Source organism: Plectropomus leopardus, chromosome 16 (assembly GCF_026936395.1).
Source record: "Plectropomus leopardus strain MGB_pleo_1.0 chromosome 16, ASM2693639v1, whole genome shotgun sequence".
NCBI classification, from domain to species: domain Eukaryota; kingdom Metazoa; phylum Chordata; class Actinopteri; order Perciformes; family Serranidae; genus Plectropomus; species Plectropomus leopardus.
Window position 1 is genome coordinate 32,158,084 of NC_142191.1, and position 202,626 is coordinate 32,360,709.

The following is a 202,626-nucleotide window of genomic DNA, read 5'->3' on the forward strand; positions in this document are numbered from 1 at the left end:
TGGTTATTTTCTGCCTTTTTGCCTGTTTTTGGGCTCCATATTTATCACCTGTACGTGTCAGTGTCTCAGTCAACAGAGTCTGAGGTAAAACTGACAAAAGGCTTTTTGGGCCTTCATAAAATGATACCCACTACATTTTGGGGACCGAACAGCATTTCCAGCATGCCAGCACTGCTAAAAATCCCCAAAAATATAAACAAGTGCATAATACCAGTGTACCAGGCAGATGTGAATGCTGCACTGCGCTCAGATTAATGGACTGTCCACAGTGTATAAGCAGCAGGAGCCTGCAGACGGGCTGTAATGTTCTCAGCAGCTGGCTCATAAAGGCTGGGAGGATGCAGGCGGCCGGGGCCAGCAGGACGGAAGCTTTCCTCTGCCCAGTAGCTTCCTGTTTTCAAATGACAGGAAACCTGTTGACCCCAGATTCACTCTGGTCGCACAGTCCAGCAGAGCCACGTGCTCACAGGGACCATGTCATTTACAGCTGCTGTCACATGAAATAATGTCATCTAAAGGAGTCCTCATTGAAGTCTCAATGTGGTTTAACAGAGTTTCACTGATCAGTCAAGACTGGCATGAGGGTTCCTACAGACAGCTAACGCTCACCATCTAGTGGTGAGAATAAAAACCTTTCATGCATTTCAGACACTTGAACAGTCACCCATGCCATTTTCCCCTTTATTTTGCTTATATTTCTGTGTTTAAAAAAATAAAAATAATAATGATAATTAAAGGATTGCACTTGTAAACATGGAACAACTGTATGTGATGTGTAAAATTATTAAAGCTGAGGTTTAAGTTGGCTGAACCATATCCAAAATGTCATACTATAGCATGTCGTCAAAAATAAGACCAAAAGTCATAGTGTGTGGTCCAAACAATGAACCACATTGTTCATATAGTATAGCCATACTATAGTATGTTGTCAACAATATGGCCAAAAAGTCATACTATAGGTCCAAATATGACCAAAAGGTCATACTATAGTATGTCATCAAAATATGACTAAAAAGTCATAATATGGTATGTTGACCAAAATATGACCACAAAGTCATACAATAGTATGTCATCCAAAATATGACTAAAAAGTCGTACTATAGTATGCACTGAAAATACACACAAAAAGTCATAGTACAGTATGTCGTCCAAATTATAACTAAAAAGTGGACCAAAAATCACCAAAGAGTTATACGTACAAAACATAAAAACATGAAAAACAACATAGTATAGTATGTCGACCAAAAATCAGTATATCTTCTAAAAATAATATCAAGTTGTTGTAGTACAGCATTTCATCCAAAAACATAAAAAAATATTTAGTATTAAATATCATCTGAAAATAATGAAAAATGACAAAGTATAGTATTTTGTCCTCATAGAACTCATAGAATAGTATGTACTCCAAAAGACAAAATATTAACAAAATGTCATAATATACTATGTCGTCGAAAATATGACCATAAAGTCATATGATCGTATATCGTCTAAAATATGACTGAAAAGTCAAAGTACAGTATTTCTTCCAAAATATGACCAAAAAAGTAATATTTTAGTATGTGGTCCAAAATATGACCAAAAAGTCATCAAAAATATGATGGAAAAGTCATACTATAGTATGATGTCAAAAATATGACCAAATTTCATGCTATAGTATGTCAGCCAAAATATGACCAAAAGCTCTTATTATAGTATGTCATCCAAAATATGACTAAAAAGTCATACTATAGTTTGTGGTGAAAATATAAATAAAAAGTCATAGTATAGCATGTTGTCCCAATAACAAAAAAGTCATACTATAGTACGTGGTCCAAAATATAACCACGTATATGTTTTATATAAAACATAAAGAACAGCCTAGTTTAATATGTCTACTACTACTCTACAAACTTTTGTCCAAAAACCATAAAAAATAGTATGTCACCCGAAAATAATGAAAAATTACATCGTATAGTATATTGTTCAAAAATCATGAAAAAACTCATAATATGGTATGTCTTCCAAAAATCGCATCAAATTGTCAAAGTATAGCATGTTATCTAAAAATCATGAAAAATATAACTGAAACTTAAAAATCACCATTGTATTGCCTGTTATCAAAAATCCTTAAAAATGGGTCATATTATAGTATGTCTTCCAAAAATCATATAACATTTTAATAGTATAGCATATCATCCAAAAATGATAAAACATGACTTGGTATAGTGTGTTGTCCAAAAAACATCACAGTATAGTAGGTCATCTTAAAAAACCTTAAAAAACAACATAGTTTAGTATGTCCTTTAAAACTCAATACAGATTTCATAGTATAATATGTCCTACAAAAATTATAAAGTATAGTATGTTGTTGAAAAATCATTAAAAACGTCATCCTATAGTATGTCATCCAAAAATTAATGAAAAACATCATTGTATAATATTATAAAAAAGACATATTATGTCATCCGAAAATAATAAAAAACAACATATTATAGTATGTTGTCACAAAATCATAAAAAGCGTACTAATAAAGCATGTCATATAAAAATCTTAAAAAACATCATAGCATAGAATATTGTCAAAAAATTATAAAATAAACCTTCATGGTATAGTATGTTGTCCATGTGTCACCAAAAAAAGACAAACTTATAGTATGTGCTCCAAAAATCATACAAAACATGAAAAAATGACATTATATACTTTATTGTCCAAAAATCTACTGTATATATGTATGTATCTATAATCTATATCTATCTATCTATCTATCTATCTATCTATTACCTATATATATATAAATGTCTACATATATATATATGTAACAAAGTGAAGTAAGCCCCTCCCCCCTACCAAAACGGACTTTACAGGTTCACGAATCCAAGCACAGTTTTATTTATCACAATTGATTCACAAAGTAATCAAATGCATACAAACAATCGCGGAAACAGTGACACAAGTTTTCCCTCCACACCGTTCCGCCACAATAACCCCAACAACAACCACAATACAACAAATCGAACATCAGTATCAACTCAGACTACTCTAAATACAACGCATATTTACATATTTCATACATAAACAAAACCATGTAACGACTGAGCTGCAACACAGAGCAACTTGTCACCCCAAATCTCTCAACCTGCTTCACCCCGGCACCGCCTATTTACACCTAAAACAAAATGAATCCACATAGCCTTCATCCCACCCAATACATCCACATTTAAAAGTACGCTCCTACCCGAGTAGAGCTATACTCGCAACATTTAAAGCTGACTATCCAATACTTGTGAGTACACTTGATTAAAGAGACACATTTCACTCAGTCAGTGCTGTTAATGTTAATAAAAATATATAGACAAATAACATATTAATTCCTTTAATCTGTACATGTCATTATGCCATGGAGTGCAGTAATTGCTGACAATGACAAAAGAAAAAAAAAACATTTTGATTTAATACTGTGCCACAGATTCCCTAAATATATGAACAGTGAAAAGCAGAGCTGAAGACTGGGCAGGTTCATAGTCTGATTCTATAGGACTTTATTGTGAAGTCTTTGCCTTCACTTCCTCTGAGGGTTGGTTATACCCATGGCCATTTTCAGAAAGGTCATATTAGAGAAGAACATCTTCCTCATCCTCTAAGAGGACTGAGTGCTGACTCACTGGTGACATGTGGGATGGATGTTGGTATCAGCAGGTTAACTTTGACACAGAGTTCACATGGCGGTTGTTCTGATGTGCTCAATTTGGATGCTGTCCTCCCTCTGAGGTTGGCTGTCCGGCTGTGCAGGCTCAGATTTGGTCTGCTTCGAGTCTTTGAGTATCTTTGAGATGAGCCGCTCATAAAACCAGTCCAGGTCCTGAGGGTCCTCCGGCCAAACCAGGTACTCTCTCCTCTGGACGAACGCTCTGACTGTGCTGTTCTTCATCAGCTGGAAGTGAGCCATCTTGAGTTGGATTGCATTAGGATGGAGATGTAGGTCAGAGGCAATTTTCTTAACAACTTTTTTTTTCCTGCCCACTAACAACCTTTTTCCAGCAACATAAAACCTGTTCTGTTCCAGTTCCTAAACCTAATTTTGAACTGTTCAGAACATTTCATCTAAAAATATACTGGCTCAGTCTGAAAAATTGGTTCTCACCTGAAACCAAAATAATATTTTCGGCTGCAAGTTTTCTTTTAGTTCCCAGAATGTTCTTCTTAAAGTTAGGGTAACAGTTCTTTAAAAACTCAGCTGACTGTGTGGCCTACCACAGTTCAATCCGAAGGACACGCTTTGCTCTGTTTATGTGAGGTTTAGGGAATGGGATAGAATACACACCATTCTCTGGCCTCTCAGGATACCTTGCATCAATGTTGCATTTACCCCATACCCCATACCTTTGACCATTTTCTAGGTTATAACATGGGTTTAAATAAAGCCGCAGGAAAATCAAAATTTATTTTGCTTTTCTATGGAAGTCTACAAGTAGGATGTCCCAGTGCATTGTATAGCTGCACGAAATGTGATTGGCTTGTGGTATTCAAGGGCGGGGCTTAGTGATTGGTCATTTGTTCTGTTCAAAGCTGGTGGAAACGTGGGCTAATTTGCTGAGTAGTACCAAGGTTCCAAAAATCCTGAACAGAACCAGTTCAAGAACCAGATCTTATTTGGTGGGTATAAGGCAGTGTTTTAAATTTAATTTTAATCTGTACGTAGCCTGTCATCTACCTGCGAAAAGTATGTACTCAATTGCCTGCTATCCCTTGATCTTTGCTATTACTTGATCTCTAAAAGAGTCACTCAGCTGGCACCAAAAACGAACCAATAGGATGAAAAATCTGGTAACTATTTTTGCCAGTTGTCCCATTTAAAACAAAATCAAGTTTGGGGTTTGACCAGAGCCAAACTAAAAGGAAAGTGAATATATATAGGAGAGTTCACACCAATGGAGTGTATTTAAATGGAAGAACTTGGTGCGCTTGGTATGAAACACCTAAAATCCAAAGTAAAGCATCTCTTACACACAAGCCCTGTTGGAGACTTTGTGGCTGCTTAGGTGCACACTACACACCCATTTTTTGGACTTGTGAAAAGTGAAACAATTCTGGGAAGATGTACATTCAATCTTTATAGATGTGTTTGGGTATAAGATTCCATTATCATGTACTGTCTTGTACTTGGGTCATATTTCCCCAGTAACATCAAAGAAAGGCTGATACTTAGTTAAGATACTTTGTACCGCAGCTAGGAAAGCCATAACAATAAGTTGGTATAAACCTGAACCTCCTAAGAAGAATCAGTGGCTTGATATCATACAGGAAATAGGGACTATGGAACGATTGACTTTTGTGCTAAGTATGAGGAAAAATTTTTTTGTAAAGAGATGGCAGAGAAACTATAAGGACAATGGCCCAAATCTTGTGTTAACATTGTACGTCTAAGAAAGAAACTGGAAATGTGCTTCCTTTTTAAAAAATATTATTAACACTATACCCACAGGCTTTTGTTTTGTTTGTTTGTTTGTTTTTTGTTTGTTTTTCTTTCTCTCCTTTTCTCCTTTTTCTTTTTTCAAATTCAACATTTGTAACTTGCATGTTACTGTGTATTCTTGTTTAACAAATAAAAACTATTGATAAAAAAAAAAAAAATCCATCACACGGCCAGATAAGAACTCTCCAAATAAATGCCAATATTTCTCTGTATTTCCTTATTGAGTATCAGCAACTTTTTGCTAACTACTAGTTTTCTGTAGTTTCAGCCTTTTCTCATTTTGAACTTGTCAAATAGCGCTGCGCTGTCAATGCTTTTGGTGTACAAATGTGACACCAAAAGCCACCTTCTGCATCAACGTGCAACGAGCATGGACGCCGTCAGATGAGAATATGGTCAGACAGAACCAATGGCATGTTAACGTACACTGGCAGGGGTCCGGGTGAGTCGGACATGGCAGTTTGAAACCAGTGGCATTGTTATCATTCGCTGGCGAAGAACTGGATGGCAGTGGACCCGTCCACAGACAACATGCACAGGCAGTGTCACTTGACAACGGAGCTGGACGAAACTGGTCACATGCGCCTGAAATGCTGGGGGACAGCATCAGCTAATAATGTTGCTAGTAACCACGCAATATACGCACTGCAAAAAAGCCAACTTGTGTTTTTTGGCCTAAAACAGTAATTTATGTTGGTAAAACTTAAAAATAGAAATTATTGATATTTAAGACAATAATCTAAGTTAGCACAACAAAGCAAGACAGTTGTATGCTCCAAAATAATTTGGTGAGTTGCTAATACTTAAATCTTTACGTTGTGGTTCAATACAAGAGACAACAGTTCTGCCAACTCTTTTTTCTTTGTTGTGAAATGCGGGAAAGCCAACTTTCCGAGTTGGCATTTTTCACTTCAAGTCTCGTGGCTGTGTGCTGCTGCAAGGAGCTGGAGTGCTGCTGCCTTGGGCTGAAGTCTGCACAGGTAAGTTTTAAACAACCTTTAATTTAATTTATTTTAACGTTAAATCATACAGGAATTTTATTTTGAGTTGTGTCATAATGGAGAAAGTGACCTTCACATTTTCAACATTTAAACACAAGGCTTTTCAGTCATTAGCAGTTAGCTGCTAACTGATGCTAGCAGGGCTGCAGCAGTTAAGCCAGTAACATTAGCTTGTCTGGGCAAATCCTATTCAATAAACAATTTGTTCAATTTAATAATGTGGAGATAATTTAGAGTTGGAGCTTATTCTGATTCACAGTATTTTGATGACTAATGCCTTGCAATCCATGTGTTGGTCTTTTCCTGTCTGTTAACACCAGGACACTGACCCAGAAGTGGAGCAGACGAAGGGCCTCACTGTGGGTATCCTCACTGTGCTGGAGGATGATGACAGCAGAGCGCCTCAAAGTGTCGTGAGTGTTGCTGTTGTTGTGGAAGAAGAGATTGTTCTTCAAGATCTCCCTGACCTGCCAACTGCTTTTGCTTACCTCTTTGGACTGATCTATGCTTTAAACCTCAAGTACCCAAAGGATCTCAGGTACACATTTGAAACTGTTCAGAAGGTTTTCATGGAGCTTGGTACAGACCTCTCTGCAAGGGTCAGATCTCTCAAAAACAAACTCCTTCAGTGAATCCACAAGTTCTGGATCTGGAGTTGTTGACCTCTAAAAGTTCCCTGCTGTCCAGCCAACACCATGTTTTATGCTTTAGATTCATAGTTGTGTATCATACAGGTTCTGTATGGTCTTGTATACGTGACACCACATGTCACCACACTATGTGTATATGTTGACATCACCGTAACAGCACCCCAGAGTGTAAACAGCTGACACAGAGGGATACCTCAAACGTCACAGGTAGACAAGGACGTTTCTGACAGAGTGGCACCATATGACAAGTTCTGAGTGAGAACATGTTGGAGGAAAGCAACTCAGCAGCCTTATACTCACCTTCCCTACCACCAACATAATCAGGACGTTTCTCAGCTCTTCCAGCATCCGGCCCTGGGCCAAAGTGAACGCCTCCAAGCACCAACCATCTACAAAGAGGAGCAACCCAGTTGGTTTCTTTAACCTTTTATTTATTTAATTTGGTAAGTCATTTTATGATTCACAACACAGTGAAAGCAAAGATGTGAGAGACTATCACCATGGTGCTAGTTAGCATGCTAGCTTTGGTAAACTCAGGAATGCACTAAGTGGCTTGTTCAAAGGAATAGCTTGATAGTTTGGAAAATTCATGTATTCATTTTCTTGCTGAGAGTTAGATGACATGCAATATCACTCCCATATCTGTTAATTAAATATTGCTACTGCCAGTGGACAGTTAGCTTAGCCTTAATGTTGGAAACAGTGGACACCAGCAAGCCTTGCTATGTTAAAAAAAGGTTAAAAAAGAAGCCAGCAGCATTAATGCTCAATAAAGTTGTGGTTTTACTAAAGGTTGTGTGTCCGATTATTTTTCGGCTAGGAAAAGTGTCTGCTGGTTGCCTGGCAATGTCACATAGATTGTTGGACTCATAAGTTACTGTCCCTGGCCAAGTGGGCTAGTAGAATTCCCCAGGGTTGACATTTTCCTGAATGCCAACCCAGAGGCTAACATTGCCTGGTTCCTTCGTCAAAATGCCTATAGGAATTTTTCACTGGATTTTGGATCTTTGCAAAAAATAAGCACTATGGTAAACAAACATTTCTGATACTTATACATTTTGTTCAGCAAGATAATCTCCACAAATAATCACCACTTTTAGGATTTTCAATGCCTAAATGCCAGAAGTGAAAAGTAAATGCTTGGCTGAAATTAACTACACTGCCGTCATGTCGCCACCGCTGCAAGTGTAAAGCCGTGTTCAGTGCAGTTCAGCTTGATGATCTTAGCAACCTTCTTTTTTAAGACACATAAAAGCTTCAGAATTTACAATGGTGTATTTACTGATGTATTTTATATTGTAGAGCAAAACTTGAAAGTCTCTTCACCTTGTGTTAACCACAGACCTTATTTCAGGCTTCTATCCAAAAACCCAATCAAAAATCCCATAGACTTTGAGACAAGGAAACCAGAGGTGCTAAAATGCTAACTCATTTCCACATTTTAAGGCTCATTCCTCTGAATTCCACAACTCATCTTTACAGTCTACAGTATCGATCTTCTCATCTAACTCTCAGAAAGAAAAGGGAATTAGAGTGTCTCTAACAATGTTTAAGTACTCCTTGAAGAAAAGGAAAAAAAATCAAAGCCATATCTTCAGCAGATCAGTGTAAGCTTTCAACTGTTCATCACAGTCAGAAAAACTGTACCTTTAAGGAATTCTTTGGAGACAATGCACACAGTCTTCCTGCTGCCCCAGATGGCATCTCTGATGTTGGAAAGGTGATCTGCACCTGGCAGGAAGTCTCTGGCTTCGAAGCAGCAGCGGAAGTTATTCTCCTCTGAAAACTGGTGATCCAGCTTCATAAGCAAAGCAGACTCAACCCACCCGTAGTCATTGTTGCTAAAGCAGAGGAAGGCATCATACTGCACTTGGTCCACAGAAGTTGCTGGTTTTGGGCCCTCAACAACCCTACCAATGATCTTTTTATAGATGATGAATATGTGCCCTCGGAAATGGGCGTACATAATCCCACTGAGGACAACCGTGATAATGAGGAAAGCAGAGAAGATGAAGAGAGCACACCTGAGATCTTGGACTGACTTTTCGTCATCTTCCTCACATGGTTCACTGACTGTGAAGTAATCCTGCAGAGGAAGGTTGTAGAGTGATGCTGGAAACTCACATCTGTACTCTTCACTTGAACCCAGGACGGTTACATTGGTCACGTTCAGCCACTTCAGGAAGCTGTCCAGATTACAATCACAGTGAAACCGATTTTCAGCCAGGCTAAGGAAGCTGAGGGACCTCAACACTACAGGGTCCGGGTGGGCTACAAAGTTATTTGAGAGGTCAAGATATTTCAGGCTGACCGGGAACACATCTGCCTGCAGAAAAGTTAAGGCATTAGATGAGAGGTCGATTTCTCTGATTGAGCTTAGACCATTGAAAATTCCTTGTGGGAGATTCGCAAGTGAGTTGAAGCTCAAATTTAGACCCAGCAGATTCTCTAGATGATCAAACATGTCAAGGCACTTCCCCTGAGCCCAAATGATATACAAGGAACATGCATGAAGATCCAGCACATATAAACTGTTATTATAAGGCACTGTAACTTTCGGCCTTGGTGTGCACCATTGGACGTAGTTGCCACCATAAAAGAATTTTTGAAGGTGACGGAAATTACTTAAAATGACATAAACATCCTCCAAGTTTGTAAGTCTGTTGTCTGAAACATCCACATAAACACTGTTGTTACCCAATTCCTCGATATTGTACAGAGATGTCAACCTATTGTTACCCAAGTAAAGATATTCTAAATTTGGTAACGTTGAAGGAGAACTCAGGTCTCGCAGTGAATTTCCTGTCAAAAACAAAGCTCGTAATTTTGGAAGACCACTGAATGCTTTGTCTCCTAAGGCACCAATGTGGTTGTAAGACAAATCTAACACCCGAAGCTCTGTCAGCTTGGTGAATGTGTGAGAATAGATTTCTCCTAGGAGGTTGAAGGACAGATTGAGCAATTTTAGATGTCCTTCAAGACCGTCAAAGGCATTTCTGTTTATCTGATTGATTTTGTTTAAGGAAATATCAATAATTATGGCATCCTTTAGAGGACTTAAAAAAGCTTTCTGCAAAGCAAATATACGGTTTTTAGACAGATCAAAAGTGTAGACTGAACTGTTGATGAGGCCTTCAAATGTGCTTTCATCTGGATCAGGAAGGTTGTCATATGAAAAGCCTTTGCCCAGGTGTCCCGAGAATATAAGATGCGCAATTGAAGTACCTTCTATTGCTTTGAAAAACTGTCTGGACGTGGTCTCGCTGAATCCATTGGTGGATAAGTCAAGGACATCAAAGGCTATCCCCTTGAAAGGGTTCCCACATCTTTCCCAGTCAAAATCTTTACTATACCTCAAGCGATTTGATTCCAAGTTCAGGTGTGTGAAGTATTTCCCCCTGAAACCAACAAGATCTTCTTCACATAAACTTTCAATACGATTCAATTTAAGGTTAAGTTTTGTGAATTTCGTAAGTGTTGAAAAAAACTGTCCTGGTCGGAGTCTCACTATTTCATTACCAAAGAGATCAAGTGTTTCTAAGGATAAAAGCGGGTTCAGATAGCTATCTGCCAGTATGGAGTCTGCCAAATTGCAATTATCCAAAAACAGATGTTGTAACTTGAACAGTCCAGCAAAAGCCCTTGGCTCCAACTGAAGGCCTTTATTGAAGCCGAGGACCAACTTTGTCAGTTTTCTCTGCCTGAAAAACGAGTTGTTCCTTATGGTGAGCTGCACATTCTGCTTCCCAAGATCTATTTGTTGCAGCTGGTCATAGCCTCTGAGCGCGCTGCTGTTGATCTCACTGATGTAGTTAAACTCCAGGTAGAGGTGGGTGATGTTGGGAGGCAGAGCAGGAACCCAGTGGAGGTGCCGTGAGGCGCAATTAGCCACAAGACCAGCCAAAGTGCATAATGGGTAGCATGCAGGTACCTGCAGGTTGAAAGGTTAAATTATTCTTGTAAACTAAAAAAAAAATGACTGAACTCTTATTCTTAAAGAAATCATTCAGCATTTTAGGAATATATAATTTGCTTTTGAGTAGAGAGTTAAATGTGAGGATTAACACCACTCTCATGCCTGTATGGCAAATCAGCCCATTCTTGTTCCAAACTTGTAAAATATTGCCACTTTGTCAGTGCTTTTGGCATGAGTTCACAACGCTAAAGGGCACATTTGGGGAGTGCATGAAGGACAGAATTGGTTGCTTTGTTATTATACGCTGGTGGACAGCTGGATGGCACCTGCCGTGTCTGCATGCTATGCGGCAGGATGGCATCAGGTTTAAACACTGCCAGTAATATAAGGAGCATGAGGGTGCCTATTGGGTGGGTGGTAGTGGTTGGAAATGGATCCAACAAACCCTGGACTTTCATGCGGTAGTCTGTTGTTCACTTCCCATCAGAACGTGATGTTTTTTTCTATACCTTATCATGTACGTGCTTCCCCTAATCCTAACCATCAATGCTAACGTGGTGTTCCAGTGTTGATTGCCAAGTGCTTGTGTTGTCTAAACATAACCCTGTGTAGCTTCATCATGGTAGCGGCATCCTGAGCAGATGCAGAAGTCTAATAAGAAATATGTAAACATGGAAGTCCCCTGCAAAACGACAACATGTGACGATTTGGTATGACAATGTGATGGGCAATCATGGAGCCGGAACCAGCCACATTGACATAGCTTAACATAAAGACTTGAAACGGGGGAAACAGCATAAAGTTAGTGTTTGTTAAATCCATACAAAGCATGTTAATGAGTGAGCTTTAGAAGTGCAGGAATGTCGCCACTGAAGGAGCCAGGCTAGCTGTGGTTTGTACAGATGACGTCTTTATGCTGAGCTAAGCTGGACGTCCTCTGGCTACAGTTCCAAATTTACCAGATGTGAGAGTAGTACCAATCTTCTCATCTTATTCTTGGCAACAACATGACTGAGCCTATTTTCCTAAATATTAACATTTTCTTCATTTATAGCAAGGCAGGGCATTGAGTCAGATTAGCTTTGGATGTTTTAATTAATTTCTGGTTATGGTCTTTTAACTGTTCAGTTTGCGAAAAACAAAACACAACTGTTATCTTTTTTCGCTCAGTGCCATTCACTTACCTGTAGATATAAAGCAATGAAAATAGTCTGAAGAGCCGATGTCCACATACTGGCTTCTCCCTGTCGAGATGTCCAAAGGGAAAGTAAATATTTAGCAAAACTTAAAGGATGCAGTGTTGTTGTCTTGGCTCAGCAGTGCAAATATAACTGAGGTCAGATAAGTCATAGTATAGTATGACATAAAAAAAAAATCATTCAAAAAAGTTCTACAATTGTATGTTGAATAAAATTCATAAAAATTCCAAAGTATACTATGGTGCTCACAGCAACATAGAAACTTATTAGTATACTATGTTCTAACAAATATCATAGAAACATCATAGTATAGTAAGTCTCCCAAAACAGAAAAATGTCATAGTGTGTCATCCAGAAAAATCCTCAAAATTTCATAGAATAATATGGTACTCAAAAGTAAAAAGCATGTCCCTCAAACTAGTAGTGAATGAGACTTAATTCAGTAAACAATTCAAAAACACATTAACAATGTGGGCTTTCTAACAGTGTAGTATGTCCTATAAAATGGTATAAAAAAAGTATTCTTCCCCTGTGGGGTTTTACGGGCAGGTAGCATCTTTGACCTTGCATTACTGCCTCTATAAAAAAAAAAGTCACCATAAAGTATATCCTCCAAAATGGCAAAAGACAATCTGACAAGACTGAACTGGAATTGAACCCAAATGCACGACATCGGTATCAAAAGTCAAAAACACTTTATTTTTAAAGGCAGCAATATAGTCTTTAACAAAAGCAGAAGCAAAACTCAAAATCACTCCGAAGAGGAAAAGTAACAACAGAAAATCTCTCAGAAGAGGTAACAAAGTATCAACAAAAAATCACACGAATGAGGTGTATGAAAAAAAGTGGAGTTCACAAAGTATCAAATGAAAATAGGTTTAAAACCTGAACAAAGCAATTGAGCAAGGAACAACAAAAACTTGACTTGGGCATAAACAAGGTGCTGGTTCTCTGGCAGACGAGACAAGACGAACTGGCACAGGACAAAGGAAGACGCAGACTATATATACACAAGGTAAGGGGGAACAGGCGGAGACAATCAGGGCGGGGCCGACAATCACAACTGCGGGAAAACACACAAAGGGAGGAAGTAAGTGACCTGAAACGAGAGGAGAGTTAGGATTAAAACAGGATATCACAAGACAACATAGACACAAGACAAAAAAACAACAACATAATTTCCTAGACATGACACCATCATAGTTTAGTATGACATCCAAAATGGACATAGAGAGTCATGGTGTACTATGTCATCTAAAAAAGGCATGAATAACATCAAAGTATAGTATATTGTGTAAAATGGCCTACAAAACTCATAGTATATTATGTTATCCAACATCCTATAAAAAAAATCATAGTATAGTATGTCTTCTGAATTGGCACAAAGATGTCATTGTATAATTTGCCATCCAAAATGGCATAAAAGCGTCATAGTATATCATGTTGTCCAAAACTGCATAAAAGCATAGTATAGTATGTCATCCAAAATGGCATTAAAAAGTCATAGTACATTGGGGCAGCCTCTAGCTCACCAGGTGAGCTCCATATGCCTGAGGCTCTCCTCTCAAGGAATCTGGCCGAGTTTATTAGAGGCCCAAAGCCATGACAATCCAGAGTTGGGACCAGGGTGCAGAGTCACAGTCTTACACGCTTCTCTGAGCTTCTAGCACAGTCACACACCCATAATGTAAATGTTATAAAAATGGTGTCTGTCCCCCGACCACTTCATTTGTTTAAAGCTAAATTAAACAAAAGAAACAAGAAAATCTCACGAAAATTAACTCATCTCCTGTCAAACAGCATCATAACAGGAGAATTAATGCGGACTCTTGAACGTTAGATCCTTATCAACCAAGGCTCATTTAGTCACTGATTTAATATTGGATAACCATATTGATTTATTATGCCTCACTGAGACCTGGCTTTATCTTGGTGAGTATGTTAGCCTGAATGAATCCACTCCTCCTGGTCATATAAATAGTCACATTGCACGGGACACTGGCCGAGGAGGGGGAGTCGCTGCAATTTTTGATTCAAGCTTAGCAATCCACACGAAGGCCAAGCTAAACTATAGTTCATTTGAAAGCCTTTTTCTTAGTCTTTCTCACCCATCCTGGAAAACTCTACAGCCAATTCTATTTGTTATAGCGTACTGCGCCTCTGGCCTTTACTCTGAATTTCTATCTGAATTCTCTGAGCTTATATCATGTTTAGTGCTTAAATATGAAAAAATTATTATCGTAGGGGATTTTAACATTCACATGGATGTTAATAGTGATAGCCTTAGTTCTGCTTTCTCCACGCTTTTGGATTCAAATGGCTTCAGTCAGTGTGCACATAAACCCACCCACCGCTAATATCACACACTTGATCTTGTCCTTGCATAGGGCATCGATATTGAAAATTTAACAGTTTTTCCTGAGATTCCTGCTCTGTCAGACCATTATTTAATAACTTTTAATTTTTTATTACTTGACTACAAGCCTCTCAGTAAGAGTTACTATTCTAGATGTCTATCTGATTCAGCAGTGGCTCAGGAAGTTTTGCCCTTCTTAGACAACTCTTTATTAGATATAATCAATACATTTTTTCAACATGCATTATTATGGTGTTATTGGCTGTTTTTGCACCAATTTATGTTATGGCGCGTCTCTGCAAACTATTTTATGCTGTTTTGAGGTGTTTACAGCTGTTTTTCGGAGTTGTCATATTTTGACATTTTTCTATACTATAGCCTTGCCTTTTCGGTCAATTTTTCAACATGCATTATAATGGCGTTTTTGGCAGTTTTTGCACAATTTTCTGCTATGGTGTGTCTTAGCACACTATTTTATGCTGTTTTGAGGTGGTTTGAGTTGTTTTTGGGACATGTCATATTTTGACATTTTTTCCTTACTATATCCTTGCTTTTTCTGGCATTTTTTTCGACATGCTATATTATGGTGTTTTTGACTATTGTTGCACATTTAAGTGCTATGGAGTGTCTCAGGACGCTGTTTTATGCTGTTTTGAGGTGGTTTGAGCTGTTTTTGGGACATGTCATATTTTGACATTTTTGCCTTACTATAGCCTTGCTTTTTTCGTCATTTTTTCGACATGCTGTTTTATGGTGTTTTTGGACATACTGATACGTTTTTATGCTATGGCATGTCTTAGCAGGCTATTTTACGCTGTTTTGAGGTGGTTTGAGCTGTTTTTGGGACATGTCAAATTTTGACATTTTTGCCTTACTATAGCCTTGCTTTTTTCGTCATTTTTTCGAAATGCCGTTTTATGGTGTTTTTGGGCATACTTTTACGTTTTTATGTTATGGCGTGTCTTAGCAGGTCATTTTATGCTGTCTTGGTATGATTTGAGCTGTTTTTGGGACATGTCATATTTTGATATTTTTGCCTTACTATAGCCTTGCTTTTTTCGTCATTTTTTCGACATGCTATATTATGGTGTTTTCGACTATTTTTGCACATTTAAATGCTATGGCGTGTCTCAGCACGCTATTTTATGCTGTTTTGGTGTGATTTGAGCTGTTTTTGGGACATGTCATATTTTGACATTTTTGCCTTACTATAGCCTTGATTTTTAGTCATTTTTTTGACATGCCGTTTTATGGTGTTTTTGGACATATTTATACATTTTTATGTCATGGCATGTCTTAGCAGGCTATTTTATGCTGTTTTGAGGTGGTTTGAGCTGTTTTTGGGACATGTCATATTTTGACATTTTTGCCTTACTATAGCCTTGCTTTTTTCGTCATTTTTTCGACATGCTATATTATGGTGTTTTTGACTATTTTTGCATGTTTAAATGCTATGGTGTGTCTCCGCACGCTATTTTATGCTGTTTTGAGGTGGTTTGAGCTGTTTTTGGGACATGTCATATTTTGACATTTTTGCCTTACGCCTTGCTTTTTTTGTCATTTTTTCGACATGCCGTTTTATGGTGTTTTTGGACATACTTATACGTTTTTATGTTATGGCATGTCTTAGCAGGCTATTTTACGCTGTTTTGAGGTGGTTTGAGCTGTTTTTGGGACATGTCATATTTTGACATTTTTGCCTTACTATAGCCTTGCTTTTTTCGTCATTTTTTCGACATGCTGTTTTATTGTGTTTTTGGAAATAGTTATATGTTTTTATGTTATGGCATGTCTTAGCAGGCTATTTTACGCTGTTTTGAGGTGGTTTGAGCTGTTTTTGGGACATGTCATATTTTGACATTTTTGCCTCACTATAGCCTTGCTTTTTTTGTCATTTTTCGACATGCTATATTATGGTGTTTTTGACTATTTTTGCACATTTAAATGCTATGGCGTGTCTTAGCACGCTATTTAATGCTGTTTTGAGGTGGTTTGAGCTGTTTTTGGGACATGTCATATTTTGACATTTTTGCCTTACTATAGCCTTGCTTTTCTCGTCATTTTTTCGACATGCTATATTATGGTGTTTTTAACTATTTTTGCATATTTAAGTGCTATGGCGTGTCTCAGCACACTATTTTATGCTGTTTTGAGGTGGTTTGAGCTGTTTTTGGGACATGTCATATTTTGACATTTTTGCCTCACTATAGCCTTGCTTTTTTCGTCATTTTTTCGACATGCTGTTTTATGGAGTTTTTGGACATAGTTATACGTTTTTATGTTATGGCATGTCTTAGCAGGCTATTTTACGCTGTTTTGAGATTGTTTGAGCTTTTTTTGGGACATGTCATATTTTGACATTTTTGCCTTACTATAGCCTTGCTTTTTTCGTCATTTTTTTGAAATGTTGTATTATGGTGTTTTTGGACATATTTATACGTTTTTATGTTATGGCATGTCTTAGCAGGCTATTTTACGGTGTTTTGAGGTGGTTTGAGCTGTTTTTGGGACATGTCATATTTTGACATTTTTGCCTTACTATAGCCTTGCTCTTTTCGTCATTTTTTCGACATGCTATATTATGGTGTTTTTAACTATTTTTGCATATTTAAGTGCTATGGCGTGTCTCAGCACGCTATTTTATGCTGTTTTGAGGTGGTTTGAGCTGTTTTTGGGACATGTCATATTTTGACATTTTTGCCTCACTATAGCCTTGCTTTTTTCGTCATTTTTTCGACATGCTGTTTTATGGAGTTTTTGGACATAGTTATACGTTTTTGTGTTATGGCATGTCTTAGCAGGCTATTTTACGCTGTTTTGAGGTGGTTTGAGCTGTTTTTGGGATATGTCATATTTTGACATTTTTGCCTTACTATAGCCTTGCTTTTTTCGTCATTTTTTCGACATGCTATATTATGGTGTTTTTGACTATTTTTGCACGTTTAAATGCTATGGCATGTCTCAGCAAGCTATTTTATGCTGTTTTGAGGTGCTTTGAGCTGTTTTTGGGACATGTCAAATTTTGACATTTTTGCCTTACTATAGCCTTGCTTTTTTCGTCATTTTTTTGACATGCTATATTATGGTGTTTTTGACTATTTTTGCACATTTAAGTGCTATGGCGTGTCTCAGCACGCTATTTTATGCTGTTTTGGTGTGAATTGAGCTGTTTTTGGGACATGTCATATTTTGAAATTTTTGCCTTACTATAGCCTTGCTTTTCTCGTCATTTTTTCGACATGCTATATTATGGTGTTTTTAACTATTTTTGCACATTTAAGTGCTATGGAGTGTCTCAGCACGCTATTTTATGCTGTTTTGAGGTGGTTTGAGCTGTTTTTGGGACATGTCATATTTTGACATTTTTGCCTTACTATAGCCTTGCTTTTTTCGTCATTTTTTCGACATGCTGTTTTATGGTGTTTTTGGACATACTTATACGTTTTTATGTTATGGCATGTCTTAGCAGGCTATTTTACGCTGTTTTGAGGTGGTTTGAGCTGTTTTTGGGACATGTCAAATTTTGACATTTTTGCCTTACTATAGCCTTGCTTTTTTCGTCATTTTTTCGAAATGCCGTTTTATGGTGTTTTTGGGCATACTTTTACGTTTTTATGTTATGGCGTGTCTTAGCAGGTCATTTTATGCTGTCTTGGTATGATTTGAGCTGTTTTTGGGACATGTCATATTTTGACATTTTTGCCTTACTATAGCCTTGCTTTTTTCGTCATTTTTTCGACATGCTATATTATGGTGTTTTTGACTATATTTGCACATTTAAATGCTATGGCGTGTCTCAGCAAGCTATTTTATGCTGTTTTGGTGTGAATTGAGCTGTTTTTGGGACATGTCAAATTTTGACATTTTTGCCTTACTATAGCCTTGCTTTTTTCGTCATTTTTTCGACATGCTATATTATGGTGTTTTTGACTATATTTGCACATTTAAATGCTATGGCGTGTCTCAGCAAGCTATTTTATGCTGTTTTGAGGTGGTTTGAGCTGTTTTTGGGACATGTCACATTTTGACATTTTTGCCTTACTATAGCCTTGCTTTTTTCGTCATTTTTTCGACATGCTATATTATGGTGTTTTCGACTATTTTTGCACATTTAAATGCTATGGCGTGTCTCAGCACGCTATTTTATGCTGTTTTGGTGTGATTTGAGCTGTTTTTGGGACATGTCATATTTTGACATTTTTGCCTTACTATAGCCTTGATTTTTAGTCATTTTTTTGACATGCCGTTTTATGGTGTTTTTGGACATATTTATACATTTTTATGTCATGGCATGTCTTAGCAGGCTATTTTATGCTGTTTTGAGGTGGTTTGAGCTGTTTTTGGGACATGTCATATTTTGACATTTTTGCCTTACTATAGCCTTGCTTTTTTCGTCATTTTTTCGACATGCTATATTATGGTGTTTTTGACTATTTTTGCATGTTTAAATGCTATGGTGTGTCTCCGCACGCTATTTTATGCTGTTTTGAGGTGGTTTGAGCTGTTTTTGGGACATGTCATATTTTGACATTTTTGCCTTACTATAGCCTTGCTTTTTTCGTCATTTTTTCGACATGCTGTTTTATAGTGTTTTTGACTAATTTTGCACATTTAAGTGCTATGGCGTGTCTCAGCACGCTATTTTATGCTGTTTTTGTGTGATTTGAGCTGTTTTTGGGACATGTCATATTTTGACATTTTTGCCTCACTATAGCCTTGCTTTTTTCGTCATTTTTTCGACATGCTGTTTTATTGTGTTTTTGGACATAGTTATATGTTTTTATGTTATGGCATGTCTTAGCAGGCTATTTTACGCTGTTTTGAGGTGGTTTGAGCTGTTTTTGGGACATGTCATATTTTGACATTTTTGCCTCACTATAGCCTTGCTTTTTTTGTCATTTTTCGACATGCTATATTATGGTGTTTTTGACTATTTTTGCACATTTAAATGCTATGGCGTGTCTTAGCACGCTATTTAATGCTGTTTTGAGGTGGTTTGAGCTGTTTTTGGGACATGTCATATTTTGACATTTTTGCCTTACTATAGCCTTGCTTTTCTCGTCATTTTTTCGACATGCTATATTATGGTGTTTTTGACTATTTTTGCATATTTAAGTGCTATGGCGTGTCTCAGCACACTATTTTATGCTGTTTTGAGGTGGTTTGAGCTGTTTTTGGGACATGTCATATTTTGACATTTTTGCCTCACTATAGCCTTGCTTTTTTCGTCATTTTTTCGACATGCTGTTTTATGGAGTTTTTGGACATAGTTATACGTTTTTATGTTATGGCATGTCTTAGCAGGCTATTTTACGCTGTTTTGAGATTGTTTGAGCTTTTTTTGGGACATGTCATATTTTGACATTTTTGCCTTACTATAGCCTTGCTTTTTTCGTCATTTTTTCGACATGCTATATTATGGTGTTTTTGACTATTTTTGCATGTTTAAATGCTATGGTGTGTCTCCGCACGCTATTTTATGCTGTTTTGAGGTGGTTTGAGCTGTTTTTGGGACATGTCATATTTTGACATTTTTGCCTTACTATAGCCTTGCTTTTTTTGTCATTTTTTCGACATGCCGTTTTATGGTGTTTTTGGACATATTTATACGTTTTTATGCTACGGCGTGTCTTAGCACGCTATTTAATGCTGTTTTGAGGTGGTTTGAGCTGTTTTTGGGACATGTCATATTTTGACATTTTTGCCTTACTATAGCCTTGCTTTTTTTGTCATTTTTTTCGACATGCCGTTTTATGGTGTTTTTGGACATACTTATACGTTTTTATGTTATGGCATGTCTTAGCAGGCTATTTTACGCTGTTTTGAGGTGGTTTGAGCTGTTTTTGGGACATGTCATATTTTGACATTTTTGCCTTACTATAGCCTTGCTTTTTTCGTCATTTTTTCGACATGCTGTTTTATAGTGTTTTTGACTAATTTTGCACATTTAAGTGCTATGGCGTGTCTCAGCACGCTATTTTATGCTGTTTTTGTGTGATTTGAGCTGTTTTTGGGACATGTCATATTTTGACATTTTTGCCTCACTATAGCCTTGCTTTTTTCGTCATTTTTTCGACATGCTGTTTTATTGTGTTTTTGGACATAGTTATATGTTTTTATGTTATGGCATGTCTTAGCAGGCTATTTTACGCTGTTTTGAGGTGGTTTGAGCTGTTTTTGGGACATGTCATATTTTGACATTTTTGCCTTACTATAGCCTTGCTTTTTTTGTCATTTTTCGACATGCTATATTATGGTGTTTTTGACTATTTTTGCACATTTAAATGCTATGGCGTGTCTTAGCACGCTATTTAATGCTGTTTTGAGGTGGTTTGAGCTGTTTTTGGGACATGTCATATTTTGACATTTTTGCCTTACTATAGCCTTGCTTTTCTCGTCATTTTTTCGACATGCTATATTATGGTGTTTTTGACTATTTTTGCACATTTAAATGCTATGGCATGTCTCAGCAAGCTATTTTATGCTGTTTTGAGGTGGTTTGAGCTGTTTTTGGGACATGTCATATTTTGACATTTTTGCCTCACTATAGCCTTGCTTTTTCGTCATTTTTTTCGACATGCTGTTTTATGGAGTTTTTGGACATAGTTATACGTTTTGTGTTATGGCATGTCTTAGCAGGCTATTTTACGCTGTTTTGAGGTGGTTTGAGCTGTTTTTGGGACATGTCATATTTTGACATTTTTGCCTTACTATAGCCTTGCTTTTTTTGTCATTTTTTCGACATGCTATATTATGGTGTTTTTAACTATTTTTGCACATTTAAGTGCTATGGCGTGTCTCAGCACGCTATTTTATGCTGTTTTGGTGTGAATTGAGCTGTTTTTGGGACATGTCATATTTTGAAATTTTTGCCTTACTATAGCCTTGCTTTTCTCGTCATTTTTCGACATTCTATATTATGGTGTTTTTAACTATTTTTGCACATTTAAGTGTTATGGAGTGTCTCAGCACGCTATTTTATGCTGTTTTGAGGTGGTTTGAGCTGTTTTTGGGACATGTCATATTTTGACATTTTTGCCTTACTATAGCCTTGCTTTTGTTGTCAGTGTTTGGACATGCTGTAGTATGGTGTTTTTGACTATTTTTGCACATTTAAATGCTATGGCATGTCTCAGCAAGCTATTTTATGCTGTTTTGAGGTGGTTTGAGCTGTTTTTGGGACATGTCATATTTTGACATTTTGCCTTACTATAGCCTTGCTTTTTTTGTCATTTTTTTCGACATTCTGTTTTATGGTGTTTTTGGACATTTTTATACGTTTTTATGTTATGGCATGTCTTAGCAGGCTATTTTACGCTGTTTTGAGGTGGTTTGAGCTGTTTTTGGGACATGTCATATTTTGACATTTTTGCCTTACTATAGCCTTGCTTTTTTTGTCATTTTTTCGACATGCTATATTATGGTGTTTTTAACTATTTTTGCACATTTAAGTGCTATGGCGTGTCTCAGCACGCTATTTTATGCTGTTTTGGTGTGAATTGAGCTGTTTTTGGGACATGTCATATTTTGAAATTTTTGCCTTACTATAGCCTTGCTTTTCTCGTCATTTTTTCGACATGCTATATTATGGTGTTTTTAACTATTTTTGCACATTTAAGTGTCATGGAGTGTCTCAGCACGCTATTTTATGCTGTTTTGAGGTGGTTTGAGCTGTTTTTGGGACATGTCATATTTTGACATTTTTGCCTTACTATAGCCTTGCTTTTTTTGTCATTTTTTAGACATGCTGTTTTATGGTGTTTTTGGACATACTTATACGTTTTTATGTTATGGCATGTCTTAGCAGGCTATTTTATGCTGTTTTGAGGTGGTTTGAGCTGTTTTTGGGACATGTCATATTTTGACATTTTTGCCTTACTATAGCCTTGCTTTTTTCGTCATTTTTTCGAAATGTTGTATTATGGTGTTTTTGGACATATTTATACGTTTTTATGCTATGGCGTGTCTTAGCACGCTATTTAATGCTGTTTTGAGGTGGTTTGAGCTGTTTTTGGGACATGTCATATTTTGACATTTTTGCCTTACTATAGCCTTGCTTTTTTCGTCATTTTTTCGACATGCTGTTTTATGGTGTTTTTGGACATACTTATCTTTTATGTTATGGCATGTCTTAGCAGGCTATTTTACGCTGTTTTGAGGTGGTTTGAGCTGTTTTTGGGACATGTCATATTTTGACATTTTTGCCTTACTATAGCCTTGCTTTTTTCGTCATTTTTTCGACATGCTGTTTTATAGTGTTTTTGACTAATTTTGCACATTTAAGTGCTATGGCGTGTCTCAGCACGCTATTTTATGCTGTTTTTGTGTGATTTGAGCTGTTTTTGGGACATGTCATATTTTGACATTTTTGCCTCACTATAGCCTTGCTTTTTTCGTCATTTTTTCGACATGCTGTTTTATTGTGTTTTTGGACATAGTTATATGTTTTTATGTTATGGCATGTCTTAGCAGGCTATTTTACGCTGTTTTGAGGTGGTTTGAGCTGTTTTTGGGACATGTCATATTTTGACATTTTTGCCTTACTATAGCCTTGCTTTTTTTGTCATTTTTCGACATGCTATATTATGGTGTTTTTGACTATTTTTGCACATTTAAATGCTATGGCGTGTCTTAGCACGCTATTTAATGCTGTTTTGAGGTGGTTTGAGCTGTTTTTGGGACATGTCATATTTTGACATTTTTGCCTTACTATAGCCTTGCTTTTCTCGTCGTTTTTTCGACATGCTATATTATGGTGTTTTTGACTATTTTTGCACATTTAAATGCTATGGCGTGTCTCAGCAAGCTATTTTATGCTGTTTTGAGGTGGTTTGAGCTGTTTTTGGGACATGTCACATTTTGACATTTTTGCCTTACTATAGCCTTGCTTTTTTCGTCATTTTTTCGACATGCTATATTATGGTGTTTTCGACTATTTTTGCACATTTAAATGCTATGGCGTGTCTCAGCACGCTATTTTATGCTGTTTTGGTGTGATTTGAGCTGTTTTTGGGACATGTCATATTTTGACATTTTTGCCTTACTATAGCCTTGATTTTTAGTCATTTTTTTGACATGCCGTTTTATGGTGTTTTTGGACATATTTATACATTTTTATGTCATGGCATGTCTTAGCAGGCTATTTTATGCTGTTTTGAGGTGGTTTGAGCTGTTTTTGGGACATGTCATATTTTGACATTTTTGCCTTACTATAGCCTTGCTTTTTTCGTCATTTTTTCGACATGCTATATTATGGTGTTTTTGACTATTTTTGCATGTTTAAATGCTATGGTGTGTCTCCGCACGCTATTTTATGCTGTTTTGAGGTGGTTTGAGCTGTTTTTGGGACATGTCATATTTTGACATTTTTGCCTTACTATAGCCTTGCTTTTTTCGTCATTTTTTCGACATGCTGTTTTATAGTGTTTTTGACTAATTTTGCACATTTAAGTGCTATGGCGTGTCTCAGCACGCTATTTTATGCTGTTTTTGTGTGATTTGAGCTGTTTTTGGGACATGTCACATTTTGACATTTTTGCCTTACTATAGCCTTGCTTTTTTCGTCATTTTTTCGACATGCTGTTTTATTGTGTTTTTGGACATAGTTATATGTTTTTATGTTATGGCATGTCTTAGCAGGCTATTTTACGCTGTTTTGAGGTGGTTTGAGCTGTTTTTGGGACATGTCATATTTTGACATTTTTGCCTTACTATAGCCTTGCTTTTTTCGTCATTTTTTCGACATGCTATATTATGGTGTTTTTGACTATTTTTGCACATTTAAATGCTATGGCGTGTCTGAGTACGTTATTTTATGCTGTTTTGAGGTGGTTTGAGCTGTTTTTGGGACATGTCATATTTTGACATTTTTGCCTTACTATAGCCTTGCTTTTCTCGTCATTTTTTCGACATGCTATTATATGGTGTTTTTAACTATTTTTGCATATTTAAGTGCTATGGCGTGTCTCAGCACACTATTTTATGCTGTTTTGAGGTGGTTTGAGCTGTTTTTGGGACATGTCATATTTTGACATTTTTGCCTCACTATAGCCTTGCTTTTTTCGTCATTTTTTCGACATGCTGTTTTATGGTGTTTTTGGACATACTTATACGTTTTTATGTTATGGCATGTCTTAGCAGGCTATTTTACGCTGTTTTGAGATTGTTTGAGCTGTTTTTGGGACATGTCATATTTTGACATTTTTGCCTTACTATAGCCTTGCTCTTTTCGTCATTTTTTCGACATGCTATATTATGGTGTTTTTGACTATTTTTGCACATTTAAATGCTATGGTGTGTCTCAGCACGCTATTTTATGCTGTTTTGAGGTGGTTTGAGCTGTTTTTGGGACATGTCATATTTTGACATTTTTGCCTTACTATAGCCTTGCTTTTTTTGTCATTTTTTCGACATGCTATATTATGGTGTTTTTGGACATATTTATCACATTTTATGCTATGGCGTGTCTTAGCACGCTATTTAATGCTGTTTTGAGGTGGTTTGAGCTGTTTTTGGGACATGTCATATTTTGACATTTTTGCCTTACTATAGCCTTGCTTTTTTTGTCATTTTTTCGACATGCCGTTTTATGGTGTTTTTGGACATACTTATACGTTTTTATGTTATGGCATGTCTTAGCAGGCTATTTTACGCTGTTTTGAGGTGGTTTGAGCTGTTTTTGGGACATGTCATATTTTGACATTTTTGCCTTACTATAGCCTTGCTTTTTTCGTCATTTTTTCGACATGCTGTTTTATAGTGTTTTTGACTAATTTTGCACATTTAAGTGCTATGGCGTGTCTCAGCACGCTATTTTATGCTGTTTTTGTGTGATTTGAGCTGTTTTTGGGACATGTCATATTTTGACATTTTTGCCTCACTATAGCCTTGCTTTTTTCGTCATTTTTTCGACATGCTGTTTTATTGTGTTTTTGGACATAGTTATATGTTTTTATGTTATGGCATGTCTTAGCAGGCTATTTTACGCTGTTTTGAGGTGGTTTGAGCTGTTTTTGGGACATGTCATATTTTGACATTTTTGCCTTACTATAGCCTTGCTTTTTTTGTCATTTTTCGACATGCTATATTATGGTGTTTTTGACTATTTTTGCACATTTAAATGCTATGGCGTGTCTTAGCACGCTATTTAATGCTGTTTTGAGGTGGTTTGAGCTGTTTTTGGGACATGTCATATTTTGACATTTTTGCCTTACTATAGCCTTGCTTTTCTCGTCATTTTTTCGACATGCTATATTATGGTGTTTTTGACTATTTTTGCACATTTAAATGCTATGGCATGTCTCAGCAAGCTATTTTATGCTGTTTTGAGGTGGTTTGAGCTGTTTTTGGGACATGTCATATTTTGACATTTTTGCCTCACTATAGCCTTGCTTTTTCGTCATTTTTTCGACATGCTGTTTTATGGAGTTTTTGGACATAGTTATATCGTTTTTGTGTTATGGCATGTCTTAGCAGGCTATTTTACGCTGTTTTGAGGTGGTTTGAGCTGTTTTTGGGACATGTCATATTTTGACATTTTGCCTTACTATAGCCTTGCTTTTTTTGTCATTTTTTCGACATGCTATATTATGGTGTTTTTAACTATTTTTGCACATTTAAGTGCTATGGCGTGTCTCAGCACGCTATTTTATGCTGTTTTGGTGTGAATTGAGCTGTTTTTGGGACATGTCATATTTTGAAATTTTTGCCTTACTATAGCCTTGCTTTTCTCGTCATTTTTTCGACATTCTATATTATGGTGTTTTTAACTATTTTTGCACATTTAAGTGTTATGGAGTGTCTCAGCACGCTATTTTATGCTGTTTTGAGGTGGTTTGAGCTGTTTTTGGGACATGTCATATTTTGACATTTTTGCCTTACTATAGCCTTGCTTTTTTTGTCATTTTTTCGACATGCTATATTATGGTGTTTTTGACTATTTTTGCACATTTAAATGCTATGGCATGTCTCAGCAAGCTATTTTATGCTGTTTTGAGGTGGTTTGAGCTGTTTTTGGGACATGTCATATTTTGACATTTTTGCCTTACTATAGCCTTGCTTTTTTTGTCATTTTTTCGACATTCTGTTTTATGGTGTTTTTGGACATACTTATACGTTTGATGTTATGGCATGTCTTAGCAGGCTATTTTACGCTGTTTTGAGGTGGTTTGAGCTGTTTTTGGGACATGTCATATTTTGACATTTTTGCCTTACTATAGCCTTGCTTTTTTTGTCATTTTTTCGACATGCTATATTATGGTGTTTTTAACTATTTTTGCACATTTAAGTGCTATGGCGTGTCTCAGCACGCTATTTTATGCTGTTTTGGTGTGAATTGAGCTGTTTTTGGGACATGTCACATTTTGACATTTTTGCCTTACTATAGCCTTGCTTTTCTCGTCATTTTTTCGACATGCTATATTATGGTGTTTTTAACTATTTTTGCACATTTAAGTGTCATGGAGTGTCTCAGCACGCTATTTTATGCTGTTTTGAGGTGGTTTGAGCTGTTTTTGGGACATGTCATATTTTGACATTTTTGCCTTACTATAGCCTTGCTTTTTTTGTCATTTTTTAGACATGCTGTTTTATGGTGTTTTTGGACATACTTATACGTTTTTATGTTATGGCATGTCTTAGCAGGCTATTTTATGCTGTTTTGAGGTGCTTTGAGCTGTTTTTGGGACATGTCATATTTTGACATTTTTGCCTTACTATAGCCTTGCTTTTTTCGTCATTTTTTGACATGTTGTATTATGGTGTTTTGGACATATTTATACATTTTTATGCTACGGCGTGTCTTAGCACGCTATTTAATGCTGTTTTGAGGTGGTTTGAGCTGTTTTTGGGACATGTCATATTTTGACATTTTTGCCTTACTATAGCCTTGCTTTTTTCGTCATTTTTTCGACATGCTGTTTTATGGTGTTTTTGGACATACTTATACGTTTTTATGTTATGGCATGTCTTAGCAGGCTATTTTACGCTGTTTTGAGGTGGTTTGAGCTGTTTTTGGGACATGTCATATTTTGACATTTTTGCCTCACTATAGCCTTGCTTTTTTTGTCATTTTTCGACATGCTGTTTTATAGTGTTTTTGACTAATTTTGCACATTTAAGTGCTATGGCGTGTCTCAGCACGCTATTTTATGCTGTTTTTGTGTGATTTGAGCTGTTTTTGGGACATGTCATATTTTGACATTTTTGCCTCACTATAGCCTTGCTTTTTTCGTCATTTTTTCGACATGCTGTTTTATTGTGTTTTTGGACATAGTTATATGTTTTTATGTTATGGCATGTCTTAGCAGGCTATTTTACGCTGTTTTGAGGTGGTTTGAGCTGTTTTTGGGACATGTCATATTTTGACATTTTTGCCTTACTATAGCCTTGCTGTTTTTGTCATTTTTCGACATGCTATATTATGGTGTTTTTGACTATTTTTGCACATTTAAATGCTATGGCGTGTCTTAGCACGCTATTTAATGCTGTTTTGAGGTGGTTTGAGCTGTTTTTGGGACATGTCATATTTTGACATTTTTGCCTTACTATAGCCTTGCTTTTCTCGTCGTTTTTTCGACATGCTATATTATGGTGTTTTTGACTATTTTTGCACATTTAAATGCTATGGCATGTCTCAGCAAGCTATTTTATGCTGTTTTGAGGTGGTTTGAGCTGTTTTTGGGACATGTCATATTTTGACATTTTTGCCTCACTATAGCCTTGCTTTTTTCGTCATTTTTTCGACATGCTGTTTTATGGAGTTTTTGGACATAGTTATACGTTTTTGTGTTATGGCATGTCTTAGCAGGCTATTTTACGCTGTTTTGAGGTGGTTTGAGCTGTTTTTGGGACATGTCATATTTTGACATTTTTGCCTTACTATAGCCTTGCTTTTTTTGTCATTTTTCGACATGCTATATTATGGTGTTTTTGACTATTTTTGCACATTTAAATGCTATGGCGTGTCTTAGCACGCTATTTTATGCTGTTTTGGTGTGAATTGAGCTGTTTTTTGGGACATGTCATATTTTGAAATTTTTGCCTTACTATAGCCTTGCTTTTCTCGTCATTTTTTCGACATTCTATATTATGGTGTTTTTAACTATTTTTGCACATTTAAGTGTTATGGAGTGTCTCAGCACGCTATTTTATGCTGTTTTGAGGTGGTTTGAGCTGTTTTTGGGACATGTCATATTTTGACATTTTTGCCTTACTATAGCCTTGCTTTTTTTGTCATTTTTTCGACATGCTATATTATGGTGTTTTTGACTATTTTTGCACATTTAAATGCTATGGCATGTCTCAGCAAGCTATTTTATGCTGTTTTGAGGTGGTTTGAGCTGTTTTTGGGACATGTCATATTTTGACATTTTTGCCTTACTATAGCCTTGCTTTTTTTGTCATTTTTTCGACATGCCGTTTTATGGTGTTTTTGGACATACTTATACGTTTTTATGTTATGGCATGTCTTAGCAGGCTATTTTACGCTGTTTTGAGGTGGTTTGAGCTGTTTTTGGGACATGTCATATTTTGACATTTTGCCTTACTATAGCCTTGCTTTTTTGTCATTTTTTCGACATGCTATATTATGGTGTTTTTTAACTATTTTGCACATTTAAGTGCTATGGCGTGTCTCAGCACGCTATTTTATGCTGTTTTGAGGTGAATTGAGCTGTTTTTGGGACATGTCATATTTTGACATTTTTGCCTTACTATAGCCTTGCTTTTTTCGTCATTTTTTCGACATGCTATATTATGGTGTTTTTGACTATTTTTGCACGTTTAAATGCTATGGCATGTCTCAGCAAGCTATTTTATGCTGTTTTGAGGTGGTTTGAGCTGTTTTTGGGACATGTCATATTTTGACATTTTTGCCTCACTATAGCCTTGCTTTTTTCGTCATTTTTTCGACATGCTGTTTTATGGAGTTTTTGGGCATAGTTATATCGTTTTTTATGTTATGGCATGTCTTAGCAGGCTATTTTACGCTGTTTTGAGGTGGTTTGAGCTGTTTTTGGGACATGTCATATTTTGACATTTTTGCCTTACTATAGCCTTGCTTTTTTCGTCATTTTTTCGACATGCTATATTATGGTGTTTTTAACTATTTTTGCACATTTAAGTGCTATGGCGTGTCTCAGCACGCTATTTTATGCTGTTTTGAGGTGAATTGAGCTGTTTTTGGGACATGTCATATTTTGACATTTCTTTCTTACTATAGCCTTGCTTTTTCGTCATTTTTTCAACATGCTATATTATGGTGTTTTTAACTATTTTTGCACATTTAAGTGTTATGGAGTGTCTCAGCACGCTATTTTATGCTGTTTTGAGGTGGTTTGAGCTGTTTTTGGGACATGTCATATTTTGACATTTTGCCTTACTATAGCCTTGCTTTTTTGTCATTTTTTCGACATGCTATATTATGGTGTTTTTGACTATTTTTGCACATTTAAATGCTATGGCATGTCTCAGCAAGCTATTTTATGCTGTTTTGAGGTGGTTTGAGCTGTTTTTGGGACATGTCATATTTTGACATTTTTGCCTTACTATTGCCTTGCTTTTTTTGTTATTTTTTTCGACATGCCGTTTTATGGTGTTTTTGGACATACTTATACGTTTTTATGTTATGGCATGTCTTAGCAGGCTATTTTACGCTGTTTTGAGGTGGTTTGAGCTGTTTTTGGGACATGTCATATTTTGACATTTTTGCCTTACTATAGCCTTGATTTTTCGTCATTTTTCGACATGCTATATTATGGTGTTTTTAACTATTTTTGCACATTTAAGTGCTATGGCATGTCTCAGCACGCTATTTTATGCTGTTTTGAGGTGAATTGAGCTGTTTTTGGGACATGTCATATTTTGACATTTTGCCTTACTATAGCCTTGCTTTTTTTGTCATTTTTTCGACATGCTATATTATGGTGTTTTTGACTATTTTTGCACATTTAAATGCTATGGCATGTCTCAGCAAGCTATTTTATGCTGTTTTGAGGTGGTTTGAGCTGTTTTTGGGACATGTCATATTTTGACATTTTTGCCTTACTATAGCCTTGCTTTTTTTGTCATTTTTTCGACATGCCGTTTTATGGTGTTTTTGAACATACTTATACGTTTTTATGTTATGGCATGTCTTAGCAGGCTATTTTACGCTGTTTTGAGGTGGTTTGAGCTGTTTTTGGGACATGTCATATTTTGACATTTTTGCCTTACTATAGCCTTGCTTTTTTTGTCATTTTTTCGACATGCTATATTATGGTGTTTTTGACTATTTTTGCACATTTAAATGCTATTGCGTGTCTCAGCAAGCTATTTAATGCTGTTTTGAGGTGGTTTGAGCTGTTTTTGGGACATGTCATATTTTGACATTTTTGCCTTACTATAGCCTTGCTTTTCTCGTCATTTTTTCGACATGCTATATTATGGTGTTTTTAACTATTTTTGCACATTTAAGTGTCATGGAGTGTCTCAGCACGCTATTTTATGCTGTTTTGAGGTGGTTTGAGCTGTTTTTGGGACATGTCATATTTTGACATTTTTGCCTTACTATAGCCTTGCTTTTTTTGTCATTTTTTCGACATGCTGTTTTATGGTGTTTTTGGACATACTTATACGTTTTTATGTTATGGCATGTCTTAGCAGGCTATTTTACGCTGTTTTGAGGTGGTTTGAGCTGTTTTTGGGACATGTCATATTTTGACATTTTTGCCTTACTATAGCCTTGCTTTTTTCGTCATTTTTTCGAAATGTTGTATTATGGTGTTTTTGGACATATTTATACGTTTTTATGCTACGGCGTGTCTCAGCACGCTATTTAATGCTGTTTTGAGGTGGTTTGAGCTGTTTTTGGGACATGTCATATTTTGACATTTTTGCCTTACTATAGCCTTGCTTTTTTCGTCATTTTTTCGACATGCTGTTTTATGGTGTTTTTGGACATACTTATACGTTTTTATGTTATGGCATGTCTTAGCAGGCTATTTTACGCTGTTTTGAGGTGGTTTGAGCTGTTTTTGGGACATGTCATATTTTGACATTTTTGCCTTACTATAGCCTTGCTTTTTTCGTCATTTTTTCGACATGCTATATTATTGTGTTTTTGACTTTTTTTGCACATTTAAATGCTATGGCGTGTCTCAGAACGCTATTTTACGCTGTTTTGGTATGATTTGAGCTGTTTTTGGGACATGTCATATTTTGACATTTTTGCCTTACTATAGCCTTGCTTTTCTCGTCATTTTTTCGACATGCTATATTATGGTGTTTTTGACTATTTTTGCACGTTTAAATGCTATGGCGTGTCTCAGCACGCTATTTTATGCTGTTTTGAGGTGGTTTGAGCTGTTTTTGGGACATGTCATATTTTGACATTTTTGCCTCACTATAGCCTTGCTTTTTTCGTCATTTTTTCGACATGCTGTTTTATGGAGTTTTTGGGCATAGTTATACGTTTTTGTGTTATGGCATGTCTTAGCAGGCTATTTTACGCTGTTTTGAGGTGGTTTGAGCTGTTTTTGGGACATGTCATATTTTGACATTTTTGCCTTACTATAGCCTTGCTTTTTTCGTCATTTTTTCGACATGCTATATTATGGTGTTTTTAACTATTTTTGCACATTTAAGTGCTATGGCGTGTCTCAGCACGCTATTTTATGCTGTTTTGGTGTGAATTGAGCTGTTTTTGGGACATGTCATATTTTGAAATTTTTGCCTTACTATAGCCTTGCTTTTCTCGTCATTTTTTCGACATTCTATATTATGGTGTTTTTAACTATTTTTGCACATTTAAGTGTTATGGAGTGTCTCAGCACGCTATTTTATGCTGTTTTGAGGTGGTTTGAGCTGTTTTTGGGACATGTCATATTTTGACATTTTTGCCTTACTATAGCCTTGCTTTTTTCGTCATTTTTTCGACATGCTATATTATTGTGTTTTTGACTATTTTTGCACATTTAAATGCTATGGCATGTCTCAGCAAGCTATTTTATGCTGTTTTGAGGTGGTTTGAGCTGTTTTTGGGACATGTCATATTTTGACATTTTTGCCTTACTATAGCCTTGCTTTTTTTGTCATTTTTTCGACATTCTGTTTTATGGTGTTTTTGGACATACTTATACGTTTTTATGTTATGGCATGTCTTAGCAGGCTATTTTACGCTGTTTTGAGGTGGTTTGAGCTGTTTTTGGGACATGTCATATTTTGACATTTTTGCCTTACTATAGCCTTGCTTTTTTTGTCATTTTTTCGACATGCTATATTATGGTGTTTTTAACTATTTTTGCACATTTAAGTGCTATGGCGTGTCTCAGCACGCTATTTTATGCTGTTTTGGTGTGAATTGAGCTGTTTTTGGGACATGTCATATTTTGAAATTTTTGCCTTACTATAGCCTTGCTTTTCTCGTCATTTTTTCGACATGCTATATTATGGTGTTTTTAACTATTTTTGCACATTTAAGTGTCATGGAGTGTCTCAGCACGCTATTTTATGCTGTTTTGAGGTGGTTTGAGCTGTTTTGGGACATGTCATATTTTGACATTTTTGCCTTACTATAGCCTTGCTTTTTTTGTCATTTTTTAGACATGCTGTTTTATGGTGTTTTTGGACATACTTATACGTTTTTATGTTATGGCATGTCTTAGCAGGCTATTTTATGCTGTTTTGAGGTGCTTTGAGCTGTTTTTGGGACATGTCATATTTTGACATTTTTGCCTTACTATAGCCTTGCTTTTTTCGTCATTTTTTCGAAATGTTGTATTATGGTGTTTTTGGACATATTTATCGCATTTATGCTATGGCGTGTCTCAGCACGCTATTTTATGCTGTTTTGAGGTGGTTTGAGCTGTTTTTGGGACATGTCATATTTTGACATTTTTGCCTTACTATAGCCTTGCTTTTTTCGTCATTTTTTCGACATGCTGTTTTATGGTGTTTTTGGACATACTTATACGTTTTTATGTTATGGCATGTCTTAGCAGGCTATTTTACGCTGTTTTGAGGTGGTTTGAGCTGTTTTTGGGACATGTCATATTTTGACATTTTTGCCTTACTATAGCCTTGCTTTTTTCGTCATTTTTTCGACATGCTATATTATTGTGTTTTTGACTTTTTTTGCACATTTAAATGCTATGGCGTGTCTCAGAACGCTATTTTACGCTGTTTTGGTATGATTTGAGCTGTTTTTGGGACATGTCATATTTTGACATTTTTGCCTTACTATAGCCTTGCTTTTCTCGTCATTTTTTCGACATGCTATATTATGGTGTTTTTGACTATTTTTGCACGTTTAAATGCTATGGCATGTCTCAGCAAGCCATTTTATGCTGTTTTGAGGTGGTTTGAGCTGTTTTCGGGACATGTCACATTTTGACATTTTTGCCTTACTATAGCCTTGCTTTTTTCGTCATTTTTTCGACATGCTGTTTTATGGTGTTTTTGACTATTTTTGCACATTTAAGTGCTATGGCATGTCTCAGCACGCTATTTTATGCTGTTTTGGTGTGAATTGAGCTGTTTTTGGGACATGTCATGTTTTGACATTTTTGCCTTACTATAGCCTTGATTTTTCGTCATTTTTTTGACATGCCGTTTTATGGTGTTTTTGGACATATTTATACATTTTTATGTCATGGCATGTCTTAGCAGGCTATTTTATGCTGTTTTGAGGTGCTTTGAGCTGTTTTTGGGACATGTCATATTTTGACATTTTTGCCTTACTATAGCCTTGCTTTTTTCGTCATTTTTTCGACATGCTATATTATGGTGTTTTTGACTATTTTTGCATGTTTAAATGCTATGGTGTGTCTCAGCACGCTATTTTATGCTGTTTTGAGGTGGTTTGAGCTGTTTTTGGGACATGTCATATTTTGACATTTTTGCCTTACTATAGCCTTGCTTTTTTCGTCATTTTTTCGAAATGTTGTATTATGGTGTTTTTGGACATATTTATACGTTTTTATGCTACGGCGTGTCTTAGCACGCTATTTAATGCTGTTTTGAGGTGGTTTGAGCTGTTTTTGGGACATGTCATATTTTGACATTTTTGCCTTACTATAGCCTTGCTTTTTTCGTCATTTTTTCGACATGCTGTTTTATGGTGTTTTTGGACATACTTATACGTTTTTATGTTATGGCATGTCTTAGCAGGCTATTTTACGCTGTTTTGAGGTGGTTTGAGCTGTTTTTGGGACATGTCATATTTTGACATTTTTGCCTTACTATAGCCTTGCTTTTTTCGTCATTTTTTCGACATGCTGTTTTATGGTGTTTTTGACTATTTTTGCACATTTAAGTGCTATGGCATGTCTCAGCACGCTATTTTATGCTGTTTTGGTGTGAATTGAGCTGTTTTTGGGACATGTCATATTTTGACATTTTTGCCTTGCTTTTTTCGTCATTTTTTCGAAATGTTGTATTATGGTGTTTTTGGACATATTTATACGTTTTTATGCTACGGCGTGTCTTAGCACGCTATTTAATGCTGTTTTGAGGTGGTTTGAGCTGTTTTTGGGACATGTCATATTTTGACATTTTTGCCTTACTATAGCCTTGCTTTTTTCGTCATTTTTTCGACATGCTATATTATGGTGTTTTTGACTATTTTTGCACATTTAAGTGCTATGGCGTGTCTCAGCACGCTATTTTACGCTGTTTTGGTATGATTTGAGCTGTTTTTGGGACATGTCATGTTTTGACATTTTTGCCTTACTATAGCCTTGCTTTTCTCGTCATTTTTTTGACATGCTATATTATGGTGTTTTTGACTATTTTTGCACATTTAAGTGCTATGGCGTGTCTCAGCACGCTATTTTATGCTGTTTTGAGGTGGTTTGAGCTGTTTTTGGGACATGTCATATTTTGACATTTTTGCCTTACTATAGCCTTGCTTTTTTCGTCATTTTTTCGACATGCTATATTATGGTGTTTTTAACTATTTTTGCACATTTAAGTGCTATGGCGTGTCTCAGCACGCTATTTTATGCTGTTTTGAGGTGGTTTGAGCTGTTTTTGGGACATGTCATATTTTGACATTTTTGCCTTACTATAGCCTTGCTTTTTTCGTCATTTTTTCGACATGCTGTTTTATGGTGTTTTTCGACATACTTATACGTTTTTATGCTATGGCATGTCTTAGCAGGCTATTTTACGGTGTTTTGAGGTGGTTTGAGCTGTTTTTGGGACATGTCACATTTTGACATTTTTGCCTTGCTATAGCCTTGCTTTTTTCGTCATTTTTTCGACATGCTATATTATGGTGTTTTTGACTATTTTTGCACATTTAAGTGCTATGGCGTGTCTCAGCACGCTATTTTACGCTGTTTTGGTATGATTTGAGCTGTTTTTGGGACATGTCATATTTTGACATTTTTGCCTTACTATAGCCTTGCTTTTCTCGTCATTTTTTCGACATGCTATATTATGGTGTTTTTAACTATTTTTGCACATTTAAGTGCTATGGCGTGTCTCAGCACGCTATTTTATGCTGTTTTGAGGTGGTTTGAGCTGTTTTTGGGACATGTCATATTTTGACATTTTTGCCTTACTATAGCCTTGCTTTTTTCGTCATTTTTTCGACATGCTGTTTTATGGTGTTTTTGGACATACTTATACGTTTTTATGTTATGGCATGTCTTAGCAGGCTATTTTACGCTGTTTTGAGGTGGTTTGAGCTGTTTTTGGGACATGTCATATTTTGACATTTTTGCCTTACTATAGCCTTGCTTTTTTCGTCATCTTTTTGACATGCTATATTATTGTGTTTTTGACTTTTTTTGCACATTTAAATGCTATGGCGTGTCTCAGAACACTATTTTACGCTGTTTTGGTATGATTTGAGCTGTTTTTGGGACATGTCATATTTTGACATTTTTGCCTTACTATAGCCTTGCTTTTCTCGTCATTTTTTCGACATGCTATATTATGGTGTTTTTGACTATTTTTGCACGTTTAAATGCTATGGCATGTCTCAGCAAGCCATTTTATGCTGTTTTGAGGTGGTTTGAGCTGTTTTTGGGACATGTCATGTTTTGACATTTTTGCCTTACTATAGCCTTGATTTTTCGTCATTTTTTTGACATGCTGTTTTATGGTGTTTTTGGACATATTTATACATTTTTATGTCATGGCATGTCTTAGCAGGCTATTTTATGCTGTTTTGAGGTGCTTTGAGCTGTTTTTGGGACATGTCATATTTTGACATTTTTGCCTTACTATAGCCTTGCTTTTTTCGTCATTTTTTCGACATGCTATATTATGGTGTTTTTGACTATTTTTGCATGTTTAAATGCTATGGTGTGTCTCAGCACGCTATTTTATGCTGTTTTGAGGTGGTTTGAGCTGTTTTTGGGACATGTCATATTTTGACATGTTTGCCTTACTATAGCCTTGCTTTTTTCGTCATTTTTTCGAAATGTTGTATTATGGTGTTTTTGGACATATTTATTGCACATTTAAATGCTATGGCATGTCTCAGCACGCTATTTTATGCTGTTTTGAGGTGGTTTGAGCTGTTTTTGGGACATGTCATATTTTGACATTTTGCCTTACTATAGCCTTGCTTTTTTCGTCATTTTTTCGACATGCTATTTATGGTGTTTTTGACTATTTTTGCACATTTATGTTATGGCATGTCTTAGCACGCTATTTTATGCTGTTTTGAGGTGGTTTGAGCTGTTTTTGGGACATGTCATATTTTGACATTTTGCCTTACTATAGCCTTGCTTTTTGTCATTTTTCGACATGCTATATTATGGTGTTTTTGAACATATTTATACGTTTTTATGTTATGGCATGTCTTAGCAGGCTATTTTATGCTGTTTTGAGGTGGTTTGAGCTGTTTTTGGGACATGTCATATTTTGACATTTTTGCCTTACTATAGCCTTGCTTTTTTTGTCATTTTTTCGACATGCTGTTTTATGGTGTTTTTGGACATACTTTTACGTTTTATGCTATGGCATGTCTTAGCACGCTATTTAATGCTGTTTTGAGGTGGTTTGAGCTGTTTTTGGGACATGTCATATTTTGACATTTTGCCTTACTATAGCCTTGCTTTTTTGTCATTTTTTCGACATGCTATATTATGGTGTTTTTGACATATTTTGCACATTTATGTTATGGCATGTCTTAGCACGCTATTTTATGCTGTTTTGAGGTGGTTTGAGCTGTTTTTGGGACATGTCATATTTTGACATTTTTGCCTTACTATAGCCTTGCTTTTTCGTCATTTTTTCGACATGCTATATTATGGTGTTTTTGACATATTTTGCACATTTATGCTATGGAGTGTCTTAGCACGCTATTTTATGCTGTTTTGGTGTGATTTGAGCTGTTTTTGGGACATGTCATATTTTGACATTTTTGCCTTACTATAGCCTTGCTTTTTTCGTCATTTTTTCGACATGCTATATTATGGTGTTTTTGACTATTTTTGCACATTTAAATGCTATGGCGTGTCTCAGCAAGCTATTTTATGCTGTTTTGAGGTGGTTTGAGCTGTTTTTGGGACATGTCATATTTTGACATTTTTGCCTTACTATAGCCTTGCTTTTCTCGTCAATTTTTTGACATGCTATATCATGGTGTTTTTGACTATTTTTGCACATTTAAGTGCTATGGCGTGTCTTAGCACGCTATTTTATGCTGTTTTGAGGTGGTTTGAGCTGTTTTTGGGACATGTCATATTTTGACATTTTTGCCTTACTATAGCCTTGCTTTTTTCGTCATTTTTTCGACATGCTATATTATGGTGTTTTTGACTATTTTTGCACATTTAAATGCTATGGCGTGTCTCAGCACGCTATTTTATGCTGTCTTGAGGTGGTTAGAGCAGTATTTGTGCCTTGTCATATTTTGACATTTTGCCTTACTATAGCCTTGCTTTTTTGTCATTTTTTTCGACATGCTATATTATGGTGTTTTGAACTATTTTGCACATTTTTATGCTATGGCATGTCTTAGCAGGCTATTTTACGCTGTTTTGAGGTGGTTTGAGCTGTTTTTGGGACATGTCATATTTTGACATTTTTGCCTTACTATAGCCTTGATTTTTCGTCATTTTTTTGACATGCCGTTTTATGGTGTTTTTGGACATATTTATACATTTTTATGTTATGGCATGTCTTAGCAGGCTATTTCATGCTGTTTTGAGGTGGTTTGAGCTGTTTTTGGGACATGTCATATTTTGACATTTTTGCCTTACTATAGCTTTGCTTTTTTCGTCATTTTTCTCGACATGCTATATTATGGTGTTTTTGACTATTTTTGCATGTTTAAATGCTATGGTGTGTCTCAGCACGCTATTTTATGCTGTTTTGAGGTGGTTTGAGCTGTTTTTGGGACATGTCATATTTTGACATTTTTGCCTTACTATAGCCTTGCTTTTTTCGTCATTTTTTCGACATGCTGTTTTATGGTGTTTTTGGACATATTTATACGTTTTTATGTTATGGCATGTCTTAGCAGGCTATTTTATGCTGTTTTGAGGTGGTTTGAGCTGTTTTTGGGACATGTCATATTTTGAAATTTTTGCCTTACTATAGCCTTGCTTTTTTCGTCATTTTTCGACATGTTGTATTATGGTGTTTTTGGACATATTTATGCGTATTTATGCTATGGCGTGTCTTAGCACGCTATTTAATGCTGTTTTGAGGTGGTTTGAGCTGTTTTTGGGACATGTCATATTTTGACATTTTTGCCTTACTATAGCCTTGCTTTTTTCGTCATTTTTTCGACATGCTATATTATGGTGTTATTGGCAATATTTGCACATTTAAATGCTATGGCGTGTCTCAGCACGCTATTTCATGCTGTTTTGAGGTGGTTTCAGCTGTTTTTGGGACATGTCATATTTTGACATTTTTGCCTTACTATAGCCTTGCTTTTTTCGTCATTTTTCGACATGCTATATTATGGTGTTTTTGGACATATTTATACATTTTTATGCTATGGCGTGTCTTAGCACGCTATTTTATGCTGTTTTGAGGTGGTTTGAGCTGTTTTTGGGACATGTCATATTTTGACATTTTTGCCTTACTATAGCCTTGCTTTTTTCGTCATTTTTTCGACATGCTATATTATGGTGTTTTTGACTATTTTTGCACATTTTTATGTTATGGCATGTCTTAGCAGGCTATTTCATGCTGTTTTGAGGTGGTTTGAGCTGTTTTTGGGACATGTCATATTTTGACATTTTTGCCTTACTATAGCCTTGCTTTTTTCGTCATTTTTTCGACATGCTATATTATGGTGTTTTTGACTATTTTTGCACATTTAAATGCTATGGCGTGTCTCAGCACGCTATTTTATGCTGTTTTGAGGTGGTTTGAGCTGTTTTTGGGACATGTCATATTTTGACATTTTTGCCTTACTATAGCCTTGCTTTTTTCGTCATTTTTTCGAAATGTTGTATTATGGTGTTTTTGGACATTTTTATACGAATTTATGCTATGGCGTGTCTTAGCACGCTATTTTATGCTGTTTTGAGGTGGTTTGAGCTGTTTTTGGGACATGTCATATTTTGACATTTTGCCTTACTATAGCCTTGCTTTTTGTCATTTTTCGACATGCTGTTTTATGGTGTATTTGGACATTCTTGCACGTTTTTATGCTATGGCGTGTCTTAGCACGCTATTTTATGCTGTTTTGAGGTGGTTTGAGCTGTTTTTGGGACATGTCATATTTTGACATTTTTGCCTTACTATAGCCTTGCTTTTTTCGTCATTTTTCGACATGCTGTATTATGGTGTTTTTGGACATATTTATACGTTTTTATGCTATGGCATGTCTTAGCACGCTATTTAATGCTGTTTTGAGGTGGTTTGAGCTGTTTTTGGGACATGTCATATTTTGACATTTTTGCCTTGCTATAGCCTTGCTTTTTTCGTCATTTTTTCGACATGCTGTATTATGGTGTTTTTGGACATATTTATACGTTTTTATGCTATGGCGTGTCTTAGCACGCTATTTAATGCTGTTTTGAGGTGGTTTGAGCTGTTTTTGGGACATGTCATATTTTGACATTTTTGCCTTACTATAGCCTTGCTTTTTCCGTCATTTTTTCGACATGCTATATTATGGTGTTTTTGACTATTTTTGCACGTTTAAATGCTATGGCGTGTCTCAGCACGCTATTTTATGCTGTTTTGAGGTGGTTTGAGCTGTTTTTGGGACATGTCATATTTTGACATTTTTGCCTTACTATAGCCTTGCTTTTTTTGTCATTTTTTCGACATGCCGTTTTATGGTGTTTTTGGACATATTTGCACATTTATGCGATGGCGTGTCTTAGCACGCTATTTTATGCTGTTTTGAGGTGGTTTGAGCTGTTTTTGGGACATGTCATATTTTGACATTTTTGCCTTACTATAGCCTTGCTTTTTTCGTCATTTTTTCGACATGCTATATTATGGTGTTTTTGACTATTTTTGCACATTTAAATGCTATTGCGTGTCTCAGCAAGCTATTTAATGCTGTTTTGAGGTGGTTTGAGTTGTTTTTGGGACATGTCATATTTTGACATTTTTGCCTTACTATAACATTGCTGTTTTCGTCATTTTTTCGACATGCTGTTTTATAGTGTTTTTAACTTTTTTTGCACATCTAAATGCTATGGCGTGTCTCAGCACGCCATTTTATGCTGTTTTGAGGTGGTTTGAGCTGTTTTTGGGACATGTCATATTTTGACATTTTTGCCTTACTATAGCCTTGCTTTTTTCGTCATTTTTTGACATGTTGTATTATGGTGTTTTTGGACATATTTATGCGTATTTATGCTATGGCGTGTCTTAGCACGCTATTTTATGCTGTTTTGAGGTGGTTTGAGCTGTTTTTGGGACATGTCATATTTTGACATTTTTGCCTTACTATAGCCTTGCTTTTTCCGTCATTTTTTCGACATGCTATATTATGGTGTTTTTGACTATTTTTGCACATTTAAGTGCTATGGCATGTCTCAGCACGCTATTTTATGCTGTTTTGAGGTGGTTTGAGCTGTTTTTGGGACATGTCATATTTTGACATTTTTGCCTTACTATAGCCTTGCTTTTTTCGTCATTTTTTCGACATGCTGTATTATGGTGTTTTTGGATATATTTATACGTTTTTATGCTATGGCGTGTCTTAGCACGCTATTTTATGCTGTTTTGAGGTGGTTTGAGCTGTTTTTGGGACATGTCATATTTTGACATTTTTGCCTTACTATAGCCTTGCTTTTTTCGTCATTTTTTCGACATGCTATATTATGGTGTTTTTGACTATTTTTGCACGTTTAAATGCTATGGCGTGTCTCAGCACGCTATTTTATGCTGTTTTGAGGTGGTTTGAGCTGTTTTTGGGACATGTCATATTTTGACATTTTTGCCTTACTATAGCCTTGCTTTTTTCGTCATTTTTTCGACATGCTGTTTTATGGTGTTTTTGGACATACTTATACGTTTTTATGTTATGGCATGTCTTAGTAGGCTATTTTACGCTGTTTTGAGGTGGTTTGAGCTGTTTTTGGGACATGTCATATTTTGACATTTTTGCCTTACTATAGCCTTGCTTTTTTTGTCATTTTTCGACATGCTATATTATGGTGTCTTTGGACATATTTATACGTTTTTATGCTATGGCGTGTCTTAGCACGCTATTTTATGCTGTTTTGAGGTGGTTTGAGCTGTTTTTGGGACATGTCATATTTTGACATTTTTGCCTTACTATAGCCTTGCTTTTTTCGTCATTTTTTCGACATGCTATATTATGGTGTTTTTGACTATTTTTGCACATTTAAGTGCTATGGAGTGTCTCAGCACGCTATTTTATGCTGTTTTGGTGTGATTTGAGCTGTTTTTGGGACATGTCATATTTTGAAATTTTTGCCTTACTATAGCCTTGCTTTTTTCGTCATTTTTTGACATGTTGTATTATGGTGTTTTTGGACATACTTATACGTTTTTATGTTATGGCATGTCTTAGCACGCTATTTTATGCTGTTTTGAGGTGGTTTGAGCTGTTTTTGGGACATGTCATATTTTGACATTTTTGCCTTACTATAGCCTTGCTTTTTTCGTCATTTTTTCGACATGCTATATTATGGTGTTTTTGACTATTTTTGCACATTTAAATGCTATGGCGTGTCTCAGTACGTTATTTTATGCTGTTTTGAGGTGGTTTGAGCTGGTTTTGGAACATGTCATATTTTGACATTTTTGCCTTACTATAGCCTTGCTTTTTTCGTCATTTTTTCGACATGCTGTTTTATGGTGTATTTGGACATACTTATACGTTTTTATGTTATGGCATGTCTTAGCAGGCTATTTTATGCTGTTTTGAGGTGGTTTGAGCTGTTTTTGGGACATGTCATATTTTGACATTTTTGCCTTACTATAGCCTTGCTTTTTTCGTCATTTTTTCGACATGCTGTATTATGGTGTTTTTGGACATATTTATACGTTTTTATGCTATGGCGTGTCTTAGCACGCTATTTAATGCTGTTTTGAGGTGGTTTGAGCTGTTTTTGGGACATGTCATATTTTGACATTTTTGCCTTACTATAGCCTTGCTTTTTTCGTCATTTTTTCGACATGCTGTTTTATGGTGTATTTGGACATACTGATACGTTTTTATGCTATGGCGTGTCTTAGCAGGCTATTTTATGCTGTTTTGAGGTGGTTTGAGCTGTTTTTGGGACATGTCATATTTTGACATTTTTGCCTTACTATAGCCTTGCTTTTTTCGTCATTTTTCGACATGCTGTATAATGGTGTCTTTGGACATATTTATACGTTTTTATGCTATGGCGTGTCTTAGCACGCTATTTTATGGTGTTTTGAGGTGGTTTGAGCTGTTTTTGGGACATGTCATATTTTGACATTTTTGCCTTACTATAGCCTTGCTTTTTTCGTCATTTTTTCGACATGCTATATTATGGTGTTTTTGACTATTTTTGCACATTTAAATGCTATGGCATGTCTCAGCACGCTATTTTATGCTGTTTTGGTGTGATTTGAGCTGTTTTTGGGACATGTCATATTTTGAAATTTTTGCCTTGCTATAGCCTTGCTTTTTTCGTCATTTTTCGACATGCTGTATTATGGTGTTTTTGGACATATTTATACGTTTTATGTTATGGCATGTCTTAGCAGGCTATTTTACGCTGTTTTGAGGTGGTTTGAGCTGTTTTTGGGACATGTCATATTTTGACATTTTTGCCTTACTATAGCCTTGCTTTTCTCGTCATTTTTCGACATGCTATATTATGGTGTTTTGACATATTTTGCACATTTATGCTATGGCGTGTCTTATGCACGCTATTTTATGCTGTTTTGAGGTGGTTTGAGCTGTTTTTGGGACATGTCATATTTTGACATTTTGCCTTACTATAGCCTTGCTTTTTCGTCATTTTTTCGACATGCTATATTATGGTGTTTTGACTATTTTTGCACATTTAAGTGCTATGGCGTGTCTCAGCACGCTATTTTATGCTGTTTTGGTGTGATTTGAGCTGTTTTTGGGACATGTCATATTTTGAAATTTTTGCCTTACTATAGCCTTGCTTTTTTCGTCATTTTTTGACATGTTGTATTATGGTGTTTTTGGACATATTTATACATTTTATGTCATGGCATGTCTTAGCAGGCTATTTTATGCTGTTTTGAGGTGGTTTGAGCTGTTTTGGGACATGTCATATCTTGCCATTTTTGCCTTACTATAGCCTTGCTTTTTTTGTCATTTTTCGACATGCTGAATAATGGTGTCTTTGGACATATTTATACGTTTTTATGCTATGGCATGTCTTAGCACGCTATTTTATGCTGTTTTGAGGTGGTTTGAGCTGTTTTTGGGACATGTCATATTTTGACATTTTTGCCTTACTATAGCCTTGCTTTTTTCGTCATTTTTTCGACATGCTATATTATGGTGTTTTTGACTATTTTTGCACATTTAAATGCTATGGCATGTCTCAGCACGCTATTTTATGCTGTTTTGGTGTGATTTGAGCTGTTTTTGGGACATGTCATAATTTGACATTTTTGCCTTACTATAGCCTTGCTTTTTCGTCATTTTTCGACATGCTGTATTATGGTGTATTTGGACATACTGATACGTTTTTATGTTATGGCATGTCTTAGCAGGCTATTTTACGCTGTTTTGAGGTGGTTTGAGCTGTTTTTGGGACATGTCATATTTTGACATTTTTGCCTTACTATAGCCTTGCTTTTCTCGTCATTTTTCGACATGCTATATTATGGTGTTTTTGACTATTTTTGCACATTTAAGTGCTATGGCGTGTCTCAGCACGCTATTTTATGCTGTTTTGAGGTGGTTTGAGCTGTTTTTGGGACATGTCATATTTTGACATTTTTGCCTTACTATAGCCTTGCTTTTTTCGTCATTTTTTCGACATGCTATATTATGGTGTTTTTGACTATTTTTGCACATTTAAATGCTATGGCGTGTCTCAGCACGCTATTTTATGCTGTTTTGGTGTGATTTGAGCTGTTTTTGGGACATGTCATATTTTGACATTTTTGCCTTACTATAGCCTTGATTTTTCGTCATTTTTTTGACATGCCGTTTTATGGTGTTTTTGGACATATTTATACATTTTTATGTCATGGCATGTCTTAGCAGGCTATTTTATGCTGTTTTGAGGTGCTTTGAGCTGTTTTTGGGACATGTCATATCTTGCCATTTTTGCCTTACTATAGCCTTGCTTTTTTTGTCATTTTTCGACATGCTGAATAATGGTGTCTTTGGACATATTTATACGTTTTTATGCTATGGCATGTCTTAGCACGCTATTTTATGCTGTTTTGAGGTGGTTTGAGCTGTTTTTGGGACATGTCATATTTTGACATTTTTGCCTTACTATAGCCTTGCTTTTTTCGTCATTTTTTCGACATGCTATATTATGGTGTTTTTGGACATATTTTTACGTTTTTATGCTATGGCATTTCTTAGCACGCTATTTAATGCTGTTTTGAGGTGGTTTGAGCTGTTTTTGGGACATGTCATATTTTGACATTTTTGCCTTACTATAGCCTTGCTTTTTTCGTCATTTTTTCGACATGCTGTTTTATGGTGTTTTTGGACATACTTATACGTTTTTATGTTATGGCATGTCTTAGTAGGCTATTTTATGCTGTTTTGAGGTGGTTTGAGCTGTTTTTGGGACATGTCATATTTTGACATTTTTGCCTTACTATAGCCTTGCTTTTTTCGTCATTTTTCGACATGCTGTATAATGGTGTTTGACTATTTTTGCACATTTAAATGCTGTGGCATGTCTCAGCAAGCTATTTTATGCTGTTTTGAGGTGGTTTGAGCTGTTTTTGGGACATGTCATATTTTGACATTTTTGCCTTACTATAGCCTTGCTTTTTTCGTCATTTTTCGACATGCTGTATTATGGTGTTTTTGGACATATTTATACGTTTTATGCTATGGCGTGCCTTAGCAAGCTATTTAATGCTGTTTTGAGGTGGTTTGAGCTGTTTTTGGGACATGTCATATTTTGACATTTTTGCCTTGCTATAGCCTTGCTTTTTTCGTCATTATTTCGACATGCTATATTATGGTGTTTTTGACTTTTTTTGCACATTTAAATGCTATGGCGTGTCTCAGCAAGCTATTTTATGCTGTTTTGAGGTGGTTTGAGCTGTTTTTGGGACATGTCATATTTTGACATTTTTGCCTTACTTTTGCCTTGCTTTTTTTGTCATTTTTCGACATGCTGTATAATGGTGTTTTTGGACATATTTATACGTTTTTATGCTATGGCGTGTCTTAGCACGCTATTTAATGCTGTTTTGAGGTGGTTTGAGCTGTTTTTGGGACATGTCATATTTTGACATTTTTGCCTTACTATAGCCTTGCTTTTTTCGTCATTTTTTCGACATGCTATATTATGGTGTTTTTGACTATTTTTGCACATTTAAATGCTATGGCATGTCTCAGCACGCTATTTTATGCTGTTTTGAGGTGGTTTGAGCTGTTTTTGGGACATGTCATATTTTGACATTTTTGCCTTACTATAGCCTTGCTTTTTTCGTCATTTTTCGACATGCTGTATTATGGTGTTTTTGGACATATTTTTACGTTTTTATGCTATGGCGTGTCTTAGCACGCTATTTTATGCTGTTTTGAGGTGGTTTGAGCTGTTTTTGGGACATGTCATATTTTGACATTTTTGCCTTACTATAGCCTTGCTTTTTTCGTCATTTTTCGACATGCTGTATAATGGTGTCTTTGGACATATTTATACGTTTTTATGCTATGGCGTGTCTTAGCACGCTATTTTATGCTGTTCTGAGGTGGTTTGAGCTGTTTTTGGGACATGTCATATTTTGACATTTTTGCCTTACTATAGCCTTGCTTTTTTCGTCATTTTTTCGACATGCTATATTATGGTGTTTTTGACTATTTTTGCACATTTAAATGCTATGGCATGTCTCAGCACGCTATTTTATGCTGTTTTGGTGTGATTTGAGCTGTTTTTGGGACATGTCATATTTTGAAATTTTTGCCTTGCTATAGCCTTGCTTTTTTCGTCATTTTTCGACATGCTGTATTATGGTGTTTTTGGACATATTTATACGTTTTATGTTATGGCATGTCTTAGCAGGCTATTTTACGCTGTTTTGAGGTGGTTTGAGCTGTTTTTGGGACATGTCATATTTTGACATTTTTGCCTTACTATAGCCTTGCTTTTCTCGTCATTTTTCGACATGCTATATTATGGTGTTTTTGACTATTTTTGCACATTTAAGTGCTATGGCGTGTCTCAGCACGCTATTTTATGCTGTTTTGAGGTGGTTTGAGCTGTTTTTGGGACATGTCATATTTTGACATTTTTGCCTTACTATAGCCTTGCTTTTTTCGTCATTTTTTCGACATGCTATATTATGGTGTTTTCGACTATTTTTTGCACATTTAAATGCTATGGCGTGTCTCAGCACGCTATTTTATGCTGTTTTGGTGTGCTTTGAGCTGTTTTTGGGACATGTCATATTTTGACATTTTTGCCTTACTATAGCCTTGATTTTTCGTCATTTTTTTGACATGCCGTTTTATGGTGTTTTTGGACATATTTATACATTTTTATGTCATGGCATGTCTTAGCAGGCTATTTTATGCTGTTTTGAGGTGCTTTGAGCTGTTTTTGGGACATGTCATATCTTGCCATTTTTGCCTTACTATAGCCTTGCTTTTTTTGTCATTTTTCGACATGCTGTATAATGGTGTCTTTGGACATATTTATACGTTTTTATGCTATGGCATGTCTTAGCACGCTATTTTATGCTGTTTTGAGGTGGTTTGAGCTGTTTTTGGGACATGTCATATTTTGACATTTTTGCCTTACTATAGCCTTGCTTTTTTCGTCATTTTTTCGACATGCTATATTATGGTGTTTTTGACTATTTTTGCACATTTAAATGCTATGGCATGTCTCAGCACGCTATTTTATGCTGTTTTGGTGTGATTTGAGCTGTTTTTGGGACATGTCATATTTTGAAATTTTTGCCTTACTATAGCCTTGCTTTTTTCGTCATTTTTTCGACATACTGTTTTATGGTGTTTTTGGACATACTTATACGTTTTTATGTTATGGCGTGTCTTAGCACGCTATTTTATGCTGTTTTGAGGTGGTTTGAGCTGTTTTTGGGACATGTCATATTTTGACATTTTTGCCTTACTATAGCCTTGCTTTTTTCGTCATTTTTTCGACATGCTGTTTTATGGTGTATTTGGACATACTGATACGTTTTTATGCTATGGCGTGTCTTAGCACGCTATTTAATGCTGTTTTGAGGTGGTTTGAGCTGTTTTTGGGACATGTCATATTTTGACATTTTTGCCTTACTATAGCCTTGCTTTTTTCGTCATTTTTTCGACATGCTATATTATGGTGTTTTTGACTATTTTTGCACATTTAAATGCTATGGCATGTCTCAGCACGCTATTTTATGCTGTTTTGGTGTGATTTGAGCTGTTTTTGGGACATGTCATATTTTGACATTTTTGCCTTACTATAGCCTTGCTTTTTTCGTCATTTTTCGACATGCTGTATTATGGTGTTTTTGGACATATTTATACGTTTTATGTTATGGCATGTCTTAGCAGGCTATTTTACGCTGTTTTGAGGTGGTTTGAGCTGTTTTTGGGACATGTCATATTTTGACATTTTTGCCTTACTATAGCCTTGATTATTTCGTCATTTTTTCGACATGTTATATTATGGTGTTTTTGACTATTTTTGCACATTTAAGTGATATGGCGTGTCTCAGCACACTATTTTATGCTGTTTTGGTATGATTTGAGCTGTTTTTGGGACATGTCATATTTTGACATTTTTGCCTTACTATAGCCTTGATTTTTTCGTCATTTTTTCGACATGCTGTTTTATGGTGTATTTGGACATACTTATACGTTTTTATGTTATGGCATGTCTTAGCAGGCTATTTTATGCTGTTTTGAGGTGGTTTGAGCTGTTTTTGGGACATGTCATATTTTGACATTTTTGCCTTACTATAGCCTTGCTTTTTTCGTCATTTTTTTGACATGCTATATTATGGTGTTTTTGACTATTTTTCCACGTTTAAATGCTATGGCGTGTCTCAGCACGCCATTTTATGCTGTTTTGAGGTGGTTTGAGCTGTTTTTGGGACATGTCATATTTTGACATTTTTGCCTTACTATAGCCTTGCTCTGTTCGTCATTTTTTCGACATGCTGTTTTATGGTGTTTTTGGACATACTTATACGTTTTTATGTTATGGCATGTCTTAGTAGGCTATTTTACGCTGTTTTGAGGTGGTTTGAGCTGTTTTTGGGACATGTCATATTTTGACATTTTTGCCTTGCTATAGCCTTGCTTTTTTCGTCATTTTTTCGACATGCTATATTATGGTGTTTTTGACTTTTTTTGCACATTTAAATGCTATGGTGTGTCTCAGCAAGCTATTTAATGCTGTTTTGAGGTGGTTTGAGTTGTTTTTGGGACATGTCATATTTTGACATTTTTGCCTTACTATAACATTGCTTTTTTCGTCATTTTTTCGACATGCTGTTTTATAGTGTTTTTGACTATTTTTGCACATCTAAATGCTATGGCGTGTCTCAGCATGCCATTGTATGCTGTTTTGAGGTGGTTTGAGCTGTTTTTGGGACATGTCATATTTTGACATTTTTGCCTTACTATAGCCTTGCTTTTTTCGTCATTTTTTCGACATGCTGTTTCATGGTGTATTTGGACATACTGATACGTTTTTATGCTATGGCGAGTCTTAGCAGGCTATTTTATGCTGTTTTGAGGTGGTTTGAGCTGTTTTTGGGACATGTCATATTTTGACATTTTGGCCTTACTATAGCCTTGCTTTTTTCGTCATTTTTTCGACATGCTATATTATGGTGTTTTTGACTATTTTTGCACATTTAAGTGCTATGGCGTGTCTCAGCACGCTATTTTATGCTGTTTTGGTATGATTTGAGCTGTTTTTGGGACATGTCATATTTTGACATTTTTGCCTTGCTATAGCCTTGCTTTTTTCGTCATTTTTTCGACATGCTATATTATGGTGTTTTTGACTATTTTTGCACATTTAAATGCTATGGCGTGTCTCAGCACGCTATTTTATGCTGTTTTGAGGTGGTTTGAGCTGTTTTTGGGACATGTCATATTTTGACATTTTTGCCTTACTATAGCCTTGCTTTTTTCGTCATTTTTTCGACATGCTGTTTTATGGTGTTTTTGGACATACTTATACGTTTTTATGTTATGGCATGTCTTAGCAGGCTATTTTATGCTGTTTTGAGGTGGTTTGAGCTGTTTTTGGGACATGTCATATTTTGACATTTTTGCCTTACTATAGCCTTGCTTTTTTCGTCATTTTTCGACATGCTGTATAATGGTGTTTTTGACTATTTTTGCACATTTAAATGCTATGGTATGTCTCAGCACGCTATTTTATGCTGTTTTGGTGTGATTTGAGCTGTTTTTGGGACATGTCATATTTTGAAATTTTTGCCTTGCTATAGCCTTGCTTTTTTCGTCATTTTTCGACATGCTGTATTATGGTGTTTTTGGACATATTTATACGTTTTATGTTATGGCATGTCTTAGCAGGCTATTTTACGCTGTTTTGAGGTGGTTTGAGCTGTTTTTGGGACATGTCATATTTTGACATTTTTGCCTTACTATAGCCTTGCTTATTTCGTCATTTTTTCGACATGTTATATTATGGTGTTTTTGACTATTTTTGCACATTTAAATGCTATGGCGTGTCTCAGCATGCCATTTTATGCTGTTTTGAGGTGGTTTGAGCTGTTTTTGGGACATGTCATATTTTGACATTTTTGCCTTACTATAGCCTTGCTTTTTTCGTCATTTTTTCGACATGCTGTTTTATGGTGTATTTGGACATACTGATACGTTTTTATGCTATGGCGAGTCTTAGCAGGCTATTTTATGCTGTTTTGAGGTGGTTTGAGCTGTTTTTGGGACATGTCATATTTTGACATTTTGGCCTTACTATAGCCTTGCTTTTTTCGTCATTTTTTTCGACATGCTATATTATGGTGTTTTTGACTATTTTTGCACATTTAAGTGCTATGGCGTGTCTCAGCACGCTATTTTATGCTGTTTTGGTATGATTTGAGCTGTTTTTGGGACATGTCATATTTTGACATTTTTGCCTTACTATAGCCTTGCTTTTTTCGTCATTTTTTCGACATGCTGTTTTATGGTGTTTTTGGACATACTTATACGTTTTTATGTTATGGCATGTCTTAGCAGGCTATTTTACGCTATTTTGAGGTTGTTTGAGCTTTTTTTGGGACATGTCATATTTTGACATTTTTGCCTTACTATAGCCTTGCTTTTTTCGTCATTTTTTCGACATGCTATATTATGGTGTTTTTGACTATTTTTGCACATTTAAATGCTATGGCGTGTCTCAGCACGCTATTTTATGCTGTTTTGAGGTGGTTTGAGCTGTTTTTGGGACATGTCATATTTTGACATTTTTGCCTTACTATAGCCTTGCTTTTTTCGTCATTTTTCGACATGCTGTATTATGGTGTTTTTGGACATATTTTTACGTTTTTATGCTATGGCGTGTCTTAGCACGCTATTTTATGCTGTTTTGAGGTGGTTTGAGCTGTGTTTGGGACATGTCATATTTTGACATTTTTGCCTTACTATAGCCTTGCTTTTTTCGTCATTTTTCGACATGCTGTATAATGGTGTCTTTGGACATATTTATACGTTTTTATGCTATGGCGTGTCTTAGCACGCTATTTTATGCTGTTTTGAGGTGGTTTGAGCTGTTTTTGGGACATGTCATATTTTGACATTTTTGCCTTACTATAGCCTTGCTTTTTTCGTCATTTTTTCGACATGCTGTTTTATGGTGTTTTTGGACATACTTATACGTTTTTATGTTATGGCATGTCTTAGTAGGCTATTTTACGCTGTTTTGAGGTGGTTTGAGCTGTTTTTGGGACATGTCATATTTTGACATTTTTGCCTTACTATAGCCTTGCTTTTTTCGTCATTTTTCGACATGCTGTATAATGGTGTTTGACTATTTTTGCACATTTAAATGCTGTGGCATGTCTCAGCAAGCTATTTTATGCTGTTTTGAGGTGGTTTGAGCTGTTTTTGGGACATGTCATATTTTGACATTTTTGCCTTACTATAGCCTTGCTTTTTTCGTCATTTTTCGACATGCTGTATTATGGTGTTTTTGGACATATTTATACGTTTTATGCTATGGCGTGCCTTAGCAAGCTATTTAATGCTGTTTTGAGGTGGTTTGAGCTGTTTTTGGGACATGTCATATTTTGACATTTTTGCCTTGCTATAGCCTTGCTTTTTTCGTCATTATTTCGACATGCTATATTATCGTGTTTTTGACTTTTTTTGCACATTTAAATGCTATGGCGTGTCTCAGCAAGCTATTTTATGCTGTTTTGAGGTGGTTTGAGCTGTTTTTGGGACATGTCATATTTTGACATTTTTGCCTTACTATAGCCTTGCTTTTTTTGTCATTTTTCGACATGCTGTATAATGGTGTTTTTGGACATATTTATACGTTTTTATGCTATGGCATGTCTTAGCACGCTATTTAATGCTGTTTTGAGGTGGTTTGAGCTGTTTTTGGGACATGTCATATTTTGACATTTTTGCCTTACTATAGCCCTGCTTTTTTCGTCATTTTTTCGACATGCTATATTATGGTGTTTTTGACTATTTTTGCACATTCAAATACTATTGCGTGTCTTAGCACGCTATTTAATGCTGTTTTGAGGTGGTTTGAGCTGTTTTTGGGACATGTCATATTTTGACATTTTTGCCTTACTATAGCCTTGCTTTTTTCGTCATTTTTTCGACATGCTATATTATGGTGTTTTTGACTATTTTTGCACATTTAAATGCTATGGCATGTCTCAGTAAGCTATTTTATGCTGTTTTGAGGTGGTTTATGCTGTTTTTGGGACATGTCATATCTTGACATTTTTGCCTTACTGTAGCCTTGCTTTTTTCGTCATTTTTTTCATTTTTTTCGGCATGCTGTATTATGGTGCCTTTGGACATATTTATACGTTTTCATGCTATGGCTTGTCTTAGCATGCTATTTTATACTGTTTTAAGGTGGTTTGAGTTGTTTTTGGGACATGTCATATTTTGACATTTTTCCATACTATAGCCCTGCCTTTTCGGTCAATTTTTCAACATGCATCATTATGGAGTTTTTGGCAGTTTTTGCACCATTTTCAGTTACGGCGCGTCTCTGTCTCTTTTTTGAGGTGTTTACAGCTGTTTTTCAGACTTGTCATATTTTGACATTTTTCCATACTATAGCCTTGCCTTTTCAGTCATTTTTTCAACATGTATTATTATGGTGTTATTGGCTGTTTTTGCACCAGTTTATGTTATGGCGTATCTCTGCACACTATTTTATACTGTTTTGAGGTGTTTAAAGCTGTTTTTGGGACATGTCATATTTTGACATTTTTCCATTCTATAGCCTTGCCTTTTCAGTCAGTTTTTCAACATGCACTATTATGCCGTTTTTGTCAGTTTTTGCACTATATTCTGCTATGGCGCGTCTCTGCTCGCTATTTTGTGCTGTTTTGAGGTGTTTTCAGCTGTTTTTGCAAGCTGTCATATTTTGACATTTTTCCATAGTATAGCCTTTCCTTTTCAGTCATTTTCATTCAACATGCATTATTATGGTGTTTTGGGCTGTTGTTGTACCCATTTCTGCTATGGCACGTCTCTGCACACAGTTTTATGCTGTTTTGAGGTGTTTTCAGCTGTTTTTGGGACATGTCATATTTTGAAATTTTACATACTATAGCCTTGAGTATTCTGTCATTTTTTCAACATGCATTATTATGGTGTTATTGGCTGTTTTTGCACCAATTTCTGCTATGGGATGCCTCTGCTCGCTATTTTATGCTGTTTTGAGGTGTTTTCAGCTGTTTTTAGGACACGTCATATTTTGACATTTTTCCCTACTGTAGCCTTGCCTGTTCGGTCATTTTTCAACTGCATTATTATGGTGTTATTGGCTGTTTTTGGACCAATTCATGTTATGGCGTATCTCTGCACAGTATTTTATGCTGTTTCAAGGTTTTTTCAGGTGTTTTTGGGACATGTCATATTTTGACATTTTTCCATACTATAGCCTTGCCTTTTCGGTCAATTTTTCAATATGCATTATTATGGTGTTTTGGGCAGTTTTTGCACCATTTTCTGCTATGGCACGTCTCTGCGCACCATTTTATGCTGTTTTGAGGTGTTTTCAGCTGTTTGTAGGACACGTCATATCTTGAAATTTTTCCATACTATAGCCTTGCCTTTTTCATTCATTTTTTCAACATGCAATATTATGGAATTATTGGCTGTTTTTGCAACAGTTTATGCTATGGTGCATCTCTGCACGCTATTTTATGCTGTTTTGAGGTGTTTTCAGCTGCTTTTAGTACACGTCATATTTTGACATTTTTCTATAGTATAGCCTTGCCTTTTTGGTCATTTTTTCAACATGCATTATTATGGTGTTGGCTTTTTTTGCACCAATTTATGCTATGGCACGTCTCTGCACGTTATTTTCTATACCTTTTGTATTATTATGGCGTTTTTGGCAGTTTTTGCACTAATTTCTGCTATGGCGACTCTGCTCGCTATTTTGTGCTGTTTTGAGGTTTTTCAGCTTGTTTTGGGGGTTGTAATATTTTGACATATTTCCTCACTATAGCCTTGCCTTTCTCGTTCATTTTTTCAACAAACATTATTACTGTGTTATTGGCTGTTTTTGCACCAATTTCCGCTATGCCGCGTCTCTGCACGCTATTTTATGCTGTTTTGAGGTGATTTCAGCTGTTTTTGGGACATGTTATATTTTAAAATTTTTCCATACTATAGCCTTGCCTGTTTCGGTCATTTTTGCAACATGCATTATTATGGTGTTATTAACATGTTTTTGCACCAATTTATGTTATGGCGTATCTCTGCACATTATTTTATGCTGTTTTGAGGTGTTTACAGCTGTTTTTGGGAGTTGTCATATTTTGATATTTTTCCATACTCTAGCCTTGCCTTTTTCAGTCATTTTTTCAGCATGCATTATTATGGTGTTTTGGGCTGTTGTTGTACCCATTTCTACTATGGCGCGTCTCTGCACACAGTTTTATGCTGTTTTGAGGTGTTTTCAGCTGTTTCTTGGACATGTCATATTTTGACATTTTTCTATACTATAGCCTTGCCTGTTTCGGTCATTTTTTCAACATGTACCACAGGCCTTTAAAGTAGCTGTCATTAAACCCCTTCTAAAGAAGCCCACTCTCAACCCTGAGATTTTAGCTTACTATAGACCAATATCTAATCTACCCTGTATTTCTAAAATCCTTGAGAGAGTGGTTGCTCATCAACTCTGTGACTTTCTCCAAGATAATATTTCATTCGAGGACTTTCAGTCACTTCAGAGTTCATCATAGTATAGCACTTGCAAAAATTAATAACGACTTATTTATCATTTCTGATACAAGTCTGGTCTCTGTTTTAATCCTATTAGATCTCAGTGCTGCATTTGATACCTCTGACCATCAAATGTTACTGCACAGACTGGAAAACTTAATTGGCCTTCAAGGAACGTCACTAGCCTGGTTTAAGTCATACTTATCAGATCGTTCTCAATTTGTTCACATCAGTGATCAACCCTCCGCACATACTAAGGTCTGTTTTGGAGTGCCACAAGGTTCTGTGCTTGGACCAATCCTTTTCACTTTATATATGCTTCCTCTAGGCAACATAATTATAAAACACTCTATAAATTTCCATTGTTATGCTGACGATATACAATTATATCTATCTATGAAACCAGATTTAAACTGATCAGCTATCTAGACTTCAAACATGTCTTAAAGATGTAAAACCCTGGATGAGCCGTAATTTCCTGATGTTGAATTCAGACAAAACTGAAGTTAATGTTATTGGCCCCAAACACTTCAGAAGCTCCTTTTCCAACAATGTAATTTCTCTAGATGGCAATGCCTATAGGGAACCTGGGAGTTTTATTTGATCAAGATTTATCTTTTGCCTACCATATAAAACAAACTTCAAGGACGGCTTTCTTTCACTTGCGTAACATCGCAAAAATGAGACATTTCCTGTCCCAAACAGATGCTGAAAAATTAGTACATGCATTTGTCACCTCTAGGCTGGATTACTGTAACTCCCTATTATTTGGTTGCCCCAACAAATCTCTTTGGTCTCTCCAGCTGGTGCAGAGCGCCGCTGCTCGTGTTCTAATGGGAAGCAAGAAAAGGGATCATATTTCTCCTGTTTTAGCTTCTTTGCACTGGCTCGCTGTGAAATCCAGGATTGAATTTAAAATCCTCCTCCTTACTTACAAAGCTCTAAATGGTCAGGCTCCATCCTATCTGTCACAGCTCATAGTTCCTTACCAACCCTCAAGATCACTGCGCTCTGAAAATGCAGGATTACTTGTGGTTCCAAGAGTTTCCAAAAGTAGTAGTGGTATGTAGTAGTTGTAGTCCAAACGTCAGGGAGGCAGACACCGTTTCAACTTTTAAGGGTAGACTTAAGACCCTCCTCTTTGATAAAGCTTATAATTAGGGCTGGCTCAGGCTGCCTGGACCAGCCCATAGTTAGGCTGACATAGGTTTAACCTGCCGGGGGACTTCCTCTGATACGTTGAGCTCCTTTTCCTTCTCTCAGTGCCGCCATTGGAAAATCATGCATATCTGTTAACTGCATTGCCATTTGCAAGCTTAGCTTAGCCTCAGTAGTTTAGCTTAGCCTAACATCTGTGATAGCCATGTGGTACTCTCACTACCTGGGGCTCGCGATTACAGAGCCTGGGTCTGTTGCACTGCACTATGCTAATCCCGTCGCCTCTCGGGAGCATTCCTGCTCCCTTGTTTCATAGTTTTCCTGGATCCTGGTCGTAACCTTGACTGTGCCTGACCGTGGTGATAGCTGTGCTGATGCTGCGACCCTGCCTTTGGTTGTGCTCGTGCTGTGGCTGTACTGATACTGTGCCCCCTGCTCGCCCTGATTGTGGTCTGGTCCTGGTTGCGCCGATGTTGTGATCTTGCCTTTGGACACCTCCCTATCAATATACGCATGAGACTCTTATCATCACCCTCAACATCATCATAGAGTGCAATTAATAATTTCACACCTGTCGATATTGTAATATTACATGCATCTGTTTCTATTATTTCTGTGCCTCTCTCCCCCTCTCTCCCCCTCTCTCTTTCTCTTTCCTTTTTGCCATGATTGTATTTCATTTGTTATTTACGACATCTATTGCTCGTCTGTCCGTCCTGGAAGAGGGATCCCTCATCATCCTCTACCGCTCTTCCTGAGGTTTCTTCCATTTTTTTCCCCCGTAACAGGGGTTCTTTTTCTGGAGTTTTTCCTTGGGTGATGTGAGGGTCTAAGGGCAGAGGGATGTAGTACACTATAAAGCCATCTGAGCCAAACCATGTTTTGTGATAATGGGCTCTATAAATAAAATTGACTTGAATTGACTTGACAAAAGTTCATAGTATAGTATCATCCAAAATATGAACAAAAAGTCATACATTAGTATGTCATCAAAAATATGACCAAAGGATCATACTATATTATGTGGTCAGAAATATGACTAAAAATTCATAGTCTAGTATGTGGTCAAAAATTTGATCAAAATGTCTTACGATAGTTTGTGGTCCAAAATATGACCAAAAATCATACAATACTATGTCATCTTAAAACATGACCAAAAAGCCATACTATAGTATGATGACAACAATATGACCAAAAAGTCATACTACAGTAAGTGGTCCAAAATATGACAAAAACATCATACAGTTTTATGTGGTGCAAAATATGACCAAAAAGTCATACTATAGTATGTCGTCCAAAATATGACCAAAAAGTCATACTTTAGTGAGTCGTCCAAAATATCACAAATGGTCATAGTATAGTATGTCATCAAAAATATGACCGAAGGGTCACAGTATAGTATGTGATCCAAAATATGACCAAAAAGTCATACTATGGCATGGGGTTCAAAATATGACCAAAAAGACAAACTATAGTACGTGGTCTTAAATACAATTAAAAAGTCATACTATAGTCTATGTTTCAAAATATGAACAATAGGAAATACTATTGTATGTCATCCAAAATATGACCAAAAAGTCATGCTATAGCCTCTGGCTACAGCTCAAAACTTACTTCACAGATCTGAGAGTAGTATCAATCTTCTCATCTGATTCTTGGCTATAACATGAATGTGCATATTTTCCTAAATATTAACTTTGTCTTCATTTGTAGCAAGCGAGAGCCTCGAATCAGGTTAGCTTGCATGTTTTTAATTAATTCCTGGTTACACTCTTCTAATTGTTCAGTTTGTAAAAAAAAACCACACAACTGTTATATTTTTTCGCTCAATGTTATTCACGTACCTGAGGGTCCCACTGAGATCACAGATCTCATCCTCAAGGGAGACCTGGCCAAGATCAGTAGTTTGAACAATAAATTAACATAAAATCACATAGAATCACATAAATTAAAATACAATGACACAGTCAGGTAAAACATTTGCACACAGACTGGCTGGGCTCAATGGATTTCACCATAGTTTTGAACTCAGTTTCAGGGTCACTAAGTTTTGAAGCTGAAGATCAGTCTGGAGATTGTGCCATGTAGCAGGAGCGGAAAACCTGAAAGCTTTCTTTCCTATTTCTGTTCAGACTTTGGGAACTTCAAAACGCAAAAAGTCCTTAGAACGGAGATTGTGTTGTCCATGTTTCAGGTTTAAAAGAGACAATAAATAAGGAAGAAGTTTGCTGATAATGGACTTGAAAATAAAAACATACCAGTAACACAGGTGATGTGTACATAAAGCAGGTCAGCTCACTTTTGAGTACAGAACGCAGGGGTGGGTGAGATATCCAAAGTTCGTATGAATCTCAGAGCCCTGTGATACATGTTATCCAGCATGTGAAGACAGTGAGCAGAGGCATTCATGTAAAGCACATCACCATAATCAATGAACGGTAAGAAGGTCAGTCAGTCTGTGTTTCACATAAAAAGAAAAACAAGACTTGTTTCTATAAGAAAATCCAAATAAAAGTTTCAGTTTTTTTTGCAATATACTGGATATGTCCTTTAAAAGACAACTTGCTGTCCAAAGTATTTAAAAGTAGAGACCAACTCAATTTGTTAACTGTGTCTGGGAACAGTTTTCTCAGACAAAACAGATCCAAATATTCTTAAGGTGGTGAAAAACATAAGTTTTGTTTTGTCTGTGTTTAGAACAAGCTGTTCTACAAGTTGTTCTTGTCTCTGTCAAATGCACACTGAAGATACTCAAAAGCTTATGTTGATTTGTTCTTTTTGTCCCGTGTCTATGTTGTCTCGTGATTTCCTGTTTTAAAAAAAAAATTCTAACTCTCCTCTCGTTTCAGGTGACTTCCTCCCTTTGTATGTTTTCCCGCCAGTGTGATTGTCGGCCCCCGCCCTTGTCCTGTGCCAATTCGTCTTGTCCGTCGAGTCATTGAACCAGTGCCATTTCCATGCCTAGAACCATTGTCAGGTCAAGTTTTGTTTGTTGTTTGCTCTGCCTCAAAGTCTGGTCAAGTACAGTGTTTTGTTTGTTACTTTGTTAGCTCTTTGTTATTTTTGTGATAGTAGTTATTTCCTCAGTTGAGTGATTTTCTGTTTTTTAGTGTTTGAAAGTTTTTTGCTTCCTCCATCGAGTGATTTTCAGTGTTCACAATTTCTCTGTGTGAGAGAATTTTTGTTGCACTTTGTTTAATAAATCGTTTTGTGTTTGATCCTTTTGTCTCTTGAGTCGTGCATTTGGGCTCTTGTCTACGTTCGGCCTTGTCAGAGGTATTCTTTTATTGGTTAGAGACCAAAGATTCAAGCACCTTTGCACAGGACAGAGAGTTTAGAGATTGGTCTGTAATTGCTTAAAATACTTGGTCTCCTCCTTTCAGAAGTGGAATAACAAAGGCAGTTTTCCAGTCCTTTGGGATAGTATTTGTTGACAAGGTCACATTAAAAATGTGACACAAAGGTACACTTATAAATTACGCTGCCATTTTTAAAAAAGAGGCTGTAAATAATCTGGGCAAGCAGGTTTTATTAAGGATTCAGTTCTTTGAGAGCCCTGATGACCTCACCGTCTTTCCCACCGTCTTGAAGAAAGGTGAGAAATTAAAAACCTGATCAATGCCAGCAGCACTGTTAAAAATCTTAAAAACGAGACATTGAGTCAGCTATGGCATTGACATGGCCCAGGACATGAGCTGCATGGAGGATGTACTGGTGATTGAAAGAGTGCCAGGTTAGCCGACGCAAGAAAAGCATGATAGATGGTGAGTTGGAGCGACCTTTATTTATGATATCAACTGCTGTGAGATTGTCTGAGTAGATGAGGACAGATTTGCGACTCCATTCATGGCCCCACAACATGGCGGCAACAATGATGGGGTAGATCTCAGAGAGAGCAGATGAAGTGACCTGGCAGTCTCCTTCCAACTCCAGGGGCCATTTGCCTACGAACCATCTTCCATCGTAAAAACCCCCAAAACCGGCAGACAGAGCCGTGTCAGTGAACAGGTTGATGTCCTGAGGATGAGACAGGTGATCGTTGTAAAAGAAGTAGACTCCAATTGCCAAGGAGATAGAGCCAGAAGCGGAGCTCGGCACGGCTCGGCACGTCAAGAAAGATGGAGGTCATGAACGATGGGACAGAAGAAGTGACAGACAACAGGTGAGAAAGGAAGGCCCGCCCCTGGGGAACGATGCGGAGAGCAAAATTGAGGTGGCCCAGGACGGAAAGGAGCTGACGTTTGGTACAACGCGGGGCAAGGAGAAAATTTGAGATCAAAAGGCATATGCGGTTAAGCTTCTCAAAGCTTCTTAAACAGTACCGTATCGAGGCACCGAGGAATTCAAAGAAGGTGGCAGGGCCCTGAGTCTTCTCAGCGGACAAAGGGATGCCGAGGTCCGAGAAAACCGTCATGAGAGCAGTGAGACTAGAAGCCGGCAGCGAAGTGGGAGGGGTGACGACAAGGAAGTCGTCCAAAAGATGGACTAGGAACAGAAGGTTATGGTTGTTCGACAGGATCCAGCAAAGCGTTTCTGATAAGGTGTCGAAGAGTTTCTGCTCATACACCTGAATGTGAGCCTGACGGCAAAGTAATAAGCATGACGCCAGTGGACACCAAAGAAATGCCAGAAGTCAGGGTGCAGGAGGAGAACCTTGAAAGCGCTGGTGATGTCCGCTTTAGACAACCAGGGACACTTCCCAGCACGTTTGATGAGGGCCAAGGCATGGCATTGTGGAGGGAAAAATCCTCGCTGGGGATCAGGCTGTTAATGCTAGGGACAGTGCAACCATGTGGAGCCGAGAGACCCATTATAATGCGTTCTTGCGGGAGTACTTTCGAGTAGCGACACCGAGCAGGCTGATGTGGAACATCGGAAAAGGGGGATGAGCAAACGGACCGATCATGAAGCCGTCCCTGACCTCCTTGGCAAGCAGGCCATCGACAGACTTGGGGTCATCGCTGTATGAATATTTTAGCACATAAAAGTGCACAGCAACCCACTCATAACTCTCCTCCCGAACATTTCCCTACATAACAGTGCATTTAATGTTCATACAGTGGACTTACAGGCATTAATGAACAATATTTGTACACAGTGCTGCGCTCTGCAACTCACCTCGGGCACGTCCCCCACTAACTGGAATCGTATAGTATAGTATAGTATAGTTTAGTATTTGGTCCAAAATATGACCAAAAAGTCATAATATAGTATGTGGTCCAAAATTTGACCAAAAGTCATGACCAAAAAGCCATTCTATAGTATGTCATTCAAAATATGACCAAAAAGTCATAGTGTAGTATGTGGTCCAAAATATGACCAAAAAGTCATCGTATAGTATGTGGTCCAAAATATGACCAGAAAGTCATACTGTAGTATGAGGTCCAAAATATGACCAAAAAGTCATAGTATATAGTATATAGTATCGTCCAAAATATCATCAAAAAGTCATACTAGAGTATGTGGTCCAAAATACGACCACAGTATGTCATGCAAACTATGACGAAAAAGTCATAATATAGTATGTCATCCAAAATACAACCAAAAAGTTATACTTTCGTTTGAGACTTCGTTTGATTTCACATCTATCATTATTGTAATATGACATGCATCTGTTTCTACTATTGCTGTGCCTCTCTCCCCCTCTCTCAACCTCTCTCCCCCTCTCCTCCCCTCTCTCTTTCTCTTTCCTTTTTGCCATGATTGTATTTCATTTGTTATTTACGACATCTATTGCACGTCTGTCCGTCCTGGAAGAGGGATCCCTCATCATCCTCTACTGCTCTTCCTGAGGTTTCTTCCTTTTTTTCCCCCCGTTACAGGGGTTCTTTTTCGGGAGTTTTTCCTTGGGTGATGTGAGGGTCTAAGGGCAGAGGGATGTCGTAAACTGTACAGCCCACTGAGGCAAACCATGTTTTGTGATAATGGGCTCTATAAATAAAATTGACTTGACTTGACTTGTATGACGTCCACAATATAACCAAAAGGTCCTACTATAGTATGTTGTCTCAAAAATGACCAAAAAGTCACACTATTGTATGCCGTCCAAAATAGGACCAAAAAGTCATACTATAGTGAGATTTCCAAAATATGTCAAAAAAGTCATACTAGGGTATGTGGTCCAAAATATGACTAGAAAGTCAAACTGTAGTCCGTCGTCTAAAATACGACCAAAAAGTCATGGTATAGCATGTCGTCAAAAATATGACCAAAAGGTTATACCAAAGCATGTCGTTCAAAATATGACCCAACAGTCATACTATAGTATGTTGTCCGAAATATGTCTGAAAGGTAATACTATAGTCGTAAAATATGACCAAAAAGTTATACTATAGTATGACATCCAGAATATGACCAAAAAGTCATAATTTTGTATATCGTCCAAAATATGACCAAAAAAAATCATAGTATGGCATGTGGTCCAAAATATGACCAGAAAGTCATACCATAGTGCATCGTCGGTATGTCAACCAAAATATGACCGAAAGGTCACACTATAGTCAACCAAAAAAAGAACAAAACAAAACATCGTAGTATAGTATGTCGTCAAAAAATCATTAAAAAATCCTCATAGTAGAGTATGTCATCCAAAAATCCTAAATAACATCATAGGTTAGTATGTTGTCCAAAAATCATCAAAATCATCATAGTATAGTTTTTCAGTCAAAATATCATAAAATATTAGTATGGTATGTTTCTACAAACACCATACACTAACTTGGCTTCTTCTCCGGAGCATTTGTGCTCCCTTGTTTCATAGTTTTCCGATCTTGGCTGCAAACTTGGTTGCGTCCGGATCGTAGTGATAGCTGTGCTGATGCTGTGATCCTGCTTTTGACCATGCTTGTGCTGCGGCTGCCCTCATGATGTAACTCCGGCTTGCCTGGATCATGTTCTTGGTTGTGCTGTTGCTGTGGTCCTGTCTGATGCTGTGCCTGTGTTATGGGCCTTGACTGCGCTGTTCCATGATCCTGGTCGACATGACCTTCTACTGCCATTATTACGAGTCATGCCTCCATTATTAATATATGCATGGGATTCTTATCAACACTTGATAATCTATCACTATTGTTATGTGATATGCTATTGTTACCATGATTGCTATGCATCTCTCCCCCTCTCTCTTCCTCTCTCTCTTTTTCTCTTTCCTTCATGACATTGTTATGAAGGAAAGAGAAAAGCTAAGCTATATAGCTATTGCACGTATGTCTGTCCTGGAAGAGGGATGTCTCCTCAGTTGCTCTTCCTGAGGTTTCTACCATTTTATTCCCCCCGTTAAAGTTTTTTTTTTTTGGGGGGGGGGGGGGTTGTCTTTTAGTCGATGTGAGGGTCTAAGGGCAGAGGGATGTCGTATGCTGTAAAGCCCTCTGAGGCAAACTGTGATTTGTGTAGCGGTTATTAATAACTACGTTAGAATTTGGATTTTGCACTCGTGAAGGTAAAAGGGGCACCATTCTCCATTCAGGAGAAAATTAAATGTTAAATTGTGACAGTGTTAAGACATGTCATTACTTTAATCAATCTCATAATCTGTACCGTTTATCCTGTATACATTGATCTTGTTTCTCTCATGAAATAATATCCACAGATGATGACTTGGCGATAAATGAGAATAATTTATTTAGACTAATAAAATGAAGAGTAAATAGAGAAAATAGTATGATATATAGAGGACAGTGAACAAATGAAAGGGAACCTAAGTGATGTATGTTCAGGTGATGTAAATAATTAATTATGGATGATAGTGGGAGAAATACGTGACCGTCTAAAGCGTGGATGCGCACTGAACGGTGACGTAGAATTTAGAAATTTGGCATTAAAGCTTCACTATACGACATCAACTCTGATCACTAGAAAATGTTATTCTGCCTACTTTTGCCGACTTGATTAGACTTCTCCGGGGAGGTCCAGGTCCTAGCGTCACTCCAGGGGAGAGCTGCGGTGCGTCTTCCAGACGAGGTGACCCGCTGAAAGGCGGCGGCGGCCGGGCAGGTGGAGTCGGTGTGCGGCGGTCTTTAACTGGCCTCGGTGTTCGCCTCAGCGAACTGGTAAAAGTCTTTAAACAAAGTCCTTAAGGGCAGGCAACGGATGCTGATAGTTTGTGCAGCAGGTGTTGCTTCCAGATCCGTGGCAGAGTTGACGGCGAATCGCGGAGTGTCCTTCTCAATTAAAACTCGCAGAAATAATCAAAAGTAGTCCCATTGGTCTGAGGGAGTCACTTTAAATTATTAATTTGATTTTACTTAAAACGAATTACAAAAGTGTCTTTACTGACCAAAAACTGGTATAAAGAAAAGCGTCAAAGAGATTTAAAAGAAAATGGCTTCAAAAGTTAAAGTTCAGCAAAGCTCTGGTGAGCTGTTGCGGCTCCGCTTATAAAATTGAAGAAAAGAAAAAGTTGCGAGCGCGGATGCACGAGACGCGCCGCGGTAAAAAGGAGCGAAGAAAAACTTCAGAAGAGAGAAGACGAGAAGCCTTGAGAAGAGCGAAAAACTTGAGAGGCGAAAGCTGAGAGAGAGCGAGAACTTGAGAAGCTCACTCAGTTTTTATCTTTCGATTTGGGGGTGCGGATGGAAGGCGGAGTTAGCGAACTTTTGCACCGAGTGATCGCACATCTGGAATTAGTTTCTAAAAGACCTAATGTAATTTAGGAGACATTTATGTCTCTGAACTTTATGACGAATTACGCGATCTAACCCGTGGTGTATAAATTCACGTATCTCCTCACCACTATAGTCTCATCACAGTAACTTCAAATACATGTTAGGAGACCTAAAGGCAATTTATAACGTAACACATGATTCTGAAGATCCTTTGCTCAATTCTGTTAAATGACCACACATAACATAACATTGTACCATGGATCCTAACAAACTTGGTGATTACTTAGATATAGGATTACTTTTTAACATTATACAATGAATGCAAAATAAGATGTAACTATAAAGTTGGTTACGAGATTAATGATGATTAAGGTCACTTAGATGGCAATGGGGCTTCATCACAAAAAAGGGAATAAAACATGCTTTTACCTAAATTATTCAAATTAAATGATAAAAAAATGGGAGTTGGTCCTACTTCTTCCTCAAAGTACATAGACAAACTCTTACCTACAAAGAGAAGGATTAGAGAATTAAGTTAAACTTTAACTCACAACCTAGGTCCAAGCGATTCTGTCAGATGTTAGTCTCAACACTAGGATTTATAAAGACTTACAACATGTTCTGCCTTTTGACTCAGCAGAGGGGGCAATGAATGACTGTTGCTTTAAGTGCCTGAGTAACCCCAGGAGGTCATTCAGATATCTTACATCCTGTGGTATGCTGGATGTGGCCTCAAGAGTATCTATCTCCCACGCATCTTGTGCTGAAAAGGACCAAGTACTTGTACAAGTACTGACACTTTCTGTGGCTTAAAAGCAGAATGTGTTTGCAGATGCCTACATCGAATATCAGTTAAATTAATTAGCAACCCTCTGTCAGATGTTTTGGGTTGCAAAACAGTGTCTCTTGACGTGTCCCCCACTTGCCCAGGGGACGTTGAGCTCTGGAGTTTCTCAGAGAAAAAATGTAATGACCACGCCAAGGCAGTCCACTACATTTGTGATCGTGAGCTTTATAAATAAAACTGACTTCACTTGACATAAAAAAATATCACAGATTTGTATGTCTCTAAAATTACATTAAAAACGTCAGAGTATAGTATGTCGTTCAAAACAATCATAAAATTGTCATAGTATAGTATGTTGTCAAAATATCATAAAAATATCATAGTATGGTATGTCGCAAAAAATATGATAAAAAACTTCACAGAATAGCTGTCGCTCAAATTTTCTTTAAAATGTCATTATTTGTCGCTCAAAATATCATAAAAACTTCATGGTATAGTAAGAAGCTCAAAATATCATGAAAACGTCATAGTATAGTATGTCTAAAATCACAAAAAAGTCATAGTCTTGTACTAAATCATTCCAAAAAGTCATTAGGTTCATAGAGAAAAAGTGCCAGATTGTTTGCATTGGTTGGTTAATGTTTCACTGCTGCTCACTGCTCACTATACAACCATTCATACGTAACAAAAGCCGCAGCAGCAAAGCTTCATTCAAGTAGTTGACATGTTTGCTTTGAGCTTATAACTGGAATGTGTCATGTTGTAATTACAACTGTGGCACCTCCCAGCTGCCATGCCAGATACTATTGTACTTTATTAGCTTTAGTGCACTGACATGTTAAGCTTTTCTTTTAAGGTCACTTTAAAGTTCCCTTACCTTCTCCTAAACAACTGAATCACATGGAAATTAAATGACATATTTACACCGAACAGTACAGCCCCTGTGAAAACAGCTGAATAATATTTTTTGTGGCTCTGCAGAAGCCTTCTGAAGTCCTGAAAATGTCATAGTATAAGATGTCATACAAATTTTAAAAATATCTCAGAATGGTATGTGGTCCAAAATATCATACAAATATTACAGTCATATTATTGTACAGTACAGTCCAAAACAATTTTAAAAATGTAACACACTATCAAGCTGCACTATGAGAAGGTAGGTGTAATTTGGTTGAGACCTCTGCATCAGTTTTGACCATTCTTTTTTTTTTAAAATTCAATTCAGATTTTTCAATTTTTTAAAAACCCAAACATCATAGGGCCAGAAGTAATACAGTATATATATATACATATATATGTATATATATATATATATATATATATATATATATATCAGATATATAATAATACCTATCAGAGCCAAACTAAGAACTGACAGACAAAATTTAAGCCGAACTAATCAAGAGAGAAACAATTACAAAATAAGCAGTAAGCACTGAAATACAGTAAAATCTAAAATACATTAATGAAAATAGACACATGAAAACAAACGTGTATATATTATAGTATGTAGTATATAACTTTGCTTGTTATATGTGAGCATCACAATTACTCTGTCCATGAGTTTATATAACTTCAATCATAAAAGACACTTCTTCTGTGTATCAGCATAATAATCCTTCCATAGACTATTACATGTTAGCTTCACTTTAATGTCTCTTAACACTTTTTAACTTCTCATCGAGCTGTTGTTCACCTTTCAGGAAGCTTTGAGTAAGACTGAGTGTTTATTACACAATACTTTGTCACAATGGGTATGCAAGAGTCAAGAAGAGACATGCACAAATAGTCCAAGTATTTTAGTGACTCTACAGAACGTGAGAAACTATAGAAGCCAACAAATGAATGGAGTCACAGATAGTTATTTGAAAGTTTACCGTGATAATGAAGTGGAAGTCTTACCGTGCAGACTGTGAAACTCCTTCACTGTGTTTGTCCTCCGGTCAGATTGTGTGGATCTGCCCACCACACTGCTGCAAACTAACATCTGATCTGAGAGCAGTCAGCCTGCTCTCGCTCTTTTCTTAGTCTGACACTACACACAAATGCTGCAACTTCCCAGTAGCAAAATGTCCTGTCCCTGTTCCGAAGACACCTTCCTCATTTATGGTTTCAGGAGTTGCAAAAAAATAACTACAAATATAAAAAGATATTAAATGATAAAAAAAAAACAAGGTGCTAGGTATAATAAAAAAAACAAGGTGCAAAAAATGGTAACATAAAATTAGTAACATTCCAAGGTGCCAATTCAACAGTCTAGAAAAATATAAAAAAAAATATGTAAACCAATTGCACATGGAGGATAATTGCGCTTGTGAAAAATGCACTTTTGAAATAAGTCCAGTTGGTGCGTATGTGTGTGGTCTACTGGGAGCAGTGCTGGTTTTATAGTCTGACAGCAGCAGGAAGGAAGGACCTGCAATGCTGCTCCCTTCACACACTTTGGATGGAGCAGTCTGTTGCTGAAGGGGCTTTCCAGTGCAGTTAGTGGGAGTCATTTTCCAGCATGGAGGACAACTTGGTGATCGTCCTCCTTTCTCCCATCACCTGTCCTGGATCAAGAGGGCACCCCAGGACAGAGCTGGTCGTCTGTATCTCAAGCTGCCTCAAGTTTGTCAAGCCTTTTCCAGTCTGCAGTCGTGATGCTGCTGCATCTTCCATTATTTCCAACTTTGTCAGTTTTCTCTGCCTGAAGAAAGAGTTGTTCCTTATGGTGAGCTGCACATTCTGCTTCCCAAGATCTATTTGTTGCAGCTGGTCATAGCCTCTGAGCGCGCTGCTGTTGATCTCACTGATGTAGTTAAACTCCAGGTAGAGGTGGGTGATGTTGGGAGGCAGAGCAGGAACCCAGTGGAGGTGCTGTGAGGCGCAATTAGCCACAAGACCAGCCAAAGTGCATGATGGGTAGCATGTGGGTACCTGCAAGTAGGAAGTTAAAAATTTTCCATAAATTTAAGAAATGAGTGCGCTCTATGGTTAGAGGAATCGTTAAATTTTTTAGGAGAGTTAAATGTGAAGATTAATGCCACTTTCACACATGTATGGTAAATCAGCCCATTTTCATTCTGAATTTCTTAAATAAAACCGCTTTGTCTGTGTTTTTGGCTAAAGTTTGCGATGCTAAATGGCACCTTTGGGGGGGCACATGACATGCCAATGAACGGCGTCAGGTGAAAACGTGGCTGGATGCAGTGTTACGGCCATATTCCACCAGATCCGTGATTGGTCCGGCTCCGATCTGTCACGGCAGACAAAGCAAAGAGATTACACTCTAGGCTACATGTTTACTTCCACTAGCTCCACTATGTTGTGAATTGACTGTGTCGCAGCTCCGTCAGTCCGGATCCTTGCGGATCAGATACTCAAGGCTTCTATTTTTGTCAGATGTCTCTATATCATACAAAAATAATCATAAAAATGTCATAGTATATTATGTTGCTCAAAATGTCATAAAAACGTTATATTATGTTGCTCAAATTATCATCAAATTGTCATAGTATAGTATGTCGCCTAAGAGATCTTAAAAACCTCATCCTATAGTATGTTCTTCAAAGCATCATAAAAAAGTCATAAGATAGTATGTTATCCAAAAAAGTCACTGAAAATATCATGAAAACGTCATAGTAAAGTATGTCCCTCGAAATATCATAAAAAGTCACATCATAGTATATTGTCCGAAAAATCATGAAAGTATAATACTATAGCTTGTCATAAAAAAATAAAATAAAATAAAAAATCACAAAAAGGATAGTATGTTAAAGGATATCGTGTGACTCAAAATATCATAAAAGCACCATGGTATAGTATGTTGTTAAAAATATAAAAATGTCATAATAGAGTTTATCATCCAAAAAACATAAAAAAAAGATGTCCTAGGATAGTATGTTGCTCAGAATATCATGATTACTTTTTTTTAAAGTGATGCAGATACAAATTAAGTGGAGGACATTACAAAGACAATACTGTGTGGGAAAAAAGACAACAACAGTTGACACAACAGAGAAACAGGCATAATAGCATTAGTACAGTGTATACTGACAGTGTTAAATGGCTGTGTGTGTGTGTGTATGTGTGTGTGTGTGTGAATGCGTGCAAGCAAATGTGTTGGTGATGCAGTTAGGAAGTTGGGATGGATTACAGCATGTGGAGTGGGCAAAAGAGAAAGATTAAGCAAAATAAAGTAAGGGGAAATAATAAGAAAAAAGAAAAAGAAAAAAGAGAGAAAATAAATAATTAAATTAATAAATAACATTTCTCTCTAGAGAAATGTTATTTAAATTCAGTTCAGCACATTTAGAGGTCAACAGAATTGCAGGCATTCCCCCTTACCTCAGTTGCCGTCAGACTGTGGGGGAGACGGCCCACTGATAAAAACTCTGTAGTATAGTATCTTGCCAAAAGTTTCATTAAAATGTCATAGTGTAGTATGCTGACTAAAAAGTCAGTTGACCCCTCTCTCCTATGTATCATTTTGTCATCTACTGTAATTTAATTGTTTTTAACAACATCAATTACACATCTGTCTGTCCTAGAAGAGGTATCCCTCCTCAGTTGCTCCCCCTGTGGTCTAATTGAAACTTTGCATATGATGAAATAACAGTGTCATAAAGAGGAAGTATGAAAAGCAAAGCGCATAAATCAGTTCAGTCTACTGTAATAGGATATGCATAAAGATAAATGTGCGCAGCTTGACACGCTGGCAACACCAGCAGCAAATAATTCTGCTTATGGCACTCATCAGGCACAGCAGCGACTCTGCCCATCAGTTTATAACTTCTGTCATAAACGACACTTCTTCTGTGTATCAACTAATAGTCTCCTTAATTAACTAGTGGGTGTTCGTAGCTTCACTTTAAAGTCTCTACAAAGCTTTGAAATAACTTCTCATGCTGTTCTTCACTGAAAGGTTTCAGTAGGCTTTGCGTTCACGTGTGAACAGACACAGACTGAGTGTTTATTAAGCAATACTTTGTTACAGTGGGTATGGAAGAGTCAAGAACGGACAAATAACTACAGAAAACTATAGAAACCGACAAAAGAATGGAGTCACAGATAGTTATTTGAAAGTTTACCGTGATAATGAAGTGAAAGTCTTACCGTGCAGACTGTGAAACTCCTTCACTGTGTTTGTCCTCCGGTCAGACTGTGTGGATCTGCCCACGTATTCTGACTTTCTGACTTTGTAATGATATTTTGGTTGACATAATATATAAAGACATTTTCATGATATTTTCAATATTTTCATCATATACATATATATATATACAGTACTGTGCAAAAATCTTAGGCCACCATGGATTTTTTGTTTTAGAAAAGTTGTAATGAGGACATAATATATATATATTTATTGCTTAGTCTCTTTATGAAGATACAAAGAATACAGAAAACATGTACAATGTTTTAAAACAGCAAAAAAGTCTAAACGAAAATGGCTTCTTCTGACTGAAGTCAATATTTAGTGGAAACATGGAATCATACAAACATAACAAAAGGTCGCTCAAACAATCAATTTTCAGCTTTGGACATGTCTTGAATGCTACCTGGTGTAAATACACCAGAGGATTAGTATTTTAAATCTCATATTGCCTGCCTAAGAGAGTTCATGACATGCTAAGTGGAAATGGAGATCACAGTAAATATTTGCAACTTAAGCCTGATTAGGTTGTTTTATTCTGAAATATTTGCATTTTAATACTATATACTGGTTGTATTTTACTAAAGAAACAACTGAGAAATAAATATGTATGGTCATTAAAACTTTGCTAAAATAAAGTTCAAAGTGGCCTAAGACTTTTGCACAGTACTATATATATATATATATATATACACATACATACATACATATATATATATATATATATATATATATATATATATATATATATATATATATATATATATATATATATATATATATATATATATATATATATATATATATACATATATATATATATATATACTAGAAGTAGTAGTAGTAGTGCAATTACGTCTTCTTCTCTACTATTACCTGGCTAATATTAGTGCTGCTTTGGGCAGAATGGGAGCCAGAGCCTTTAGCTATCAGGCTCCTCTTCTGTGGAACCATCTTCCAGTTTCGGTCCAGGAGGCAGACACTGTCTCCACATTTAAGAGTAGACCCAAGACTTTCCTCTTTGACAAAGCTTATAGTTAGGGCTGGCTCAGGCCAAAGTTGTCCTGATGTGCCATCTTGAAGGCTTTTCTTTGTGTTTTGAGGAGTGTTCAGTACCAGTTTTTGATTGGATGCTGCTGCAGCTGATCAAACTGATGATCCATCACAACATGAGAGTTACACACATCAGACACATCAGAGATTCAACTCAGGAGTTTTACATTTCCTCCATTCCTCTCTTCGTGCATGGTTTTCTTGCATCTCTTCAGGTGGGAGGAACTAAGACATGAAAAAAAGTCTTAATTTAAGGGGATGTGGCTGCAATTTAACCCCTTAAACCTGGAGCAACATCATTTTTTATGATGCTTTCAGACACCTTTAACAAGTCTTTAAACCTTTGAAACATTTGATTTCTTTTGCAACCATGGCAAAAATATTCCACAAATTGCAAGAAACTAGTATATTCAAAATTGTATTTTATTTATAAAGCAATGGAAAATGTCTAGGGGAAAAAAAGAAAACAGCAAGGGAAAAAAAGAATTTATATTTAGCATAATCGCATATTTAGAATGATGTTACAGAATTGTATCATTTTAACTACGATTTATTTATTTATTTATTTATTTATTTAAAAAATGTTGAGATTGTTTTATTACTTTTTACTAATTTCTTGGTAATTTTTGAATCACTACATCTTATGTTGCTTGTTGCCTTCATTCTATGTTTTGAGAGAAATTAAGCCAATTTGCTTAAGTTTCAAAGGGTAAGAGAGTTTTTTCCAAGTCTTGTTTGTCTCTGTCTTTTTTTATGTTCTACATTTTCATTTTAAGATTTTTTTTTGGTATTTATTGCCTTTAATGGACAGGACAGTTTAAGCATGAAAGGGGAGATAGAGAATCGAACCCGCCACTGCTGCAGCCAGGACACAACCTCTGTATATGGGGCACCGCTCTATCCATTGAGCCACCAGGCACCCACACATTATTTTTTTTATATATATATATATATATATATATATATATATATATATATATATATATATATATATATATATATATATATATATATATATATATTTACAGATTTCTTGCTAATTTTCAGGTCACTTCTCTGGTTTTACATGCCCTTCTCCCCATGTTTTGAAATAAACTGCTCAAATTTCAAAGGGTTAAAGAGACACGGGCTGCACACTGTCAGTCAGTCAGTCATTTTCTGTAATCGCCTGTCCTCGTAAGGGTCGCGGGGGGGCTGGAGCCAATCGCAGCCGTCATCGGGCAGAAGGCGGGGTCACCCTGGACAGGTCACCAGACTATTGCAGGGCCGACACATATAGACAGACAACCGTACACGCTCACAGTCACACCTAAGGACAATTTAGAGCCACCAATCAACCTGAGCTGCATGTCTTTGGACTGTGGGAGGAAGCCGGAGACCCCGGAGAGAACCCACGCAGACACGGGGAGAACATGCAAACTCCACACAGAAGGGCCCACACCCGAACCAAAGCCCGTTCCAACCGGGATTCGAACGAGAGACCCTCTCACTGTGAGGCAACAGTGCTGGCTGCACACTGTGAATGTAATATTCTTTCTTCACACATGACCTGTAATTCCCTGGTGTCTCCACAAGGTGGAGCAGTCAACCTGTCCAAAGACAGATTTGCTGTGACAGTAATCCCAAGAAAAAAACAGGCGTATCCTTCCTTCACAATTTAATAATGTTCCAGCACAAACTTCAAAACAAAGTTCTTTGTCGTAGTTAATTACACTGTATCTGGTGTGTGTGTGTGTGTGTGTGTGTGTGTGTGTGTGTGTGTGTGTGTGTGTGAACTGAATGGTGGATAAATCCAGTCCTCCGATGCAGGGGGCACCCATCCTCACAGAAAACTTGAACAATTGTATAATACCTCTGATGTCTTGAGTTTAAATTGGCTTTGTATCTTGTGGCATCACCACATTGCTTCCTGACTGTCTGGCTGTGAAACTGACATCATTCAAAGCGGACACACAGTCTCTGCAGTGGGGTCATGCACAGACATTTTGGGGGGTGGTGGTGCTCAAGCAAAAAAGGGAACCCCTCTCATTTTAAATTAGTAAAAAAATAGTGTTTAATACAGCAGCACATCCTTCACTTATTTGAATACCCCTACAGTGATGGACATGAGGATGTCATTTTGTCATTTGCAGTGAAATGTAACACTTTGAAACACAAATTGGCTTGATTTCTTTGAAAATCACATGAAGCTGAGCAACTTAAGAGGGCATGACCCAAAGATTAGAAAGAAATTGATCAAAAGTACAAAACAAAGAGAAAATTATCCAAACAAACAAATACAAAAAGTATATTACCTAAAATAATGATGATAATTGAAACTGAAAGGTAACCAGCTGAGCTGTAAATGCCTCCCGCTCTTTGTAAATCTGAGTTTTTAATTTATTTAATTTTACCCTTTGAAACATGAGCAGCTTGTGTCTTTCAAAAACATGAAAAGAAGGTAAGGAGCAAATGAACAGAATATTACATTAAATTTGCAAGAAATTACTAAAAAGTTCCAAAAAAATACCTGAAAATTAGCAACAAAAATAATTTTAAAAATCTACATATAATAAAAACACAAAACACAATTATACAGACAATTACAAATATCTAATTTTGATAATCATAAATTCAATGTATTTCAAATAAACAGAGTTTTCTGGATTTGTTTCCTTATTTCTAATAACTCTCCCTCTCCCTCTGTCTGTCTCTCTTTAATCTAGTTTTCAAGTATTTTTCTTGCAGTTTGCTGGCATCTCTTGCCAAGTTGCTGATTGCCTTTTTTTCTCCAAGTTTTTGAAAGAAATCAAACCAATTTGCTCAGATTTCAAATGTTTAGATGCTTGTGAAAAGCGTCTCAAAGCAGCACAAGAACAATGCTGTCAATACAGGTTTTAAAGGGTTAACTGCACACTTAAGAATGCTGTTAACTTATTATTATTATTATTTTTTGCTTGTCTTGTCTTTTTAATAAAACACTTAATAAAAAAAGTCCAAAGGGCAGCTACTTGAGCACCACCTGGGGTCTGTCTGTGCACGCGCCTGCTCTGCAGTTGGCACGAGGCTTGACCTGTACATTCACATGTCGTGCTTTAACTGTCTCTTTTCTGTCTTATACGCGTCACTCGTCACTCGATGTAAACCGTGCGCTTCGCCCTCTGGAGCTTTGGCGCTCTCTGTCTTCCCTTTGTCGCTGAGCAGGTAGTGAGCCACAACCACCACCAGCACTATAAAAAACACAGTGCACACTATTATCCCCACGAGACCCCCCACCGACACTCCTGAAGGCTGAGTTGTTGGCTCCGGTTGTGGCGCGGGTGATGTTGAGGGGATGCTGGGAGTCGTGCTCACCCCGGAGCCCTCCATGCTTCCATCTGTGTCCGTATCATCCTCGTTTTTTACGCACCTGTACTGACCAACCAGGGTGTATCCGCGAGAGCACGAGCACACATAACTGCCGAAAGTGTTTTTACAGTCTTGATCACAATAAAAGAAAGAGCACTCGTCTATGTCTATGCACACCGTGTGGTCCTCCCGCTCCTCCGCCACGTACCCGTCCGGGCAGTAGCACTGGAAGCGGTCGTTGGGGTCGCACTCGGCGGGGCATTCCTCCTTTCCGCAGTGCAGTTTACACTTATTCGGCGCCGTCGGGTCCTCTATATATCCATCATAACAGGAGCACTTGTAGCTGCCGGGAGTGTTGGTGCACATGTGCTCACATGGAGCGGACACGCACTCATCCACGTCGACGCACAGACTGCCTCTCATCACGTATCCATCCTTGCACACGCACTGGAAGCCGCCGACGGTGTTGACGCACACGAAGTTCTCCCCAGGACACTGCCGCGCGTCCCTGCAGTCATTGAAGTCGACGCACGACCTGCCGTCCTGCGCCAGTTTAAACCCGTGGTCACACATGCACGCGTACGAGTCTCCGGCCTTGTAGCAGGCGTGCGCGCATTGCAGGGGCAGGCACGGGTCATCTATGTCCACTTCGCAGGTGACTTTATTTGCGGGGTTGACGCTCTGTCCGGACGGGCAGTAGCAGGAGGGCACATTGTTGGGGTCCTCTGCGCATTTGTGCTCGCAGCCTCCTTCTTGTATCTCACAGCTCCAGGGCGCCTGCAGCCACTGCCTGGAGAAGCACACGTATTTAGTCTCAGCCGGCATCCGGATGGCGATGCTTCCAGGCGGCAGAGAAAGCACGTCCTCGCCCTCAAACCCCATGGGGACCTTGTAAGTGACAGACCCACCGGCTGCAACCGCCAGAAACGTGCACGGGTCCGTGAAGGTGTACTCACAGAGAAACCCGTCCGCGTGCTCGCGGCATGGCTCCTGGACCCATTTAAACTCGTCCTCCTGTGAAACTGAGACGCAGTGAGGAGCAGAGCAGCTGCTGTCAAAACTCGGTGCCCAGTTGAAGAAGTCACTCTCGCTGTCTCCGCTCACCCACTGGAACCCTCTGAGCGCAGCAGTAGCGTCCGGGCAGCCGCTCGGAAGACGTAAACCGATCCAGAAGCGCCCCGTTAAGTTCCACAACAAGATGTTGAAAATATCATGAGCCACAGTGGAGCGCACGGTCATCAAGTGTCCGTTTCGGTCTCTGCACTGGTCCTCTGCAGCTGGAAAGTCGCTGGGATGTTGGAACACAGTGAAACACTGAGTCCCGATGCAGTACCCAGCACTAGGCTCCGTCCCGCCGGCTCGTCCCACCAGGAACACAAAAACAAAGAGTCCCGTAACATCCCTCATGTTGCAGCCTCGGTGTTGTCCCTTTAAGTTGTCGCGCGCTGCAGCAGTGTGCGGCTTTGTTTGTTTGACAAAATGTTTTGCTCGCATTTATAACCCTCCAGCTCCATGTTATTGCCCCGGCTGAGGAAGGAAGTGGCTCTTAATCAGCCTACTGCTCAGTGTCTCTTTACAGACTTTCTCCTCAGCGCGGCGGACCACATCCCCAATTACGCAAGATCTTTACGTTCGTACGTAGCGAGGCTGCGCGCACGCAAACAGGGGTAGAATGAGGGGGCTTTACCCAACACCCCCTATTTGGAGTAGCTCCTCCCAACTCCACTCTTTACCAAATGTGAACAAGTCGTTTCTGGTCTTGCTCTCTGACCTTCAGGCTGATGGAACACGTTTCAGATCCTTTACATAAGTAAAACTAAAAATGTCACACCATGTGTTGCACTGAAAAGTACGTACGCATACCAAGGACATGTACTTAAAGTATCAAAAGTATAAGTACCCAAACCAGAAAGACTAAATCATAAAAAAACTTTAAATTATTATTATTATTTTATATATTATATTATATTTATTATAATTTATTCAAAAAATAAAATAAACACAGAAATTGTTGAATTTTCTGTCAACTGTCTAATTGATTTTAACAGTTTCAGCCAAACTTGAATTGACTGTTGGGAATAGACTCAAATTCGTACTTAAGTAGAATACTTGAGTTAATGTATGTAGTTGCATTACACCGCTGAAATCAGGTAACATAATTACAGTTCAACGCATTTGTCTTGTTTTAGACATTTTCAGAACTTCTGTATTTCTCAGAAGAAGGCAGAATAAGGGAGAGATTATGAAAACAAAGATATATTGATTTATTTACTTTATTGTATAAAGTGACATGAAAATACTCATGTAAAAGTGCCTCAAATTCCTACTTAACAGTACTTGAGTAAATGTACTTATACTCTCCCACTGGTCTGACACCAAGTTTTAATTCTTATCACTTTGTCATTCAGTAGTGACATATTCAAAAAACAAAAACACAAAAACCCAACACTGCATCAAGTGAAAGCTTGTAATGAGTCTGTTAAACAGACATTCAGTATTAATGTGTATCAGGCAGATGAGAACAAGGTACACGTGTTTTTTTTTACAGGTCGACCATAGCAGCAGTTTTACATTCATGTAGAGTTGATCTCTGGCAGCCTGCAGCTCTGACCGCAGCCCGTTAGACAGTAAAGTTAAATACATTACATCTCCTGTGAATGTCAGTAGAAGCTGTGTGCAGTAAACAGCACCGCAGGAGTATCAGTCAGTATGAGGACATCTTATTCTGTAATGTTTTTAATGTTCTGACGCACATAACCCGACTGAACGATAACTGTTCCATGTAGTGGACAACAGGGTCAGTTGGGACAGTGAAATCTGCATTTCAGAATTACAAAATCATTTTTTAAAAATGATTTTGAGGTTTTAGTTTTTTTTTTCTTTTTACAATTTTGAGGTTTTTGGGTGTTTTTTTGGGGGGGTTTTTTCTGCATTGGATACTTTTACTTTTAAGTACTCTTTCCTGAATGCACTTACTTACTTTTACTTTAGTCAATGTTTTAATGCAAGACATGGATTTGTAAAAGAGTATTTTTACTGTGTGGTTTTAGTACTTTGACTTTGGTAAAGGATCTGAATACTTCTTTCACCACTGTGTATCAAATCATATTCAATACTGTTCAAGTAGTCTGTTGGTAACGAAGGATTATTTTGTATCTGTAAAAAAAATATGTCCCAACTGACCCTGCTCTCCCCTACTATCTGCAGCGTATTATGTTTTAGTTTGAATTGTGTTTAAAAACCACAACCTACAGAGTTGCATTTCAGACATCAAACGGAATGTAGACAAAGTATGCAACCAGACATAAAAATGTCCAAAAGTTTAGAAAGAAACTAAACATCAAATGTTTCAGTGTGGGGACTTATCATTTTGGAATGATACCCATCAAGGATATGCTTGTGAAAAATGGTTTGTAAAGCCTGAATATGTGTGTGCTTTATGTGCATCAGACACAATTCCTATAGCAACCAATACATCCTAATACAAGCAGCGGTCCGCTTCAAAACTACACATAATGTGAAATATCATAATTCCTAATGAAAAAACGTAACATATTTCATGAGCAAACATCAGTCACAGCGACTTATTGTGCCCATGGTACAAACAACCAAATTTTTTGACTAAAGACTACTTTTCTGGCTCCGTTCATTGCTAATACAATTTAGTGTTATTTTACGAAAAGATTAAAAGCATAAAGATTTAACTAAACTATTTCATAAATACAGTAAATGTCACAACCCATGTGTAAAAAAAGGAAATTACATTACACTCAAAATGAAACTTGCAGTATACAAAATGAGGATATCAAGCAGAGGCACGCTTTGTTTTCCTTTTTACAGTAAAGAGCTTCACTACAGTGCAGTAGTGTTATTAGACAGCAACATGTGGAATCAAACATCAGGTCCTATCAGGAGAGAGTTTGGTCGTTTAAAGACACTAAAAAAGTGGTTTATATTTAGTTTATATATAATGCATAAAACTGTTAAGCAAACTGTTCTATAGTAATTACAAAACAATATAAAATCTGACACTGAATTTACTTTAAAGAAAATCTAAGAAACCCATTGCATTGAAAAATGTAAGTCGCCCACAGAACCCATTTTCATTATGATATCATAAGGTCAGAGGTGAAATGACCATGGCATTTTTCAATCGCCAAAAATTAAGCCTAACTTCTGGGCAATATTTAGCCTCCTTCTGGAGAAGATAGCATGACATTTGGATTGGAACCATTGGTTTCTAGTTCCTTCCGGTCCGCTAGAAGCAGTACTTGTCTTCTTGTCAGTACTTATCTTCCATCAAACCATCAAACACAGGTGCAGGACACTTGATATTCAGTGGCTAAGCACTCCCTCTAGTGGACAGGAAGAATTCATAGATCTGTAGTTACATCTGGAACTCTTGTTTCCAGTATCATAACTGGAGCTGTAAAACTCAGGCCGGTACAGCCTCTTAAAAAAAAAGTCAGCCGGCGATTAACATGATTAAAAAGCACACGCCTTACGCATGGACCTTAATCACATCATGATTAACACGTTAACAGGCCTTTTTTACTTACTTATGTGCTTACTTTCCTACTTAAAATTTAGTTATATTTACTTAAATTCCAGGTAAAGTGAATTCAGAGATTTGTTTCAAAATGCATTCTAAATGTTGGAAACTGATTGTTGAAAACATGTTACAGAGACTCTTTACTATATTGTTCTGAATTGTGGAGTTGGTCAGTTGACTGTTTTTTCACCATTTTCCTGTTTTTTGGGCAGATCTTAAACCATAGCTCGATGATACAAAAGCTGTGTTCCAATTCAGGGTCTGCATCCTTCGGAGGACGCATTAACGGTTGTTAATTGGGACAGTCTAGCCTTCGGAGGATTTCCTGGTTGCGTCACCAGATGTCCCCGCCCTTACCCCCACGACAGTGGATGCCTGCCGTCAAGGCTCGCCAGAGAGAGAGAGGGGGAGAGGGAGAGAAAAAGAGAGAGAGGCCAAGAGAGGGGGAGAGGGAGGAAGAGAGAGAGAGAGAGAGAGAGAGAGCGGGGGGGGGGCACTAAAGCAAAGAAATTATTTTATTTTTAAAATTTACTTTTTATTTAAATTTTGCTGGAGAAGGAGGACAAGGGCCTCTGTCTGCGTCGGAAGCTGATTTTTCGTGCAGTAGAGCCTCCGTCAGCGGACGGAGCACTCCGCTGCTGCGGGCAGCACAGCGGGGCTGCTAGGTGGCTACGTGTTAGCATTACTTACTTCACGTATTATGAATGAAATTATGAGATTTTAATGTCCCTCTAAGTTTAACATATCTGCCGTTTGATTTTCAAATGAGTAAAAACCCACATTAAGTTAAATCAACGCTCCGATCTGTGCCGCCATTATTTTTGAAGATCGCGGGCGCGCAAGGGATCTTGGGAAATGGAAGGCTGCGAAGGATAGTAGCGATGTGTCCTCCAAACAGAGGGAAAAGAAGGCTGCATTTGTGGGCTGCGAAAGGAGGAGCCTTCGAATTGTGACCAAATGGGACAGCCTTTCACAAGAGCGCCAGGACGTAATTGGCCTTCGAATGCAGCCTCCGAAGGATGCAGACCCTGAATTGGGACACAGCTAATGAAGCTATACCCGCAAATGGGCGTGGCCTCCGCTCCTCCAGCGGACACGCCCCCAGAGTTACAGAGTTTCAGATCAGAGAATAATGTGCATTTTTTCAGGATTTTGAGACCTTCTTTTACATACTTGGTGATTTTTTTTGGTCATTCAAATTTGGTCAGGTGTTTAATAACACATCTTTCTAACACATTTTAACTATCACTTTGCCCAGACTTTAATTTTGTGAAGGTGTTGCAACTTAAAAAATGACAAGCTGAATTAAATCAATATTTCTACTTTTTAGCAACTTCAGTAAACCAAGTTTTCTGTGCTATATATCTGTATTCTGCTGGATGCAAACTAGTCAATCATATTTGAATATTCCTCAACATATAAAGACAGCAGAACCTGCAGATCTCCTAACTTCATCACTGGCAAAATCCTTTCTCTCATGATCAAGTCAGACTAACTTGGTTTACTTGTACCATACTTGGTAGTTGCTAACACTTAGAAAGAAGAAAATGATTTCACTTGTCTTGTTTTTTTTTTTTTAAGTTGCAACAACTTCACAAATTGAAGTAAATAATAGGCTACTAAATGTTGAGTAAACTTAACACTTAAATATAAAATAACAAATTAAGACATAAAGTCATATTTGCCTTACTTTTTCAAGGTAATCAGTCTGCAAGATTAATTGAAGTAAGATCAACTTGTCAGATTTACTGTAAAAGTGATCATATTAACCTTTTAGTACCATTACTATTTGACCTTTTCCTATATAACAGATTCTTAGTTTTTGGATATAACTCCACACACTGGCCTAATTGTAAAGGAAAACCCAATGTTTATGTTTCTGTAAGAAAAAGGTTAAGTAGCTATAAGATGAATGAACAATTCCATATAAAAATCTAACATATTTTTTTTAAAAAGCTGTTTTCATTTAGTCCCTCTTCGCTGACCTTTCAGTGTGTGATTCATTATAGATAATTCAAGCATTTCTCATGAATGCTGCCTACGGATAACTGTGGAACAGTCCTATGCTGTATATTTGAGCAAAGAAAACAGCTCAGTGTGAGATGACATAAAGGTCGAAAAGCAGCATGCTTCCCTACAGCTGTGATTTCAGTATCTGCGAGTCGTTTTTAAATGGTTTGTCGAAGGATAGCCTCTTGTACGTCTCTGTGGTCACCTGCTGCAGATAGAAAATATCTGCATGTTTGATGGAGGAGAGCTCAAATTTGCCGCAACGTTTGATGGCGTTTCGGATCAGGAAGAAGAGCAGCCCGGCACACAGCGCCATGAACACAGTGATGCCCAGGACACTGCCGGTCTTGATGTAGGAGGGCACCACAGCTGGGTGAGGGCTGGGGGGAGCTGGGTATGAAGGGGTGAAACCTGATCCCTCCACGTCGTCTTCGATGTGTACACATGTGTGCTCGTCATGGTCCAGCTTGAAGTTCTCGTCACAGGAACATCTATAACTACCGTATGAGTTTTCACACTTCTGATCACACCGATCAGACTCACATTCATCGATGTCTGTGCAGAAGGGTTGACTGTTGGTTGTGTCTGGGGTGTCTTTAACGTAGCCCTCAGGGCAGAAACATTTATCCTCACTCCTGATGCAGGGACAGTCTCTCCCGGTGCAGATCACCTCACACTTGGTGGGGTCGTGCGCTGACACCCTGAACCCCTTCCTGCATCCACACTCATACACCCCATTGACCTTATCGCACATCATGTGCTCACACTTCAAACAAATAGTGACGTTTACGCACACTCCATCCTCCCTCACAAAGCCATCTTTGCATGTGCAATTAAAACCTCCCTCTGAGACCTCACACTTCTCACCCTCATCCTTGCACGGGTTCAAAGCGCACGGGCCGTCAGTGCAGGTGAATTTATTTGCATGGAGAGTTTTCCCCGCAGGACATGTGCACGTGTGCGTTTTTGATGATGTGGAGGTGCACTCCTGCTCACAACCGCCCTTAAGTACCTCACAGTTCCAGGGAGCTGCAATCCAACGGCTGGAGAAACACACGTGTTTAGAGTCTGGATATTTACCGCCGAGCTTTTCCGCCACGGCGATGGTTCCGCGAGGAAACGTTTCCGAATCGTCCAAGTCGAAGTCCAGAGGCTGGCTGTACCTCACCTGTGCGCCTTCACCTGCCTGCAACGAACCGCACGGCTCCTCGAGGGTATATTGGCACACAAATCCGTCCAATGTGTTGCTGCACGGCTTCTCCTTGGTTGACAAGTCCTGTTCCGCGGACACGGAGACTGAACAGCAACTTTGGTTACATTCGTCTGCTTTGCCTTTAAACCAGAAACTCCCGCTTACCGGACTCTTTATTGTCTTCCTAAAATATTCATGCATATACGGTGATAACTGTCCGCCCGAGTCTTTGCAGCTTTTCTGTGCGCCTGCATAATCCTCGGGATCCTGGAAAAGCGCAAAACACTCATTCCCGGCGCAATATCCGCGGTGAGCCCGGACCGTTTCCTCCAGTCCGCAGAGGAAAAGCGCACAAAGCAGCAAAGACAGTGCTGTTGAAGTCATGATGTCGGTGGTGTCCTGGCGTGGATTAAACTTGTGTGTTCAACGATCTGAAGCTGAAACAGCGACTGAGAGCTCAACATAGTCCCCATTTATAAAAGCCTCCGACGGTATTTTTTTTGTCGGACCAGGCGAGGAAGGAAGTTCTGTTCTGGCCAGCGGTCTAAAGCCCCGGTCTGATTGCTCAACCCCCACGCTGTCCAAACGCCTTATCTCAAAGAGACTGGGCCCATCAAAACACACACACACACACACACACACACACACACACACACACACACACACACACACACACACACACACACACACAGAGCGCACACCCCGCGCACGGGTACGTGAACTTTTAATAAGAGTGGAATGGACAATATCCCATAATCTCTCTCATGAGTGGCTCTTATCTTTTCTGTATTTACATGATACTCCTGATAAAGCCTCATGGAAACAGAGAACAGGAACATACATCTATAATCTTTGCTCTTGTTTTTTTTTTTTTCAAATAAATATACTGAATATATACAGTGTTACCTGTAACTTGCTAATTAAATTACAAAATAAATATAAATGTAATCAGTTGAAATTACTGAGAAAAAAATATGTAATTACAGTAAAATTGTTGGTGATTGCAAAGGGGCAACATTTTCAGTAACAAGTTTGTATGTAGAATAAAATTTTTTTTTTTTTGGACTAAGTTGGTCAGCAAAGCCCTTGAGACAAACTTAAGTGCAACACTACCTTCTTGTTTTTTTAGGTGTCTTCAGCTTTATTGCTCAGCTTGAAACATTTGTTGAAAAAGTATTACATCTGGAGGTCACAAAGTTATTACATTTTTAATAGGGTAACTAGTCATCTGTAACCTATTACACACACACACATGTGCACACACGCGTATATATATATATATATATATATATATATATATATATATATATATATATATATATATATATATATATATATATATATATATATATATATATATATATATATATATATATATATATATACACACACACACATATATATATATATATATATATATATATATATATATATATATATGTGTGTGTGTATATATATATATATATATGTGTATATTTGCAGCTTAATATTTTGACCCCATTTTTCGCAGCTAATACCTACCAGTTCTAGACATCTACAGCATCTCTTTTAAATAAAATATATAGGCGGCAAACATGAAAAAAACATGTTTAAGTGGGATTAAAACTGATATAACTCAAAGGCAGAAGCACAAATTAGATTCTTATCTTTCAAATAATAAATTGCATGCACTTGTACTTAAAAAGGGAACAAGAACAGCAGTCACTTTACTTCGGGTCAGCCTTGGATAGATGTTTATAGGTGAATTTTACAGGAGTTTAATACAACGTCTTTGCTTGTTGCCTTATGTGCTGTGAGTAAAGATGGGCATATTTCAAACCTGTACTATCTCTCTTGAGTACCATGAAAAAATCACCCAGTTGAAGTACAATTGAAGTTGTATTCAATAATGGAATATTAACTAAGAACAGCAATTCCTCTGGGAGAGACACTGACTCATGGAGTAGACCTAGAGTACAACAATAACTGTTGAGGAATAGACATGATTGTCTAATTTATGGTCAATCTAAATCAATCATCATTAGCGAACTGTTTACCGTCTTCTCTCAGATTACTGGGGCTGGCAGAGGAGGAAGAGAATTGCCTTCCATTTTCCCCAGTGGGAAAGTGACTGGACCAGAAGAGGAAGTAGGAACAGGAGGGTCGGACACACTTCCTACAGCCACAGGGTACAGAAATAAATCATGACAAAAACTACATAATATACACCTACACTCTCATTCCTTGAGCTGCTTGGTTTCCAGGTGGAGTTTTGGTTGAGTAGATTTAAAGGAATGTGACCACGTCCGATTGCGTTCCTCCCAAAGTGACACTGAGTGACTCAGTGGATGTAATAGGAGTACAATAGAGTATAGCATCATAGTGAAAACGTTACGCATATGAATATCAGTTCATATGTTTGTATTCAGAGTTAATTCCTGTGATTATTGTTATTTATAACATACTGAAAAACTACCCACAATTTACAGAAGTGGTCGGCTCAGTGCTATTTCAGTGCCTCCTACAAAAGGGGTGTGGTGAGATGGAATGGGGTGGAGGGGATATCACTGCGATGCAGACGGAAGGGAATCCTTTGTTCACGCTGTAGAAACAAAATAATCAGTTCAGTGTTTTTATCTGAATAGTGAATGTTCAATTTTGCGATTCTGATCTTTGCTAGGACGCCTAACAGCGGGTGGCATGGATTCAGTCCAAAACACTTACACACACTTTTGTGGAATCATAACTCAGAGTCAGCCTGGCGACAAAAATCAGGCTGGTTGGTTTCCACAAATATTTTTCTGATATCTGTGCCCACATTGAGTTTAGCCAGCGGAGCCTTGAAGCTGTTTTCTTTCTCTGACGTAACTTTCAATGTTTTTTTGCAGTAAAATCATGTCACGCAGTTATTTTGACAAGATTTAGTCAGCGCCACTAACAACATCCCCAATATGGTCTTGTTTTTAATTTGATACTTGTGTCATTGCTCCATAATTCAGTTTAAAATGTTAAAGTAGCCTCACCTTGACTGACCTGTGAGGGCCTTCCTAGTTTCCTGATACCTGTGAAAAAACATGTACTGACTGTTCAATGTTAAGGTCAGCTTCTTTATCTTGTTGGTAAAGTGCAGTAAAAAGCAGGCACAGGCTGAATGTAGTGGAATATTACACAGTATACAAAAAGTAAATGCTGTCACCATCACATTAGTGCTCACGGACCCCACATTCCACACACACACACACACACACACACACACACACACACACACACACACACACACACACACACACACACACACACACACACACACACACACACTTTGCTTATGAGGAGCTATATTACTTCTTATGTTATTGGCTGCTGCACATGCTAAACCTTCCAAATATTTTGGGTCTCACCGTTACATCCTTTCCAGAACTAAATCATAACAACAAAATAATTCATGTGTAACCAGCAGTTCATGTACAAAACCTCTGGGCTTTATTAAATTAACTGTGACTGCAAATTTGTGCTGTTGACCAATAATGAAGGTTATGATATTGTAACCCTAAATCGAAACAGGCAGAGCCCTTTACTAGACTCTATGGATAATACGGTCCTCCAGTCATGAGCACATATTTACCCACTGAAATCTGCATAAAGTTAGCCAGCCAATCTAGATATGCCTACGTGAATACGTTTGAACACCACAGTATAAATGGCAGCATGAGACCTGGCTTTGTTCTGATGAGTACTGAATGAATCCACTCCTCCTGGTCATATAAATAGTCACGTTGTGCGCGACACTGGCTGAGGAGGGGGAGTTGCTGCTATTTTTGATTCAAGCTTAGCAATTCACACTAAAGCTATAGTTCTATAGTTCAAGCTATAGTTCATTTGAATGCCTTTTCCTTAGTCTTTCTCACCCATTCTGGAAAACCAATTCTATTTGTTATAGTGTACCACGCCCCCGGCACATACTGAATTTCTATTGGAATTCTCTGTACTTAGTTTAGTGCTTAAATCAGACAAGGTAATTACCGTAGGGGATTTCAACATTCACACAGATGTTAATAGTGATAGCCTTAGTTCTGCTTTTTTCCACGCTTTTGGATTCAAATGGCTTCAGTCACTGTGTACATAAACCCTGTTTTACATAAATCCCCTGACCCCGGACTCAGGTAGCTTGAATATTGCAGCAAGGCCTGGAATTTAATTGGACCGTTTTTCCCCCATCAACCTTTGCCGACTCTCTACTCAGATTTCTGCATCTAAGCCATCAACTTGCATGCTAGACCCCATCCCAACTAGGCTACTTAAGAAAGTTTTGCTCCTATTAGACAACTCTTTATTAGATATAAAGAAGCCCACTCTCGATCCTGAGATTTTAGCTAACTATAGACCGATATCTAATCTCCCCTTTATTTCTAAAATCCTTGAGAGAGTGGTTGCTCATCAGCTCTGTGACACTCTCCAAGATAATAGTTTATTCGAGGACTTTCAGTCAGGCTTTAGAGTTCATCATAGTACAGAGACGGCACTAGTAAAAATTAATAACGACTTATTGATTGCTTCTGGTTCAGGTCTGGTCTCTGGTTTAATCTTTTTAGATCTCAGTGCTGCTTTTGACACCATTGACCATCAAATCTTACTGCACAGACTGGAACACTTAATGGGCCTTAAAGGAACGTCACTAACCTGCTTTAAATCTTACTTGCGTTCCCAATTTGTTCAAATCAGTGATCACTCCTCCGCACATACTAAGGTCTGCTTCGGAGTACCACAAGGGTCTGTGCTTGGACCAATCCTTTTTACTTTATATATGCTTCCTCTAGTTAACATTATTAGAAAACACTCTAAATTTCCATTGTTATGCTGACGATATGCAATTATATCTGTATATGAAACCAGATGTAACTGATCAGCTATCTAGACTTCAAACATGTCTTGAGAACGTAAAAGCCTGGATGAGCCGTAATTTCTTGATGTTGAATTCAGACAAAACTAAACTTATTGTTCTTGGCCCGAAACACCTCAGAAACTCCCTTTCTAACAATGTAATTTCTCTACATGGCATTACCTTGGCCTCTAGTACATCTGTACTGATAATGGGCTCTATAAATAAAATTGACTTGACTTGACTTGACTTGACAAAACAATTGCCCCAGCTGTGAGGTCCTGACCCCCTAAAAATTGCTTCACTAGAGGGGGGGCAAAAACTATTCTGTCACTAAACCCCTATGGCAGTGCTGGCTGCTGCAAACATGTTGCATGATGACGGTTGCATGAGAGAACGCTCCATCCACCATACATTGCAAAAAGGGGACAACAAAACCAAATGCACATGACAAAGGATCTAGCCTCCTTTCCTTACACCAGTGTTGACACCCCAAAGACTGGCCAGTGTTGGATACAACTGTTGCCACCTGGATGGTTGGCAAAACCTCCTCGATTTGTTGCTCTCAGGAGTCAGGTCTGGAGGTCTATTGTGCTTTTTGGCAAGTGACACTATTTACAGGCTATCATAAATTACATTTATTAAAATCACACAATGCTCTGTGCACATCTTCACAGAGACATGGTTAACATCTAACATCCCAGATCGTGCTGTTGCACATGATGGGTGGACCTTGTTCAGAACCGGCAGGACACAAGATGCTGATGCAAATCCACTGCAGGAATTGTATGATGCCATCAGCAGCAACACGCCCAAGCAACCGGATGGAATTTTTATAGTACTTAGCAATTTAAATCAATTCATACTTCAACTCCAAAGATGAAGCAGGATCAAGGAGAAATTGTCATTTCATCTTTTTTTCATTTTTTAAACTTTGAGGGGACAAAGTCAGGGTGTCTTTTTTTTAAGATTATTTTTTTCTTTTATTGCCTTTAATTGACAGGGCAGTGTGAGTGTCAAAGGGGAAAAGAGAGGGAGGGGGAAACATGCAGCAAAGGAGAGAAGCTGGACTCGAATCCATGGCCGCTGTGGCGAAGACTCAGCCTTTGTACATGAGGCGCAGCTCTATCCACTGAGCCACCAGGCACCCCGAAGTCAGGGAGTCTTAAATGGGGGACTGTTGCAACTTGCTAGCTGTGTTGCAACAATCACTCTTATTGTGAACTGTTCCACCAAACAACAATAGTTTGCAACTAACCTAAACTTTAACCTGAATTGTACAACAAATAGCTCCAACCAAGCACTCTGATTGGCCAACAAGACATTTAGAATGTGCTCAAATCAGCATGACAGCACACCTTCCTCATCACTGAAAATATTACTCTGCCTTTTCCCAACCATTGCACTTGCAGAAATTTTTGTATCAGAGAGAAACAAGGCACGTTTTAGAGCAGTATCAATCGATGAAAGTTTCCGGATGTTAAAGAGCTCAGAAGCCACAATGATGCAATACAGCCAACTCACTCATGGTGTAAGCTATAAACTGACACAATTATGACAATAATCAGCATAAACCATGTTCTGAACAGACACATTATGAACACAAAACAAAAGACATAACTCCAAACTAAAAACATCTCAGTCCAGATCTAGGTAAAACTGAGCATTTTTGCGTTTATATCTTTGGTATTTATTTAGTTTGGAAAACCCCATGATCACTAGAGAGCATAAACACAAGTTGGCTAATGAAAGTTGGCTCAACAGGTACTAGAAAACATGTCTGCATGTCATTACTGAGGTGTGACCTATTTGCTTGAGTAGTAAACTAGGTTTCATTACATGCAGGGTTCTACTGATGTGACTGACTATATTCTATATGACTATATATATATTATATATCAGTGATATATATCAGTGATTAGTCAGACCCCATGTATTTCCATGGAAATGGGAGACAGACAAACAGTTACAGAAAGCTTTTGTATTTTGAGAGCTAATTGCCCCAAAACATTGAGGTTATATATTTATTTTGTTGATAATAGTTGTATAATTGCAATATTGAACTCAGCACAAGTGCCCAGCCCTGACTCATGTCTGCAACGTTTCAGGTGTGGCCAAAGACTACAGAGCGTAAGAGAGAGCTGTTATCAGCCAAGGAGGAAAAGGGAGGTGTTTCCATGTCCTGGACAAGGATAAAAGGAAAGAGAGCTGAGGTTAATATGTGCACACACACACACACGCACACACTGTACATTCACTTAATCAGTTCATACAGATACACTAGGGTGACACTCAACACAGTCTATCTCTCCACCTAAAGGAATTGACTAAGCTGTGTTGCTATGTCATGGGTGGCACCAGTGGACAGACCACATGCCCACCCACATGACCTTTCCTATGGCACACATCCCCTTTATGGAGTGGTCGGTATTTATGTAATCACACAACACACATACGCACTCACACAGTGTATGGATATTCTGAGACTTGTAAGTATAACTAGGTCTACAACTTAGCAGTTTCCATAAGAAATGTACAACTTTCCACTACATGTCCAAAAATGATCTCTATATCGACAGGCATCTCTTCTGTCATAGCTTATTTAAGCCTTCAACCATTTTGTAAATGTTAGTTTCAGTTTATGTGTACACATCTGTATGCTACAGTCCCACTGTATAAACTGCCTCTACAGCAAGCAAACTCCAGAATAACAATCAGAAACACTCAGTACCCAGGGGGGCAATTGTCATAACACAATGGTACTGTTAAAAGCTCAGTTATGACTCAGAAATTTTTAAGTGGTATTTGGAACAACAGTAGTTTTTTCTTAGCTGCATGCCATATTTCTGGATAATTGGCTCAGAACGTGATCATTGTGTGTTATGTCAGTTTATAAATGCAGTAAATAAAAATTATGATTTGATTTGATGACTGAGGCCATTTAAATCCTGCTGTTGAGTTAGTTGTAGAACTTTTCTATAATGGCATTTTAATCAAGCCTCCAGGGTTGAAAAATGAAGACAATGCAGAAGTGCCAAAAACTGCAGTTCCTATGATGGCCACTAGAGGCTGGCTCTAAAACAGAGTCAATCTCCTTAGACCACCATGTTAAAATACTCAACTCTACAACAGAAATAAACGTGTTTACAGCCAGATATAAAAAAAACAGTTTAGTTTCTAGAGATAATTTCCCCATTCATGACAATGAGGGTACTGTTTTATATAACTGACCTGTTTAAATGTTATTAAGCATAAAAATTATGCATCTATCATTTTGAGTGACATGTGGTTGCCATCAAATGCCAAGTTACCACCATCTCAACAATGTTGGTTAGGCAATGTAAACATGGTGTAACCCCAGATTCAAAGACTGAAGGAGAAGCTGTCGCTGTCACTATTTCAGTCTGTTTTCAGTTCATGAAAGTTATATACAAGCTTTGGTCACTTACAAAAAGTTATATACAAGCTTTGGTCACTTACAAAAGTCTTGTTCAGCATTTGTTTGCAATAAAAGACCCTATAAGGAGTCGCATGTCCAGATTTTTCTGTTAGTACATTTTCTTTTAAATCCTTTCAAGACTGTTTTTCAGTGTCAAAAATTGTAAAAACTGTAAAAGCACCGTGCTAACCAAGCCAGTAGCTAACGTCAGGGTTAGCTCTGCCATATCATCCAAACATGTTCACTTTTGGCTTTAAAAAAATCATGATGGTGACAGCCAAAATGCCAAACTTAAAGTTTTAAAATGGCATAGTTAAAAAAGCTTTCATTAAGAAAAGCTTTCACTGTGTGTTCTTTCACATTGCATTTAAATAGTGGAATTAAAGTGATCACCCACACAAACAACTAATGAATCCTGATACTGTCCAGTGAAAGATAAAAGAGTGATAATTATAGAATACATGCTTTGAATTCCTGAGATATAACTATGCACTGTTGTAAACAGACCAGATAGCATGCAGCAGATGACAGAATGCACAATACAACCATAACAGACTTCAGACTTGACTTGGACTTGCAAGAAATTACTTTTGAACATCTCTGAGACTAATACTTATACACATTTGCCCAGTTTAGTGAATGTCTGACACAGAGCTTTTATTTTATTCTTGCAATATGTTTTATGTCTTTATGTTCCAAGCCAACATGTTAACATTATGTGAAATTATATTGAATATGTGGTAATTTGTAATGTAAGGACCTCGAACTTATGACGAAACAAGAAATCTCAGCTCGTTCTCACTCCAAACTTGTCAAATATGTCCACCCTGTCAGTGCTTACAGTTTATGAACGTGACACCAAAAGCCACCAAACCGCGTCCATCCGGAACGCGGCCGACCAACCAATCTGAATGGACAGCAGGACATGTAGAATAAGCTCAGATCAGCATGACAGCCCCCTTTCCTCAACACTATATATTGCAACTTTTCTTGACCACTGCATTTACAGTCTGATTAGCAGTTCACCAGACAGAGGACAGAGATTTTTGAACTGGCGTCAATGGATGTGAATCTAAAAACAGTAGAAAACTTTTAGTTGGAAGTGCAACTGACTTCAAGAAAAGTAACAGCTGGTGGACTCAACAGGGACTAGAGAACGTGTCTGCAAGTTGTTACTAAGGTGCGACCTTCTTGCTGCAGTAGTAAATTAGGTTTCATTACATACAGGACCCTACTCATGTGACTGATTTTTTTTCCAGTTATTAGTTACACCCCATGTATTTCAATGGAAACTGAGGTAACAGTCGCAAAAAGGTTATTTTGAGAGCTCATTGGCCCTCATATAAATACAGTAAGCCGTGAGTGAGTATCACAGCGCTATAGGGACCTTTCAGACTTTCACCTGGGAACCTGATGTTCACTTGCATTTGAATGTGGGGACAAACCATGGTGTTTTTTTTCTAATTCTAACCATGTGCTTTTGTTGACGGGCTGGTGTTGGTTACAGCATCCCAGAATGCCAACAGCAGACGCAGGAGGATACCCAGAGTGTAATATGTAGACACAAAAGTCCACTGACAAGTATGTAATGACTTGTGATGAGAATGTGGTGGAAATTAAATGTCCTGTGGATACCATTATAACTGAGACAGGAAAGTAAGAAATGTTTCCCCAAATTAAACATTTTTGCCTGAAAACAAATTGTTCTTGTCTGTTACATGCATGTGCACACAGATGATTCAATACAGTGTCCTGCCAATGGATGGCTTCAAGATAGTCAACATGAATATAAACAATACAGGATTTAAAATGTTGCAAATGTTTTGTTTGGAAGAAAATGTGTTAAATGTGTTCTGAGTAACATTGAGTCAAACACAGGGCACCTTTACGTTTTGTCTAATCTGGGTGTTCAAATTAAAACCTGAGTCAGATTTCCTTACTGCTCGAGTTTCTTCTGGCTGCGCTGGACTTTGTTTTCTTCTTTATTATTACTTCCCAGATCTCACTTATGCATTTGGTTTGTGTATTGTTATAATAACCAATAGGAATGATGGCCAAAACTCCGAAGATAATATCCCAATGAGATAACTATCCTTTACATCACTGTTGACCTCAGAGTCAAATTCTTTCATTAAAACTGAGGGGAACTAATTTCTTCCATCTGCTGCTGTCACATAGTGTTTTATAATCAGTACTATTGTGGAACACACAAATTACTTATACTGACAATCCAGAAATGTCATGCATGCAGTGGTGGAATGTAACTAAGTACATTTACTCAAGTACTGTACTTAAGTACACATTTGAGATACTTGAACTTTACTTGAGTATTTTCTTTTAATGCCACTTTAAACTTTTACTCCACTACACATTTCTTTTTACCATTTTAAAAAATAATAAAAAAAAATTTGGACTGTTTTTAGGCTGTTTTTTCCCTACATTTTAACAATTTCAATTTTTGTTGGTGTTTATTATTTTTTGATTTTAGTTACATAGTTTCGTGACGGGTTAAGATTTTTGGATAAAAAAAATAACAAGATATTATAAAATATGATGTTTGAATTACCAGTGAGTTTATACAAGTACAGCTGCAATGATTAGTTGATTAATCAGTTGACGGATGCAAAAGTCATTGCCAACTGTTTTGATAAGCAAATTGTTTGTTTGTTTTTTTAATTTTTTTGGAAATAATTCTGTTTTTTTGCTCTATTTTTTTAATAATTGTAATTTTTATTATTTTTTCTTTATTTTCTTCTGGTTTTTTAATGTATTTTAGGGGTTTCGTGATTTTTTCTGTTTTTTTTTCAATAATTTTAAGTTTCGGGTTGTTTTGAAAAAAAAATCGAGGGGATTTTTGTCCCCCTTTTTTTCAGATTTTGGTATGCTTTCTTTCTTTTTTTTTTTTTTTTAACATTTTCTGCATTGGGTACTTTAACTTTTAATACTTTAAGTGTATTTGCCTGATTATATTTACTTACTTTTATCGAAGGAACATTTCTAATGCAAGACTTTTACTTATAACACAGTATTTTCACAATGTGGTATTAGCACTTTTACTTAAGTAAAGCATCTAAATACTTTGCTCTGCACCGCATGCATGTAAGTCCAATACACTATATAAAACCTTTTTGGGAGGACTGCTTTCACTAAAATAGCTTGAAATGTTCCTCTGTACATCACTAAAGCCTTGAAATCCCAAAAGTGTTCTAACCTGGTGTCATTAACACCACCCACAATGTGGTGGAGCAACGTGATGTTCCTATAGCAATATGCTCAGAATCCTGTCAGAGACACTTTGGCCCGTTTTCAAACCATCTGATCTCAGCTCGTCACTGTTTTGTAATTCTGGCAGGGACTGTTTGGCTCTCCTTCCCCGACCCTCGCTGACCTGCGAGGAACTTGCTGTGAGGATATTGTGTTTCACCATGTGAGACCCACAGATAAATATTGGCGGTGTAAATCATGTCCTGTGTTGGGGCACAGGGTAGCAGAGGTAGACCCACCGCCTCAATGGCAGGAAGTGCCCCCTCTGGGACTCCTGTGTAATAGCATAATAATATCATAAGGTTAAACAAGCAGATTGTAGAACAGCTCTGTCATGTCTGTTTTCATTCCACTCTGTTTGGAACGTGGCGCACAATAAAAACTGTCGTAAAACTTCAAAATCATAGTAATAATCAAAATGATATTATTAATGTACTGATGATCAAACATAGCACATACATCAGGATAAAAGTTTTGGTTGTTGAATGACAGACAGATTGTGTTTGCTTCAGAACAGGAGCAGTTATGAAAGACTTTTTGAGCTGAGAACAGGAAATGATTGCATGAGAATATCTGGCTCAGCTTTTCGTGTACCAACCAAAATGAAGGTTTTGTAATCAATTTATGATTTGTAATAAGTTGTATGATAGTGACCCAAAAGCATGTGTGATGGAGTAAATAATTTCATTTCTGATTATCAACTGATGGAGCCTGTCCGCAGATCATACAGCCGCGCCGGGGTTGTCTGGCTGTGTTTCATAACACAATGAAAGGTTCCAACAGGCCGTGTTATAACCCGAGGCTCCCCGGCAGCGTGACATGCTGCCCAGAAAGGTAGCTTTTGGCATTGATATCTTTTGCCAAAATTGCTACGGCATATGTTGATTTTTGGAAAGACAAGCAGCTGGAAACATCCAACACATTCTCATCCAAAGTCATCACAGGCTGCCACTTTGCAGTGGATAACTGCGGCTACATATTATGTTTTAGGCATCCTTTTGTGTCTGCTGTTTACATTCGGGGTGCTGCTACTGCGATGTCAACAAATTCACATTATGGGATGACACAGCATGCGGTTATGTTTAGACAACAACCTCAACAAACGCGCGTGCTGGTATGGATGGTTAGGATTAGGAAGGAGGCACAGGGAGGGCTGTAGAAAAAACATCACATCACATTCAGGAAAGCAAACACTGGACTCTTGCATGAAAGTCCAGGTTTTTTTAAACACACGCACCACCCCTCCCACCTGCCCTACAGGCGCCCTCATGTTACTTGTATTACATTGTTGCTGGCAGCGTTTCAACCTGACGCTGTCCACGAAATCACGAAAGGTGATTGCTGATTTTTGCATCAGCATCTTACTCCGAAATTACTGGCAAATCATCTGACATCAGCCACACTAGTTCATTTAAATCTGTGTGAACTAAACTTCCTCTAGCTCCTGTGAAGTATAAACATGCACAACACTCAGTTGTGGAAGAAGTATTCATATCCTTTGCTTAAGTAAAAGTACTAATACCGTGCTGTAAAAAAAACGTATAATACTGTTTGGTCATTAAGTCTATAACAAAACATAATAATTAATAAACTAGTGTTATGGTTTTAATACAAAAGTTTGAATCTGTAAAGTAAAAGTGAAAGACAAACATTACAAATCTAAAAAAAAACTTCAAAATTAGTAGAAAAACTGAAAAAATGAAGAAAGAAAAAAAAAAACACCCAAAATGAAACATTGTTTAGAAAATCCCCCCAGAAGCTCCAAACTTATTTAATAAAAAGAAAGAAAAAAACAACACCCACAATACTTAAAATCAGTTAAAAATGATTTTCTGTCAATCAGCTGATTAATTAATAAACTAATTATTGCCGCTGTACGTGTATAAACTCTTTGATCATTAAATTTATGACAAAACATCATCTTCTGAAGTTTTTTCATGCAAAAATCTTAATCTGTAAAGTAATGTTCATGTGGAGAAGTAAAAAGTGCAATATTTCCCTTTTGAAATGTCGTGGAAAAGTAATAAGTGAGATGAAAAAAAAAAAACATGTAAAGTACAAGTACCTCAAATTTGTACATTAGCACAGTACTTGAGCAGCACGCAGCAGGCAGCATCTCCTGCTGTCCTCTGCACGGAGTCTTGGAATTTACTGAACCAAACGGGCCTCATGTCTCATAAAAGCAGGTTATTTCAGTTGTGTTGTTCTGCAGAGGAGGAGGATGAGCCCGTGGAGGAATGCGAACACTCCGAAGCTCCTGACCCAGTCCCTCCATCACCTCCTTCCAACAGGAAATCAGAGCGAGACGTTGCAGTTTATTGGTTGTTTTTCTTCATGGCTTGAAAAACAGTTGTGGGGCATTTTTAGACTTAATGTAGATTTATTGGCACATGTCACTGTTAACTCCATTTCCTGCTATTGTGCTGCATGTGAAAATGGAGCAGAGTAAGTTGGTGATTGAACACGTTGTCTATCACGTATAAGTGCACCTATGTGATGACAGATGCTTCAGATGCTGTTTGAATTTGCTCCACTGTGTCAACAAAGATCTTTCCTAACATAAGTTGGGAAATAAGTGTAATTAGTTAGAGTTCAAGCAGGTCTGTACTTGAGACAGAGGAAATCTAACAATCTTGAACACTCATTTAGATACTCAGAACTATGAACTCGGTTTAGCATGACCATTAACCCTTTGAAATCTAAAGCAGCATCACTTTTCTTATGCTGCTTTCAGGCAGCAACCTTTAAACCTTTAAACCCAGACCAAATGGCTGTGATTACTTTCAAAAACACTGAAAAAAGGAAGTGAGCAAATTGGTAATAATTGTTTCACAAAAAGCAAGAAGTTAGTTGATTTAGAGAATTGTTTTTTAAAAAGCTTGAGAGAAATGTCTGAGGAAACAAGAAAAAAGGCAGAGGAAAAACTATATTGGTTATTTTCATACTAGTAATTGCATATTTAAAATAATGAAATCATTAAAATCATTATTGTGTTTTTAACACATTATCCAGGTCATTTCCATGTTTTTATTAATGTATTATTGTTATTATTACTTTCTGTTTTTAGTATATTTCAGGTATTTTTCTTGTGCTTTTTATTAACTTATTGATATTGTTTGGGTTTTTAATTATATATGTATTTATTTTATTTTTACCCTTTTTCCTGTTTATCTCTTTAACTTTCTTTTCTTTGTTTGTTGTTGCTGATTTCAGACGTCCCTTTTTTCATCTGAATTTGTTTCACAACTAAAAGTAAATGGCAGTAATACCTTATGGGGGGAAAAAGTCAGAATGATTCTAAGGGCCCATAACTAACAGGGCAGCCCTGTTCTCACTCTGAACTTGTCAGATACGTCTGCTCTGTCAGTGCCTGAGCGTGATGCCAAAAGCCACATTTTGCATCCAGTCGGAACGCGGCTGTGCAGCATCAGATGAGAGCACGCTCAGACACAACCGATGGCAGACGGCGCCAGTGTCCATATGTAATATGCACAAGTAGCGTTGCTTGAGAGCGCAGCCTCGGGGAACCGGTCATGAGAACATGAAACACTGAAGGACAGTGGCAGTAATAACACACAACATGATAAAGGGATCACGAGTGTGCTTAATGCACAGGTGGGAGGGGGAGTGGATGAGCCCCACAAACAACTGAACTGTATGAGTCCGGAGTTTGCTTCCTGCGTGGATGGAGATTTTTGGGGTTTTTTTTCTAAACCTTACAATGTGGCTCTTTTGCCTAAACCTAACCAGCATCACAGTCCGGTGTTGGTTGCCATCTGCTGTTGTGTAAACCTCCCACCATGTGCATTTGTTAACTTCACGGTAAAAGCATCCCGGAGTGTAAACAGCTGATGCAGAAGGATACCTAAAATGTCATAAGTAGATGCAAAAGGTCACTGACAGAGCAGCACCATGGGACGAGATGGGATGAGTACGTGTTGGACAGGGGCCTTAAAAAAAAAGACAGTTGCACACTTTGTTTCTCGCACTAATTCCCACAAATGCTGATCTTGACAGATTGACTGCAAGGAAAATCTGTCTCATTGTGTTTGCAGTGCCAAAGACTCAGCCTCCCATATGCCTCTTTAGAAAGCGCAGTAACACCAGCGCTTCCTCTCAGCTTTCCTCCTCAGTATGTCCAGTCCTACCTGGAACGCCTCTGCCCTCTGACAGATGGATGAATGGAAGGACGGACAGGAACACCCCTCGTTTGTTCTCTCTGCTGCTGTGGTAAATAAGACTGTCCCCCCGAGGAGGCCAGCTTGGCATGCTGACAGAAATATTCTGAACTTCCTGTGACCCCAGAAACAAGAACAAACACCCTGGACCCTTGGAAGGTGGTTGTAAGGACCAGTCTCACACACGCACTTGTCTGGCTGTTTCTGCTTTCCGTGTTCTACACTTTCCATGTGCTACATGCACGAGTGCTCATTTATTTTCTGGCACTTTACACATCGTTTGTTCTGCAACACAAAAGTCAGAACAGACCTGCAATAATTGCTTTCATGCCGCTGGCTTGAACACCACAATACAAGCATTAGAGTGGAAATCAGGAGGATTGTAAATGGAAAAAAATATTTTTCCAATAACTGGTGTTCTATATTTGTATTATTTATTTTTGTGCTGTCCACAGGGACAACACCAGCAGTCAGATAGCTATAAAATCTCCCTTTTAATCCAATTTTTTTTACCATTTACTTGGAAAAGGACCAAGATGAAACAACCAAAATGTCTGTATAATCATCCATTGTGTTGCAATCATCCTGTGACTGCACCACTGGGATCAGTGTATCATAGGTAGTCCCCCGACAGACTAGGCCGATATAAGCCTAACTAGGTCCAAGGCAAGCCTGAGCCAGCCCTAACTGTAAGCTTTATCAAAGAGGAAAGTCTTAAGTCATCACTTCAATTTGGAGACAGTGTCTGGACCGACATTGGAAGATGGTTCCACACGAGCCAACTACAAATCTTCTGTTAAATCAAATTAATTAAACCATTTGCTTGGAAGGGAAAACAATAGGAAACAATCAAAATGTCCTTATAATCATCTTTGCATTGTTAAATTACACATGCGCACAACTGTGTTTTTGGCAAAGATACCAAAGCCAAAAGCCACCAAAGCCAAAAGCCACCAAAGCCAAAAGCCACCTTGCATAACAGTATGATATGCAAATAAGTGGCAGTGTCAGTTGATAAGGTGGTCAGGTGGAACCTGTTGCGGCTGCATAATATGCTGCTGGACAGCGTCACGTTGAAACGTTGCCAGTAGCAACATAATATAAGGAACATGTTCTGGTTGCCACATGCTTTGTTGCCTATTCCTGACTCTGTGCTTTTGTGAACATCCCAGCGTTGGTTGTGGGATTATGCAGTGTAAACAGAAAATGCACAAGTCCACTGACAAAGTGGCAACATGTGATGACTTGGGATGAGAACCCAGTCCTCAGGAAGTGCACCAGGTTCTGATTCAAATTTTACATAACAGCCAAAAGTGGAATTACACCATCCAGGTCGCCCACTAGCCCAGGCAGACTTTTCCCCATAGACTGACATCAGGAAAGAGATGTCTGTAAATCAGTGGATAATTTTTTGTGAGCATCAAAACCCCCTGCAAAATGATTTCTATCACTATGTAGATTTAAACCACCCAGTTGGTTAAAATTTGGGAAATCTAAAAGAGCCACAAGATAAAATTTTTTGGACTGCTGTAGCGAGGCGCTAATCCACAAGTCGGTGGCTACCCGCTCGGACACACTTGGCAGCACTCAGATGCCATGACTCTTTAGTACACATGCTCTATGGGCCAGTAGATCCGAGTATTTAACAGAATTCCACATCCCAAAAAAGAGCTTTATCTGCTTCATGCGCCAATGAGCAGCTCTCAGAGGAGTGAACGAGGCTCCGTCCCCATGGCTGTATCTAGACTTCCCTATAATACATCCATGACGAGAACGTGTAGTGTATAATAGGAAGTGCCATGGCAGACTGGGCATATATCAGCCTGACTAGGGGCTGATTCAAGGCAAGCCTGAGCCAGTAAGCTTTATTAAAGAAGAATGTCTTAAGTCTACACCTATAGTGTCTACCTCCTGGACCAAAACTGAAATACTGTTCAACAGAAATCAGCCACAAATCTGCTTATTTATCAAATTATTCAAACCGTTTACTGGGAAGGGGAAACAATAGTAAACAATCAGAAATGTCCTTATAATCATTCGTTACATTGTAAAACAACTGTGCCAGTGTCTACTGATGCCTCTGCCTCTTCAGACTGCTTGGCTAAGGTGTATCAATAAAAATAAAATGCAAATAAAGTGCAACTCTTTTGCTAAAGCAGATAAAATAGACCTGTGTGGACTCATGAGGACACTCATGAGGACTCTGCAGTTTTTTTCAACGAAGTTTGAAGTTCGACTGGTGCTGTTTTAGTTCCTTTATCATCCTCTGCAGTGGTTTATTGGCACAGACAGGAGAATTAGTCACGTCTGCAGTTAATCTTGAAGAACCAACTCAGAATATTCCCATAATTGTGGGGGATAAGAGAGCGCTTTTACTTGCATTTGGCTTTGCCAGTTCTCTGGAAATCTGGTTAAACTGTTTGTTACATTTGAATGGAAACTTGGCCAATCCAATTGCTGAGTATTTTCATACAGTGCCCAATGTGAATTATACGGTGGCCCTGAGGGTCAAAACACAACACCACTTCAGGATAAACTACAGCATTCAAGTGTTTCGTACATTTTTTTAAATTTGTTTTTGTAAGGTGGTTTTGTTTCTGAAACACTGGTGTTTTCTGAAATGTGGTTTTGTTTTATATAATTTTGATGTATTTTGACCAGGGCCACCATGGATGGATGATAATCAGAACTACAAAAAAATATGTTAAAGACGACCAACTTTTCTTAAAGCTGCAGTCTCCTGAAAGGAACTTAATAAAGAATCACCAGCTCTCGGATTCCATCGAACAAACAGGGTGTTTGACTCCACGTGTATCAGCTGTTAGTAGCCTGTGTGTGTGTGTGTGTGTGTGTGTGTGTGTGTGTGTGTGTGTGGTGGGGAGTTGGGTTTGAAGGTCTTGAGCTAATCTAGTTAGGAATTCGTGTATTTTCCATGAATGCAAAGCGTCTGGAGTTCATGTTCTCCCTGTAGTTCGTGTCCTCGTGCAGGGCAAATATTCCCACTCATCCTGCGCGCTCATCTCTGCAGCTTTGGTGAATTATAAATAGACATACCGTAAGTATGGGATGGTAAAGGAAGACAACTGAATTGATGCTTTTGAATGGGAAATGAGCCATCATATTGGGTTAGGCTTACAAGCTCTCTGAAGTCACAGCAGGAGAACAATAACCTGTAGGGAAGTCAGTTCCTCTGAATTCCAAAGTATTCACTCTTGGTGGGGTCGAGAGGGGAGGGGGCTGTGATTCCCATCAGTTTGTGCTTTTTCAGTGAGTGTGACCTGGTTTTCCCACACAGCAAAGCTTCCCGACAAACCCCCTGTGTAAAACAACCTTCTCCCCAGTGATCCAACTAACACATGGTCACAGAGTGTGCTGGGAAGACTGGATTTCTCCCCAAGTCTGGTTGGCTCATATATTTTGTTCATGGCGTGGATTTCAAACAAATATGAGCAGAAAGATAAGAACCTACAGCTAGAGACCAGAGACTGTTTCCCACCAGCTGGACAGATCTAAGCCAAGAGTGTTGATCTGTGAGAGTTAAACTAGTGTTAAAGGCTGTACGACAGAATACAGGTTAAGGGGGAAAAAAGCTTTTATATAATAAACCTTTTGAAACCTGAGCAAATTGTCTTGATTTCTTTCAAAAATATAGGGAAAGTTGATGAGCAACTACAGAGGAAATGACCCATGACAAAAAAAGTACAAGAAAAAAAGTGTAGAAAAACAATTCAAAAAGTTCTCCAAAGTAGTTTTCCCTACTTAAAAAAAATAAAAATAAAAATTACAAATTAGAAATTGGTTGTAATTTTTTGAAAATTTTCACTAAGTTGCTGTTGCTTAGGTTTTAAAGGTTTAAATTAGGGCTTTCAGTGTTAATCATGATACAATTTAGGTCCACACTTGAATGTGTTAACTTTTTTAAGTCGCTTTAATCGCTGTCTTTAAGAGTCTGTACTGGGCTGAGTTTGAAGCTACAGTAATGACACTGGCATCACATAAAAGTAGAGGACCCAAGAAATCCAGCTGTGCCAACTGTGACTGTTCCAAAATTAAGCTAAATTTTGTTGATGGAAAAAGGACATGGCCATTTCACAGGGGTCCCTTGACCTCTGACCTCGAGATATCTGAATGAAACTGGGTTCCCTCGGTACCCATGAGGAAGGCTGCGTCCTCCGAAGGATGCAGACTCTGAATTGGGACACAGCTCATTTCTGCCAATATCCCCCTAAATCCCTCACAGTTCACCCCTTTAAGCTGTCATTCATTATTCCAAATCACACTTTAAGCCAGCAAACATCTCACATTCTTCATATTTTTATTTTTTTGAAGTTCTATTACTTTTCATTTACAACCTTCACTGTAGTTTTAAATGGGTCATTAGCCTTTGATCGCATGAACTTACATGCTCTGCATTTTGATGGGGTTTTTTTTGACAGTTTTTGAATGATCACAGTTTAAGTTTGATACTTTTCTACAGAAAATGTGTTTTTAAACTGAACAGACAAGTACTTAACATTAAGCTTTCCTGTAACATAACTCTATTTATCTTCCTGTGAATTTTGAATGATTTATGAACCCTCCTGAATGGTCTATTATTATGCATATTTATTTTTTAAAATTTTTTTGTAAGCCATTTTTTGTATGTTACTGGTTTGTATGCATTTATTTATTTTACTTAAAAAAATGCTAGAAAATGCTAAAAAAGGAGGAGAGATTAAAAAACAGAAAAGCATAAAATAGAGTACATATATACAGGCTGTATAGGTCACATTCCAGTCATGTATGAAAAATAAATTAATCTAAAAAGATATCTTTTGACTGACTGCATTTCTCAGTACTCCATTAAGGTAGAAGTGCAGTCACTATTTAATCTCAGGTTTCCATAACCAGCACACATACACTGAACTGTCAAAGTTCTTCTCAGAGGAAGATATAAATCTTTTCATAAATGAAGTGTGTTTGATTGCTGTAATAAGTGTTAGTGCTCACTGGCACTAAAAATATTCTGAAACATCATTGTTTCAAATGTAGAGTATTAGCTTGTGTTGGCCCTTATACATAACATGTGTTTAAGATATAAAGCGTCACTATCTATATAAACAGATTTATATATATGGATTCAGAGTCTGTACTCAGCCAGACAAGATTTTGGTATCCAAAGTGTTATGTTTTTTTTTTTTTCATAGTCAGAGTATTTTTCACCAATCACATTTGAGCAGCAAGTAAACAGTCTGTGTGGAGAAGTGGAATGCATTGGCTGAAATACAATGTCAAATACAGGTGTATATTTACGACGACAACAAAAAAAGTTAGAACTTTAAATATGTCTTGTCTTCGATTGTATTTAATTGAATGTAAGTCAAAAAGGATTTGCCAGTCATTGCATTCTGTTTTATGTCCCAGTTTTTTGAGAATAGGGGTTGTAATATATTTTAAGGATTAAAACAATTCATTTGAATATACACACACACGATGTATGCATCATAGAGGAAAAAAAAGGACATGAAATAGTGATACCCTGAAGTATGTAATAACTGACTGAAACCATTACTTCACATTCTTTTCTTTTTCTGGCACAGCTTGTGTTGATGACGGTTGATGAATTGGGTGTATTCATATGTAATTACTAAGAAGTTTGAAGGTGGCGTCAACAGCAGTTAGTGGGCATAATGAAATGGAAAACTTGTGCAATAGTCCTGGCTCTGTTGCAGCAGACTGAAATAAAGCAGAATTGAAGTTGTGCTGAAAACACCCTGAATGCAGTGATATCACCAGCGGGGAATGGTGAGGTCATGTCGGAAGTGGCATGATGAGATACAGAGGCTGAGCGGACCATTGTTTGACCAATAATACTTAAATAATAATGATTAAATACTTGTTTCTGTTAACTGAATATGCATGGTAGGCATCAGATGTTGCTGTTTTTGCCCATATTTATTTTATTTCATATTGTTGTCTTATTTTATTTGCCACGTTCAGAAAAAAAGATCTAAAAAATCTAAATTAAATAGTTCACTAATTTGGTATTATGCAGTTGAGGCTTAAGAGGATCCGCAGGTTTATCTGTAACTGCACAATCACGACGCAAAGTGAAAATCTTTTGTGCTTGGCTCCTCAAAGCAACTAACAATTGTAAAATTTATCAAATAAATAAAATAAAATACAATAAATAAAATAAAATATTTTACAAAGGAAACAGTAAAACAATATATCAGCACATTTTGGAGAAATAAAAACATTTAATCATGTTAGGATTTACTGAGATATGAGCAGATACCTCAAAGCTGCATTATGCTTACATGTACTTTGTAATTTTTATTAAATGGATTTATGATATTCTTTTTCTCAATAGCTTTCCTTTTTGGGAAAGGGTTGCCAGTGTCCCTGCAGAAATAAAGAATGGAGAAAATGGAGGATCATGCAAAAGTCTTCCTTTCAGATATCCTCTTTTTGGTAGATTCAACTTAATGATAAACAAATGGCTAATCCTTAGGTTATAGGCTGCTAAATAACTGTGGTTAAACAGTGGTGGATTTTAAGCCCATATTTCTCCACTCAACACAACGCATGTGGAACGAAGCATCACCCCGAGGCAGCAGCCATGTTGCTGAAACCATTTATGCCCTGCTCTGACATCAAGTTTAACTTCCAAAAAGACTATTTTGTATTTCTGCTGTAGACTGAAAAAGTGTTTTCAGTGGTTATTAGCCTCATAGATATAAACTGGAAGAAGGACTGAGCGATTAACCCTTAAGGCTGGCTTAAACATAACATACACTCGTATCACTCTGCGTACAAAATGTGCTTTTCAAAATCAAGCTTTAAAAAATAAATATTAATATTATTTTCTTCTTTGTTTTTAAGCAACATCAGTCCTAATCATAAATATCAAATATTCATTAATTTTCAGAATTTTAACCCTTTAAACCCTAGTTATTTTGCATAATGCCTCTGTGTTTTTTTAGAAGAAAGAAATCACCAAAAAAAGAATTATTTTAATATACTACATGTTAAGCAGATTTTTTTTTATTATTATTATTACAGCCTGGGATATATCAAAGATTAGCAGCAACATTGATTTTTATACCATTTCTTTCTTTTTTGTGACAAATACAAACACTAACATCACTCTGTCCAAAATGTGCTTTTCAATATCAAGCTCTAAAACACATTATACATTAATATGATTTTCTACTTTCATTGAGTTGATTTTTTTTTAGCCAACATCAGAGCTAACCACAAATATCAAATATTAATTCATTTTCAGAATTTTTACCCTTTAAATGTCCTGTTTTTGTCATGATGCCACTGTTTTTATCAATAGATAGATAGATAGATAGATAGATATTTTTTATTAAACTACAAGAAATGTAGTTGTTTTTTTTTGATGACCACAGCCTGTGATATGTGAATTAGCAGCAACATTGATTGTAACAGTGCATCTAGTGGAAATAGCATTTAATTTCCATATGCCAAATATGGTTAAAGAAAATAAAGGACTTGACCCAGGAGACCAGGGTTTGTGTCCCATGTAAACCGAAAAAGTCAACATTGTCTTCTTCAAACTAATGAATTCTAACATAACATGACACTTATTTTAACCCAAATGGTGACCTTTTTTTCTACATCGTATTTGCGCTTAAACTTACCAAAACTGAAAGTGACATGTATCAAAGTGCTCAAGATTTAATGGGCTGACCTTCTGGTAGGTGTAGCAGGCCCCTTTTAACACATATCTATGAGAATAATGGCCACTGATGATGCTCATTCAATAACATTTGAACATGGTGACATAATTTCATTTCAGTACTCTCAGCTCTTGAAATGTGTTCCTGCAGTTATTTTACAGGAGACTGTCCTCATCGCAAATACATACGTTGCACCATATTTCTCCCCCTATTTGTGTTCATTTTTAGGTGGCGACCTCTCGTGGCTGTACCAGTTATGATGGGGGCAAATGAGGAGACCGAGCATAGAAACTGAGATGATATAAAGGTTTAATCACCTCTAAACGCTCGCCCTCTGTTTGAACGTGTCCTCCTTGTCTTTGACTCTCCTGGCTTCCAAACACACTGCTTCCTGGTTGTGTTTCCCTCTATTTATGTTCTCAGGTCTATATGAGGACTACAGGAGATTGAGACGCTGCGGGCATCCAAAAGTTGGCTCAGATGGCGCTCAGGACACAGAAGCTGCCTGGAGATTATATATACAGTGTGTCTGTAATGATATACATCTGAATGGAGGAAGTGCCGAAGGAGAAATTTGAATTCATAAATCAAGACTCTAGCTAATAAGATTTTTTTTTCTTTTAACTTTACAACAGGAACATAGGAGGAAGGACTGGATATCTTGTCAAAATTTTTTCGATAACAGGGGCAGAACAAGCAGCAAAATTTGGCAACAACAGTAGATGCCCCCTACACATGAACTGTCGATAGCTGGGGAAATGTTTTTGATGGAAAACAGACAAATTAATTGAGCCTGCAGAAAGAAGGAGTAAAACTGTCACAAATTAACATTAGAGGTAACAATAGAAATACAGATGATTGAAAAGACAATTTCATTTAGAAAGGAGGCTGTCACGGATGGATTATTAAAAACTGTATTTTCCATTTGTTGTATGTTTAACCCTCAGAGACCTGAGAATAGATTTCTTTCACAAAAATGGAAAGAAAGCAATATGCAACAAACAAAACATAATGAGCAAGAAATTAGCAAAAATTACAAGAAAATTACCTGAAAATTAATAAGAAAAAAAGGATTTCACCTGCAAAAAGCGTTTAAAAAAATTATAATAACTCTGTAACATAGTTTTATATATGTTATCATGATAGTTAGCTTTAAATGTTGTTTTTCTTTAGCTTTTTTCATAAATCTAGTTATTTCTGGATAATTTCTATCTCTAACTTAATTATTTCTATTTGTGGAACATTCTTATCAAGTTGCTCATTGCCCTTTTCCCATGTTTTTGAAAGAAATCACACCAATCAGCTCCTGTTTGCCTCATTTTATGCATGTTTCATTCCTCATCTTTTGATAATTTTGGCTGTGTTCATGCAAATGGCATACATTTTGGCAAGCCTGTGTATTTTTGTTTTATCTGTGAATTTCCAGCTCAGCCCCTGCAATAAGTCTAAAATACACTGTGGAAAAATACAACAAAAAAACAAAAACATGCATTGTATTATTTCTGTGTGTCATGCTGGGCTTTTTTCTTGGAATTTGTTTTTTTTTTTTTTTTTTTACTATTTTCCACCTCCACGTTGGCATGTGGAGAAAAAACATGCTATGCCCCCTACACACCCCACTAGATGCACTGTCACAATCAGTGTTGCTGAAAATCATTGACATATCACAGGCTGTCATTCTGGAGAAAAAAATCTACTTAGCATGTAGTTTATTGAAAATAATTCATTTTTGTGTTGTTTTTTTTTTTTCATCTAAACTTAAAGTGGCACCGTGACAAAAATGTGGCATTTGTAAGGTTAGAGTTCTGAAAATGATTGAATATTTGATATTTATGATTAGGAATGGTGCTGGTTAAAACAATTAACTCAATAAAAGTAGAAAATAATATTAACAAATAACATTTTTTAAAGCTTGATTTTGAAGAGCACCTTTCATGTGCAGAGCAAGTGTGTATAATATCAAAACAGGACCTGAGGGTTAAATACCCGTGAACAGTGTCTAAAAGCAGCAGAGGAAAAGTGATGTCGCTCTAAGCGTGAAAGGGTTTAGTATGTTAAACTCATGAAAAGTTAAACCTTTTTCTTTTAAAGTGTTGATTAATTGGTTTCCAGGCCAGAGTTCTTATTCATTGTCTGTACTTTAGAATAAACACAGCAACAAAGGGCCCAGATCCAGACGACATGAGGTACAATACAAACATATTTCAAGTGCTGTCTGAATCACAAACATTATATTGTAAACCAGCAGATACAGACCAGATTTAGTTAAAAATGTGAATGGTATCTTTGTTAAAACAGAGGAAGCACACGCAGCAGCTGGACGCAGTTGCTTGTGTTGATGTTAAGACGTTTGGATGTCAAAGTCCAACCTATCCCCAACTCATATATGTGACGTCCAAGAGCTGAGATGGCTTCATTTTCAGGGTCGTGTACTCAAGAGTATTATAAAACTGCAGATGCAGATGAAAGTAAAAACATGGCTGTTAGTTTTAGCTCCTGAATAGCAAAATAGGTTTGAGCAAGGGGAGTGGATGTAAACACATCAAAATACAGAACAAGAATTAGATTCATAGCGTGTAAATCGTAAGTGTGTGGCCACTTCCTGTCAAATCAATAACACACCAGGGAGATCAACTTTGAGAAAATATTTGTTGAGATACTTTCACACGGAGCAGTGCTGTTAAATACCTGCAGAATATGATGGAATGACCACCATCAATCATAACCTTGGCTTGAACCAGATTACATCTTTAAGGTCCAGACATACCAAACCGATATCAGAGAACTAGTGGCGACAAAGGACGACTGGTGCACTGCATCACGTCGCCTGTGTGTCAGCCAAAAAGTTGCAGATGAATACACTGCAAAGACTAACTTGTATGTTCTACGCTTGCATGAGGGGAAATAACTCTCCATACTAGCAGACAGGGGTCGTCTGTAAAAAATGGGAGACCAGAAGACAGACAGAACGGATTCACAACACTATTTAGACAGCTGGCACATTAACAACGCAACTCAATGACGAAAAGCAAATGATATTTACCGTGCTCTAACAAACAATAACACAAACAATTACAAACTGTTTCTGCTAAAGAGCTTAATGGCAGCTGAGCTGAGCTGCCAATCAGAGTGATTACATATACTACAGCTAAACAAAAACCCCTTGAATTGGGCAGAAGGGATGACAATGTTGGTTTAATATTGCTGGGATAGCCCATGACATCCTTTATGTTTGATTATGGTCAAACAGCGGTTAGTTATTTGGCTTCTTACTATGAAATTCATGCTCAGCCATTAGTATTAATGGATGTAGAGTAGGGTGTCATCAGCATAGAGGTTAGAAATTAAAATCAACAGAGTGGGGTTAGGTCAGAAGTTAGACTGCGCAATGAAAAGTCCGCACACTTCACCTAAGTTGACAATGAAATCTTTAGAAGTCGTGTGAAACATTTGGTCTGATGGTGATAAAATGTTTATATACTATTTTATAAAAATAGCCCTTTCACTGAGGTTCTGTTTACAACTGTTATAAACATTTGTCTTGGGTGATTGAATCATAAGTGGACAACTCCAAGTACAGGTGTAAAGGCATCCCATGTATCCCCAACATATCTTGAGAAAAAAGTTGCATTCACACTGCCTGTTCAAGGCAGGAATATCACGCCGTTATGGGTCCAACTGAAGGACCATGCAGCTGAAGTCCTTGCTTATCTGCCTGCCTACTCAATAACTTTCTGTTGCCGCCGTTACAGGTGAGACACACTGAAGGACTGTCTGCAGAGCTGCTCTCCTTCCAGCAGTCACTTCTGCACAGATAGCATGAGCTAACACAACAGCAGCTGTTTAACGGGTCCAGAAAACTCATACAACTGAAACAACTCAACTCTGTTATTAAACCTGTTAATAACAGTTAGCTGACATTATTCATGTGATGCAAGCAATTAGCCCTGTCACTGTTTGTGTGCAGGCAGACTCTCACCAGTGATCCATGGTGCAGAGCTTACATTCCTGCAGCAGCAGTCTCCTAATGATGGTAAAGAAATGACGTCTGTTTATTTGCATATAGAGCAGGGAAGTGAGATCACTCAAGATGCATGTGGAGACACATTCTACTGCCTGGTGTGAACAGACAGACTTAGAGCTGTGCACTTGTAATGCAATTACCCAAGATGCATGAATATGAAATGTGCCTAATGGAAACACATCAATTTTGAAAAAAATTAAACCATTTATCACAAGAAGGTTTTTAAGCTTGCATGTGGTGGCATTAAAGGCAATTTGAAAAAGCTAAATTTTGCTAAACTGCATTGGAAACACTTTTTTGTCTTTTCTAGGTCATGTGATGCTATGGCTATGTGCTTGTCAATAGGAACTGGCTCCCTCATGATGCAACAGGAGCTACAAGAGGTGTTATTGCATCACATAACTCTTCAAAAGTTGAGCAGATCATCCGGAAGTTTTGAATCCATTATTCCTCTGTGAAATCGTGGCCTATCACCTCCCAGAAATCCCTCGTATAAGGGGCTCGCCTTTACATTATGGCTTCATAACACGCCCACATGGCCTTGGATTAGAAATAATGACAGCTAGTGCTAATGTTTTGAACATCCATCACCATGGTCACTCGGATGTTATCACCAGACAGACAAGTCAAGTCAAGTATTTATAGAGCCCGTTATCACAAAACATGGTTTGCCTCAGAGGGCTTTACAGTGTATGATATATTGACAGGGAGGTGTCCAAAGGCAAGATCACGGCATCGGCACAACCAGGACCAGACCACAATCAGGGCCAGCAGGGGGCACATTATCAGTGCAGCCACAGCACGAGCACAACCAAAGGCAGGGTCACAGCATCAGCACAGATATCACCACGGTCAGGCACAGTCAAGGTTACGGCCAGGATCCAGAAAAACTAGGTAACAAGGGAGCAGGAATGCCCCGGAGAGGCAACGGGATTAGCGTAGTGCAGTTCAAATGACCCAGGCTCCGTAATTGCGAGACCCAGGTAGTGACAGTACCACATGGCTATCACAGATAGAAGGCTAAGCTTAGCAGTAAGGGTAATGCAGTAAACAGACATGCATAATTTTCAGATGGCGGGAGTAAGAGAAGGAAAAGGAGCTCAGCGTATCATAGAAAGTCCCCTGGCAGGTTAAACCTATGTCAGCCTAACTATGGGTTGGTCCAGGTAGCCTGAGCCAGCCCTAATATTTAGGGCTGGCTTTATCATAGAGGAAGGTCTTAAGTCTACCCTTAAAAGTGGAAACGGTGTTTGCCTCCATGACCGTAACTTAAAGATGGTTCCATAAGAGAGGAGCGTGGCAGCTGAAGGCTCTGGTTCCTATCCTACTTTTGGAACCACAAGTTATCCTGCATTTTCAGAGCGCAGTGATTTTGAAGGTTGGTAAGGAACTATGAGCGTCAACAGATAGGATGGAGCCTGACCATTTAGAGCTTTGTAAGTAAGGAGGAGGATTTTAAATTCAATCCTGGATTTCACAGGGAGCCAGTGCAAAGAAGCTAAAACAGGAGAAATATGATCCGTTTTCTTGGTTCCCGTGCAGCAGCCTTCTGCACCAGTTGGAGAGACCTAAGAGATTTGTTGGGGCAACCGTATAATAGGGAGTTATCCAGTAATCCAGCCTAGAGGCGACAAATGCATGTACAGAAATTACATTGTTTGAAAATGAGTTTCTGAGCTGTTTGGGGCCATAAACAATAACTTCAGTTTTGTCTGAATTCAACATCAGGAAATTACGGCTCATCCAGGCTTTTACTTCTTTAAGACATGTTTGAAGTCTCGATAGCTGATCAGTTTCATCTGGTTTCATAGATAGATATAATTGCGTATCGTCAGCATAACAATGGAAATGTATAGAATGTTTTCTAATTATGTTGCCTAGAGGAAGCATATATAAAGTGAAAAGGATTGGTCCAAGCACCGAACCCTGTGGCAGTTGAAGCAGACCTTAGTATGCACGGAAGATTGATCACTGATGTGAACAAACTGGGAACGATCTGATAAGTAAGATTTAAACCAGGCTAGTGCCATTCCTTTAAGGCCAATTAACTATTCCAGTCTATGCAGTAAGATTTGATAGTCAGTGGTGTCAAATGTGGCACTGAGATTGATAAGATTAAAACAGAGACCAGACCTGAATCAGAAGCAATCAATAAGTCTTTATTAATTTTTACTAGTGCCGTCTCTGTACTATGATGAACTCTAAAGCCTGACTGAAAGTCCTCGAATAAACTGTTGTCTTGGAGAACGTCACAGAGTTGATGAGCAACCAGTCTCTCAAGGATTTTAGAAATACAGGGGAGATTAGATATTGGTCGATAGTTAGCTAAAATCTCAGGATCGAGAGTGGGCTTCTTTAGAAGGGGTTTAATGACAGCTACTTTTAAGGACTGTGGTACATTGGGATGGGGTCTAAGGCATGTTGATGGCTTAGATGTAGAAATCAAAGTGTAGAGTTGGCGAAGGTCAATTGGGGAGAAACGGTCCAAATAAATTTCAAGCCTTGCTGCCATATCCAGGCTATCTGTGTCCGGGTTCAGGTGACTTAAGGGCTATAGGTGATTGATTTTATCTCGAATAGTTATAATTTTATCATAAAGTCGTCACTGCTTAGGGCCAAAGGAATGTAAGGCTCTATGGAGCTGTGACTCTGAGTCAGCCTGGCTACAGTGTTAAAAAGAAACCTGGGATTGTTTTTAATTTCCTCACTTAATGATGAGTAATACTTTGCCCTGGCATGGCAGAGGGCCTTCTTACACATTTTAAGACTGTCCAGCCAGACTAAACGGGACTCGTCCAGGTTGGTTGAACGCCAATTTATTTCAAATTTTAGAAATTAAGTTAGTAAGAGTATTCTCAGTCACTGTGAGACATGGTAATGGTAAAGGTCAATGCAGAAGGAATCATTTTCTTAAATTTAGCTACAGCTGAATCAGATAGACATCTAGAATAGTCGAGTGATAAAAAATTGAACTTTATTAAATAATGGTCTGACAGAGCGGGAATCTCAGGAAAGATTAATAAATCTTCAATATCGATGCTGTATGCAAGGACAAGATCAAGTGTGTGATATTAGCGGTGGGTGGGTTTATGTGCACACTGACTGAAGCCTATTGAATCCAAAATCGTGGAGAAAGCAGAACTAAGGCTATCACTATTAACATCCATGTGAATGTTAAAATCCCCTACGATAATAATTTTGTCTGATTTAAGCACTAAACATGATATAAGCTCAAAGAATTCAGATAGAAATTATGGGCTGGGAGCGCGGTACACTATAACAAATAGAATTGGCTGTTTTGGGGTTTTCCAGGATCTGTGAGAAAGACTAGGAAAAAGGCTTTCAAATTAGCTATAGTTTAGCTTAGCTTTAGTGTGAAGTGCTAAGCTTGAATCAAAAAAAGGAGCCACCCCCCCTCCTCGGCTAGTGTCCCGCACAACTTGACTATTTATATGACCAGGAGGAGTGGATTCATTCAGGCTAACATACTCACCAAGATAAAGCCAGGTCTCAGTGAGGCAGAGTAAATCAATATGGTTATCCAATACCAAGTGACAGAACATCACTCAGTGGAAACACAGTCATCTTGTAATTGTGTTTTATTGAAATTTCAAAAATATTACTTAGGTTTTGCACAAATCTGTAATGGAAACCTGCTTTGTAATAGTATCATATGTGGTTGCCAGGAAATTTATGATACAACTACAAATCCTCTGTGACGCAGGCATTAGCCTTGTTACTAGATGACTGTAGTACAACACAAGTGTGTGACTCATTGTGGCAGCTGTCTGCAGTTCCCCGCTGAGTTAGAGGAGTCAGTCAACCGCAGACACACAGCCTAAAAGTTGGTGTCTCTGTTCTTCCATACTGATGCTGCTCAGTGAATGCACTGAAGTCAGAGAGGAATTTAATTACATGTCAACTGAGCTTTTTTTTTCAATACTAAAGTGCACAGAACCGAATACTATCACAGAAATCTGTGAGTTTCAATTCTTACTCTACATTTCAAATATAGTTGGAATACAGAAGATAGAAAGAGACAGAAAAGGGAGAGTGAAAACAGGATCGACACACTGCTAATGACCGCAAGCCAGAATTGAACCCAGGCCGCTGCTAAAATATCTATTCATATGGAGGGCACGCACTCTACTCCCTGAGTTGGATGCTACTTCAATAAAGAAAGTTGTCAATGGCAAACGAACCTTGGCTTTCACATGGACAACATACACACAAAAAGTTTAAAAGGGACAGGAATACGGCAGTAATGTGAATGTAACGGTGGCGCGTTAGATCACTTCCATTTGTTACAAAGGTGTTATTCATCTCACAGGTAAGCCTTCATCATCATCCTCTATCGCTTGTTTACTACTTACAAACCGTAAATGGATTCTTTACGGTAACGGTTTTGCTATTGTTTGCTTCCGCTTTCAAAAACTGGAAACCAGCCATGCCTGGTGCAGCATACTGCATAACTGATCGAACTGAACATCCATACTGCACACTGCTGTCGAATGCAGTATGTCGTATGTAGTGGATACTGCATACTGACTGCAACTGTAGTATGCAGTACGCTGTACTGATAGGGACCTTGGTTGCACACCACTCCCCATCTCTCCGGATTTATTGTCAACTCTCTAAGCATAAAATGCCCCCAAAATACTTATCATGAGATAGGATAACATACAGTGGCACAACAAGAAATAAAGCAATGAATCCCAACCAGGGGTACTAGTTTATTTGCAAGGTGATACATGGATGGATTTTGGAGTAGCTTAACCATTTGGAAAAACAAATAATTTTGTATTTGTATACTGAAGTACTCGATAACAGATGGTACAGTTCAAAAGATGTAGTACAAAAATGAACCCATAGAAACGAAGATCGACATTAGATTTCCTGTGCTGTGTTTGGAAGCCTTTCAAAAGCATTGAATCCTTTGAAACTTGGCCAAATTTGTTTGATTTCTTAAAAAAAAAAGGGAAAAAAGTCAATTACCATCATGCAAATAAATGAATAAATGAATAAATGAATAAATGAATAAATAATATTAATAATAATAATAAATAAATAAATAAATTAGACAATAAGAAAATTCTCAAATAAAAGAGGAAAATGTTAAGTTCTAATTATATATTTAAATTTATGTTACTCCAAGTGAATACATTTACTAGATAATATATTTTTTAGCAAGTATTTTTGTAATTTCCAATTTTTTTTTTTTTTTTTTTTTAATTTTTTGGCTTAATTTCAGGCTTCTTAGTTACAAAGGTTTCTTCTTGTATCTTTTTTTACAAGTATCATGCTAATTTTTGGGCCATTCCTTTAATTGCTTATTGCCTTCTTTCCATACTATTTAAAGAAATCAAGCTAGTTTGCTTAGGTTTCAAAGGTTTAATACACATTCTTTAGCTTCATACAAAGTTTACAAAAGTTTATTGTGTGGGGCGGCTGTGGCTCAGGAGGTAGAGTGGTTCATCCACTAATCGTAAGGTTTGCCGTCCAGTCAATATGCCTAAGTATCCCAGGCAAGAGACTGAACCCCAAATTGCTCCCAATGGCTGTGCTCTCAGTGTGTGATTGTGTATGAATGTTAACCTGAGTTGCAGGTACCATGTGGCACCATGTACGTTAGCCTTTGCCACTGGTGTGTGAATGTGTGTGTGAATGGGTGAATGTGACAGGTAGTGTGAAAGCTTTGAGTGGTCCAACGACTAGAAAAGCGCTATACAAGTGCAGGCCCATTCAATTTTTTGTGTGAAAAAGAAAAATGTATATTGAATTGACCTAAATATGACCTGATCCAGTTCTAACAGGAAACTGCCATATTGTCCTCTGTGACTCTTCTGCTCTGATCATGTTGTAACGTCTAATTCTGACATCACAATGAACTTAACAGGGACCTTTTGGGGTTTCATCGAACTTTATAATTAATATCAGAGAGTATTAACGTCATGATCTGAGAGTCATACAGCACAGCTCATGGTTAATATGGAAATACTCGTCATGACGTCACTGTGGAAACTCCTTCAGGGTTGCTCCAGTAGCTTTAACTGAATATGCTGTATGACTCTTATAATCATCATATCTCAGAAACTCCCTGATATATTTATTGCAATCGTTATATAATGCCTTGTGAAAGTATTCATCCCTCTTGGCTTTTTTCCTATTTCGTCACAACACAACTTGAAATATAAATGGATTTTTATTTGGATTTTAGGTGCTAAGCTAGCCCATGCCACCATGCCAGACAATGTGGAAATGCTTATTTGTAACTTGAAACTAATTTATTCAGTATTTAACTAATTGAAATCCCCAGACCCACTGGCTTGATAAGAAGAGACCTCTGAAGATAATTCAGCTCCCAGTAAAAACCTCCTGAACATCTGGACCCAAAAGGGGGAAATCACAAAGTTAAAAAGTCAGCACATATCAGCAGGTGCTGGGATGACTTTTGCAGATAATTTGGCTCCTGGTAAAAACTTCTAGAACAATGAAGGAATTCTAACAGGGAGAAGTTTCAGCTGGTTGTAATTTGCGATCCTCACCACTAGATGCCACTTAATCCCCCTAAATCTCACACAATGCTCCTTTTAATTACAAAGAAATACAGTTTAATCTTAATTTAGCAGTTGTTAATATAGTAAGCAGTCTGTGCTTTAATGTACCAAATGAGTGATGCTGATGAACTGAGGTTAAAGACTTTAGAGACTCACATATTTTTTGAATATTCAGAAAAAATGAAGTTGTATTTATGAGTTTGAGATAACTGTAACATGTTTTGAATCAGCAGCTGGAGCGCAGTGGGGTTTCTTCCAGACAGCTGAGGCCCATTTGAAAATGATTAAAGCTCAGTGAGGTTTAATTCTCTCTGGAGATGGCAGGAAAGACAGCCAGATGAACATATAGCTGTGCATTATACTATTCCTCTGAGCTCTGTTGGCAGTGGTGTTAATGTTGTTTGTGCAAAGCTGTCAGGGACACATGTAGAAAGGCAATTTTTTGCCACTGGCAAAGGTGAGCCGGCCCTCCCACACACTAACTGCTACAATAACACTAATGGTTAGAGGTGCACAGAGATGTCTGAACATCTCTATAACTATTCAACCCAAAAGACTAACTGTCTACATATCTGTATTCATATAGAGGACTGAAGTGAGCAGGGTTTATTCTGTAATTCACGTTAAAGACATAGTTCACCTATAGTGTCATTTATCAGTCTAGATAGTTTTGGTGTGAGTTACCAACAAACTCTAATCCCAAGTTGCCACATGTTGCAGCTTTGTCAGTGGACTTCTGCGTCTACATATTACGTTCTAGGTCTCCTGCATCTGCTAGTGATGTGCTGCTGCCATGATGTCAACACAAGCACATAGTGGGATTATGCTACAAAAGCACATGGTTATGTTTAAACAACAAATGCACATGGTCGCTTTGCGTCTAAATGTGATGTATTTTTTCTACACCTTACCATGTGCCTATCTTGCCTAAACCTAACCATCCATGCTGGCGTGTGAGTTTGTTGATGTTTCTGCAGTGGTTACCATGTCCTTATGTTGACATCATGACAGTGGCATCCAAAAATATAAACAGCGGATGCAGTAGGATACCTAGATCATAATACGTAAAGTGACAACATGTGATGTTCACACCATTAATCATCCCTTTCACTTGCCAAAGTCAGCTCATACAAAAATTTCCATGTACTTTGAGTCCTGCTAGTGATGTCCTGAGCAATGAGTAGTATTTGAGTTGGCAGCCACATCAGCTCCCCTTTTATGAGAGCAGTGGAAAAAAGAAGATAGGAGGCAGTCTGTGAGAGGAGAAAGTCCCCTGTGTGAAGTCGTTACTGGCAGGCCATTAGCGTCATCTGTGACCTGTTGCTTCTGTCTGGCCTGCATCACCGCTCCCTGTGTGTCAGTGAACGCTGGTTTAGTCTGCATGTGGACAGGAGTAAGAGTTAGTGTGAGTCAAGTGGAGTGTGTGTTTGTGAGAGCGAATGTGGAAATCATCATTCCGATATGTTGTATTAAGAAGAACAATAGTGATATAGTGGTAACTCTATTTGACAGATAATTTGACGTCATGAACCACACATGGATGGTTTGGGATGCACTTCCTTTGTACTCACAGGAAAAAAGAAAAACTCCCACAGAAAAGGACATTTTCTAAAGTGCTGGGGCCTATTTTGTAAGCTAATATTTTATTATTATTTATTATTATTTCCCACTCCGGATTAAGACAAAATGCTCATACGAGGGATTCGGTTGAATTTTGAATCAAGAAAGTTAATATAATGTTTGTGGAACATCTTCATTTCAAAAGAAAAAATACTCCTGGGAAACCAGTCTACTAGCAGCAAGCAAGAGACAGTTCAATTTCAAATCAATTCAGTGTCAAAGAGTCTTATCAAATTCAATACCATCATTTTTGCAGTTATTTCAGCGTAAGATCCTGATGCTAAAAGCCACCTTTTGTGGCTGTATGATCAGGCGGTTCTAGCACATTAGCTGACCGAGGCAAAGAAAGAAAGAAATCAAGCCAATTTGCTCCGGTTTCAAAGGGTTAAACAAGATTTCAAAATCATTCTTGAAGCTGTGGTCTGACTGGGCTCTTTGTTTCTGGATGGTTACACTGGGAATCAGCTGAGCTTTGACTTTATCCTGCTCCAAAAACCGAGCAGAGTTCTTTCCAAAGCCGTGGTGTTCCGGGAAGTTTTATGAGGAAGACTCATCGTGCCAGTGAACCAAACCCTGCTCTGTGGAGAGTCGGTCTCTGAGTGTAAATCAACGCAGCTCTTACTGCTGATTATCCACTAATAACTTTAATGTGTGACTGTATTCTCTGCAGTGATGGCTGTTTTGGTGGTTTGCCTTTTTGGAAATGCATTATGGAAAATGTGTGGTCTTCCAAAAGAAACCTTTAAAAAAGAAAAAAAAAAGACATCTGTGTGGTTTCAGTAACAATGGCCTCTGGTTGTAGGAAGAGATAAATCACTCTGCTAACACAAGGCAACATCTATACATGGAACAGAGTACAACTGGCACTGCTGCAAGCTACTGTCCTCCTGGATTTATAACTTGGCATATTAGAGGTGTATTCTATCGTGATCCCATTGGAACAGCAATTAAATGGCCTCCATAGTGACACAAACAACATTGTTGCCAAAGGGATGTCTGGACAAAGGCGCATTTTCCTCTCAAATCATCAGCTAATAAAATTAAAATCCAAGAACTAAGAGTCAGGGTACCTATCAGGAAAAAGGGCAGTGTCCCAAGGCCTTGAATATGTTGACTAACAAGCATTGAAAAATTATTGTCACTTTTTGTTTAACAAGAGCTGGCACACACGTCAGGATAAAAGCTCAAGGCCACTTAAGAGAGCCAATGGCTGACAAGGTGGAACTCAAATGGCTAAAAATACTCAAGAGGCCACACTCTTAATGGTTCAATGGGTTCATCCATCAAGCCAAAGAAATACAAAGAACACTGGTGACATATCTGTGATGGCGAGATGGAAGTGCTTTCCATGATGGAAAATTTAACTTTTGTCCTTCTCAGGAAACATTATACTTGGTTTTAACTGAGCTGCATTATGGTTCCCTCAACTTAGTAGCATTAGCCGCAGTTAAAGTGCCGTTGCCATTATGACACCTCGAGCTCTGTGTAAAACGTAAAGCAGGAAAGACATGATCATTGATGGCACAGGTGTGATGTCTCGACGACGTGTTTATGTGTGCGACCCACCTTAGGGCATATAGATAGCATAGCTTTAGCATAGCGGCTAATTCAAAGAAAAAACAAAGGCGACCATAAATGTCCGCCAACTGGGAAAACAATGAGATTTGGGAGTTTCTTACCCTCCGAGCAGAGGATCAGCTGTCATATAACAGAGATGTTGAATGATTTAAATTAATTATTTGTTACGTTAGAGGTAGATGCTTGTTTGTTTAAAGTCACGCCCATCATGCCTCTTTTGATTGCAGGATGCCACAATGCAGTGTATAATCCCAAACTGAGGCATAATGGTGCTGCTTGGTCCTCGCCCTCTTAGAAGTGGAGCTAAAAGTGTTTGGACAAGAGAGTGGAGCTAAAGGCCGTAACACACCAAACTGACGACGCATGTTAACAGCCCTCGTTGCCGTGATGTGTCCTGTACTGTTGGCCCTTGTCGGCTTTTTTCATTCGAATCGGTGGCCATGGAGCCCGTTGTTGAATGAAATCACTCTGACTGGCTCCTCAGCTCAACACATGAGAGGAGAAACGGAAGTAAAAAAATATGAACAGCTAAAGTCAAAAGAGAGTGAGATCGAAACAAGCTTATTACATAAGGTAAGACTGTTTTTCTTTACCTATTTAGCTCTTAACAAGACAGGTTTCCTAATGGGTTGTGTTTTTGTTCTGAACAAATGTCTCCGTGGGTATACTGGGGTGAAAGTTGAGTGCTTTGCGACAGATCCATCACAGCAGCGTGCCCCCTCGCTGCTCGGTGCTGCTTCCTTGTTTTCTCCCGTCAGCGCACTGGTCGCGTGACCCGGCCTTTTGAACTACGAAGGATGTGTCCAAATTAGCTGCATTTATTTTTTTGTAGTAAAACGTACAAATCATTGATGAGAACAGCCTGAGACTGCAGGAATTCTAATCGAGAAGTTTCAGCTGGTCTGCAGTACTCACCTCTAGATGCCACTAAAATCCCCCCTAAATCTTTCACGCTGATCCTTTAACTTATAAAAGGGCCATTCCACAATTGCAGGTACATTTCAAGTACATATAAAAATGACAAAATCGTAATGATCTTTTCCTTTAAACTGTATAAATTCTTATGGAACACTATTTAAATCTAACATTTCAGTATTAGCTGATCTTACACCTGTAATATTTAAAATCTTTATTCTGAAAATCAATGTACACCCAGTTAAATCAGTTAACTCTTTTACAGACAAATTAGGGCGAATATGTATACTCAGATTTGTTAACAAAAGAACATATGTAATGATCATTTTTGAGAGCAAAACCTAAACTAAACTGATGACCTGATGAGAACAGCGTGAAGGAGGACAGGAACATTTTGCTAAATGGTTTATTCAAGGCAACAGCAGACAAGTGTGTGATGTCAAAGGTTCATGTAAACAGCTTAACTCTCATCTGCCCTGCCGTAACTGGAGTCTGGCCAGCAGCCGGGTCACTGCGTGCATGTGAATACAGTCCTGATGTCAATACGGAATAAAAATAGCTAGTTTGTTGAATTTCTCACAAAAGTGTATCTAATTTTCCCGTATTTATTTGTAATGATGAATTGGATTTCTGAGAACACTCAGTTCTAGCATGACATTTGCAGCAGCTGTGCTCAGGCTCTGCTGTGAGTTGTGGTGAGGAGAAACAGGAAAAAGTAAGTCAGAAGGTCCATTACGCTTCTGTAAACACCCATTTGAAATTCTGCTCAGTCCTCTCCATCCTCTATGAATTTTTCAGTTTTGAGTAGGATGTGTTGTTCTCTGTTTCTCTGGGTGACAGTGCCAAATTAATCAGATTCAATAATGGTGGATCGAAGAACCTTCAGCATGAGTCACTATTCAACCTCACTAGATTCAAAACACATGGGTAGCCAGTCTCAGTGTTCACGGGTCAGAATCATTTTGTGGGGTGTGGGCCTCCAGTCAGAGGCCGGACCAGCAAGGCTTTTCAGCAACAGCACAACAATAGACACTGGGCTGAAAACCAGCCAAGGCTAACTGACATGAGTTTATGGTTATGCAACAAGCAGGGTATAACTCCATCCAGACGGTTTCAAGTTTTAAACATGCCCATTTTAACCCTTTGACATCACTTATTTGTGCTGCTTTCAGACACCTTTCATGAGTATTTAACCCTTTCAAAACTGAGCAAACTGGATTGATTTCTTTCAAAATGGGAAGAAGACAATGACCAATGAAAGAAAAAAAAAAGACCCCAAAACTAGCAAGAAATGTATAAAAAACAGAAGAAAATTACCTAATTAGTTTAAAAGAAAGAAAGAAAAAAGAGTAAAAGAAATTTAAAGAACAAGGAAATTACCCATAATTTTGTAACATCATTTAAAATATGTAATTATAATAATATAAATAATATAATAATATGAATACTATTTTTTCCCTAGCTTTTTTTCCTTTTTCCTCAGACTTTTTGCCCTTGCTTTTTTTACTCCTTCTCTAGCTTTTAAAGAGCATTTTTCAAAATCTACTAATTTCTTGAATTTTTTCATGTTTTTGAAAAAAAACAACACTAAGTCTGAAAATAGTAAATTTAGCAAAAAACATTGTTTTTTTTTTAAAGCTAGGAAATATGCCTGGGAAAAAAGCTAGGGTAAAACAAAATTCACACTACTACAATATTCTAATCATTTGTTAGCACTATCCTGGTTATTTCTTTATTTTCTTACTTGTTTTTTTTTTTTTTTTTTTGGTTGGTTGGTTTTGGGTTTGTTTCTTTCTGAATAATTTTCATAATTTTTTTGTACTTGTTTTTTTTAATTACAAATTTCTTCTTAATGTTTTAGGTCATTTCTTCTTTCCTTGCTTACTCCTTTCTTCTCATGTTTCTGAGAGTAGTCACATCAATTTCCCCAGAATTCAAAGGGTTAAATGCTCTTATAAAAGCCAGCCCTGTAAAACAACCTCAGCACATGGTTTACATTGCTGGACTTAGTGGCCTTGAATGTGCTGCAGAAACCAGGCAGAGAGAGGGAGCACGCATAGCTTTGAATCCAGCCCCGGGGCTGCTGAAGAACTTTTCAGCTCATTCTTGAAATACCTTACACTCCGAAGTTTGTTTAAATGTATCCAAAAAACAACCAACTCACTGCCAAGACAGAATATTTGGAATAAAAATCCAGAATTGAATATAAAACGCTTTTGTATGTCTGTAATTGAATTAGTCGGTTAGGAAAACAAAACCATGTCTCACCTTGGTCAGCAGAAGTCTACATCCCTGGCCTGCTGTCAGAGTATTCACCAGAACTATTCATGGGGTGATAATTAATCCTCAACCAAAGCCTGTATTCACTGTGAGCATTCCTTCGTTTTGGCTCTGCCTCCTTGGACAGAATTTTTTTCACGACCTTGTCCAGAACATTATGGTGCTGCTGATGGTCGGTATTGTGCCTGTTTCACCAGGACAGCTGTAATTACTAATGTTCCTGTTTACAGCTAGGAGACAAGATGAGCATATATGGTATCAAACACGCGCTGCTCTTCATGTCTCTTCTGTCTGTGTCTCAGTAATACAATCAATACACAGCAGATGCACATGTAAGGATGGCAGTAATACATGAACACTTATAGCACAATTTACAGTCATTAAGTCATTAGCTCATTTGTTTGTTAAATCTGCAATAAAAATCCACATGCATGACTTAAAGAAAGTCTCTGGTATGTCTTTGACGTTTTGCATTCATTATGATCTTGTTGAAAAATGCATACAATTTGACAACCTGACTGTGAATTTCAAAGGTGCCCCCCAGGGCTGTGTGCTCAGTCCCCTCCTGTTCACACTAAACACCCATGACTGCAAGTATGCGGATGACACCACTACCATTGGCCGTATTACAAACAGCAACGAGACTTTGAATTCTACAATCTTGCAGAGTGGTGCACAGAGAACAACCTACTGCTCAATGTCAGTAAAACCAAGGAGCTGACTGTTGATTTTAGAAAGGAGGAGGGAAAGACGCACACCCCTGTCTACATCAGTAGAGCTGAGGTGGAGCAGGTGAACAGCTATAGGTTCCTTGGAATTACGATCACTGAGAGCCTATCTTGGTCATCACACATCAGCACCCAGGTTAAAAAAGCACAGAAAGACTCTGCTTCCTACAGAAACTTAAGAAGACTATACTCCAGAGCAAGATCCTGGTTAACTTCTACAGAGGAGCAACAGAAAGCATACTGACCGGAAACAACATGAACTGGCATGCTTCATGCTCGGCCCAGGACAGGAAGGCTCTACAGCGGGCGAGTAAAAGTGCGCAGAACATCACTGGTTCCCTTCTAAAGAGCATCAGTGACCTCGGTGAAGTGAGGTGTCTGCACAGAGCCCCAAAGATACTGAAAGACAGCCGCCACCCCAGCCACAGTCTGTTCACCCTGCTGCATTCTGGGAATAAATACTTCAGTATCTGATGCAGAACCACTAGACTACAGAGCAGCTTCTTTCCTCAGGCTGTGAGACTCCTTAACTCCAAAAATGGAGCAGGATTTAAGGACAAATTTTAATTTATATTTTTTAAACTATGTTTGAAAATGAGTAATACATCAACCTTGTACCTGGTACCCTGTAATAGCTCGGGTAATTAATTGAAGTCTTACAGTAATGCGTGAGCACAAATCAAGCATATCTACACACACACACACACACACACACACACACACACACACACACACACACACACACACACACACACACACAGAGATAGAGAGAGAGACAGCTACCCATGCTGCGCTGTGTGGTATTTCCTCAGTAATCTTCCAGCTGTTTTCTTTAGTATAGACCACAGAGCTGTCTGTCCGTCAGGCTGTGGGAAGAGCCTTCTCTAAAACATCAGCTACAGTGAGAATCCCATCCATGTTCTCCTAAAAGTGCACTTTTCAGTCTTAGCAAATAGGTGCTACAGGGGCTGGTATTACATAATTTTGGGTAACTGTAAAGATATAATAAAGTGCTTGTAAAAGTGCCCATGACAGCACATAGCCCTGTTTTTATGAGACAGTTTACCGTGTCGCAGCAGCTGCCCTGAGGACAGGCAGGACTTTAAGACTCATTTTTTTAAAACCTTGAAAAAGGACCAGATGAACTGTGTGTGCTCATAACTCGGAAAGTAACTAACTTGGAAAGTTTTCGTAGTAATATTTCAAGACAGTGTTTGCTGTCAAGGGAGAGACGTCTGTTTATTCAAGGTTTTTTGATGGATGCTAGTGTCTTGAACATCTCCATTGTGCATAAACACTGTGAAACTTTTATAGTCCTCTGGGGAAATGAATCTGTCTACTCTGTGCTGAAATTTCATCCTCTTCTTCAACACAAAATACCGTCCAACTGAGGATTGCCCTGATTGCAACAATAAGGTTTGAATGTGTCTGTAACAGGTCTGTATGCTTTAACATTTGTATCAGTCATTTCTCATTTGGGCTGTAAATTATTCATTTTTTATATTTTTGTCTTTCAAAGCCAACAATGTGGGTAGAATGTGGAGATAAAGTGTGGTGAACTTCTCTTCATCTAACCTGTGCCTGTATATCCGTCCCCCCTCCCTTGGTGAAACTCCATTGAATGACATAAAATATGTATAACAACATAATCCATATTTCTTGTCTAAAATGTTTTCAGAAACCTATTTTAATGGCCTTTGTAGCTGTAGTAGCGAGAGTTTGTGGACAGGAAGTGAGTGCCATACTGCTTCTGGCAAAGTGAAAATGGTAGCTGTCAAAAACTGTGAACAAGCATATCTAAACCAAGAAATATGAACCAACATTCTGTTGCTGAGTTGCCCATTTCTCACGTCAAATATTTTAAGGAACATGTTTTAGGTGTTCACCCATTCTGAGATTTTAACACACATCATTCACTTCAATTTTAGCCAGTGTCTTATTTCCAGCTTTTCTCATAGCGGTGGCACTGCCACTGTAACAGATCATAGTCAAAAACTGTTACACGTTTAAGGCCTGTGTCATCTGATGAGGTGATTGTCTCTTTCCATCATCCAAAACTGCCACTTTGCCTACAGTTAGCTAGCTAGCTTACTAATTCTACAATGCTTTTAGCGAACATAATTGTGATATCCTCACATTTAAACTGTTAGTTCCTAATGCTGACTACTTACCTGCTACTGTAGCAGGAAGAATCCTGTGTGACACATCATCAAACTTACCTTGGTTAAACCTGTTGCTGAGCTATTCATGGAGGGTCCACCAGGCGGAGATCACGTTTTGCTGTTTAGAGTGCATGTTCTGTAAGCAGAATAAGAATTACCAGAGTTAAAACAGGAAGCTTGATGTAAATGTGTGACATGTTGTGGACATTCGGTTCTTCCTAAGATGCAGCAGTTACAGTGACAGAAAATGAGCCGAACAAAGACGTCACTCATAGTACAGTGCTTTCCTGCGCTGTGACAAGAGCGTGTTGATGATGCATTACGTTGTTACATTTAACTCATGTAGCAGCTAGCTAGTTCACCAGCCACCATTCCTCAATGCTACCATTGTGTTACAGAAAGTGAAGAGCACAGTAATCCAGGACTATCCACATCCAAAGCTCTGTCAGCGTATATGCGTGCATTTATTTCCAGAGAGCAATAGCCAACAGGGAAACACCAGCTCTTACATCGTCAGTCACTCTGGCCAATGCTGTAACTCACTCACCAAACCGTTCTCATTTTGAACTCATTATACGTCCACTCTGTAAGTGCTTTCGATTTACAAGCATAACTCCAAAAGCCACCTTTTATATCCACCTAAAATGCAGCTGGACGGCGTCAGTTGAGAACCTCGTGGATAGGTCCCACAAACAACTGACTTTCATGTGCGAGTCCGGAGTTTGCATCCCGTTAGGAATGGGAATGGGAATGTTATACGCCTAATCCTTACCATGTGACGGTCTGCATTGGTTGCCATGTTCCTATGTTGTGTAATCATAGCAACACGCATCCCACCATGTGTATTTGTTGACATCACTGTAAAGGCATCGCGGAGCGTAAACAGTTGACACAGAAGGATGTCTAAAGCGTCATTAATACGTAGATGAGTTGGGATGAGAATGTGTTACGATCATGGACAGAGTTTGGCACTCTTAAGACTGACCTCACATGCTTTGGTTCAGCCAAATCTATGTTCTACTTCCACAATCCTGTTATTTAGCCATATGGATCTAGCTCTTTTGCTATATATTGCTGAAGTGGAAAGCAAGATGGAGTAAATGCAGATGGCTACTGTAATCCTGTCACACATGTGGCTGCAAGAGGCATTAAGGATTGTTTTCTGATATAATGCAACATATTTAAAAGGAAAAAAAAAAGTGGCCACTTACAAACCAGTCCCCGTCTTGAGCACTGAATTTGGAAACTATGGTAACTGTGACTACAAACAAACAACCACTCATCCCCCTACTGGTTTCCTGAAGTGTTGGTTCTAATTGTTCAAGAACTCCCTAAGCCCACCACCACCGCTTCCAAACACTTCCTGGTTCCTCCTCCGCAGCCATCAATCACACTCATTTGTTTTGAAACCCTCCTCCCCTCGGTGAGTCACAGCGCAAAGCCACAGCTGTCTGCCCAACACTTTTAGCTCCAGCATATGGGAATCAGTGAGATCTCTCCTGACACTGGGCCCATATCTCCTCAATGTGATCCAAAAAGCCCGAAACCAGATGTGGAGCTTCCGTTGCACAGTGTTCTATCTCACCATTGTGCCGTTCGGCTGTGCCAACAAACACACAAGTTAGAGCTCTGAGATTGATCTGCTGCTGATGACAGAATGACTGATTGTTGTGGAAAATCCAAACTCCATAATTCACATATGTTAATAAACTTTTTTGCCTGCAAGCCCCAAACAGACAGTTCGCTTTTCCACAGCTAAGTTTCAACTGTGTTTTCAACCAGGACTAACTGTGTTAAGCCTAATTGGCAAGGTGCATCCACCACGTGCTCCTTGAATTTGGCTGTTCAAAGTGGATGGATACAAGCTACAGTCTGTCTGGCAGAATATAATCAGATTCTGCTCAGAAAGTCACGCTCATTCTTTGTTTAGATGTTTGACCTCAAAGTTTTGCAAGGGCTGGGCTTTGCAGTCTGCAATTGCACATTTATTTACATTTTTGAAGCTCCAAACCCAAGACAGTAGGTTGAAAACCCTCCATGCAAAACAACAACGTGTCTATCCATGCACTGTGTGAATATGGAGGTAAATCTGTTCCATCTGATCCATTGCTCGTGTTTGTTGACATAGCTGCAACATGAGCTGCAACCATGAGCTGACAGTTCCTGGCATCGGCATCATGTGACCAGTGGAGTGTAACTTGATTGGCTGAATGTTGGTTTGACTTGATCAAACTACTTGAATCAACTACTTTCCCCTGGGTTCCCAGATGTTTAAACCAGAAATTTATAACTGGTATTTTGCTCTATTGAAACTGAGCGATTTAAACATATATCATATGGTTGTTTTTCTTGAATTTTTGACTCTGAATTTGTAAACATTGAAAAATATAGGTGGAAATTGTTGAAAATTTGAAGAACTAAATTCAGAGAAAAAAAATCAGGTACATAATTTCAATGCATAAATACTCAGTGCTTTCTTTATGTTTTCTTTTTTATCTCAGATTGAGTGGAAGAGATTCACTGCCACAGGTAAAATCGAAAAAAAAGATAATCGAACTGGAGCGGGCAAATCATTCTGAGGGAATTAAGTACCAGTATGTCAGACACAGCGGCAGCTACAGACAGCAGTTAAAAATCACATTACCCTGAAATATACATCCTGTGTTCTTAATTAATGTGTTGAGCAGTCATAACATTATATCTAAGGTATGTGCTCTCCCATCCCTCTATTCTGCAGTCATCTCAAAGATTTTTTTTTTTTTGTGGGGGGGGGTGAAGTATTTCTTTAAGTCTAGAATTTTACTTTTAGTAGTCTGATATATTCATGCCTGGGACTCAAAGTTATAAATCCCACCTTAATTGCATATCTTTTTATTTTTGCTGGCTAAAAAAAAAAAATTGCAAAACGTACTTAATGTTCAAAACTTCAAAACAACTGCAGCCCTGAACATGAGATTTCAGCAGCAATATTGAAATTTTCGTAGAGAAGAGAAACCCATAAAAAAACTGCCTTAGTCTTGTGATCCTGTAGAGTTTTGGCCAATTTCATTCAAAAAAAAAGTCATAAAAAGATAAGGAAATACCAAAACCAATTAATGAGCACAGAAAAAAAACTGAAAAAAGCCAGCTCTCTCATCCTTTTTTTTTTGATATCTTACTTCAGATGATGAAGCTGTTGCAATGGCTGGGCGTTACAGGCTTCATGATCAAGATAAATTGCTTGGAAAGCACCCCTACAAGACATATTACGCCTGTAACTGGGTTATATGATGCAGACTTGTGATAATTAGATAGAGTCAGTGTTTACAAGCTCCGTCTTCCTTTACTGAAGGGGAGGCTTTGGGAGGCTGAAACAACGTGACGTGCGGTTTCGCCTGCTGACCTGATCCCCAATGCACAGATTCAGCATGGATTTCTGCAGAATGCTCTTGGCAGTGGTAAAAATTCTTAGGTTGAATAACATATCAGTTGTTATTTAAAGAGGCAGTTTTGGAAATCACTCTAGATCCACACTTGTACGGTTTCAAAATTCATCAGTTGGGATCAGAGGAATCCCTGGATCAGGACGTTAGTCAGGAAGTCTTTGTTATTTTTAACAAAAAAGTACAACAAAAAAGTCTTTTTGTGCACTAAAAGAGAGCAGATTTTATGAATTAAAGGGGTCAGCATCATTGTTGATAGACTTAACTGGAAAAAGCTGATTTAAAACACATGTCTGTCTAATAAGAGGAATGAGCCCCCTTAATACACCACAAACTCCCATATTTATCTACCCACACACACATACGCTCCAATATACTCCAGTCTTGGAACCCCGTCCAAACATAGTCTTCTAATTGTGGTCAATTTGAATAATAAAAAATAAATAAATAAAAAAGAATAGAATAGAAAATTTACTTTTTAGGTCTTCTTTCATAATATTGCTGCAAATGTGCTTTTTAAAATTTTTGATAGAAATTGCCTAGAGGGGACCTGCATCCTTAAGCGATGTCTCTATCAAACAGGGGACCTCCATATACTGCAGTCAAACTGTCTAAAGTACACTAACAAAGTCTTTCTGTGCACCATAAGAGGGGAGATTATAGGAATAAAAGGGGGTCAGTGCTGACAGACTTAACTGGAAACAACAGACTTACAACTCACATTTCTGTCTGATTAGAGGAGAGATCCCCCTTCACACACCACCAACTCCCCTGCATTCTTACCCACCCACACACACACACACACACACACACACTGAAAGACATCCAATCAAAGAATCACACATACACACATGCTCAAAAATACACACACAATTGCACACTAATTTCCTGGCATGAAAGACAAGCTGAGGTGTCAGCTGAGGCGATCTCGCATGACTAGAGCACTCTCATCTGCTTTCACTTACTTCTCACCATCCCCATGTCATGACCCTGGCACACAGCACAACTGGCTCGGAAACTCGTTGCGTGGCTCGCAGGAGATCTTTCCAAATCTTGGTCTCCATGTTCTGTATTTGTCCCATCATTTCCTTTTTTTGCTCTCATTTTCTGACCTTTTTTCTCCTCTATTTTTCCACTTTTTGTCTGAAACTAAGCATCTCTCACGTCTCTGTCTCAATCATCCACCCTATGACAAACAACAGATCACCATTGACTACACAGGCCACAGGACGCATCTTTCATCCTTTCATTACAGAAAGCGTGTTTCAGGTCAACACTGTCTCACAAAAACACAGGAAATGGATACAACTTCTCGACCATGCATTATGCGTTGGTGGGCATGAATGTGTTAAAATCACGTGATGGCAACAATGCCAATGCAAAATTTATTACAAAGGGTCGGAGGTTAGAACACATAGTTAACGTGGTTTACGTTGAGCAAAGGTTTCAGTTAAGTTTACATAAATACTGTGGTCTTCATTAAAAAAAAATTTGGGCAGGATAAAAGTTAAGTAAACTTACTTAATTTAGGCAGTTATGTAAAGTCACATAACTACGTTGACTTTTGTTATTCACAGTGGTCTTCTGGTTGAAAGTCCATGTTTGATTGACCAATCCACCCTCTTGCTCTTTATACTTATTTACCCCTTCCCCGCCAAAATTAGCATGTGTGCGCAGTTTTTTTAAATACAGGTTATCCCGCTAATAATAGGCAATAGGCTCAACTTTAATTTAATTTCTTCTTAAGCCACGTTTAAGAAAAATGACAAAATAAATCTACATTGTCCCTTGTACCTTTCCAATTGCCAGGAGAGCAGGGCTGCGTACATGGCTCTGCAGCAGAGCATGTCTTTCTGTGTTTGCGGGTTGGCAGCATGGACAGAGGTCTGTGAAAACTTTACAGTAGTTACTTCTCCTTTATATATCTTTTACTTATACGGTCTCTCTTTCAAACGCAGTTTAAACGGATCTGGATCAATGTTTTAGTGCTGTTTAGGTGGAGATGGCAGGTAATTAGTTCAGGTACATGCATCTCCCCTGGTAAGGAGCCGAAATAAGCGCGTTTACCCAGGTGTTGTGTTTCCATCACTGCCAGTCAGGGCTGGAAGTGATAATTACCTGTGACTACTGCAGAGTCATGTGACGTGGGTGTAAATGCCGATTGTAACCTTTCCCGTGTGTGTTAAGAAGCAAGATGTTAGCAGTTTTTTTGTGCAGTGGAAAAGGGGCTACAGACACTCTTTTGACCATTTGTCCTATACATTATTGACAAAGTTAACATCTGATTAATAAAAAGGCTGGTTCCAAATCACCATAGCACCAATTAACTGTCATAAAAATATATATATATATATATATATATTCCATTTAGGGTTTTTTCATCATCATACAATGACAATAATATTTAGCATAGGCCTAGCAATAGTGATAGATGGTAAAGATGATAAATGCATATCTCAAAATATTTTTAAAAATGGCTTTGCAAAAGTTTCATAAAAAAGAAATGCATCCATAAACTTAGCTAGGCCTCAAGGATACATACAATGCATTTTAGGAAGAAACTCAATTAATGCTGACAGTTTTCAAAGCCCTGAGCAAACACCCCAACCCTAAAACGGACATTTGATCAGTAAAATATTCTCACTTGTTCTTTGTAAGAAGAATACACACGCTCTCTGTCTGTGTGATCTCCACTCGGGCTTGATGTTTGTTTGAGATGTTTGAGTTTTGCTCTGGGCTGAACCAGCTGTTTTTAACCCCAGCAGGGCTGAGCTTCACTGTTGCGGCTCTGAGCACAATGAGATCATCTGTTATATCATCAGGCCATCACGCAAGGAATGTTTTCATACACCATACAATGGGAGGTTTCAAACCAATAGGGTCAGTGGAGAACACATTCTGCTGTTAATTTCTATTCCTCTGGTTGCTATGTCAACCCTTAAATCCAGACTTCTTTCATTCAGTCACCACTTTGATTTGGAATTCTCTTATAAATCACAAACGACTGGGCACAATTACGTCGACCACAAACATTTGGCAGAGGTTACTTTTAAAGTGAAAGTCCATCGAAGAGCTCAAATTTTGAGAAAATGTCCTCTCTTTAACACATGGAGTAAACAAATTGTCAGCAGAAAGGGACATTGTGCTAAAAGAGGGGTTTTGAGGGTTTTCATTGATTTTTTTGACACTTCCACACATGATTACTAGTGTTTTTGGCCTCTTGGTGGCAGTGCAACAAGCTATAAACCCAACATCAATATCCTATCAATTTGTAAAGTTGATAAGGCAAACATGTTAGCTAAAGGTTATATATTTACAAATCCAGTAGATATGGAGCAACAGGATTTGAAGTAGAGTTTCTGGCTATCTGATGAAAATAAGTTCAATATTTAAATTTGCTGTAGTTTTGATTTGGGTCTCCACCAACAGTGGAGAAAAATATCTGGCTCCTAACTGCGTAATGTTCAACTACAATTCGTTCAACACATTCTCTTCACAAGTCGTCACATATCGCTGCTTTGCAGCCGACTTCCAGGTCTTCATATTATGCTCTCGGTATCTTTCTATGTCGGCTGTTGACGTCACGTGATGCTCCTACTGTAATAACAGCAAAAGCACATGGTGGGATGACGCTGCATTATGTTAAGGCAACTAAAGCACATGGCAACCAATGCCAGGACATCAACAAAAGCACATGCTGGCACAAATGGTTAGAGTTTGGCAACAAGGGGACAGATTGTTAGGTTTAGGCAAAAGAGGTACATAGTTAGCTGTCGAAAAAAATGATTACGTTCTGATGGGACGTGAAGGCCACACTCCTGCACGAAAGTCCATGGTTTGTTTAAATCATCCAACGCCTCTTTCATCCACCCACTGGGCACCTTTGTGCTTCTTATATTACATCTTTACCTGCAGCGTTTAAACCTGATTTCATCCAGTGGCGTATAATGCTGCTGCAGCAGGTGCTGTAAGGCTGTCTGGCAGCATATAATAACCTTGTGAAAGGTTCTGTCTGGCCAAGTTCTCAGCTGACGCCATTCAGCAGCTGACCTTATGGATGCAAAAGGTGGCTTTTGGCATTGCGATCTGACGCTGAAAACATAGCTTTGGTTGTCATATTCAATGCAAAATATCCCCCTAACTCCTGCACGTTGGACCTCTTAGTGGCTGTTTACATGACAACTGTTCTTGCATAAAACATTTAACTTTTGTTGCAGTTTGGCCTTTTGTTCAGTCAATGACATTTCAGGGGTCTAAAAACACAAACTTTTGAAACCGGGTTCCAGAGTGTAATCTTGAAAATTCTATGGTTAGAAAGTTACGCTGCTAACTACTGGCTTGGCATGCATACTACAGCATTTTTGGTTGTGTTTGCAGATCCATGTTCATAAGCACTGTTTTGACAATATCATCATATGAAAGCAGATTTTTTTTTTAATGCAAAGGAAAGACCTCAGTTTTTAGTAGGGCTGTTTTCCTCTAAATGCGGCCTAAGAGTGCAGATTTAACATGATTTATAGTCCAAGAGCAGTGTTCCCAGTGTTGGTTCTTATGTTCCACTTTTATCATAATTCTTTGATTATGAAATTTAGACATTTGAATGGGATAGAGACATAGCCTGCAAAAATGAACTTCATAACTCTTCCAAAGAATCTCAGCCCCAGCTTTTTCAGCCCATTGTGAAAAATGATTTGGACACATTCCTATGGGCTGAAACAAGGCTGAGCTTAGATTTACCATTGCCCTCAATAGACATGACAGAGATTAAATGCTGCATTCAGTTCGACGTAATTCAATAATTGTTTCCGTACGTTGTTTAAAGAGAGATAAAAAAAAAATAAAATAAACTGAAAATGGATCTGCCAGGATTGTCCTGAGACACCGAGAGGCCGCGGTGGAGGATCACATTATTGCAGCAAACACACAGGAGGTTTCCGGCTTTAACCCTGGCTGAACCGCCCTCTGATTACATCATATATGGATTCACTGTGACATCAAATTACACACTTAGGGCAGTGCTAAAGGCCACAAGGATGCTAAAAGCCTGCCAGTGAAAGTATGAATGTATAAAGAGAACTGGATACCGCGTAGGAAGTACGGCCCTGTTCATTCCTCAGATTTGCTCAGTAGTGCATGAAACCAAAACAGGCTGATTTCCAGAGTATGAAATCTCCCAGAACTTCCACATCTTGGAGCCCATAGAGGAGGCCACTGAGAGCTTAAGCCAGCCAAGGAGCTAACTTCCAGCTTAGCGATCTGCTAACTTGAATGGGGATAAATTATCGAATTGTTCAGCTCTTCTTGACTTTCTAAATGTTAACAAACAGAATGGATAGAATCCTGATCGTAAAACAAAAATTTCACTGGGGTTTTGACCCTCAAAAAAATTAATCCACTGAGGGGGGATGGGGAAAGACTTTTTGAGCCGAGATGAATGCCCCAGGAATGAATCCTAAAAGTCAGAAATGAGTTAGCAGTTTTGCACCTCCACTTCCCTCATCTCTGTGTCAATGTTGTTTTTAATGTTTTTTTGGTTAAAAGCCTGTCATAAGGTCTGTGGTTAACACAAGCTCAAGAGACTTTCACATTATGTTCAACAACAGAGAAAAACTTTTTCATCTATCGTCTAACGTTAGCTTTTTATCTCTGGCAATTAAATGTATTTAGACTTCAAAAGTCATAAAAAGGGTCTTCATTAGTGAAGATTATCTTTTAATTTCTTTTTAATTGATACAAAATAGCGATGAATAAATGAAGCCTCATGACCCATTTTCTGTATTTTCTGAGCCCACTAGATGGCGCTCTCCCTTAAACAAAGAGCTGATTGTTGAAGTGCATTTGGGTAGTGTCCATTTTTAAAGTTTTAAAGCTTCACAGAAAAGTAGTCAGTGTTTTAATGATAAAATTAATGTTCACAAGGCATGTTCTAATGCATGTTCATGCACCTTGCTTTGAGTTTTTCATTTCTGACTCTCTCTAAGATATTCATATTTTATGACATGATTTATTCTTATGTCGATTCTGTAGCTTCACATAAAAACATGTTATACTTTGTAATCTGTACTGCTTATACATATATATATAGTTATCTATTTATTTATTTTTGTAAGATTACTCTGTGGGCCTTTTGCCTTTATTAGATAGAACAGCTTAAGCGTGAAAGGGGGAGAGAGAGGGGGTGACAAGCAACACAGGGCCGAGGTTGGAATCGAAACTGTGGTCGCTGCATTGAGGATTAAGCCTCTGTACATAGGGACGCAAAAAATTTAAATATTTTTGTAACTAAATTTTAATGTGCAATTATGATAATTATATAGTTTTTCCCTAGCTTTTTTCCACTAGGGAAACTTTCTTTTTTATTCTTTTTTTTCCCTCACTATTTTTCTTTTGCTTTTTAAAAATAATTTTCTACATCTCCTAATTTCTTGCATTTTGTGAAATGTTTATTACCAAGTTCCACATTCCTTTTTTTTGTGTTTATAAAAGAACTTCCACCAGTTTACTCAGGGTTCAAAGGTATAAATGCTTGTAATAGGCATCTGACAGCAGAACTACAAAAGTGATGTCATGCCAGATTAAAAAGGGTTAAATCTGCTGCAAGCAAAGCAAGAAATTTGGAACAAAAAAGCACAATTACCTAAAATTAAAAAACAAAACAAAAACAAAGTTTAACAAAAAACCTAAATAAGAAAATGACCTTAAAAAATAATCGAATTTCATAATAATTCTGTAAAATAATTTAACATAAGGTTATTATAATAATAAATATAGTTTTTCTCTAGACATTTTAACCGTTTTTTGATGGGGGAAACGTGGACCTCCCTGCAGAGGAATGTTGTTTGTACTGGTCACCATGTTATTATGATACAGCAGCATATACATGAAGCCAAGCGTTTGGAACAAATCCTCCAACACTGCTGATAAAATACAACATCGCGTCCAAAAAGAGTTGTTTTAGCTGCTTCCTTAATGGAACAAAAGTGGTTGTATCCAAACATTTTAACCTAAACAATAAACAGACGGCTCTGGAAGCTCCATTCTAACATTGTTTTCACTTCATACCGCTCAGCACTGTTGAGGGAAAGATGCATAAGTGGGGGATTTTAAGTGTATGAATATGTTAAACCCCACTGGCTTTAAAGGAAAGGACAGATTGCAATGATTTTGCATCATGGGAAATGTGGGAAACGTGTTTTCTGAGCTTGGGCCATGCTAGCAACTACAAGTCAGGATGTCTCAGACTCTGTTTTGTTTTATCAGTATCTTTTGAGCATGGGCACAGTGTGAGACAATGGACTCTTTAACAAAGACACGTAAAAGGCCCCTCACTCCTCCTACATATGAGCACGACACCTGAAGCTCCTTAGTCCATTTGTGTTTCTTTTAATGTTGCATTTCACTGAAGATCTTTTGCACATATTTATTGTCATTTTGTATCTCTTTGTTGTCATTTTTCATCTCTTTGTAAATGTTTTGTAGTTTTTTGTGTCTGCAATTTTTGTTTGTGTCATTGAGTCATTTTGCATCGCTCTGGTTTCATCTTTTTCTAAACATTTTGTGTCTGTAGTCATTTTGCATCTGTAGTCATTTGTGTTTCTTTTCATTTGCCATTTCATTGTAGATCTTTTGCGTGTCTTTATTGTCAGTGTGGACTCTTTGTAGATGTTTTTTGTGTCTTGGTTATCATTTTGGTTTACTTTTTGGTCATTTTGAATTTCTTTGGCCTCAGTGTTGCCATTTTTATTTGTTTTTGAGCATTTTTTGAGCATTTTGCCACGCTTTGTTATCGTTTTGCATCTCCACATTGTTTTGTGGATGTTTTCTGTCTCTGTGGTTGTTTAGCATTTTTTGTAGTCATTTTGTGCCTGAGTAGTTGTTGTCTGTGTTTTTCTAGTCATTTTGCCTCTCTTCGTAGTTGGTTTTCATGTTTTTGTAGTCATTTTTTGTATTTTTCTCTTATTTTGCATTTCTTTGTAGATTTTTTGCATCTCTTTGTTTCAATTTTGCATCTTTTCAGTGCATGTTTTCAGACCTGTTATAGTTTGAAAAGCTCCAATTGAAATTCAGTAGTTTGTTCAAACTGACTATGAATATCTTACTCCAAAAGCTTTCTGCTACAACACATCCACATTGACACTTCTGCACAGATGTCAGTGTGTTCGAGTACACACTGCAGCACATTACAAAATAAGAAACCTCTAAAGAAAGCCCCGAAGGGCTAATTTGTATACTGCCAGGTTGTATTTGCATTTAATCTTGCACAGCTGTACTGTGAAGGAAAAAGTATGGATTTTGTAGGCAGACAATCAAAAGTGAAATACCTTAATGAGGAGAAAAATCCAAAAACGAGCAGGACAGCCCTTTAGCTGAACTCTGTGACTTTCTAAGCAGAAACAAATCCAAGCTTCTGTGTCCCTCTCCCTCAAAGAAGTAGCCTACAATATTCACTTGCTGGAATAGAACAGAATATGTCTTTATTGTCATTGCACAAGTATAACAATATTGAAATGAAACCTTACAGCGCAAGAAGAGATATCATAAACAACCTAAGAAAAACTACAAAAGGTATGCAGCACAGGAAAACCCATGTTGATTCAGGTATTAAAGGCTTTATTGATTTCTTTTCAACAGTCAGTGTCATTTTCAGGCTGTGAAAAGGGATCACCAACAGTGTCTACTACTCACTGTAAAAGAGGGCTTTACTGACTGGAACTAATTCACTGCTAACCAAACAGCAGGTAGTGCCAAACTGCAGCCAAAAACCAGTGACTTGTTGGCATCCATTAGTAATATTGTACATGAACGGTCCTAAAAGGCCCTTGAATCTGTGATCCAACCATGAGAAAGATGGTTATTAGTCCTACCCAGGTTGATAAAGACACATCTGTTTTCATGGTTTTAGGATAATTATTACAGAAACAACCCAGTGTGACTGAACTTCATACTGTGTTTTAATCTGCGTGGACTAATAGAACACCTTTTTATGAACTGTGCTTCAACAAATACAAAAAATAAGAAAAAAAAAGAAATTAGATTATGAATGACACCTAAAATTACAAAATGTTAACAAACTGAACTGTGATGTGTCTCATCTGGCTCTTTAGTTAAATAATGTGTTTGCATGACAAATGGTTCGCTCCCGAACTCATCTGAGAGGAAGACAGCTGATGCCGTCTTTTGGTCCGTTCCACATTTTTGTTTAGACGATGAGGACATTGTGTACTTCTCAAACATGCTGTATGCAGATGCTGAGCTCCCTGTTAATGAAGAATATATTTATGATGTTTAATCACTGCTATTATTTGTGCCGATGCATATTAAACCTTTGAAACCTAAAGCGACAACACTTTTCTTGTGCTGCTTTCAGACACCTTCCAAAAGTATTTAAATCTTTCCACCCTGAGCACATTCTTTTAAAAATATATAGAGAAAAAAGCAATGAGAAACTAAAAATTGCAAGTAGATTTGGGGAAAAAAAGGTAGAGGGTAAGATTGGGGGATAATCATTATTACAGTAGTTATGTTACATAATTATTTTACTTTTTTTAAGCACTTTGCACCTTTTTAAAAAAAGTTTTATTTTGTTTTTATAATTTCTTGCTATCATCACTTCTCTTCTTCTCTTCACAAGTATTTAAACCTTTGAAACGTGAGCACTTTGGTGTGATTTCTTTCAAAAACATGAAAAGTCAATGAGCAATTTAGAAATGCTCCATATATTGCAAGAAATTACCAGATTTAAAAAAATTGTTTCAGTGAAAAAAAACTGGGGATTAAAAGAAATGAGCTAAGGGAAAACTATATTTATGATTATCATAATTATATATTTAACAATATGTTAATCAGATTTGTTAGAATTTTATGATGGATGGATTTAGAAGAAAGACAGTTCAGGTCCCTGTACAGACCAAGTATGTGGTCTTGTAGTGTGGACTTGTAGCTGGAGAGGTGCAAGTTCATGCTCCTGAATCCTGAGATGCCCATGAGCAAGGCACCTTAGACTCACTGCTCAGGATGCCCCATCAGCAATAAGAAATAAAGCCGGGAAAAAAGCTTGTCTATTTTTAAATTGTTTTTATTTTTTTACCAAAATTGGCACAGGTATCTAACAGTTTTCCAGATGAATTAATCCTTTGGAGGCTGAGCAAAGTGGCTCTATGTCTTTGAAAAACATGGGACAATGGCAATGAGCTACAAGAAAAGAAATGTCCAAAAGAAATAGCAAGATGTTGGTAAAAAGTTAAAATTACCTGAATAAAAAAGAAGAAAATTAAAAAAGGAAAAGAGCTGCAAAAAGTACTTACAATATTACAATAGTTTTTTTAAATAATTGTAATGTCTAATCAGGATATTTATAAATATAGATATACACTAAATAAACAATACAATACAATATAATAAACAAACAAATATATTCTGCAATAATTTTTTTTCTACATATTATAATTTCGAGCAGTTAGTGATCCATTAATTACACAGTTGCCCATTGCTTTTTCCCCTATGTTTTTAAAAGAAATCATACCAATTTGTTTAGAGTTCAAAGGGCTCGATAATTATGAAAGGTGCCTGAGAGCAGCAGGAGAAAAGCGATGTCACTCCAAGTTTCAAATAGTTAAAACGTTTTTTGACTGTAATGAAATAGAATTTGTGAACAAGTTTGCCATGAACATGTCTATGACACATTAAGTATGCCACCAACAGCTCCACCTAGTGGCCATTAGTAAAACACCACCATTCTAATTATTAACTGCCATATATCTTGAATGTAAAAGTCCATGCCAACCAAAATTCAGCAGAGTTGTACATTTGGGGATGGTATATCAAGTCGGAAGCATCTGATACAATTTTCCCTGTCGGTGGTTCTGAAACATGTTAAACATTGCTGTAGCAGCAGCAGGTTACAGCAGCAGCTGGTAACAGCTGCAGCACACAACCTCCGGCACTAACATCATTTTCTTCAGGAAATGGACCTTCCTTCTCAAATGTAAGTTTCTCAGTGCTCTGGTTTCGGGATATTATAATAGCATTTCTTGTCATGTAGCCAAATACAACTCTCAAAGAATAATATTTGTTGAGAGGCTGTCGGATGAGAGGCTGATCCAAATTTAAGATTGGAAAAAGCTGTTGTGAGGGGAGAAGTGCAGACACACAGGAGCCGTCCGCTGCGCTTCAGTGACTCGGCCTTGCCTTTGTGCCACGGGCAGCCTTCACACTGTCCAAATGTGTCAACAACAAATAAACTGCATCAGTTCTGAATCACACATGTACACTCAGGAGAAGTTATTTTTGATTAGAAATTGTAAAGCAGTATGACGAAAGAATGTTAGTCAGAATCACAGCAGAGTGAGTAGTTATGTGTTGGGTGGATGGAGGAGTTAATCACAGGAAGTGGTTTACTGTGACCATGGTCCACAATCAAAGACCGATCCAGAGCTCTGCTACCATCTAGTGGCTTTAGTAAGAAACTATACAGAGTGTGTGACTCAGATGATTGGAGCGTGTGACTCATGCTCGCTTTATCAGTTGAAGGTGCTTATCTGCTGGCTGTACATGATGTGTGCTGACAAACTGGCTTCGGAACAAAACCGTTTCCTGTTTGAGATGCACAGAGATACAAAGCTTTCATAACGTGCCATCCTGTAAAATTTATACTTTCTGGGTCGAAAATAACAGCACATAAAAAGCACAGTTCTGGCTTGTGCATTGCAAGCTGTGCTTGTTTAGAGCCAACAGGACACAAGACTGCAAATTCAAAAAATGCGCTGTAGGAATTGTATGTTGTCATCGAATAGGAACTTCATAGATGCTGGTGATTTTAATCAACTTATCCTTCAACTTCAAAGTTATAGCAGGATCAGGGACAAATTTTAATGAATTACAAATCTACTTTGTACCTTTGTACTTCTACAAGTTATAGTCACACACTGACATGAGTTCAAATACAAGAGTCAATGCTTGATAATCATGAAGCGCTTTTAATGAAAAGAGTTTTGAAATATATTGCAATATATTATGCCGTTACCGGCAGCGTTTCAACATGATGCCGTCCTGACACGTTTCATGTGGACGTTACAGGTTCCATCCGTTCTGACACCTGCTGCTATCCGGCCATTTTGCTGCATATAATTACACAGCGACCGGTTCTGTCTGGCTGCGTTCTCACCTGACATTTATATTTCAAGATCAGTCACAGTGACATAACCTGACCTATTTAAACGTATGATTTAAAGCAGCTGATTTTTGTTGCAATTACACACCGTAAGCTCGTAATCACTGACACACAAGGAATATGAAGCTAGCTGGGAAAATATTAGTGATATGTAATGCTACTTAAGCTTTTAAACGAATTAAAACAACTACATACATTCTACTTGTTCTGTTTCTGAAGCCAAAAGCAGCTTTGTGTTACTTGCTTTTGGTAAAACATCAGCCACCAAAAAACAACCTTTATACTTCAAGCAACCATATCTGCTGCATTTTTCTGACCAGAGCACTTGAATATTGTAATTATGACTGCACGACAGGGAAGTTTGATATTTCCAGGGAGCACATGAATGCAGTATAAGAAGGTGCTCCTTACCTAGCTCTGATGATCATGACAGAAACAGGTTGTTCATGTTTTAATCTTCTCCCATTTAGTTTGATAGGATGCCTGTCAGCACGGGCTGTAAACAGCAGAAAGCTGCACATTTTTCACGCAGTTTGGCTGCAATGATATTATGCACTGTTGCAGATGTAGATCTGGCATGCTTCTGTCTGCAGGAAGCACCTGCTGAGAGACTCAGCTTGTCAACTCCCACACCAAAGGTAAATGTATGTCTATAAAAAGATTAAGTCTAACTTCACTTGATGGATCAGTTTGGATAAGAACAATGTTGGCTGCATGGCCTGTTCATTTTACCAAACGGCTATCAAAAAGTTAACCACGAGCATTTAGTTTGACAGTTAATATACTTTAAATTGCACCATTGAAGTGAAAGTAGCAAATATAATTTAAAAAATATGAAAAAAAAGAGCAAATGCCAAAGAAGAGGTGCAGATATATTAACAGTATAATGCACCAGATCAAAAGTACTTTCTTTCGCTTGTGTTGCCTGATCAGGCCACATCTCAGGGCCGCATCTTATGATGGGCAAAAATGAATGAATTCTAGCTGGGTCTCACCAAATGCAAATACTCAGTGCTGTATATGTACTAAAGGGATGATTTCAACCAGCTTTGTATTAGAACAATGTGGGTAGTAGGTGTAAGTGAACTACCAAAGTAATGCAAAATGAACACTGCCACGGACACCAAGAGTATAGAAGCAGATAAGAGACGAATCACTCCCCTCTGTCTCTCAAACTCTGGCCAAAATCCAAACTAAAATTAGAATTATGTTACTGCACTGCTTATTTTTCCCTGAACATGTTTTTAGAAACACATTTTAGTGCCCTGTTTAGCTGTTGTAGGAGGAGGTTTGTAAATTTGTAAATAGGAAGTGGGCGTCATATTGTTTCCCTCACAGTGAAAACAGGCTAAAAAAAGGAGATAAACAGTAAAACTAAGCAGCGCTGTTCAAATATAAATCAGCCGTCTCTTCCTCTCCTTAAATGTTTTCATAAACTTTTTTTTAGTGTACTGTTAAACTGTAATGCGAGATCATTTCTCGCCAGCCAGCTGCAATTGTGTCAAACGGACCAGTCCACATTACATCATCCACCAGTGGAAATTTTCTACCTATGGAGCAAAAGCATGCCTTATCTCTGTTTTCTTTGCTCATGTAGCACCAATTTCAAAAGTATTTATCACCGTCAGTGTTCTCTCAGTGCATACAGAGCTTTACAAAAAGACATTTTCCTTCTCTGCCCCTTAAACCTGGAACACGCTATAGCAGGATCTGATGCTGTCCAGCTGATCCCACTCTGGGATTTTAAACCTATTTGAAGTGCACTGGAAATAGCATCTTTGGACCTTGTTATGTTAGTGAAATATTTCAAGTGAGCCTACTTCCCACCTCTGCCTCTCGTTGTAGATGCTTTTTACACTGATGCTATTTTCTGATTCAATGGCAAGAACATCCAGCTTCTCATCTGTCATAGATGTGATTCTGTGCAGTCAAAACTTGGTTCTGTCTGAGGCTCCAAGAAGAACAAGCATAACTGCTAGTAAGTAAAAGCACATGAGCAATAGTTTTTCAGTTCCAGCCATAGCCTGACAGAATCAGCACACAGTCGCGCACAGTCTGGTTTTAGTTTAGGCCCAAGGCTGCTATGAAGAGCATCCTAGGCTTCTGCACAAACGTCTGCAAACAATAAAGTTCGGTGCTTTAACTCCCTCCATTTGACTATTACTCACATCAATATGCAAAAACACAAACAGTCACATGGCAGCATGATGATTTTGGTCTTTGCCCTCCAATTAGGGAAGTGAGAAAAAAAAATTCTCAAGAGTTTTATTTTGTATTTGAATGACTTTGAGGGTTTATTTAAGGCAGAGAACTGAAACAGCTGCAGTACCACTGCATGGTGTGGAACCAGGTCCTGTCGACAGTGCTGGAATATAACTAAGATCCTTTACTCAAGTACTGTACTAAAGTACAATCTGAAGTATTTGTCCTTCACTTAGGTATTTTCTTTTCATCTTACTTATACTTTTACTCCATTACATTTCAGAAGAAAATATTGCACTTTTATCTACACTACATTTATCTGAACACTTTAGTTACTTTACAGGTGAAGAGTTTTTTTTTAAATGACCAAACAGTTATTACAAGTAAAGCTAAAATTAGATGTTTATTATCAGCACATCAATTATCTTTATTTATCAATTTATTTATCAATTATCTAGCCAGAAAACTGCTTTGATAAACATATGTCATTTTCTATATTTGTTCAATATTTTTTTTTTCAGTTTCTCTCTCTCTTTCTTGCTCTCTGTTTTTGGGCTGTTTTTATTTTGGGGGTGTTTCTCCTCTTTTTGTTTTTTTTTTTTCTTTTAAATCCTTTTCAGTTTGGGGTGTATTTTTTATTCCTCTGCATTGAGTGCTTCTACTTTTAACAAAAAGAAGTACTTTTTCATGATTACACTCACTTCTTTTTACTTAAACTTAACATTTTCAGTAATAGTAATAATAATAATAATAATAATCATCATCATCATCGTCATCATCATCTTCATCATCATCGTCATCATCATAATCATCATCATCATCATCATAATAATAATAATAATAACAATAACAACAAAGTGCTTTGACAGAAAGCAAAAACAGAATGAAAGACCCAAACACAGAGGAATCCCACAACACATGCAGATAAACAAAACAGCAGGATATTTATCAGTGCAGGACTTTTACTTGTAACAGAGTATGTACTTAGTGCCCGTGGATGGCTCTGTGTGTGTGTGTGTGTGTGTGTGTGTGTGTGTGTGTGTGTGTGTGTGTGTGTGTGTGTGTGTGTGTTTAGGCTCACTTACAGCAGAGTCTCAGCAGCACTCCTCCATCGTGTGGGCCACAGAGGACTGAAAGCTTCTTCCTGCACAAAACCATACAGCAGTAGTTAGAATGAGATGAAGTGGAGGCGTGTTTACATTCTGCTATAAAGTTTTTTATGCATCTTGGTGGAAGGCAAAGAGCAGTGGAAAGTTTTCCTGGCTGAGACTCAGGGGGCTGCTGATGCTACACATGAGGCTGCCTCCAGGACACGAGGAAGCCCAGCGGATGTGGGACTGGACTGTCTGGATATCATTAACCCTTTGAAACCTGAGCAAATTTGATGATTTCATGATGATTTAAAAAATTAGCAAGAAATTTGTTTAAAAAACAAACAAACTTGAAAATGTGTCAAATAAATATAATAAAATAAAATAAAGACAAGGTTTAAAAAAAAAAACAACAGACAAAGAAGACCTGGCAAAAAGGGCTTGAAAAATATAATAATTTGGATTAACATATTTTTAAACATGTAATTATAATAATCATTGCTATAGTTTTGCCCCTAGCTCTTTTCTCTCTCTTCCACGCTTTTTCAAAAAAATAGTTTTCTCAGTCTACTAATTTCTTGCAATTTGTTGAGCATTTCTTAACCTCACAATACTCAGCATATCCAAACACATTAAAAATGCCAATAATATTGCGTTGTGACTTGACCCACTGGCAATTTCTGTCAAAAATAAAGGAAGAAGACAATGAGCAACTTGAGAAGAAATTTCCCAAAAATTAACAAGTAAATAGTTTTTTTAAAAAGTACAGGAAAATTATCTGAAAATTAGAAAATTATTTTTTAAAAATAATTTTAAGAAATCCCTCGCTTTTGTCTTCATCCCAAAACATTTCCCTAGCTTTTTTTGCCTTGACATTTTCCCAACTTTTTCTTATTTTTCTATTTGAAATCTACCAATTTCTTGCAATTTGTGTGACATTTCTTACCAAGCCGGCCATTGCCTTTGTTACCATGTTTTTTAAAAATCATGGAGCAGTTTGAATCTCTCTTCCTGTCAGTAGCAAAGTCTTTGATATATCAACAAGCAGGAACTATAACTCTTAGCATTTTCTGCAGTTATTATAAGTATTGTTCTTGAGACAACTTGAGATTTGTTTACTTTTTTCACAAAATTGTTGCTGGAAGAAACGGAGGCATTGTGTTTTATTGACTCTACTCTCTCATTGGTTAAGGTCCCACAGACTCTAATGCTGTATGCGTCATAGTAATAATAATAAATGCAAACTAAACACATTTTTAAAAAATTAAAAAATGCTAGTGTTCGGGCTAACTTAAAAATTTAAGTTGACTGAATTTGAGAAGATAAGTTGAAGGCCATTTCGTAATGATTCAACTTGTCTCCTCAGATTAATTCAACTTAAAATCTTAATGCATCCCGGACATTCGCTTTTTTAAGTTAAACAGCATCTTTTAACAGTGTAGAAAGTGGAGCCTTATGATTAAAAAGATTTGATTATTTGGAATTAAAAAGTGCGCTCCTTTGAGGATAGACTCTTGGAGGAAATGTTGCCTTCACCTGATAGTATGTTATCAAAGGACAGACAGGAAATGCAGAGAGACGGAGGGCTGGATGTCAGGCGGGTACGATGCAGTTTACATGGTGGACCCTGGACCACAGTGACTCCACAGGAAGTCTACCAACTGAACAATGTGTCGTTTTCCTCTATAATTAGTATCATAATTCCTCCGTGAAAACCTCGGAAGAATTTATAGTTATGTCACTTCCTTTTTCAGGAAATTAAGAGGAAACAGTGGGACCGAAAAAAAAAAGTGTCACCTACAAGTGACTTCTGCTTTTAACTAGTGCATGCTGGGATGGCCTGCTGCCCCTCTGACCACAAAAAGCATCCAGGTGTATTAATGGGTGGTTTGGACAAATGTGTTCCGATAAGCATCAACACATGGTTTAACCCTTTGCTGAGCGACCACAGGGAGACCTCAGTACCAGCTCAGGATAGAATTGCACTGAAAATTGCAATTTATATAAAAACCTCTATTGACTCATTTTTAATTTTTGGTCTTTGATTTTCCTTTCATAAACAGATATGAAAAAAACATTTTTATTTAATACTAAAAAATTAAATATTTATAACACACAGTTTTTATTTTTGTGGTCAGAAATAAAATAAATAAGAAATAAAATATTAAGAAAACAAAGACGAAAACTTTGGTGCCCATGAATCCAACAATTGATATTATCATTACTATTATTATTACTATAATTATTACTATTATTATTATGAGAACTTTCAGTTTCAGAAAATGAAAAAATCATCCTTGTTTTTTGTTTGTTTGTTTTCTTTTTTTGATAGGCTAAAAAAAATTAAGTGGCATTTCTATTTTGTATAATTCATTTCTGAATGGAAAAAATAAAAATGGCTGTTTTTTCATATTTGGATTTTGAAAATTAAGAAACTATTTGCTTTTTGTTTTCATTTCTGTTTCTGAAAGGAAAATTCAAAGACCAAAAAGTACACCGACCAGACCCAGCAGGGTCAGAATCTTTGTATCATTCGTTCATTCATTTTTCAAAGTAAAACCAAAAATAAAAAAAAAACTTGTTTTTTCAATATTTGTTTCCAAAACCAAAATGATGAAAACAGATAACTTGTTCATCTGAAACTCGATTATGTGTATAAATAAAAACATGGAAAAAACTGATAATGAGGTGGTCAGTGTGATACCTTTCTATTTTGTTTTGTCAAACTTGCCCAGCTGTACATCAAGGCTACATTTACGGATGGGATACGGCCCTAACACCTCACAATAAAAACCATAAGTGCAATAAAAATTCTTCCTATCTGTAATACCCTGTATTATAAGTCAAACTTACATTCTCAAACACGTTGAATTTCCAGCTTCTCCAAACAAAGAGGCCTGTCTGATACACATGTATGAGGCAGCACTGCTGTCAGAATCTCCATGATAAAATCATGAAAATGTTGATATGTGTCACGGTTTGCTCCTGCAGCGTTTGCTGTAAGCAGAGATGCTCTCTGCCCTCAGGCTGCATGATTTGAATGTGGAATTATTCCAGGCAGTGTGACAGTTTATCTCACACAGCCGCTCTGTTTGTGTTATCTGGAGGAAGTGGTCCAGCAGCCTCAGCAACTACAGACTGAAGGAGGCAGCTCTTCATGAAGCGGCAGTGGAACATGACAGCCTGAGGGGGAAATAAAGAAAAAATGTCTAAACTAACAACAGCCCACTTTTGCATTCTCGCAAAATAGAGAAATGCCACACTGACGTGTGTTAACTGTTGTATTCAAACTACCCATTCACAGCCTGTGTCAAGTGACAGACATGTGATAGAGGAAATCAAATCAATTATTACTTAAAACTATCTCAGTGGGCATAAACAAAGGCACACAAGACTGAGGGAATCTCACAAACAAAGCTTCCTCCATATAGACTTTACACCCTGTGCCAACTCACCTCAGACCTCCCACTTCAGCTAAGTATTGTATAGTAATAACTGAAGGAGTACTAGTACAACATTGTTTTTTACAGATTTTCTTGGAAAAAAACATGTGAAGTATAGTATAGTAATTACTGATGGAGTGGTATTATATCTTTACAATCTCTCTCTCTCTCTCTCTCTGTCTATATATATATATATATACACACACACACATATGCACTGCATATACATATACTTTCCAATGAACAAGCTTCAAGGAAATTGGAAATGGTGAAAATACTCTGTATTTTACGCAGGATGAAATATCTTCTACATGTGATGGAACTATCTATATTTATACTACCACTTTGGTTGCAAGAAAGTGAAAACTAGTGGAAATCTGAATTTCTGAAAATGACAGATTCTTCAGTCTTGACTTCCTGATATTAATTTCATGACTGTAAGCATTCATCAACAGCTATTTAAATGAAAACTCTGGATGTTCAGGACAAATTTCAACAGTGAAAAATGAGTGATTGGTGAGTTTTAGAAGACACATACAGAGAGTCAGAAACATGCTGACATTTAGCTCAGAGGGCCAACCTTCAAACATTCATAATTTAAAAAGTTATGGAATGACCCTTATGGCATTACAATTAAGAGTTTTAGTAAGTCTTAAAGTGACATTGAAAGTTTGAAGTCATAAAAAATTCTCACCATATTTCATGTTCTCCACCTTGTAAGAGTATATTTTTGTTAATGGCACAAATGTGACAGTGTATATCTTTATTTTCTGGGGAAAACGGGTGTGACCGCTCAGTTGAGGTGATAATAATGTAACAGTGATCACCAGTTTCCTTTTTAGACTGAATTATATGTGCTTTATCTTACAATAGGCATTTGTATTAAGCCATTTAGGCACAATAAACTTGATTTACACTTTTTAACCACCTAATTTATCTAGATTTTGTGACTTGATTGTTTTGTGTTTATTTAATTTTTTTTGTTTTACTGACTCACTTTTATTTTAAGATTTGTTATTTTACTGGAAGTATTGTAATTAAAACAAACTTTATACTACAAAAATAATAATAAATTGATGCATTTTGTTGACATATTTTAGTCTGTAATATTTTTATATGAAAAATCACAACTGATTATAGCCTTTTTTTGCAAATGTATTTCTTAGGGTACCACCATGAAATAACATATGATTTTTAATGTTTATTTTTTTAATGGATGTTGCACCCCTTTGAACAGGAAGTGCTTAGCTCTCAGGGGCAGCCTTTAGGTTCAGGTTTGACTGGTTGTATTGGAATCTGTTTTGTTGTTAGAAATCTCACCCAAACACATAACAAAGGGGGGTCATACCTGAAACTACAAGAGTGGAAAACTTGATAGTCCTGATTGAAGGGGAACTTACAACAGAGGATGCAACTCGAGATACTGGTGTCAGACACTGGGACAGTGCGAGACTTAAACAGGACACTGCAGTGCTGAAGCATACTGCTTGTTCAGCAATGGGATGACTCAAGTTATGTGTTTTTTATTATCTTTTGTTTAGTGTATAATCACCTGAAAATAAGAATAGGTTTCGTTACCTTAAGGCTCATTTATGCTCAACTTTAGACACTGATGGAGCCTTCTGTCTGTACTCTGCATTCGTATTTACTGTATTTTTGTATGTTTTCGGAGAGCTTATTATTATGAGTCAGCAACATTTCAGAAGAGAAAGTTTTCACCACCAGACTCTGTCAAAAGTCCCGGTTTCTGATCTATTCTATTTGTTAAGCTATTTTTTTTTTTTACCTTATGTTGACTGTCTGAGGACACCACAAGACAAGACGAGCTGACTGCTTTGTCTGTTGAAATTAAATCTCCCATAATGTCATAAAGCCTTGGTGTCACAAATCTTCCTACAATAAACCTGAGGTCCTGTCTTACAATGTCAATTCACACATAATGAATCTTTATGTGGACCACTGTAGTTATTTATTAATTGTTAAAATGTGTTACTATATATTGCATAGGTAAATGGACAAACATCTGCCCCCTTTCTTTATTCTCAGAAATTGTATTTTTACATCTCTGTAAGTTAAAATACATTGTTTCACAGTTTAGTTGGTAGTGAGGTAAGGTTGTGATTATATCTATCTATCTACATATATATCCACACACACACACATATATATATATTCAAACGGTGCCTGATTTGCATGTACTTCACATACTATTACACAGCTATAGGTGGGATCAAATGCGCTGGAACTGCACTGAAGGTTACAGGCTACACTTACTAATAACCTCCAAACTTCCATACAAGACAAACATTGTTGCAGTGTTGTTGCAGTGAACGTAATCACTTTGTGGAAGTGATTTTCCTGCTTGTTACTATTGAAATGTGACTAATTTCCATGTGCTTCTCGTGTTACACAGCTATAGGTGGGACAGTGATTCGCTGAGCAGCAGCTCAGTCTGGCCCCGTTGGCTGGCTTGTACACGTCAGCAGTCAATAAGTTGGAGCCAAGATGTATCATAGTCCCATCATCCTCTTCCTGGTGTGAGCGTGTTGACACAGTGCACCTAGATCGGGTAAGTCAAACGAATCTTACCGCGGCAAGTTAGTTTCTTTTCACCGCCACATTAACACACAACATGCATGAAAAGCGCACTTACTCCGCTCGCTTTGTTCTCCTTCTTCTTCAGGTGGTGAAAACAAGCGGCTGCTGCCAGTGTTGGCCGAAAGTCACGGCTTTTATGTGGACGCACGGTAACACGAAAAGCAGCCATCAAGAAACGCTTGTCACTTGGTTTAAGACACGCGACACGCGTCACGCGACGTTGGACTGGAAACAACAAGTTTCGTGGCGCGACGACACGCTGTTGCACACGACTTTACCATGAAGGCGCGCGCGATAAGGTGACTGAAAGCTGTTGTCTTCCTACGTGTGTTTTTACTTGAAGAAAATGAGGTTTCGGCTGCTCAAAAGGAATGTGCTCGCACTGTTGGGTGTTTCCTTGGTCGTGGTGACGCTGCTGTCTTTAACACGTGTGTTATTAGTCCCTGATGAGGACGCAGCTGGACCTAATGACGTCTCTCAGGTGAACGTGCGTCCTGTTGAAGCTGACATGGTGAAATTGAACTTTGCTTCTATTCAAGAGCTGACTCAGTCTGTTTACAGCGCCAATTACAAGCAGTGTGTTCTAAATGCAGACAAGTTTCCAGGGGAGCCTGCTCTGGTGCTGGTTGTGCAGGTCCACAACAGGCCTGAGTACCTCCGACTGCTCATCAAGTCCCTGGAGAGAGCTGCAGAGGTCCACAGCTTCCTTCTCATCTTCAGTCATGACTATTTTTCAGAGGAAATGAGCACCATTGTGCAAGGGATAACTTTCTGCAAAGTGCTGCAGATTTATTTCCCCTTTAGCACTCAGCTGTACCCCAACGAGTTTCCTGGGAAGGATCCACAGGATTGCCCTCGAGATATATCCAAGGACAACGCTCTCAAAACAGGATGCATCAATGCAGAACACCCGGACTCGTATGGACACTACAGGGAGGCCTTCATCACACAAACCAAACACCACTGGTGGTGGAAGCTGCACTTTGTGTGGGAGCGGGTTCAGGCCATGCAGGGCTATAGCGGCTTTGTCATCTTTCTGGAGGAGGACAACTACATCCTACCTGATTTTTTCCATTTCTATAAATCCATGATTGAGTTCAGAAAGATCAGCTGCCCTGATTGTGACATGCTGGCTTTGGGGAACCACAATGGCCTTACTGATTTCACCAGACTGTCCAATAAGGTGCTGACCACTGGGTGGATGTCCACCAAACACAACATAGGCATGGCCGTCTCCAGGGAGATGTACTACAAACTGATGGGCTGCAACAACGAATTCTGCACCTATGACGACTACAACTGGGACTGGACTCTGCAGCACCTGTCAGGAACCTGCATATCGAAGCCCATCAAGGTGCTGGTGGCGCAGGGCTCCAGGGTTCTCCACACGGGAGACTGCGGCCTTCACCAGAAGGAGAACTGCAGGCCGGAGTGGGCCTCACAGAAGGTGGAGGAGAGCCTGCAGACGGCCAAGGACGCCCTCTTTCCTCCATCTCTCGTCCTCAGCGGTGCGGAGGCAGTGGAGCACAAGGCGCACATGAAGAATGGAGGGTGGGGGGATGTTCGAGACCATTTTCTATGCAATAACTACGCCACACGTCTTTGAACTTTTCTCTACACTGTAAAAAAAACTTTCTTTTAACTTAAAAACTTGAGTGTTGGGTCTGCCTTAAATTTCTTGTTGACTTTAATTTGAGAAGACAGGTTGAATCATTACAAAATCACCTTAACTTGTCCTCTCAAATTCAGTCAACTTAAAATTATAAGGAGGTCTGAAAACTCTTTTAATTTAATTAAGTTTTTTTTACAGTGGATTTCAGAATACATCGTAAAAAGAGAGAAAGAAAAGTTTAAACCTTTAAAAGTTCCCTTCAAGGGCTCCCTTAATTTTTTGTTAAATTTGGCTGATTTCGAGAAAATAATTTGAATCATTGTAAAAAGAAAATCTCAAATTCAGTCAACTTAAAATTATAAGGCTCCGCAGACACTAGCTTTTTTAAGCTAAAACAGTTAGTTTCTTTTAACAGCTTACAGTGAGGAAAACGTCGTTCTGCAGATGTGCCATTCACATGCAACATTTCAGGGTTTCAGAAGCAGCAGTGGTTTTCGCTTGGATTGCGCTAACTTTCTCCACCAGCAAGGTCTTTCAAAAAACAGGACTAAATCATCCAAGAACGCTGCATTCACACATCTAGACTTGTTTTACATATTTTTAATCACCAAAGCTGCACAGTTGCCAAAGACTTTCTTAACCCTTGGAAACCTGGAATGACATCACTCTTTGTGCTGCATTCAAACATGTTTCAGAAGTATTTACATGTCTAAAACCTGTGCAAGTTGATTTTATTTCTTTCAGAAACACGGGAAACATAGCAATGAGCAATTTAGGAAAAAAGAAGCTCTAAAAATTTCAGGAAATTAGTAGATTTAGATTTTTTTAAAGGCTAGGGGAAATGTCCAGAAAGGGATGATTGTAATTGTTAATGTTAAATTATTTTACAGAATTATTCAAATCTTGTACAAACTTTTTTTCTGTTTTGTTTATTACTTGTTTTTTGGGATTTTCTTTTTTTAGCTCATTTTCAGATATTTTTTTACCGTTTTTAACGTTTTACCAAATCTTGCAAATTTTTGAATCATTTCTTATTAAGTTGCTCATTACCTTTTTATCAAGGAAAGAAATCAAGCCGATTTGCTCAAGTTTTAAGGGTTAATATTTGTGTTGCACTGTAAAAAAATGTTTTTAACTTTAAAAAGTTAGTGTTTGGGCTGCCTTAATTTTTAAGTTGTCTGAATTTGAGAAGGCAAGTTGAATCATTACAAATAACCTCAGTGTTTCTTCTTAAAGTCAACTTAAAATTTCAGTCACTTCAGACACTTCTTTATTAAGTGAAAACAAATAGTTATTTTTACAGTGTGTGTATAATGCAAGCTCAGTCACGCCGATCAATGCCATGTACGCAGGTCTGTTTATCTCTGGGTGTCTTACAAGCCAAAACAGTAGATTAGATTTATTGTACAGTGATGGGAAATGAGAGTAGACTATATTAGAGTGTGCATGTACACATATTAATTTGCAATTTTTATTTTGGAAACATATTTCTTGGAGAACATTGCACAGGATGTGTATTCACAGAATGCTCAGTGTGTGATGAATGTCTTGCATTGCTTTTATGAACCTTCAATGCTTTTTACATTTGCTTTTATACGGTACGTTTAAGTGCAACACCAAAAGGGCTCATGTACCGCACAGACTTACAGGTTCAATCAAAATGTGTATGACAATCTGAATTATAATGGGAAAGTAGTTTATTTTGTGTTGTTGACTGTTGGCCTTAATGCAGAAATTTTGTAGTGGGGTTGTATGAGGTGGTCATCCATAGTCTGTGATATTCATATTTTTAGGTGGCAAAAATGCATAGAGCTGCAGCCCCGTCTATGGCAGTACATTGCTTATATTGGTGGCTGTATTTCTGCCTGCTTCTCCAAACTGAGGGTGAGACTGCCATCTACTGTAGTTCATAGTGGTGTAAATCACCAGAGGCCCCACTATAAAGATATAATAACTTATACTTAATCTTTTGAAACCTATCGACATCACTTTTCTTGTGCTGCTTTCAAACGCCTTTCATAAGTGTTAAAACATTTGAATGCTGAGCAAATTAGTTTGAGTTCTTTCAAAAACACGAGGAAAAAGGCAGTGAGATCGGTTGGTTGGTAGGTTAAGAAAAAGAAAAGAAAGGTAGGTAAGAAAAAAGCTTGGGAAAATAAATAACTAAAGCTATGATTAGAATTACCAAAATTACATATTCTAAATTATGTTAAAGAAAATGATTATTATTAATATTAGCACTTTATTTTAGTTTTTTTCTTTTTCTTTTTTGCTAAATTCTGGTAATTGTCTTGTACTCTTTTTTTTCTTCTTTTACTCATTACTTATTAATTTTGGGATATTTCTTCTTAAATTGATCATTGTCTTTTTTTCTATATTTTTGAAAGAAATTGGACCAATGGATTAAGTCACAATACAAATACAGGATTTTAAATGTATTGCAATATGCTAAGTATTGCGATAAATTGACTTCTTTAAAAACAAATTGAAGAAAAGGGCAGTGAGATACTTTTAGATGTTACGTAATAACAAAATAAATGTTATGCTAATTCCAAGAAATTGGTAGATTTTAAAAAAGATAGGGAAATGTCTCGGTAAAAAAGCAAGAGAAATGTCAAGGGAAAAAGAAAAAAGAGCTGGGGATTTTTTTCTATAAGTATAACTATTTTCATAATTACCATAATTACATATTCTTAAATATGTTACAAAAAATTGTAATTGTTAAGCATCTTTTCCAAGTCAAGTTTTTGTTAATTTTTCTTTTCTGATTACTTGGTAATTTCCAGGATATTTCTTAAGTTGCTCATTCCATTCTTCATGTTCTTGAAAGAATTGAAGCCAGTGGGTCAAGTTGATATGGGTTAAGACAATATTATCAGTATTTTAAATGTGTTGCGTTATGTTGAGTATTGCAATTTATTCTCTTTTTTTCAGCAGCAAAGTATGTCTCCCAGAGACACTTTTTTCTGTTAAGAGTCTATAAGAGTTTTCAGTCTGTTCATCCCTCTTCAGTCATTGTTATTGCAGCAAATTGTATCTATTGGACTGAACAAGCAATAGTATTTTTTGCCCTGAAAAACAATATGGCAATCCTATGCTGTACTGAATATTTTTTCTTTCCCCACTGCTAGTAACTAATACACTGACCTATGGATATATACCTCATACAAGCCCACTGCAAAAATCTCAACTCTCCCTTTAATGCCAAAGGTTTTTCTGCACATAATGGAATTTGTGTGACTGGACGTAACCTTCACTCTCTTCCTGTTAGAAGCGGGGCTCTTTTCTTTTTGAAGTGAGGTCAGCTGACACCTGTGATCATTTTTTCCACTCCCCACTCTGTTGATCCCTGGTCGCAACAAGGGAACAGGCTTAATATTGATTTTTTTTCTGGTCTTGTAGTTGTGACTCTATTTGCTTTCTGAGGGTGAAAAGTGACCTTTTGGAGTCTTGTTGAAGATCTGTAGTTTTGCGATCACCATCCGTCATTCTGAATTTTTATATTTGCACCTTCTTTTTTGGGATGAATTTTGGGATATAATATCCAATGAGAACAGACTGAATTGAATTTGGATTTTATAAAAAAGGTGTTCCTTTTCTGGCATTTACTCAATAGATAGTCCTTTTTTTCTCTTCTTTTTTTTTTTTTAAGTAACATCCCAAATTGAGCCAATTAACACAATATTGCCTTAAAGCTGACCAAAAGTGCCTTTTGATTGTTGCTTTGTGCCTTAACTTGTTTTGAGAGATTTTTAAAGATGTACTTGTAACGTTGTTTATGACCAACTAATGAGTGCTACTTATTTGTACTGATGTTTGGGCATGTATTGTTCACGCGATTTCTACTTTTGCTTGTGTCTTCATTAGATATTAAGGAAAAATGGAATGTCAGTGTGGCAAAAGTCTTTGTACAATGAGGTAAAATAATTGCATCACTTTGGCATGTTGCTGATAACAGCTGATGTTGACTTTAGACGGATGATGTAATCCGAATACTGATGCACCTCAGTGAGCCTGATGGAGATTTCGACTGAAGAAATATAAAATGAATGTGATAATGAAATAAATAATATTCTGTTGTATGTTGAAAAGCACAATCAATTCTTAATGAACATGGCCTCATACAGACTTTGTAAAAATGACTGTCACTGATGTGTGTATGTGGGTTGGATTCCTCGGTCAATGAGATGTACGGGTGTTGAGAATGAGACCAACTTTTTTGTTGTTGTTGCTTGTTTTCTTTCTGATAATCACTTGAAATGGCTGTTCATTGTTCACCTAATATTTGCCAAATAGGAAAAAAATAAAAGGCTGAACTGTAACTGTTTGTCTCTTTATTTGTTGAAAAAAATAAAAATCTATTGACGCCTTATTTAAACCATTTGAAACCTGGAGTAACATCACCTTTCTTGTGTTGCTTTCAGGTGTCTTTCTCAGGTGTTTTAACCAAAGGCAATGAGCAAGTGGCAAGACATTTTCTACAGACTGCAGAAAAATTAAGACATTAAAAAAAAAAACCTAGGGAAAAAGCCAATAAGAAAAAAGAAAAAAGCTGGGGGAAAATGTATTTAAATGATCATAATCACATATTAAAAATTACTTTACATAATTAGGATTCTAATTTTTAAGCCCTTTCCCCAGGTAATTTCACAGTTTTTTCTTTTTTTTACTTGTTTGTGTTTTGATATGTCCACAAATTGCAAGAAATTAGATTTAAAAATGACTTTTAAAAAGCTAGGGAAAAAAAGAAAAAAGCTACACAAAAGGGCCATTATAATAATCATATTTAAAAATCATGCTACAGAATTATACATATCAAGCAATTTATTAAGGTCATTTCCTTTTTTATCTTTAAAGTCGCTAAGGTTCTTCTTTTTTTTATTACTTTTTCCTTTTTTTTTTTTTTTTTTACAGTTAATCACATATTGCCTTCAAGCCAACCTGCCCAGAAAAAAAAGCTGGGGAATATATATTTTTATAATTATGACATAAAGATGACAAAACAAGCCCCTTCAGATAAGTATTCACCGAGAGAACCGGTGAGACACAACATCAGCTGCACACAGGATTACAGTGATTTGCCTGACAGCTGTTTTTTAAAAATTGTCAACTCGCCCGTGTTTACGGCCCTCTGATCCATTGATCACTGATCAAAAGCCGAGCTGATCCGAGCTGATCGCAGATCGGAGATATTTCCTGGACACACGTCACATGACTAAAACGCGTGTTTCCATTGGTCAGCTTCTACTCGGTGTTTATTTCCGGAAGTAACTTGTTGTCTGTCTGTCAGACTTTCCATACGGATCATCAAATCTCCAGCGCCGGAACGATAGGTAAACAGTAAAACGTATCAAATGTTAAAATAGCTTCTTCCATTGTTTTAGCCGTGTAATAGGCGAGTTGTCACGTCAATGTAATTAATCATGTTTACGTTCAGATGTAGCCAGTGTTAGCCGTTAGCTGTTGCTCTCCGAAGCTTACGTAATGGACTTTTGTCCACAACGGACGGACAAATAACTGTTAAAAACAACATTCATAACAGCCCAAATAAACACCAGGGGATTATATTTCTACATGACAGAAAGCTAACTTTGGTAAAGAAGCAAACAGTGCCCCGTGAAAGAGCTAACGAGGCGGCTAGCGACTTCTAGCGGTTCACCATATGTGACGTTAGCCAAGCTGACATGCAAGCTAATGTAGCTAATGCCGCCTGCTTATTAAACATTTTACTATGATGTACTATATAATATATTAAACTACAAATTACAGTTGTGATAAGAGTCACACGGTGTGCATTAAGTGCTGGTCATGGCGTATTGTCCACCGTCTGTAGGTGTGTCCTCGGCACAGGATGGCTCACTGGTTCCACAGAAACCCCCTGAAGGCTACAGCTCCTGTGTCCTTTAATTTCTACGGAGTGGCAGGGAGCCCCGCTGCCAACAAGATATGCAAGTATGTCTTATCTCCATTTATTACACTGGAAACACCGTTATCAAACTGCACTGTGACTGTATGACCCTGATCAGGGTCAGAAAGATTGTTGTGTTGTTGCCCATACCCAAATGACAATGCACTATTCTATGACATACTGCTGTCTGATTGTATTTCTATCGCTGTGATCTCCTTACCTTAAAATATATACAATATCTTATAGTTTATAGGATACACTAGAAAGAAAATGAATATTAAATAACCAAATAAATACATGGTGAATGTCAAACCCCCTCTCCATCCCTGTCCCAGGTTATCTTTAGCCTTAACATTATTTGTGCAGTTTGAATTGCCACAAGATCTGTAAATTTTAATAATTTTGGCTGTAATAAATTGTGTATAATCTCTGAATACTGTAATGATCAGCATATCTTTAGTATATAAAACAAAAGCTATGACTATTGAGCATCGATTGCTGTTTGTTTGACACATTCAGTGACCTGAGGACAACCAGGGCCAGACTGCTGGAGATGTTCACCGATGTCACCTGTAACCCTGAGATCATGAAAAATGCCACAGATGCATACTTCTCCCTCCTCCAAGGTGTGTTTGCAATTTATCTTTCCTCTGATTGGTGAGGGTGCTACCAGGGTTGGAAATTAACCTTTTGATCCATCTGCCTACATGGCTGGTGGAACCTAAAACCATTGTGTTTTTTGGGTGGTGAGTGAAGCAAATCTAGCAGCTAGCTGCATATTTTACCAGTGTTCTCTGGTGGCTAAGTGCTAGTTTCCAACCCTGGTATTAACCCCGTAACCCTTTGATATCTGGAGCAACATCACTACTCTTGTGCTGTTTTCAGACTCCTTTCACAAGTACTGAGACCTTTGAACCCGGAGCTAACTGGTGCCATCATGAATTGCAAATAACTTACTTTCAATGTGTTTATTTATTATGTTCTCAACAATATACAAAAAACGATATACTGTAAATAAAGAATATGTATGAATGTTTACAAAAATGCTGCAATTTCTTTAAAATATATACATACATGGTGACAAGCTGTGTTTAAACTACTGGAAAATTATAGTACACGTGGCTGTGTGCTGTATTTTGTTTTTGTATACATGTATGTGGCTGTACATGTATACAAAAATAAATAAGAACACATATGCAACAACAACAAATACATATATAAAATAATAATGAAAAGGAAAAAAAATACATCGGGGGTTCTACATGACAGACACTGTTACAAGTCCTTCATTGCATTAACTGCAAGAAAAAAGAGGATGATTTTTATATAGCTATGAGGAAAAATATCATGGGAGATAAACTACATGTATGAATACCATAATTAAATACTTGAGATGATGTTACAGAATTATTTTAATTAAACAATTTAAGAACTTTTCCCAAGTCATTTTCTTTTCTTTTTTTTTATTTTTTCAATGTATTTATTTAAATGTTTTTGAAGCTAATTTTCAGGTAATGTTTTTTTTTGCTTCTGACTAAGTTTTTGGGTCATTTTTTCTTTCATTCCTCATTGCTTTGAAACATTATTCAAATCAGCAGAACTTTATCCTAATTCTGGTAGAGATCTCAAATTTGCCCAAGATACCAAATGTGACAGGCTGAATTTTAAATAAATTTGTGTAAAACATTTGTACATTTATTGAGCAAGATCAATGCCTAAAAATATTGATTGAAAAATTAATTGAATTGTTTGTTGTAGTAAATAATGTTTGTTTTATGATTGCATTCATTGTTTTTTTTTGCCAAACAGACTGCTTCTTTTTTTCTCTAAAATGTTGGTTATGATCCAACAGGCTTTATCATATCCTTGGATGGAACTACACAAGAGAACAAGATGAGGTTCATCCAGAACTTCAAGTGGACTGACACTTTACAGGGAAACACGCCAAGGTACAAAAACACATACACACACACACACTCTCAACACCTCCAGTCTCATCGGGAGCATGGGATTTAGGGTTTATGGCTGTGGAATAGTCAGGATGGGCTGCAGCTTTAAGGAGCGGCAAATTCAAGAGTGCACAGTGTTTTCAGGTGGCCAATAACCACCTCTCTCGGTATTCTGGGCAGAACTGGTCACTAAAAACTTACAAAACAATCAAAAACACAACTCTTACTCTAACTTATTCAGTTATCAATCTCTCTGATGTGTTACTGTCAGGACTCTGGCCACTCCGGTCTTGGATGTCAATCTTGCGATTTGACATCCAAGACCATCAAAATATAACAGAGGGACTTGACTGGAGGAAGAGTGAAGCGTGCACTCGACTTCTGCTTTTCCAGGCAGCGTGTCCCTCTGTGCAGCGGTCAGCTGTGGCGGTGTGCGTGTGCGTCCAGCCTGTGTTCCTCAGTCGCGCCCCCACAGTCCACGCGGGTTCTTCAGCACCGGACTCTCGACCCAGCCTTAGGCTGGCGTCTTCTCATTGTCCTCTCAGCGTCTGCACAGACCAAGTCTGAGCTGCTCCGTTCCACCACACCACTCTGCTCTCCTCTGAGCACGCGCACGTCCTGCATACCTGTGCTGCATCTCCTCATTGGCTGTCCGGAGGGAGGCGGAAAACACCGCGCCGGTTTAAATTATAAACCCTGCCAAAAACACACAACCATACAGCGCCGCCACCAGGGCCACACCACACATCCTTTTCCCTCACACACACATACCGCCTCACCCTGTGACACTCGCACACCCCAGAGTGCACAGATGGGCAAAAATGCATTCGCTTTTTACATCACGTGGGCGAGGTATGACAACATTGTCAGTCTGAAACTAGCAACAACTTTTCTTACTTTTGGTTTAGATACTTCTGTGAACATGCCAGATAAAACAGTTGCATAAAAAGTAAATCTAAGAAAAACAACACCAGAATACCCATCAGACCAATCAGAATACTTATTAACACCCCCTTTTTCACACACACACACACACACACACACACACACACACACACACACACACACACACTCTCTCAAACACTTAGATCAACATCAGTTTTCTTGTGCTGCGTTAAGACGTCTTTCATTAACACTCTGAAACCTGAAAAAATGGTTTTATGTCTTTCAAAAACATGGGAAAAAAGCCATAATGAGCAACTTGTAAAAAAAATAAAATAGTGTCAGGGAAATTATCTCAAAATTATCTGGGGGTGATTATTAGATATTAACAAAAAATGGGGAAAAACATCGGAAAAAACTTAAAACTATGCTACAGAAGAAATGATATAAATATTTACAGTCTCTAGCATGTGGGCATGGATACTTTTTTCCCTCCTGTCTTTTTAAAATTATTTTCAGGTAATTTTCTTTTAACTTTTTAGTAATTTCTTGCTATTTCGGGGGCAATTTCTTACTAAGCTGCTTGTTGCCCTCTTCAATTTGTGCAGATATCAAACCGTTAAGATAAAGCCCTTAGATTTTTTTTTTTATCATAGTCATTACTCCTCAGAACCTCCAGCTCCAGCGAGCGGTGTCTTGTAGAGGCATTGTTGACTTGTGTGTATGACCGTCTGTGACTCTGTGCTCTGCTCCAGTGCCCAGCAGGATGCAGTCTTTGAGCTGGTCTCCATGGCCTTCAATGTAGCCCTCTGGTACACCAAGTTTGCCTCCAGACTAGCAGGGAAGGAGAAGTATGAGCCTTTTTATCTGTACTGTTGAATTTAATTATGTTAAATCAGTCGGATATTTATTAATCCTTAAAACTTTACATTGTTTTGTGACTATAGTAAACTTGTCACGTCATGTTTTCCTGCTCACTAGCGTAACGGAGGCTGAAGCAAAAGATGTTCACCGGAGCCTGAAAGTTGCTGCTGGTATATTCAAAACCCTCAAGGTGAGAACCCCAAACAGGCTCCTCCATGTTACTGTGGAGCTGTGGGACCCAGATGTTTTGGTGCTCCTACAATAAGTCTAAAAAACACTGTGGAAACTAAATAGTTACATTAATTCTGTTAAGTGCAAAAAATGCTCAATTTTTGATCCCACAGCTATCAAAGCATAAAAACTATTTTAACTATTTTCTACCTGATGAGGTCATTTTGACCATATTTGGCATATGGAGGAAAAACATGCTATTTCTACAAGGTGCAGTCACAATCAGTGTTGCTGCTAATCATTGACATATCCCAGGCTGCGATAATAATAATAATAATAATAATAATAATAATAATAATAATAATAATAATAATAACATAAATTTTTTTTTTAAGTTATGACAAAATCCTGGCCTTTACAGGTTTAAAATTCTGAAAATTAATGAATAATTGAAATTCATGATTAGGACTGATGCTGGTTAAAAAAATGAACGCAATTAAAGTAGAAAATCATATTAATGTATAGTATTTTTTACATCTTGAGTTTGAAAGAGCGATACGAGTATGTGTAATATTAAAGCAGGCCCTTAAGGGTTAATGAAGTACATTTCACTGAACTCGCTCAATTCACTCATTCACAGGAGGTTCACATCCCTCGTCTCATCACCCCGGCTGAGAAGGGCCGAGACCTGGAGCCCAGAGCCATCGATGCGTATATCATCCAGTGCCAGGCGGAGGCACAAGAAGGTACAGCTGCTCCAAGCTGCAGTTCTGCTGCAGACACCAGAAAGCTACATACACCTACACTCATGAGCCAGAGAATGCAGCAGGCAGTGTGTGTCAGGCACATTTCTGACTTTGTGTTTACATCTGATTTTCTTCTGACTTTTTTCAACTCATCCTGTTTGAGCTGCACATCGCTGGGCTGCAGAGGTGTAGTTTTTTGATTAGCTACAGATCTATTATAACAGGGTTCCCTCAGATCTTTAAAACAGTCTTAAAAGGCATTAAATTAATTCATCTAAAAAAAAGGCCTTAATTGGCATAAAAATGTCTTAAATCAATCTTTCAAAAGTCTTAAAATGCAAAGACAAAGGGAGTAGGATATTAAGACTTTCGACTTTAAGAATTTGCTGAATGCCTCTCGCATTAACCTCACACAGATCAGGATATAAGATGAACCCCCAATATGAAGTAGATTGTCTGACTTTTTAACTTGACCAGAGGGCAAACTGATCTTAAATTTAATTCTGAATGGCATTAAAAATATCTTAAATCTAAGTAAAGCTGTAGGAACCCTGTGTAAGAGTGAGGGGTAAACTGAGGTCAATGTAACGTTGTGACATGACAGTGGCAATTTTTGTATACTCTAATACTGAAGGATCTAAATTCAAGAGAAAAAGTCTTAAGGGGCAATATAATGTATCTTTTACATCGAACTTATAAAGACCAACATCTCTGACTAGTGACCGCAGATAAATAATAATAATAATTCCTAATTACATCAAAATGTATTTAGTATTTAGTTCTTTACAGTCTGTTCCTTTTTTTTTTACAGTGACAATTGCCAGAGCGATTGAACTGAAGCACAACGCCACGCTCATCGCAGCACTGGCATTTGAGACAGCAAACTTCTATCAAAAGGCTGGTCAGTATTTTACCACTTGGGATTTTTTAAATGTCTGTGTTAATAAAACCATTTGGCCATCATTTTTGTTACTTTGTATTAGTTTTGTGTAAAGTACTGTAATGGAAGCTTTCATAGAGGGACCCTCATCACAAACACATCCAGCAAATACTGCAGACATCTAAAGTCAAGCTCGACCGTGAAGCATGAGTCTGTAGAAATGCATTTCACGTGCGCTGCATATAATAAGTGCTTAACATGGAGATACATTGTTTTTTCTTCTTTAACGAAGGACACTATGACAGTATTACCAGGGTCCCTGCAGATCCCGAAAAAGTCTTCAAAGGCATTGAATTCATTAATCTAAAAATAAGGCTTTAATTGGTATTACGTGTAATTAAATTAACCTTTCAAAAGTCTTAAAATTTTTCAGTTATGGGATGTAGGATTTTATGAATCTTTTGTTCTTACGTTGTATTGAAAAATCTCAAAATAATTGTAAACATTTTTTTTTGTTCAGTAATAATTGATTTTCTGAAACTCATCATGATGGGAAAACATGATGATTGCAGATGCAGACTGAAAAACACAAAATTGCCTAGAAAATCAGCCAGTAATGCCAGATATTTCACACTGCTGTTGGTAAACTAAAAAAGATACTTTTAGGATAATATCCTTTCAAAAGTCAGGTTTTATGCTTTAATAAACACCAGCAAAATGAAATTGTCCATCTTTAATTTTGGTTATTATAAAATTTGTATTAAACTCAATTCTGAGTGGCTTTTAAAAAAGTAAGTGAAAGCCTTAAAACTTCCTTACCTTAAGGTGATTCCTCAGAGCTAATAGCAAGAAAAGCATTATACACAACTTGCACTGCACTACATTAAAACCCACAAAATGATGCCACATTTTGAAATGGTGGTACACACAACCAACAGCAATATGATATGGTAGTCTCATTTCATCACTTTCACTTAGGGCCAAAAAAAAAATAAAGGGCACATTGACAGTTTTCTCACAGTCCTGCGTGTTGCAGTGATTTTGCAGATGAATATTGTTTTTACACATTATTTTAGTATGTAGAGTATTTATTTGTTTATAATTTTTAAGTTTTTATTATTATTTTTTTAATCCTGAGAGAGTGGTGTCTGTACTAGTTGTGTATAAGCATTAATTATTTCTCACTGTATTTGTATAGTTACCATTAATTTCTATGTCTGTGTATATTTGCAAACAATTTGTGCTAATTGACCCCTCTCAATAACATGCTTTAAATGTAATAACAGGCCCTTTAGAGGCCACTCAAACAGCCCATGTGACAGCTATAGTGATAATGTGGCTGGTATTTGGTCACTAGGAGAGTGCTTAAGGCGTAACACTTCTCTAACAGGCTGTTAACGGTCAGGATTTGTGTCCACAGACCACACACTGAACACTCTGGAGCCGGAGTGCAGCAACAAATGGAGGAAGTACCTTCAGCTGAAGCAGCACTTTTACATGGCTTATGTACGTTCACGCACATCCTAAAGCACTTCACTCTGCCTCTGTTTGTGTAAAGAAGCCTTGGATGCAAACTACTCTTCTTTATAAAGACACAACAGAAAAGACTAACCAGGCTCCTGACTCAACTCCGTCACTGTGTTCCAGGCCTACTGCTACCATGGACAGACACTGCTGGCTAGTGACAAGTGTGGAGAGGCTATACGATCTCTGCAGGAGGCAGAAAAGTGTGAGTGCAGCGGTGTCCTCTGTGTGTGTGTGCGTGTCTGTGTTTTTGTTTCCTGTGTGTTTGTTTCCTGTGTGTATGCTTCCTGTGTGTATGCTTCCTGTGTGTTTGTTTCCTGTGTGTTTGTTTCCTGTGTGTATGCTTCCTGTATGTTTGTTTGCTTCCTGTGTGTTTGCTTCCTGTGTGTTTGCTTCCTGTGTGTTTGTTTCCTGTGTGTTTGCTTCCTGTGTGTTTGCTTCCTGTGTGTTTGCTTCCTGTGTGTTTGTTTCCTGTGTGTTTGCTTCCTGTGTGTTTGCTTCCTGTGTGTTTGCTTCCTGTGTGTTAGTTTCCTGTGTTTGCTTCCTGTGTGTTTGTTTCCTGTGTTTGCTTCCTGTGTGTTTGCTTCCTGTGTGTTTGTTTCCTGTGTGTTTTTGTTTCCTGTGTGTTTGTTTCCTGTTTGTTTCATGTGTTTGTTTCCTGTGTGTTTGCTTCATTGTGTTTGTTTCCTGTGTGTTTGTTTGCTTCCTGTATGTTTGCTTCCTGTGTGTTTGTTTCCTGTGTTTGCTTCCTGTGTGTTTGCTTCCTGTGTGTTTGCTTCCTGTGTGTTTGTTTGCTTCCTGTGTGTTTGTTTCCTGTGTTTGCTTCCTGTGTGTTTGCTTCCTGTGTGTTTGCTTCATTGTGTTTGTTTCCTGTGTGTTTGTTTGCTTCCTGTATGTTTGCTTCCTGTGTGTTTGTTTCCTGTGTTTGCTTCCTGTGTGTTTGCTTCCTGTGTGTTTGTTTCCTGTGTGTTTGTTTGCTTCCTGTGTGTTTGTTTCCTGTGTTTGCTTCCTGTGTGTTTGCTTCCTGTGTGTTTGTTTCCTGTGTTTGTTTGCCTCTTGTGTGTTTGTTTCCTGTGTGTTTGTTTCCTGTGTTTGCTTCCTGTGTGTTTGCTTCCTGTGTGTTTGTTTCCTGTGTTTGTTTGCCTCTTGTGTGTTTGTTTCCTGTGTTTGTTTGCCTCCTGTGTGTTTGTTTCCTGTGTTTGTTTGCCTCTTGTGTGTTTGCCTCCTGTGTGTTTGTTTCCTGTGTTTGTTTGCCTCCCGTGTGTTTGTTTCCTGTGTTTGTTTGCCTCTTGTGTGTTTGTTTCCTGTGTTTGTTTCCTGTGTTTGTTTGCCTCCTGTGTTTGTTTCCTGTGTTTGTTTGCCTCTTGTGTGTTTGCCTCCTGTGTGTTTGCTTCCTGTGTGTTTGTTTTTTGTGTTTGTTTGTTTCCTGTGTGTCTGTTTGTTTCCTGTGTGTTTGTTTGTTTCCTGTGTGTTTGTTTCCTTTGTGTTTGCTTTCTGTGTGTTTGTTTGTTTCCTGTGTGTTTGTTTCCTTTGTGTTTGCTTTCTGTGTGTGTGTTTGTTTCCTGTGTGTTTGTTTGTTTCCTGTGTGTTTGTTTGTTTCCTGTGTGTTTGTTTCCTTTGTGTTTGCTTCCTGTGTGTTTGTTTCCTGTGTTTGTTTGTTTCCTGTGTGTTTGTTTCCTGTGTGTTTGTTTGTTTCCTGTGTGTTGCAGCAGTGTCTCATTATGAAATGAGGAACGTCTTAACTTCCTTTGCTTTACTGCCTGGATTTCTTACGCACTAACCTTCTCTGTTTAGGTTACTCCCGCGCCGAGGCGTTGTGTAAAGAGTACCGTCAGACCAAAGGACCTGGCACCACAGCCAAACCGTCAGAGCAGCTGTTCTTCCTCAAACTGGGCGGCCTCATCAAAAACACGCTGCAGAAGTGCCAGAGAGAAAACGGCTTCATGTGAGTCACGCAGGACAGACGCACTATATAAACTGGACAAAGCATTTCAGAACTATTCACTGTGCACGGAACATTTTCTATCATCTCAGAGGTTTACACACTTTTCAGCTGCACAAACATATAGACCAGAGATTCTAAAACTTAGTATTCAAAGGTCTGAACCTGATTTCTATTCCAACAGCAAAGGTCTGGAATGATTGGTGATAAGCAAATTACTTTTTTTTAAACTTGCTTATAACTTACAAGCAATATACATTTAAGTTTAAGGCATTCTGATGCCACTGTTTGACCACTTATGCATGAGAAAAGGACTTACTACAGAGCAGCCAGCCTCTCACAGAGAGGTTCAGCAGCTGTCTGCTGCGTCACAGATCTCACAAACAAATAGTTAGTTGATTCATAGGAAGGTTTTGAGTTTTGTTGTCCTCACCTCTGTATTCTGAGGATACTGCTGTTTGAACTGTCTGTGCTTTGTGTCACAGTGACGTTTAGTATTTCCAATCTTCACAACTCAAACTGTCTGCACATCAAATGCATGGGCTTTGTGCTGGATTTGGGCAAAATGAGCGCATATTTCTGTCCACTGGTCTTTGGATCGTTTTTCTTGGTCAGCTTTTCTACTCTTTGCACATTTGGATAGGGGCATCCTCAACGCATTGGTGACGTTATGTACGCTGACAGAAGACGCTGTAGTCTTCCTTCCTCGCGCCCACAGGACAGAACGTGAACGCCCTTCAGCTGTTAACTAACTTGCTAATTTGAATGGACGAATGTTAGACGACCCTTGAACTCTGACATGTGATTGCTAACATGTCATACGCTCGGCGACTGTCAGCGTTTCCATGACAACAACTTCAAACAGCGGAACGATTACATTTAAGACTCAATCTTGGAACAGGATTGCTGCAGGGATCTCTACTATATACTATACTACACAAAACTAACCACTTATTGATAAGTATGATTTTTTTTGAAAAAGTAGGAAACACACCTCATTAAATTGTATTATTGCTTTCCTAATATGAGGAGCGGGCTGGACTGACACGCCATCCACTCGGAGTCCGGACTTAGACAACATCTGATGTGGACTGAACCACACTGCTTGTTTGCAATAACTTTGGGGTAGAAAACTGCCGCGTCACACAGGCTACATGTAATCAAACTGCGCTAAGCAAACTCTGCCTTAATCGATTGGTTTGAAACCAACTAAAAAAAGTCAGTCTTCAAGCTGTAGCTTGCTGTAATACAGTCCTTACTGACGGAGAGCCATTATAACACCAGACTCCACTGAGAAAAAACATTTTACTCCACTGAACAGCGGAGCTGCTGCTCTACCGCTGCCTCCATCAGCTGTTGCTGAAGCTGAAGAGGAGAGAATATTCAAATAAAGTGTACACTTAAACTGATGCTGATTGTTTTTTTCAGCTGGCTAAAATGTTTTGCTGTAGCCCCGTCCGCAGAACACTTCTCAGCCGATCATAATCAAGGACTCTTAAGTGTTTCTAATATAACTTTGGACGCATTTCCTCAGATACTTCCACAAGGTTCCAGCTGAGGCGCCCCAGCTGGAGCTGAAGGCCAGTTACGGCTTGGCTGAGCCAATCCCCTTTGAGCTGCCGCCTCTCAGTGAGCAGTGCACCGCTGAAGTCTACGCCACCTTCGATCTGACCAAGGGAGCCAAAAATGACAAGGTACAGCAGCTCGCCACGCTTTACCGCAAAAAACACACAACACAGCACACACAAACACCACATTACAGGGTTCCTACAGTCATGAAAAACCTGGAAAAGTCATTAAAGACGCTAATAGCAATTTCCAGGTTTGAAAAAGTTTTGGAAACTAAATATACCTGGAAAGTTTTGGAAGAATCATGGAATTATGTTTCCTGAACCTGTATAATAACACATGATGTGTTTTAGGACCATGGGAAAGTCTGATGTTATAAATGTGATAAATGCTGTCATTTCTGCAGGGCTTGTTTTCTTCAAAAATTGCCAAAAGTAACATTTCTTGCCAAAATTGCCAAAAACTTGAGGTAAAGAAAAAGAAAAATTATTGCCAAAATGTCTTCTTCAAAAAACATTAATTTTATTGACAAATCACCGAAATAAAGAAGGTTTTTCATTGTTTACCTGTTTCCATTTAATGTTTGTTTCAGCTGCGTTAGTTGGCAGGTCCTAGTGACAAAAGTTAGCAAAAGGAACATTTTTTTCTTTTTAAGTCATTGTTTTTCTTTCAACGCCAAAAAGTAAAAAACAAAAATATAGCCAACATCTTTTGAAAATAACATGGCTTTGGCGGGCATGTTTTTCTTTAAAAGTCAGTGGTAAAATAAACACAAAATACAGGCATTTAAAGTTGTACGGCACCACCCCCTGCCCTCATAATTAAAGAACGACCCCTAGGTTATATTAAAATATTACATTTTAAACCTCTTCTGAATTATTTTTTAGATTTTTTTAATATTAAAAAGCTACCATAAAGTAATGAAAAAGAACTGAAAAATAGTGGGTTTTTTTCAGAGAATATGTGGTCTTGAAATGTGCCTCAAAATCATGGAACCCTGCCATCAAGTCTTTATCCAAAAGAAGCTGATGAATAGCCGAAGTGTGTCTCACATGTGTTGCTTTGCCTGCAGGCAAAAGCCAAGGAGGAGGAGGTGAAACCAGTGAAGGAGCCAGATCTGAAGCCTCAGAAGGACACGGGCTGCGTCCTCTCTTAAACGCTCCACACATTCCATCATCGGCCTCAAGCTCCAGTTCCATCTATTGTAATGATGGCATCCATATTCCCACTCATATAAACCTCCATAGGAAAAATGTATTTTTTGTAATATTAATCCATGGTGTTCAACATTTATGCTGTGTGTTGTATTTGCTGTGACAGCCAGAGCCAGTCCTCCTCCTCACAGCTCCTCTTTCAGAGAAAAGATGTTTTTTCAGGCTGAAACAATGACTTTGAATGAAGTCTTTTCATGAAGTTATAACAAATATGATGACTATAAATTGGCCTTATTGGTGAAGCAGCCCTGTTAACGGTGCCTTTGGCTGCAGTGTAAACCTGCTCACTGTGGCCTCTGACAGAAGCGTCTGCGGCTGAATTCACAAAACTCTATTACAAAGAGTTGTTGAGTACATGTTAAGAAAATCCTTAGAAAAGTGATGTTTCTGAAGAATTAAACCTTAAAGTTAAGAGTAGATCCTGATAATGATAACACTTACTGACAGTGTCTTAGCCTGTAACCCTTTGAAACCTGAGTAAATTGGCATGATTTCTTTCAAATACATGCGAAGAAGGCAGTAAGCAACCAAAGATATTATTTAAAAAATGTCTAAATATGAGTACAAAAAAAGAACAAACAAGGCAATCAAGACTTACCTGTAATGACAATAATCAGTATAGCTTTTTCCCTAGCTTTTTTCTTTTTCCCCTAGGTGTTTTGACAAGTAATTTTCATATACATATTTTTACATATTTCTTGCAATTTGTGGAAAGCCTTGAGGGAATTCCAAATGAATTTTCAAAAGCTGACGTGGACCGAAGGATGAAGTGATCAGATTTTTGTGGTCATAGGTCAAATTTAAAGGTCGCTGTAACCTTGTCCATCTCATTAATGTAAACATGATATCTAAAGAACATTTTGAGAAAAATTTCTAGAAATTTGTCACAAATGTTTGAGTAGACACAAACATTTACTCAGCAATGAGCTAATTAGAATTTGGTGTTTAAAGGTCAAGGTCACTATGACCTTGCATTCGTCTCATTTTCGTAAATGCAATATCTGAAGACGGCCTTGAGGAACTTTCCTCAACTTTGGCACAAACGTCCAAGAACAAACTCAAGAACAAACTAATTAGAATCTTTAGAAACATGTTTTTGACCGTAACTCAAGAAAACTCAAGAACGATCTTAAAGCTGATAACTGTGCAGATCTTCTGTGTGGGAACAAGCTATATTTTCATAGACATGGATGTAAACTGCAAGTGCAACTTGACTGGTGTGTGGGGGGCAATCGTATGGTCGTCTATAGTTAAATGTCGTCTTTCTAGTTTTCATGTTTTTGAAAGAAATCACATCAATTTGCTCAGGGTTCAACAATCAACTAAAAGTTGCATAATGTTGCTTTAAAAGAATTCATCACACCTAGCAATGAGTTCAACCACACCTCCTCACTCAGGTTAAAGTTTCTGTCCCATGCCTGTTCAGACTTACTCTGAGACCTTTTCTTAATCATTAGCTCGTACTCCTTGCTAGAAATCTTTAGGCCTTTAGGCCATGTTAGGAGCTCTCTGAGAGGATCCTCAGAATGTCTGTGAATATGGCCCCAGGTTTCAACCTTCCTGGTAGTTATGGCCAAATGAAGCCTCGCGAAGCATTTTCTTTGTTTTCTGAGCCCACTAAATAGCTCTCTCTGATCCACAAAGTGTTGAGAGCACATAGAAATCTCATTCCTCAAGCCTTTTTCTCTAAACCAAGAGTGCCATCTAGTTTGTTTAGAAAATAAAGAAAATGCTTCACAAGGCTTCATTTTCCATCACCACTTCCTGGCACTTTCTGTAGAGCTCTGGCCTGATTAAAGAGGACTCAAACAGTAGAAACTAGCCTGGTAAACATGATGAGGAATGGCTTTAGGATGTGTATCTGAAGAAAAGATGCTGCAGAAGCTTATGGAAGATTAAAAAGACAGATTTAATATTGAATATTTCCCTTTTATTATGGGCTTGAGTAAATGCAGTAAATTCCCGGCCTCTTAAAATAGATAAAAGCATTTCAACACGTCTGATATGGAGTTGAAATGTCACTCAACTGACAATGAACATGACTGCATGTGTCATAGCTGGTGCATTTGGTTTGTTTATAGCTGTAGCAGTTTACAATCAATACTTTATTTAGATCACATGACTGTAGTTCTTTTTGTACAACATATGACGTAGCTGTTTTTTTGTTGTTTTTTTTTTACTTCTACTGTTCATTTAAGAAAACCTTTATTACTGGAAGAATCAATCTTTAATTAACATGCTGAGGGATTCAGTGATATATCCCGGAGAGTAATTTATTTCTATGATTATGTAATGATGTTTTAGTTGAAAGCACTTCTGCCAGCTGAAGGGAACTCAGATCACATGTTTATGGTGATGCTGATTTTCATTTGGATGTTTTCGGTGGATGCAGCTGCAGATACAAACTGTAAAATGCTTCCTCGTGTAAACTTTTCAGTTGCTGGGAGAGTGATGTTGTTAATAGTTAAGACAATGTATGTACACTACATATTTTGAGTGTTATCTCCTTTCTTAAAGTGATTTTTGAAGAGGGGTCGTTTATAGTAGATGTCAGTCAGCACAGGCTGCAGTTTGACATGAAAGCTACGCAGTGTACTGCTGCGGATGGGGGTCAGCAACAAAATGTATTTTAGCCACCAAATATATTCAACATCAGTTCAAGTGTACACTATGTTAAGAGTATTTTCACTGATTTACCATTCCATCAGACAGCCTGTTTTGATGGGGATTCATTTCATGGCTTTAGTACCCCGTTCATGGTCTTGTTAGTTAACAAAAACATTTGTTAACATCATTTTACCTCTCTGAACACAGGAGCTGCTGCTCCGCTGCTACGATCAGTTTGTGTCATTGTGTGACTGTGGTGATTCAAGTGATAACACAAACTATAGAACTGTTCAAGGCGCCATCTGCTCGTGTGTTCAGAGCTGAGCAAAAAGTAGTAAAACCTACAAGAAAATGACATGAAAGTTTAAGTTTTAAAAAAAAGAAGAAAAATGACCTTAAAGAAGTGCTATAAAAATCTAATAAATCTGTAACATTATTTGTTTTGTTGAACATTTTGTGGAACATTTCTTACTAAGTTGCTAGTTGTTTTTCACCAAGTTTTTGAAAAACAAAAAAAAGTATTGCTGGGTTAAACATTTGAAACCTGGCGCTACTTCACTTTTCTTGTGCTGCTTTCAGACGCCTCTCACAACTACTTAAACATTTGAACTCTGAGAAAATTGGTGTGATTTCTTTCAAAAACATGAGAAAAAAGGCAATAAGTAACTTGGTGTGACATGTTCCACAAACTGCAAAAAAAAAAGAGATTTTGAAAAAAAGACTATGGTAAAATGTCTAGGGAATAAAATAAAAAAGCTAGGGAAAATGTATTTATAATTATTATAATTGTATATTCAAATGTATGTTACAATTTTTTTTTTTAAAAATGTAACTTTTTTTTAAACAATTTTCAGGACATTTTTTTTCTACTTTTCACCAATTCTCACTAAACTTTGGGTCATGTCTTCTGTCTTTGCTAATTGCCTTCCAGCCATGTTTTGGAAAAGAAATCAAGCCAGTTTGCTCGAATTTAAAAGGGTTAAACACTTGCAAAGGGCATCAGAAAGCAGCACAAGAAAAGTGATGTCGCTTTCAAAGGGTAAAATCGCTGGAATCTTCTCAGCGGAGTCTGGCTTCCAAGACAGTGAATTCCAGTGGGAAAACAAAGCAGGATGGGATATCACACTGTTTGCTGTGAAAATACTCTCGATACAGCGTGAGACTTTGTTTCAGTGGCTAAAACGTTGTTGCTGACCCCGGTCCACAGCAGTGCATTGCTTAGCTTCTGCGTCGCTATTCCAGCCTCCTTCTCTAAACGGCAGGTGTGCAGATAGATATCTACTGTATGTAACACACTGACTGTGGATAACGAAACCATACCAACCCCCTCGAAAAACTAGAATCATCCCTTTAAGAGCAGCGCTCGGGGCATGAGGATAACAGATGTGTTGCAGGGAGAGCATATCAACATCTGGGTCCCTCAGTTCTTTTCTGTGCTGCAGCAGAGCTGCTCCAGCCGCTTCACTCACGCCGTCACCATTTTGCCGCTTTGACAATAAAGTCATGTTGATTAAAGCATGAACTGCTAGAAACTTGCAACACTGTATTATACTGCTCACATTTATGCACCTCCAAATATATTAGCTTCTCTGAGCTAGACTCCAGCGGTCGTGAAAAGCAGACACATCTCACTGAATTTAATTCTGGCACATTATATCACCGTTGCACTTTGTACTGAGTTGTGCAGTGAGGATGTGATGGAGTTATAATGGCCAGGCCACCTAACTGTTGTTCATGATACCTGAACAGCTCATATCAATAAGCCCAAATCACACCGATGCTGGTTCTTTCATCTTTAAGGCAACAGTGTATTCAAAGGGTGAGTCAACTCAGCGTTACACTCCTGTAGCTCATTATTCCTCTGATGCTGTCTTTCATGTCAGATGTATTTCTATTGCAGTATTAAATCATCCTTAAAGTCCTTTCCTCCAGGTCTTGTGTTTATTTATGACAACATGATTTCAAGATGTAGCTGATTACTTTTATTTATTTTTTAAAAAGTTATATATACATATAACTGCACACACACAATAATAATAATAATAATAATAATAATAAAATTATAATTTCCCTAGCTTTTTTCCCTTTTCCCCCAAAACATCTCTTGAGACAGATAATAAAAGAAAGTAAAAAAAAGATCTGGAAGTACTTTAAAAATCTAATAATTCTGTAGCATTTTTTGAAACATAATTTCAAAAGTTAAAAACGTTTTTTTTCCTAGCTTCAAAAAAAAAAAAAAAAATTTGAAATCTAATAATTTACTGTAATTTGTGGAACATTTGTGACCAAGGTGTTCACTGCCTTTTTCTCCCATGTTTTAGGAAAAAAAAACCTTTCACGGCAATTTGTTTCAGGTTCAAAGGTTAAAACTGTTGTGAAAACAGGCTGAAAGCAACACAAGAAAAGTGAGGCCGACATAAACAAACTTTAAGGCAACTTAGAAGGACATATTTAAGGGGATTATTGGCAATATGAACTTTTCTTTTTTTTCTTATTTCTATTTCATCTGGTTTATTTTTTTTTATTTGGTTTATTTAATTCATCTATCTATTTATGTATTTATTTTTAGGATTTTATTTTTATTTTTATTCTGCCCTGGCAATGTTTTAAGTCCATAACTAGTACTATTAATTCTGTGTTTACCGCAAATACTCTTCGAACAGCATTTATTCATACTGGGATGGGTTGCTGTTGTTACTTCTGTTTTGTGATCGTCTCTCTCGTTTGTCTGGCTTTGGTTCGGTATTACTTTTTTGGCTCTTTTTTGTCATGTTACTATGCGTAAAACTCCTCTCACTACTGCTTTGCCTTGCTTGTCAAAGCGCTTTGTAAACTCTGTTTTTACAAGGTGCTATATAAATAAAGTTATTATTATTATGTCGCAATGCACCCTGATGTTCTCATGCAGCACAAGCCCAGCCCTCCAGCCCGAGAGTGAAAGTGAGCACGGCACGGCGGCTGCTCTCTGACTACCTGCTGACACAGACTACAGTGCTGTGTTTGGCGTGTCAGGTGTCAGGAGTGATCCTGGATCCTGGATCCTGGAGTTGTTTTTCTACACACACGGCAGAGTCAGAGAGGAAGGATGGACACGCGGTGCAGCTGGGACACGAGGAGGAATTGACCGCGTTGGGTTGGAGCGACTAAGACAAGACTTAATAGTGTGTGAAGAATGAACAGCAACCAGCAGGAAGTAAGTGTTGTAATAGTGAGGAAAGACAAACAGACAGCTTAGCTCAGGCTGTGTAACACTCTGGCAAACAGTTAACAGGTGTGTGTGTGTGTGTGTTAGACTCTGGTCAATCTGCAAAAAAGCCTAGAAAATAACAACATGCAGGATGCAGACCATGTGAAATAAAGATGTAAAAACCCTGTCCCATGTGTCAGACATCAGCAGACTTACAGGAGACAGAGTTTGGAGGTCCTACTCTGTCCACACAGAGGAGGATCATCCACTTCTCCAGCGGTGAAACTCTGGAGGAGAACAGCAGTGAGGAGGAGGAGGAGGAGGAGGAGGAGGAGGAGGCATCATCACGTAGAGCTCCTTTCAGTGACGCTGCACAGAGGGTAGGGCACAGAGGATGGGACACAGAGGATGGGACACAGAGGGTGGGACACAGAGGGTGGGACACAGGACACACATGATGTTAGACGTCAGTGATTGGCAGTCGTGTCACCAGTTTCTCTTTCTGTCTCTTGTCTCTCAGACCAGGTTGACATTCAGGAATGTGGTGCTTCTGGTTGGGAGGATCTCTCTGCTGAGTATGTCATGTGACAATTCAACAAAGCACATTAAATCCATCAGTATGCTGATTTACAGCTCTGATGGAGTTCTCACTGAGTTATTGTCCCATTGTTGCCATAAATAGCATGTGATCTCCTTGGAGAGAGACTCGCCGGAGTGCTGGGACTGAATGCAGCCAAATACCAGTACGCTATAGACCAGCATCATCGGGACCAGAAGGTGAAATGCAACAGCAACAACACAAGCGTCAAAAAGTTAACACTACCGGGGATGTATGATAAAGGTTTTTTTTCAACCAGCACTGATAATATTCTGCTCCTCAGGACGATAACCAATCATTTATTGCTCCTCAAGCCATAACTTATACAAAATCACATCATTTCCTGCTCCTCAGGCCAATAAGCAATACAATAACTGACACGATAACCGATACAATAACCGATACAGTAAGTAACATGATTACTGACACGATACCCGGTAATCCTCATTACAATAAAAAAAAAAATAATAACCAATGATTTCCTGTTCCTCAGGCCAATAAGCGATACAGTGACTGATGGTTTCATATAATTCAATCACTGCATTTCATCTCACTCATAGAAAAAAAGCAGCAAAGCCACCACGAACCTGATGGAGGGACAGGCAGAGACGATCCATCTGTCCCCTGGACGGGATGCCGGTCAATATGGAGCGACAGGTGATGTGAGACGCCCTGCTGATTCCCAGGGGAGCTGTGGAGACAGACACATGGACAGAGGAGAAGGACGTCAAAACAGAGCCTATCAGGCAGATGAGGATCCCTGAAAATAAAAGTCAGAGACTGAAAGGAAAGGAATGAGGGTTTTGTTGTGTTAAAGGTGCACAGAGTAAAAATAATGCTTGCTGAGAGCACAGTGGGGGCTGTTAGTTGTGTAGCGATGAACATCAAGAAAGGAATGACATCGACGAAGTGAAGATTTCAGCATGATTAATGCTGTAAGACATGGTGCAAGACTGTAGTTTTGTTTGGGACCAAAATAAACAACAAGTACTTTATCATGACTGCATAAACAGCTGATCAAAGAGAAACACTGTGCTGGAGTTTGCTGTTCACATGTCTAAAGGGGAAATGAAATCTCAAAATTTGAATAAAGTGAAACATGAGAAACAATAAAGCGATGAAGTTAAAACTTCAGATTCGCAGCTTCTGAGTCCGCAGTTAAGGGGATTGTTAAGGGAAACGTATTTTGCAATATACTTAAAAACTGATTGTAGGCCTGTTGCAGCTCCTCCTGTGGTGAAAGCATGTTAGATGTCAAAAAGAAAAACCTCAACTTTGTCTAAAATCCACTTCTACATTTGTGAAATGTTTATTCTATTTGTAAAAATGAAAAAAAAAAGGGAGATTGAACTGCATATCTCACATGAAGGCCAAAAACTGCTCTACTTAGACAGGCCAAATCTGGACTAGAAGATCCCAGAGGCTGAAAATTAATTAAAACCCAGTGTCATAATTCCAGATTTGTGAAAACATTAACATTAACATTACATGACAAGAAAATGAGAAAAAAAGCTGTGGGGATATTATTTGAAATTATGTAACAAAAAAGTCCTAAAAAAGATATTTATATTTTTATTTTAAATTATCTATTTAAAATCATGTTACAGTAAAAAACTTTTGTTCCCTCTCTTTTTTTGCACTTATGGCCATTTCTTGTCTCCTCATTTTTTGCTTTATTTTCAAGTAAATTTCTTCTAACTTTTTTAATCTAATTTCTTGCTCATTTTGGGGCATTTTCTTGCTCAAGTTGTTCATTGCCTTCCTCCCATGTTTGTGAAATAAATTAAACCAATTTACTTGCTTGCTTGCTTGGTATCAAAGGCTTGATATAGTTCAGATTTGACTAGGGGTGTAAAAGAACAGCTATTTGTATTAAACTGTTTGGTATGAAGCATTCAATTTGGTACACATTACATACCGAACAAAACATTAGACTATCCTATTTCATTTGGAAATTAGATTATACTGCATAAACTCCGCTAAAGATAATATTCTCAGTGCTGCTGTGTGCAACGAGGCAGACTGAAGGCAGCACACATGATGCTGTCTGTCTCTCCAAACCCAAACAATCTACATTACACTATGCTGGCTCCTTGTAAATGTTTTTTTATTAACCCTTAGGGCCCATTTTAATATAATACACATTATATCACTCTGCACACAAAATGTGCTTTTCAAAATAAAGCTTTAAAAACCTTTTTTATCTTTCATTGAGTTCATTTTTTAAGTAGTAAGTAGATTTGTTTTTTTATTATCATAGCCTGGTCATATGTCAATAATTAGCAGCAACATTGAATGTGACAGTGCACCTATTGGAAATTATATTTCACAATTTTGCTGACACTGAGCTGGGAGCTGAGCTGGAAATTCCAAGATTAAACAACATTTTGCCAAAATTATTGCCATATGCATGAACACAGCCAAAATGATTTTTTTTTTTAAGAAGAATTAAAGATGTGTAAAATGCACCAAACAGTCCCTTTGGGTTGACACAGTTACCAAAGCAGAAATAGACGAGCCTCTAACAATCGGCAGCCCAATGTGGTCTTCTAGTGAAAAAAAATGAATCACAAGCGTAAAATATGGTTTCAGACAACGGTCGAGGCTTGACTTTGAACATCTTTCGCCACAGTAAGAAGTGCAAAAACGTGATAATCGGTCATTAAGTGCCTCAAAAACCCCGCTCCCCTGAGCCGCTGTATCGGAAGCTACGAATCGGAGGCTAACTTCGGAGTCGCGAATAACATACCATTATTGCACAAATTTAAAATAATGCTGTTTATTGCTGAAAAATAAAGATATCGACGAGGATGGGATTCGAACCCACGCGTGCAGAGCACAATGGATTAGCAGTCCATCGCCTTAACCACTCGGCCACCTCGTCCGCGGTGCATACCGTGCCAGCGAGGAAGCTAATCACATCTGCTAAATGTGAAACACGTCCGTTAGCCGTCATGGCAGTAGCATGTCGTGCTAGCGTAAGCTTACTTTAACCTTCTACTAAACTATTGTAACGTGCCCTCACATTGTGCTAATGTTGACTTCGACGCACATTTTCAAAGTTGTGAATGACGCATGCGTGTCATCTGAAATACCGCCTTTTGCATCACTAACCGAGCACAACACACCCACCGTCGGCTGGGAGAGTTAAGCTGCGACGTAAATGGGTACAGTTAGCATTAGCTGAAGTTTTCTGCAACTAGCAGCTAAACTAGCATGTAGTTAGATATAACTTTGTCATTAGCCTTAGCGAACACGTGTTGCCAACCTTCGGTGCTAGCGTTTAGCTTTCCTTAAACCAGTCAACAGAGAGCGTGCTTCTTTAGTTTTTATCTTCTTACCGTATGGTCAGCCCGTCGACCGTCTTCAGTACTCGGTCTGAGCTCGGCGTCCCGGGCTGCAGGTTGTGGTGTGGGTGACAGAAGCCTTGATGCAGGGGAAAACAGGGGACACGCCCCCTCAATATTTTTAGCACGTGCATTTGTCCCCTCTAATGCACTGGAATAAACAGTCTCTTACAGGGCTCTGATCCCCCCTAATAAAAACACGACAGACGTCAAGATTTTGCAGTCTGTTCTGTTAAAGCAGCCTTGAAAAGATAAGATAAGATAATCCTCTATTAGTCCCACAGTGGGGAAATTTCCAACATTGCAGCAGCAAAGGGATAGCAAAATAGCAAGATAACTGTGCAAAATAAACTATATTAATAAATAAGTACAAAAAACGTGCAGGATGAAGATGAAGGAAATAAGCACAGAGGACGACATAAACAAACAATATATACAGTATTTAAATATAAACTTAAATTAGAGTATTCCTGTGATTTTTGCAGTTTAGAGAAGGAAGCTATAACTCATTTGTTTTTTCTTTTCACTGTGAACATTCAAACTTATTTTGGACAGATATGAGGTCTATATAAACAGAGAAATTGGTAGTAATGTACAAATTAGAGTATTTGATGTTATGTTGTATTTTCATGTCAGTGGGCTGTATGTTCTATAATTCGACTCCTCATAATTCTTAAAAAAGTTTCACATCTTCAAATCAAAATGGACTGCCTTGAAACCCTGCTTTAACTGCAGTGAAGATAGTTTTATGTTGGATATTCGACAGACATTCGCTCCTATGCTACATATAAAAAATTAATAAAAGTTATTTGGAGATTTATAATGTAAAAACAAGAGGTGTATCTCATGCAGCCAGTGGAGTACTATCATCCCACACTGTTTTTGGGTCCATTGGTCACATGACCTGGGAGCTGTTGAGCTAAAATGCTAATATTTACATATGAAAAATTAATAAAAATTATAAAAGGTGTACAATGTAAAATCAAGAGGCAGGTGGACAATAGTGTCCTCACATCAGAAACGTGTGAGGAAAAGAAGAATGCCTTGCTGCAGGGCTTGGCAAACTTCAGACTAACATATTTTACTAACTCTGAGTTAAAGCTCCCCGCTCCATCTCCTTTTCAGGCAATTGTTAAACAGGTAGATGAAATGCCTTCAACTAGCTATGCATGTATTCTTCCCTGTCTGTCTCCATGTAAAGTAATTGTTGTAGAGGTAGATGAAATGCCTTCAACGAGCTGTTCATGCACAGGGAACACAGTGGAGACAGTTCCCTTAAGAGAAAAACAAAATAATAGTCCTGAGCAACACGTGACGATGCCAAATACTGAAGGCGTCGCAAATCTTAACAGGTGTGAGTCCGAGGATAAGGCTGATGTGAACAGCTGTGAGCCGGACGACAAAAAGATTTAAATGGTGTGATGAATCCAGGTAAGCAGGTAAGTTTACACATCTTAATGTACATGTGGGTCTTCTCCAGGGTCCTCATGTACAAAGGGTGCGTACGCACAAAAACGTGGCGTACGCTCTTTCTCACGGCAAAGTTCAGATGTATCAAGAGTGAAATGACCGTGGAAATGTGCGGTGCCTCACGCCAACTTCATAGCTGGCGTATGCACGTTTCTACAGCCGTTGATACTTTGGCGACACTCAGAGGTGATCCTGGGAAACATAAAATAAACACGTGTAACCAATCCGTCCTCTGAATGATGACTTAATGATGTGCACATCAGAGACACATGAACAATTAAAACCAGTGAACAATTAACACACACACACACACACACAAACATACGTGTCTCCAATTACATGAGTGGATATAAAAGCGTGTGCAAAGTGGTGCAAAAAGTACCGCTGAAAACAATGGCAGCTTTAGCAGCATTAGAGGACATTGCAAATGGTGCAATTAGAAGAGAGCGTGTGTTTCGAGACAGAGACGATGTACTGGCACACGATGACGACTGGCTCATCAGCCGCTTTAGGTCGATCGGGACCGTGCCAGTCGACCCTCAGCCGAGCCATGCCAGCCGTGTGGGACGGAATTATCCGCATGTCAGCCAGATATATCAAATTCCCATACCATGCAGCTGAACAGGTCAACATTAAAGCGCAATTTGCAGCGAGCCGGTTTCCTAATGTAATCGGAACTTATCGACTGCACACACATTGCCATAAAAGCGCCCGTCACATGATGAATTTGTATATGCGTGAACAGGAAACACTTTCATTCCATCAATGTACAGATCATATGTGATGCGCAAATGCAGTTAACCAACATTGTGGCGAGGTGGCCTGGTTCAGCGCCGCGATTCACGCATTCTGAGTAACAGCATGGTTGGGAACAGACTACAAGCTGGCACTGTGCAGCGATGGGTGGCTTCTTGGTAAAGTAAATTTGTCGTAATTGTCCTAATATTAGTCCCTGTGATGCGCATTGAGCATAATGCGCCCCAAATCATATCCCGTCTTCACCGCATCATTACTAGTCAGCGGTTAGAGTTAGTGACTTGCTGTGTTTTGCTGGTTAAACTACAGTTTCAGATCTTTCTAACAAGCCCCTGTTTGTCACTATGCCATACGTACTCATGTTAATAACCCGATGCGTAAGTGTGCGTAGGAAGACTTATCAGCCTCACCTTCTCCCCGGCGCACTTCTGCACTAATTTGCAACAATAGTGTGTGATCCCTGTAAGTGTATAAACTTAATGAATGGGAGCTTAAAATCCAGTTTACTTTGTCTGCTTTCAATTGACCCCAGGCGACCGTGGCTACCCACTGAAGAGCTGGCTGATGACCCTCTCCTGGCAGCTCAGACTGATCAGAAGCGGAGGTACAATGACCTCCATTCCCTTTCGGTCAGTTGTTGAGAGGACAATCGGTGTGCTGAAGGGACGGTGGCGCTGCCTGGACAGGAGTGGGGTATGCTGCTGTACAGTCGAGAAGGTGTGCCGCATTGTGATGGCGTGCGGCGTCCTCCACAATGTGGCAAACCGGCACGCCATACCATTGCCAGAGCAGCATATCCCCCCACCAGGCGAACCAGATGCTGAACCCCTGAATGTGCAGCCTACCCAGGAGGCCATTCGGGCCCGGCAACATGTGATTTCAACCATATAAAAGAGGCAAGGACGCAGAAGTCACTTATTCACCAATGCATTTATTGAGTCAGCAATGACCATTGAGGACACCTATTAGTTTATCCAGGTGATCATTAATGCCGCCTATTGCTCTTATGATCTCCTCTTGTGAATCCAGCACAGCACGGGTGAGCACACGGCCAGTCGGGCGGCCAGCAGCAGCAGCAGCAGCAGCAGCAGGTTGCGGCGTAGTGGCGCCGGAGGTGCCGGGGACGGTGGAGGAATCCCCCGAGCCTGAGACGCTGGAGACGCCGGGGACGGTTGAGGAACCAGAGTCTGTGGCACCTGGCTGAGAGTCCTCTCCTGTATTTCAATGATAATAAATTGAGTGATCAAACATGAACCAACGTCTTTGTCCTCTTTGATATGCTGGCATGTTTCAATTCAAAAGCTTTCAAACCAAATAATACTATATATGCAACATTTACGCATGGACCTCTATCTTAGAGCTGTGAGCAGGCTACTGTATGAACACATTTGTTGAGAGTTACACAAATACATAGGTATTTACCTTGGGGGTAATCGGAGTCACCCACATGTGCTCCCACCACACCTGAGAGAGCAGTGTCACCCACAATTGTGGCGACTCTTTGGTCAAACGGCGTGAGCTCCTCTTCTCTTGGCCCCCCGCCTGTTTTGGCCACACTTTGGCGGTGGGCAGCCATCCTCCGCTTCACGTCCACCTTTATGTCGGACCACTTCTTCTTTACCTCAGCTTCTGTGCGCTTCTCTGACCCCGCAGCATTGACAGCCTGACACACACTCTCCCACTCACTCCTCTTACGTTTATTTGTTATGCCGGAGGACAGCGTGCCAAACAGCACATTTTTGCGCGCCTCCACTTCGGCCAGTAGCGCCTCTAATTCGCATTCTGTGAAGTTCCTCTTTTTTCCCGTCTTACTCATCTTCTTATTTTCTGATCGTGCAGAGAGGGGAATCTCAGGTGCAGGGCTTATTTAAATATGATTTGCGTATTTAAATGGGGCGTGGACAGGAGTGGTCCCGGTACTCAACATGTGCGCTCAATTCCACGCTGATTGGGATGTACAAAAGGAATGTGCTTGGATTCATGCGTGCGCACAGATTCATACATCAGGATTTTTTTGTGCGTACGACGTTTTCTGGATTTGAGCGTACGCCATGTTTCAGTAGGAAATCCACGCACGTCTTAGTACATGAGGCCCCAGGTGATCTGGTTTCTTCTGAGGGTGCAAAGATGTTGTGAATGAACTTGTGTAAATAAGTCAGTCCTCATTTATTCATCTCGTGGAATCGTACAGGGTACGTCTCCGGTAAAATGGGATCCCTTTAGGGCCTTTGACTTGTGCTCTGTAATCTAGTCCTTTTTTGTGTCTTCTTACATTGCTGGCTGCTGCTTTGTCGATGTCCATATTTCCTTGAGGGTTCTGGTAATCCATGGCCTCTGGTTGTGAAATGCTTTAACTCTCCAAGCATCCCGACTCCAACAAGACCGCCACATGGTGACTCTTTCCAAACACGGGAAGCAACTTGCTACAGCACATCACATTTCCACCATCGCACTTGTCCTTAGCCACTGTTAATCACTAGAGTTCCCTGTTCGGTTGGATCGTCATAAAGAGTCACCTGGTTGAATGGTGCTGTGCAGGATTTAGCCAAGTTTCAGTGAGTCAAAGGATATTACAGTTCCTGATATCCTGTTGGAGAACTGATGTGGCACGGAAGTCGCTCTATTCAGTTTCTAACACCTGTAAACTGGCTGACAGGATTCTAGTTCAGGTGATATCCACTCTTGTCTATTTTTTCCTCGATGTTTAATGATATTCACATTTGAAAACCTCAACCTGACTTGCCAGCAGCTAGCTGGCCGTCTTGTTGGGGTCGGGATGTGTGGACTGTTAAATCACTTCACAACCTAAAGCCAGGGATTACCAGAACCATCTGGAAAAGTGGATAATTAGAAAGCATTTGCCAGCAATGTAAGAAGATGCAAGATCAGGACTAAATTAAAGAGGACAAGTTAAAGGAGCGGATGGGATCACCTTTAACTGGAGTTTTACCTCGTATCACTCCACGTGATGAATAAATGACTGATTGACTGAACACATGTAAAATGGACTTAAGAAACCACGTGAGCAGGCAGGGTCTTCGTGCCCATGAGGGTTTTCCTTGAGGTGATCTGGTTTCTTCCCAAAGTTCCAAGACTTTATAAAAGGATGAACCATTGTGGGACATCAAAAAGGTCTCAAGTTTAAGTCCAGGTAAGTTTGGCAGCACGGTGGCTCAGTGGTTAGCACTGCTGCCTCACAGCAAGAAGGTCCAGGCCGTCTCCGGTCCTTTCTGTGTGGAGTTTGCATGTTCTCCGCATGTCTGTGTGGGTTTTCTGCACCTGGTTAAAAAAAATATATATATATTAATATAAAATAGAAATAATTTGTTGTTGCAAATATGTCTGTTTTAAACCAAACATCTAGTTTATTTCACGAAAGAATGCGACTGGCCTTCGTCATGACTAACAACATCATTTATCAACACGCGAGCTCACCGTCTACGATCCAGAATGTCATCAAAGATTCAGAGAACCTGCAGAAATCTCTGCACGAAAACTGTGACCTTTGACCCCTCAGCCTGCACTGATGACTGTGTGCAGGACATTCGTCCACAGGCTCAGGGACACTTTGGAAAACCATCGTCATTTTAACAGATTTTTGAAGAAAACATTAATTTAGCTATTTTCTTTTCTTTCCTTTTTTTTGGGTGATTTCTCAAGAAAAGCTGATGTCACACAGTGTAAAAGGGCCCCTGTCCTAACTTCACACCAAATTCAGTCAAAAAATATTAAGGTTTTTGATTTGAACGTTAAACATCTTTTCTCTAAACTGGATTCAACTGAATATAGAGGTTAAAAAATGAAGATCAAGGTTATATGATGAAGCTAAAGACAAAACAAACAAACTAAAGAGTAAAGAAAAAATCTGTTCAGGCAAAATTTAGTTTACATTTAATTAAAAAACAAGAGTCATTGAAAGAAAACATATTTAACAGCAAGAAAACCAACATCCCTCAGAGCTCCAAGACAAAATAAGCTCTTCATCGATTCAGGATTTAGTGAAAATAAAGTTTTTCTACAAAATGATCAGACGTTTGATTGAAAAACAAATGTTTTCTTTAAAAGTCACAACATTTCTTTTCTCTTAAAGTTCTGCCGTTTTTTTTTCTGTAAACTTTTTTGTTGACTTTAAGGAAAAACATTAGGTGACTTTTATAAAAAAATATCTCCAAATTTTTTCTGTACAAATAACCAAAGCATTTTGGTGTTTTATTTTCCTGCTTTCCTTTTAAAGAAAAAACAAAAAAACTACTAAAAATAGCCAAAAAACGTATTTTTTTCTGACGGTCTCTGAACACATCACCTGTTATTATGCAGGTTTGTGACATAAAATTTCATGACTTTTTCAAATCTTTGAGGACATATTAGTTTTCCCAAACTTTTCCAGGCCTGGAAAATTCTTTTTTCCTAAAATGGCGGCCTGCTCCTTTAAAGTGTGTCTGAATGAGTGCATAGACCTCAGAGCTGCTCACTGATTGGCTGGCGTCTCATCGAGATTTGGGCAGGTTGGACACCTCCTCCACACACTCGTCGTAGGCGTCCTGATAGTCCTCGTGAGGTTTGATGAGGCCGCAGGTCGGCCGCTTGGAGCCCGCAGACGAACCCAGATCCTGAAACCACAAATATTAAAAATCATCAATACATTTTAAAAAAAGAAAAATCACTTCCTCTTCCTCTTAGTAAACTTCATGTTTTTAAGTTTAACAGAGAGAAAAATTTGTTCATGCATTTTTTTCTAAATTTATTTCAGCATTTCTTTTTTCCACATATTTATTTATTTACATATTCCTGTATTTGCTCTTACATTTATTTATTCACATTTATTTACATATTTCTTCACTTATTTCTGTATTAACATCTATTTCCCTATTTATTTACTCTTGTATTCATTTACACATGCATTTCCTTTTTATTTCAGTATTTGTTTATTTATTCCTGTATTTATTTATAGATGTATTTCCCTATTTACAGGACATATTTCCGTATTTATTTCCTATTAATTAATCTATTTTAACATGTGTCTATTTATTTATTTATTCATACATTCTTTTCTGTATTTATTTATTAATTTTTATCTATTTATTTCAGTATGTCCATTTATTTATTCCTGCATTTATTCATACATTCATACGTGTACATTTTTACTTTCTTTTATTATTTTTATTTTTATATGTATTTATTCAAGTATTTATTTAAATATTTGTTTATTTATTCCTGTATTTCTTCATCCCTTTATTTTCCTCCCGTTTCCTGTGTTTATTAATAAATTTTTTACCCTACATAATTATTCCTGTATTTATTTACACATCTATTTTCCCATTTACACTATTTAGTCCAGTATTTAATTGTACATACATTTCCTACTTATTTATTCCAGTATTTCTTCATACATTTATTCATTTATTTTCCTATCTATTGATAGTTTTCTGTATGTATTTGCACATTTATTTCTCTATTTATTGACTCCAGTATTTATTTAAGCATTTATTTTGAAATAAATGGACACTACAATAAATCAATCAATTAAAACAAGAATAAATTAAAAACAATAAAAACAGGAATAAATATTGAAATAAATAAAACGTAAATAAATACAGTAATAATTGTATAGACAAATAATGTAATAAGTGATGTTTTAAAAAAATAAATATATCAATAATTACCAGAATAAATAAATATGGAAATGAATGATAAATGTATGAACAAAAACAGTATTTTATATTGAAATAAATAAAAATGTACATTAAGAAAACATAATTAAATGTAAAGATAAATAATGAGATAAAAACATTTAGAATTTAGAATTAATACCAGAATTAAAATATATAAATAAATAAATAAACGTGGAAATAAATTGATAAATGTACAAACAAAAACAGGATTAAATGTTGAAATGAATAAAAACAAAAATACATAAACAAAACTAACTTACTCACTAAATGAATAAAAATGTAAATACTTAATGAATAAATGATTTATTAAGTATAAATAAATGATTATGCTAATTCTCGAATGATCACTAATGTTTTTTTTTTTTTAACGCGATGAGTTAAAAATCAGACAGAGACACTGCTGGTGGACACTCATGACCGGTAGGTGACAGGAGACGTCGATGGGCAGCGTGAGAGAGACGCATAACACACACACACACACACACACACACACACACACACACACAGTGTGTCTCCATCAGTCTGACTGGTTTCTGTGTGAAGAGACAATAAAGTGACGGAGCGGCCCTTTAAAGTGTCTCACTGAGGTGAAAACATGCCGTCTCACCCTTTCTCTCCTTTGTTAATAAACTTCTGAACTTCTTTCACTCCTCTGCGGATGTTCTTCACTTTAGCAGCTAGAAATCACAGAAAAAAAGCCTCAATATTTTGTTCAAAACGAAATAAATAAAAACAAAACCATCATTTTTACAGCCAGGGTTTGTACACATTTTTGATCAATAACTTTCCAGGACTTTTTCAGGACTTTTCCAGGACTTTGAGGCACATTTTAAAGAGCAAACATTCTCAGAAACGACCACTGATGCTCCTTAGCGGTTCTCTTTCATTAGTATAATAGCTTTTTAAATTTATGCTATCTTTAAAGATGAGCCCAGAACAGGAATAAAACGGATATTTCAATATAACTAAAGGACTGTTGGTTATTTAAATCCACTCAGCGCACTTTTGAACATCTGATTGATAAAAACAAAGACAGACACATGAGCAAACCAACAATTTAAACCATTTCTGATAAGACTAAAACAGACACTGCTTCCACTTAAAAAAATGCCCAAAACATAACTTAGTATGAACACACACACACACATATATATATGTTATATATATAAATATACAAGTATTAATGATACATTAGTGCGTAAACAGAATTTTGTTGTACTTTCAATCTGAAGTTCATTTTCATTACTTTATAAGTTATTTGAATCTATAACTCATTGCATTTTAAAATCTTTTTGAAACTTCAGCTGTGAGGTTGCAGAGGTTCAGTTTAAGAAGTTAAAAACTGAAACAATGCTGCTGCCGTGTGACCGAAACATCAAACTGCAGCAGACTGAACCACAAATATTCACATCACAGATTCTGATTTGAAAAAGTTGGCCGCTGCACAAAAGGAAAATATAAACATAAAACAATTATCTGCAAACTTTTTAAGCTATTTTTTTAAAAATTGAATTAAAAATGAGTTTGTAAAAACTGAAATTAGTACCTAAAAAAGGGTCATCTAGCTTACTTGTGAGCTGTGACGTTATAAATATTTGTAGTTTTCAGTAATCATTATTGTGTAGACATAGATTTCTTTATCACTATAATTAAACATTTTTGACAAGTTTGCAAAAGAATTAAATGTATTTAACACTGGGGAAAGAAATTAAGTACGTTTACACAAGTGCTTTTTCGCCCACTTAAGTACAATTCTGAGGTACTTGTACATTACCTGAAATTTTTTATACTTTTACTCAACTACATTAATGTGACAACTTACCCATTACACTGCAGATTTAGATTATGAATACAAAATATAAATCAACTGAAATAGTTACAATCAGACTGTTAAGATCAAAAAATGCTTCATTGAAACCCATTCAAACTGACATTTTTGATCCCACAGCCATCGAAGCAGAAAAACATGACTTGTATTATTTCTGGGCATCATTCTGGGCTTTTGACTTGGAATTTGTCATTTTGACTATTTTCCACCTGATGAGGTCATTTTGACCATATTTGGCATATGGAGGAAATACATGCTATTTCCACTAGGTGACCTGTCACAATCAATGAAGTTGCTGATCACTGACATATCTCAGACTGTGATAATCTTTTAAAAAAAAATCAACATCGCATGAAAAATATAGAAAATAATTTATTTTTGTGTTGGTGTTTTTTTTCAATATCTAAAAACTAATGACATCATTACATACAGTCATTTTAAGGATTAAGATTGTGGGAATTAATGAATATTTCATATTAATAATTAGGAGTCATGTTGGTTAAAAACGATAAACTCAATTGAAGTAGAAAGTAATATTATTGTATAATATTCATTATAGCAAGATTTTGAAGCACATTACATGTGCAGAGCGGTATGAGTATTAGACACTGCACGAAAAACAATTATGTATAAAATCAATGTTGCTGCGACGCATTGACATATCCCAGGCTGTGAGAAAATAATAATAAAAAAGTAATAACCTACTTACGATGAAGCTTATTTAAAATAATTCATTTTATTCCGTCTAAAAACATAGTGGCATCATAACAAAAACTCCTCCGCAAAGTAGCAACTTGTAACGACTTGGGATGAAAACGTGTTTGCGATAAGCTGTTCAGAGGTGGCTGCAGAGTGGCGCTGGCAGTGTTCGGGAGGAGCAACCATGCTTTTGAGGTCAAGATGTGTGGCCAGCAAAGTAATTTCACAACCAAACACAACCATTGATTACCAGGACAATTTGGAAAAATGAACAATTCTAAAGCATTCAGCCAACAATAGAAGAAGACATAAATGTTAAAGCAGCTGACGGGATCACATTTTCCTGGAGTTGTATAATTCCATGTGACAAATAAATGATTGATTGATTGACTGATTGATTGATATTACAAAACCAGATAAATAACAAAGATAACAAGCAAAGGCAGTGTTTAAAATGCATTTAAGTGCAGCCATTTGCACATGAGCACACACTTCATAAATCATCACCAATCAGTAACACTGTTGAGTCAAAGTCCTTCACGTATAACCAGCATGAACTTCATGGGGAGCCAAAGGTTACATCTTGTCAATGTGCAATTAAAAGCAAAGCAGCAACACTGACTGGACACAGCAGGATGATGAAGCGCGTGCTGCTATTGTTTGGACTGGTAGCCCTAACTACTTCATATACCGTAAGTGTGCATGAACTACCAGTAATTAAGTGAACAGGATATTATATGGCCATTCAGTGACTATTTACACTGATTTTGCTTTACTCAGATACCTGTTTCCCCTGAGGTGCATGGTATGTCAAAACATTTTCTTTAAAGAATAACGGCTGTTGAAAGACTGTGAAAATAGTCTGAGCCATGTCTGTGTTTGTGTTACAGAGGTGTATGAGAATGGCGAGGATGAGAACCCAATCCTAAACCTGGGTGAGCTGCAACATTTCAGTTTGATCCTGTTCCTGTATTTACAGTAATATTGTATAAAATATTGCATCAAAGTTTGTACTTGTTGCTGACATAAATATAATGCCTTCCCGTGATGCAGGATCAGACGCCAACCTGATTGAAGGAGATATTTTAATTCCAGTAAGTTGTATTTTAGTGGTAATATTTTCTTATTTTTGAGAAAAAGGCTTTTGCTTAAACATTGTTGTTCCTTTAATCTTTTATTGCCGGCTTTGTTCCGCTGTTGCGTGCAAAGATATATCTGGCTGTTGGCACTGGTCTTCTTGATCTTTAATAACTGCAGTAGTATATCTATTTCAGATAACACCATGGGTTTTATTGCATGTTTTTATTAGCCTTGATTAGGTTTTAAGCTCACAATTGTTTATGTCCTTTCTCTCTTTCGTGCAACAGCAAGGAAAGAATGCCCTGATTGACAAAAGATACAGATGGAAATTTCCAATTCCTTACATTCTGGGTGATGATTTGGGTAAGTTTATTTTAAATATTCAGTAGCATTGTATGTAAATACTAACTGTGATATGGCCCAGAGTTAGTCTAACTAGCCTCTAATGTGTTCAGTCCATAAACTGTATATAAAGATAGACAACATGACAGCTCCCCCATAGTGTAACTTTTCAATCTGGATTGCCCCCTGGTGTCTTTCTGAAGTATAGGTCATAAAGCCAGCCCCTCGATGTTGGTGAATGAACACTGGCCAACCTAAAAACTCTAAGTGCATGTCAAATACATGTTTCCCAAAGATGTTTTTGTGCAGCAGGTGTTGCTTCTAGATAGATAGATAGATAGATAGATAGATAGGTACTTTATTGATCCCGAGGGAAATTTAAGTAACCAGCAGCATAATAAACATACAGAATAGAATATAGACCAATAAATATATAAGCAATATATACAGAGAAAAAGAGAGATGCAGAATATGCAAAAGCGCAAGATATAAAACAACAATAACAATAAAAACAGTGCAATACCAGTAAAAACAGTGCAACAGTGCAAACAGTGTTTATCTGTGTGAGGAGGAATTGAAGAGTCGTATGGCCTGTGGGACAAACGACTTCCTCAGCCTGTCAGTGGAGCAGGACAGGGACAGCAGCCTGTCACTGAAGACACTCCTCTGCCTGATGATGATGCTGTGCAGAGGGTGGTGGGCATTGTCCATGATGCAGAGCAGTTTGCTGAGAGTCCTTCCCTCTGCCACTGATGTGATCGAGTCCAGCTCTGTGCCGACCACAGAGCCAGCTTTTCTTACCAGCCTGTCCAGCCGAGAGGCGTCCCTCTTCTTGATGCTGCCTCCCCAGCACACCACAGCATAGAAGAGGACACTTGCCACAACAGACTGGTAGTACATCAGTAGGAGTTTCCGGCAGATTTTGAAGGACCCCAGCCTCCTCAAGAAGTAGAGCCTGCTCTGAGCCTTCTTGAGGAGGGTCTCGGTGTTGAAAGACCAGTCCAGTTTGTTGTCTAGCTGCAGCCCGAGGTATCTGTAGGTCCTGACCACCTCCACATCAGACCCCTCAATGGAGATCTGTTGCATAGGCGGCCTGGACCTCCGGAAATCCACCACCATCTCCTTGGTCTTGGTAGTGTTGATCTGCAGATGGTGGCAGAGTTGACAGCAGATCGCGGAGGGTCCTTCTCAATTAAAACTCACAGAAATAATCAAAAGTAGTCCCATTGGTCTGACAGAGTCACTTTAAATTATTATTTTGAGTTTACTTAAAATGAAATGCAAGAGTGTCTTTACTGACCAAAAACTAGTATAAAGAAAAGCATCAAAGAGATTTGAAAAGAAAATGTCTTCAAAAGGTAAAGTTCAGCAAAGCTCTGATGAGCAGCTGCGGCTCTTCTTGTAAAATTGAAGAAAAGAAAAAGGTGCAAGCTAGGATACACGAGAAGCGCCGCAGTGAAAGGGAAAGAAGAAAAGAAAGCCCTAAGCTAAGAGCTCACTAAGTTTTAATCTATGAATTTTGGAGTGCGAATTGGAGGCGGGATAGCAAACCTTTGCGCTCCACTGACAGCACAGCAAACTCACATGTTTGTTTAATTGGGGTTAGCAGAAATCTGGCAAAAAAGAAAAAAAGAAAACACTGGCAGAATTTTAAAATAGATTACAACCTCCAGCAACAGCTCTATGTAATAAGCTCCTACCACCAGATGACCACAACATATCGCTATAGAGCAGGACGTATCGCATCCTAAGAAAATGCACGCACAACAGCTTATTCTGAACTCGCCAGATACCTCCTTTTTGTCAGTGCTTTCGGCATAAGAGTGCAATGCTAAAATTCACCCTTAGCATCCACCTGGAACACGTCCTGATGGTGTCAGATGAGAATGCAGCTGGACAGAACCAATGGCGTTGTTATTATACTCTGCTGGACAGCTGGATGATATGGCTCCAGGTGGTATTACTTGAAAACATGGCTGGATGGAGATGGTTGGAGTTTATTAAGGGATGTTTGCCTAATGACACACTAAAATTAACTGACCACCCCAGCTCTAGAAGACTGTCATCAGAGTACTTCAAGAATCCTCAAAGACTTATTTGTATTGTTGTGACTGTTCCTTTTACTTCTCAGATCTTAATGCCAAGGGCTGCGTCCACCAGGCTTTTGAAATGTATCGGCTGAAGTCTTGTGTTGACTTCAAGCCTTATGAGGGAGAGCAGACATTCATCAAGTTTGAAAAAAGAGGAGGGTAAGGCTACATTTCCACAATCTGCTCTTGATAGATGCTGAGAGATGGATAGAGTTAAAAATTCAAATGACCTTATGACTCTCAGTCCATGGAATCTTAAGCTGTGAGTGTCTCAAGCTTGAATCATGGATTCGACTGCTTCTACCATCACAGGTGTTTCTCCAGCGTTGGTGACCAACAGAACGGCCAGATACTGTCTCTTGGCTCAGGTTGTGACCACAAGGCAGTGATTGAGCATGAGCTACTCCACGCCCTGGGATTTTACCATGAACAGTCCCGCACAGACAGGGATGACTATGTGGACATCTGGCTGGATCAGGTTATACCAGGTATGTCTAGGAACTAAATGCTTCATCCTTTGCTTTCTAATGTCATTCATGTTATGTAAAAACAAAACAATGCTATGACATTTGGTGACATGCTGGCTAGTCACTTTGAACCCAGAAATGATACCATACAGCAGGGATACTCAGCTCGCTTTGCTTGGGGGCCACCGGAGGTCAGAGGCCAGTCACAGCAGCACCATGCATGTTTATAGGATTTTCAGACACATCAAAGATTTTAGGATGTTTCTAAGATTTTAGGACATTTCTAGGTATTAAGACATATTCTTGATTTTAGGACATTTCTAGGACTTTAGGATGTGTATAGATTTTTCAGGAAATTTCTAGGATTTTAGGATATTTCTGATTTTAGGATTTCAGGATTTTTCTAGGATTTTTGGTACATTTCTAAGATTTCAGGAAATTTCTAAGATTTTCAGACATTTCTAGGATTTTAGGAAATTTCTAGGATTTTAGGATATTAGGGACTAGTACCTAAGCACTATTTTGATGCTACTTTATGCTTTCTTGCACCTTAAGTATAAAAAAATCCCACTGTGAATCAATCTATTTTTATTGGTAATTAAAAAATGGTGGTGGGCACCTGGCACTGTATTGGGCACCAGATTTAGCCATATGTCTTTAATCCTTCTGGCATTGTGTGTGGTAATAATGACTACACTGACATGAAATTTCCCTCAGGACTCGAACACAACTTCAACAAATACGAAGATGACTACATCACCGATCAAAACACGGCATACGACTATGAGTCTGTCATGCATTACAGGCCCTTCTCATTCAATAAGAATGAATCCGCCCCTACTATTACCACCAAAATCCCAGAGTTCTACAACATCATTGGTCAGTATCTGGACTTCAGCGAGATGGACACCCTCAGGCTCAATCGAATGTACAACTGCTGTATGTATATGTTGCATGAGTACATTTCCTACACTGAAAATAGACAGTGCAATATTATTGGTCAGAAATGATCAGAGTCTTTAAATAGTATGATTCAATGTGTATTTAGTACACAGTTAACTAAACCTTTCAAAAAAACTCCAAATCCCTCCCTAGCCCATCCCCTCACCCTACTGGACCAGTGTGCCTTTGAAAAAGCCAGCATCTGTGGGATGATCCAATCCTCCACTGATGATGCCAACTGGGTCCATACCAAGGGCAATGAGGGTGCAGAGGATCACACACTCATAGGAAGATGCAAAGGTCAGTTGAATAGTGTCATAAAAAGGCCCAGTTAATGATTATTCTGTTCTGACAGCATTAAACAAATGAGCAAAAATAAAGTTTGTCTTGTCTTTACTTTTTGATGATGCTTTAGATGCTGGCTTCTTCATGCACTTCAGTACCATGACTGGAAGGCCTCAGGAGTCTGCTCTGCTGGAGTCCAGGACCCTTTACCCCAAGAGGAAGCTCCAGTGTCTGCAGTTCTTCTACAAGATGACCGGAAGCCTTAAAGACAGGCTGGTGATCTGGGTCAAGATGGATGACGGCACAGGCACCGTTCGTAGAATGAAGAAAATACACAGCTTTTATGGTATTTTAATGGGCATGTTTATGTAGGACACATATCATAACAGCAGCTACCCAACACACAGCTTTGCATCAAGGGAAATATTCATTCGAACATTTGTTTAGCTGCTCAGCTGCTCTCAGCTGATATTCAAATCAAGTTATTTTACGATATCATTAAACATATTTGTAACAGTCATGTCTATGCAGGTAGTAACATCATTCACACACAGTGAGGGTTGCAGGTTTGGGAATTGGAAGTTAAGTTTGTTTCTGTGTCATCATTTTAAAGAAATAGAGCAGTGCAAGAATGAGTCCTACAATATAGAAATGAGCCAGCATTTTTGCACTTCTGGTTTTCTTGTCTCAGAATCAATAGGTTTATGAATTGGTTTTTGGTTAGATGTCTGAAGTAAGGTCCTTGCTTGAAACAAGTTAAGGGGTTTTTCTGGGTTAGGGATTAATTTTAACATGTTTTTATCCCAAGTCATCACATATTAGTGCTTTTCAGTGGACTTCCGCATCTACATGTTACGCTCTAGGTACATGGCTAGGTACACGCTACATTCCAGGATGCATTTATTGTGAGGTCCACATAAGCACATGGTGGGTTGGTGCTGCATGTGATTATGCTCCAGCAACAAAGCACGTCAACCAGCCCCGGGGCATCAACAAATACACATGCTGGCACGCATGTTTAGGATTAGGTGAAGGAGGCACATGGTAAAATATTGAAAAAAAATCACATTCAAAAGGGAAGCAAATACTGGACTACTGCATGAGAGTCTGGGGTTTATTGGACCTACCCACCAGCCCTCCCACCCACCCTATACAGAACATCACGCTCCTTATGTTACATCATTACAGGCAGCGTTTTAACTCCACTCAAGTGGTGCCTCCCATCCGTGTTCATGTTGACGTAGCATGTGCCGTCTGATTGTCCCGTAGCGCATAATAACACCATGACCAGCTCTCTCTTGCCATGTTCTCAGCTGACGCTATCCAGCAACATATCATGCCGACATGACAGGCGCCATCAGTCTGTCCGGCAGCGTACAATTACAGTGCCACTGATTCTGTCCAGTCACATTCTTAGCTTTTGTTATGATGTGGCTTTTGGCGTCAGGATCTCATGCTGAAAGCACTGACAAAGCAATGGTATTTGACGACCTCAGAATGAGAACGGGCTGAAAATTTAGAGAACCTAGTTGGCGGATTTTATTTATTTTTACCTTAATCAAAGTCAGGCCAGGAGTTCCCTTCTGCTTCCAGTCTTTATGCTAAGCTAGCTACAGACTCAGACTTAATGTTCCATCAATGTGTGGATTTGCATGAATGGTGGCACCTTGTACTTTAGCCGCAAACTCCAGTGTGTGAATGTGTTCGTGAATGGGTGAATGTGACTACTGGAAAAGCGCTATATATGTACAGGTCCTTTTACCATTTACCATACAACTCTTGGCAAACAAATGAATCAAAGTATCCTTTATAGTTAATACTGTAACATGACGACTACGAGCAAATGTTGGCAAAACCTCACTACATCACTGTCCCACTACTAACAAGCCATACTGCCACACTTTAAGATTTCTTCTTGTCTCTTCCCTGTCACCCAGCCGATTCGGACCACAAATGGAAGATTGCCCATGTCCCGTTGGAGGTAGGGGTAAAATTCCGATATGCTTTCCAAGCTGTGCGTGGTGATCCTTCTGCATCCATTGGTGGCATCCACATCGACGATGTCAGCCTGACCGAGACACGCTGCCCAAACGCCGTGTGGACGATCCGCAACTTCTCCAAGATCATGGAAACAGCTGACCACAATACATTCATTGACAGCCCTCGTTTCTATAGCCCTGAAGGCTACGCTTATGGTGTCCGTGTCAGGCCACTGTCAACTTACAGTGATTACACTGGGGACTACACTGGACTGTACTTCTTCCTGTATAACGGGGACAATGATATGGTCATGCAGTGGCCAGCGGTTAACAGACAGGCCACCTTGGTTGTGATGGACCAGGACCCAGACATTAAGCTGAGGATGTCTACCGCTCGGAGTCTAACGACTGATTTGAAAAAGAGTAAGTATTTCTTATGTTTTATCCCCAGACAGATTAGGATGCTAAAAAAATGTGCTTTCAAAAGCATAAGGTAAAAACATGAAAGGTAAGCAAGGAAGGAATCTGGACAGTCAAATCTGCTGAGGATAAAATCTCCAAATGCTTTTGTCCAGATCTTATGAACAGTCCTGAGGTTCTTGGTGTATTAAGACAGAAAGCAAAGCTGAATTTCATTTAACTCTTTTTTTCTGCAGTTTGTGTTTATATAACAAATTATCATGCCTAGTCAACACATATAAACACTTCATCAGAGAACTTTTTCAATTGCATATTATGCTCTAGATGTAGTAACAACGTCGGGATATCGACAATAGCACATGATTGGGATTAGAAAAAGAACATCATGGTTTGGCTCAACATTCACACAGGAAGTGAACACCGGGCTGCTGGGTCAAAGTCTAGGGTTTGTTGGACCCATCTAACAGCCCTCTGGCCCAAACCTTAGGCCCATTTGTGCTCCTTACATTATGTCATTGCCAGCAGCATTTCAAACTGACGCCGTCCACCAGCATATCATACAGCCATGAGAGGTTCCATCCAACCATGTGATCAACTGACACTGCCTCTCTGCATGTCATACTGCCACAGCAGTCGTCATCCAGCTGACCAGTGGTGTACTATCACACAGTGGCGGGCCATGCATTTCAACCTTAGGCCTTCAGTGACATCCTACTTAGTCCTGCCTAAATTAATACACCTCATAATAGCATCAATATGACACCACAGCTTGAGAATCCATACAGAATCACACATATACATTACATCACCCATAATATAGGCTAGTCGAGCAACACTTAATTTCGGGAGCATTTAAGATCACTAATTTTTAGCATTTTTGCCATTTTACTTTGTTACCCTTGATTTAATACTAACGAAATAAAAATGACAAAAACATATTAAAAATACAAATAAAATGCTTGCACTCACCAACATGGATCTCCTCCACAGTGCCTGCTTATTTGAAAATAAAATCCATCCTTCTTTCTTTTCTCAAGACGACTTCAATGGCTCTGTTGTACATTTTATCTGTGCGTTTCAGTTCCATCCATAAGTCCTTTTCTATGGACATGGAGGCTAATGCTGAAAGCCGTGTCTGTCCGGTCATGTTTCTGACATAAGTTTTAAGATGCTTCAATGCTGAGAATGAGCGCTCAACAGAGGCAGTGGACACAGGGATAGTCACAGCCAAACAGGCCAGTGCGTAAAGTTGTCCCGTATTCTCACTCAGATTTTTGCTCAGAAGAAAATCATGGAGATCAGCGGGACTTTTCCCTTCAAAATCAGGCATACATTACAGTCAGTTCTGTTTAAAGGTCAAACAGTGTTGGCTCTGTGTTAGGAGGGTGCTTGCAGGATTTTTTTCGTCTTCCCATTTACTCTTAATGCATTCATTTATCGAATGCTCAAAATATGGTTTTCTCCTCTCAGGCTATAACATTGCCCTCGCGAGCAGAGATATTCTACATGTGAGCTTGGCAGAGATATTCCGCTCATGATGAGTGATAGTGATATGTCTTGGTAGACATCCCCCTCCTAAAAAAACTCGAGCATCACACATGCCAGCTTTCAACAATATGAAGGCAGATGTTCTTGATTGACTCTGTGTTGTTTTGTCCTCTAGCACCAGATGGAAAGTATTTGTGGGACAATCCCTCCAAGGTGGGGACATTTGACCCTTCCTGTAACTGCTACAAAAGTGAATCTTGGGGCTGGAGGAACTTTGTGAAGCACTTTGACCTCAGGCGACGCAATTACCTCAAGAACGATGACCTCATCATCTTTATCGACTTTGAGGGTAAGTGATCTGTGTCAAGGATTGTTTGTGTTGTGTGCTGGGATTCAGACGTGACAAGTACTTCTGTCTGTGTCCACAGATATAACATCACTGATCAAAACGGAGGTTCCCATTGAACCAAAAGAGTGAGGTCACACAGGATTTTATCATTAATGTTTGGTAAGACATTGGACAATTCTCTTTCACAGATTGTTGTTTACTTGCTCATGATCATGTCAAGTTACTTTGTCTTTTTTCCTTTTAAAATAATCAGATACAACATATGCAGCTGGGACGAGAAGAACAACCTGTGAAAATGTAGAAAAGATGGAAGATTACTGCTGCGACACAATACCAGAGTCATACACATCATTTATAAAACCGAAACTGAAAAATGATTTGATACATGATCTAAATACATAAAAGTTGAAATACTGTTTATGTCTAATACATTTGGAGTTTATTGTGACGTTCTTTCTTATTGATCTGTTGTCTTAATAAAAAGTTATTAAATTGCAGCTGTTAAAGAAGAAGGCTGTGGGATTTTTCTTTTGTTTTGTGATGTAAAAATGTCTGCATGTGGGTGACCATTACAGTTAACCCTTTGAAACCTAAGCAAATTGGCTTGATTGCTTTCAAAAACAGTGGAGGGAGGTGATGAAACAAAAAAAAAATGACCCAAAAAGTAGCAAGACATTAGTTAACAGTAACAGAAAATTACCTGAAAAAAACAAACAAACAAAAAATGACGAAAAACACAGAAATTAACTGGAAAGAACACTAGACAAGTAGTCATGTTTTAAACATAATTTTACATATATAATCATAATAATTATAATAATGTTTTTCCTTAGGTTTTATTCTTTTTTTTCAGAGATATTTTTCCCAAGCTTTAAAAAAAAAAAGAATTTTTTGTTTTTTTTTAAACATTCTCATTGCCTTCTTCCCATGTTTTTAAAAGAAATCACAACCTCCAGGTTTCAAAGGGTTAATTAGTGGACGGCATGCTTAAAGCTTTACATTCATAAACTAGTGTTTAAAAATAGTCACTGTGACCTCATGCATTTCACTCAGCACCTGGAGGAAAATTTTGATGGTCAAAGGTCAAAAGTTAAGGTCACTGTGACCTTGCATCATTCAAATTTGACACAAACGTCTACTTAAACTCCAGGATGAAGTGATTAGACTTTGGTGGTCAGAGGTCACTGTGACCCTGCATCCATCTCATTTTGTGAATGTAATATCCCAAGAAGGCCTTAAAGAAATTTGTTCAAATTTGACACAGATGTCCACTTTGAAAAGTGAACGGATTAGAATTAGTGAGTAGTTAAAGGTCAGAGGTCAATTATAGGTAACAAATCCAATGACTAAGACTATTCTTAAACATAATCTAAGTTTTTTTTTATATACAATTTGTGTATTTTTAAAAATACCTCAAATTTAAAACTTGTTTCTTCGCATTATGTAACTTGTGGACTTTGAAAACTAGATGTTTTTGTCTCATTTTGGTAAGAGCGCTCTTGACCCCTCATAAAATGTTTGCTTACCTAAGAGAACAATTTAAAATTCTAGGATTCTTTTATTAATTTTTAAAGCTCTTAATGTTCTTGGTCCTAGTTATTTGTCAGATCTGCTTTTATCTTACGAGCCCAACAAATTCTCAGGTCTTTTGGCAGTGGCCTTTTAAAAATCCCAAAAGTCAGATGCAAATCTCACAGTGAGGCATCTTTTCTTTACTAAGCTCCACATTTCATTTCATTTCATTTCATTCTCCTTTCATTTATTGAGTATTTTCACTTGACTACTGCTGATACTACTACTATTACTACTATTGCTATTATTTTTTTTATTCTTATTATTTATTTTTATCTATAGGTTTTTGCTTGCCTCTGGTATTTCCTCACTTACGGTAGCATTTCCTCAGTTTCCAGTTTTAATAAGTGCTCTCACTTTGCTTATTCATTTAATATTTTTTATTGGCATTTCAGCCTTTTTCAAGTTAAATGAAGGAAAATAATGCCACTAAGTAGAGTTCATTAATTATTCACAGTTCACAAATCATTAAAAATTCACAGATTGATATACAGAGTAATGACTGTGTTTTATGTCTCTTGTTGGTCCCTGACCTGTATGGAGTTGCAGTAATAAATCACTCAAGTGCTCCTTATTATGCAATAAAACATCTCTACTGACATTTGATACAGCAATTTTTTT

General features: G+C 38.0%; 7 protein-coding genes, 1 non-coding gene and 1 pseudogene across 8 annotated transcripts; 4 read left to right on the top strand and 5 right to left on the bottom strand.

Moving 5' to 3' along the window:
• Positions 1-2,844: 2,844 nt before the first annotated feature.
• On the bottom strand, positions 2,845-168,015 carry LOC121955440 (toll-like receptor 5). The gene is made up of 9 exons (XM_088089334.1): positions 167,884-168,015; positions 145,520-145,578; positions 126,699-126,777; positions 69,217-69,323; positions 67,988-69,004; positions 12,204-12,263; positions 8,751-11,034; positions 7,404-7,492; positions 2,845-3,925 (listed from the first exon to the last, which is right to left on the bottom strand). Exons 6-9 carry the CDS (start codon positions 12,249-12,251, stop codon positions 3,695-3,697), a joined length of 2,652 nt encoding a protein of 883 aa, XP_087945460.1. The 5' UTR covers positions 12,252-12,263; positions 67,988-69,004; positions 69,217-69,323; positions 126,699-126,777; positions 145,520-145,578; positions 167,884-168,015; the 3' UTR covers positions 2,845-3,694.
• LOC121938439 (uncharacterized) lies at positions 60,338-63,693 on the bottom strand (annotated as a pseudogene).
• LOC121955596 (thrombomodulin) lies at positions 73,917-77,320 on the bottom strand. The gene has a single exon (XM_042503628.2). The coding sequence runs from the start codon at positions 77,091-77,093 to the stop codon at positions 75,333-75,335; it is 1,761 nt and encodes a 586-aa protein (XP_042359562.2). The 5' UTR covers positions 77,094-77,320; the 3' UTR covers positions 73,917-75,332.
• On the bottom strand, positions 81,931-84,584 carry LOC121955631 (thrombomodulin-like). Its single transcript, XM_042503668.2, has one exon. It carries the CDS (start codon positions 83,735-83,737, stop codon positions 82,286-82,288), a length of 1,452 nt encoding a protein of 483 aa, XP_042359602.2. The 5' UTR covers positions 83,738-84,584; the 3' UTR covers positions 81,931-82,285.
• Positions 151,271-157,500, top strand: si:ch73-91k6.2 (alpha-1,6-mannosyl-glycoprotein 2-beta-N-acetylglucosaminyltransferase). Its single transcript, XM_042503054.2, has 2 exons — positions 151,271-151,537; positions 151,652-157,500. Exon 2 carries the CDS (start codon positions 151,913-151,915, stop codon positions 153,170-153,172), a length of 1,260 nt encoding a protein of 419 aa, XP_042358988.2. The 5' UTR covers positions 151,271-151,537; positions 151,652-151,912; the 3' UTR covers positions 153,173-157,500.
• brox (BRO1 domain and CAAX motif containing) lies at positions 158,355-175,356 on the top strand. Its single transcript, XM_042503056.2, has 13 exons — positions 158,355-158,511; positions 159,012-159,130; positions 159,606-159,712; positions 160,939-161,035; positions 162,673-162,768; positions 162,899-162,971; positions 163,593-163,698; positions 164,510-164,599; positions 165,999-166,084; positions 166,226-166,307; positions 167,897-168,047; positions 169,579-169,738; positions 170,686-175,356. Exons 2-13 carry the CDS (start codon positions 159,030-159,032, stop codon positions 170,767-170,769), a joined length of 1,233 nt encoding a protein of 410 aa, XP_042358990.1. The 5' UTR covers positions 158,355-158,511; positions 159,012-159,029; the 3' UTR covers positions 170,770-175,356.
• A 301-nt stretch (positions 175,357-175,657) lies between these two features.
• LOC148186950 (protein FAM177A) lies at positions 175,658-179,015 on the top strand. Its single transcript, XM_088089335.1, has 5 exons — positions 175,658-176,627; positions 176,822-177,001; positions 177,142-177,196; positions 177,304-177,398; positions 177,780-179,015. Exons 1-5 carry the CDS (start codon positions 176,607-176,609, stop codon positions 177,981-177,983), a joined length of 555 nt encoding a protein of 184 aa, XP_087945461.1. The 5' UTR covers positions 175,658-176,606; the 3' UTR covers positions 177,984-179,015.
• A 1,006-nt stretch (positions 179,016-180,021) lies between these two features.
• On the bottom strand, positions 180,022-180,103 carry trnas-gcu (transfer RNA serine (anticodon GCU)). Its single transcript has one exon. It is a non-coding gene; the product is annotated as a tRNA-Ser (tRNA).
• An 11,458-nt stretch (positions 180,104-191,561) lies between these two features.
• mep1a.1 (meprin A, alpha (PABA peptide hydrolase), tandem duplicate 1) lies at positions 191,562-200,945 on the top strand. Its single transcript, XM_042503052.2, has 14 exons — positions 191,562-191,683; positions 191,772-191,796; positions 191,882-191,926; positions 192,045-192,085; positions 192,359-192,434; positions 194,545-194,662; positions 194,816-194,991; positions 195,688-195,909; positions 196,066-196,212; positions 196,328-196,543; positions 198,135-198,599; positions 200,260-200,433; positions 200,513-200,592; positions 200,687-200,945. Exons 1-13 carry the CDS (start codon positions 191,627-191,629, stop codon positions 200,560-200,562), a joined length of 1,812 nt encoding a protein of 603 aa, XP_042358986.1. The 5' UTR covers positions 191,562-191,626; the 3' UTR covers positions 200,563-200,592; positions 200,687-200,945.
• Positions 200,946-202,626: the final 1,681 nt, after the last annotated feature.

Excerpts from the sequence above, each read along its gene's own strand:
- mep1a.1 (XM_042503052.2), top strand. The coding sequence starts at position 191,627 with ATGATGAAGCGCGTGCTGCTATTGTTTGGACTGGTAGCCCTAACTACT. Across the intron at positions 191,684-191,771 it reads CCCTAACTACTTCATATACC|ATACCTGTTTCCCCTGAGGT; the intron begins GTAAGTGTGCAT and ends TGCTTTACTCAG. Across the intron at positions 191,927-192,044 it reads GAACCCAATCCTAAACCTGG|GATCAGACGCCAACCTGATT; the intron begins GTGAGCTGCAAC and ends CCCGTGATGCAG.
- si:ch73-91k6.2 (XM_042503054.2), top strand. The coding sequence starts at position 151,913 with ATGAGGTTTCGGCTGCTCAAAAGGAATGTGCTCGCACTGTTGGGTGTT.
- LOC121955631 (XM_042503668.2), bottom strand. The coding sequence starts at position 83,737 with ATGACTTCAACAGCACTGTCTTTGCTGCTTTGTGCGCTTTTCCTCTGC.
- LOC148186950 (XM_088089335.1), top strand. The coding sequence starts at position 176,607 with ATGAACAGCAACCAGCAGGAA. Across the intron at positions 177,002-177,141 it reads TCAGTGACGCTGCACAGAGG|ACCAGGTTGACATTCAGGAA; the intron begins GTAGGGCACAGA and ends CTTGTCTCTCAG. Across the intron at positions 177,399-177,779 it reads AGCATCATCGGGACCAGAAG|AAAAAAAGCAGCAAAGCCAC; the intron begins GTGAAATGCAAC and ends TCTCACTCATAG.
- brox (XM_042503056.2), top strand. The coding sequence starts at position 159,030 with ATGGCTCACTGGTTCCACAGAAACCCCCTGAAGGCTACAGCTCCTGTG. Across the intron at positions 163,699-164,509 it reads CCAGGCGGAGGCACAAGAAG|TGACAATTGCCAGAGCGATT; the intron begins GTACAGCTGCTC and ends TTTTTTTTACAG. Across the intron at positions 164,600-165,998 it reads AAACTTCTATCAAAAGGCTG|ACCACACACTGAACACTCTG; the intron begins GTCAGTATTTTA and ends TTGTGTCCACAG.
- LOC121955440 (XM_088089334.1), bottom strand. The coding sequence starts at position 12,251 with ATGTGGACATCGGCTCTTCAGACTATTTTCATTGCTTTATATCTACAG. Across the intron at positions 7,493-8,750 it reads CTCCAAAGAATTCCTTAAAG|ATGGTTGGTGCTTGGAGGCG; the intron begins GTACAGTTTTTC and ends TCCTCTTTGTAG. Across the intron at positions 3,926-7,403 it reads TTATGTTGGTGGTAGGGAAG|ATGGCTCACTTCCAGCTGAT; the intron begins GTGAGTATAAGG and ends ATCCAACTCAAG.
- LOC121955596 (XM_042503628.2), bottom strand. The coding sequence starts at position 77,093 with ATGCGAGCAAAACATTTTGTCAAACAAACAAAGCCGCACACTGCTGCA.